This window comes from Cydia strobilella, chromosome 1 (genome assembly GCF_947568885.1).
Source record: "Cydia strobilella chromosome 1, ilCydStro3.1, whole genome shotgun sequence".
NCBI classification, from domain to species: domain Eukaryota; kingdom Metazoa; phylum Arthropoda; class Insecta; order Lepidoptera; family Tortricidae; genus Cydia; species Cydia strobilella.
This window is the reverse complement of record NC_086041.1, coordinates 21,566,308-21,824,596: the sequence shown is the minus strand read 5'-3', so window position 1 is coordinate 21,824,596 and position 258,289 is coordinate 21,566,308. Positions and strand designations below refer to the sequence as shown.

General features: G+C 36.9%; 8 protein-coding genes and 1 non-coding gene across 13 annotated transcripts; 6 read left to right on the top strand and 3 right to left on the bottom strand.

Annotated features, from left to right (window-relative positions):
• Window positions 1-3,482: 3,482 nt before the first annotated feature.
• On the bottom strand, window positions 3,483-8,084 carry LOC134741975 (ubiquitin-conjugating enzyme E2-17 kDa). The gene is made up of 5 exons (XM_063674884.1): window positions 7,810-8,084; window positions 7,234-7,297; window positions 6,834-6,865; window positions 6,561-6,744; window positions 3,483-4,508 (listed from the first exon to the last, which is right to left on the bottom strand). Exons 1-5 carry the CDS (start codon window positions 7,831-7,833, stop codon window positions 4,369-4,371), a joined length of 444 nt encoding a protein of 147 aa, XP_063530954.1. The 5' UTR covers window positions 7,834-8,084; the 3' UTR covers window positions 3,483-4,368.
• Window positions 8,085-17,743: 9,659 nt separating this feature from the next.
• On the top strand, window positions 17,744-36,698 carry LOC134741748 (progestin and adipoQ receptor family member 3). Its single transcript, XM_063674644.1, has 7 exons — window positions 17,744-17,973; window positions 18,241-18,464; window positions 21,579-21,735; window positions 28,227-28,379; window positions 34,196-34,384; window positions 34,626-34,694; window positions 35,355-36,698. Exons 1-7 carry the CDS (start codon window positions 17,902-17,904, stop codon window positions 35,517-35,519), a joined length of 1,029 nt encoding a protein of 342 aa, XP_063530714.1. The 5' UTR covers window positions 17,744-17,901; the 3' UTR covers window positions 35,520-36,698.
• Window positions 36,699-48,939: 12,241 nt separating this feature from the next.
• On the bottom strand, window positions 48,940-52,218 carry LOC134748948 (uncharacterized). The gene has a single exon (XM_063684152.1). The coding sequence runs from the start codon at window positions 52,216-52,218 to the stop codon at window positions 48,940-48,942; it is 3,279 nt and encodes a 1,092-aa protein (XP_063540222.1).
• Window positions 52,219-68,157: 15,939 nt separating this feature from the next.
• On the top strand, window positions 68,158-135,044 carry LOC134741935 (pituitary homeobox homolog Ptx1). The gene is made up of 5 exons (XM_063674812.1): window positions 68,158-68,780; window positions 79,686-79,980; window positions 112,288-112,413; window positions 116,327-116,568; window positions 132,825-135,044. Exons 2-5 carry the CDS (start codon window positions 79,788-79,790, stop codon window positions 133,410-133,412), a joined length of 1,149 nt encoding a protein of 382 aa, XP_063530882.1. The 5' UTR covers window positions 68,158-68,780; window positions 79,686-79,787; the 3' UTR covers window positions 133,413-135,044.
• On the top strand, window positions 88,127-88,198 carry Trnam-cau (transfer RNA methionine (anticodon CAU)). The gene has a single exon. It is a non-coding gene; the product is annotated as a tRNA-Met (tRNA).
• Window positions 135,045-171,817: 36,773 nt separating the features above from the next.
• On the top strand, window positions 171,818-203,664 carry LOC134741844 (prosaposin). 3 transcript variants are annotated; one of them, XM_063674752.1, is made up of 21 exons: window positions 171,818-172,042; window positions 176,030-176,099; window positions 180,392-180,536; window positions 182,051-182,239; window positions 182,921-182,948; window positions 183,908-183,968; window positions 185,354-185,501; window positions 190,058-190,255; window positions 190,342-190,455; window positions 191,124-191,317; window positions 192,764-192,861; window positions 193,318-193,568; window positions 194,113-194,304; window positions 194,656-194,790; window positions 196,196-196,333; window positions 197,860-198,151; window positions 198,541-198,671; window positions 199,064-199,253; window positions 201,772-201,911; window positions 202,370-202,512; window positions 203,151-203,664. In XM_063674752.1, the coding sequence occupies exons 1-20, from the start codon at window positions 171,991-171,993 to the stop codon at window positions 202,508-202,510; spliced, it is 2,907 nt and encodes a 968-aa protein (XP_063530822.1). In that variant the 5' UTR covers window positions 171,818-171,990; the 3' UTR covers window positions 202,511-202,512; window positions 203,151-203,664. The 3 variants fall into 3 exon arrangements, with proteins under 3 accessions (XP_063530822.1, XP_063530816.1, XP_063530810.1); XM_063674746.1 differs by lacking the exons at window positions 201,772-201,911; window positions 202,370-202,512; window positions 203,151-203,664 and adding an exon at window positions 200,507-200,623 and having other exon boundaries at window positions 199,064-199,114; XM_063674740.1 differs by lacking the exons at window positions 201,772-201,911; window positions 202,370-202,512; window positions 203,151-203,664 and having other exon boundaries at window positions 182,924-182,948; window positions 199,064-199,288.
• Window positions 203,665-203,847: 183 nt separating this feature from the next.
• On the bottom strand, window positions 203,848-214,961 carry LOC134747858 (nucleoside diphosphate kinase homolog 5-like). The gene is made up of 4 exons (XM_063682522.1): window positions 214,805-214,961; window positions 207,055-207,227; window positions 204,879-205,024; window positions 203,848-204,092 (listed from the first exon to the last, which is right to left on the bottom strand). Exons 1-4 carry the CDS (start codon window positions 214,943-214,945, stop codon window positions 203,848-203,850), a joined length of 705 nt encoding a protein of 234 aa, XP_063538592.1. The 5' UTR covers window positions 214,946-214,961.
• A 1,856-nt stretch (window positions 214,962-216,817) lies between these two features.
• Window positions 216,818-241,675, top strand: LOC134741866 (uncharacterized). Of its 3 annotated transcripts, none has more exons than XM_063674774.1 (11): window positions 216,818-217,168; window positions 221,041-221,199; window positions 232,509-232,814; window positions 235,572-235,688; window positions 236,801-237,012; window positions 237,683-237,846; window positions 238,075-238,167; window positions 238,258-238,395; window positions 238,579-238,808; window positions 240,231-240,419; window positions 241,002-241,675. In XM_063674774.1, exons 1-11 carry the CDS (start codon window positions 216,974-216,976, stop codon window positions 241,356-241,358), a joined length of 2,160 nt encoding a protein of 719 aa, XP_063530844.1. In that variant the 5' UTR covers window positions 216,818-216,973; the 3' UTR covers window positions 241,359-241,675. The 3 variants fall into 3 exon arrangements, with proteins under 3 accessions (XP_063530844.1, XP_063530838.1, XP_063530833.1); XM_063674768.1 differs by having other exon boundaries at window positions 221,038-221,199; window positions 235,575-235,688; XM_063674763.1 differs by having other exon boundaries at window positions 221,038-221,199.
• Window positions 241,676-255,727: 14,052 nt separating this feature from the next.
• LOC134747308 (uncharacterized) lies at window positions 255,728-257,056 on the top strand. The gene is made up of 2 exons (XM_063681939.1): window positions 255,728-256,279; window positions 256,418-257,056. The coding sequence occupies exons 1-2, from the start codon at window positions 255,736-255,738 to the stop codon at window positions 257,020-257,022; spliced, it is 1,149 nt and encodes a 382-aa protein (XP_063538009.1). The 5' UTR covers window positions 255,728-255,735; the 3' UTR covers window positions 257,023-257,056.
• The last annotated feature ends 1,233 nt before the right edge of the window (window positions 257,057-258,289 follow it).

Genomic DNA, 258,289 nt, shown 5'->3' with positions numbered 1-258,289 from the left:
TAAGTGGGTGAAAATGGGATAGTCTGCTTTTAACAACTTCTAAGCGAACGAAGTGGCGGGCATAGATTGTGGCGGGCGGGTTTTGTATAATGTGGTCCATCGAACAGGATTCATTTAGTGACATTGAAAACACTACTAGATGTATTGCAATGGGGATAAACAATCAAAGCTTACGCACATGGCGCTGCAATCGTTTATCAAAAAACATATATTATCAATAGTTTATTAGATAAGTATGCCAAATCCAAAGAAATCTACACCACAGACTTTTTCTGGAGTTCCTGACAGATTGAACCATATATAATACTAGCTTTTTCGTCTTCGTCTACGTGGAATCAGTAACAGCAGCTAGTTGGCTAGAGTAAGTAAAGCGCCTGGATAAAGTGTAATAGCAATCATTCAATTTGAGCACAAACTTAATTGCTTGACATCAATTATCAGGCAATTCATTAAATCTCTCAATTTCACCCCCCTTTTCACTCTCTTTAGGGATGAATTCCGACAAAACCTATCCTATGTCCTTCCCCGGGACTCAAAACTATCTTTATACCAAATTTCAACAAAATCGGTTCAGCGGTTTAAGCGTGAAGAAGTAACACACAGACAGACTTTTGCATTTATAATATTAGTATGGATATTGGTCTGTAGAATTTTGGTAAATGCATTTCTCCCTTTCCCTTGTTCTTTAATAATGTTCTTTAACGGGACTTAATCGCGTAAACTTAAGTTTAAAAATTACCTCCGACGTTTCGAGGACGGCATTATGTATGGATATGGGTTTTTAACCTATATCACGATAGAAATATGTATAAAAATCCACAACAAAACGATATTTAGAATAAATGAATACTTATCTAAGAACCATGATGTACATGAGCCTGGCCACGTCTGGCTAATGAAAGTACCTGAAAAAACGCGGCAATTTCAAAATTTTTATAATTTTCATATTCTAAAAATCATAAAAATTATGCAATCCTTGTAATCAGAGCCGCCTGCTATATACAGATTTTTTGAAATTGCCGCGTTTTTTCAGGTTCAACTTAAATTAGCCATACATTTACAAAATCCTCCTGAATACCTTAAAAAACGGTTTAGTTTTCTTTTGTCTGTTAGGTGTTCTCAGAATCGCCTTCTTGCTCCCCCTCGGTCATCTAGTAAGTTCTACAACAAATCCTTCACTTTCCAGTCTGTAAGATTGTGGAATGCTTTGCCCATTGATATAAGACGTGCTCAATCCCTACCCATTTTTAAAAAACTTCTAAAAGAACACTATTTAAAATCTCTTTCTTAGTCTTGGTCCTTTCACTTACACATATATATTTTTTTCTTTTTGTTCACGCTACCTGGTCGTTATTCTTCTCTTGCTTGAATTCTCATTATGTATTTATGTATTTTGTGTAGGTTTATGTAGTGTATTATTGTTGCTTAAATAATATATGTAGTTTATTTTTCATTGTTTGTTATTTATACTTAGGTATTTGATTTGTAAACTTTAAACCTTTGTTATTTTGCACTGCCCATTAACTTATTTCTAGCCACTGAATCGCTATCTGAAGGTTGTCTGGAAGAGATCGCTTTTTAGCGATAAGTCCGCCTGTTGTTACCTACTCACTTATGTCCTGTCTTTGTTTGTAACATGTATTTTCCTTTGTAGTGCACAATAAAGTATTTTATTATTATTATTATCCTTTAAATAGAAAATCGCGCACAAGGTTTATCCGTTTAAGAGATACTATTAGACAGACGCACATGTTAAAGTAATAACAATTAGGCTAAGCGTATGCTGAGACGCAGGCGACGCAGTTCACGCAGCGCAGCGCAGATTTTGTAAAGTATAGAACCACATATAGAACGTCCTTTATAGTATATCGTCAGTCATCGCCTCCTGGCTGATACTTTGTCGACGTATCGAATTATCGACCTCAAATATCGACACCTCGTCCTACACCTGTTTCCTACATGCATGGGCGTTTACGTATCCTTATACCGTATTTTTAAGACGTATTTCCATGTGTGATATGTTTGTGTGCATGAAAATGAGAATGTGTTACTTTTTTTTATCAAAATGTGCGTGTGTAAATAACGATCTTATGAATGAATGAATGATTTATTTGCATATGAATATTTTGAGTTTGTTTCACCAAGATTCTACCTATACAGGTGTACATGCACTGTAACATATGTCTTGTAACATATTATATTTGCGTTTGTGAGTAATCTTTATTTCCTCACCCCCCGCAAAAATCGACAGAATTTTGTGTAACCGAACACATTATGGCTAGTCCAGTTATGTATGGTCTAAGCCGTCAGCTAGTCACATGAACATGTAAAAAACCGGCCAAGTGCGAGTCGGATCGCGCACTAAAGGTTCCGTACCATTAGGCAAAAAACGGCAAAAAAATCACATTTGTTGTATGGGCGCCCCACTTAAATATTTATTTTATTCTGTTTTTAGTATTTGTTGTTATAGCGGCAACAGAAATACATCAACTGTGAAAATTTCCAATGTCTAGCTACTAGCTATCACGGTTCATGAGATACAGCCTGGTGACAGACTGACAGACAGCGAAGTCTCAGTAACAGGGTCCCGTTTTTACCCTTTGGGTACGGAACCCTAAAAATACGCGCCTTACCACTTATGTCCGCAAAATGCGTTTATTGAAACGCCTGATGGAAAGCTACAAGCAAAAATGTGCGTTGTAATTTTTAAATGGCCTGGAAAAGGGTTACTGTAACTAAATTAGCTCTGCGTATTCGACGAAACGCTTCGGTGGACGATCATTACAGTATACAACAAAAGTAGGTCTCCGGTGCTTGACCTCGTTACTATTTTATGACACTGATCTTCGATATAACTAACACTTCATGAATCTGCTAACGCTGTAAAGTGTAAGTAAAACAGTACACTATCTGTCTGAACTTGGTCTTGCGCGATTTAAAAAGGATAAATGGCAGTTGTAAATTTAAGCAAATCTAAAATAATGCTAGTGTTACCTCCATTACTATGGCATTATTAATTTATAGTTTCAAGTATCGATTGTAGCTGGACGAAGTGGATTGAGTGAGCAGCAAGTTCTATAAAATCTTAATTAAAGTGGCGTTTTGGAGCGTGGAGCTATTTCCAACGCCAACTGTCTACCTGCCGCGCAAGGACGTCACTATTTACAGCCGGCGAGGGCATGCCGCTACGGGAACCAGTGCCTAAATAAAGCTCGCCGTTATTTACATACACAATAATTTATTGTTTCTTACAATTTAGTGAAGCTAAAATACAACTTGTCGATTGATTACAATTTGAAAAGCTTTAATTTTAATCTCCCTGTCTGTGTTGAACCAGCACATAATGTCCCTTTTGTAGCAGTTGGCAACACACGCTTGCCACGCGGGTGACGGGCCAGCCGCGGCCGCGCCGCTGTCGGTCTGTCCCAGGAACGTGGGATGGTACGTGGATAGGATTATTCGTGGAAATTACAACGCAAGTATCCTTACAACCACAATATATATTAGATAAAATTATAAAGAACGCCATATTGAAAAAATCTAGATTAATCGTAACTTATGATCTTATGAGATACACTGTAATTTATACTGAATGTTGTAGCTATTGGAGCGTTTTCCTTCCTTTGAAAATATTGTGGATGAAAGAAAACTGACCATTTTAACAGATGTCAGTCTGGTCTGTAGCACGCTACATTTACTAACTTAAAAAAAAGATTGTTTCTCTAGTAAAAAAATTAACACCCACTCGACTCCGTCAACGAGCTCATTTCGTAATACCACTTACTTATATTACTCATATGTTCTGAACACTTACGAGCCTTTCATACAATTCATTGACAAATTCCTAAGTGAATCAATCGGACTGTAGTAAGAGTAAGCAATAAACGCTCCGTTTCTTAATCATATGGCTATTGTACAGTTTCACAATGCAATTTAGATCTAGTTAAAGTACAAATTCTTTAAGAATACAATTATTCAAATCATGTAAATTTAACTAATGTTTAACTTCAACTAAATGAGAATAATGCATTAAGACATCTACTGACACATCAATGTTTAACGGAATAGAATTTTGCTCTTATGTAGAAAATGTATCTTATTAGATAAACAGAAACTATATTTGCACATGTTTAACGAGTTTACTTAGGATGCAATTATTTGCATAAAAAATATTATTGGACAAGACATAAATTAGGCAGACCCTAGTGAATGTAAACAATTTATACAAGTTCAGTTAATTTAGGTCATTGATGAAGATTTCAGCGGAACACAGTTTGAAGTAGGAGACTGGGTTGGGAACGGGAGGGATGGGAGCCCGGGCTGTGGCGATGTGTGTGTGTATGTGTTGCTGACGTCACGCTTGACTCATCACATGGCATACTTCCTCGTCCACTCACGGGCTAGTTCATTGTACTTTTCTCTGTCCGTTTTGTAGATCCTAGCAATTTCTGGCACCAATGGGTCGTCTGGGTTTGGATCACATAACAGCGAGCAGATTGAGAGCAACACTGGAAGGAAATAATTGAGTACATTAAAATCAATTCACGAAAATTATAATTAGTGTGAGTCGGCATTAAGTTAGGTTATTTGGTGAATAGTAGTAGTAATTTTTCAAAACACAGAAAAGGCTATCTGTAGCCAAAGATAAATGACGATTGCTGCACACAAAGATAGATATAACTCCGTAATAGATGGATACAGTCTAAGGAAAAAACGTGCCTCGAAAATCAAGAAAATTTGATTCTCGTTCAGAGGGCGCTACTAGTTTTGGCCTACAGTCGTATAGATGGCGTTGACGGTTTCGTTTGTTATTTAACAATTTTAACGCATATCAGTGAAAGAACATGGGTCAAAATCATAAAAATAATTAATGCAAATAAAAAAAATCATTTATCTATATTTAAATACATTCTATCGTATTTTTATAAATCTTCATTTTTAGTTTTAAAGTGTGTCGACAGATGGCAGTGAATTTACTGGGGTTACAAAATTTACTATGACAGTACCGCTCTAGTATCAGTTACTCTATGCTGCACATAACTTTAACCTAATGGCGGTAGCAACACATGTCAGCTAAATATTGGTGGACCTTATCTCATTGCAATAAGATTTAAAAACTATGTCAATGATGGTGCATAGAATTACAGTTAATATACAATATACCCATCAGATATATAACAACATTTAGGTGCCCAAAACATCTCCCCAATACAATTTGGGCAGTCTAAAATATATGAGAATCAGTAATGTAAAAGCCACAAAGGAAAACACTTATCAGATAAAGATAGAAGGCCAAAAGTTCATTGACCCAACAGAGTTGGGTAGCAATGCCTATCTCAACATACCTAAACTACAAAAAAATAGTGGTACCAGTATTAAGTAAGATATTTGAAAAGCTTGGGATAAAACTTCCTAAAGATCTTGAAATTGATTACATTATCAACAACAACAACTGGAAAATAGCTTCTATGGGTTCTGAAACCTTAATACTAAGCATTTGAACAAAATCCTGTTACTAAGCCTCCAATGCCCATTTGCCTGTCAGCAGGCAAACAACTCAATCAACTACAATAGAAAACAGAAATAATAGAGATAGGAAAATTTTTAATATGTACTTCTGTTGCTGCAATAACAATTTTATTTTTAAAATTGTTTATTTATTTATTTAGTAGAAATTTAATAGTGCACTTTTATAACCTAACAAGGTGATGGGAATTTCCTACTAGGAACAGCTGGCTAACAGCTGGAAATTACCTCGTATTTTATTGTATAACATCATGCATCCCACTTTTGCTTTACCTAAATGAATGCAGTATTACCAGACATTGTCATCGTGGTTGCAAAAACAATTAGGCTCACACACGCAACAAATCTTCAATTTAGTTAAAAATGAAGAAAAAACAATGCCTACAGGTTCTCAACCTTTAAGCATGTACTATCTATGTAAAAGGTAAAATCATAAATAAATGACACATAACAGGGATAAATGTTTCACATTAAAAGTATTTCTTCTGTTATTGCTTTTGTCATTTTTTAAGTACTGTCAAATAGTTTTTGCAATGGGGTTGAAAATAATTAGCAGATGGCGCCAGCATAGCTTGCCCTGTGAATCCCTAGAATTGTCAAATTTTTGTTTTTTTAATGCCCTGGATGCCAGCCCTTTAAGCCAAATCTCATAGAAAAAGGGGCAAGCTATGATGGCACCATCTCTGCAAACCTTTGAAAGTTGCCAACCCCATTGCATTGTCTGTTGACCAATTGCCATACAAATCTTAGTCATCATCATTGACACAAATCAACTATATCTTTAACACAGCTATGCTTGAGGTTCAAACCGTATCCAGACTAAGTAGTGAAATAAATTGCAGCACATTTTCATATTAGGAAGAAAATTTTACTGCAAATTATTTAGCTACTTTGGCTTTTACCATTAATTAGATGCTGACTGTACTATGCACACTAAAGGACAATATACATACTAATACACATTGATAATAATGACAATGCTTAATGATAGAGGCACTGATTAGATAGATATTGACGATGGTTAGATATTATACCTTTAGATATGGTGAGCGCTGGGGACCACTGTGAGCGCAGAATGTCAAGGCAGATGGAGCCATTACTGTTTATGTTGGGATGATAGATACGTGTTGTAAATGCAACTTTGGGTGGCTTGAATGGATAATCTGTTGGGAAATGTATAGTCAGGAAGAATACTCCTCCTTGATACGGACTGTCGACCTGCAATTAAAACAAAAGATGGTTACTTATTATATTTTGTTTAAAAATAGGTACTTAGGAATTAAATTTTGTAAAAGAAAGCTACTTACTGGACCCATAATTGTGGCTTGCCAATGGAAGACTGAAAAAAAAAAGCAAGTACATTATTTGAACTAATAAATGCACTAACAGATCCAATTACTTTCCTGAATTAAGTAAATTCATTATTAATTCATAAAATAATTCAGAATGGTTTCATGGAGGGTTTCCTTCTGCTAAGTATACATTGAAATCAGTTTATATTAAATATATACTCATGATATTGAGTACAAGGATTCTCACAATGACAAATGTTTACATCACATGTCAATTGAGAAGCATTGTATAGCTTTCACTGTATCTAGAGTATGCTATGAAACAGTAACCATTGACTAATTTCTCACTATTATTGTAATGCGACAATGAGTCACAAGAACTATAAGCACATAGATCAATAGGGCTAGTACTCACGGTCTTCGCCGTGTGGTCCTGCAGAACATTGTGCCGGGGGATCTCTGCCAAGGTCTTGTAATTCCTGAAAGTGAAACCGCAAGACGTGTACACAGTGTCACAACACGACCAGAAACAATACCAAAATCAGTCGGACATGTCATCATTTGCAAAATAAAGTCGAGGTTCGGTCACAAACTTACAACCAAGTATGCCAGAGATAATCCTTTCATAAAGCAATTTTGTAAGATATAATTTCCATATTTTTAAGTTTCCCACATCATGAAAAGCCAAGAAAACTTTAAAATTGGCACATTATTCCGACATTTTATGTACGCCGTGTGCACAGAATTGTCACCTACGTAGAACATTGATTCACCGTTATTTTATAGAAACCGTATCGTAACTTGCAAATTGTTATAGTCCACACCTTTACAGAAAAATAATCACACACTAGGAATTATCCAGAAGGAATTTTGATAATAGGTATTCACAATGACGAAACGTTCACTTCCAAGTCTGGATACATATTTTACCACACTCTGTTCAAGAACCAATTCATTCATATAAATAGAAATCACGCTTAACAATACGTACCCTATTAATTCGTTTTAACGCCATTTGATTATTTTATGATGGAATAAACTGACTTTCAACTAGACAACGAAACTGTGAGCCAAGGACCTTTGATTAGAGATTGCAAGATGGCTCCCGTCTCAACGCAAAAGTACCACTGAGTCGTTTTATGCAATAATAACCATTTATGCTCAATAACACCAGTTCTTCAAGTTTTAAATAAAATATAAAAATAACTAATATTAAGAAATAATAATAATTAGAATAGAGTGCGATTTATAACAAAATTAACACACTCTCGACGAGTGGAGAACAGCAAACAGGAAAATCGACCATTTCTAGAGGTGGACCAAAGTTGCTAGAAACGAAATATAATATTTATTTGAAAAAGTTAATTTATGTTTATATTTTAAATAATGTAATTTCTTCAGTGGAGTAGTGTATAAAATAGAAAAATGAGTTTTTTACATTCCACATTGTTATTTTAAAGGTGAATGTGCTATGTAGCACAACAAATAGGTTTAAAATATCTGCCTGCATTTGCCACTTTACATTTATATATGGCAACATTTTATTTCCGGATATGACGATTTGGCCTCAAAGAGGATTCACGGCGCTATTTTTGGATTGCGAGCTATTTTCAAACACATTTTTGCAATATGAAACTTTCCCTCTTCCCGCTAGTAATGTCAGGTTTCCGGAGAACAGATGAATAATTTCTAAACCCACAAGATCTTAACTCCATAATAAATCATTAAATGTTTCATGAAAATATGCATATACGTATTAGACCGCGAGCCAGGAACAGATTTCCATAACCAATCGCATCCCAGGCGATAACTCGTATAGTGGTTAACTGCTCGTGGACGTCAGCTGCCGCTCCGTTGGTGGGTTGAGGAATGGCAGCCACCGAAACATGTAAAAAAAGTTGTCATCGCCTCCCGTTTGATACTTTGTCAGATGATAATTAAGATGCCATTGTGAATTAAAACAGATCGTCAGCCGGTTGTATCGCGGTGGAAAGACCGTCGCCGTTTAACGCGCGTTGATAAAGCGTTTGAATGACACAAATGGATACATGTGTATTTATTCACATGATAGCGGTGGCGCTTCTTATGAAGCGTTGTTGAATTTTCGACTAAGCGTTGGCCATTAAATCGAATGAGGGCTAACGCGTATGAATTTGCCGCTAGGGGCGCTAGTGTAGATGGTGGTCTTTTCCATAGTTTGAAATGTCAAATGTCACTTGTCACTTCAATGACTGACAGCTGTTCTTTAGTCTTTTGGACCACCATCAACAGAGGCGCCAACTGGTGAGCAAAAAAACGATAGCCCTCATTTAGCGTGTGGGCGGATTCCATAGACCTAGCATTACATAGACCAGCTATACGCGTGCGCCCGTAAGGGATAGACATAGATGACGTCATAAACGTGGGGATACCATATTGGTAAAAATTACCCCAATATTTGATATCACGCTGGGGCGATTACCCTAGAGGCAAAATTAGCTTGTTTGACGGTATTAAAAAATTGTTAAATAAAATGTCAATGGGCCGTTCTTTTTAGGCGTATATACAATGAAATACCTCCTATAATTCGCGAAGGTGGTACAAAACTAAACATGTTTAGTAAATAAAACGTAAAATAAAATGTATTATGGGTTTTAATTTAAAGAAATCACAAATCTCAATCACACCAATTAATGTACACCACATTTAATCTTCACAACATTTGTTTATTTATTTTTTGGAATTAGAAGTACGAAAAAACTTCGAGGTTAAAATTACCCATAAAATTATGATATTTTCATCTGGTATCCCTAACATGATTGTTATGCAGCTATATTAAGAAGAAGTTTAAAAATGGCTGACCTCAGACTCCTACCTACCTACGTAATTTGGGCGGATAATTTTACAAATAATGTTTTGTTAATTTGCGTAAATAATTGTGATATTTTTATTGAAATCGTTTGATTGTACATTGCTTTGAGTGTAACGTAATTTTACGATGTTATTCTCACATATTGCGTTAAGAGGAAGGTGTAAAATACCGTACTTACGTGTGAAAGGTTATGATCTCATATTTTTGCTCAGACAGGCTATTACAGCCGATTACAGAACAATTCACCAGTATTTTATCAAAGTTCAAGCATTCAAAACGCTAACCATCACTATATTTCATAAGAGAAAGCACAATTTCATACAAAATGCTGTAATTAATTATAGACCTATTTCTCTACTAAGTGTTTTTTCTAAATTATTAGAAAAAATTGTGAATAAACGTCTTGTTAAGTTCCTGGAGAAACATTCGATTATATCGGATAATCAGTTTGGTTTCAGATCAGGCAGGTCCACTGAAGACGCCGCGGTCCTCCTCACTAACATAATCTCACAACATCTAGACAGTGGCCAAAAAAGCATAGGCGTTTTTCTAGACCTTGCTAAAGCGTTCGACACCGTCTCAGTCCCCATACTCTTAAAAAAACTGGAGGCAGTAGGAGTGAGAGGTGTCCCCTTGCTGTGGTTTAGAAGCTACTTAACAAATAGGCGGCAATCGGTAAAAATTGGTGAATTCCTTAGCAGCCAACTTCCTGTTAACTTTGGTGTACCGCAGGGGAGCATTCTTGGCCCAACCCTTTTCACAATATATATTAATGACCTTCTGCAGCTAGATATTCCCGACTCAAACATGATCTGTTATGCAGATGATACTGTGGTAACGTTTTGTGGGAAGACCTGGGAAGAAACGTTCTCAGCGGCCAATGAGGGACTAGCAAAAATAGTTTCTTGGCTTGACGGCAACCTCCTTACCCTAAATGTAGAAAAAACGTACTACATCTCTTTCAGCAAAACAATCTTAACCACTCCACCGGCATCCATACATTTAACCCTTCATAACTGTGATAATACGTACTCGCCTTGCTCCTGCAACCACATCACTAGATGCTCAACGGTCAGGTATTTAGGTCTCCTCATCGACCAACACCTGTCCTTCAAAAATCACATCCAAGTCCTGTCGAAGAGAGTAAGGAAGATAATTTTCATTGTTAAACGTCTTCGCGACTGCACTCCATTAAATATTATGCAAATGGTGTATTATGCCTTATGTCAATCCGTTTTACAATACTGTATTGCAGTTTGGGGTAGCGCCTGTAAGACAACACTGCTAGACCTGGAGCGGGCCCAAAGGGCTGTCATAAAAGTCATGCTCAGGAAACCTTTCCGTTACCCGACTGAAAATCTTTACAGAGAAAGCAAACTTCTGACGGTTAGGCAACTGTACATAATGAAAGCGGTTACTCGCACCCATGGACTAATATTTAAATCAATGCTGCATGAAGAATTATTAAAGAGAAGAATATACCGAGTTCCCCTTCCAAAGAGCAGCTCAGCTTTTGTTAAGCGAGCTCCTCACTGCATGCACCCCTTTATCTACAATGTCATATGCAAACACATAAACATACAACAGTGTGCGCTTCCTAAGTTGAAAGTGGTCCTGGGGAAATGGTTATTGACATTGTCATACTGTAAGACAGAGACCCTATTCTCCTTAAGTAAGTAGGATCATACATACAAATATACATACACAAACACACACACACTCATCCACACACTCATTCAATCATACTACAATAAACCCTACAATATCACAATCTTTACTCTGTAAATATAGTTATACTTACTGCATGCCTTTTTAGTAATTTTCAATAATTTTAAACATGTTAGCGTTTAGTATTACAATAGCTATATCTTTAAGTACTAGGTGACATATATAAGTGTAACATAAAATTAAATGCTTACGAACTCTCTGTGGTTCCCAAGATACAGGCTCGGCCTAGTTTGGGGACCACTGTCAAGTTTTCTGTGATGTAATGTTTTTTGCCTAATTAAACCTTTTTCATTTTTCATTTTCATTTTCATTTTCATTTTCAAAACAACGATAATTAAACAAGCAACGAACAAACATGACATGTCACGTACTTATTTGTTTGCCACAACCTCGGTTGTGGCAGCGGTGGAAAAGTGAAACTATGACAAGGACAAACAATAACAGCGCTTTCTCTGCTACTTCTACTGAAAGATACATAAGACTATCCCGTTCGGTCATTTTCCCCCACTCCTCATGACCGATCCAGTTATACTAGATTCATGGCGGATTCAAACGCTTTTTTAACGCGCTCGTGTGTGTGTGGCCTCTAAGAGCTCGATAAAAAGCGTCACCGCCATCGTGTGAATAAATACACATGTATCCATTTGTGTCGTTCAAACGCTTTATTAACGCGCGTCGAAAAAGCGCTCGTGCGTATGAGACCTAAGTGTTTTTCGATTTTTAGCGTTTGTTGGTTTTTTGCAGTTTCTTGGCCATCAGTAAACCCCATCCCATGTGTACGCAGCATTAAAAATACATGTGCATAGACAGCCTTATATTTAAATCTAATATTATAATTATGGACGGTATAGAAAGGACGACAATCTCTTATGGCAGAACCACGGATTTAGATTTTAATAAACCGGATGGAGTACACGGGCCAAAAAGTGTGTCCACATGAGAAGTCAAAGTGGGCGGTTGCATCTCTTTCTAATTAGGGTGACCATAAGTCATATGTATGTGGGATATTAGGATAAGTTGGAATGTATAGTTTGGCCAAGATCTTTTTTCATTCATGCATAGGAAGTCAGAGAGAATGGATATAGTTTTTTTCTAATCTGTAAAACGCTTCACAAAACCTTACTTAATTTAGTCTTTATAAAAGCTGTTACTGATAACAGACAGACTGACAGACGGACAGCGGAGTCTTAGTGATAGGGTTCCGTTTTTACCCTTTGGGTACGGAACCCTAAAAATGGTCACGTTATTTTCATTTGTAGTCTGCCTCTTTCGCACTCATGGTATATTCATATACGTTATGGCTTCTCTTTTGCACACTTCAGCTATTCTTTAAGCGTCATCGTAGTTAATTGCACCATTTTTTTTTTAATTTGCCGCCTTTGTGTACTGACGGAAATGTGTGTTCAACCAATATAGAATATTATGTATAAATGTGTCTGTAATATTTAAGGATTTTGGATTTAAATTTTGGCAATTATATAGCTCTCATTACGTGCACAAATAAATCATTTATCTATCTATCTATCTATCAACCAAATAATTAAACATGCCGAAATAAAGATATACTTATTTAGGTAAACTTATTTTTACATTAAGTAAGCACGTAGGTAATAAGAACTCTGTAAGGCCGATTCACATCGTGCCGACATCATAGTCACCCTAATGAGTTTGACAATGTTTTCTTGTATTTTTATCGTAAACTTTAATAGTTGAGGCTTACCTGTGAAACGATATACCACAATCAACAAAACTTTCACTTCTGCAACCTTTCACACAACATCTTTTACCCATTTTATACTTTATTTCGCAAATAAATCTTGAGCGCCGCCATTCATGTATTTTGAAAATTTCTTTATCAAGTTGGGGATACCAATTAATATTCAAAGTTACTACAATGTCTACCATATTAAAATTAATGTATTTTTTGTTGTGCACATGCTTGGTTAAATCAGTTAATACACTTACACTTTGACATTATAACTATTTACAAATTACGTAAAATATATCAGAACCGCACTCTGAATATAGCACTTAAATAATATAAGAAGGTATTTAATTTTAGTAGTTATTGATATAAATACTACCAAAATGGTATTTTTTTAACTTTGGCAACATGTGCGAGTGGGACACCGCGACCTACTTTTGCTATCTCATGTGGACCGTTTTCTCTAGTCTGGTACGAACACCTTTCTGCCTCGGTGATAAGGTTCAATTTAGTATGGCAAAAAAAGTGACAGCTCGCTCCTGTTTAGGGTATAACTTCATGGGCAGAACTATTGCAAAAGTGACCAGCTTTCAGCTGTAAATAATAGTTCCTAATCTCTCCGGTGGCGCTAGTGAGGCTCTGGGACATGAGTATAACATGAACCATACCAAACCATACATATGGCAACAAATAACCCGACCAAATTACGTAGGTTGTTTTTGGTAGTATTTCGGTGTATGGTGGCGCCGCCTAATTACTGTTTTTTGATGGACACTTTTCATACATAGAGATTTGGCTCCTTTATATAGTCTCCATGATTATAATATTTTAATTAATTATTGCCAGAGATCTGTCTATTGGCCAAAGCCAACTGACAAAATTGAAGACCGACGACGGCAGGATCATCTCATCCAAACCTGAGCTCTTGGGAGAAGTCGAGAAGTTCTATGGACAGTTATACACAACAACCCGAGCACCCGTCATGGATCTAGCTAGAGACCCTAGAGCTAGACTAACTCGACACTATACCGAAGATATCCCGGACGTCAGCCTGTACGAGATTAGTATGGCTCTCAAACAGCTTAAGAATGGCAAAGCCCCAGGTGATGACGGAATTACGGCCGAACTCCTGAAGGCGGGTGGTAAACCAGTCCTTAAGGCCCTTCAGACGCTGTTTAGTTCCGTCATGCGCGAGGGAAAAACGCCGCAAGCGTGGAACAGAAGTGTGGTGGTGCTCTTCTTGAAAAAAGGTGATAACACCTTGCTGAAGAATTATAGACCCATCTCACTTCTGAGCCATGTTTACAAGCTGTTTTCGAGAGTCATCACGAACCGTCTCGCACGCAGGTTTGACGACTTCCAGCCTCCCGAACAAGCAGGTTTCCGTAAAGGCTATAGTACCGTAGACCACATACATGCGTTGCGGCAGGTTATACAGAAGACTGAGGAGTATAACCTCCCCCTTTGCTTTGCATTTGTGGACTACGAGAAAGCCTTCGATTCGATCGAGACTTGGGCTGTGCTGCAGTCTCTCCAAAGGTGCCAAATTGACTACCGGTATATCGAAGTGCTGAAGTGTTTGTACGAAAACGCCACCATGTCCGTCCGACTACAGGGCCAGAGCTCGAAGCCTATTCCATTGCAGCGGGGAGTCATACAAGGAGATGTAATCTCCCCAAAGCTGTTCACCGCTGCATTGGAGGATGCCTTCAAGGTTCTGGACTGGAAAGGACGAGGCATCAATGTAAATGGCGAGTACATCACTCACCTTCGGTTTGCCGATGATATCGTAGTCATGGCTGAGACCATGGAGGACCTCAGTGCGTTGCTCGCTGATCTCAGCAGAGTATCTGAACGAGTTGGTCTGAAAATGAACATGGACAAGACGAAGATCATGTCTAACGTCCATGTTGTGCCAACTCCCGTATTAATCGGAGGCTCTGCGCTCGAAGTTGTTGACGATTATGTATACCTAGGACAAACAGTCCAGTTAGGTAGGTCCAACTTCGAGAAAGAGGTCACTCGTCGAATCCGACTCGGTTGGGCAGCATTCGGGAAGCTCCACAGTATCTTTTCGTCCAAATTGCCGCAGTGTCTTAAGTCAAAAGTCTTTGACCAGTGTGTGTTGCCAATGATGACATACGGATCTGAGACGTGGGCGCTAACAATGGGCCTCATAAGAAGGCTCAAGGTCACGCAAAGGGCAATGGAGAGAGCTATGCTCGGGGTTTCTCTGCGTGATAGAGTCAGAAATGATGATATCCGCAGTAGAACTAGGGTCACCGACATAGCTCGCAGAATTGCAAACCTTAAGTGGCAGTGGGCGGGGCACATTGCTCGCAGAACTGATGGCCGGTGGGGCCGGAAGGATCTGGAGTGGCGTCCGCGTACCGGAAAACGAACTGCCGGTAGGCCTCCAACGAGATGGAGCGACGACCTGGTGAAGGTCGCGGGAATTCGGTGGTTGCGAGCGGCACAGGATCGGTCGGAGTGGCGAGCCTTGGGGGAGGCCTATGTCCAGCAGTGGACGTCTATCGGCTGACATGATGAATTATTGTAACTATAGTTTGTCAAAGGACTGTCTCATTTCAAACATAGATAGAGAGAATCATAGCACCCAAAAGAAAAAAATGATATATTAGTTTTTTTGTTCTTATTTACTGACAGTTTGGTATGACCAACTATAGCACAGGGCGGACACGCCATACATCAAAACCTCATCAAAACTAGCATGGAGACTGTATAAAGGAGCCAAATCTCTATGTATGAAAAGTGTCCATCAAAAAACAGTAATTAGGCGGCGCCACCATACACCGAAATACTACCAAAAACAACCTACGTAATTTGGTCGGGTTATTTGTTGCCTTATATGGTTCATGTTATACTCATGTCCCAGAGCCTAACTAGCGCCACCGGAGAGATTAGGAACTATTATTTAAAGCTTAACGCGGTCACTTTTACAACAATTCTGCCATAAGAGATTGCGATCCTTTCTATACCATCCATAAAAACTAGCTTGCTTTTACATGTGTGAATGGCACGTTTGTACACGCGTCTTTGTGTGCGTAAGCTGCTTAGGGCTGCCACTTAGATGTTTTTGAGTTCACCGAGCGTTGTCGTAATACTCGTAATGTAAATATGTAACTAAGGAATAGAAATATTTTTATTCCGTAATTAAAGAAACCATTTTTAAGTTCGCAAAATTTACATTACGCGGTTCTATTCTTCCGATTTATGCCCGTCATATTTATGAGAATACAGCGCAGCGTTCATATTTCCAATCTTGGTTTGAGTTCCTCGGATTATTTGCACAAAATGTGAAAGAAAAGTACATGCTGTATTTACAGTACAATGCTCTTAATTGAAAACTAAAAGTGTAACATTTAATAAATATACCTATTTCCAAGAAGTAACAACATGCCTTGAAAGCGGAATTATTATAAATAGGTATTTGCATTATTGTTTTTATTAATTTAAACGACTATATATAGATATTATATTTTTTTGATATGATAAAAGTGTAACAAAAAACACAATATTTACACGTAGGTATAAGTATTATTAAATTCATATAAAATAAAATAAAAACTTCTTTATTTCTCCAATTTGATAGGCACCCATACAATACATCGGCATTTTGAACGTTCCGTCTTCGCGTGACCGCGTCGCCACGCGTCGCTAACCGAACCGAACTGAGCGGCCGGCGAAAAGCCAGCAATCTGGTGTCGCGGGGCGAGGTAATTCGAGTCGGGGCGGGGCTGTGCGTGGCCGTTCTGTATGATAATACTATTACTTATTCTGTGACTATACCTATAGTTTGTCAAGGGACTGTCTCATTTCGGGCGTAGACGGAGAGTCATACTGTCTTTATCTTGCACTGGTGCTGGCGCCAAGAAGAAGGGGATGAGTGTAGTTTTTTTGTTTCCATTTACTGACAAGATTTGCTTGACCAACTATTCATACTAATCCATACTTATCCATACTTAATATTATAAATGCGAAAGTCTGTCTGTCTGTCTGACTGTCTGTGTGTTACCTCTAAAAGCTTAAACCGCTGAACGGATTTAGTTGAAATTTGGTATACAGATAGTTTGAGTCCCGGGGAGGGACATAGGATACTTTTTATCCCAAAACTCACCCCTCAAGGGGGTGAAAAGGGGGGTGGAAATTTGTATGGGGAATCAATAACCGCTGAACCGATTTAGATGAAACTTGGTATGGGGATAGTTTGAGCTATGGGAAATGATATAGAATAATTTTTATCCCCGAAATCATCCCTTAAGGGTGTAAAAAATGGGGTGGAAATGTATAGTGTGGACCAATTTGGGGGTGAAAACGGATGGATTAAAAAGCAGATTTGTTTAAGAATTAAGGTACCCAAATTACTAATTCCACGCAGACGAAGTCGCGGGCAAAAGCTAGTATAATATAAAATTAGCTCCTGTTTACGGTTTGGACACGCCAGTAAAGTAAGGGAGTTCAATGCGGACCTCAATTGACGGCTAGCTGAATGTCAAGAATAAATAAAAAATTGCAAAATCAAAACCATTGGTTTGGATTGGAGGTGGCGGCCAGGCCAGACGTCAGCAGTGCGTGTTTAGTTTGACTTGTTTAAAATTCTTTTGTTTTTTTAAAGACGACTAAACTATTACCGTTATGTTATAAACATAAAAGAAATATATAGTCTAGTGTTTACATATTTATTCATTATTGTGTGTAGTCACAAAATAAAGAAAAAAAATATGTTTATTTTGTAACAAGCAATCTTGTTACAAAATAATTAACGTCACATTTTAAGAATGACGCTAACTATGACAAGAAAAGTTTGCGAGGTTCAAGCAGAAACCGTGCAGTTTATGTCCCTAGAAAAAGTAAGTCACATCAAACGATTTTTTTTCTTATAAACATCTTTCTTATTTGTGCCTTGAGTAGCGAACTTTCTTGTTTTTTTATTATTAGGTTTCGCTAGGACATTTTTGACCTACATTGTTGTGTGTCCCTTTTGTATAAATGTTAAGAAAGTAGGCATGGAACCAAAGGATTTTTTAGGTGCTTGTTCCTAAAACATTTATCTTGGGAAGGGTTACAAGTGAAAAATTCCTAGCCTTTATAGTTTATTTTTAATTAATTTTGTTTAGGCAGAAGATGAACATAGACAAGATGGGGATTACAGTTCAGGCTCCACTCTTCTTCGACGAGGCAAGAAGCTGGAAGACAACAATAATTTAACCAAAGAAGACATAGAATATGTGAAATACCGCCAGTTGCTCAAGTACGAACAGGCTCCAGAGTATCTCCAGCATAATCCTTACATAAGAGATGGATATAGGAAGCTACTACCTACTAAACTATGTTGGGAGAGGTAAGATTTTATTCAGCGTTTTATATAAATTTATCTGGTTTTTTGCACAGACTTAAGACTCAGCAGCACACTTTAAGTTTGAGACACTTTAGTTTGACAAAGTTTTATTTTATTGCAATGATGCCACCAGTGATTAAAACTGCCTGCTTATGTTAGTACTGTATACATTACAATACAATACAATTAGCCTTTAATCACTGACTCATTTAAAGTTTTGTTTAGTTTCTTTATAATTGATTTTTAGTTTTCACTAGTCAGGTTGTCGGGGTTTCTGACAAAAGCCTTGTCTAAAGCTTTACAGTCATCTCTGTTTCGAGCAATTCTTATCCACTTTGATGGTAAATCGTCCTCCCATCTAATTTTCGGGTGTCCCCGGTTAGTACTGTACTGATTGATTCCAAATTCAAATGTATCGTTAACACCTTCGCTGCGGCAGGAAAAATTGAACACCACAAGTGATATTCTAATTCGCAACCAAAAGACACACTTCCAAGAAGTTAGGATTTGAATGTAGCATAATGTGCCCAATTCTTGCTTTAATTACATATTTTCTAATTATAATTGACATTATTCATTATAAGGATGCAGATTAATTTCTCATTCGATGCAGTTATTCCTAAATCACTTCTAAACAAAGTCTAAACACGATTTTTTACATATTTATTCTTGAAGTATGAATGTTTGGTACCATGACCTAATTTTGATTCCTCATTATGTAAGTAGTAGGCAGGTATGTAATGTTACATACCTGCCTGTGTCTACTTATATTTTATAATGTTAACTTGTTAAGTACCGTTAACATATTTTGGCGCGATTTTCACTAACGCCTTACATTCTCGGGAGTCGGGAGAGGTTTCCGTATTCATATGTACAACATAAAATATGCATGTAATTCAAGTCGGGTCTACCAGGTACCGTTGATGTATGGCTGTAACTTTATTTAATACGGCTTGAACAGTCTGCCATGTACATTGACACTTCACGTCAAAGCAAGTGTTGCCCTTTACAACTCACATACGTTTTCTTATGCATTGTAGGGTCTGCCATCTTGTGGGCTACATTGGAAGCTTAAACATGACATTTACATTTCGCGCCAATAAACAGGGGGCTCCTGTGCTGCCCCTACAGTTCATGCACGTTCCCTATAGAACAAGCTGTAAAAACTGAATATACATATATTACATACCTACATACTTAGTAGAATTTTTTCAAAAAGATTTAATAATTAAGTGTTACTTTCACTTATCTATATACCGGCAGCAGTGTTTACCAGACTGGAATAATACGTTTACAATTGCATAAATAATTGTGTTAGTGTAGAGCAATATTTCTTCGTGTAGAAAATTTATTCTGTTTTCCTAATATTATTGGTATCTTAGGTTTGTAAATGATATTTTATAGTTTATATATTACCTATTTCATTACCTATTTACGTGTTTTCGATGAACCTGTCTATAAAGGGGTCTTGCATTAGTTGCATAAAGTTTAGCTTGGACAGGATCTAGACCGTCTAAAGTCTTGGAATGAAACAGGCTGTAAAAAACCGACTAGCTATAGCTATACGGTCTATTACCTACCTGGTTGGGCCGGTTGCTAAAAAATACTTCGTTAGACTGATACATATTCTACCCGAAAATATCCGCACAACTACTTGTCCAATCGCCTTTATTAAGTGGTGGTGGTGGTCGTATAATAGCTCGATCGCTTTTGTCCGTCAGGGTTTATTACAGTAAGTAGGTACGGGACGGAGGAATGCTGTAAGACATACCTACCCAAAACCATAGACATATATATTACTTCGTAAAGACCGGCCTTACGAGCACTACGAATGGGGCCGATACATTGGAGTCAAAATCGCATTAAGAGATACATCCTATCGTTTCTCACGTATAGCGGCGTCCCTCTTGTTAGTCACTAAATTTAGCAAAGTGTAATAAGCCCTTAAGGCCGGTCTATACGAAGTAATATATATGTCTATGCCTAAAACACGTGTGGCTCCAGTGTGACCAGATTCTATGATGAAATAGAACTTTTCTCATTATTATTTATCTCCACGGGACTTAATCGCGTAAAATAGTTTTAAAATGTACCTCCGACGTTTCGAGGACGGCGTTGTCCCCGTGGTCTCGGAGAAGACTGGCTAAAGTTGACATCAACATCTTCTAGGCGCGCGAGTTTTTCGAACTACCCGCACTTGGTCTTGTTTATTAACTTGAACGTTTTGCGCACTAGGGATGCTACCGGGTCGACACACAACACTCACAATATTCGATTTTTCAACTTTCGATATTTGGTTTCGCTTACACTTACTAATGACTGGGTTCCATGTGGATGAGATCTTAAAACCTTCGTCTCGATTGAAATTTCTATGTTTCTTGATTTCAATGGCTTCACGGATTTTTCTACTATAAAACCCACGATCTGTAGAAAGTATTCTAGGGTTGTGAAGCTCAATCCAGTGGTTTGGCCCTGACTCTAAAATACTCTAAAAGAATCTAAATAATAATGAGTAAAAATCGTGAAAGTTTAAATCAGTGTAGAACTTTTCTGTCGATTCAGTTTGTGGATTTTTTTCAAAATGCGGAAATTTTCAATTATAAAGGACTTCAGCATTAGCACAGAATAAGTAATAGTATTATCATACAGCACGGCCACGCACCGCCCCGCCCCGACTCGAATTACCTCGCCCCGCGACAGCAGATTGACGGCCGTTTGCCGGCCGCTCAGTACTATTTTTAAGCAACTTACTCACACAATGACGCATGCCGCGTGCACAGACGTGCCGTTCACATATAGAAACGCAAGTAATTTTGCATGTATAGCGTGTCCGCCCTGTGGCATCAGCATCAATAGGGTGTATGGCGCTTAAGACCATTGTTAGTTCACTGTGCTTATGTCTCAACGAACTAAGTATTTTTCACTTTTACAAAGCTTATCGCGAGGTCTACAGCTGATCCAGTAGGTATATTTAATATGTCTGCATGTGTCTCACGGAAGTTTCTTTAATCAAAATACCTAAACGCGACTAAGGCCTAAAGATTAGCATTAGGATTAGGACGCTTTTCATGTTCTAAAACTAAAAAGCGCACGCTACTGATAGAACGCTTGTTGCAGTATATTCTGGTGGACTAACGAAACGATGAACATTTGGACTCACTTGTTCGGTTTCTTCCTGGTGTTCGGGCTGACGATCAACGATCTGGTCATCATCAACATCCACGCCACCTTCACAGACAAAGTGGTTGCTGCTATACTTCTCTCATGTTTCATGGTATGTAAGTTATTACGTGTTTTTTTTCTGTGTGGGTGTTTTTTAGGGTTCCTTCCCCCAAACGAAAAAGCGGAACCCTTATAGAATCACTTTGTTGTCTCAACTGGACAACCATAAATTAGACTTGACAACAAGCTCTAATTTCTGGTAAGCAGATAGGCCTAACGCCATTTTGATTATACGATACTCCCGGCGTATCGAGTATCACAATCGCGAAGCAACGCGATTTCGGGGTTGGTCCCATAGTAAAAGTTGCTCAGTATAATCCCAAAACCTCACTGGCAACGGGAATGTACTTATTTTTTTGCCACCGTGTATATGACCATACATTATTTCCGACGAAGAAGACATATGTATGTCATGCAACTCGAGAGTTGAAGGCTTAAAGGCCATAAGCAAAGTCATATAAAGGCCAGTTTTACCAACCACAGTTAACAGATTGATCAAAGTCACGCAGCAGAGATGTATGAGACTTCCCGTACATTAAAATTTAGCGAACGCTTTTGTTTATTTCGTTTCGTTTAATAAATAATTAAAATATGCGGATATTATTTCGATGTTACATATATTATAAAAGTGTAATAAAAGTTCAAAGTGATAAAACATCGGATTAGCATTACTTTTAAATAAGATTGGAATTCATAAATCAAATTTATTCGTACTCTACTTTGCAATATGCCACCGACACTGATATATTACCTATTAAAAAAAATATATTCTGTGTATATCATCAGGCGCGTCAGGTTTACAGTATCCTTAGCGTATTTAAATCGAGAAACTTAAGTGCATTTAATGTTTGAACCCTACATACGGACAAATCTTGGTTGTAAACAGTGCATAGTGTGAAGTGTTCTACATTTTATTAATCAATTTAATCATCCATTAGAGATTTATGTTTGGAACTGGTAAGCTCACCATTTTTATCTACAAATAATCTATGTTAAATTAATTAAGGATTATCTTTAACTTACATAAGTCAAGTTAGAATACCGATTTCAATTTCTTTCTTCTTAAGTCTCAAGTTATCTTAATATTGTAGATACCTACAAGAAGTATAAAATAAACCTACAAGGTATCTACAAGACAGTATTAATGTTCTATTTAACACTTAGTTTAGTAGCTCTTAAGACTGGTATGAACTGATACTTAAACTTGTCCTAAAGTTTGTGCCAATTTGTCCCTAATATTGTCTTGAGGACTATCTACAAGATATCTTGAGGGACGAAATGGTCTTAGCCAAGACAACACTCCAGATTCGTGATTTCGACTTCTAGATATCTACAATACTTAGTTTAGTATAGGCATTGCTACTTGGGCAGTTACCTACCTCAATGTATTTTTTGTAATTAATGTAATTTAATGTAATGTAAATTAATGTAATGTAATTTTTGTAGTTTTTGTTTAATGTTATCGTGTTAATGTTTGTGTTTTGTTTAATGTTTGTATTATGTATTATGTACAACTTATGAGTCACAGATACTCGAAATAAATTAATTTTAATTTTAATTTTTAATTTTAACTGTGACAGACGATTTGGTGCAACCGATCCTAAGTACTTGTCATTATCCAAGACATGTTAGCTTTCTAGAATCTATTAACGAATATTTTATAAGGTCTCTTCTTCTTCCTGCCCTTATCCCACGTTCTGTGGGGTCGGCACAACATGTTTTATTCTTCCATTCTCTTCTATCTTTCGTCACCTCAGCACTCACTCCTTTCTTTCTCATAAATCTTGTGAAAGAGGATCACACAATCCATCCATTGTTTTTTGGGTCTACCATCCCCTCTCCGTCCATCAACATTCATCCCTAACATTCTTTTGCCTATATGGCATTCATCCCTCCTCATTACATGCCCATACCACGCTAACCTACTACTTTTTATCTTCTCCGTTACCGGTGGTACTTTCAAACTTCCGCTTCCCCTTATATACTCATTCTTAATCCGATCCTTTCTCGTCACTCCACACATTATTTTCCTCTCAACATTCTCATTTCCGCTGCGTGCACTCTTCTTTCATCCGCCACTTTCGTCGCCCAGCATTCTGATCCATACATTACAACAGGTCTCACGATCGTCCTGTAGACTTTCCCCTTAAGTTTAAGAGGCATTCGTGGATCGCAAGTTTCAGAGACCTGTCGCCATTTCATCCATCCCGCATTACCTATCTAAGACTTGCTAAAACCTATAATGTGGTGTGACGTTTAAATTATGGATATTGTTCATGATCCATGTTGTTGAAGGCCTTCCTCGTTTAACTATTTACCTACATGCGCTTTATTACATGTGTTTATCGTTTCCAGAATCTTTATATATACCGTTATTATGATAGTGAAAGTAAAATTTTGCGCACTTTAAGTATGGGGCTATTATTTAGAAACCGTACAACACTTGCCATACATTCCTAAAAAATAACAATGCAAAAACCGACTTTATGTCTTTATAATAAAGTCTTTAAATTCGTAATAAAATTTTAGTAAGGTATCAGCAGACATTGATGAGACGTTTAACTGTCTGTAACGGTGTAACGAAAAGATTAGATGGTAAAAGCTAGTTATACGGTGCGAACCTATTTACCTAATGAAACTTATTAGGTCACACAGATGTTAAAGAAACGTGCTAAGAAAACTAAGAGCAAGCCGAAATGATTGAAACTTTTAGTGTGTTCTCTCGTAACTATTTCTCGTACTTTGGTAAGGGTAGGTATGATATGACAGCATGATTGCTGAGTGACGTTTTGAACGGCATAGTGTAAATTGTGGTGAAAATATAGCAGGTGTATTTTTATAGTTGATACGTATATTAATTTCCTATGAGTTACAAGCAATCATGTACCTATGCGGCTCTATGAGTAAGTACCTAATTGAGTACGAACGATAAAAAATCCTTGGACATTTGAAGGTCTTCGTTCCGTTAGTTTTGGCTGTGTGCCGATAGATACGGACGGAACTGCTTGCGTCTTTATTTGTTGCATAATATACCGCAGTACCCATGGATTAGGTATTATTAGAACCCAAACATTTGCGATATCGACAAGACAAATTATGTTTAATTACTCACGAGGATTTGAAGTTGGTTTGGAACATATTTAATAAATTGGCTTCGGAGTAAAACTAGGAGAACCTGTAAACTAAACAGTATACGATAGGTACCTATTAACCTACCTCACCTTAAATACACAAAGCAAGAGAATTATAATACATACATTCTAATTCCTCTTATTTCCAATTGTGTTCGTATGTACCACATCGTAAAGTTTCTTGAAATTTTCGTTCCCAGTGCGCAAAGTTATGGGCTCACGTTGCGTAGGCTATAATTTCTTTGGCGCGCAGATATTACGAAATATGAGCTATCCGCGCGTTGGTCCAGCGCTCGAAAGCCGAGATGCGACCTGCTTTTCTCGAGAGAAAGTATTCGACCGGAGACATGACGATTAAAAAAAAAAAACAACGCAGTCAAGACAGGGCGTTTCTAATTTTGTTTTATTTATAAAGCAAATGTCATTTGCATTACAATAAAATACATTTCTTCCTCTCTCCTTCTTAGGTGTTCATAAAACCTTGAATTGTACAATCATTATGTATCAATTAGATTGTCAACCGATATGATGGATATTTGTAGGGAGTTTTTGTTTATTTTTGTTGACGATAAATTATAAGTTACGTTTACATTATTACATTACCTAATTTGACCTCAATTTTATTATTCGGCGACACAGTTAACAATGTAACTTTAGGTACCCTAAACCCAGGTAACTATAGTCCTTAAGTACAACTATGGTCCAGTTTTTAACGTTGATTCTTAACGAGCCTTTATGATTTGTACTCGTTACATTTATTTTGGAGCTTTCTATATTATATACTCAACATAATTTGAAAAATACTTATACATATTCTACTGAACTTGAATTTGGACCATAGTTGTAAGTTGTGGAATAAAGTTACCTGATTCTGCGGTACTTATGAACGAGGGGAGGTACAAATATTCGCGGAATGAAGTAGAAGGTGGTAAACTGGCACAAAACCTCTTTGCTTATCTGGTATAATATATATATACTCTCTGGAAAAAAAAATATGAATGTCAATTTAAAACCGTCATTTGTTTTAAAGATATCGCCCTTCAAACAAATTATTTCGGAATAAACGTGTGACTATGAAGCAAATTGAATATAAAATTTCTGCTTTAAATAAGCCTTATTTTGAAAAACTTTATATAACATTTTTTATTTCTTACATCATTTTCAACAGAAAAGCATTTTTTTAAATAGGGTTTTAAAAAAAAATGCGAATGTCCATTTTTTTGTCATTTCGATCCACTGTGCTACGGCCCGGATCCGGCCCCCAGCGATTATTATTTGTTCCCAAATTTGAAAAAAGAACTACGAGGAGAAAAAAATTATGACGATTAAGAAGTGAAGGAGGCTATTTCGTCTCATTTTGAGGGCAAAGATAAAAAACATTTTTTTCATGGTCTACATAAATGAATTAGTCGATCTGAAAAATGCATTAAACTCGAGGGTGAATATATTGAAAAAGAAAAATACTTCTATTGTTTTATTTAATTTGAAAATACTTCATTCCGCGAATATTTGTACCTCCCCGCGTATGTGTACATACATACATCAAACGATCTCTGGCTTGCCCAACTGCAAATTCCTCCGTAACTGTATGTAAATCGGAAATACCTAAATCACCTAAATGTGCTGTTTTATTTTCCAATTGGATTTGGAGAAAAATCCTATTGTTAATTGGCAAAGCGACTAATATAGATCTGATAATCTGACATAGGTAGAGATTTAATTAGAAATCAATCTTTCTTCTCAACAACCGACAATGTGGCACATTTTGTCCAAAGCTGACTATTTTGCTAATGCTATAGGTACCTAACTTGTTTTGTCCAAATGATACGAGCAAGGTTTTGAGCATGAAAACTTTCGCCTGTGCTTTGTGTCTGGAGGAGACAAGTGTATACTTTCACTACCACTAGATCTCACACACTTCACCTCCGAACGCAAAAGATACATGCGTACCTATGATAAATAGATTTGATCTCGCATATTACCTCGAATAATGCATATTTTCACTTATTACATCCATATCATGTTGGAGTATATCCGTATGCAGTTGCTAAATATCTGGACTATGTACCACCATGTAGGTCCTGCCTGCCTCAGGCCGATACGATGTTCTATAGGAGAGGCCTTAGCACCCTGTGGAAAACCGCACAAACAAATGACGAAATATTCGGCGGGAGCACAATAATTACTAGAGATTATTTTAGAATTAACAAAAAATATTTTATTGATGTATATAGAAAAATACCACCAAGTGGATGCCGCAAACGAAGCGCGGACGTGGCAGGCCCAGACCCAGACGGAGATGGCGGGACGACTTAGACACCTTCATCAGAAACTGGCTGGAAAAACCACAACAGCGGGAGTTGTGGAGATCAAGGGGAGAGGCCTTTGCCCAGCAGTGGGACACTAACGGGCTGTTAATTATTTTTATAGAAAAATATTTCTAAGTAATAATAGGTCAAATCTATTATTTTAATAATATTTGAGTATACCTGATGAAACATTCTGTATAGTGTATAGGTATAATACCTATTGTATCGTATTCATCGACTGAAATATAATGCAGACTCGAATTACTCGAATGCTATGCCCTCTATTCATTTTAGCAATGTTATAGCAACAGGAATCGTTGACACAAAGGTTATAGAGAAATTGAAACTGTGAGTACATTTGGAATCGTAACCTATATCGGTTATGGGTATATGTCGACCGCTCGGCTGCCAGGATCCTGAAGTCAATGACCCTTTAGACCATTTTTAGAAAGAGCTAATAACATAAGTACCTATACTTTTAATTCATTACGCTCAATAAAGAGCCAAACAAATAAATAAATAAAAATCTTGGATGATTTGTATATTTAGAAATGCATATTTTAATCATGATGCAGTAGAAAACAAGCACTTCTATTTTCTAGGTTGGTAGTGCAAGCTACGATCGATAGGATTTAATTATTTTTAACATTATATAGAAGATATTCACAGTCACTTGGTATGTATTTTGGAATAATCCATTCAGTCATTTTAAATTTAGAGCAGTTCAAAGTCACCTGTAGATTGTGAAATTTTTGAACGTTTGCTAATAATTTATTAGACCAAGTAGTGAAAATGTTACAGTATGTTATATATTTGTGATCTACTCACAAAGCTCTTTCATCTGGTACCCCACATGGGATGTTTTAAAAAAAAGTAAAAAACTTTGTACTGCCGACTTTATGACATCACAGCAACTACCCCCACCACTTTAGCGCTTGTCATCTCATATATTTGTATTTAGGACATCATACTGAATGTACTAATACCAAATATACCCATGTCCGGAGACGACATGAGCGAAAACTAAGTTAAAGCCTGTTCGGCCACCCTACTACATGACCCGGTTCAGAATTTACATTAATGAGTGGCATTTTAATTTCCAGGTGTGCATGGCGCTGTCAGCGCTGTACCACACGTTCTCATGTTGCTCGGAGTGCGACTACAACACGTTCCTGATGTACGACCTGTTCGGCATAGCGCTGTCGCTGCTCGCCATATACACCTCCGGCGTGTACTACGCGTTCTGGTGCCACCATGTAAGTGTAATCAGGTTTGCATGGTTCAGTCATGTACACCCAGCCGCAAAACTGCATGGCCACTATGAATGGAATTCATTCAACGCGCTCCTGATGTACGACCTCTTCGATATCGTGCTGTTCCTGCTCGCCATAGGTATATGCAGTAATATACACACCCTGCGTATACGTACTGCCTACTTAATACGCTTCTGGTTCCAATGTATGTATATATTTACCAGACCGATGTTGCCAGGTGTGCATAGACTAGGCTTATACTCAGGCGCGGATCCAGCTCTCAAAAAAGGTTGTGGTCACAGCCACCCGAAAACAGAAAATCGGCCAAGTGCGACTCTAAGTTCGCTCATAAAGCAATTATGAGTCATGAATGACTTTTGAATTTGATTACCTATTTCCTTTTTCCTGCGCATCAGGACTTTGGCTTTGAATTAATTCAGAGCTGATTTCGTCCAATTAAATAGTCAGTTTTGATTAAATTCCAAATCAATTTCAATCAATCTTTTTTTTTGTTTCCTATACTAGCCACAGCTATATAGTAAGCCAATAGGGACACTAAACTGGGCGGTGTCTTGACGGTGTCTTGGAAATTGACCAGCAAGTGACATGCACCAGGCGAGACTTAATTTACAACTACTGAACCGATTTGATGAAATTTCGGCTACTTCAAATGATATCAAATTAAATTAAACGCTAGTATACATTTTACATTAAATAACTTTATTTACAGTTAGATGCTAAACCGAACCGCATTCTACTCTACTTTGAAATGAATCTTAAATGTAGGTATACGAATTTGGTAAGCAATTATGTTTTCTGTAAATTATTTCCCATTTTGAGTAATTTGAAAATAGGATGTTGAATTTTATCTTTAAAAAGTTATTACCATGTTTTGCACCAATCATAGAGGTATGATTGGCGGGTAGTCGGGTAGTCTATTTTTTTTCATAACAAAACTTCTAAGATCTTCATAAATATCCTTTGACATCCATCAAGTTATTATACGTACATGAACTAAAAATAGATAATTAGTTTAATTTTTTTTACTTAAATAGAAATTAAAGATAATGATCATGACTGATGATTAGTAATATAACTACTCCTTTTTAACCAATATAATTCAGACAAGTTGGTTTAAGTAGGAACTTTAAAAAAAAAATATAGGATTTTTTTATGTAAATAGGTATAGTGCTACAACACTATACCTATTTACATTCCTATAAAATTTTATTATTAATTTGTTTTGTTATTGTAACGCGTCTTATAATAAACAGCAATTCTCTCAAATCTTAAATCTAGTAATTATTGCAGAAATAAATACTACGTGCAAAAATTAATCAGTGGTCTGCTTCATACATATTTATTTGCAATGATTCAGTTTTGCACCACTCTCTTTGTTTACAATAATTTTTTGCAAAAAAATATTTGAGCCAATCTGTTATATACTTATGTATACAGGGAGTCATTCGTATCGAGGTTATGAAAAAGTAAGAATTTTACATTTTAGCCTTTTGCGTAAGTAAATAAATGAATAAATATTATAGGACATTCTTACACAGATTGACTAAGTCCCACGGTAAGCCCAAGGAGGCTAAGTAAAAAATCATAAATGATAGACAGCTAATTTGTGGACTACTTAGTTGTCAGAGCTTTTCATAATCTATAAGTTGCATTAAAAGCAATTAAGTCATGCTAGACTATAATCAATATATATCTATATTTATTTTAAGAACATGTTTAATTCAAAGTAAATTTGATGAATGGTCAAAAAAAATAATAATATATATATCTATTTATTACATTTATTACTAAGGTACTACTTTTGACTCAGTTTTACACCTTTACCTACTTTCCAAAGTCAAATTTGAATAGGCTTAAGAACTTAAGATAAGAAATATTTTATGTTTATACCGTATTTTTATTAGTTAATTAGTACATTTCTAAATAAACGAATGTGCTATACTTCCAAAAAAGTGTACGAACATTTTACGTGACAGCTGTTCCATACAAAAATGAACTGTCATAGGCATCATCATTGGACGCGCGAGGTAACGAGGTATAACTGTGGGAGCACCCAAACGTAAGTTTGAATTTGTTTGAAGTATATACTTAAATTACAAATTCAAGCTTACGTTTCTTTTTTGCGAAAACGTTGATTATTTGATCTATATCTAGGTTCGTATCTTTATGTATATTCAGGAGAGCTAGCCCGGATAACCTTTCCTCTGCCATTGAGGCCCGCAACCAAGATTTTACTCTGCGAAGAGTAGAAAAAGATCTCTCTGCGGTAGCAACGCTAACCGGGAGAGTTGCTAATATTTGTAAAAACATTTTGATGTTAGGGTACAAATCTTAGATAAATAAGTAAGCATAGAGTACTCCATATACCAGTTTCCTTACTTAATATATGTATAGTATGGTAAAGTTTGAAAATTACTAATAATACATAAGTAAATTATGAATCATTTTTAAACTCCCTTGAACCTAATACTTAGTAAACGTAGTTACGCTTAGCTGACTTATTTCCCTATAGTATGAGGTATTCCATTACTACTCAATCGACCACTAAATATGTAGGTAAATTATTTTATATTTGACTAGGTACATAAAGAATCTACCCAATTAAATTTTTTAAATCTAAATGTTCAGTCGAGATAGCATGATATGCCCCATAAATATATACCTATTGCACAGCTGCGTGAGTAGTTGTAGGATTTAATTTTCAAGATATTTACTTAGTCGTTGACTAGAAGACGCCAAAAAACCCCCTTAAGAAAACAAATCACACACAACACGAAATATCATAGGTACAAATAATAAATCGATAAACAATGTAGGTAATGAATATTTTATTGGATAATTTGTAACTTTGTTTTATTATAAAAGTAATATACATAGAGTAGCTTACTTACACGTCGAGAAACAATCAGAGCGATAAATTGCTCTGATTATTTAGGTAAACCCTGGCCGAAATGACCAAAAAACAAAGTTAAAATAAAGTTACAAATTATATATAGAGTAGGGCATTGCATTAGAGCGGTAAAATAGCAATAATTTCATTAAAATAACTTACCATTGTGTCGAAACAACAATCACACTATCACAGCTATTTTACCCTGACTGACATTAACAAAAAACTTTTCAAGAATGGCGGCTTGCCTCGGAACTTTTGGCATTTTGGCGGGAATCTACATGTGCATGCATACAACTCAATACACTCTTGCTTTTAAATTAGTAGATCTGTCTATTGTCTATGGTCTGCGCGAGTGCGCGCTTCCAACCAGGTAGTTATCTCTTTTTTTCTAATACATATTCATGCGCCAAAAAGAAACAGATAATATGTTGTAAAAATGTGACAAAAAGTATCACCATTTTTGTCTATGGCTCTTTGCTGCGTTCCGAATCACGCACGATTCATTGTTTTTATTTTTTATTTTATGAAGGCCTATCGATCTCAATATACCGTGAAAGTGTAAAAAAGGTTGTGGGCATGCCCATCTTGCCCACAACGGTGGATCCGCGCCTGCTTATACTAGGCGTTCTCGGACCGCTCGATACTCGGAGTGCAACTGCAATACCTTCTTGATTGATGTACGATCTTCTAGGCATCACGCTATACGTGAATATGCTCCTGCTCTTGACTTTAACAGGCGCGAATGCGCGTGTTCTTTAAAGAATTAATTTATACGGAAGGCGTCATCCGAGAGATAGGTAATTGTTTTAAAAAAGGGAACTAGTCATCATCTTCCTCGCGTTGTCCCGGCATTTTACCTCGGCTCCATGGGAGCCTGGGGCCGCTTGGCAACTAATCCCAAGAATTGGCGTAGGCACTAGTTTTTACGAAAGCGACTGCCATCTGACCGTCCAACCCAGAGGGGAAACTAGGCCTTGTCGGGATTAGTCCGGTTTCCTCACGATGTTTTCCTTCACCGAAAAGCGACCAAAGCGAAAAAAGGGAACTAGTATAGGAATAAAATACGAGATAATAACATGGAAAGTCGAAATAAAGTGTTACCTAGTTCCTAACATTCAAAATATTAAAATTGATCCCACATGTAAGAAACGATTGGCCGTTGCCTCTAACCGTGACCGTGCGTGGGCCGTAAACTGAACTAGAGCCTAATGATTCCTAACCTCGCCATTGGGACGTGGGGTTGCTTCTTTACGTACCAACAAATATTTTTTTAATTATTTAAGGCACCTACGTGCGTTATACAACTGTATAACACCCTCGTTTTTTTTAAATGTGACAGTGGAAGGATGCTCGAAAGATGGGCGTTGTTTACTTATTCGTTCCTAATCACAGAAAGCCTATACCTATACTACTACATACAGTAGCGGAAAATATGGGTACACTGTCGGTATGAAGTTAAGCTAATTATTCAATATCTGATACCTAATTGTTTCAGCCTGTAATGTACCAGTAACCTATAATGTGCTAATGAGTAACGATAGCACATTCCGTAAGTGTAACTTGACTAACAGTTGTAGAACAATGTGTGCGACGAGGGGTGTCGCAACGATGCGCTTGGCGGTTATGCGGAACAGTGGCAAGGGCCTAGTGGACTATTCATTAATTAGCAGCCGAATTATATATCGACCGGGTTTCACGTATTTACCTATAGATCACCAATATTTATTCCACAATTCGACATGCCTATGATTTAATTTTTTCGTCATACTTACTGGACTTGCCGATTCTCTGAGCATTACGCCGATGGCTGTTGTATTTCTTGAACTGTACAGTACAGTTTTAAACCGAGAAGTTTTATAAAAGTGCTTTGTGTTCAAATCTCCATTCATTCATCGGTATTATTTTTGTTTTAAAAGGATAAAATTTCTGTGTTTGATTTGATTGAATGAGCATCAAATACCTACTAATTACACTTGAGGTTGAAGGTTATGTCCAGTATTTTGGACGTTGTCGAATTAAGGGTTAAATACCACAACCAATCCGTAAAATATCTATGACGATAAGTAGGGAGACTAGAGAAAGCGGCCCGAACAACTAACCCGAGTTTGCTGTCTCACTTGCACATTTTGCCACATTGACGAGATGAAACTTCTTCTTAGTTACGTTTCTAGATACGTCTTAGTTAATGACTTCTTTGATAATCCAATTAAATCAAGATGCAATTCTCTAGTCCAGCGGTCGGCAACAGGAGGCCCGCGGACCGCATGCGGCCCGCGAACCTCTCACTTGCGGCCCGCTACGCGAGCCTCCCTGCCTATTTGTCAATATTACAAACGACAACTTCGTTAACTACTCTGTGGCCCTTGGCTGCTAAAAGGTTGCCGACCGCTGCTCTAGTCTACTCTTTAACCATTTGATTTTTTCTCTGTCAGATTTTCATGTTGCTGTAGTTAGTCTAATGTCCAAAGGTCCATACGTTCCACAACAGTTGACCTTTTTTATGTGCAGGAGCCATAGACCACCTCTACTATTAGACGGAGACTGAGCACAATGGAGGTCACCACCCACACATGAGCGCTCCCTTACTAACTTAGTATGGGAGCGCGATCGCTTTTTTTAGTTGCACGCACAATTACGACCAATATTCGTGTAAATTAAAAATATTTGCATAAATTAAGCTTTAGGGGTGTACCTGGGTTGTTATATGTAGTATAAAATGTTGTAGAATACAACTAACTTGTGCTGCTCTAATCGTAGCATTTTACAAGTAAAATTGCACCTAAATTTGGTGACCTTGTGCGCTATGTAAACGCGTTATAATGCGGTGTCTGTGTAGTCTGTGGCTGGAGCTAAATAAATAGTAGCTGCGACATGAACCCTGTTGATTTTATTATTTCATCCGCAGGAGCTAAAGGCGTTCTACATGGTATCCGTAACGCTGATCTTCGTGGTGGCGATGACGCTGCAGATCCCGCGGCTGAACGTGCCGTACCTCGTGAAGATGTGCGTGTTCATCGGCTGGGCGGCGTACGGGGTGCTGCCCACGCTGCATTGGTGCTACGCCATGGGCGGCTTCGAGAACCCCATGGTGCAGGTTCGTTGAACCCTTGACACCTAATTTCGTAAATGCTAGATTTCGGATTCAGCCTACGTTAAAATAAAAGTAGAAGAACAAGTGAATGTTTTAAGATACCTAGACTTTTTATATGTATATATTTTTAACTATTAGTACTAGATACTTGCCATCATCTGTACCGGTATTTGACCCGCTTTTTTGTTTCTTTCATTAACTCATGATTTAACGTGTTATTGATGATTTTTCTTTCTATTTTCAGATGTTCTTTCCTCGAGTGATAATGATGTACGTTATAAGCGGAACTGCATTCATCATTTACGCATTTAAGGTATAGTTTCTGCATCTGTACTATTATTTATGTATTAGATTTTCTCTGAACACACAAAACATGCATATATACTTTTGCCAGAAAGCAAAAGGCCGATTGTTAACCCTGTCTGGCTAATTGACTAAATATTGGACCTAATGACGCTGGCACTCGGCGTAATGGCTTGCTCATATTGAGGGACTATTACATGCGCGAACATTTTGTACCTCTTTGGTACGGAACCCTAATTAACAGAGTGTGCTTGTACAGTCGACGTCAAAGGTATGTTTACTCTTTTGCACCTTACTTCTTTGTAGAACAAAGAAAAATGTAAACATATCTTCGAGTTGACTGTACTACGTGTGAAAGCATCATGTTAGTATTAGCCCGCATCGCGTCTTTTCTTGCGCCTGTCACAAAAATCGCGCAAATTATTTGCGGCGGCGGCATTGGTGTGGCTTTGGCATAACCCGCGCAATCAACGAGCGATATAAGTGACGACATATTCTTGTAACTAAACTTTTACTTTTCAAAATGCAATATTAATATATTTATTTTTTGTGTAAAATACCCTGCACCTAAATATATCTGGTTTAACCCATAGATTGACTGGTAATCATTAGTACAATAAGTTGGCAACGGCTGAATTTTAGTAACGAGTAGTGATATGGTATGGTGCAGATCCCGGAGCGCTGGTTCCCGGGCCGCGTGGACTACATCGGGCACTCGCACCAGTGGTGGCACGTGCTGGTCCTGGCCGCGCTCTACTACTGGCACAACTCCGGCATGATGTACGTGCAGTACCGCATGAACCACGGCTGCGCCAACACCATGCGGATATTCTGAACTGAACACTATACAACTTCTACAAACATTTACTATTACACACATGGTCAACATTATATGCTCTCTTTATCTCTCTCTCTCTCTCTCTGCTAGTTTCACAGTCTCAGGGAACATAATACTAGTTCTGCCCTGCTCATCGTATGTGCAGTACTTGCATGAAAAACATCGGTTAAATAAAGAACGTATTCAAAGAGAACAAGATAAACAATTACATGACATTTCAAGTGCGATTACTGCAGATCTGCTGCTGATGTTGTTAGCCAGGCAGAGTTGTACTTACATTATTCTTATGAATTGATTTTTTTCTTGTGTGGGCTGTGATCGTATTATAGCCCGATCACTTACATGTATTTGTCATTTTTGATATTACTCGGTAGTTAATTTAAACTTGCAATTAATGTAGCTTTTAAACTTCTGCATCTCCTTCTCATGGTCACCAGATATGCAGATACTTGTAAATTCGTACGCAAGTGTGACAGGGAGGCAACACGTCGAACGTGGTTCGCGGTAGGCCCTAAGGAATTTCCAAGTAAATCGCGTTTGGTGAATTTACGATCAATGGTGATAGTGTTTATGTCAGTACATTCGTATTCTCTTAAATTAAATCTATCTGCAACTAGTGGTTGTTAGATGATGATAATCCGACGCGATAAGAACCGCCGACGCAGTCTGATAAAGTCTTTGGTCTTATAGCCAATGGACAAGCTTACTTATAAATATTTAAATTTACTAGGTCCTTAGGTAACGTATTTATGAGGGCAATATTATCGATAAAATAGAAATAAAATAAAATTAAATGCTCAAGTAAAATATTTTAAACATTCCATGGGACATTCCTGAGGAAAATCCTGAGAACTTTGTGATTTTAAGTGTACTTAAAAGTTATAACACGTAAGTGTATACTGGTGCTGTTATAATTGGATTTGATTAGTAGGTATGTATGAATCTTTTACTTGGTTTAGATTTAAATCACGTCATAATTGTTTACGAGATAAAATGGTTTTTACTTTCAGAAGTCCATATGCAAATACCTATGATTAGTTTTTTTTACTGTATGTTTTCGTTATCTGTGATTGTCCTGTTTTGGTATTATTTATTTTCTTAGTAGGCAATTATTGTTATTTTGGAATGGGGTTATCATAAATTAGTTTATAGATACGTAATAAAATATACAAAATGTATCGGTTTTTTATTACCTACACAGAAATGAGGTTTTTCCTTTTTAAATTGGGCATCAAGATAGGATTCTTTCCACTTGTGAAATCAAAAAGTATACATTATTTTATAAGTAATAATAAACGGAGTAGTTGTTTTGCGTTCGGTGAGTCACTACCAAAGAGTAGTTATAATAGTCACTACATGAACACAAAGAGGATATATGTAATAAGATAGAGCGGTACTGTCATAGTAGATTTTGTAACCACAGTAAATTCACTGCCATCTGTCGACACACCTTAAAACTAAAAATGAAGATTTATAAAAATACGATAAAATGTATTTAAATATGGATAAATGATTTTTTTTATTTGCATTAATTATTTTTATGATTTTGACCCATGTTCTTTCACTGATATGCGTTTAAATTGTTAAATAACAAACGAAACCGTCAACGCCATCTATACGACAGTAGGCCAAAGCTAGTAGCGCCCTCTGATCGAGAATCGAATTATCTTGATTTTCGTGGCACGTTTATTCCTTAGACTGTATCCATCTATTACGGAGTTATATCTATCTTTGCATGAACATAAATAATAAATAAACCTTCCAATTTGAGATAAACAACATTGCGTTTAGTGCCCTCTATCATGCAATAGCAGCATTGTTATGAACTGGAGAGCGTAAGTAATTACTTAGAATTAAGTAAGTTATTCTCTACTCGATCACAGATGGCGCTATAATTAGATTACGGTTCTGTAACTGGTATATTCGGCTTAATGAATCAGGGGGCCGATTTTTCAAGCGCTGGATTTAATCTGTGGAAAACGATGAAATGCTATTTTTGAAATACGAGCAATAGAAATTGGGAATCTACCGGTATTGACCACTCGTTTTCAATTTTATTCGTAGAATTTTAATGCTAAGTAATTTAAAAAAAAAGGTATAAACCTTATCAGTACCTAAGCGTAAATAATTGTATTCCTTAATAATAATATATTATTCCAGAAGGAGATACAAATAATATATTACACACATACACATATTCTCATTATTCTCAATGTGTGTAATCCTCATAGTTCGATTTTTTTGCATTAGAAAAAAGGTAAACAATCTTGACGTGGCTTTTTATTGAAAAATATTGAAAAAAGGTTTTAAAAAATTAGTTTTTATTACTTATGAAAGCAATATATGATTTATATGATATTGATCGTATATGATTTATATATAATTGTAACATATTTATCAAGTGATTTTTTAATAAAAAGACACGTTAAGATCGCTTACCTTCTTTTTAATGCTAAAAAACAGGCCAAGTGCGAGTCGGACTCGCGCACGAAGGGTTCCGTACCATTACGCAAAAAAATGGCAAATAAATCACGTTTGTTGTATGGGAGCCCTATTTATTCTGTTTTTAGTATTTGTTGTTATAGCGGCAACAGGAATACATCATTTCATCCCCTTCGCATTCGCAAATCAGGAATTTTGAGGAATTTTGTCAGGAAATTCAAAATTTGTATCTGGTAATTAATGTCATTGCCGGGTTGCGGGGTCGGGGGGGTTGTATCTGGTAACCCTAGTCGTAAATGACTTAAAATTTCGGGTTTTGACACCTTCAGCAAAACGGTAGCGTTTGTAGGCAGCATTGTTTATCTTACATAAATCAGATGACATTAACATGTCGGGCTGCGTCTGAGCATTAAATTGTAAAATTTATGCGGTATGCATGCACAGTTCGGGCATACATTTGATTTGAGACACTTGAGCCTTACGGAGAGGAAACAGCGGAGGCACCAGGCGAATCTCCTCGCGTTCACGGTGGAAAAGCAAGCCAGTCGGATGCCATATGATTACTACGGTATTATTGTATTAGGTACCTTTGACATAGAGAATGCATTTGGAAAGCCGGAAAGCAGAAAGAAAAAAGTGAATATAGATATTGTACCTACGAGAAGAAGGAAATCACCTTAAGGAAGAATAGACCCGTACGAAAATCGAGTAAGTATGCGCTCATGACAGCAAGTGCTGCACCACAGAGAATAGGCACTTGATCAATTTAACGCCTGTACTTTTTGTATTTACATTACTCATTTGGACAGGATTACCTGCCACGAACAATAAACTGAACGGGTACGGTTGTACCAAATGTAAGGGGTTCCGTTCTTATGCTGGCATGCGTTTTGGCACACGTATTGTAATAGTTATAAATTCCGTTTCTACTTATACTTTAACCCGTCGTAACACCCTTATTAGAAAGTAGTAGAAGATCGTATCGAATAACACAGCTACTTACGTTTAAATAATCGTACATAGGTACGAGTAATCTGCAGTTCAAGATGATATTGCTCTATTGCTTGAAACGGATAGTGAGCTCAAATAACATTCAGAACAGCTTGACATTTTTTGAGCTCTTTCTTACCTGTCCAGAGGCAACCTCTTTAGCTATTTGCAGGTAAACTCGGGTTGTGATTTTAAATATACTACATCAGTGGCAAACAAGTATACGGCCTGCCTGATGGTAGGCGGTCGCCCGCGGCGGGCGCGGTGGTTCCTATGGACGCCTGCAACTCCAGAGGTGTTACATGCGCGTCGCCGACCCTAACTCCGCACCCTCATTGAGTTTTGGCAACATTACTCACCGGCAGGAACACAACACTATGAGTAGGGTCTAGTGTTATTTGGCTGCAGTTTTCTGTAAGGTACTTCCCCAGTTGGGCTCTGCTCTAGATCTGGAATGCTCTAGATCTGGAATGACATCCGCTGTGCTGTGCCCTACCACACAAAGCGAAAAGACATTCACAGTGCCCATACCTCTCTTTTGGATGTAAGTAGTTTAAGGATATACTCGGGTCCATTAAGATTCCTAATCCATCATACACCTATGTATCAAAACTGAATAAAACAAGTTTTGTTCATAGCCCTAAAACACTACATAAACATTTTCCAACCCCCTCAAACATCCATTGAGTACCTAGTGACGGAACTCCGAACATATTTTCCACCACGTTGAGTACACACCCGACCCATTCATCGACGCAATGAAAATATTACCCTTTATCTTTTTGTTCCCAAACGGTTTAACTGCCGCTCGCCGAATGTGTGTGCACTGACAGAATTCATTTCTGCAACAACTAAAATGGATTCGCACCCGGTGATATGTGAAATCACTTTTTTTTTTATATTGCCAGTCGCTTTTTTTGGCAATTTTAATGGATTTTCCGAGTAGAATCCTCTTTATAATTCAGTGTTATACGTACCTGGAAAGGTTTGTTTTATCTTTTTTATTTACCTACACGTAGGCATCCAGACCATCCAGTAGGCAACATATTGGTGTTACCTACTTATTTGTCAAAATATTCCTGTTGCTTATTTTTACTCAGAAAATATAGAAAAAAGATACCTATACTGAGCCTTATTTGCGCAAATAACATTCAAGAGACTGTTAGGAAACAAAGTAAATTATTTTTATGAAAATATTTTAATTTGTGTTATTTCAACCAGAAACCTAGGTAAATAAATTATAAACCGAAATTAATGTCACATACAAAGGAAAAAAACACTAAAAAGGCACAAGGTAAAAAGGCACTGAAAGCCTTGGTCACTTTTTCCTTTGTATATTTGTGACATTTATTTCGGTTTATATTATAATTTATAAAAAAAATTAAAATAAAGTAAAATAAAAAATAGAGATGGCCAAAGGGCGCCGTAACGTAACCCCTTAAGGATTTGCATATACTTGAGAAAATTCAACCCATGCCGCTGTGACCCCTGGTGGCCGAGCAGTTTAGGCATCTGCCGCGATTGTAGAGGATGCTGGTTCGATTTCAGCCCTGGGCACTGGAGGTCTTGGTCCCTTTTTCCTTTGTATATGACATTTATTTCAGTTTATCTTTCAAGAGTAATCAAAATGGACACTTTGCGCTTATCCGATTTCATAGCACTTGATAATCTTGATCGTATGACGTTCGAAAGGTCCGAAATAAAATTGTTCACAACTAAGTATTTACTTAAATAAAATTTCTCTTCGTCGGTTAACCCGGGGCGTCAAATTAGCCAGGTCACCGCGCGTCAATCGGCCGCGTCTCCAGGGAGCGACGCCGCTTTGACGCGCCGACGACTGACAGATTGCCGCGCGATTGCTTTAGACGCGCCACGCGTCTGCCGCTTGCCGTTGTGTGATAAACGTTGATGCTGTGCCAAGATTCGCTTTTGTTTGTTAGGGGTTAAAATACATTGGAAAGTGGAAAGGTACGAGTGGTAGCTGAAATGAAACTGTCTTATTATGTAATAAACCGGAAAAGTGCGAATCAGACTCGCCCACCGAGTTACGTCCGTACAAATATCTTTTTTTTTTACAAATTTATTGTTTTCATATTTTTCCCTGTACTTGTAGTGTAAGACGATATTACTTGCCAAATTTCATAGTTACAGGTACGGTAGTACTATTAGTTATTCTGTGTTACAGGTCAACGGGAAGTACCCTATAAATTTTGATTCCTTTTAAGGATGTCGAAATATATTACCTATGTACGTTTTTTGCTGCATAAACGGCCGTACCTTTTTTTTACGTCAACTTAGATGTTTTGATTTTTTCTTTTTTCTAAGTACTTATATGGTTTTAATTTCAACTCGATACCTCCAAGCGTTCCCAAGATAAAGGGTCTTGACAGACAGACGGACGGACGGATGGACAACAAAGTGATCCTATATGGGTTCCGTTTTTTCCTTTTGAGGTACGGAACCCTAAAAACGGGCTGCCGTTAAGGTTTGCGCCTGCGGACATGTGAGGGCGACTTGCATTTATGGTTCTTAAATCTGATTAGCATAACAAGAAGCATAAATCTCATTTAAGAAATTCGATAGATCAGAAAGAAAAATGAACTGCTTACAAAATGAATCTATTCTAGTCAACGTGGGATTCGAACCCACAACTCTGGATTGCTGGCGCAACGATAAGTACTAAGCCGTTACAATGTAGTTGTGAAATAAATACCTACCTACGTCACAAATTCATTCCATGGCATCAAGACTATATTTTATTATAAAACCTTATTATTTTCTTAGCTACACCTATCCTAAAGGCATACCTATTTACCTATTTGGTATATTTACCTACCACCTACTAGGTACCTACTGAAACCGAACCGATATTAAAATGGGGGAAGTTAGCGCTTTTAGCAATATGAACGTAGCAAGTTATTAGCATAAATCCCATATGCGACGTACCCGCCCACTGACAGATGTAGGTATTATGCGCTTTTTAATATGCATTCTGTATGCTAATATTTTTTTGCTTTTCATCGAAGACTTTTGCGAGGACATTGTAAATTATTTTTTATAAATTAATAAAAAATCGTGGGCACGCGACATGTACATAAATCACATTTTTACATTACTGTTTTTTTCTGTAGGTAGACATTCCTCTTCATATTGTTCCCTTCAGTAGAACATATTAAAAATGTTTTTAGTTAATTCATAATTTTTTATAATGTTACTTATTACTTAAATGTATTTACCAAGATAATTCTATGGCTTAAAGTAGGTATTCTCTTTGTTTGACTTAGGTACTCTTCCGTTTTTCACGTAGCAACAGCAACTTTAAGAACACTAAGGCGGCAAAGCCCCTCCACATACTTACGAGTATTTATTAATACCGAGCATAACTAATTTACCTCGGTAAAATATCCCAATCTTAATTTCGGGATCGCTCACCATGAGCGTAGCAACTTGTAGGTAGCTGGTTGATTAATCACCACATGAATATGCATGGTGTTACGCTGGCAGGTGCCCGCACCTTTAAATGATATTAAATGTAGTACGTAGCCACCAACTTAGGTACCTATTTATATAGTACCTATACAATATACATCCTTTGTTAGCAAAATTGGTATTGTCTTTATGCAGTGTTTTGTTTCTAGGGATATATTAGATACTATATTAGATATACCTAACTGAAGAAATGCTTATTATATCGGTGCCCATAAGGAAAGGGAAAAATTTAAACAGCGTATTCTAGATTATATTTAAAGTTACAAATGTCTTAATTTTTGCATTATTTCCATTTTTGTGTAAAATAGTTGTAAGTAAATCACCAGTACAAAACACCTTGTTGACGTATTAACCGTCAGAATATTTGAATAATAATATTTTCTGCCAACTCGCTCTAAGGCACTTTTATACTAGAGAAGCAAACGTTATGTATTTATTATGTATAAAAAAATTAAAAAGCATAATTCGCCCCAGGTATATATAACATTTATTACTCCTTATGACCCAAGGAATACTTGGTCAAATTTTTTCCCTTTCCTCATTTGCTCATGGGCACCGATATACTAGTTTTACGAAAGGGATCTGGAAGGTGAAATTGCAGTCTATCTTACTTTCTAAGTCTTCCAACCCAGAGGGAACACCTAGGCCTTTCGATCTTGAGATTAACAACCTAGTTCCAAAAAAAACATTCTGGTTCACGGTATTTCTACGTCTTTTTCGATAACTATTTTATTCTCAAAAATAAATACACCCTAATGAAACCAATATGAAAATGAGCGCGGCGACCGCAGGCGCTGGGCACACACACAGAATTACCACACGCCCATTATTATTTCTGGTGGCATTACCATCCAAATCGCATCTCCCATAGTGTCTAGGTATTTGCGCACTATTGTACGGCGTTGTGTATAAAATAAACATTTGTTATGGAGGGACACAATATCGCGCTGAATTACCATTAGAATGGAGGCTGATGTATGGCCGGCTCTATACGCTTTTAATGCCTTTGTTATTGTGAAATAAAAATCATTGCGGGTGTAAGATCGTAACGTAAATATTGGAAAATAAGATATCTTTGGGAGTTTTAGCTATCGTTTTAAGTATCTAAGTTATTACAACCATATGAAAAATCACATTTCTATTTACGATGAAGAAAAACATCGTGAGTAAACCTGCATACATCAGCGAAGAAATTCAAAGGTAAATTCAAATATGTGAAATCTCCAACCCGCATTAGGCCAGCGTGGGAACTATAGCCCAAGCCCTCTCGCGCATGAGAGGAGGCCTGTGCCCAGCAGTGGGACGTATATAGGCTGGATTATTATTATATTATTATTTATCCCATAGAATAAATCTTGAGGTCAATTCAAACTAAATTACATTATTTAGTTATCCGAATTGTACGTTCGAATATTTGAATATTTTTTTGGCCGCCTTTTCTTTATACATCTTGGTAAATATTATCGAAAGAGTACCTCTAACCTTTTTCTTGGCTAAAAATAAAAATTGTATTTTTATGAATTTGATCAAATATATTGATAAATATGGAATACCAGGACTAGCAAAAAATGCAAAAAAAATCATATATGGTTATTTTTCAAAATATTATGTGTATCTCAGAAGATACATCGCCAAGAACATGGCACGTGGACAATGTATCCCTGAGTAGGCATTGCCAAGAACGTGCAAGTAAAACAATGATACAAAATAAAAAGTATTTAATAAAGAAAACAGGAAGTGTTTAAAGAAAACATCATCAAATCAGTTTACATATCAGTTTCTTGCAACTCAGTCTCGTCGTCTGATAAAATGTGCAAATTTTCGAAGGAAGATGGCAACGAAGTGGCAGGAGAGCTATCATCGCTATTACTATAGTATATTACGAATTTCTTGCTCAGAATCAGACGATTCATCTATATCCGAGCTGATGATTTTTTTAGCTGTGTAAAAAGTCGGTCGCGTGCCTCCCTAAAAAGAAACGAATCCACACATAACATGTAAAGCAGATAATAATTACAGGCATGAAGACCTATATTAGTCAACATGTACACCGTGTCCAATAAGCCCGAATACAGAACAAATATTGAATAAAATAAATGTACGAATAGTTACTACAATTAAAATTATATGGTTTATGGTTTAAGAATTTATTTCTCCAAAGGAATATTACAATTCACTTATATAGAGAAATACAAACAAACATTATATACATTATTTACAGAGTGCACGAATAGCATAAAATATATTCTAAAACAGAACAAAGCAACTTAGTATTTATTTTTACAAGAAAAAAGTGGGTATGTACAGTATGAATCGGCAACTGGTAAGCTATAATCGTACAGTACAGTAAAATTGTCATCGCGCGAGCGCAGGGGTACGGTACGCGAGTCCGACTCGCACTTGGCCGGTTTTTTATTTTTTGACAAATATTTCAATAGTATGCCATACAAAACAAAACTATATATCTTTAAACTATTACAATAACATGCCTCTTTGAGCAATTAAAATACAATGCAATCGAGTATTTGCTTTACGATGTGAACTGATGAAATCTAAACTGAATTAGTGAGGGCGTTCGTCCGATGACACGGGTTCCAAAGATCCTCACGTTAAATAAATACCAAGGGTTCCGTCCTCGGGGGTCCGTCGCGTGGCAGGCGCGTGTGCTGCGTGTGCCGGAAGGTACCCTGTCCCATCTCTAGTATTTTGGCGGGAAAAGAGGGCGTCCATAATTGTACCGGGGACATTACACGCTAATTTTGTCACATTTGCGGATAGATTGATATTCTGCGGTGCGCGGGATTAGGATTAGCTTAATTTATAGTTTTGTTAGCTTTTTGATTTATTGATATACATATTTAATTTGAATTTAGGTGCGCCGTATCATCAACTAAACTCTAATAGTTAACTCGTAGGTATTATTAATGATGTTAAAGGTTAACCCATATTTCTACTGTTCGCGGAGCTTTTATTTTTTTACTTTTGTATATCCTGTGTAATATATGTATATATAATTTATATACATACTTCTACATCGAATTTCTATGTTTTTTTTAAATATCAGTAGTATATTTTTATGTTGCATTTAAATATATACTCATTGTATTCAGTTATTCAGTATTTTGGATATTTTGGATTTGTAAGTATTTACATACTTACTCTTATTCTAATTGTCTTGACAATCCTTGTTGGAGCTATAATTTTATTTCATTAGTATTATTGTTATTTTCATTTTTATTTTGACGATCATGATATAAATTTTAATATTTTTGACATTAATGCAAACTTATAATGTAATTGCCTTTCATGAAATAAATCATCTAATCTAATCTAATCTATTCACAAAAATAAATAAAAATAAAACTTTAATCGCGACTAAATCCAGTCTATCGAACAGTCTGGTAATGATTTTTAAGTGAGTACGGTCGTCATAAATATGTATAAGTAGACATTTCTTCGCCTTAATCCATTGCAATAAGAGATAAAATATTTTTTAAGAAAAAAACAACCGACTTCAATGGGGGATGCCGCTGAAAGTTTACTTATTGTTGATGGTGCACTCTTAGATTCCAGACAATGAAATGAAAAAAAAACAGCATATTTTGCCTAATTATCCTAATCCATCTTTTGCCTAATTTTGCCTAATTGCCTAATTATTATAATATTGCCTAATAATGTAGAAAAGGAGGTAAAACCACCCACTTTTCTAGTAGCATTTCGTTTTTGTAAGGGTCGCAGTTCTAACCTAACCTACTTTTCTGATAGCATTTCGTTTCTGTAAGGGTCACAGTTCTAACCTAACCTAACCCACTTTTCTAGTAACATTTCCGGGTCCGGGTCTGAGTCCGGATCCGAGTCCGTGTCCGTGTCCGCCTGTCCGGGTCCAAGTTTGGGTCAGAGTTCGGTCCGGGTCCGGATCCGAGTTGGGGTCCATGTCCAGACCCGGGTCCGGGTCTGAGTCCGGGTCCAAGTTTAGGTCTGGGTCCATAAGGAAGAGAACAAATCGCCAAACGTGAACTATGTGTCATTGAAGAGTTCCATTCTGATCATCATCAGCATTTCCACTTCATCAAATGTCACTTTTTTAATTGTAAATGCTGGATTTGTTGATGAAAATACAAAAATCACAATATGTATGCCTTTCACATTTGAGGAGTTCCCTCGATTCCTCGTGGGTCTCATCATCAGAACTCGAGCTTGACAAAAATATGTCTTAAAAATTTAAGTTGCTTAACAAACATAAAGAAGAGGACAAATCGCCAAACGTAAACTGTGCGTCATTAAAGAGTTCCATTCTGATCATCATCAGCAGTTCCACTTCATCAAACGTCACTTTTTAAAATGGAAATGCTGGATTTGTAGATAAAAATACAAAAATCACTATATGTATGCCTTTCACATTTGAGGAGTTCCCTCGATTCCTCATGGATCCCATCATCAAAACTCGAGCTTGACAAAAATGTTTCTTGAAAACCTAACTTGCTTAACAAACATAACGAAGAGGACAAATCGTCAAAAGTGAACTATGCGTCATTGAAGAGTTCCGTTCTGATCATCATCAGCAGTTCCACTTCATCAAATGTCACTTTTTTCAATGTAAGTGCTTGATTTGTTGATGAAAACACTAAAATCACTATATGTATGCCTTTAACATTTGAGGAGTTCCCTCGATTCCTCATGGATCCCATCATCAGAACTGCGTTTTGGCAAAAACGGGACCAATCTGTATGTATATACATACAATAAAAAAAAAAGAATTTTTTTAAAGTCGGTCCAAAAATGACGGAGTTATGGAGTAACAAACATAAAAAAAAACAACCGAATTGATAACCTCCTCCTTTTGAAATCTTGAAGTCGGTTAAAAATAGCGACAACTAACCATCAACTGATTGCCAAAACCAATAGATGGATACAGTCTAAGGAAAAAACGTGCCTCGAAAATCACGAAAATTTGATTTTCGATCAGATGGCGCCACTAGTTTTGGCCTACTCTCGTATAGAGGGCGTCGACGGTTTCGTTTGTTATTTATAAATTTAACGCATATCAGTGAAAGAACATGGGTTAAAATAATTAATGCAAATAAAAATATCATTTATCCATATTTAAATACATTTTAACGTATTTTTATAAATCTTCATTTTTAGTTTTAAAGTATGTCGATAGATGGCAGTGAATTTACAGTGGTTACAAAGTTTACTATGACAGTACCGCTCTATCTTATTATATCCTCTTTGCCAAAACGAAGTAGACATTGCACTGTAAACTGTAACTAATTCCCGACGTAGCAATAATACAAGCCATAAATTGAACGCACTATATGTAGCGGAAGTAACGAACTATGGGGGTTTACGGCGCGTGTGATTGCTCCTTAGTGGATCTTTATTGATTGTTCACTAATTAAATTTGTCATTTGATTAAAGGGCACAAGGAAATGCAAGAGTAGGATTTAAATAAAGACAGTACCCAGTATCGTAATTAATCGGAATTCTACTTCACGCAGTAGAATTCCGAAAAATATAGCGTAGTACTGACTAAAATGTCGCTATTTTAGAGAGATAAAGCGTATTCGATTGGCATTATAAGAACGGCATTCGAACTTTAAAGATCTGGGTGCGTAGCTAACATTCCAATCGTTTACGCTCCGTAGCGAACGAAACGCAACTGACACTGTCACACTAATATGGAAGTATGATAGAGCGTTTCGTTGTCGTAGCGCAAGCGATTGTCACCTTAGCTAGGCACCCAGGTCTTAACTGGATATTACTCCCAATTCGTTCGCACTTAAGTGTATACTCGCGCTAAAAGAACCTAATATCAAATCAAAATAAGATTTTTAAAGTTATAATGCCGTTATCTTCGAGTAACTTCCAGTAGTTGAGAGTAACCTGCCTTTGGCTACGGCGTAGCACACGCATAGTGTTTACTTGTTATTGTGAATAAGATATCTTCAGGAAGCCTAGAGGTGTATTCTCATTGTAATAGCAGGTTATGAATTTTATCTCGATTTGTTATGGATATGATCTCTCAGAGTCGAAAATACTTTTCTGATCACAGATCATATCCATTGCAAATCCACTTAAAACGCATAACCTAGCTGTTATTACAATTAGAATACGCCTCATATTCTAACTTACATTTTGATGTCAAAATGAAGTCATTTTGTTATCATTTACCAAAATGTAAGTTTTTCTGATCTCTAGACCGCACTGGGATTATTTAGGATTGCATATGTGGACATATTTTTTTTTGTTTACTTAGATACTTTGTACCGGTCGATGAGAGATGTGGGAGAATTAAAAATGCAGCGTTCATGCAGATAGGTAGTGCAAGACTCTTTATTGAAGTAAACAACTACAATTGATGATTTTTAGGACCCGTAACGCCATCTGTTCGCGGTAATGAGTATTATCACATAAGATTGATAGGTTTACATGCAAAATTAGGACTTTAAAATTATTGTGAATACATAGTAGATGGCGTAAACATAAAATAGTATTAATTACTTGAACATACTCCCCCGGAAAGGACGGAGTCCTTTACACAAGGCAAAATACATAATTTAGTTGTAGATCTTGGTATAACACCAGACACTGTTCGTGATTCATAAGTCTGAGTTAAGCCATCAGGGCCAGGATGTTTTCCTATGATACGCCCCATCGGCCAGCTTTCAGGCGGGAATCGTTGGTCTTTGACCAATACCAAATCGCCTATGTCCGAAAAAACTACTCCGCTGATCAACAAAAGCTTGGCAGGTTTTATTCTCATAGCAGGTAGATCTCCCATGAGCTTACTGCTGATTTCTCCTCGCTGCCGGATACAAACGATGTAATTGAGTACATATTTCTTTATTTTATTAGTCATGTTGATTAGCCAGTTTTCTGATTGACGATACATCACCATCACCTGCGGACCGCCATGAAGAGTGCTGCTGTGAGCTTCTGCTAGAAGAAGAGGTAACAGAGCATTGTCCTTCGAGATTATAATGGGGTGCTTCTGTTGAGCTTCTAAATCAGCATGGCGTAGTCGGCCGCCTACTCTCAACACACCCTTTGGATCTAAAAAGGGGGCGAGTGACAACAATCGACTTTTTCTTTTCAGCTGTCTCTTACTCTTTAAATCTTCAATTTCTTCTTGAAATTCGATTTCCTGGGATCGTCTTAAGCAAATGGTAAGTGCTTCATTTCTCTCCTCAGTCGTCAGGTAAGTTGGTAAGTGATCTTTATTTTCTCTCTTTCTTTTCAGGTGCAGCATCCATCTACGACAGTATGCGACTATTCTCACCAGTTTCCCGAGCGACGAGTATTTATCCATCAAGGTAAGTATTAAAACCTCTACATTTTCTTTAGTTGCAGTAACTAATGTTATAATAACCCTTGTACATTCCAAGTCTGTTTCAGGTACTTCGGTTACCGTAAGTTCTATGGCTGGCTCTTTGAGAAACGCCGGTCCATCCCACCAGAGTGTATTTGTCAAGAGCTTTTTCGGCAAAACTCCTCGTGAGGCTGGGTCTGCGGGATTGTGTTTAATATTGACATAATACCATCCGTTTATCTCATTCATTTTCTTAATTTCAGTGACTCGATTTTTTACAAAAGGAGTCCATCGACCTGGATCGCCTTTTATCCATGACAATACAACTTGTGAATCTGACCAGGCAAATACTTGATGTTTTTGAACTTTTAATATGCTGACCACATGTTTCAGGAGTCTACATAGCAGAACAGCAGCGCACATGTCCCATCTTGGCATGGATATTTGCTTCAAAGGCGCTGTTTTCGTCTTAGCCGTAAGTAGAGATACTTGTACTTGCCCGTCTGTGTCGACAGCTCGGACGTATATTACTGCTGCGTAAGCACTCATCGAGGCGTCAGCGAATCCATGAACCTCAATCGAACTTTTGTCTGCATTGGTATGTATCCAGCGATTTATCTTTACTTCTGTCAATGCAGGAATCTCGTTTCTAAACTTCAGCCACTCTTCCTTCGCGTCATCTGCGAGTTCTTCGTCCCAACCAACCCCTAATTGCCATAATTTCTGCATGAATGTTTTAGCATTGACTACCGCAGGCGCCAGCCAACCCATCGGATCAAATAATGAAGCTATATCAGCTAAAACATTCCTCTTCGTGATAGGTTGTTTAGGTAAGTCTTTCAAATTATTCGTTATTTGTAATTTGTCTTCTTTAGTGTTCCAAATTATACCCAAAGTCTTAATACTGTCTCTACCATCTACTTCTCTTTGGGCCTTTGGTGATCGTTTTAAAGGTTCAATCTCTTGCATGAAGGTTTCACTATTTGAACTGCACTTTTGAAGTTCAAACCCAACTTTTTTGAGAATTGCTGTGATTTCTTTCTGATTTCTTTTAGCTTGATCTTCTGTTTCATGCCCCGACAGGACGTCGTCGTCGTCGTCTCTTACAACAGCATGATGTGGTAGGTACACACAATTCTCGGTTAGTTCTTTATCTTCTACTTTCTTCATGTGTTGCAGATCTAGGTACTCTTGTAAGACGTCGTTGTAATCTTGTTTTAAGTTTGGATTCTTATCTAATCTTCTTTCTTGCGACATCCATCTCTTCACTGCTATCTCTCGTGAGTCACGTGGTAGCACAGGTGGTTCTTCTCTAAATGGCAACCTGACCACGTAACGACCATCTTCTTTTCTTTGTTGTGTCTTCTCATAAATGTCTTCTGCCTTCTTTTCGTCTGAGGTTAGTGTATTGTTTTCTTCTTCTAAGGTTTCTAACTCCCAGAACTCCTTCAGCATGCTGTGAACATCAACCTTAAGATGCATGCTGACGATGTTTTTTGTGGCAGTGTGCTCTGTCCTCACATTTCCGCAAATAATCCACCCCAGGTGAGTGTCTTGTGCTATAGGTGTTCCTGAGGGGCCATTGATCACTCCAGGTTTAATAACTTCGCTCCAAACTTCGACTCCTAAAAGCAAGTCGATGTGACCTGGAGTGTGACATGTTGGATCTGCAAGGCACAACTTCTCGACATGTTTCCAGTTTTCCATCTTCACTTCATTCTCCGGCATAATGTCGGTGATGTGACGTACAACGTACGTAGTTGCTTTCATCTTCATCTTAAGCTCGATTCTTGATGAGAACTCTATTTCTGTTACATACTTGAGGGTAGTCTTCATTTTCTCAACTCCCGTGACATGCCCACTTACTGAGGTACGTCGTAAACGAAGCCTTTGTGCTGCGGCCTCAGTTACAAAAGATTCTTGTGAGCATGGGTCCAACAGCGCTCTCATCAAGTGTTTTTCTCCGTTCTCAGCGTATACTTGCACTAATGCAGTTGGCATCAGCCGCGCGTGACTCCCCGTAGTGAGGTGAGATATAATATTCTTTTTATTTTTATCTTCTTTTTCTTCCTTGATATCTTCTTTATCCTCTAAAAGCGGCGCTGATGTCTCCCGAGCTGGCGCAGGTGTCTGAGACTGCGGGCTCCACGTGCTGTGTAGCAGAGAGTGGTGTTTTCTCCCACATCGGCGGCAAGAAGATCGATGTTTGCAGAACTTGACTGAATGCCCCGGTACCAGGCAATTAAAACAAAGCCGCCAGCCTTGCACATATTCCACTCTCTTATCTACTTCCAGTTTCGTAAACTCCTTACAAGTGTATAATAGGTGGTCTTGGTTACAAAAAATGCATTTCTGTTCGCTTTTATTTACATGAAAACTTCTTTTATTTACAGGTGCACTCGACGATGGAGCTTGTATCATTTCCAAAACACGAAATCTTTTTTCCAGGAACTTGTTCAACATGTTTAGAGTTGGCAATTCACTAATCTCTAGGGACCCAAGCTCGAGTTCCCATTCTTTGTGTGATTCGGCGTCTAATTTATTTACAATTAAATGAATTACCAGTGTATCCCATGTATCAACTTGTATATCTTGATTTTTCAATTTATTCATACATTCACTTGTGGTGTCTAACAAATCTCGTAACCCTTTCGATGTTCCCGTCGCTAATTTTCGTTGATTTACTAATCGTGCCAAAATGGTGTTTACAATAATTCGTTTGTTGTTGAATCTTTTTAATAAAATATTCCATGCCATGTCGTAATTACTCTCGCTTATAGGTATATGCTTAAGTAATTGTTCCGCCTCACCTGATAAACAACTTTTTAAATAATGCATTTTTTGCACTTTGTTGAGTGTGGTTTTATTGTGTATTAACGATGTGTACATATCGTGAAACGAAGTCCATTCGTGATAACTGCCTGAGTACTGTGGAATATTAATTTTAGGCAGACGGACTTCATCACTAACACTAGTGGCAGTTGGAGGGTTATGTGAACTCGGTGCACTTTCTCCGATACGTGAATTTAACTTCAACAACAAGTCCATCATATCTGACCGTAGCTCGATGTATTGTTCTTCGACTTCCATAAAATAATCTTTTGTGTAATATTCATACTTTCCGCGATCTTGTTTAGGTACCAATTTCAACATTTCCATGTGATTGCTGTGAAACTGAGTCCAATATTCGGTCAATATTTCCATCCGTAACTGTACATAACCACTAGTTAATCTTTGTTTCGGTGATTTCTTGTAATTTGCAATCGTGTTCGACAACAACGCGTACACGTTTTCTTGTTCCTTTATATAGTTCTCCATAATGAAGATATACACACACCAACGTTTGTATACACTTATCAAGTCTATTTATCACTTATTATACAGTTTTTTCACTTAAATTTCTTCTTAAATCCATTTAAATTCGTAAAAACGTAAACAGCAATTGAGGTTAGTTTCGATGTCACTCTAATATAGTTCTTATATCCGGTTCGAAGGACCACTTTTGTACCGGTCGATGAGAGATGTGGGAGAATTAAAAATGCAGCGTTCATGCAGATAGGTAGTGCAAGACTCTTTATTGAAGTAAACAACTACAATTGATGATTTTTAGGACCCGTAACGCCATCTGTTCGCGGTAATGAGTATTATCACATAAGATTGATAGGTTTACATGCAAAATTAGGACTTTAAAATTATTGTGAATACATAGTAGATGGCGTAAACATAAAATAGTATTAATTACTTGAACATACTTACTTAATGCAACGTTACTTAGAAACTATTAAGATGCTTCATGTTAGATGGCAATGCGTTTGCTTAGGCACTAATCTTAATTGAGTTTAATTAGTTAGGCGGTTTAATCCTGACAATCACGTTAGCTAAGTATCTATTAGATTAGCTTGCAATTACTGTTGTGGGAAGTTACTCCGTAGTCTAGGACACACGCACGATCGTACACTACGAGCGGATCAAATAGAATCAACGTCCCTTAAGTAATTGAAAATAAAATGCGCAATAGTTTGATTATATGGTGGGTATTGATAATAAAAAACCGGCCAAAGTCGGACTCGCGTTCCAAGGGTTCCGTACATTACACAATTTTTAACAATGTATTTTCGAAGAGTTAGGAGACAAGAAGGAGTATTTTTTGAAGTAATTTTTGATTCAAGGTAACTCGTACGGCAGATTGTTAATTAATTAGGAACCAATCAAACAAATGTTAAACTTTGTTTAACTCGGCCCTTATTGTAAGATTCATTGACAGACTTGGGTGCGTCCTTATAACTTACCTACCCAAAAATAATTACATTTAATAAGTATTTTTTATTACATTATTAAAGATCCGTTTGAATTCTTACAGTTTATTTAACCTACCATAAGTAACAATAAAACTCGTCGCTAAGAGCGGTATTAGCGCAAAGCCGTTATCTTAGCGCCGAGCCCCGCAAAGATGCCCATTGTGAGAACAATAACTGGAATCTGCATAATTTCGGCTCGTTAAGGCAATGAAATGATTAATAATAGGGATCATATAGCCCAGCCCTGCATTGAACACGTCTTATGAGAAACGGTGAGGATATTTTAATTTTGAAAATATACTTATACCTAACTGACCGACCCTACCGAGTATATAAAATGTAAGAAAATGGCCAAACGTGCAGTTGCTATAGCCAAAGCAGCAGCACAAGACAAATTGTATGACTCCTTAGAGAGTCCTAAAGGCGAAAAGCAGCTGTACCGCCTTGCCAAAGCGAGAGAAAGGAGTTCCCGTGATGTATCCTATATAAAATGTGTGAAAGATGATGCCGGAAAGGTGCTAACGAAAGATGAACTCATAAGAGAACGTTGGAAAGGATACTTTGAAAGGTTAATGAATGAAGAGAATGATTGGAGCAGGGTATTGCATCACAAACTGATTAATATGGGTGCAGTGAAAGAAATATGTATGGATGAAGTAAGAGCGGCTGTGAGAAGTATGAAAAATGGAAAATCCGTAGGACCAGATGATATACCAGGAGAAGTATGGAAGGTACTGCGTGAGGATGGATGTAAGTGGCTGACTTTGTTCTTCAATAAGTTGTTGCATGAAGAAACCATTCCTGACGAATGGTGCGACAGTTTGCTGGTGCCCATTTTTAAGAACAAAGGGGATATACTGGAATGCAACAACTATAGAGGAATAAAGCTCATGTCACATAGCATGAAAGTATGGGAAAAAGTGATAGAAAGACGCCTGAGAGACGAGAGTGACATAACACAAAACCAATTCGGATTTATGCCAGGGAGAGGTACAACAGACGCCATTTTTGCACTTCGCCAACTGTGCGAAAAATACAAACATGCTAAAAAGAACCTGCATATGGTGTTTGTGGACTTTGAAAAGGCATACGATCGAGTACCCCGAGAGGTTTTGTGGTGGGCTCTCAAAGAGAAATGCGTGCCTGGGAAGTATGTGGAGCTAATTCGGTCCATGTACAATCGATGTTGTACACGCGTCCGGTCAGCTGCTGGCATCACCGACAGGTTCAGTGTCACGGTAGGCTTGCACCAGGGATCGGCTCTAAGTCCTTACCTCTTCCTGCTTATTATGGACGCTCTGTCGTCGGACATACAGGAAGAGGCACCCTGGTGTATGCTTTTCGCTGATGATATTGTGCTTGTGGGTGAAGACGGACTCGAGGTACAGAGCAGACTTGAGAAATGGCGGCGAAAACTGAAGAATGTTGGTCTGAAGATCAGCAGATGTAAAACTGAACATATGTTCTGCGATTTCGGCGGTCTCTCCAGTTTAACTGCCATAGAACTCGATGGCGTTACATTGCCTGTCTGCTCCGACTTCAAGTACCTCGGTTCGCTCGTACAGTGCGATGGCGATATTGACCGTGACGTGAAAAACCGGATTAGCACAGGATGGATGAAATGGCGACAGGTCACGGGAACCATTTGCGATGCTCAAATGCCTCTTCGATTGAAGGGTAAGATATATAAAACCATCATAAGACCTGTCGTCATGTATGGGTCAGAGTATTGGGCCCTAAAGGTGACGGCTGAAAAGAGATTGCATGTAGCGGAAATGAGAATGTTAAGATGGATGTGTGGTGTGACAAGAATGGATAGGATAAGGAATGAGTATATAAGAGGAGGCCTGAAAGTTGCACCTATAGTAGAAAAAGTAAGAGCGAATCGCCTAGCGTGGTACGGACATGTAATGCGGAGGGATGAAAGGCATGTGACGAGAAAGGTATTACGAATGAATGTAGAGGGAAGTATCGGGAGAGGAAAACCGAGGAAAAGGTGGATGGACTGTGTGAGAGATGATATGAAACGAATGCGAATGAGTGATGAGATGACGGGCGAGAGAGAGGTATAGAAGAAAAAGACATGCTGCGCCGACCCCAAATGAATGGGATAAGGGCAAGCGAATGATGATGACTTATACCTAACTGACGAAGAAGAGAGGGCAATGTGTTTTGATTGTATTTAAGTTTTCGTGTCTATTGAGCACAATCTGTATGCGACTGGAGGGACTTGATGTAAAATTAACTTAGGGTCGGTTGCATCAAACTGTTTGGTCATCGTTAAAGAGTTCGCAAAATTTTATTGTATGGAAAGTTTTATAGTAAACCGCCGCGTCACGCCGGTTGACGTCGATCACTGTCAAGTGCGGATGGTGCAACTGGCGCTTAATCGTGTAAGTATTTCAATATTCAAACTAATTTATAAGTTTATAACACGTAGCCATCGTACATGGGGCCTAGCCAAGATGACAATCGTTAATAGAAAACGCCAATCTAAACTTAAATAATGAATGGAAATAGTCACGTGACCTTTCGTAGCAAAAGTCATGCCGATATCGATACATTTTTTTTTCGTTTGGCGTTTGTCAATGTACGGTTGTCATCTTGCCCCTAATAGGAGGATATAACCAAACGGAGCCGCCACGTCTATGTACAAAAAAAGTCTGCCAATTTTTGCGGGGAGGGGAATAGCCATGGTTTATCTGACATGGCTATTTTGACGTCATGTCAAAATAGCCATGTCAGATAAACGTCAGTCCATAGTGTCCATACATTGTGTATGTGGTCATTGTGGTATTGTGTGGTAAGTTTGGCCGACTATTTTCGACAGAGGGGAATGCCTGTTAATGGCTACTCCGTTTGGTTATATCCTCCTAGTATTGCCCCCCCTTAGTTGTCCTCTTCTATAGTTTATTTTGACTTGCTTATGATTAAAATCGGTTGTATGCAAAAGCGACATTACTTAATACTGATCCGATAAAAAGTTTTTCACATAATACCTGAATACCACATTAGGTAAAATATTTTGACAAATCTAAATTATTTAGTTTAATGTGTTACTTACATCAGCTTCTCTATGCCCTCGTTATGGTACAATTATGATTAATGGTTATGGTCGTGGTGGTATGGTATGGTATGGTGGTTTTGAGTCTTTGACCGAGTACTATTCCAAATTGAACGCTAGAAACTTTGTTACCCTACTCCAAGACGTTACAATAGGAGCGATTTTATCAAAATATTAGCAGGCGACTTCCTATATTAGAAAATTAAATGAGTATTGAAGGAGCCAAGCGTTGAATATTCAAAAGGAATAAATTAAGTAACGAACGTTAAACAGAATTTTGAAGACAAATTATAGTAGACGCACGTACCCCATTAGATTAAATAAATAATATCGGCCTGGTTGTATCTTAACGTGATTTGTACCAGCAACAGTTTATAATTAAAGGAGGATGCCATCTTCTACTTTACTATTGGCACGCCAGTATCAGCTGAATATAATAAATACCTATATACAAATGAATCTTTAACATAATAAACCCCACTAAAAAAATATTCATGTAGAATGTTGGCAAGACGAGACGATATGGCTCGCACTGCCAAAAAGTTATTTTATCTCATGTAGAGCCAAGCTTCTTACACGACTTAACCTCACAAACTCTTCACCTTAGTCAAAATATGTGGCTTGGTAATAATATTAGAATGATATTTCTTTAAATTTGACTATTAGGATAAGTATAGTTTAATGTTTTGCGCAACCGTATCTTTACAGGGCTATATTCGTTGGATGCTTGATGAGTTATGATATAGTTATTTGTGCAACAAAAGAGGAAAGTTGGTTTTTCTTGTGAGTGTTGATTTTGAGTTCGAGTAAGCGAAAGATTCTATAATTGAATCACGAGCAAAGCAAGTGATTCTAAGTTAGAATCCTGAGCGTAGCGAGGGACTCAAAAACACGAGATGTAAAATAACTTTTCCTCTCACTAGCTCGGAAAGTTGTCTTTTATCCTTCAAAACAAGCGGGGAAAAACGCGTTTTATCCACTAGTGGGGAAAGTAATTTGACCTTGGACGGAGCGTGTTTAAGTAGTTTGACAGATAACAAAACGTAAAACGCTCATGATAATGGTTCGTTCGATATTAAATATCATTAAATAAATGGTTTGAGAATCTAATAAAAAATACCAAATTTAGCTTTATTTAATGATTTTAAGTCATAAACCTTAAAATTCCATAAGAAACGTGTGTTTTTTTATAATGATGTTAAATATAATTCTAAAAGCACAAGTTGAGTCGATGAAATTTCAAAACGCATCGTTGACATTCTATACGTCAGAAATGTCAACATTGTCAACAAGTTTTTTACTTAAAAACTTTTCTCACCGACTCGCGTAAAAATACACAACTTCCAGAGTTTTCTGTTATAATATCGTAAAAAAATGAGTGATTCCAGTGATGAAGATGATCTAACGCCTGTGGATGTTGCACTTTGCTCGCTATAGTGAGGGGAAAAGTTTTGTGTTACACACGGGTGCAAATGTATTTTCCTTCTCGTGTGTTTAAACACTCGCTACGCTCAGGATTCTATTTTAGAACCACTCGCTTCGCTCGTGGTTCAACTATAGAATCCTTTCGCTTGCTCGTGTTTCAATTCCGCACTCGCGGGTAAAATACAACTTTGCACCCTTGTATGACAAATAACTATTGCTTTCGTGTGACACATATAATTTTTCACCTCACTAGTGAGAACATATTAAAGGTTAAAACGTATTTCGAATTTGTAATAGACCCCGAAGTATGAAGTGGCAGTTCGTGGCCTTTACTAAATTAAAAAGCTACTTTGTTCCACTCCCTGGAGTGACGAAAGTAGGCTTGTTCGAGCTGCTGAGGTGAAAAATAAGTTTTTCCCCACACGTTGGTACTCTATTTATTGAATATGTGTCAGTTTAATCATTGGTATTAAATTGGTATCTTTTATGTGCATCGTTCTTGTTTTAGAGCTTAGATATGCCGACAATAGGTATTTACCCACGTTTAGCCTTATTTGCGGAAACAATCCTGTTGCAGACCGCTGATTGTAGGTATACATTAATAGAATGCATTCATAACATTTCAGTTTTATTAAATTTAAAATAAAATACTAGATATCACATCACAATGGCGTGAAAATTAAATTAAATCTACCGGAAAATCGCTAGGCAACGTTACAGTAGAAAGTCATTGTCTCTATCTAACCCATTGATACCATTTCACTCTTACAGTTCCGTTCCAAGCATATATCTTTGTTACATCCTACATTAATCATACGAGTACATGAGTAAACCAAAGTAAGTTCATTCGATAAAGACATCAATGGAAATAAAGTTAAATGAAATTAAATATGATAGCGATCATCACCCACACGGTTAGCGCTAGTGATTGTAAACAATAAGAAAATTGGTATGCAGAAGGAGTCAAAACGCTAAGAAATGTATTATAAATAAGAAAACCTACTTACTGGTATTAGTAAAGGGTTAAGTCCATAACTTCGCCCACATCTTTTATCAAATGTACGGAAGAAAAATTTGGGTTGTGGGAGTCGGATCAGTGTTTTTATCCGAATACAGGAAGGGTTTGAACACTTTTAACAGTTTCTTTATACGTAAGTTTGATACATAGGTACCTAAGTGTTCTCTGTCTCAAAAGTAAATCAATTGTGAGTTCAGTGCTGCTCAGACTGGGTAAAAACTGATTAGTTACATTTGAAGTACACCATAAGAGATCAGCTTAAAATTAATTATCATTGAGTTCGATAATATATCCTGCCTAAGCGTTTAACTCATATATCTGTACCCCTAGTGTACATTTCATTCGATAGCGTGACGTACCGTACGCGTTTTCGTTAAGGGTAATTTTGTATGGGATTTTGAGTTTCCAAAACTCTTGGCGCGCTGTTCAAAATCCCATACAAAAATGGACATAACGCAAACGCGAACGCTCGTCACACTCGGCTATCGAATGAAATGTACACTAGGGGTTCTGCTGGAATTTTATCAACCAACTCATTACCCAAACTCACTTTTAAGGCTTAGTGCACTTACCTAAATTTTCGACAAAATGTACTTACACTATAGACCAAGATAAATCTGCAGAGATTTTGACAGCATACGCAGTGCCAGTGTTATTTATACATCATAATTTCACAGAAGTTTGACTTTTAAAATAACAATTGCACTCCGTGTGTTGTCAAAATATCTTCAGACTTTCCTTGGTTTAACTCTATATGTATACTTATATTAGCGACCCGCCCCGGCTTCGAACGGGTAGTTTAAATAATTTATACAAAACCTTTACAAATTATACATATAAACCTTCCTCTTGAATCACTCTATTAAAAAAAAACATCAAAATCCGTTGCTAAGTTTTAAAGATCTAAGCATACATAGGGACAGACGGACAGACAGCGGAAAACGATTTTGTCTTATACTATGTAGTGATACACATTGTGCATATAAGAGCAGTTGAATGGTCGGTCAAGTTCAGCCGACACCCTGCGGCTTAAGTTCTTAACTGTAATCTCTTTAATCTTTATGGCTGTTACAGCATGCGCTGTTCATACATGTCATATCGTCGTCGACTTACCTACAATGTGTTGTATTGATGTCAGGCGCTCGGTCACTGTTAGGATTTGCTCTAAAGTAATACTGCGTTAAATGAATTTTGCACTTTATTATCAGATAGATCATGACCGGTCATTACGTAGCAAAAGGTTAGGTATAGCTGTGTATAAATAATACTGCATTGTTTTTCCAAATACGTTCACTCGTATTCTAATATTTTTTGTACCTACAATATCCTTTTTAGTTCAGATAGATTATATTTATTTAAATTCGTTATAATTTCCAATTCTGTTGAAGTATTCTGGTGAAATACGTTTATATAGAAAACATGGTTTCTGGTAAGAGCTAGCTATTTTCCGATTAAAAAGCATACTTACTTAAGGTGTAGTAGGTTCAACCAGAAGAGTTTTTGAAAAATCGTAGCGCTTTTTTTCAGTTCATAATACGGTTTTAAAATATGAATAGGAATCTTGGGGCCTCTCTTTAGTATCTAGCTTCATCGATTCGAAACCTGATTTCTTGACTTTGGCTTGAATCCCAGGATACCAATTTTTTTGGAATTACAAATACTGGTAAAAAATAATTTCATTTTCAATTAATATTTACAAAATGTAATTATTAATTGAATTACTAATTACATTTTGTAATTATTATTTTCGATTAATTACTTTATTTAATTACAATTACTTCTGTATGATACAATTTTGATCATCTTTATGTCGCATATCAACTTAAAACCATGAATGAGCTTTGACTAACCTGACAGACCGGACATGTGACAATATTTTGTATGTCTAAATCGCATAACCCCATTAGATCCTTTTTGATTTGGGTGGACACCTGTAGGTATCGTAAAAGACTATTGCATTTTTTATAAGCTATTATTTCACTTGCAATGTTTGTTTGTAATATAATTAGGTATTCGGGACAAATATTGCAAGCTAAATTAGACCCACTTCTCATTATTCGATTGAGCTGTATAGCATAATACATATGTAAGTTGGGTGACAATGCTTTTTTTTTTTTTAATACCACGACGGTGGCAAACAAGCATACGGCCCGCCTGATGGTAAGCAGTCACCGTAGCCTATGGACGCCTGCAACACCAGAGATATTACATGCGCGTTGCCGACCCTTTAAAAACCTGTACACTCCTTTTTTGATGAACCCCATACTGTAGCCATGCTTAAACTACTCTATCTTGATATTAAACTTTATCTTGATATCTACATAATTTAAGCAACTAAGCCAAGTTTAGTATTGTTTTCGTATAAATTGGAAATGGTATTGACACCATTACGAAGTTAAAATATATAAAAAATAAAAATAAACTTAAAATTAGGTACTTGTAATCTTAAGTTAATTTTGTACAAAGTTTTAAATAAATGCTGTACTTACTTATGTCACCTTATTCTAAAATAAAAAAAGAGTCCTCCACCACTATCACTCACTATCATGAAACTCACTCACTACCATGAGTGAGTGAGTGTGGGTGAGTCACTTACTATCATGAAACTAGCCAATTGGATTTTGATTTCGAGATAAAGATCACTTGATGATTGTTTTAATAATACACAATTCTCAGTTTTTATTTCTTTATTAATTTTTATTTAAATAACTGCACATTACAATATTTATAGTGTAAATAAGTGTTTTTACAGTCACATTTAATATTTAATAGAGATTAACAAACTTAAAAAATCTGACTATACATAAAGCATAATGATACATTGAAATTGGTACCTAAGTATATTATGACTAGCACGTTTTATTTTACATGTGTTTTAATTATGATTAATATAATTACCTACTAGTGATTAAGATTGTTTTTCTCTTGGGCAAAGCAGTTATGCACAGTGTGTTGTACGTTAGTTCTTATATCTAGGCACATTAAACTTACATATTATCGCCAAGGAGTCGTATTCGTTAAAAACTCCAACTCGACTAGTTATTATTTGGCTTTACTCACATTGCCTCCCGCTCTTACTTACACATAGAAGCGCCCGAGACTTACGAGTAATACCTACCAGTACCTACCTATATCAAATCAAAATAATATTTTTAGTCTGAATGTGGATCTAAACAATATTTTATTTTAAAAAGGATGCCTAATCATTATACTTAGAATTGTAATATCATTAACCAATTCACTGTCAAAATTTAATATTCAGATGTTATGCAAATCGCTCGCTAAAATGCATAAACACTATACATTACGATATCGTATTACGAGGGGAGCCACCCCAAGCTTCATTGTGCTACCCCTGCGATCACAAAATACGTCGTACCCTATAAATTCGCATTCGATTACTCCTTCGCTTCGTTGCTGTACAATAACTGCCTTGAAAGAGTATCGATGTATTTTGTTAGTGATGTGCCATCGTTGTATGATAGATGCCCTGGTAGTAGGACGGATGGTCTTTTTTGAGAGGCATCTGCTTCGCTCGATTAGTTTGACAAATTATTGTGGGACGTGTCGATTAAAATATCGCGTTAGTTGACGGGTTAATACAGCAATGCCACTGTCGTTTAGCGACCAATCAGACTAGGCTTAAGGTTGTTGGACCGAAGTGTTTATTTTTGCTTGGTTAGGTAGTCAAAAGACAATATAAAGTATAAAGATACACCTTCAATTTTGTAATGTGTTCGTATCTACACGATAATAACATTCACTCGGCTATTAGTGCTACTATTATTGATCTTTTAAGTAGTATATGTCTAGGTGGCCACCGTTGTCGTCAGTTGTCAAATCAAAACAGCTTGTCGTTATATTGGTTATTAGCTAAATCGACTTGTCGTCTGTATATAGGTATCGTTAAAGCCATTTTCAAGAATTGGCTTATAAAATAGTAACTAATGTTATTAAGTAACTGTAGTTTAAATTAGCTTAGGTACTACCTTATTATACTCGTGTTTCATGTATACGACATATGTCCGAGGTACTATATTACCTGGGTATTTACATACACAGCTACAGTTTTATATAAAAACTATAAGTACCATAAAAAAACTAAAGCCTTATGAGCAACATAGTATAAAACAAATTCGCTTTCCGCTGTCTGTCCGTCCGTCTGTCCCTATGTATGCTTAGATCTTTAAACCTACCCAACGGATTTTTTAATAGATAGTGATTCAAGAGGAAGGTCTATATGTATAATTTGTAAAGGTTTTGTGTAAATTAGTTGAACTACCCGTGCGAAGCTGGGGCGGGGCGCTAGTGAGCAAAACTGTAAATTTAACATTGTTAAATACATAGTTAAATTCCCTTCTAGTCTAACCCGTTCGTATTAAAATACCGCAAATCGATGTACAGGTTAGCCGTTTGGCACACACATACTAGAGGCCAAAAAAATTTCGCTGGGGGGAGTGGTAAAACATTATTTTTTTTGTATGGAAAAAAAAAATTGTTTCAAAACCTATCGTATGTGGTATCATACGAAAGGGCTTTTTGAGATGATTCTAAAAATATATCACATCAACAAGTTTGGGAACAAGTCAAATTATTTTATTAAATATTTTGATTTGTGTTTGTGAACGTACATTTCGGGCATTTTTTTTAAATTAAAACAAAAAGAGTTTTCGAAACATACCAAGTTTGGGCTCCTCCAGACACGATATGGCTAATTTTTTTTTTGTACAATATACCACAAATGATACGTGATATCCTCATGTCTAACTCCAAGAAAGCAATTTTGAAAATAATATCATTAACAATTTTTTTTTTCAATTTTACAAAGTGCAGTTCTACTTCAATACCTATTTCACGAGACTTATGGAACTATACTGCAGATACGGTACATATTAACCATAAAATGATACGTAATATCCATATATCGAACGGGAAATACCTCTTTAACCCTTTAACTGCGCCTTTCATCAGTTGGTATAGTTTGTTTAGTTTTTGACACAAAATATCAAGATTGTATCCTTCAGATACGATATACCCTATCGATTTTTCTTTGTACAATATACCACAAATGGTACGTAATATCAATATCCTCATTGATGTAGATACACCTTTCCCCCAGTAAAAATAGGGTGTCCATGTATCCAGTATTATGAGTATTAATAATTTTAACGATATCATTAACTGTAATTACTTAGATAGTGAAGTAAATTGCATGAGATCTCGCGTATTTAATTCTATTTAGGTTGGTAATTAATTCTATTTCGGTTGGTATTTAATATTTTTCAACTCTTTGATCACTCCTGACCTATACTTACTAAATAACAAAATTAAATAATTAATTCTTTGCCAACATATACTGTTTAAAAAATCCCCTTTTTCGAGTTGCCTCAAAGCAGTGCCCTAACAAACTTAACAACTTGATAAACGAAAAATAAACATTTAGAACTAAGCACCATTACTTTTACTATTAAGAGGAAAAGGGACGGCCGCTTCTCCATACAAACGTAGTACCCGTTTTTCTCTCTGGATATTGGCATTATGGATTTTTTTACATAATTTGATGTATATTAATTATTAACCTCAGCCCAGCCCATGCCCAGCCAGCCAGCCAGCCAGCTATGCCCAGTTTGACTTTTTTCGATATTTTGGTTATTGGAAAAGTTTGGAGCAAAAAACAGATTTCATACAAATCTTTAAATGCTCGTAACTTTTATAATTATTAAAAATTTGAAAAAAAAAAACAATATATGGACATAGCTGTGATTGATATACAACGAATTGTGTCAAAATATTTTCAATAATGTTAATATTCACAGAGGAAAATGAGGACTACATTTGTATGAAAAGGCGATTTCGCGCGAGTGCTCAACTTTCGTCTTAATTCGTGTTACAGATACAACAGGGAGCTTTCCACCAGAATGTTGCTTCTGAAGTGCTACTGCAAATATGCCTACTGACACTGACTGATTACTGGTCTGATAAAAAAAATTCAGGGTTCGGCTTAAAAATATAACAGTGCCATACAAAAACACAGCTTTTTGGCATTATCATTAGAAGTTTAGCTAAAGTTCATCATCATCAACATCGTTATTATTCTAAAATGTATTAAGTTTTCAGCCATCTTAGTAATATTAAATACATAGTTATTAGGAGGATTACCTATCGATATATCTTCCAAATATCGGTATTACAAAATGTATTTCGGACATGAATATTATTTATGCCAATCTATAAGTGCCTATTATGTAGTAGGTAGCTTAATAATTAGGTACTTAGTTAAAGAAACTATTTTTGTGAAGGCCTTTGCCACCAGTCACATACCTACGCAAGGCTTTAAAAATTCTAAGAAGCCGATTGACAGCCAGACGACACCCTTTACTTTATTTTTTAAGTAAACCATAAAGTATCATCGGACCAGCTTTGCTTTGTAGCATTATTGGACTAAATAAAATACCTACGCATTAGCATTTTGTTAGCAATACTCGTGGAACACTCGTGAAACTATTAAGTACTAGGTTTGTCAAAGCGATCGATTTAAGGTTACCGCGATAGTTACACATGAAATAAAACTATGAAAACGGATTATATTGCGTATATTGAATTTATATCTTTACTTGAAAATAGTTGTATTGTATAACTAGCCTTATGAACCGATTTTCCATGTACAACCAGCCTTAAAGTTTATAGTCTGTGATGGTTCATTATTTTTAGTATGTGGGTATTTTTGCACTTTGTAGTTTTTCCTCAGTCACCCGTTGACCACACGAACGCTGTAAAGGGTTCGAAACGTCGGGATGTATTATAAATTTAATATACGCGATATAATCCGTTTTCATAGTTTTACTTCAAACTTCTTGTCTTATTAGGATACTTAATACCTCGTGAGTTTCTAAAGGTTATAAACATATTTTTACCAAGCATTATCCGCGTGCTGCAATGAAGAAAGTTAATTATAACTTCTCGTTAAACTTGTTATTAAAGTTAGTTACCTAATAAATGTTAAAATAGGATGTTTAAATGATATATACATAACAAATATTTCAAATACTACCTACTTATGTTCCTTAAAATGAAATGCTGCCAGCATCTTCGGCACTATGCTTCAGGGGCCATATTTAGATTTTTAGTTTTTAATTAGGTTTAGTTTTATAACAAAATAGTACTGTTTGTTCAGAAAGTACTGATTGTAAGACAATAGTCTTATTGTCTTGTTGAAAATAAAATAATTATCAACAGTAATAAGCAGGTATTACCTACTTATTCATTTAAGTATATGTATATACCTACTCAGTAGGTACATTTGAGTAAAATTATTGACTTCAAACTGCAATATATTCGACAGATATTTGTGTTAAAAAAAACAGTAGTAACAAGCTTTTGCATTAATTAAGTTGCAAAGTACCTAGTAACTTATTTTGTGCTACAACCAGTGCAGTTTTTTAATGTAAGTACTTATTTATTTATAATTTATATTTCATTAAATAAAACTATGAAAACGGATTATATCGCGTATATTGAATTTATAATTCATCCCGACGTTTCGAACTCTTTACAGCGTTACTGAGTCACCCGTTGACCACGAACGCTGTAAAGAGTTCGAAACGTCGGGATGAATTATAAATTCAATATACGCGATATAATCCGTTTTCATAGTTTTATTTCATGAGTAACTATCGCGGTAACCGAAGACAATTTTATATTTCATTAATTAAATAATTCCGGTAAAAAATTAAAATTAAAATTACATTTAATTTACAATTACTTTTTTTCTTTATTAAAACCCGTAGGTAGAGTACCTCTCAATACAACTAACACAATTGATCACATTTTGTTGCCGTCGGGTACCGGCCGCCGGCCGCCGGCTCGGCGTAGCGCGCTTGTTGCAGTTCGTAGCTGCGCGTAGCCTACCGTAGACCCGCGTAGCATTCACAATCGATTATTTACCCACTCATTAAAAATTACGTTTGAATTATTGAAACCGAACTTTTAACATGATACACGTGGAACAAACCGATCCGCGCACGCCGAGTAACGGACGCACCGGAGGCACGCCGCGCGTGCCGCCATATTGTTTCGCGCCCCGCCCCCCACACCGCTTCGTAACACCATTGGGCAAAAACAAGACGTAGGCGGGGCGTATTTCACCAAAATGTTGCCAGCTTTTTGAATAAATAATTTCAGTAATTTAAGTAATGAAGGCAATTATGGCGTTGTTTAGCTAAGTTCGCGCGGTAGCGGGAACTTTATATTTATATCGGTCTCTTTATGTACGCCGACGCGGTTAATGCCGCGATCTGTTTGCGTTGTGCCTTATTTATTGCGGACGCTGCACGCCGGCCCGCGATTTAAACTGCAATTATTTTGTACGCTTAAGGAAAACATATTGCACTATTTAAATGAGCGCAGTAAAAATGCATAGCTGTCGTTGGTAGGTATACAATCTTTTGTATGGGTGCATAATATTAAAGTGTAGTTGGTAACTGCAAGTTTCATACTAAGTACTTACTCTAGGTAATAGATTACAGGAAAACCAACTCTTTTAGTTATATTGGTTTTTATTGATATTACCTAAACTAAATATTTTGAAGGAGAAAAAATGCATGGACAAAAAGTCATAAATCGCCAACATGAATCGCAATGACGTTGCGTGCCGGCTCTGGCTCGAGTAAACAGTGACGTCACAGAGCGTCACGACAAAAAGTCGATTTTCGCAAGTTCGGCCAGCTGACTGCGCTCGCGCCCCTCTCCCCTCCGCCACGCACTGAAAATTCAGTGCGACGAGATTTCAGCGCGAGCGAGAGAGACAGCGGGGAAGGGCGATAGAGAGAGTGGGACGGTTACTACGTGTGGGGTTCCGCAAGACGCGCAGTGGGCGGGCGGTCGGATGATGTATAGAGTGGTGGAGTTAGGTTCAAATTGTGCCGGGAAGTGGCCGAGATTAGAGCCCGCGGGCCGCACCGCGAACGTAAGCCCACTTAAGACTGTTTTTAATACTAGTATTTTTTACGCGATCCCGACAGGATTTAGCGGATAAGCGACGTCGCGATCGTGCTTTGATTTATCGGTTTCGAATTCGGTTTCGGTTGGTGTTTACGCTAGTGGTGACGCTAGTAATCCCGCGGCTTGTCCCAGATTATGACGGATACCGGATTGCGTGTACACACACTGTGAAAATCGCGGAATTATCAGACGCGCTAAGCCAGCTTTTCGCTTGTTAATAGTGAGTACCTACCTATCTTAATTCAGTGAGTGTTCTGCTACGCATGTGTAGGCAGCTGCTGAAATGTTTCATAAAATTTCAGTTTCGTACACGAGATTAACTACATGCGTCTGCATACTTTTGACAATGAAGGTGGTAAGATAGCACGAATGTACTAGCTCTACAGTATGTATGCTGAGATGATGTTTACCTATATATACTAATAAACAAACAACACAATGACACAATTTTAAAACCTACACCTAACTGTTAGCTCACCGTACTATCGTCAAACACTTTCCTTTACACCTGCACCTGACACGGTTTTACGGTTTTTTATTTTTTATTTTTGGACTATTTTAAAAGATTGTCCCAATTAAAATATACACTATCTATTATATTTTATGTTGATAACTGTAACGTCATATTATAATGAAGTTACAAGCAAATGCAAGACTTTATTGTGTAGGTACCGTGCATATAAGTACTGCAATTAACAGCAACATTAGAAACCAGTCTGTCTGACAACAAAAGGGAAAAATAGTTTTAAGTATTAAATGTTAATTGTTCTTGAACGGAATTACAATAGTAATATAGGATATTGGACATTATTAATATATAAATTGAATTTAAATGAAGTAACTCGGTACATGTTCTTCTTCATTAAGCTGTCAAAAAATATCTGTATGGAAATGTACAAACAACGTGTCTCGTTTTAATAGACAGTTTAGTTAAATTGACACTTAAGTTAACACGTTAGAATTATTATTTCTGAAAATCTTCTTGCCACACTTAATTTAGCGCCACTTGCACCATCCCGCTAACCCGGGGTTAACCGGTTAAACTTGGAGTTACCGTGGTTAATAGTACAATTTGACACTTTGTAAACGATTTAACCGCTTAACCCCGGGTCAGTGGGATAGTGCAAGTGGCGCTTATAGGTAGGTGGAGTGACATTCAAAGTTCTTTTTCTGTACTTGATATTGCGTTTGTGCATCTCGCTCGCACCAATAGGTATATACTCGTAGGTGCGGGTGATCTATCTCACCAATTTAAGGTGACGTGTAGGTGCAGAATACAGAGTTTTTGCAAAATCGTACCGCTTGTTTAGACCAAGATACGGTTGGCAAAAATTTAATTAGTAATCTTGAGGATTTTTTCTAGTGACTTCATCGATTCGAATCCTGATTTTTGACTTTCGCTCGATAGAAAAAAACACGAACAACAACGTCTAAAACGCACTAATTTTTTTTTACAATTTATGCACAATAGCTAAAAAATATGAAAATTGCTTCTAAAAGTGCGCAATTCTTTAAGTTTGAGGGAACTCATCGATTCCTTTTTTGTGTTAAAACTTAAACCAAAATAAAATTCAAAAACATATTCTATATGTCATATTCTATGTTTCGTTTATCATATCCGCGGTCCGCGCATCCGTCTCGTTCACGCTTACGCTCAGTGAGAGTGACAGAAGAACACGAACCTACGGGGTACGGAGCCTGAAAATATAGACCCTCTGTCTATCATCCTAGCAAGTTGGAAGATCGTTACTTCATTATCTTTGTTATTATTCGAAACACTAAAATTATAGGCCAGAGGTAGGGCACTTCAATTAAAAGTTAGTTTTGATATAACGTAATTATTTTTAATATTATTTAAAAGACGGCATCGTATCTACACAATATGTAAGCAACCTGTAATATTTATTACCTATACTTACCTATTTAGCTGTCGATTAAAAGTCAAAATTTTATGCGGTAAACAGTCTATTATGTAAACTATAAAACCTTGTTTCCGACACAAAATATTCGTGCAAAATAAAATTCGCAGCAAAATTAGAAGCTCGCGAAATCCAAACGGTCAGTCTACGTCGTCGGCCCTCTAAAGGATAACTCACGTTGGACCGGGCCGTGTCCGGGCCGGAGCTTCCGGCGCTTACTTTTCTAGACATAACAGGTGATCACGAGATGCTTTCCATAGAAAACGAAGCGCCGGAAGCTCCGGCACGGATACGGCCCGGTCTAAGGTGAGTCATCTATATATATAAACGTAAAAGTCCTGACTGACTGACTCACTTAAATCAACGCCCAGCCCAAAACGTTGGACCTAGAGAGCTGAATTTTTCACAATAGGTAGTTTATATATATATGCACTAAGAAGGGATTTTTCAAAATTCATCCCCTAAGGGGATGAAATGAGGGTCCAAAGTTTGTATGAGGTTCAAGTTTTATTTTAAGCTATGAATTCGAACCTTGGGTAAAATATATATTATTAAAAACCAAGTGTTGAGAGGGATTATATCGAGAACAATTTTTTTCAGTTAGGGGCTTGTTACAAATGATTAACCGTCCCTACTAATATCTTTTGCTGCATAATGTTCTAAATATGCTCATGTAAAATATACAACCACCAACATACAAATCCACGCGTACGAAGTCGCGGGCAACAGCTAGTCCTTAATACACAGTAAGCTACCGCACAGTATTAGAGATGCACATTCCTCACATCTATTTAAAAGCAAACTCAAACAAGGGCTCCTGCATACGCAATTCTATGATATAAATGAATTAATAAACAATAAATAAATGTATGAAATATATGTACTAAATATAATATCTACATTAATGTTGATGTTAATTATAATTATAAACAGATAATAATGTGTTGACTATAAGTTAATAAATTACCAAACCGACTTGGAACGATGTTACTAATAAATATTTTCTTTTCTTTTCTTTTCTAACCTACACTTTAAATACCGACCATTGGATAAAATACAATTGTGATTACTTGAATATGCAGATAGGTCTGAATTCACATAGCGGTCTTATTCTATAACATGTAATTCTAATGAAAACCACGTTTCCGTTGCTGAGTAGCATATATTTATCCATACAAAAATAATGCTCTCAAGATTGCATCTAAACGGTTCCTTACACATGTAACGCTATCTGATAATTGACAATGCGATACCATATCAGCTGATAGACCGGATCATATCAATATTTGAGTGCTCGGGGACTATTCTTGAATCGGTTTATATTTACGTAAACAGATAAAATAGTAACATAGCATGCGTTACAAATATAAAACTTGCAACCTCTGTCTATGGATGGGATTATGGGATGTATGATAAATGATGAATTAAACTTGATTCATTTGAAGTTAATAATTATTATTAGGTAGAGTCAGACCAAGCTAATTCGATTGTGGTAGCACAGACTGTGCAAGTGTTATTTTAAGCATAATTCCATAGAAGCTTGTCGTTTAAAATAACACTTGCACAGTCTGTGTTATCACAATCGTTGCTGAGTTATCTTGGTCTGACTATTACCTTAGTGTCTTTTAGTAGGTATATTGCGTAGGTAATTAGTACTGTACCTATTCATAGTTATCAAAGAGATATAACTCTGTAATAGATGGATACAGTCTAAGGAAAAAACGTGCCTCGAAAATCGAGAAAATTTGATTCTCAAACAGATGGCGCCACTACCTTTGGCCTACTCTCGAATAGATGGCGTTGACGGTTTCGTTTGTTATTTTACAATTTTAACACATATCAGTGAAAGAACATGAGTCAAATCATATAAAAATAATTAATGTAAATAAAAAGAAATCATTTATCCATATATAAATACATTTTAAGGTATTTTTATACATCTTATTTTTAGTTTTAATCGTGTGTCGATAGATGGCAGTGAATTTACGGTGGCTACAAAATTTACTGGATGGTGTTGGCGACAGCGTTTGATATTTAACAATTTTAGCCCATATCTGTGAAAGAATATGGGTCATTTTTATACATTTTCATTTTTGTTTTAATCATGTGTCGTTAGATGGCAGAAAGTTTACTGTGACTACAAAATTTACTTTGTCAATAACCCTCTATACTATCTATTCTCTTTGGTTATGATGATTAACTACTTATTTTGTTTTCATGTAATACTTATGAAATTTTAGTTTTAGTACACGTGAAGGAATAACCAACCAGTAATTACTTTATTATAATTTATAACAAAGAAAGACGTAGTATTATTATTTATCATTAGCAAAAGACGGCAAAGCAATATAAACTGTTTGCTCATTTTAGTTTTTATTGCTCTGTTGTCTACTATCTTATGATTTAGAGTAGTCTCCTTTCTAGTAGTATTCGTTAATACACACAAGATACACAGATATAGATACAATGAACATGGTTGGAATAAGTCGTTTTTTTTGTGCTGTGAACTCAAAATAATAAGTATGGGATCAATAATTGTTCACTCGAAAAGTGTTGAGCAAATACAACACGTACCTACTTACACGTAGTACTTATAGTACCCATTTGAGTAGACTGTGATATAGTGTGTGGCCAAGATACCTACCTACGGTTTAATATTCATAAAACATTAATAAAAGTATAAATCAGACAAATTTAATAAGGAATTAAGGTAAACTACATCACAATAACATATAGGTAAATTTGTATTTGCAGTGCATAATTTATTATTTGTTATAATATTACTAGGTATTCATTATTCCATAGCGTTAAACGTATTAAACTACATATCTAGGTACGAGTACATTATGGGTATTATGTTGACATGTCGCGACTTTGTTTTTTTATTAATTTAATTCTATTGAATAAAAATACTTTTGAGATTCTTTATCTGCGGCAGCGAGGACGGATTCGAGTAAAATTCGAATGAAATCGCGTTTTAATAGAGCAGCCACTTTCGCCAACTTAAATCTTTTGGCTTAAAAAAGGCTTTGCGTTGGTTTAAAGGGATAAGGGAGGCTCAGCCAGCTCGATTGCTGCCTTTGGCTTTGCTCAATTACTCACCGCCGAGTCAAGATTAGTACTGCCGGCTTCAGACCGTTTTCAATTCAACTCGCTGAAAATACGAGCCGTATTTGCATAGTACGAGTTTGGAGTTCTGTGACACTTCCTTACTTAACGCGTAGGTCTTTGACCTATTATTTATAAGAGTTCGGGTTTTAGAATCTTTGAAAATATAGTTTGCTACGATTGCATAAGTACGAAGTTTGATGTGACATTGATTTGATACCATTAACATGAAATATGTCATTAACAAGTATATATTGATTAGAACACTAAATGCTCTGTCAAGTGTCGATTTACACAACGTCTAACCTAAAATAAGTGTGTTAGAAGTAATAATATCGTTGTTAAATTATTTTGAATAGTTCAAAAATATTAATATTTTTCGTTTGTTATTGGATCCTATTGGAAATGACAATCGTTTTTTAAATAGTCTACTGAGTCGTAGCTATGTTATATTTTTAACCGACTTCCAGATTTCAAAGGAGGTGTTCTCAATTCGGTTGTATGTTTTTTTTTGTTTGTTACTCCATAACTCCGTCATTTCTGGACCGATTTTGAAAATTCTTTTTTTGATTATAAGTATATCCATACAGATTGGTACCGTTTTTGTCAAAAAGCAGTTCTGATGATGGGATCCATGAGGAATCGAGGGAACTCCTCAAATATTAAAGGCATACATATAGTGATTTTAGTATTTTCATCAACACATCAAGCACTTACATTTAAAATGTGACATTTGGTGAAGTGGAACTGCTGATGATGATCAGAATGGAACTCTTTAATGACGCATAGTTTACGTTTGGCGATTTGTCCTCTTCTTTATGTTTGTTAAGCAACATAAATTTTTAAGACATATTTTTGTCAAGCTCGAGTTCTGATGATGAGACCCACGAGGAATCGAGGGAACTCCTCAAATGTGAAAGGCATACATATAGTGATTTTTGTATTTTCATCAACAAATCCAGCATTTACATTTAAAAAAGTGACATTTGATGAAGTGGAGCTGCTGATGATGATCAGAATGGAACTCTTCAATGACACATAGTTCACGTTTGGCGATTTGTTTTCTTCCTTATGGACCCAGACCTAAACTTGGACCCGGACTCGGACCCGGACCGAACTCTGACCCAAACTTGGACCCGGACAGCCGGACACGGACCCGGATTCCGATCCGGACCTAGACCCGGACCCGGAAATGCTACTAGATAAGTGGGTTAGGTGGGTGGGTGGGTTTTGAACTGCGATTCTCACAGAACAGAACTGCTATCAGAAAAGTAGGTTAGGTTAGGTTAGAGCTGTCACCCTTACAGAAACGAAATGCTATCAGAAAAGTAGGTTAGGTTAGGTTAGAACTGCGACCCTTACAAAAACGAAACGCTACTAGAAAAGTGGGTCGTTTTACCTCCTTTATCTACATAATTAGGCAAAAGATGCTGTCTTTTTCATTTCATTGTCTGGAATCTAAGAGTGCACCATCAACAATAAGTGAACTTTCAGCGGCATACCCCATTGAAGTCGGTTTTTATTTCTTATCAGGAAAAATGTATTCATTTATGACTGTACGGAGTGTACGGGTCGAACCAAATCGAGCTTCGAAGGAGGAATGCAACGGTTGGTGGACAAAAGGCTGATTTGATAGAAAGTTAAATAAGGTAACTACTTAATATATTTGAGGTTGTCTGCTGTATTGTTACCATTTATTTAAATTTTCGACGGCTCACGTGCAGTTTTTCCTCATATTTTACAAGTGTTCGATCGAAAACAAAACTTTGGTGTATACCTGTACCCGTAAGTACCATGAGTCACTAACAGTGTCAAAACTGACGTATACTCTAACGTCTACATAATTTACTTTCAATACATCTGCATAGAAAGTAAGATACGTTCACGCTAGCGTTTATGTCAGTGCCGTACTGACATAAACATACATACATACTATACTGGATGTAAGTACAAGAAGGTGTTAGATTTAACTAAAATAAGACATAGATGTCTAAGTAAATAAAAGGGCCTTAGGTACTTTTATGTAAATGAATAATTTAAATATTAAACTTGTCATCAAGTTATTTCTTATTCTTGATTTAAAATAATAATAAATAAATGCCACTTGCCATTCGATAAGTGACGTCACAGGCGTAGTTTCTCATGTACCTCGTCCATTTATCGAATTATGCAGAATAAAATTATTAGATATTTTCAATAAACTCCGTTATACATGATTAAGTACTAATCAGTAATATTAATACAAAATATAATCACTTCAAAGTATATTACAAATCTTATTAGTCTCTTAAACCGTGGTTTCGTATCGTACCCACATAAATCACAAATTCTGTAACTTCACGCGATGTTGTGTGTTTAAAGTGTTTAAATAGTGCAATATATTATCAACGTTGGGCCTCAAAGAGAAACAGGTCAGTTGTTAAACTTACACATAATATTCTAACAAAGGCGTTTCATATACGCCAGCCCTACCCTACGACACTATCAGATAGGTACCTACACAAAGTAGTGATGCGTACGGAGAAGAGCATGTGTGGCCTAGGAATGCCCTTACCTGTGTATTTACTTTTTTCAAAATATTTATCTTCCTTAAAATGCAGCCTATAAAATAAGTCTGTCATTTGCTTTAGTTTTTGATACCTACCCAAAGCTTTTTCTCACCGATTTATGCATATCTGGTCCTTGGGAAAAAAGTGAGGTCTTATATTTCCACAATGTCTCGCACAACATTGAAGTATTTTGTAGTAAACGGAGAATGTTTACAATTTCTTAGTAAAAATGTATGTGATTTGGCAGCTACGTCAAATTAAGCCGAAAATGGGCGATTTGCGGAAATAATTCGTGTAGGGTTGAAAATTGGTATAGTTGTACCTTGTGGTGTCCAGGTGAACATACTAAAAGTCCTCAGCGGTGGGGGGTGAGCTAAGGGTGTAGGGGGGGGGGGGGGGGGTTGAAGGTACCTTTTTTCAGATTTTTGCTCATATCTCGAATATCTGTACGAATAGCATTATAATTACTTCGGACAAAAGATTCTACATAAAATTTTCTACAAATTAGGTCATATTCATTTTTACTCTACGATTAATACTTTACGAGGTACAGGATGTTTAAATTAACAAAGAGATAAAAAATAGACGATTTAAGAAAACGTCGTTTTTTCGTAGCTGTTCATCATAACTCAAATGTTTAGTTTAGAATAAGCAAGCTTAGTCACCTGCTGATCAATTATAAAAATAAACGGCCAAGATCATGTCGGGCCATGCTCAGTGTAGAGTTCCGTAGTTACCCATACGTCAAAATATACTTTTTGCAAAAACTCAAAAACGGATTAACCGATCAGATTCGCTATAGTTTTCCATGAAATTCTTTACTAAGCTCTACTTTTACGATTTTTTCCATATTTTTTGGACTCGTGGTTCAAAAGTTAGAGAGTGACTCACAAACATCATTTTTTCTTTCAAAGCGAATATTTCCGGAAATATCACGTTTATCAAAAAAAAAATTCGTAATGACTCATATTCATTTTAAAAGACCTATCCAATAACACCCCACACTATAGGGTTGAAGCGAAAAAAAATGAATCCGCAGATTTCTTTAATTTTCTTGGGTTAGATTGGCCATTATGGAGTTTATATAAAACACAGACGTGTGATATCATATCACTGATGTCACACTCAAATTACGAGTACTTACCAAGACCGAGTTAGACCAAGAAAAGTCTGCAACGATTTTGACAGCACACGCAGTGCTAGTGTTATTTATCCGTCATAATTTCATAGAAGTTTGAAGTTTAAAATAACACTTGCAGTGCGTGTGCTATCAATATCGTTGCAGACTTATCTTGTTCTAACTCTACTCTTTATCGTTCTTTCAGATTTATTAAATTGAAATATTCGTGAGAATTATTGAAATTTTCTTGTGCTTTATATCGTGAATCCTACATCTAGATAATGTTTAATAACGTACCTTAAATCGGGGGCTCGGAATTATCAGTGAACATAGATTAATTATAAAAAACCACACCCGAATATAGAAATTCAAGTCGGTCAAAAAGTGACTTGTAGGTTAGAAAATGTATACCTATGTATTGAAACGACAAGTGTCCACATTGCTCTATTATAATACTAATAATTTTTATATTTTCTGCATCAAGTAATTCAACTTTGATTTACCCGCTCTTTCCTAAAAAAGCTACATTACATCTCTTATCCTTTTAATTTCAAAACACATACTTGCACCCCAATGTGCTGTAAATCAAGCCGAGTCATTTTAAAACGTTAAAACCTATTTTAAACTCCATTCAATAGGTCATTTACCGCCTACCGTAGCAGAGCCGCTTCTCTTTTTGCTGAATATTGAATTCTCGGTGCAGAAATGTAAAAAGCCCGTTAAAGGCATAAATCAGTTAACGTAGTGAGTTTTATGTGCTTAAAACTCACTGACATGTTTGAAATATGAAAGTTGTACATCTCGCTGTTCATGAGGCTGGATATCTGCCGTGTTAGCAACGTTAAATCAACTTGATAGTTTACTTGACTAGCCTAAATTGTTCTGGACTTTCTCTTGTTGCCGTAAGTCAACACTCGCCATTTTATTCTACTATTCGAGACAGTTAATGTTTGATGTTAATGATAACATTTCTCCAAGAAACATTAGGCCTTACACTCGTCTGTCGTACAAAATATCCATAAAATCGAATATTTAGTATTCAAGAATATTTTTAGACAAGCAAAATTGAAAAATCTTACAATGCACTTTTGTTTATTTTCAAAAACAAAATAATTTTTCCTTTAAGCAAAATAAACTAACTAGGTTTTGAGGTACTTTCCCTCTCCCCCTGAGGTATTTTTTTAGGGTGCCGTACCTCAAAAGGAAAAAAACGGAACCCTTATAGGATTACTCGTGCGGTGCGTCTGTCTGCCTGTCTGTCCGTCTGTCGCAGACATTAAGTTGAAATTCGGTACACATATGTAAGTTTGTGACACAAAGATGGAGATGTAACGTAAACAAATAAATTAAAAAAATGGGGGCCACTTTTGAGGGATAATGAGAAAATTAATAAAATTAAGTTTTTCAAACTATATCGTGTTATATATTAAATGAAAGAGCTTATTGCGAGAATTTCAAAGATTTTTTTTTTGTAATTTAAAAAAAAATAGTTTATAAGTTATTTAAGAAAATAGACAAATTTTGAAAAAATACACAAAATAGTTCTTTACGTACCTATTTACGAAAAACTTATTAAAATGTGCAGTCAAGCGTGAGTCGGACTTAATTTAAGTTTTTTTTTAATTTCATTTTTTGAAAAAATATTTTGCACGCTTCAGGCAAGCTTAAAGACCAGACCAAATGTTCAGGCTTAATTTTTTATGACTATTTAGATATTTAAAAATAAAATATCATAAAAATGAAATATCATGTAAAAATTACAGACTGCCTCAAGAACCTTTTTTGGAATTTTTTGAAAAAATATTTTGCACGCTTCAGGCAAGGTCAGAGACCCAGCCAAATGTTCGGGCTTATTTTTTTTATGACTATTTAGATTCTTAGCTTTAACCTGTAAAAATTACAGCTTGCCTCAGGAACCTTTTTTGGGGCCCAAAAAAAATCTTCAAAAATGTAAGGGTTGATTTAGCCCCGCTACCCTGCAGCCTGACCTGCAGTGCTGCGTTAGGGTATGATAGGAGAAGTATCAGGCAAATTTCCAGCTTGCCTCAAGGACCTACTCCAAAATGCCTACCAGTTCTCGGACAAGTAGCGCATTTCGGAGGTTCAGACAGTTTTTTGCATTCCTTGATGATGTGTCCCGAACCCGATAATCCACAGTGACTGCATGTGGATTCAGCTTCCCTGCGGTACTTGACAGAGTGAGAATAGAGTTGACATTTGTAACACCTGGTCAAGAGAGTGTAATTTCGTGCAGGGCAGGAAGTCCAGTTGATAAATACGCGCTGTTGCTGAATGAGTATTCTTCTTACTTCGGCTGAGCACTCTAATATATAATTACATGGGATAAGGATGTGTTGGGATATATTTAGCCACTCCCTATTTTCTCCCTAATTAGACCTTTTCAAAAAAGTATTTGTATTTTGTTCTAGAACCCAATGCGCTGCGCATAAGCGTGTTGTATTTTTGCCCCCTCGACCCCGTCCGGCCTCACCATTCACCTCCGCGTGTACAAAGAGGCGCTGGCGGCCGGCATGGAGCCGCTGAGCGAGGGCCTGTGCCTGTCGGAGTTGGAGCTGCACGGGGGGCACCTGCACGAGTCGGTGGCGGCGTCCGTGGGCTCGGCCATCTCCAGCCTCATGGCGCCGCTGCACCACGAGCCGCAGCACACGCCGCTGCACGCGCACGCGCCGCCACTACACCACGAGCCGCTTGAAAAGCTTAAACGTAAGTTTATAGTTATTTTTAAATTAACTGCAAATATTGTCTATTTGTAAGGATTTACGTCGATTGAAACTTATGTCGCAAAGGGACACTTCTGTATTGGAGCTTACCTAATGTACTAATCATAATTCTAATGAAATGACATTCTAGTTTTCTTAGCCATATCAAACATTTATACATTTTGCGGAAATTATTACTTAAAGATCCTCTAAGAACTTGTCCTAAACTGAGCAACGTAAGCTGTAATTATGAAGATATTTAGGGGAGCGGATCACTTTCATCATTTCAGATTCAGTTCTCAAAAATGTTACACATCGCTTTTCGTACAACTGGGCGCATAGCCAACGTGCCAATCTTTAACGCCCCGTAGCGTATCGTAGTCATCTCTCTCTATCACTCTGCCCTACTAGTGCGACAGTGACAGTTGTGTTTCGTTCGCTAACGGAGCGTTAACGATTGCACGTTAGCTACGCACCCTGGACGGAATCCCAAAGCAAGTATAGCACATGTGAATATATGTACATAGTATAAAATAAATGTAAATGCAAACTGCCTCATATAATGTGAAATGGAAATCGCCGCTAAGCCACGATAGATGAATTTTAGTGCAATACATCGCAAACGATCTATTCAGGAACGTTCTATATTGGCAAATAAATACCGTTTTAAACTCCACCGGGCTTGTAAATAAAATAAAGGGGACTTTTCGTCCGTGATCCGCAGCAAGCATCCGATGAAGTCGTTCGTTCGTTTGCTTTTTTTTATGAAGATGTGTAGCTCCTCGGAGATGGGATGTGGGATACGGCGAGGGTAAATAAATAGGGTGCTTTCGATTTTACGTTAAAAAACGTAATTGGGGTCTTGGCGTTGATAAAATTAGTTTCAGTCGCGCTGAGAGAGGGCTGGATATGGGTTAGATACTTTTGGCGTGGCTATACAAAGTAATTGAAATAAATCATTTCATTTACAAATATGTATTCAATAACTTTATACAAATTAGTACAAACGAGTTTCAATTTACGCCCGGTATTTTTTTTACAAAAAATTTACAATTTTAAAAAACGTACTTATATGTTTTGCAATACTACTAAAACTTTGTGAGTTATAACGCATATCGCTTATTGGCCACATACTATAAAAAATAGTAACTACAATACGTATTTACCATTATTTATGGTTATACAACAATCAAAGCTATAGTCGAGATGTCGAGAACTTCATCATCATCATTAACTTAAGAGTTATTCTCTTGTCGGTGGAGTATCTTCCAGCTTTCCCTATCCCGCGCCAGCTCTTTGACTTTTTGATACGACACGACCCCTACTTTTTCTTTCACTTGATCTAAAAAGCTGCGTCTGGGTTTTCCTCTACCCCGCTTCCTTCCTATCCGCCCCTCCAGGATAGTTTTAAAGAAGTAGTTGTGTCGTATTAAGTGTCCAAACATTTCGAGAACTTATTCAAACCATAAAAAATATACAAAATCACACCTCCGAAACTTAAACAATCCCTTACCAATTTAGTAAGGACAAGGACCTATCCACTGTGACATGTCGGTAGCAAAAATGAGCTTTGGCAACTGTACAAAAATAATCGGAAGAATGTGCCTAGAACCTGTAACAACTCAAGTTACATTACGAAACGAAGTTTTATACACGTTACACTGAGAATTTTAGTAGATGGGGATAGGTACTAGTAATATAATGATGCGTAATAAGATATAGTACGGACATTGTAATGTTCCGTACCTCAAAAGGAAAAAACGGAACCCTTATAGGATCACTCGTGCGTCTGTCTGTCTGTCTGTCTGTCTGTCCGCCTGTTACAGCCTATTTTCTCCGAAACTACTGGACCAATTAAGTTGAAATTTGGTACACTTATGTAAGTTTGTGGCCCAAAGATGGACATGTAACGTAAACAAATTAATTTTAAACACGGGGGCCACTTTTGGGGGGTAAATGAGAAAATTAAAAAATAAAGTTTGTCAAACTATATCGTGTTACATATCAAATGAAAGAGCTCATTGTGAGAATTTCAAATATATTTTTTTTATAATTTTAAGATAAATAGTTTAGAAGTTATTCAAGAAAATAGGCAAAAATGACCTTCCCCTCCTTTATCTCCGAAACTACTGGGTCAAAAATTTTGAAAAAAATACACAAAATAGATCTTTACCTATAGATCACACAAACCTATTAGAAATGTGCAGTCAAGCGTGAGTCGGACTTTACTTCGTTTTTGATCCGACCCCTACGGGTTTTTTAAAGACATTTCACATATAAAAAATACATTGTTTAAATAGTGTAATGTATTGTACGTAACCCTTGGAACGCGAGTCCGACTCGCACTTGGCCGGTTTTTTATTCTACTGACACTGACACAGGTGGCTGACATCATTAAATGATAGAACAATATATTAGAAAAACATTGTAAAGATCAAGTGCACGTATGCCATAAAACTCATATAATTTCGAATCAATACAGTTTTTACAACAATTTTATAGCAATAATCATCGATTGTTGTCACACGTGTTTTAGTTTTATTCACGACACAATCGTGACGAAATTGCGAGCGTCACACGTCATCAGCTTGACGACCGTGACGGGGACGGTGCACTTGGCGCGTTTGTATACAAAATTAGGGATTATTCTGTTTCGGTGACACGCAATTTTATCTTTTATCCGGGCCCGTGCCAATTTTATTATGACGCTGTCAAATTTACTGTGAGTGTGCATTATACAATGACGCCAATGACATACGCGCTGCCGTCCTAATGTTGATGTTGATTTACCAGTATTTTGTTTAAAAATATCTACATAATAAAAGTGTATTTTTTTATTTAAATTAATATTTATAAATGTATTCTGGCTGGCATTGTAGGTAATTCTAAATAAATAACATGGTTCACGTCTGTAATCCGATTTAGCATACCTACCTAGAAGTTACACCTGTAAATATTCTTTTAATCCGTCTGTGTGTGTTGTCACTTGCATATGGCTGTTGCTCAAATTAATATTCTACGAAACATAACACTTATACAGAATGAATATATGACCACAAATTTAAAAGATTACTACGATACGATATCAACAACAAATAAAGCTACTAATTTTTAAAGTTCAAATTGGCCTCCAGATAGAGCACGAAAGGGCCGACTCCCGCTCGAAATATCTTTACATCTTTAGTTAAATTTAACAACTCTAAACATTATTTCTTAGTTACCGATACCCTCTATAAAAAAAATCTTTTTTTAGTACATTATTTAAAAAAGGGCTTTGTTGACGCCTATGTGTTTCCCTTATTTCAAATTAGATTTGATAAGATAATGAACATGACGTTTTACCTGAGAGAAAAGTACCAAAAGCATTAAAGTACATGCAGACCAGACATAATTTGTATTGTTTGTTTAATTTTGTATTGCCGGCACCTGTACCTACTGCCGGTCGCAAACAGCCAGGCCAGGGCTAATCGGATAGTTTTTACAGACGCATCAATATCGGATTACGCGCCCCCGGGTGTTTAGCTGCACAATTAGTCATGCTGAGGGGCAGTACACCACCGTCTGGTTGCGTGCTCTGGTTGGGCTATTTTATTTATAATTTTAATGCGTTTAAAACGGCATGTAGTTCCTTATAAATATAGATAACACTACACTACAATTAAGTATGACTTTTGACTAAATATTTACACATTACGTAGGTACTATGTTTAATGCTACCTATGCCTATTTTGGTCATGGTTTTAAGACTTTTAAGTCTGATAAATAAACTTCGTACTACGTTTATTTTCCTTTAAACTAGGTACCTATATGCATAGGTAAAACTTAACGCAAATATTTATAAAACAACTTTAATTTAATGTTTTATTTATTTATTTATTTTTAATGTTGTAACTTTTAAATTAAACACGTAGAGTAGTTAAATGACGGCATCACCCGAAGTGAAACTGGCGTAAACGCAATGATTTGCAATCCATCACTGACGAACAAAAAAGGGCAGCGGGAGCAATCATTTAAAGTCAATTCCGATGAATTGAGTACTCTATCCTTCTTGTACTCATATATTCTTTATATCTCCATCCCGCCTGCACGTTAAAAAACAACCCTCCGAAATCGACGAAGCATTATATAGCGATGATTAGCTCGCACTTGCCGCTTTTATCATTGAATTTAAATAGGGGATTAAAATGCACAGTATTTTATTAATGCTATAATGTTTTGTCTGGGGAAAATAAATCCTATTTTCGATTATGAGTAAACAATGCACATGATATTAAAAAGGAAACTTACTTAATATAAAGTAGGTAAGGTAACCTTAATGACAAACGGAACTCTTATGTATGTAATTTCGCCACGGTTACGTATTGTCTGGATCACTGGAATTTCACTCAAAAATTACAAAACCGTAAATTACATCTAGTGTGATTTGCTTATCGTTTTGATGCATGTCATTTTCTACCGTAATCCAAACATAATAAAGTCAATAGAGAATAAAACATTATAATTTTTCACCCTCGAAACTCTAAAATACACGCAACGTAATCATATTGGATCTTTGCTGTGATAGGTATTGGGTTTATCCTCTGAAGATTGTGTCATATCCTACGATTTTTATAAAATAGGCGAAAAACACGTTTCGTGGCTTTAATTTTAAATTGCAGATTTTGCGGAATCTTGCCTTAAGCCTTCCGCTCGTCGATTTTGCCGTTGCTCGTGATTTTTTTCACCTTTGCTCTTAAATCCAGGGCGAATCTCATTATTTTACTCGAAAAATATGGAAAACTAATTACGAGGGATTTGGATTCGATTATGAGGGGTTTTGCTCACTTTAAAAATGTAGGTATGAATGAATGTTTAATAAAAAGGGGGTCGTGTGTATAAAAAAAAATAACGACTACGAGTAGCACGTACCCAAGACAATCTTCGTTAAAGTATAATTCAGAAATCAGAAGTAACCAAATAAAATGTAGTAATAAAACAATATTTTTTTGTGTATAACATATTTCAAAAACTCACTACATATAGCGACATTTCGTTGTAATGCACTAATTAAGCATACATGCTTTACATAGTCTAAAATTATCAGGTGTGTGTGGGTTTATGAGCTCTAAATACCTTACCTAGGTACTTACCTCTATACCGATCGATGTAAAATTCAGTATAATTATCATGCCTACTCCGAAAACCGGACTTTTATAAAATCATTCTCAAACAGTTTAAAACTTACAAACATTTAAAAGCACAATCGCGTGGTTACACGCCAGATGCACCTGAGATATTTTCTGTAGCCAGGGCGGTGGCTGGCTAAATATTTGTAATGCTGCCCGTCACTCGAGATTACCACTATCTTGATGTTAATCTGACTGTACGAACAGTTTTCCTGAACCCCGAAATATGTTAACGCTGTGTAAAATGTTCATTTACGGTATAATTAATGTAATTATTTTATTATAATACCTACTTAAATACTGTGTTTGTGCATATTTTCTTGATTATTTCCTTCTACGGGAAATGTATTTTTGTATTACCTATATTCAAATGTTTAGTATTGTTTACTGTATTTCAATATCTTCACCTGTAAACAATTCTCTACCGACACTTATAAATGAGGATGATGTCTATAAAATGATTTGACAAAAAATCGGTGCCACACTGTCTGTCCCGCCCGCCGTCACTACACAGTTTTTGTATATTTTTTTACAAAAAGAGGCATCCCCTGTCACCCGACACTGACACCGGGTCCCGTTGTCGCCGCGTTAGAACTTTGGTGCAATATATTATTTTTTTGTTGTACTTTTTTTTGGATTGCTAAATTAGCAGTAAGTAAATTCGTCTGTTATTTGTAAAATCAATCAATCAATTCTCGATGGTATGAAGTATTTAGATTATTGTGGATAACTTGTACCTAAATTCTTATAAAAATGTAATAGTATTTTTATTTCTTGTACAATAGAGAACCGAAAACGAACATGCTATCGTAGCACGTTGGTCAGTGGTCAGAGTCACTCCAATTTGATAATTAATAACATACTCAACGTTCAAAACTAACTTCGCCTACTATGACTTGTACGCTATGAACTTGAAGGCATCTTACGACCATGTCCTTTGACAACTTCAAGGCAATTCGCAGCGGTGTCACTTTGTACTTTTTTGCCATTTTTTCTACAATCCCTAGAAGTCAACATCTTCAAAATTCACAAACGTTGGGCGTGACTGTGTTTCGAGCGACAGATGTCTCGCCATCCGCCCCAAAAAACGCGCATTGGAGGCGTGGTAGCAATAAATTTAGTCAAAATATGCTCGACACAAACACTTCCCATACCTCCCTATTAGAATAACAGAACGAATCGTTTTAATTTGTTAACAGGCCTCCGGAATGGGTGTCACATGTCTACCGGGCCTAAATTATTTAGTTTCGACTTCACTAATTGCCGATGACAAAGTTTAATAGCCTGTGCACATGTTAATTGGAGTTTTTTTTAAACGTTTTGAGTGGTTTCGGGATGTTAGAGCGCTATTTTAAGATTTTATTAGACTACTACTACACACATCTAATGTATCAATGCCATCAATGGCATTTATTTCAGCACTTCTAAACTATTGAAGTGATCACTTGCTCGTCCCGCCATTTGAGCTTACCTACCTAGCAAAGATAGATATAACTCCGTAATAGATGGATACAGTCTAAGGAAAAAACGTGCCTCGAAAATCACAAAAATGTTATTCTCGATCAGAGGGCGCCACTAGTTTTGGCCAACACTCGTATAGAGGGCGTTGACGGTTTCGTTTGTTATTTATAATTTTAACGCATATCAGTGAAAGAACATGGGTCAAAATCATAAAAATAATTAATGCAAATAAAAAAAATCATTTATCCATATTTAAATACATTTTATCGTATTTTTATAAAAATTTATTTTTAGTTTTAAAGTGTGTCGACAGATGGCAGTGAATTTACTGGGGTTACAAAATTTACTATGACAGTACCGCTCTAGTATAAGTTACTCTATGCTACCTAGGAATCTGATTTCTTAGGAACCCATGATTTCGTACGTATTCAGTTACAAGTTCATAATATATAAAATTCAAAAATGCACTAGTCCTGTTAGAAACCTTTGGAATTAGGTGAAGATACACTACAATAATATAAGTACTTAGTTATTTTTTTACATACTCTGGTAGACAGTTACTGTACTCGTATTTCGTTACTGTGCCTACAAATATGTAATACCATTTTTGAGACTGATTGTATATATTATTCATGGGACTAGTACAGTTTCAACATTTCTTGCAACGGAATCCGACCCGTAGGTATAGTATAGGTGACTAATTAATCTCATGACAAATGAGCTAGTGTCACATGTTGATATTCTACCTCTAAATAGATGACAACATTGACAACACAAACAAATAATTGAAATTGATTATTTTCCCGTACAACCAGAAGTCAAGTAATGACAGAGCGCAGCGTGAAATCGGGAGTATTGGCAACAAACAAACATTGTTGACTGTGTGTGATTGATAGTGTGACAGATGTAACCCTTGCTCTGTCGCATCTGTCGCTAGTGGTCAACGGTTACCGAAAGGGAAAGGGTTTCACTAATATTTAAAGATTCTAATTTGTACTTCCGTATGTTTTGTTAGGTAACGGCACCAATCATGAGACATTTTAAAGAGAATTTGGATCATTTCTAATATTTTACTAACCAAGACAAATTAAAACAAAAAACATAATCGACAAATTAAAACTACATTGTTCTTTTTGTCCAGTCGTGGACAGTATGGCGCAGTTTCTTTTGAAACAGACAAAAATGAAACATCAAACTAAGTAGCTCTGTGAGTCCTGTTTATGGCAAAATATTGCCAGTGTATAAACTGATGTTAAAAGCTTATACATGATTTGTGGTTTACGTCTCATTACTGGTGCACGTCCATTACATAGGGATGTTTACTTTAGTTAGGGGCATGCTTAACAATGTATATATTAGTATTTTAACTAGTCTTTTACGGAGTTGCGCGATTACTATGAAATGTAGCTAGAATGTCGGTAATTAATTAATATTCAGATGTTTAACACAAACTGAAATAGATATCATACACCAAAGAAAAAGTGACCAAGTCCACCGGTGGCCGAGGCGGGTGGCTGGCCGTCCGGCCGAGTGGTCTAGTGGTCAGAACGTTAGCCGCATCAGCTGGAGACGCGGGTTCGATTCCCGCCTCGGCCACCGGTGGACTTGGTCACTTTTTCTATATAGTAGTGTGACTATTTAAAAAACACAAATCAAAATATTTTTATAAAATCATTTGATTTGTTCCCTAGTTGGATGTTTATTACAATTTACCTGTTAAACTAACTTCAGGGAAGCAAATGATAGAAAGGTTATATTGATTGAGTGGTAATCGCAAACCAGTGGACGTATCGGCAGAAAGGACTTGGACAAAAAAGGACTTGGACAGAAAGGACTTGGATAGTAAGGACTTGGACAGAAAGGACTGGCGAAAAGGTCAATAAATACCGCATGTAACCATTAGAAAAAGAAAGCGGATGATTTCCTTTATATAATTTCCCATACATATTTTGATTTTGTAAACAAAAATAATTACAAATTTTTACTGCAACATCGCGGTTTCCATATTAGAATCGTTTTTATTTTATTGACATAGCTATAAAAACAGATAACGGTTGTAAAAGAGCATTGTGCTCGCACATCCATAAATCTCTCTATTTTATGACAAATTGTGTAGTCACCCCAACGCATTCAAGAACAAATAACAACATAATAGCCGGTGATGGGCAAACAGCAAAATAATGGGACAGTTGCACCGTAAGCACAATAGTGGGCCACTAATATCGGCGAACTTCACAAAATATTGTATTGTATATGTAATTTATTATCTGGGGAGGTGAGACATTGGTCTAACAAAGAATTAACTCGGTGTAGGCTGACTTTCACGTTCATGATATCAACTACGTAGTATATTGTTAACCAAGGGATGAAATGGTGCCTTCCAAACGAGTTAAGCACTCTACTTTTCATTTCGAATACGAGGAATGTAAAATACATGTGCATTTTAAAAAAAACGCCTAAGTATAAACTTCAGTAGTATTTCTTGAGCGTCCTTTCAATTAACAATTTAGGTATTCCCCCATTCCATAAATAACGATACTTTAACCTAAATTGTTAATTGAAAGGACCCTTAAGAAGTAGGTAAGTTTAGTCCTGTTTTACTTTCCTCGTGTTCGCAATGAAAAATTAGAGTAATTGGGGTGACATGCAGCATTTCAGTCTCGGACTAAACTACCTCGACGGAAATGAGTGCATTTCATTCCAAGAAATATCCAATTGGCGTTATTCATAAACGCGATACAAGTCTCAATACCACGCAACGGAGCCACGCTGTTGTCGCCCAAATGTACTTAAATTGTATTTTGTTATTATTTTTGTTTTCTCGTATCTTTGTATTTTTATTTGCTTTGTAGTTCGCAGTGCCTTAGTAGTAATACTGTAATGCTGTGTAACTAAATTGAATAATAAAATAAATAAATAAATAAGCTATTAAGATAAAACATGATGAGGCTTGTAAAGTTTTATAAATAATGGGGTTAGTTTTTTCTCAGGACAATCTTCATACCCCTCTAAATTGGTCCAGCTATTTAAGCGTGAAGATGTCCCAAGCAGTCTGTCAAGTTACTTTCGCAATTAGTAATTTTTTTAATCATTTTAGGGCATTTTTTAACATTTGTAACTGTACCCTGTTTAAACAAATAAATGATTGATTGATTTATGATTTATGACATTATAGCCGTACTTTTACAGTCAGCGAATGTACATTACACTAACATGTTATACATTACATCATATGTATAATTATGCAAATAAAAGTGTGCAAATAAATGAGGAGTGTGTTGAAAACGGGTTTATAAGATAACATAAATAGTTATGCATAACTGTTTTATAACGATGCATATAAAATTCTCATATCATACATTATCGTTAGATATACCGAGTAGGACTTAAAAATTAAATTTACAGTTTTATCTCATATGGAATTAGGTTGCCCCAGATACCCGTATAAAGAGCAGGAGAACAAAATAGGTACGCTAACGTTATATCTACCTAGCTCCTGTGACTATTATTTTAAGCCCCCTTAAATATCATTACTCTCTTCTAATATAACGTCAGCAGTGCACCTTCCAACGCTTTTCGCTACCCTAAACCAGATCGGCTATAATTTTGTAATCACCATAAAATCTGTATCACCACAGTAATATATTTATGACATTATAGCTCCCATGCACTAATATTTATGCAAATTGAAAACGAACAGAATGGCATCGTTTACAGCCCTAATGCGGGGAGAAATATCATATGTTCACTGCGAATGTTACTACTACTAAATGTAATCCGTCGTCAACATTTGATAAAAATACGGAGAATAAGGTATAGTTATATTTAGGTATTAAAACTTTCAAGAAAGCTCCACTCTTCTGTTCTGAAAAATATGTGAAGTAAATAAATACTTATGTCCTAAAATGTCAAAAACCGTTATTTTTATGTAATTAAAAAATAAACGACTTGTAGCTGTTATTTAGTGTTATTTTCGTTTATATTTTTTATTCAATGTAAAAAAGAGTAATGCACTGAGGAAAAGTGTCCAAACTCGATTACTTTTTTCTCTAGAAAGTTTTTAGAAATAAAAGTAATGAAACTTTATAAACAATCCAAATACGTCGAGAGCCGAGTGAGCTGTTCATTAGATACGAGTATACTCGTATCCGTTGTTTCTATAATGAAAAAAAAAAAAAAATTTCAGACATAGTAGTAGTAAATCACTTTATTGTACAAAAAAAAATGTTAACATGAAATTCATATAAATTTAGGTACAAAGGCGAGCTTATCCCTATAAGGGATCTCTTCCAGCTAACCTTAGAGTAAATGAGTGGAAAATTCGAATTCGATAGTATGTCCATAAAAAAGTTAGTTGTAGTACAAACTTAAAAGGCTATATTATTAGTGTTACATGTTAATTATAAATAAAGATAAAAGCAAAAAATAAATAAAAAATAAAAAATAAAATAAAAAGAATGTTCCACTGACGGAGCAAGTAGTAGATCTTTATTCACCACCTGGCCCTGCCAATGACAACCTCCACCCAGTACTTGGTTAGCGGGCAGTCCAGGCGCTCCGCTGACACCCTCAGCATACTGTTGCTGCTGCCGCGCACCCGCCTTAGCATCGAGGCAATTCATTTCCGCCTAGCGAAAAAGTCATCCGCCCGCGCCTCGGCAAACATGGCTGATGCACTGAAGTGCTTCGGCAGCCTCAGCAACATCTTGAGGATGTTGTTGTACTGCACCCTTAAGGTGTTATAGCTGTTAATACACATCACATTTCATTATACAACGAATAAACATTTCAGTTTAGAAATTTACTAATCTTTCAGAATTTACTCACGGTAAACAAAACTTTGATTAATATTGATAAATTCAGGCTACTGTTATGAATCTTATTGACAAAAAAACAATAAGGACGGCAACATTCCATGATAGCATAATTCAAAGGGCCCTTCCATTCGCCACACATTTCATCCACATCATTACAATAAACAAACCGCATCCCCAGCCAGTTGTCATCGAGTCCGCAGAAAGTAATTTGTGCCCATATGTGCGCAGTGATTGCCCTCGATGGTCTTTTGGCCATTTTGTCCCCTCGTCTATTTTCTTAAAAGAATCCATTTTATTATAGTTAAGGGTTACAATATATACTAATTTACTTGTTAAGGCCAAGTCAGCATCAAGAATTACTGGACATTTTGTAAAATGATACTAATGGTGCAACATAGATTACCTAGTTATTAAATTAAATAAAATTAATAAATATTGGACATTCTTACACAAATCGACTACATATTTTGTGTAATGTATAAACAACGTATAGTCTGATTTCCGAAATCTGTAATGAACCAAGTATACTAGAAGTACTAGGTTGTACTGGTTGTACTGTACAAAGGAAGTTCAAATACGATTTTCAATATTTGATAAAACATAGCTGTAAAATAAAAGACGGTTCAGACTCCGTGCTCACCCTCCATAATTCGGCTTGCCATTGTGCTCTAGTAATATTTTTTTACAAGTCTCAGGTGGTCTGTAATTTGCTTGCGGGAAGGGTTGCTGATTTATCTGCTGATTCCTCTCCGGGGACTGCGCCGCCGCTGTCGCGGTCTCTCGCGTGCTTTAAACACTAATCTGTTTATGTATTAGTGGTCGTTTAGTTATGTTTTTATGATTATTGTTTATTACAAGTTAGTAACTTTTTTGTTCATATGTGAAATGATATATTTAATTACATTTCTGGAAAATATGACTTAATGTTCTATCTATACAAAACAAAAAAACGGGCCAAGTGCGAGTCGGACTCGCATTCCAAGGGTTCCGTACATTAATCAATTTAAACAATGTATTTTTTATGTGAAACGTGAGTGAAATGTCTTTAAAAAACCCGTAGGGGTCGGATCAAAAACTAAGTAATTAAGTCCGACTCACGCTTGACTGCACATTTCTAATAGGTTTTCCTGTAATCTATAGGTAAAGATCTATTTCGTGTATTTTTTCAAAATTTTAGACCCAGTAGTTTCGGAGATAAAGGGGGGAATGGTCATTTTTTGCCTATTTTCTTGAATAACTTTTAAAGTGTTTATCCTAAAATTGTAAAAAAAAATATTTAAGATTCTCACAATGAGCTCTTTCATTTGATATGTAACACAATATAGTTTGAAAAACTTATTTTTTTAATTTTATCATTTACCCCCCGAAAGTGACCCCCGTGTTTATAATTCATTTGTTTACGTTACATGTCCGTCTTTGGGTCACGAACTTACATATGTATACCAAATTTCAACTTCATTGGACCAGTAGTTTAGGAGAAAACCGGCTGTGACAGGCGGACAGACAGACGCACGAGTGATCCTATAAGGGTTCCGTTTTTTCCTTTTGAGGTACGGAACTCTAAAAAATCGTCAAAAAAATTGTCTACTCCTTTTTCCTAATCAGAATACGATACCGAATATGCCCTTAAATGGATCCCCATTGTTTTTATTACACCTTGTATATTACCTATATTTAGTAATTTCCATTTTTTTTGTTGACTTGGCAATTTAGTCAAATACTTGTTTCAAATTATTATTTTATTTTACCATTAACTGTACGTTTTTAATAAAATAACATTTATTTTTATTAATAAATAAATAAACTATATAAATTATAAACTGAAATAGATATCATACACTAAAGAAAAAGTGACCAAGTCCACCGGTGGTCGAGGCGGGAATCGAACCCGCGTCTTCAGCTTACGCGCCTAATGTCCTGACCACTACTAGACCACCCGGCCACCGGCCGGCCGGTGGACTTGGTCACTATTTCGTTAGTGTATGATATCTATTTCAGTTTATAATTTCATAGAGTTGAGTTCACAACTCGTAAACGTCCCTCGATTCGCAACCGATACGATGCGACCTTGAGACCGAACGTGGCCAATAAACAGACAGCCGTCCTCGTACGTGTCATGTCGCACCGCTACAATAACGAAACATGAAAAATTTCCAGACGCCCACATCAGACTGATAAATGGCTTCCGAAAATCCAAAAGGAAGTTACAGCTTACTCGGGATTTGGTCTAGAACCTCTCACGTCCCATAACTGCTGCACTTCGCTTTATTACAATTACCATAAGCCTCAAAGTCCCGCACTCCACGCCCGATGGGAGCGACCTCATCATTTTGAACCTACCTACAAGCGCGGTAAGACTGTTATTGCTTGGGTGAAATAGAAACCGCGTCTGGGTCGAAGTCTCCACGTGAGATCGCACGACTTCGGCACTTGCTGCCGATGCTGTAAGACTCAGTTTGGCTCTTACTGAGCGTCCGTGCAAAAGTTATGCGCCGTTCGTGCTTCCGGAGCGGTCCACTCTTTACATTTATGTACATACGTGTACGATGTCGGGGCTATTTGGAATACTAATTGAGGATGTCTATTACGGACTGCAACTGAATGCTATTTACTTTTGTCGATATAAAGTGTCTTGTAAGAGTTCCAATTAGATTGCGGTACAAATATCCTGAAAATAAAATTACTATTTTAGTTATGTTACCGTAAATGTTTAAGTCACGCCACGCTAGATGTTATAAGCATCTGTTAAATTTTAAAAATATATCTATCGGTTAACTCAGGAAGTAATTAACTAAACGAATGCTTTGATTGCCTTTGGTATCTGAGTGAATAAAAGTATCTACAAGTAGTAGAACATCTTTTATAAAGATAGCATTTCCCACCTCTCATTTATCCCAGACTTTCCAAATAGATACTACACCTATCTACAACTTTCACAAAGGTATCTGAAGGCTGGCAGCAAGGGAATATGAATAGGAAGGCAGCAAACCGCGAAACGATGATGAATCGAGCGCGAGAAAAGGGCCCGTCGGAGGGAAACACCGCTACCCGCAGCTACGAGCTAGACAGAGATAGAAGATGGGGAAATTAGCGGATGCTCCCGTGAATTTGTGTAGGTTTTCAATGAACCTTCATGGTAGGTAAAATAGGAATAAAGCGGATCGGGCCTAATCCGCACCCATTTATAACTTACAGGCCATTAATTTGAGTGATAATTCATGGATAGGGTAGCGATTGGCCGAAGATATTGGGTTCCAGAGTGGTGAACCTGTTTGTTTAATTAGATTAAATAATGATTTATTGGTAAACATCCATCACTGTGTTGGCATTTTGAAAACAAATAGAAATTTAAAATATTAATTACAAATACAATATTTAATTCAAAAAAATTATGCTTTCATTTACAAAAGTAATCCATCACTCGTGCAGGTAACTTTGAATAGGTACTAAGATTACCTATTGGATATTTTATATTGGAGCTCAACAACATTTCAAAATTTTGAGCTCGTCCTCAATGGTTTGTGGTTTGCAGTTTTTGTCAGTATCCATACTATCTATACAATACAACGCGTTTTTTAAATTTATACAACTCAAATCATTGCGCTGCATTCTTACCTACTTCATATCAGCATCAAACACATCATCACATTTGCTCAACGATATTTTTTTGGGAATGCATAGTTACCTGCCTCGCTTTTGCATATTTCATTAATTTCTTACCATGATAAGGCAGTGATAACACCGACACTGATATGATTATGCTTCTACATGTGATTCAATATTATCTCGAGGACACACGTTTACTCGTCGTTTAGTGCACACCATTGCACTCGCTGTATCGTTTTGGTGTCAATAAAATAAATAATCTACGTATAATACCTATAATACCTTACCTTAAGCTTATAATACAGTACAATTTAATTTAATAGCATGCGAAACATGAACTGATTGTGCCATTTTACAGTATACTGCATCTTGAGATATACTGAAAAATACAAGACCCCAAACCAAGACCACCTTTCCTTACCACGACAGAAAAGTAGCACCTTAATTGGAACATATTAAATTATTTTAAAGCGGATCACTCATTTATTATGAAGTCGAATAGCTCGACATGTAGATAATACGTGAGTAACCAGCTTTAAAATAATTTAATATGTTTGAGTCTCACGGGAGTTTTATACCTTAATTGGAACATTTGGAACCCTAAATAGCCATGGAACCATGTGGAATTGACAAATACTTAGCAAGCGATTCTTTAAGACTTTGGTCTCGATATTTCAACATAATTTTACGGTAGGCCAAGGTTTCATTTATTTAAATGTACGATGCGAAATAATTACAAGTACCTGAACGTGAAATATTTCCCATACAAAATAGAGGACGTTTTCGAAAATGGCACAATCCTACCCATCATTGCCCACACCATGAGTAGGACCAAGTAGGACTTTGTTGAAATATCTACTAATTAAACAGGGAGCAAAGACAAGTCGTTTACCATGACGTCACATCCGGAGCACCTCGGACACCAAGACCGGACGCGTGCACTCGACGTGACTCGCCCGTCTTCCTCTTATCACTATCAGTGATACCACATTAACCAGACGCACGGTGGTGGGTCCGCTTATTAAAGCTTAGCGCTTTATTTATCATTCTTAGCATTCTAATTGAACGTGAACTTTAATACCACCGCACGCTACACTTACCGGATACTACCCAAGACGTCAAACGTACATCGACAAACGCCAAACGAATAAAATAATGCATCGAGATGACAGATGCTACGAAAAGTCACTTGCTTATTTCCATACATTATATAAGTTTTTTTTGGCTTTTTATATCAACGATGTCATCTTGGCTAGGCCCCCCGGTTTAGCGAAATCTACCGAACCCTAAACAGTACATTAAATAAACATATACCTTTGTGTTGTACCAAAGTTTGAAAATTATGTTAATGAGCCTATTGAGTAAAATTATAATATCACAGAGAAATCGTGTCAATAGGCCTGATAAAACCCTCAGTTGAATATAATCTTTAAAAAAAATTGTACTCTAAATTAAATAACAATAGAGTGGCTTTTAACCTTTTGGTGACTCCACACTTTCTGTGCCTCGGTAAATTAACGAATTATTTCAAGTGACTCCTTAAATAAAGAACATAATAGTAGATATAATTAAATACGCTCAGACAATGCAGAAACACAATATTTCTTCGACAACTAATGGTCGACAATTACTTATGTTTATTCGCCTGTAGAATAATTTTAAATGAGTGTTGAGGCCGTGAGACAAAAGATATGAATTAGTCGATATTTCATGGCGGATTTAGCACAATGCTCTCAGAAGACAACACAAGGATTAAAGAAGCACTACTCAAATCGTCTGAGGGTTTAATTGATTTGTTTGCCCGTCTTATTCCATACTGGAATCCGCCTTTGACTAAGATAAATATAGAAATAAGTACTACTATTTTTATCTTAAAAACAACACACAAAATTATCTTCTGTGTTAAGTTCTTAGTAGACAACTTTTTATAAACCAAATTCAAGGATTAATCAATTATCTCCAAAGACACACACGGTCTAAATTAAAATTTAATAATACTGAACTAATATCGAAAAGGTAAACTAAGAGCGAGAAAGCGAGCGAACGACTCTTTGCAATATTCAAATCATTAACTTAATATACCTTGTAACATTCCAGTATATTCCTTGTAACATTCCAGTATATTCCTTGTAACATTCCAGTGGAATATCCAACACACTCGAAATTTCAAAGAATATAAACAGAACATTGTATTTACAGTAAAGACAGATAGCCGGGGGTAAATACAGATAAGTATTGTAATTTATAACGGCAGACTAGCCGCCGGTAAACTGGACGTTTTTATGTCGCTACGAGATATCAAATGTACTATTATTGACCGAAGCGTAGGGAAGGCCTACGTTTTGACTCGGGCATTTGACTTTCGTATGTCCGGAAGTTCTCCTCTACAGGTCGCAATTCTCAACCGATTCTCGTGTTTTTTTTTAAATTCTACTATTCAATAGATTTTCTTTTGTCGATCTGCTTTTTGGAAATTTTTCTAAATGGTGGAGTCGTGATAGCTCGTGCCTAAACAAATAGTCGTATCGATATCATAGTTAAGTTTTTTTCTCTTTGAGACATTTTACAGAGTAAATGGCAGAAAATGCAGAAAATTTGTAATCGCTGGTATAGGCGGTAATTAAATATATATTTAGTTTTTACTAGAGAATAAGTAGACAAATTTCAGCTTACATTTTTTACACTTAAATTTCGTATTTCTTTATATATATTTTTTTAAAGTGAAAATTTAATTCTATCGCTCCAAATTATTTGGGCTGTCTTTAGCATGTCGCGTTACAGCATTACAGCATTAGTAAAATTCTACTTTAACTATTCCTACTAGATTCTACTGTGAATAGCAAATATTTTCTTAAGCTTTTTTTCATTAATAATTTTAAAGTGTAACCAAATAAAAATGGAGCAAGCATTAAACAAGAGAATGATTCAAATAGGGAAATTAGCATCCCAATTAATATTAAAACACCTGAAGGCTTAAAATTTTAGTAGTGCTCAAGGCAATTTTTATTTTGTTCACGACAACCATGTCCAGAGTACGGACAAATTATCGCAAAAATAAATATGGTATGGAACAGGATAAAAAAAAATGAATAACTTTGAACTGCAGTTTTGAGTATAATCTGGAAATTTTATTCAAAAATACATAATAGGAGTTTAATAAATCTCATACTCATACTCATACTCATTTATTTATAATAATATTTCATATTACACGTCATAATTGGATTTACATAATATATTCAATTCATTCAAATAATCATTAATTAAATTAAAGTAAAATAATACAATATAAAAATAATCAACACATTTCAAATTTCCAATAATTAATAAAAATACAAAATATAAAATTAAATTAAGATTAAATCATTATTATTATATTCTGACATGTCATAAAAGGCTTTTGTGGTCAACCATTTTTTTAACTGAAGAAGAATGTCAGGTCATTTTCAATATTTTTAATGCTATCTTGTCCTATTTTGAGATATAAATGATTTTTGATGGTTTTGCGATGATTTGTCCGATCAGTGACCATGTCCGATGACATTCTGCAGAAAATAGTGCGATTTGATTCCGTTAAAGGCACGTGGGAGGAACTAGAGCGCATCTATCTGGTACCTGCTTATACAAGAGATAAGACCTATGCCTGAAATTCTTCAGCTACAAGATGGACCCGAATCATAACATCATTAATCATATGTTGATTTTAAACAATTTCTGGAGCAAACTGTGTACGGAGCAACAGAGCGTGGCGTGGCAATATTACCTGAAATTCTCCTAATGTGATACCCAAAGAGCATAATATAGTCACTACGTTCTATACCTAATTATTGCACAGAAAATGGATATCGAGTCAGAAGCTGCAAGCGGTGGATTCAACCTACTTGGTACTTACACCTGCTCTTATTAGTTACTATCTTTGTATACCAAATATGATCACGCGCCATGTTGCGGAATTTCATTAGAACTAAGTTTTTCATACTAAACTGAACTGTCACCATATAAATGAGACTAAACAGCGCCCTCTTGACAATGATCATATATTTGTGGTCGGGCTTTACTTTACTATTGTTTTTGTTATGTTCATTCCACTCCTTGAAACCTCACAAAAATTATTAATTTTTTGAAAAATTTCAGTTAAATGCCTCCAATCTAAAAAAAAGTTTTACTTGCATCGTGGTTTCCTAAAATAACACAATAATTTTTTTATTCTTTATTTTGAAAATAAAATAAAATTGTGTACTTATTGTTGATTGATCATGCGCAGCTAAGTGTATTCGTTTCATTTTTACAAGCTTTAATTTACAAGTAAAAACAATATGTTTTTTTTTGTCATTTTAATTATTATTAACGGCGGAGCCATACATTTATTCAGCTTTAAGCTATGCTCGCGAGGTCTACAGCTCACAGAGACACTAGTTACAAGTATGCCTATGCTATAAACAACTGCATTTACATTCAATGAATTACTAGATGTGAATAGGTACTCTATAAAGGTATAACTAAGTATAACATTTTATACTTTCATATTTATCTCACTAGTGATGACAACTACACACACAAACACACACATACATCACACACACACACACACACACACACACACACACACACACACACACACACACACACACACACACACACACACACACACACACACATACACTCACACGCGCGCACATACACAAACACTTATTTCCAATGCTATTTGCTTTGTTTTTTTTTTCTTGTTGCAGCCTTTTTTTTTATTCTTTTTTTTTTCATTTTCTTGTCATCTTTATACAATATTACATATATATATGTATATATATCTAGTACTGCGCAAATACATGTATACTTACTGCTAGATAAGATTAAATGTGATCCGGGAGAGGTGGTGCTTCCTGCCGTCATACAGTTTTTACTAGTACGGAGGAATCGTTTCCTGCTCTTATAAACAACATGATGTAAATTAAAATTGTACTTAAAGGAAATAAATAAATTGAAATTGAAATTTTGAACACATATTAAATCGTAATTTTTAACGGGTCTACCGCAGATTTATTTTTATTACTTACTGGTCTACTGGTGGTCCACCAAAAATCATCGCTTTTACATTAAGAAATATTAAATTAAAACTTTATTGGGGATTTTTGGATCCCCAATGAAGAAATTAAAAACAGGAAGCGTAGGTATTCTGATTGTGTTAACAGATTATGAAATTTCGAAACCTATTCTGTCGAAAGGGTCAACAAACCTAGTAGGGTCAATTATTAGTTGCCAAATTTTTGCGAAGGTGTGGTGTTAGCTTAAATAATAGTAAGGAACTTTATATATGTATATGACGTAGAATTTTTAGGGGTCTGTCTATAATTGTCTCTACAATATTTATTTATAAGTTTATAAATTTTATAATATATAGTGCCACTCTCCGCATTCCGTGTCAATCAACCGATAAAATTAAATTTATACTTATTTAATAAGTGCAACAAAGTTCATGATAATATAGTTTTTGGATCTAGATAATAGCTGAATAAAGATTACTTTAATGCTCACCCAGTAGCATTATTTAATACAATGGCATTTAGGTACTAGTTCAGATTCGTCACACTATCTTAATATTGGTAATGCTACATAAGCTTTGGGATTTGACGATAGCCTCCATAGGTACTCATTCACACGGGTTATTTTTCAGTTGAGACTGAGCTAAACTAAGCAACGGCTGAGTAGTAGAAGGTAATACTTAGCTATTTAATTTTTAGCTTTATTTAGATTAATAACTAGTGGCTCTGTGAGCTGTAGACCTCGCGAGCATAGCTTAAGATAAGATGGATGTGTAGAACTGTCCTGCCGACTAACCACCAAAAGATCAGTAGATTCGTAATGTAAAGTAACCTAGATAGCGGATGGAATGTTTATTGTTAAAAAAGATTAAAAATTAAATTAAAATTCTTGTCTGAGACTTTGACAAGGCACTAAAATATAATTGTCATGTGCTCGTAGCATCCGTAATCTCTTCTTTGAAAAAAAAAACAACAGATAATAGCTGAGATACGAGATACCTACATGGTTCAAACCCCGACGGTGCTAATTTTTTTTAAATAATTTTAACGTCCTTTTTAAGTTAAGCGTATGTTATTCTTATTATCATTTGAGTGTCGCGAATTCTTCTACCGATAACTACAAAAACGCTTCTATTGATAGCTTAGTGCTGTTGGCGTGCGAGTCACATTTTTGAGTAGGTAGCAAAATTTTACACTTACTATGAAGAAAACGTGAAATTTTATTCACATTTTTCTATCTCGCCAATCAGTCCTATTACGTTTAAGAGGGTAGAATGGCTACAGACAATAGGTACTTTTTTCATACAATTTCCATTTCGGCAGAAAACGGTTTCCACTAACTAAATCTTAACAAATCACTTTGATTTTGATGTTGATCGTTTCAGCATAATATATTGTAGGTTTGTAAATTTCGCTTTAAAAATAATTGTCATAAAAAATAGCATGTGAAAAATAAAAGTTTTCATTTTCATACAAACTGTATGGGAAAAGATTTCCTCGATAGGCTGTATCAGGGATACAGCCGCAGTGGTTGATGTGAAACGTGGCGTGGAAGTTATTGCGAAGACTGTATAGATTAATTACCCAAAAGGTTTGTTCCCCAATAGCTTTTGTTCCATTCGCGTTTTTCCCCATTCTGCTTATTAACCAGGCGTTTATTTTTTCAGTAGTTAATTTAATCACACGCGTATGTCCCAGTCGCTTTTTCCCCAAAGAGTAATATTTCCGAGAACAAGCCCTTCTTACCCTGAGCCGACGGAGCCCCGCTACGCGGGGCTCCTATTTCTGGGCGGTTTGCCCTTCGGGCATCTGAAGCTACCTAACGAACCTAACCTACCTATCTATCGACTTAGTGTGACTATCGTGAAAACATTACTCTTTGGGGAAAAAAGCGATTGGGACATACGCGTGTGATTAAATTAACTACTGAAAATATTAACGCCTTGTTAAAAAGCAGAATGGAGAAAAACGCGAATGGAACAAAAGCTATTGGGGAATAAAAATTTTGGGTAGCTAATCTAAACAGTCATTGCGAAGACCGCATAGGGCCGCTTAGGGACCTCATAGCGCAAAGCAGGCGCCCTGTATGTAAGACTTAAATGTTAGGCTTTACCCTAACCTACAGTGAAAAGGTTGTAGGTAAGGGAAAAAGGCGCCGCAGGCGCCCTGTACGTAATTTATACAGTGTAAAAGGCGCGCTTGAATGTCCGGCTTCGTCTGACCCTACAGTGTAAAGCCTGCGTGTAAAAGCGCGCTTCGCGCGCTTCAATGTCGGGCTTCGTCCGGCCCTACAGTGTGAAGCCTGTGTGAAAGAGCGCGCTTCGCACGCTTGAATGTCTTGTTTCGCCCGACCTTACAGTGTAAAGAGCGCCACAGGCGCCCTGTATGTAATCTTTACAATATAAAAGGCGTCCCAGGAGCCATATATAAAAAGCGCGCTTTGCGCGCTTGAATATCAGGCTTTACCCGACCCTATATTGTAAAGCCTGTAGGTAAGAGCGCATTTGAGCTTTTTATGCCTTAATTTTCGCACACGGTAGCCTCAAACAAACGCAGTCGTGATATTCCTGTAAAAATGCCACATTTTAACTCTTTTCCAGCTTTTTATAATACCGCGTATTTTATTTTTATAATATTTCAAAAAGATCTATCAAATGAACTCAATTGTATCGAAATCGGTTAATGGACTGATGAGTAATTATTAAATAAACACTGCAAATAGGGGTCGATTTAGCTCCGAATGCGTCGTTTCTAGCGCAGAATCGGCGCCATATATGTCAGCAGCACATGCAGTTCCGAGTAATGGCTACTTTCGTTGATACACTGATATCAAAACCATTCATAATATACCGCCACCGCGCCATAACACTTTTTTCGTTAATATCGGTTTTCGATCCGAGCCCCTCTACGGGTTTTTAAAGACCTTACGTTTCACGTCAAAAAAAGTTTGTCAAAAATTACCTTTTTCTCGCATCCTGTAGGTATGAACAAAGAGGATATAATAAGATAGAGCGGTACTGTCATAGTAAATTTTGTAACCACTGTAAATTCACTGCCATCTATCGACATACTTTAAAACTAAAAATAAAGATTTACAAAAATACGTTAAAATGTATTTAAATATGGATTAATGATTTTTTTATTTGCATTAATTATTTTTATATGATTTTGACCCATGTTCTTTAACGGATATGCGTTAAAATTATAAATAACAAACGAAACCGTCAACGCCCTCTATACGAGAGTAGGCCAAAGCTAGTGGCGCCATCTGATCGAGAATAAAATTTTCGTGATTTTCGAGGCACGTTTTTACCTTAGACTGTATCCATCTATTACGGAGTTATATCTATCTTTGGTTATTATTAAACAACTTGTTTGACATGTATAGTGTAAAGGTCACTCACACAAACAGGCGTTGAGTAATATTTTCTCAATTTTTTATTGAATTTTTCAATAATATTATTGAATAATTGGCTCCATAAACCCGCTCAGACAAACGAATCTATACTACATAAACCTCAAAGTTTATGGTGCAAGAAATCTACGCATTTTAAAAGAAACTGTAAATAAAATTGTATGAAATTCGGAAAAAGGAGAGAACCGCCGTTCAAAACACTTTAGAAAATAAAAATAACAAAAATAAAACATATTTTTTAGGGCTAGTTAAATAAAAGCTTGTAAAAGTGAAACGAATACGCTAAGCCCGCGCTTGATCAATTAGTTTAAAAAAATAAAAATAAAAAACAAATAGAAAAACAATACGAAATTTAACTTTAAGTGTAAAAAACAAAATACAAAAAGTTATGTAGCAGCATACAATTACTGGGGATCGAACCAGGGACCACCCGGTGCAAACGAAAAAAGCTATTGTTTGCAAAACACACCACGATAGGCTTACCTAAGCTGACGAAATTCAGCTACTCATTCTCGAGTGAAAACTAAATATCTAAATACCGCCAAAACCAGCAATACAAAGTTTCTGCATTTTTCCATATTTCATCTGTAAACATATCTTAAAAAGAAAATACTATTATGATATCGATACGACTATTTGTTTAGGCGCGAGCTATCACGACTCCGCCATTTTGAAAAATTTCCAAAAACCGGATCGACAAAAAAATTCTATTTAGTCATAGAATTTGGTCACAAAATTTCACGAGAATCGGTTGAGAATTGCGAGCTGTAGAGGAGAACATCCGGACATACAAAAGCAAAATGCGCGAGTCAAACCGTAGACCTTCGCTACGCTTCGGTCAATTATAGCTATTTGAATACTACAGTTAATTTTTTAACAAGGAGGCAAAATTTTTGTTTAGCCCTCGTGCGAAAAATACCTAAATTGAATCACAAGCTCAGCGAAACAAGTGTAATCTTGAGCTGATCAAGGGTTTCAAGGCACGAAAGGTGAACATTTTTTTTGCTTGGAAATAGTCATTTAAAAAAACATTTACCTATTAAATGGCTTCCGCAAGCTGCAAAACCCCAATCGATAATAGTTATTTGTTATACAGGGGTGCAAAGTTGTATTTTACCCGCGAGTGTTTCAACACACAAGAAGTAAAATACATTTGCACCCGTGTGTAACACAAAACTTTTCCCCTCACTATAGCGAGGAAAGTGCAACATCCACATGCGTTAGATCATCTTAATCACTGGAATCACTCATTTTTTTACGATAATACGATATTATAACAGAAAACTCTGGAAGTTGTGTATTTTTACGTATCGGAGTCGGTGAGAAATTTTTTATTGACAATGTTGACATTTCTGACGATGCGTTTTGAAATTGCATCGACTCAACTTGTGCGTTCAGAATTACATTCAACATCATTTAAAAAAAAACAAATGTTTCTTATGGAATTTAAGGTTTATGACTTAAAATCATTAAATAAAGCTAAATTTGGTATTTTTTAATAAATTCTCAAACCAATTGATTAATGATAATTTATATCGAAAGCACCATTATTATGAGCGTTTTACGTTTTGTTATCTGTCATAAGCTACTTAAACAAGGTACATCCAAGGTCAAATTACTTTCCCCACTAGTGGATAAAATGCGTTTTTCCCTGCTTATTTTAAAGGATAAAAGACGGCTTTCCGAGCTAGTGAGGGGAAACTCGCCTACGGCTCGTGGCAAGATATCTCGGTACTCGTGAAGTAATGACATTTCCGCACGTGTATCGAACGACGTTTTTTAATACAGTTGCGAAAAAATAAGAAAAGCAACAAGTAAGGAATGGAATTCGGAACTTTTATATTATTAATTCTGTGACATCATTGACATTGACATTATGAAGAGGTGTTTTTCTTCTAGCTTTTATTCGACTAGAATAGATTTTGTTATTATTATTGAACCCACTTGAATGAAAGTTTTTTTTTCAAATGCATGTTTTATAAGACAGAAACAATTGTAAATATTAAAACATTATACTATTATTACCTAAATATCGTTATTTACGATTATTTGTGTATCGTATATTTATAAAAACAATATCTAATGTTGCCTTTGGAAACTTAAAACATTCTTGCAGTAAGAAAATACGCCTCTTCTTTGACAGGCGTTCCGTTCCATTCAGACAACTTATTAAGAACGGTTTTTCAACATTAAAAAATACTTACACTAATAATAATACTTACAATGATGAAGAGGTAAGTAATAAAATATGAAATATGCATATTTTTCGTATTCTTACATTAACAGTGGGTTTTTATGTTGATTACGACGTTTAAAGGAAACTAATATTAACACTCATCAATAAGTAGTTATGAATTGGAACAAGTAAAAATTTAAAAAAATTGGAAAAGTAAAAAGCACTAGTTCGCGAAAACCAACTTTCCGCACCCTAAACAGCCACGAAAAGTAGCACTTTTTGAGCAACTGTATTAAAAAAAAATTAGATGAATATACAAAGTAAATACAAGACAAATAAACATAATTTTATATCTAGGGCAAAATATTCGTAGACAATCAATTTTCCATTGTGTCATAGGTATTTGTTTTCACAATAAAAGGCATAAGCGCGTCATAAACGTTATGACTCGTCGTATAACGGCGGTGATACAGGTGTGACAGCTGTTACGTACAGTCGCGGACACAAGTCACAGCTTTAGATTATATCAAATCATTTAATTATATTTCAGTCATCTAATACAGGGTATAACGAAAATATTGGGGATCCCTTTAAGAGCTTATTCGGTATTGTGTTCTGATTAGGAAAAAGTAGAAATGAAAAAAAAAAGATGCGAAATAATAATAAAAATTCTATGGGGCAGGTCGTTCAAGTCGGCCAACCCTCCATAGAAAGTCCATATTTCTTTTTACTTTTTTTATAATCAGAACATGATACCGAATAAGACCTTAAACGCATCCCCACTATTTTTGTTACAGCCTGTATAATTACAAATATTGAAGCAACATCAGCAGATAGGTATTAAAAATATAAGTATACATATATTTGCAATATTGTTAGTACGTACATATTCATATTAACGAAGAGGTACTGTTGTAAGAATAGTTATATTTGAATAGCCCTAAATGTCAGTAGTCGATACTTATTCGACATATTTTATAAGATTTTTTTATGACGTGGTATCTTTTACTCACTTTTTACAACCTTCTTATTTTTTATAAACACTTTTGTGCTTTAGAAGGTCTATACAACGCCACTTTTCGATATGCCGGTACCACAGTTCATCACTGTAAACCAGCCGAGAGGTTTACAACCGCAATAAAACAATGAACGTACGCTTATCACTGTTATCTGGCCAAACACAATTTATTTGAACGCGCACTCACGTTTGTACCTCCCGACGTTTGTGACGATAATGCCTAATTACACCTTCAATAACAACCCTTATTTGCTTAGTTTTTCTAGATTAATTAAAACTTAGGTAGGTACTCGTCTTCATTATTTAGCTTAATCATATTTATTTATTAGTGTTGCTATCACGAACATACGCTGTTTTAAATACGTGATTAAATAATCTTAAAATCTGTTATAGAAAGTTGCAGCCGTATTTGATATTTAAAAATCTTATCTTGATTAGACGGTCCTCATTTTCGTGCTTTATACAATATGTAATTACGTCATTACTGCGAGTAATGACATATTAAATTCTTTCAGATTTTTCTGAGGCGAGAATGCTTCTCATATGAATGCGTTGACTATCATCTATCCGCCAACGTCATCAACATAACTCAATTTCGATCCTTAATTAGCTCTGGGTGCGTAGCCAACGTGTAATCGTTAACGCTCCGTAGTGAACGAAACGCAACTGTCACTGCCGCACTTGTAGGGAAGAGTGATAGAGAGAGGTGACTACGATACGCTACGGAGCGTTAACGATTTTCACGTTGGCTACGCGCCCAGGAATGCAGAAGTCATATTAGATATCGGATCTAGTCACAGTGCCGAATGTTTTTTTTTTACCAGGATAATTTACATTAGTTACTACTGTAGACTGTAGACTGGCATCGGTCACTTAACTTACATTGATAATTAAAAAGTATTTTTTATTATTATAGGTACGTCAACTAAAGAGTGTTAATTAAGCAGCATTGAACTGATATATGACAGATTTAGCTTACCACTTGTGAAATAAATGTCTATTAATAAAATATAAAAACGTCGGGACACGGAAAACTTTAGGTATACATAAATATTGACTATCTACTGAGATATTTTAATTACGTTGTGGCATTTGGTTTCACCTATTAAAAAGCTCGTTTCAATTGTTAATTTGTCGATTTTTTTCGTGTGTATTTGTTGGAACTCGTCTTCACGCTGATCCCATTGTTTTGATCGGAGTCACGCCCCGCGCGATTGATAGCGCCGTTACGAAACAAATGCAGGAATGTTTCTTTTAATTAAAAGTATTCCGGCAATGTTATTTAATATCTTATAGAGTGGCATACAATGATTTATATTACAATCAAAAATTTAAAACGTTTCTAGGCAAGGTTAGGATTTGAAGGTTAGCATGTTTTTACAGATCTCTATTTGGACATGAAAAAAAGATACAACGCGTATCGTGTTTAACACATTATAAATAATCCCGTAAGATTTTACAATACTGGGGATAATATAAAATGTTATCCATTGCCGCTCAATCTCCACCTAAGTCTAACTTTACTGGGAGCAAGTACGCCGTGCATGCGAGACATCTGAAATAGGCGTTCCTTGGAAAGATTTCGTAGTGAAAGCATTGTTGTTCTTTGTCAAACAAGGGATACACGTGCGTGTCTGAGATATGGAACAAACAGTACTAAATAACTCGAAAGATGGCTACTCAACGTAGTTTATCTCGTTGCGATCCTATAGTGGAACGTGGTACAAATAACTTGTATTCTCCACGAATAGATTCTTCACAGCAAATCAAAATACAGTCATAAATGGTATTCGGTAGATATGTCAGATTTCTAAACAAACTACATATTTAATCACTATTCTGAACTGAAATAGAAAAAATGATGATGATGTAAAGTTGGGAAATGAAATTCGGCCAAATGAAACTTTGGCGAAAAGTTGGTTGCCAAGTGAAATTCTGCAATACAATTTTCGGCGAAAAGGCAGAGAACCCATACACTAAAAAAATTACCAATTCCACCGGTGGCTGAGGCGGGAACCGGGGGCCACCGGTGGACTTGGTATTTTTTTCCATAGAGTATGATATCTGTTTCAGTTTATAATTTGTATAATAGTAGGTAGGTAGGGTAGGTAGGTAGGTAGGTACTACTTGAAAAACAAAAATCAAAAATTTTCATAAAAATAATTTGATTTGTTCCCTAGTTGCATCATTCTGAAGTCAACGGCTGGTAGCCCACGTGGCTACTTGTTGTTGTACAAGAGCTAATAACAGTAAGAACCGTACACTGTGTTGTACTAACCGTTCAATAATCTTCGTATGATTTATATACCTAGCTCTCAATACCTTAACACTGGCTAAATTGTCCCACTGGACACAAGCCATTTAATTTTAAAAACCTGAACTGGCTAATTAGTAAAAACTACAAAGATAGATATAACTCCGTAATAGATGGATACAGTCAAAGATAGATATAACTCCGTAATAGATAGATACAGTCTAAGGAAAAAACGTGCCTCGAAAATCAAGAAAATTTGATTCTCGTTCAGAGGGCGCTACTAGTTTTGGCCTACAGTCGTATAGATGGCGTTGACGGTTTCGTTTGTTATTTAACAATTTTAACGCATATCAGTGAAAGAACATGGGTCAAAATCATAAAAATAATTAATGCAAATAAAAAAAATCATTTATCTATATTTAAATACATTCTATCGTATTTTTATAAATCTTCATTTTTAGTTTTAAAGTGTGTCGACAGATGGCAGTGAATTTACTGGGGTTACAAAATTTACTATGACAGTACCGCTCTAGTATAAGTTACTCTATGATACAGTCTAAGGAAAAAACGTGCCTCGAAAATCACGAAAATTTGATTCTCGATCAGATGGCGCCACTAGTTTTGGCCTACTCTCGTATAGAGGGCGATGACGGTTTCGTTTGTTATTTATAATTTTAACGCATACCAGTAAAAGAACATGGGTCAAAATCATATAAAAATAATTAATGCAAATAAAAAAATCATTTATCCATATTTAAATACATTTTAACGTATTGTTATAAATCTTAATTTTTAGTTTTAAAGTATGTCGATAGATGGCAGTGAATTTACAGTGGTTACAAAATTTACTATGACAGTAACGCTCTATCTTATTATATCCTCATTGGTAACTAACTGTATACGTGTAAACATCTAAAAAAATATTATGTTTTCAACCTGAGATCGTGCTTCGTGTGTTTACTTGTGGAAGGCACTTCTGTTTTAAGCATTCAGTGGCATACATATTGTAGATACAGTTTACTGAGTATATGTTTACAAAAACTATTGTATCCTATAGATGAACTTGTGTTTTTTTAACCCTAAAGTACCTATTTGTTATGTACATATAGGAAATGAATCCTCATGTATCAAAAAGTGACCGTAAGAAACAGTAAATAGGCGGCGCCACCATACACTGAAGTACCTAGACCATACACCTAGTATTTTATACAATGCGACAAAATTAAAAACACGTTTAACATTCCTGACAACATACCAGGAACAACCAACGTAATTTGGTCGGGTTATTTGCTGCCCCTCTCCCATTTCATCTCTACATTATTATACCTGTATGGTTCATGTCATAGAGTCCCCTATATTATTACAATACTCCTTGGTCTCAGAGCCTACCTAGCGCCACCGGCGAGATTAGGAACTAATATTTACAGCTGAAAGCTGGTCACTTTTGCAACAATTCTGCCATGAGAGATTGGCATCCTTTCTATACCATCCATATGACATATATTATACACGTGCGACTCTCATCTGGCGGGCCTATAAATAAGGGCGCACGTACACGGGCGTCTCCGGTGACTAATTTGTTAACAAGTGTTCGGGGACACTTAATTGCCCGTAAGCGACGGGGCGTCATCGTCGCTCGGCGAATACATTATTTTGTCGAGATCTCCTCGTTAAATAATGAGAACGTTTAATTTACGACTCAAAGTATTTTAATGTACTTACCTGCCACCCGTATAACACTTTTATTTTTATCTAATTGCTTTTTTCATTTAATTTATTAGAACATACATGTTTGTAACTACTTACGTAAATTGTAAAGTACGTACGTACAATTTCATGGTACTGTATCTTTTAATAGGTATTTCCCATTAACAAGAAAAAGACAAAGTGAATTAATAATATGGAAATGAAGAAAAAGTAAGTATAACCTTTAGGTTTAGGTTAAACCGCGGCTACAAAAGGTTTTTATTGTAGGTATGTAAGAAACTATATGATATATTTTAATGAATAAATTAGGGGGGCACTCCTTACATGTAAGTGAGTGTTTTCTTAATAAACGTGTTGATAAGTGAATAGCAAATTTTTTTTTTTAAGTTTTGAAAATAATTTCTCCGAAGTCAAAAATATTGTGTCCCCCAACTTAAAAAAAGCTTAATAAATACTTTCTTCGAAGATTATATTGAATGAGATCGGTTGATAAGAAATTATGTTCTTATTAAAACGTCAAACCTAATATGTACAGCAACCCATAGGGCAAAACCCTCCATTAGGCGTGGTGGTGGTTCTTATAGAGCTAGATGAATATTAGACAATGCTGTAAATTGTATATTATTTATGTACCTTAATTCTTTTGATATAAAGTCCTCGTAATATTATTTGCTAAATAAAATGATGAATATTTTTATGTTTGCTACACAAATAAAGACCATAATAACAAATACTATATATTTTGTATGAAAATTAAAACCATACATGATTGAATCAATGATTTCAAATAATCCCAATACAATGATATGATAGCGGCACTTCAGAACACCAAAGCTATCTGTACGAGTAAAACACAAGTCATGTGCTCCAGCGCATACCTCCGCTGTGTAAGTATCTCGAGGAACACGAAAGTACAAGTTTAATACAATGTGCTTACCGGGAATTATCGATTTTTCAAGAGCAGACATGATTATCTGAAAGCGATAACAAATGAGGTTATTGAAGTTGGAAGTGTATTTCCAGAATTTTTATTTTATGTTAAAGAGCATCGGGAGCACCTACACCAAAGGTGGACAAGTGGAAATAGGTATGCAGTTATTTTAGCTTCCCATAACCGCCTCCTTTTTTGAAGTCAGTTAAAAAATGGACATTGCTTCTTAATAAGTACCCACACTAAATTAAAATTTATGGCTGAAACTGAAAATATTCCGGAAACTAATTATTTTCACTCTGACTGGATTATTTGCGAAATAGTTTTCCGTCCCTACCTAATATGAAATAATTAAGAAACATATTCATGAAAATGGCCTAATACATGCCACGAATTCATTTTCAGTTAACAAGTAGCTTTGTTTAAGTTACGCCTGTATTTTTTTACTAGACACCATAAAAGTAACTTATTAGAAGAACCGTTTTGCTAAGTAAGAGACACTATAAAATAATAAAACTAAATCAACAGTATATATTTAAAACCTAGCATAGAAGAATAAATACAATAATCTATTTGTACCCGTGAATGGGTTCTAGCGGGTGTATTACATATTTAACAGCAAACTTCTCCAAGGGGCCTCTACGTGTTGGATCTGTAAATTTTTCGAATATCATGTCAAGGAATCAATGTTCTGCAGTTACATTAAGATTCTGTGTTGGCAGTATGGGCGGAAACAGGCGAGTTTCGGGACAGCGGGCACTCGTCGCTGACGTCGGGCGGCTCGGGCGTTGAACAGTCGCTATACGCGCCGCCACGCCCGCGCCGCGACCGCAAGCACAACGATGACAGTGAGTACACGTCTTCACTTCATACTGACCTTGCTGTAAGTTGTGGCATATCTGATTAGTTTTCTATACGTTGATGAAAACAAAGAAGGAGTCATGTCGAGAGATCAAATTTCTAAAGACACACCCTACTGAAGCGTCCACCCATCAAACAATTGCGTAGTTTTTATTTTATTATTACAATGTCACTTACAGTATACACCAAACATGATACATAGGAATATAATAATTGAATTATACATAAATATAATAAATTATTAACAAAAACAGTGTCAGAACTTAAATAATATTAATAAATATCTAATCAGTACTAATGGTGCTCGGGGCGACTATAGCTTCGAGGTAGTGCCCGGCTGTGGCTAAGAATTTGACTTGGTACTGCTGTTTGGGAGGTTGAGTAAGGGTAGTTTACGAGGACGGAGATTGTGCCTTGGAACAGGTGGAAGTTGGAACATTAAAAGATATCTGCGCTAAGAGGTAACTGTTATTTGTCTGGCCTCGTAGTAAATGAAGAAATAACCGTATCAAGGCTAAATTTGCTTCGAGTGTCTGGTATCCCACCATATGACCATACCCAATACGGATAGTGGTCGGATACGGATAGTAAAAATACATTTTCTTAAACAAGTATCTTGAGAAGGATGTAATGCGAAATAGATAGCATATATAAAGAAGAATATTGTAAATTACGAGGATTTTGCTAACAGGACTTTTACCTTCAACGCCAATGAATTTGTAACCTCACACAATACAACAGCGTGGCAAATTATAACTCTTCATTAAAGTGGCCACACAAAGTGACAAACTTGATACTAAAAGCAAACTGAGTGAGCGCCGGGAAACCTATGGCAAATACCGTCGCGTTTATTCTAATGCCTTCACAAACATGCCGGCGAACGGCTTGCTCTAATTATGCAATTTTTATGCTTTTTATTCTGTGGCATTTTACTGCTGATTGGTTTGACATTCACCTTGAACGTTAACGGAATTCTATAATATCGATTAAAGGCTTCTTTCAAAACAAAAATCATGATTTTCCATGACTACCTATATAGTAAGATTTCCGGGCACCCAAACTGTTCGATAATATACCAGTGTTTATGTTTTGGATCAATCATTCAAATCATTTCAATCTAATAGCTATTTAGTAGGTACTTACATCAAGCGGTGTATGAATTTGCTATTTTGACACTTACTCATCTTGATATCTATCAAGATTAAGTGATGATTGATAAGATAAAAAATTATCATAATACCAGGTCACATATAATAATATAGTTTGTCGTTAAATCCCGGTATCTTGCGTGTTCGATAACTTTTACAACAATAAGTGTCGCCAGAAACAGACACCTATTATATAACTATCTATTACTTGGTAAATTAAAGATGTTATCGAATAGAGTGATCGTTGAAGTGGCCATGTACCGATATCGGTAACACATGTTCGTGCGATATTTACACGTCCATATCGCGTCGGTACAACGCAAAGGTTGCGCGTGGTGATGGATCGGTCGGCGACTCACAAAGCGTATCGGCGATAGCCGCTATCGCAACCTCTATCGACCTTATCGCCAGTTCCACCGGTAGCGCTCCGCCTAAACCTGAGACCGTAATCCCACCTTGTTCATTATACGCCAATGAGATTGCCAAACCATACAGATTGATGGTTTTAATAAAGTTGTCGAAATAAACGCGATACGCGCGCGATAATCCTCCGCAAACGTTTTGATTAGAAGCGTCGGCGTTATTAGAAATTCACGTTAGATATCTATTTGACGTTTGCATAATCGAGTTTATATAATCGCGCGTTTAATACTAAAATAAACTGGGTCCATAACGTAGATGTATCATGTAGCTACGGTTTTAAGTATCAGGTACCTACACGTGATTATTGGATACATTTAATAGGTAGTATTTATAATACGGATATATCCAAATGTGCTGTAATTACTACGATTTAATTTCAGACTGTCAACATCAGATTTAAAATTATAATTTGTAGACACTGAAGGATATCGTTAATCAAAAGCAGCATGAGAACATGCTTACATTTACTAGCGGCGGCCGGCCTCGATTTCAAAATGAACTATTTATTGAGTCTTCAATCAAGATAAGTAGGTACAATAAATTTGTAACCCTTAAGCCGATAAGCACTAATGAATAATAGATAATAATAATATATGAAAATAAATTCTAGATTACAATATAATTGTAGCAATGGGTATTCCAACAGTTGACTTATATTGTAATCTAGAATTAAATACAGCAAATATAAGGGACAACTCAATGTGAAACCTACCCATACAAATAAGTTACCAGCACTTTTTAACAAAACAGCAAAGTATTAACACAGAAAGGTGAGCATTAATATAAATGTTTTTTTTAATAAAACAGAAAACAGTAAAACATAAAACAGTTGAATGTTATATATATGTAAAATTGTATATGTATATATATATCACTCTATAAAACGAAACGATGAAGTTTGAATTTGTGCGTACAACTGGCACGTTCCCACATCCCACAGCGATGGGATGCGAAACGCTACTAACAGCTAAAACAGTAAGAATCGGTATACATAGGTACAGCCGCTTATACCCTCTAGAAAGAGGGGTACCTATCCAATGAAACCCAAGGAGTTATTTCTGCACTTCTATTTTGTCGTTGTATGTTGTATGACCTAGAAAGGACCATGAATTTTAGTACGATTTCATAACCAACTGTACCGGAATGCACATCGCCCCTTTCGTTGGGGAGTGATAGGTTATTACATCAATTCGAGATACGAGGTCGATGGCAATCAGTCCGCGCATATGGGTTTAGGCTGGATCCCAGTGTCAATGCGATAAGCCCGCTGTATATACGTACATGTAATTATAGAGGTTCTGCGATATGTGTTGATAAGTGAGCGTTGCGTCCATGGATGATTGCCATCGGTTTACAAAGTGACAACTGAACTGCTGCACTCGACAAAAACTCTTTGATTACCTAATCATTTTCCTGGTTACTGTAAGATTGGAGAAAAGGGGTAGGTACTTATTTAGGTATATATGTCATTAGAAAAACTTGATATTTATACAAAAAATAAATAAGTACTTACTCTAATTCAGATTCTTTAAGATTAATAATTAGCTAATCGCGGCCCCATGTTTTTGTTAAGAATAAATAATGATTTCAATGAAGCACTTGCATACGCAATCGATTTTATTGCATAAATAAAGCACGTGCTGCATGGAGCTTGAATTTACGGGCGTCGTAAAAGCATTAGATGCAGTAAGCCACTGTACCTAAGCCACGATTTAGAGATTTTCATAATCGTTGATTTAATATATTTTTTTATTCTGATATTTATTTATTAATAATTATTATAGAGGGAAGGACATACTTTTAGGATTGTATCAAATTTACGACCTGAAGCTAGACATTAATTTTTCATTTTTATATTAAATTGTAAGCATTTTAATCGTAAATCCAAAAAATGCAATATGCCCAACCTAATCTCATTAGGGCAAAGCTACAGTTAATTAATAAAATTATCGAAATGGTAAAAATAAGCGGAAAAAAACGTGAACATTTTAAAACTCTTCATGAAAAATCGCTACATGAAAAAGACGAATAAAGAAATTTGCGATGGTGAAATGTTATGTGATTATTATTAAAATGGGATACTGATTATTGTTAATATAAAATAGACACAAGATGTAAATATGTATAATAAAATTGACATGTAACTCTTGTTATGAATAAAGAAACTGAAACTGAACTGAACTGAACTGAAAAACCGCAATGTGAAAATTCGCTACTCAGACAAAATGCGTTTCTGAAAATTATCTAACAAATCCCCGTTAAAATATGAATGATATATGTACGCATATTAGGATAAATAACAATAATGTGCTGCACTTTATGATCGCAGACTCGCGGCCGCTCACAGAAGCGACGATCAAAACGGAGTCGACGACTCCGGGCGTGGGCGGCGACGACGGCCTGGACGACAAGGGCGACAAGAAGAACAAGCGGCAGCGGCGCCAGCGCACGCACTTCACCAGCCAGCAGCTGCAGGAGCTCGAGGCCACGTTCGCGAGGAACCGGTACCCCGACATGTCCACGAGGGAAGAGATCGCCATGTGGACCAACCTCACGGAGGCGAGAGTTAGGGTGAGTCGACTGTTTTGTTCTATATTTAGTGGGATTGGTTAGAGCACATTATGTCTAAAGTGACAAAACTTCCGGCACAGTAACTATACAATCAACTTTAATAAAATTAATGTTACAAAAGCTGTAAAAGTAACAAGGAATGTTTTATTACTTTGAAAGCAGTTAGTTAGTTAGTTATGCTGGGCATTTTCCGCAAATCGACATCCAATGTGCCTATTTCTCGTGAAACGAGGTAGCGCTACTCTAACCACCCCAGCTCCTCCACGAAGCCTAGCAAAGTCTTCAGGTTGCTAGTTGCCTCTTTTAGTGTGCATGGATTACCTAGGTATTTGCTCCTATACACTTCTACCTGTTTACAGTCTAGGAGAATATGTTTTGTTGTTTCTTCTTCTTCCACGCACGCTCTGCACATGGGGCTGTCAGTTTTACCCATATTATGTAGGTGTTTGTTTAGTGTGTTATGTCCTGTTATTAATCCTACTATTTTACGTAGTTGGCTTCTTGGTGTTTTCAGTAATATTTTGGTAAGCTTGTGGTTCAGTTTCGGTAGAATTTCTTTGGTTTGCCTGCATGTCTTCAATTCACTCCAGTACTTGTTGTGCAGTTGTCTGTGATGTTGTTCTAGCTGGTTGTGTATGTAGGATATTGGTAGAGGCATAATTGGCTCGGGTCCATATGCCGGTGTTTCTGAACCTTTCCTGGCCAGTTCATCCGCTGCATCGTTTCCTCTTGATCCACTATGCCCCTTTATCCATTGTACTGTTACTTTGTTGCCTTCTTTGCTCACTTCAGTGAGGCTCCGATGGCATTCAAGTATAAGCTCTGAGGTAAGTTTGTCGCTGCATAGCGCTTGTAGTACCGATTTACTGTCTGACAGTATTAGTATGGTTTCGTGTTTCACTTGTCGTCTTGTAATCGCATTGCAAGCTTCTATTATTCGTACACATTCAGCTTGGAATACCGTATTGTGTTCACCAAGGGGTTTTGTGATGTGTATGTTCAGGTCCTCTGAGAAGACACCACATCCTGTCCCTTCGTTTGTTTTTGAGCCATCTGTGAATATTCTTAGGTTTGTTTGGTTTAGTCCTTCTTTCGGATCTTCTGTTAACGATATGGCGTAATCTTTCCAGAAGATCATAGGTTTTGGTATTTTGTCGATAGGCGCTTCCAGCATGGGCATTTTTGAGATCGTATTTTCATAGATCTTCTTGTGCGATGAGCTGAAAGATGTCCATAGGTTTAGATTCTTCAAAAGAAGAGCTGTGGCAGCCGCTTCTTTCTGTATGTTACATGTGTAGTGGCAGGAGTCCTAGCATTATTTCTAGAGCTGCAGTCGGAGTAGTTCTCATGCAGCCCGTTGCAGCCACACATGCTAGTCTTTGTGTTTTATTTAGTTTGTCTATTACTGTGGTTAGCTGGGTGCGGGGCCACCATACAACCGCGCCGTAGCTGATCATTGGCATTATTACCAATTTGGACAGCCACAGTATAATGTGAGGGGCAAGTCCCCATCTTTTACCTACCATCCTCCGGCATTCCCAAAAGGCTACTGTTGCTTTGTTCAGTTTATTGTCCAGGTGTTTGTTCCAGTTCAGTTTATCGTTTACAGTTTACAGTTTGAAAGCAGTTAATAATCAGGTAGGTATTAGGTAAATATTGTTGTAATGATGGTTAGCATCCGAACGAGAAAAAGTTACTAATGCATGATTCACGTTAAAAAAAACTAAATAATATGCTCATCCTTTTGCCATTGTTGCCACTATGATTGATTATAGTTGGTTTTGTTTGTTCGTTGAGGCTCTACCTACATGATAGTGCCGCCTATGACAAACCAAGTAGTCGGTCAGAAATCAACAACAAAGTCCGAATGATAGTCTACTAGTACACTCTGAGAGGGGTTACAGTTAATGGAGTTGGCAACTGTCAAAGGTTTGCAGTGATGGCGCCATCATAGCATGCCCCTTTTTCTTTGAGATTTGGCTTAAAGGGCTGGCATCCAGGGCATTAAAAAAACAAAAATTTTACTCAATTCTAGGGATTGACAGGGCAAGCTATGCTGGCGCCATCTGCTAAATATTTCGACCAGCCAGCCAAGAATTATAAAAAAAGATCCAATATAATTGATCTAAAGTTATAATTTTCCCCTAATTTTCATTTGCTTATTGGCTGCTGTTATATTGCACACAAATGTATATGCAATTTATAACAGCTATTATAAAATTTGGCAAGTTATTACAGGGGTAAATAACTACAAAGATACTAACACAACCAATTAATATTTATTATAAGTACTGTACTGCAAGGGTAGTGTGGAGTAATTTATAGGTCGGATCACCGTAACTGTCCATATAGCCAAAATTAATGAGTAATCTTAAATATAGAAGTGACTTTTTGTCCCAGTGCGGAGGTGCAGTGCGCGCGAGTGTTTAGACTAATCGGCGCATCCGTTGCTCGGTATTTTTGTGCCTCCGACGGAACATGGAATCCCTTAATCCCTGAGCATTTGAACCGTCTATTTCGGTCCTATCATAATCCCCGGCTTAAGACTGATCGCACCCACACTCACTGTCAATAGTTCCGAAGGCCTGTTTCAGATTCTGCGGTTACGACTGTTCTATTAACAATGTTTTCTGGGATTCACGGAATACTTGACGGTTTCTTCGCTATGTTAAGATTTAGAGCGACTTAATCCTAAAACGCTTGCTAGCTTGAAAACACTATCGACCTGATTAGTTACAATGATAACTTAACGTGTTGGCAGATGAGGATTTTACGGACCAGGGCCATAAAATCATTTTTAAATGAATCTAAACAAAATAGAGGTATCTACATAGTAACATACCACAGAAAACTTTTACCTTTTTTTAAGTTATCTCAACTAAATAATTGCTTTGCAATTTATCGTCGTTTTCCTGTCATACATAACTATATAAAACCCATTACATGTAACATATTTAAGTCCAAGTCCTTCACCAAATGGTGTAAATCGATACTTTCCAGTCCAGACTTACACTTCAAGTAGATATTAATTTCGAATGCAATCGACCGCGTGTGTTCTTCAAAACATTGCGATCGGAATGTATGCAGGGCTGTCAGACTATTTGAAATAATATCATGAATGGAATTTCATACTATATACCATCGTGATGTATCGTGTAGGCAATAAATGAGCGGAAATGTCTTGAATATTACTCATGAAACTCATGAAATAGTGTTGTTTACACGAAGTAAAAATAGTCTCATTTATCTCGACTGTTGAACTTATTGTATTGGTAAATGTTTTCTAGAATTGTACTGCTATTTTTTTTTTCATAATATTAGAAAAAATAATAGTACTACGCAAAGTATTCTCACTTCTTAAGTTCTTAACGTATGTGAAGGGTACACGGAAAGAACACTTTAGTAACATTTTGAGTAATCGTGGTTTTAAAATTTGGAACCATGTCAAAATGTATGGTAATTCCGTGACCAGGTCTTTTTTAAATAAAATAAAAGTTGTGTTACATATATTATACAGTGTTAGCAAAAGATATACTTATAGTTCATTAAGAGCTCTGCATTTTGAAATGAAAATCTCATTTTCCAAAAAAAATGAGAATAGACATGTTCATTTGATGTTTGATGGTGAATCACGTTTTCCCTCTAAGGCGCACGACATGTCAAATTAAATTATTTGAATTCTGATCATTTCAGCCCGCTCATTTTCGTTGATTAGACTATGCCTTCAAAACACGCTTTTCGGATTGCACGCATAATTTAAAGTGAAGTCAAAAACCAAATATTCTTAAAATCTATCGAAATAGTAATTGGCAATAAAATTAATAATAAATGGATAGTTTTTTGACAACCCTAATCCCTGGCGGGCTTAGCGCTGCTCGCCCAATAAATCGTGCGCTCGCGCCGTCAAATCGACCGACATTATTTTTGTTCTCATTAGGGTCATTGCCTGCTTATGACTCAATTAGCCGTAAAATATGAATTAACTAAACGCTTGTTGTAAACCGGTCGGGTGCAAATTGGGTGTGAACATGACTTTATGATCGGTATGAGAATAAACTAACTGGGAGGTCGTGATAACATTACGTGAGTAGTTATATTTTTAAAACTGAAGCGTGTAACTTAACGGTAATAGCAAATTATCAATATTGGCAGCGATTGGGCAGGTTTTTAAATAGGTAACATCAATCAACGCGCTCAGTTTCCGAATGTAGCTCAGTAACCGCTTCAAAAATTGAAAAATTTATTACGGCCTGAAATTGTAAGATTAGGTCACCGAGCGACAACAGGACTTTACGATGCGGCGGTGTATATTTTTATTACCATGTATTATGAAAGAACTAACCATAAACTTCTAAATTGGTCAGATTTTTGTTCTTTTGTAGGTAGGTAATATTTGTAAATATTAAACACATTTGAAATAGTTAAAAACATGTTGGATAATCGAACGAGCGAGCGGAGCGAAGTGAAGTTCTTACATTCAACTTGGATTACTTGATTACGGCTGGCTAGGGGGCACGTCCCGGCTGAACTATCAGAAGATAGTTTGACGGACAATAACTTAAGGGTCCCCGGCAAGCTCGGTTCTCCATAAAACCGTAGTTCCGCTCTCATTTTAAAACGACTAGCTAGATTGCTCTCAAACTTTGTACTTACAATAGGATAAGGTATATCTATGTCAGTAATTAGTTTATGTAGCTTGAGATACCATAGTTAAATAATTTTTAAGAAAAAAACCGACTTCAAGGGGGGATGCCGCTGAAAGTTCACTTATTGTTGATGGTGCACTCTTAGATTCCAGACAATGAAATGAAAAAGACAGCAACTTTTGCCTGATTATGTAGAAAAGGAGGTAAAACCACCCACTTTTCTAGTAGCATTTCGTTTTTGTAAGGGTCGCAGTTCTAACCTAACCTAACCTACTTTTCTGATAGCATTTCGTTTCTGTAAGGGTCACAGCTCTAACCTAACCTAACCCACTTTTCTGATAGCAGTTCTGTTCTGTGAGAATCGCAGTTCAAAACCCACCCACCGACCTAACCCACTTTTCTAGTAGCATTTCCGGGTCCGGGTCTGGGTTCGGATCCGAGTCCGGGTCCGTGTCCGGCTGTCCGGGTCCAAGTTTGGGTCAGAGTTCGGTCCGGGTCCGGGTCCGAGTTGGGGTCCATGTCCAGACCCGGGTCCAGGTCCGAGTCCGGGTCCAAGTTTGGGTCTGGGTCCACAAGGAAGAGAACGAATCGCCAAACGTGAACTATGTGTCATTGAAGAGTTCCATTCTGATCATCATCAGCAGTTCCACTTCATTAAATGTCACTTTTTTAAATGTAAATGCTGGATTTGTTGATGAAAATAAAAAAAACACTATATGTATGCCTTTCACATTTGAGTAGTTCCCTCGATTCCTCATGGATCCCATCATCAGAACTCGAGCTTGACAAAAATGTTTCTTGAAAACCTAACTTGCTTAACAAACATAACGAAGAGGACAAATCGCCAAACGTGAACTATGCGTCATTGAAGAGTTCCGTTCTGATCATCATCAACAGTTCCACTTCATCAAATGTCACTTTTAGAACTGCGACCCTTACAAAAACGAAATGCTACTAGAAAAGTGGGTTGTTGTACCTCCTTTTCTAGATAATTAGGCAAAATATGCTGTCTTTTTCATTTCATTATCTGGAATCTAAGAGTGCACCATCAACAATAAGTGAACTTTCATCGGCATCCCCCATTGAAGTCGCTTTTTTTTTCTTAAAAATTATTTAAATGTAAGTGCTTGATTCATTGATGAAAATACTAAAATCACTATATGTATGCCTTTAACATTTGAGGAGTTCCCTCGATTCCTCATGGATCCCATCATCAGAACTGCTTTTTGACAAAAACGGGATCAATCTGTATGTAAATACTTACAATCAAAAAAATAATTTTCAAAATCGGTCCAGAAATACAGAATACAGAATACAGAACTTTATTGGTAAAAGCAAATTTTACAGGTCACATTTTACATTTACAAAAAAATATATGTACTTATGTTCGTTAATATAATGAATTACATATTTCATAACATGTTTAGACAAAAACATTTTTAGATTTAAATATAGTTAACATTAATATATTTTTTAAACTACCATGCAGAAGTCAACGACCTCATCGAGTATTTATAAATTCGTCAATGCTGTAGAATGCTTTTTCTATAAGCAGCAGTTTAAGTTTAGATTTAAATACTTGGTCACTATTTAAGTTAAGTATATCTGAGGGTAATGAATTATAAATAGTTAGTCCCATGACGCCGAGTGACCGGCGTGATTTGGCGAGTCGGCGCCTCGGGGCAAGAAGCCGGGGACGTCGCTCACTACTAGAACGTTTATAGTTCTGATGACGGACGGGTAGAAATGAGGTTATGGAGTAACAAACATTAAAAAAATAAAAAATAAACATACAATCCTTTGAAATCTTGAAGTCGGTTAAAAATACAGCGAATATAAATTTATCATACAAAACTTGTTTTTGCTTTATTTCGTTTGTTTTATAAACTGGAGCTATATAAACTAATTACAGACCTAGATATACCTCATGTCATTGTATGTGCAAAGTTTCATTACAATCCAACACATTTTTAAAATGAGAGCAGAACTACGTTTGTATGAAAAGGTGCAATTCGGCCGAGCTTGCCGGGGACTCTTAAATTATGAGCAGGTTTGATCAACGGGTTATGGAGCTAGAAGAGCCTAGAAGACCAAACAGCTATTTGTGAGGGGTCTTGCTATTCTGGTCATCTTATTTGCAATAAAGTATAATCGAGTTTGGTATCAAATGAAAGTGCTCGGTTTACACATTTATAATATTGTTTTTTAATTTACGATATTAAAATAATTGGCAATTTTTGTCACAAAATAAAATAAACATAATATAGGTAGGTATTTGACATTTGACAAGAAAGATTACGGCTTACCACAGATACGGTTTATTTTAATCTCTATGGTGGATTAAGAGGCCGGTGTCGATTTTAGTCGCAAAAATGTAAAATTGATAGATTTAGTCGGTGAAATTGTACACCTTTTGTTACCTAATTGAAATAACAAGTACTGGTTTCTATTAGCATGTCTTCTTATCTTACCTTTTATCAGATCAAATTTTTGAAATCAAACTCACTAGATTAGTAATGTTTTTTTTTTCTGATGGACGTTTAGGTAAACGCGCGTAAAGCACTGATTTTGTCGCTCTTATTTGTAAATTTCGTAAAGTTTGGACGGCTCAACATGGTAATTTTGTATTACAAATATCCTGTACTCCACCTTTTACAGACTACATTTTTATTATTATGACTTTGAAGTAGTGTAAGTGAAAGTTAGACGTAATCAATTTTCTCCAGAAATTACTGCAAAACAAGTGACAATTTCTCTGAAAATCGACTTAATTTCAACGTAATTTTGATACTTAAACAATCTACAACATTTGCTGAAACTATTCTTATACATCAATTTGTATAATTTACCACCATAATTTTTTGATGAATTTTTAAAAACTGCCCCTTCGCTTTATATATTACCGGTGAGTCCAGTGACGCATGCTCGCGACCTCATTATTAAAAGGCAAGATGAGAAGACGTGCTAATCGAAACCAATACATGTTATTTAGATATTACGTAACAAAACGTGTATAATTTCGACGACTAAATTTATCAATTTTACATTTTTGCTCCAAAACCGACACCGGCCTCTTAAAGCCGTATCAGACTACCGCACCGCACCGCGACCTTGGTGCGCCGCACCCATAAGTAAAAGAAATATGTCTTTCTCGCTCTCACTTATGGGTGCGGCGAACCAAAATCGCAGTGCAGTGCGGTAGTCTGTTACGGCTTTTAAATCTATCAGTTAATGGAGCAAGTGGAGCCCCACAGACCTTGCAATAAATCGAACGCAGTTTTCGATCCTTTGCCGACTAGGTAGGTGACGCATTAAATTGATCTAACTTTTTGGCGAACCGCGAGTTCTCAGTTCGAGGCGAACAAATAGTATATATAGTCCTCCACATCGATTTTAATGACGGCTACCTCGGCAATCAAGGATTTTTCCTCTCATGAGCTCTTATGTGGCTAACCAGGCCAAACTTGCTCTTAAACACCCTTTCAGATTCACAGCAGTAGAGTTGACTGGCCGTGTTGTACGTATACACGTAGAGGGATTAGGTCTTTCCTTGCGTAATTGGCGTTTTACGTCTAGTGTCGCGAGGCGGTTTTCCTCAAACGACTTGGTGAATTCGAAGATGGTAGGCTGGCAAGATGACAGTTTCGCAACGAGCTCCTCCCAACGTGTAGGATTGATCGGAAAACCGGTACGATCGGTAAAGGTCAGGATGCATTGGAAAGGCCGCAAGCCACTAAGTGGATTCTGACGAACGCCCTTAAGGTTTTCCACACTACTCTGCTACATCAACATTTAGGAAGATTTAAGTCGATGTAGACTTTACATTCACGGGAATCATCCGTTAACTACTCCACAGCTGCCCGTGGATGTAGTCCCCTTTTCTAGGTTTTTCCCACTGACGTTGTTGCCCGGGGTATGGCCGCTGTCACTACAGCTTCTTGGAGCCACAAGGAAAGAGATTGCAGAGGTCAATCAATGAATTTGGAACACTCCGCCATACCCCGCAACACTAAAAAATGTTGATATGATAAGGTGGGATAAGACTAACATAATAGTTTTTTTTGCTCGGGGCAAGACTAACAGTATGAGGATTCTATACAAGTGATAGTCTTACAGATTTGAATGATTCACTAGTTAGTTTCACTAGACTTATACGTCGAAATATCGGGAGCTCGAAAACAATACAAAAGGTAATCAGGTTCATATCCCGGTCGATATAAGTCAAGTGATAGTCTTAGCCCGGTGATAGTCTTACCCCACCTTACCTTAACTTATATTCTAAAATTTTGTAAAAAATAAATTATTTTAACATGGACGCTTAACGTATAAAGCAAACGTAAATATACCTCTCAGATTTGTCATAAAATCCGAAAGCATCTAGCTATTACTAAAAAGCTTAGTCCGTGCTTTTTAGTAATAGATACACACATTTTTTGTCCTCTATCCTTGTTAGTTTTCGAGGAATTCGCAAAGGACATCATCGGCAATCGGCCGTGAAACAGTTCGCGACGTCTCATCTGAGCGACACATTTCATCTGGGCGACACGACTCATTGAACCACGCTATTGACGTCTGGAAAGGGAATTAACCCATCGATCTGCCGTGAGCATTGAACATAGTCTCGATACTGTCTTATTGCAGTTAGGAATACCAACTGAAGAAATGGAACTTTTTATGCATTGTACAAGCTTATCATTTTTTTAGTAAATAATTCTTAAACGGTAGCCCGTAGCAAAAAATGTTCTATTACATAAGTATTCTACATAAAATTTTCTATAAAAAAGGTTCAGTACACTTTTTTGCTAGGATAAATATTTCAAAATATATTAAAGTGGGAAAGTTACTTATAATTTGTTCTGTAATTTAATAACGGGTCACTCCAGTCCAGTCCAGTGACTTTTATTCTATGTTTTAGATTTCTAACAAGTTGTAGCACGACTGATTTAATATACTACCTACTCGTACCAGTTTGCAATCAAAATCCATGTCAATCATCCATTTGGTAGTTGTACCCAAAAAGAATAACTGCTAAACTGTTTGCATACAACGCAGACAGCGTTAAAACAAAAAAAATGCAACGTAAAACCCTGAAACGTTTTCAGGTAAAATAAATAATGCTTCGTGCCACACCGACTGTCAGCGGCATTGCACACGGCTTTTATCTATAAACGAGTTCACAAGTGTGTAATAGTGTAAGGACTCGCGTTTTGTACGAACGTGGGTTAACTGTTTAACTAACGTGGGGCCAACAAGACACCTTCATAACTCTAAATATACTATCACTGACTTGCCAATACTAAGTTACTTTGACGACGCAAAATTGGATTGTTTTATTAAGCTTTTGAGGGACCGAATCAATCTGTCGTCAAATGTAACACAGTGTTTGGTAGGTACTATTTCAGTGCTCTACATAGTGTTTTACATCTTAAATACTGTCAATTAGCTTGTTCTTAAAACCAGATGGTGAGCTAAACATTTAGGAATTACGGGCAATTTTAGGAAACGTGTAGAGTTTTACAAAATGTTAGCACTCGTAATGAAATGAGAATGATACATGGGTAAATATGGGAAACAAGTGGAATTTGGATAATGTGGAATTGATGTTGTAGTGAATTCGACCAAATTATCATTGTGAATAAATACCAGTGAGCACAGAATCGCCGCTACCACTGCAACCCAGTAGTAGTAGTAGTAGTAATAGTAGTATGTAGGTACATAGTATACTACGGGTTCCCATATTCCGTTCCATACCAAGTGACAACATGACAGGGTTGCATGTTCAGTAGTATCGAGAGTTGGTCCGCTGGTGCTGCAAAGTGTGCGCCACGTCGTAAGCCAGTGGCCGTGACAGGGCTGCAACGCCGCGGGGTGCATTTAATATCTGCACCGTAGGGTTGTCGCTAATCCAGTCCGAACATAAATCACACCATTTGGTCACACATCAAAGATTTTGAGAGGAGTTAACTGAAATATCAGTTTTGAGGTAGGTAGAGTGAGGTAATAGTACCAAGTGAAAGATTTCGTTCTTGAAGTGGATAGGTATTGCAGGAACAGTGGTTGTTATGCCAATGCTGTAACAAGTAATTAAAACTTTTTTGTGATTGACAGATGGTTTTTATCAATTTAAGCATCAATTAAACTTGATTTTTAAAACACACCACTCAATCGTATGATGCCTGTTATATTTATTAATATTGAGATAATGAGAACTAATGTGTATATATAAACCATCCCTGAATAGTAGACTATAACTATAACATTATTATAATTAAGTATAACAATTAATCTGAAGGTATTTAAATGTGTCGTATGTAAAAATGCAAACAAATTTTGATAACATTTTTTTTTTACTCAGTAACATTTTGTTCTATAAATACGTGATTCAATATCCCTAATGCTTGTAATATTTACGAACAATCCGGTCTCGGAAGCAAAAACTTGACCGTAAATTTACGACTGACTTCTTTATTACAATGAGACAACCCTATATTCGGCGAGCATCAATTTCAAGTTTATATCCTCTATCCATTTATATGAGCGCGTGTTTATTTGACTTTGGAATAGTGATTTATCCTGTGCTATTATTATAAGATGAAGTTTATATTCTACACCATAAGGTTGATTATTGTTTGATTCAGAACAGAGGGTAAGCGTTCTGTTAGAACGTTATTTGATTGATGACACTAATAAAACTGTGATTCCAGTTTAATTTAAAATTTAAGGCAATTTGGTCGCAATCTGACCGTGTAATGACTATAGAAGCAAATTCATCAGGCCATAGTTAATCTGCGGACGTTGATTTGACAAGATTTTCTATTTAGATGGACAATTCATCATCATTTAGAAAAACGTTGCCGAAAGATTGTTCTTAGCGGAGGGGAGTTTTTGTTGATACCCCAGCATGACTTAGACCACATAATACCTTCTAAGAATGACTTGTTCAAAATATTAACACAAGGCAGTTAAAATGTGTGATTCTGATTTCAAAATGTAGGTAATAGTCACAATAAAATATTTAAAAACTACCCTGGCTGTCCAGTCGGGTTTCGTAAGTATTCAATTTTTACGTAAGTATTCTATTAAAAATGTCACCTAGGCCATAAAACGACTCGCTTGACACTCAGTTAATCAAAATTAGCTTAGTAGTTTTGACGCTATGGTGAAGCATACGTAAATAGTATACAGACATTGACTACTAAAATCGTAGCCCCTCTCATAGCCGGGTAAAAATAGTTTAATAGTTTAAATAATAGTTTAAAAAATATTACAGATGATTGGATGAAATAAGTTTGGCTTTTGCTCTTTTGTTTTTTTTCTAAGTAAAATCATCATAGCATAACTAATCAGCCCATTGAATAAATATGGTAGGTACAAGAAACATTAATATCGATTTCGGAAGCATTAAAAATTGTCCCTCCTTGCGGCTGGGTAGGGTACGGTCACCAACGTGCAATAATATATTTAAAGGATTAGCAGGGACGCAATATTGCGACCCTCTGCCCTGCCTCCGCCTATTCAAATAATGGAAATTATTTCCACATATGTGCACCTAAATAAATATCATTCTGTTGTCATTATTGAGCACCCCAAAGTTCCTGTGGAGTTATTTTCACCCGTTTGTTCGCGGTTTCAATGGGAAACGGCGCGGTTTGTGTGAATTGGTAATTAATGTGCTATTGTAGGTTATCCTTTCACATTTTATATTGATTTGATAATTCCGATAAGGCTCTCGTTTTGTTTTTAGTATATTTATTGGTTTCGTTGGTAGCAAATAAAAAGAAACATTCTTCTTTTGCTGATAGCTAGTTTGAATTGAGTCGAATGGGCCAGAGGTCTAGACTCAGCAATGGGAACCACGAATAATGTGCCGAACGATCGTTTTCCACTTTTTTTGGTCTCCGGCAGGTAGTGTGTTCGTCTTCCTCAGACTTTTTACCAGTGCTGTTGCGGTGGTTATTATTGGTGTATAGACAAGAAAAATATTGCCAATCTCAGATTTCACACACAATCAAAATTATTTTGTGTATACTTACATTTTTTACTAGTCTACTCGTACATAACGAAAACCAGTTCGCAGGCTCCCCTAAGGTTCGGGCCCCAGTTTGACGAACAACGGATTAAGGACTAGGCACTTTGTAATTAAACCGTGCGGAATGCGAATACTAAATGCATAACATTATTATTGTGATAACGGTTTGCGGCAGTTCAATTACCTATTTCATAATAAGCAAACCAAGTTATATACAGGTAGTCATTAATATCGTTTTAAGGAATCTAAGAAATAGTTGTTACAACACTATTTATTGACCCGATTTTATCATACTATTTTCAACAAAATAAAAGTATATGCTGCATTCGGCTATAGTACTTAAGGGTCTACAATTATGCATTTTCCGTTACATCATTACGGTCTCCTTCTGTTATTTAAAGGAAATCACTATATTAAATCATTTTACGGTTTAGACTCACTTGTTTTAGTCACTCGCGCGATTATTGAAATCACTATAATATTAAGCCATCAGTTATTTAGCAAAGCAAAATTTAGTATTTTTATGAACTTGGTAGACTTTTATAATGTAAATAATAGATTAAATATCACATTGGATCTTACGTGGGAAGATCTTTTAAGAATAACAGCACATAAATTCTGAGTTACCTACCACACATGCGTTCATGCGAATTTGTGAAATTTATGTTTTGAAAAACAAACGATTGTATATGGGGTGGAAACGAGCGTTCATGTTCACTTAACCGAGGAGGAGGGTATTATTTACCGTTTCGGCTGGGTGCGCCCGCCACTGAGTGAGACAAATACCTCTGGCGGGACGATATTTATTGCTCGAGCTTGGATTGCGCGATTTATCGGCGAGGAACCGATCGATAGCTGGGCATGAGCGAGTAATCGCCACTTACGGCGACTTATCACCTCGCCCGTCGCTGCACTGTATCGCCGTCCTGACAACCCTGACAGATGTGCAGCCGAAGTTAAGGCCGCGGTGCCCATCCATCTCAATCCTTCGCGAATTGCATTTCCTACATGCTATCAGTGTCGCGCGGTGAACTAGGAGTAGGAAGGCGGTGATATTTCACCGCCCTGTGTTTAACTGCTGCAGATTTATAATACTGCCAGAGCTACAGGAGGTCTGTAAATCGGCTCTGTCCAATTGCTTGATTCTATAAGATACCCATTTTCTTTTATAGATCATTTAAATATATAAGGAGACAGATGACAAAACGAATGTAAAAGCTTGATAGAAATATTGAGGTACAAGTTTCTGTAGAGATATGTAGTAAGATTTCAGCAGTTTTTGTTATTGTGTAGCAATGAATAAATAGCGGGCCGTCGGCGCTGACGGAAGGCCCATAAATCAGCAGCTATCTGCAAAGTGGCCGCGCATCGATCCTGCCCGTCTGACGCGTACTTTAATCTTATATATGTATATATCACCTCAACTAATATTCCGAAATACAAATACTCCATGTAGAGTATATTTAAGTACAAATGTACCTATTTATTTTAACTTGTATACTTTATAATCTAAAAGTTCATTACTGAAGACACCTAACTAGATTAGTTCCCAAGCAAATGGTGCATCTAAATAAAGAGTACTAATGTGCGTATCACCCCTGTGAGTCCTCAATTTTTTTAATTTTCAAATTTTCAATTTAAAAATCCAAAGCTTAGGACATCTTAAACGAAAGTGAAGGTTTAAACGGAAAGGAAGCTACATGCTGGAATCTAGGGATTACCTGAGGGCTGCGCTGCAGCCGGGCTTCCGTTTCGCGGGACGGATTGTATTGAATTAGGCACTCTTCGCGGGCCAAATTGGCAGGTTCGCGGACTAAATCCGGCCGTGGCGTGGTTTGGAGACCGCTGGCCTACACAAAACTGCGGGGTAATAAACAATTAGCTATTTTAAATTACGTTGTGTATCATTTAAGATGAGATCAGCAACCATCAAGTTTGCGACCCACCTATCGTTATATATCGATGACTTATGTATGTAGGTGATTATAGATAAAGGAACTGTAAAGCATTCGAAATTAGTAAAGTACCTATATCATTAACATTAGCAGCACTTTAAATGCTAATCTTACCTACTAAACAATATAAACCTAGCGAGCATAATGTTATGAAATTCATAATAGTTAGACCTAAAACCCCATTCGAACAATAGGTACGAAGTTTTAAATCAGAATCAGGATGCGCACGGCGTTGCGTAGCTATTTACTTTGCTCATTACAAAGTTGACGTCACGTTATTCCGCGATTCCGGCCACGTCCTAACCGCCGCTCTAATTGCGGCCGGAATGAAGACGGACGAGCGGGGCGATCGGACGCGACGCGGGTGCGATAAATGAGCCCTGCGATCGATGTTGTTTAGGTTGTACTTAGCCCGAGGTAAGATTAATTATTGGGCTCTGTTACTGTTTAACCGGATTTTTAGGATTCCGTACCTCAAAAGGAAAAAACCGTTCCGTTAAATAATCACGTTTGTTTTATGGGAGCCCCACTTAAATATTTATTTTATTCTGTTTTTAGTATTTGTTGTTATAGCGGCAACAGAAATACATCATCTGTGAAAATTTCAACTGTCTAGCTATCACGGTTCATGAGATACAGCCTGGTGACAGACGGGCAGACAGACAGACAGACAGATAGCGGAGTGTTAGTAATAGGGTCCCGTTTTTACCCTTTGGGTACGGAACCCTAAAAACGGAACCCTTATAGGATCACTTTGCTCTCCGTCCTTCCATCTGTCTGTCAAGACCCTTTATCTCGGGAATGCGTGGAAGTCTCGAGTTGAAATTGAAACCATATACTCAGGTCTCGCTCGGTCTCGGTCGCTCGGTCATAACTCGCAGAATTGCAAACCTTAAGTGGCAGTGGGCGGGGCACATTGCTCGCAGAACTGATGGCCGGTGGGGCCGGAAGGTTCTGGAGTGGCGTCCGCGTACCGGAAGACGAACTGCCGGTAGGCCTCCAACGAGATGGAGCGACGACCTGGTGAAGGTCGCGGGAATTCGGTGGTTGCGAGCGGCACAGGATCGGTCGGAGTGGCGAGCCTTAGGTCTATGTCCAGCAGTGGACGTCTATCGGCTGACATGATGATGATGACTCAGGTCTACAGTCACTTGAAGCTGTTAAAAAATCAAACTTCTAAGTTAACGTAAAAAAAGATATGGCCGTTTATGCCGCAAAAAACATATATTTCGACACTCTCAAGGGAATTAAAATTAATAGGGTACTTTCCGTGGACCTAGAACTATGAAATTTAGCAAGTAATATCGTCTTACACGAAAAATACAGGGAAAAATCTGAAATCTGTAAAGTTGTAAAAAAATACAAATAAAATTAAAAAATAGTACCCTCGGTAAGCGAGTCCGCACCTGGCCGGTTTTTACTCTTCATAATTATCTGTGGTGTCTGGAGAATCTTTGATAATGAATGACTCGCCAGTGTTATACCGTCTATCCAAACTAAACTACCGATAATTATACTGTAAATACTGACTATAAGTAGATGACAGTAAGTAGATACACATTTAGGTAAATCTAAATCATAGACACACACTTACACGAACTTAAAAATGTTTCATGTTGTCCCCAGGTATGGTTTAAAAACCGAAGGGCGAAATGGCGAAAGCGGGAGCGCAATGCCATGAACGCGGCTGCGGCTGCCGCCGCTGACTTCAAAAACGGTTTCACCACGCAGTTCAACGGACTCATGCAGCCCTTCCCCGACACCGACATTTACTCTTCCTACCCCTACAATAATTGGGCCGCCAAAGTCCCAAGTCCACTAGGAACGAAAAGCTTTCCATGGCCCGTAAATCCTCTGGGTTCCGTCGTTCCGGCCAGCCATCACCAAGGCTCCGTCAACTGCTTCAACACGGCTACGTCGATGGGCGCCGTCGGCGGCGGCAGCATGGCGGTAGCGGGCTCGGCCGGCGTCGGTGCCGGCGTCGCGCCTTGCCCATATACCGCTCCCCCCAACCCGTACACGATGTACCGGACGGAGCCGTGTCCGGCGATGTCGTCGTCGATAGCACAGCTGCGGCTGAAAGCGAAGCAGCACTCTACAGGGTTCGGCGGTGGCTACGGGACAGTGTCGCCTGTGTCGCGGGCTGGCTCGGCGCCGCTGTCGGCGTGTCAGTACGCGACGGGCGGGGTGGGCGTGAGCGACCGCGTGCTCTGAGACGAGGCGCGCGGCCGCGACGACGCGCGTTCGCCGCTGCTGACCGCCGCGCGCGCCTCCTAGTCGCCGCCCGCGCCCGACGCCTCCACACCTCTTGGACTTTATAGGCATCTGTGGGACTGGTTCGATTGATTCTGTGCACGAAATAAGCGTACCGTTTATGCTGCGAGCGTTCATAATTATGTGGAGCAATTACAACATATAAAAGCAACAAGCGTTTCAAAACTGGAAAATAAAGTACTTAAGTACCCAATTTCTTTTTGATTATATTTGTACAAAACATGTATTGATATACAGGGTGTCCCGTAAACATGTTAGCTTCATGAATAAATGATTACATTTCAAACTGTATAAAGCCAATAATTACTTCCCGTTTACATTCGTTAAATGATGTACAGTTGAAAGGAATATTTATCTTTTAACAGTGCAACCATTAGTACCTTTGTCGTAGTTAGATCAAAACTCACCTAACTCCGGCAGATTAGCATGAGCGTTTCGTTCGCTTTGGAAGTTGTATTAAAGCTGCAGGTATTAACAGTCAGCAGATAAACTTAACGTAAGCATTACGGTTGTTTCGAGCATGTCGTTCTTGTTGCAGCTGTGTGAGAGCTGTGAGGGCATATTCGCGAAAAGCTGGTCGGCAGAGTTAAGTGGCTGGGTTGCAGCTAAAACACCTATTTATTTGCAAATATAATTTATGTACAGTGCAATATATGCGTGTTTAGTCAAAAGGCAGCACTCTAACTACCACTTAGCAATGAGGTGCTATTCGGATAACAAAGGTTTTAATAAGTCGCCACATTGTCGGTTTAAGAAAACCGACAATGTGGTACACCTGTGGTGTCTCATTAAATTGTCATAATTATTAACAATGGTTCACATATTTTTCATTATTGATAACAAAAACCACCCTTTCGTGATTATGTCCCAGGAATCATGCTGCATGAGTGTTGAATTTCTCGTGAACAAAGTTCCGTTTGAAACTTCGGGCAATAATACCTAACGATTCTTGTAGGATATTAATACGTACCTTGTAAATATGTAGTTATGTACTTACGTATACCAAAGCGATGTGTGCAATTTTATAAGCTTAAAATGTATGTACCTAGATGTAAACATTTAAGTATGTAGTTTAGAATGTAAATATAATGAATGAGTAAATAATTTGCGTTACATATCGAAGTAACATTGTGATGCGACGTTTTTTTGAAAAGTTTATCACGTCATAAAATTGGGTTACGTCTTAACTTTTCTAAAAATGCCGATGAACGCATTTAAATAAATTTAAACTAAATAAATTCAGAATTTCATGAAAACATAATATAAAACACGGTACATAGACTTACACAGTTAATTGTTATGATTGTCTTATAAGTTTTTTTGTGCTGTGCATTTTTGCAGTGTTGTTAAATGAATTGTCAGTTGTTGTTAATTTATTTAAGTCACAAAAAAGCAATAACAGTTTATATTAAACCACAGTAAGAATATAATATATTTTGTATCAACGTATCCGACTAGGGAAACCATAATGATCGCCAGTATTTCTAGTATTTAATATAACTTTTAAATTGTAAATTAAAATGAATATTTCCTTTTTAAGATATTTATTTTTAAAAGAACGCATTTTTGTACCTGTACCTACACTGAAGTTGTAATAATACGCAAAACTCTACGCAGGGGGCGCCACTACCACAATCTGAGGGTCTATCGCACAACAAGAAAATCTAAATTTCGTTATCTAACATCTCTGTCACCCTTGCATATTCGAGCGATAAAGAGGCAGATAGCGAAATTTCGAATTCGCTATTCGAAACATCAATGTCATATTTGATTATCTCTGAAAACTTGTCAAAAACCTGTTAAAGGTACAGTATGTATAAGTTACTCTATGGTTTACTAAACGGGCTAGTACTGCACTCTGGTTGCAGAACATTGCAGTAATAGCTCCTATTGCAACAAGCTAAAATTGTTGCAATAATCAACATGCCACTTTGTTATCGTAAACTCTGACCTGAGTGCTTAGGATGACGCAGTTTAATCATTATGTTTCTAAATTATTCTGTCCAATTGGCCAAATGTAAAACGATATGTACACGAAAATCATATGCCTGGTACATTCAAGTATGACACGAATTCCATTACTCCATAAAACCATAGTCGAGGGTACATACGTGGTGGCCTACACTCTGGGCTTCTGGAGCAGCATTTGAACTTAAAAATATTTTATTAATTATGTTATTACTCGTAGCGTATCTCGCTTATATCTTACATATTTGTGCGCGAGTAAGTAGGTTATGTCCGAATGAAATCAGATTGACATCAATTTGTAAATTCGAATCGGCCTCCGGGAGGGTGAATTCTGATTTAAGAAACCTCACTGTTGACAGCTGACAGATCATATCGATAACCGTTTAAAAAAAAATCAATCAACATAATCCATTAACTTTTGAGTTATTTCTACACAGAATCACGAGGACTCGCGATTGAAAAGAAAAAAAATACGTCCAAAAAAAATGACAGTTTTATAACGCATTTTCACATACATTATGTATGGATCGTTACAAAACTGACACCCAAAATTTGTATGAAAAACTGAGGACACTTTTTTTCTTTATTGTCTCATTCAATAGTACTCGTGATTCTGAGTCTAAACAACCCAAAAGTTGATGGTTTTTCGAAAAAAGTAAATGGTATCATTTTTTCTGAAACCCCCTTATATGTATAGTTGGAATCGCCCTCCGGGATCATTTAGCACGCAACGATGCTACGCCGCGCCTCGCCGTAGGCTTGTAGCATAATTATGGCTTCAAAGCCGGCGCGGCGTAGCACCTTACGGCCGACTCTAATTAAACAATTTGTTAAAATTTTGATCTTGACGCCAGTTCGAACTTCAATTTGGGTCAAAACCTTAAGAAATAGTTAAAATTATTATTATTTTGTAATAAGACCTTGACAGGACAGGACTCACTTTGCATCTCGAGCGAACCATTAAGAGAAAAGGGGACGGCCGCTTCTCCATACAAACGTAGTCCCCATTTTCCTCTCTGGGTATTGACATTACGACAAATATTTTTTGTTGTATATTAACCATAGCTATTTGAATTATTTTGTAAAGCTAAACGTAGGGGTTTTTTACATTATTGTAAAAATTAGGAGCGAAAAACCGATTTCATACAATTTTTTAAATGCTCCTAACTCTTATAATAATTAAAAAATAGACAAAAATCAAACATAGGGGCTTGTATATCAACCACAGTTAGTGGTTGATATACAACCAATTGTGTCAAAATATTTTCAATGATGTTAATATCCAGAGAGGAAAATGAGGACTACGTTTGTATGAAAAGGCGATTTCGCGCGGAACCTCCACTTTCGTCTTAATACGTGCGCAGCGAGCGAGATACCATATGACACGAATTGCAATGCATTTAGAGCGAGCGATTGTATCATATCAATATCAAAACCATAACAGATTTGAAAAATCTGAATCCCGCTGAATGTTTAAGTGACTTAACTCGAGTGAAACTTAAAATCTATTTTCCATCATTGTAGCGCGCTTGACGTGACGTGAAAATAAATATAAACTTACCTCAATAGTATTTGAACGAACGAAGCTTTACTATTTAAACTTTCCTAAGATATTGGCAACCTGAAATGAGATTAATGTAACCAGGATCTCATTAATTTAAATAAATAACTATTTATTAAACACTGGACAGGAACTGTATATAACTGTAATAAATTAGTATTTTATATTAGTGCTACTCTTAGTTAACTACACGAACTAGATACCTTCCGTGTGCCTATCAGTAAAAGTGATGTAAATAAATTAATTTGATTGTGTAAAGGATTAAATTCGAGGTTTTCATTTTAATACATATCAGACAAATATCAGCGAACTAGCCAGTAATTTGAATTATTTTGTAAAATAACTTAAGAGATCAGATTGTTTTGTAACTTCAAAAACCTCTAGTCATAATAAAAAAATATCACCAATTATTTTAAAGTTTTATTTATATCTTATATTTAACATTAACACATTTCGACCCACAATTTAGATGAATATTGTTTGTCAGCAATTAAGTAGGCCTACGCTTTGTGTGTCAACCTGTCATTGGAACAAGAAGCCTATTAAAGTAAATACGTAGTACCTATAGTTAGACTTTCATGTTATTATTTGATAAACATACTCGTAGTTCTTGCATTAGGTAAATACAAAATCATCATCATATCAAATAATAACATGAAAGTCTAACTAGGACTTTCATGTTATTATTTGACATAGTCTTTGCATTAGGTACACGATTTACTTAGGCCAACTTATTATTTTGTAAATGTTAACATTACATTTTATTATAATATTTAAAACGTAGAACAACGGAATTACGATATAGCGAATCCTCCGTAAGGAATTCGTATAGGAGGTGCAAGCGCGTACTGCTTGCCCTTAGAGTTGGTCAAAGACGCCTAGTCTTAGTAAGATGGCATATAGTCGAGATATTCAGACCGGTTGTTCCGCCGTGGCGGGGTGGCCAAGGGGATCAATGCGATAGCCCGGATTGCTAAAGACGCCGGGTTGAATCCGGCCTTCACCACTGGAGGGCTTCGTCACTTTTTCTTTAATATATGACATCTATTTCAGTTTATAATTTTTATATAATAGTGTGGCGACTTAAAAAACACAAATCAAAATATTTAATTTAAGAACTTGAAATGCAGTTGCTGGCATACGAAAGTTTTGAATTCAGCACTAGATATAATCATCATCAATCATCATACAAGATTAGATACAACAAAATAATATCAGCAAAGCATTCAAACTTCATAGATGTTAATAGGTGTAACACAAAACAATAAGAAATAAAACGCAAAGGGTAGGTCTAATCAATTTTAACAAAATTAATATCGACTCTTAAATTAAGTATGCGTTTATCGAAGCTAATAGGTCTACATTTCCTTAAAATTTGATTCTTAGGATTAAGTTTTATTGCAACATGTATTTTTACAAAGTGCAAACTGCCTTTAAATTCCATATTAAAAATATTACGTTTCATCGAATGTCACAAGCTTAATATTTTTGGTCACAACACTAGTGAACTGCATTTCGAGTGTTTAGCGTGTCAATATTAACAAATACAGTTTATTCTTGTCAGTGATTTTTTTGTCGTAAAACAAAGGTTTTCGGGTGTTATGAGAAAGTATGAACGCCCATAAAGTTTGTTTAATCCCTGCAGAATGCTTTAAGATAAAAAAAAACTATAAAAAGAAACAGTTTATGACAATATAGTCTAGACAAAAAATTCAAAATCGCTCTCTTTCTTGACGCGACTGGCAAATTATGTTACTTTTGGCAACCGGTTTTTTTAACCTAATTTGACCCCGCTGAATCCGAATTTGCCGGTTGCCCGATCGAAATCTTGACCGGAAGTGAGATATTCAAGATGGCGGCCATTATTGCCCTACATAGCGACCCTAATGAGTTCCTTGTATGGAGACCTATATTTATTTTTTGATCATTTTTATTGCAAGGAATAACAGTTAAAATAACACGTATATTCTGAAAATTTTGAGTATCTATTTGGTATGGTTCAAAATATACAGTCCTTTAAGGTGGAAAATATCATCGTCAGCAGCGCACCGCAATACGAATTCCCAGTTGTAGGGCCTCGTTATGTTACAAAACTCACTCGAAGAGCTTTAATTATCCTTTATTTTTTTAATATATTTGTTATTTAAATATTTATTCAATGGTTGAATCTTTTAGCACGAATTTAAAACCTTTAAGTTATGTGCGCGGAGTAAGACTCTTTTGGTGAAAAAAAAAAGCGTCTAGTATGAGATATATGAGAATAGGTACGAATATTAAATGAATTTATCGTTTTAATAAGCAATTAATCGGGATTGTAATGTGTACACTGACACTTCAAAACCTAAAACCTTAAATATTGTCAAAAAAAGTCTCAAATTTTCATGTTTCACGCACGAGGTGATTTTGTTTTACCTATTTTATGTATTTTTAAACAAAGTCATTACTTTTACCTACGCGAATCAAATGCGTATTTCAAAGTATCTAATAGTACATTTCGATGCTAGTGCGGACAGTATGTCATTACTCAAGTGTGGCAAGACTCGGGACGAGTGAAGAATGACGTATCCGCACGTGTATCGAACGACGTTTTTTAATGCAGTTGCGAAAAAATAAGAAAAGCAACAAGTAAGGAATGGAATTCGAAACTTTTATATTACCTATACTAATTCTGTGACACTGACATCATTAACATTGACATTATGAAGAGGTGTTTTTCTAGCTTTTATTCGACTAGAATAGATTTTGTTATTATTATTGAACCCACTTCAATGAATGTTTTTTTTTCAAAAGCATGTTCTATAAGACAGAAACAATTGTAAATATTAAAACATTGTACTATTATTACCTAAATATCGTTATTTACGATTATTTGTGTATCGTATATTTATAAAAACAATATCGAATGTTGCCTTTGGAAACTTAAAACATTCTTGCAGTAAGAAAATACGCCCTTCTTTGACAGGCGTTCCGTTCCATTCAGACAACTTATTAAGAACGGTTTTTCAACATTAAAAAATAAACGTGTTATAATACTTATAATGATGAAGAGGTAAGTAATAAAATATGAAATATGCATATTTTTCGTATTCTTACATTAACAGTAGGTTTTTATGTTGATTACGACGTTTGAAGGAAACTAATATTAACACTCATCAATAAGTAGTCATGAATTGGAACAAGTAAAAATTTAAAAAAATTGGAAAAGTAAAAAGCATTAGTTCGCGAAAACCAACTTTCCGCACGCTAAACAGCCACGAAAAGTAGCACTTTTTGAGCAACTGTATTAAAAAAAATTTTTTGATTGTAATTAACTTAACGCTTTAAACTTTCGCGTTTTGTACACATAATTAATGTCATTAACGGGTCTAACGCGATTAAATTTTACCTTTTTTCCAACGTTTTAGTTAGGTTGCACTAGCTGTGGTCACGAAAGACTGACGACCCATCGAAATGTCAATTGGGATGTTGGTAAACAGCATTAAACTACCCGATATTATATAAATGTTCGGGGTGGACAATACATTTATCTACCGTTTCATGTAAAAAAAAGTCAAAAAATAAAAAAAAGGTAACATAATAAAATTTTATCGCGTTAGACCCGTTAATGACATTAATAATTAAACTTTCTTCCTTTAATATCGTTTTAAATATTGATCCTAGAGAAAGGTGTTTCGAATGTGTTTTGTAGAAAATTGTATATATAGATTATTTATTTATAAGAACTTATTTATCTTTTGGCCACCGTTTACGAGTTTGTTACGAAAAACTACAAAGGAACTTTTAAATTGATTATAATTAACTTTCCCGCTTTAATATCTTTTTTAAATATTGATCCTAGCGAAGAGTGTTTCACATGTTTCTTGTAGGAAATTCTATGTTAATTATTTATGTAACAGATTTTTTTTGCTATGCGTCATACTTTACAAATTATTTACAAAAAACTAAAAAAAGGAACGCTAGAATTGATTATAATTAACTTTTCCTCTTTAATATCTATTTAAATATTGATCCCAGCGAAAAGTGTAATAAATATTTTTTGTAGAAAATATTATGTAGATTATTTAAGTTACACAACATTTTTTGCTATTGGCCGCCGTTTACGAGTTATTAAAGAAAACCTAAAAAAGGAACCTAGGAAGGGACCTTAGAATTGATTATAATTAACTTTCCCGCGTTAATATCTCTCTGAATATTAATCCTAGCGAAAAATTGTACAGAATCTTTCTTGTAGGCAATTTTATGCAGATTACTTGTGACCAGAAGATTCTTTACTATGCGCCACCGTTTATGAGTTATTTACGAAAACCTAAAAAAAGCTTTTGTTTAATATTTAAAGGGCTGTATATTTCGAACCATAGCAGATAACTTTTAGAAAATACGTGTTATTATTACTGCTATTTTTTGCAATAATTATTATAAAAAAAAATATGTTAAAAAATATGGGTATCCATACAAAGAACTCCTTAGGGTCGCGGTCGGTAATAGTGGCCGCCATTTTGAATATCTCACTTCCGGTCAAGATTTCGATCGAGCAACCGGCAAATTCGGATTCAGCGGGGTCAAATTAGGTTAAAAAGTAACATGATTTGCCAGTCGAAATCGATGACTTAAAATGTTTAATGTATTCTTCAACTTCGTATGCAGTTCCTGGCGGGTGGGTGGCAACATCGATGAATGGGCGGCGAATGGGTTAATATAGTTTCATTTAACGGGCGTATGGACGAACGAAAATAAATTAAAAGTCACATTGTAAATACATTTTGCTAATTTAATAAGTACTCGTAATATATTGTATAGGTATACGTAGGTACAAGACATACTGTAACGCGTACACATAAACATTGACAAATTAGTGAATATGAATTCTCACGAATAAAGCACGTCTAACAATACGAAAAAGAAGTACCGTAAGAAGTATGAAATATACACAACAATAAACCAAAAAACAGTAATTATTTCAAAAAAGTAAAGATCTAGAAAGAACACAGAATTACATAGGTATTATAAAATAAATAAAATACGTAGGTATTTTAAAATAAATGACCAAGGCTAAGTCTAAGGATGTGTGTGTGCTTAGAACTTGAATAAATCCCAGTTAGATCAAACTGCTCTCTACGAGATGGTTCAATCGAATAAATTGAAATGATCTATTTTTATTTTTTATGTTACTGAAATAATGCAAGGAAATATGTAACTGAACACATGTCGAAACTTTAAGAAAAAATGCTTCTGCAAAAATATATTCGCAATTTTTACCACCTATTGCAATATTTTTTTGGTCGGTTCCTAATCATTTATGTGAATAAATACTTATAGGGAAGTACCCTATAAGCATTTATTCACATACTTAATCAATTTAACCAGGTAGATATGAATTTCCAGATTATTTTATATTATTTAACAGCTGAAAACAACATCGATGTAATATTAGTTTTCAAAGCTTCAAAACAAAGTTCAAAGGACAACAGTCCGGTCACAAGTCCTATTATGAAAATCTTTTAATCTCAAACTCGATCGGAAAACAATCGGCAAAGTACCAAATGATACCCAAATCGCTAACATTAAGCAAAGTATAAAGTAATCCGGATGATTATCAGTCGGTCGGTGCAAACACACACTTCCCAGGTGCTCGATCCTGGCGCTTTAAGGCTTTAGCGGAGGATTTGCTTTCAATATTAGCCCGGCGGCCGCTCCGTTCCGCCCGTTTTTTATTATTTTGTCGCGTCGTTTTGGCTCCAAATGGAATCATTCCACCATCTACATTTTTATTTTTCAATTGCACCCCGATTAGTGGGATTAGCTGGTATTGCTTTCCGATTCTTTGCTCTCTTTACTGGGCTGCTAACGCCGTGCCGCGCGTAATGCGTTTCTGATAGGGGTTAATTACTTTATGCGTGTTTTCTAAATTATTTGATTGGCTTCCGTCGAGTGCATTCGTTATCTCGAAATTATGATATTTATCTAAGAAACAATGCCAAACTTCGTATGCTACCGTAAAACAACTACGAGTTCAAATTAAGTTTATTCGGGCCAAAGCCCAAATGATGCCCATGTATTCATTTGTAAAACCTGGTAAAACCTGTTCCGTGGATAATTTTTTGTGTAATTGTGAAATTAATTCATACATCGGGGTTTTCGGTGCGGGAATGATTTGAGTAAGAGTAGAGATACACATAAGTTAGTCTGAGAAAACATCACAATATGCCTAATGAATAACGACCTCTCTGTGAATTTTATACATACCATGAAACAATTTTATTTTTACCACACAGTAGACCCTCTTTATCTTTCAGAAACGGAAGAGAAAGTTGCGTTTTATCCACAAGAGAGGCAAAGTAATTTGATTTGGTTGATTTCTGATGTCGTCGGCGAGTAGAATTGACTTTTAAATGATGATTTTGAATGATAGGTATTAAATAATATGGATTTGATTTGTAGATAATGTTTTACAGTTAGTATTTCCCTAGCGTTGGTGTGGTGAAAAAAAAATTGTTTCACTTGGCAGCAAAGTTTGTTCGCATATAAAAAATAGTAATTTTTAATTTAATTAATTAATTTATTTTTTGTTTAATTTATTATTCATTAGGTAGAAACCTGCTAGAGTACATTCTGTTTTTTAAGTCAATACCTACTCTTTGGGTAATGTCAAACACTACTATTTATTCTGAATTCAATACTTCCAATAGTAACACTTGACATCATTCCTATTTTCGTTGCGCTTTTCTTTTTAACAGTCAATCATGTATAGTGCGACATAAAATAGCAGAAATTTAATAAAATGGAACTAAAAAATTACCATACTAAATTGTTGACATGTTTAAGCGTTTTACGTCAAAAATGTGACAGTTACGTAGGAAGTGGCGCCCTCAATAATTTTCTACAAATTCTTGTCTATGGTGTTGTGACTATACATCCTAAATCTGTGGTGAAAACTGAAAAAAATATACATGACCAAGGATACAAGTTTCTTTTTTTATTTCTGCCTTTGTGATTTCGAGCAGTTTTCATTTTTTTTACTGTTATTTTACAGGTGAGAGTTTACAATAAATACAAAAACTAGACTTATATTGACTGGGATATAGACCGTGATTACCTTTTGAATTGTTTATGAGCTCCCGATATTTCGACGCAGTTACATGCATCTTGTTCACGGGTGGTGGGGTGTGGCGGGTGGGGGGCGGGGTTCAAAACTCTTATTATAATAAATACAAAGTTATTAAATCTGATTTAACCGATCTAAAGTAGAGTATTGGACAAACGAGCTAATTGAATAAAATACTTAAGAACTATCTACTCTGTGTTGCTATTCCTAAAGTTTTAAAATAATATAAAATATTAACTAAGCCCAAGTCTATTGAAAATATAGGCTCGTAAACAATAGCGGGATGCAAACTAATCATAATCTAAAATTGGATAAAGCGGGTTAAAAACTGTAAAGCTAGCCTATTATGGGCCACCCCAAAAGTAAGTAGGTATATGGCCTTTACACCAAAGCTTATCAGTCTACTACTTATTATTTAACAAGGCCTGTATTTGCTCGTTACGTCAAGCCTCCGCGGTGGCCGCGGCCGCCGCCGCTGCGTCAGACGCACAAACCTTATCTTTATGGTCGCAAACAGGCCCTAATCAATGCTACGATTTGGGACTGCACAAGGGAACTGAGCTGGTTTGAATTTAGAATAAATATTACCTAAGTCATTTTGTATCATCTAAAGCAAATACGCAATTTAATGAATTATTGCAATGCAGTTTTGTTTCAAGAAATTAGTGAGATCACTTACAGATTAAAAAAGGACATCCGTAAAGGCACGAGGCGTGTCCGCCTGTCACGCGAATATATCATAAAGTTTAAGTCTAGATTGTCTCGATCTCGATATCATGAGAATTCTTATAATACCCGCTTTTTTCTTCATTTATATTATGCTGTGAAAAAATTACACAATGGTCCATTACGTTCTGGAACCCTACTACCAAGGCTTACGTAATGCTTATACTTCTTTTATCAAACCCGTGATAGCACAAGTTTATTTGCCCTACGATTGTAAGGTCAACAATGCACCTTGTAGGAACTGAGCAAGTGATCCAAGTGAATTTACTTAAAAAGATTAAAAGGTAAATTTTAACGTGTGGTCATTTAAAAAAAACGAGCAAGATTGCTCTCAAACTTTGTACTTACAATAGGATAAGGTATATCTATCTATAATTAGTTTATGTAGCTTGAGATATCATAGTAAAAAAAATACAGCGAATTTAAGTTTTTCATACAAAACTTGTTTTTGCTCTATTTCGTTTGTTTTATAAACTGGAGCTAATAAACTAATTACAGACCTAGATAGTTAAACCTCATGTCATTGTATGCGCAGTTTCATTGCAATCCAACACGTAGTTTTAAAATGAGAGCGGAACTACGTTTGTATGAAAAGGTGCAATTCGGCCGAGCTTGCCGGGGAGTTAACATACGCGCTGTAAGATATTGTTGGCTGCTGGATACAACGAAGACACTGACTGACATCGACTTTGATTTATGACAGAAACAAGGCTTGTATTTCATTAATATACAACCAAACATCGTATGTATAACAAAATGTAACAAAAGTCTACATAAATTAAGAGTGACATCACAGTCCCTATCGCATATAAACCCACACGACGCTAAACGCTAACAGACAGACAGGTACGCGCGCAACATGTCAATAGTTAACCGAGGAGCGCCAAAAAGGGCTAGGTTTTGGGTGGAAAGGATCAAATCGGGATTAGAGGAACGACAACCAATCAAGGGTAAACTGGACTGGTATACCTACGCGAGATAAATGCGCCACATAAAACTTATTCGCAGCTAAGGGAATTCATGCCCACGGTAATAATATTAAGGTTTGTTTTGGGTTATCAGTGGAGTTTATTGATGTTTTGTTTTGAGGGTGGGCAGATGGAAGGAGGGCGAGGGAAGCGAGTGCAACCTCCGCAGACAATCTTACGAGTTAATTGTGTTCCGTGCCCCGAGAGCGACTACAAAATAATATCGTACTCGATACATGTAGGTATAGTAGGTACACCTACTGGGTTTGTCTGATGGTATTTGATTGTAGTTATCTTACAACAAAATAGCATGGATAACATGGTTATAATGTAATGTATTATGATCCTAAGTTGATTGAAATAAATGAATAAATGAAATAAAGATAATTACATCACACGTTTAGGGGGGGAGGGGGTCAAGAAAATGTGACATGTTGTGAGGGAGTCACAAACTTTGTGACGTCACTATAAGTTATTTAAATTATTTTATTCGCTGTACAGTTAAATAACAAGTTTTTGGAACGATAATCGTTTTTAATCGTTTAATTTTCTTGACATGCAATGAAATATCGTCCTCATGTGCGTCAAAACAGCCTTCAAAGTATCACGTTTCGGGCGGAGCAACTCGAGAGAACTGTAAAGCGAGGTTTAGACTAGCAAGAACTTGCATGCAATTTACGTTACATTACCGACTACTAAGGTAAACTGCATTCAAAATGTTTATCAGATACCGCAATGTAATGAAAATTGCATGCAAGTTATTGCTAGTCTAAACCTCGCTTAAAGGAATTTCATACGAAATTGAGTATTTTTTTTTTATTTTAATGTAAACATGGCATCTGTGTTCATGCGAACGGGCTAAACAGCTGAAATTTGTTTGTCGGAGCGCAAAAATAATCAAATTTTCTTTCCCGCGTAAGCAACCCTTAATTTATATTTAAAATAAACGCAAAAAAAAAAAACAAAATCTTTATAGGGCTGTATCTGCTAAAGCATGCGTCGTAGCGCAAAAATAATAAAATTTTCGTTCCCTCTAGGTAACCCTTAATTTATATTTTAAAAAAAAAAAACAAAAAAAAATCTTCATAGGGCTGTATCTCCTAAGCCGTGCGTCGTAGCGTAAAATAAATAAAATTTTCGTTCCCCTTTAAAAAACCCATGTGATAAATAAAAAACACAATAATAATAAAAAACAACAAAAAAACGTTATAGGGCTGTATCTGCTAAACCGTGCGTCGTAGCGCAAAAATAATCAAAATTTTCCTCCCCTTTAGGAAAGCTTTAGGAGTTAATATAAAAAATTACCAAAAAGAAAAAAAAACAACTTTATAGGGCTGTATCTCCAAAACCGTGCGTCGTAGCACAAAAACAATCAAATTTTCGTTCCCTTTCAAGGAACCCATAAGTGATATAAAAAACACAATGATAAAATAAAAATAAAAAAACGTTATAGGGCTGTAACTGCTAAACCGTGCGTCGTAGCGCAAAAATTATGAAATTTAAAAACAACGAAAAATAAATATATATATATATATATGGCTCTAGCTTCTAAACCGTGCGTAGTAGCGCAAAAATAATAAAATTCTCGCCCCCTTTTACCCCACACACTGAATAACCTATGAGTACATGAAACAATCACCATCATCATCATATTTGTATTATTATTTGTGTTATTCAAGCATTAATAATAAAATAACAAATTCACACATTATAATAATTACAACACATTACTATTCTGTATTTAAATTGTACATGTATTTATTAAAATTACAATACATTCTTATAAATTCGGTCATATTACATTTACTATATCCCTACTAATACTCAGTGTACATAATTATCATAAATATACAAATATTCATAATCACAATCACATCGTACATCCTAATTTGTACCTTTTACCTTTAATTTACTGCACTACAAAAATAACTTTGTATTAGCATACATTTATACAGGATAACAAACTTAAATTTGCGTGCGAGTAAGTGCCATACGTAACTTTCTAGATCGTCTGGCAGGTAGAAGGCCCCGACCAAATCGTCTGGCTTATTTTTTTTATGACTATTTAGATTCTTAACTTTAACCTGTAAAAATTACAGATTGCCTCAAGAACCTTTTTTGAATTTAAAAAAAAAATATTTTGCACGCGTTTGGCAAGGTTAAAGACCCGGCCAAATCGTCTGGCATAATTTTTTTATGACTATTTAGATATTCAATTTTCACTTGTAGAAATTACAGATTGCCTCAAGAACCTTTTTTGGGCACCAAAAAAAATTCTTTAAAAATTTATAGGTTGGTTTAGACCCGCTACCCTGCAGCCAGACTTGTAGTGCTGAGGTAGGGTAAGATAGGAGAAGCATCAAGTAAATTTTCAGCTTGCCTCAAGGACCTACTCCAAATTTCCACCAGCTCTCGGACCATAAGGAGTTTACCGACCCGCCTATGGCGAGACTAAGGTCTCGTCGCCCGGCATACGCAGCCGCTGCAACACTCACACAAAGTTCCTTCGACGTACAGCAGCACTGGAAACAAGAATGGATGAAGCAAGCTGACGGCACCCCGGCCGCGAATATAGATCCGACTATCATGAGCAAGGGGACTTCCTAGGAAACTATGGTGTCGCTTAAACCGCCTAAGAACGAACCGGGCACGGGCGATGCAACTTCTTCCGGCATAAGTGGGGCTGTAGTGACTCTGCGCTATGCGATTGCGGCATGAGGACCAGACCATGGAGCACATCATCCAGCGGTGCCCACTCCGCGCATACTCGGGTAGCCCGGATGACCTATTAGACCTGACGGCCTGACACTGCTGTGCAGTGGTTGCAAAATTTGGATGTTGCCTTATAAAATAATATACTGTACATATTTTTTGCCTATGTGACTATATCAGTAAATAAATAACTGTGCAATAAAGTTTAAATAAATAAATAATTTCTTCAATATTCAAAAATAGGTACCTATGCCCTTTTGTGCATCATGTAATCATTGAATCACTACAGAATTGAATTGTTATAATACCTACACGTTTTAAGTAATTTCTTCAATATCAAAGGTTTCAGCTACTTTGTACGCGTCCATGACGGTAGCGGTGTACGGGGGTGCAGTACATAAATACAGGAAGACAGCGATTTATTGCAAACACTCAACTCATACAAATACGACTGTTTGAAAAAACAAGACGTTGGAACCGACCAGGACATGTTTTAACAAGGATTCATTTTTCCTTCTTCCGTAACTAAATTCTGCTTGCAAGTCATAAATAAATGGAATAAAACTAGCATTGATTATTTCAGTTTTAATTGTTTCTTTAGCAAAACTTTCTTTAGATGCTACAAGCACCTTCGAAACCTTTTTGCCAACAAGCCAATTACCATTTGTCACCACCCACAATCAATAAGTATCATAACTAACGTTTACCCCAAACAACTTATCAGAACATTAGCAAAATATTATGATCGGTGATATCTGAAGGTTCTCGAAGGAAATCAAGAGACGAGGGAATGAAGATTTACGATCTGCCCCGTAACGACCGCTAGATGAGGCGTAAAGAAGCCCAATTCGGGTTATTATACCTATTCACTATACGCCCGTGGAAACGTACCTATATTTGCGTAATTTCGCCTTTACTGCGTTATAGTGGAGAAAATTTTGAGTTTATTGGAGGTTAGCTGCTCCCGTTTTATTTTATAAGGTGGGGGAAGACTTAAGATGTGTACCTACAATACATATTACATAATTACATTTTATTAGCTTTCGTTGCTTAAAGCTTCAACAAAAAGTAAAGTATTTCAATAAATATACATAGTTAGTTTCATGTTTAAAAATATTGCTTTGCTTATAACGAGAACTGTAATGTAAATTAACCATTTTAGCCGTTAGTCGTACTTTAATAAAATAATATTAGATTAATAATAGCAAATTAATACTACTAAGGTTTAAAATGAATTTTTTTCTATGGCACTAGAGAAAATGGATGCGAAATTGAACTACTTCACACTATGACATTTTGAAATGCCTTTACTGCGTTATAGTGGAGAAAATTACGTGAAATTTTGAGTTTATTGGAGGTTAGCTGCTACCGTTTTATTTTATAAGGTGGGGGAAGACTTAAGATGTGTACCTACAATACATATTACATAATTTCATTTTATTAGCTTTCGTTGATTAAAGCTTCAACAAAAAGTAAAGTATTTCAATAAATATACATAGTTAGTTTCATGTTTAAAAATATTGCATTGCTTATAACGAGAACTGTAATGTAAATTAATAAAATAATATTAGATTAATAACAGCAAATTAATACTACTAAGGTTTAAAATGAATTTTTTTCTATGGCACTAGAGAAAATGGATGCGAAATTGAACTACTTCACACTATGACATTTTGAAATGCCTTTACTGCGTTATAGTGGAGAAAATTACGTGAAATTTTGAGTTTATTGGAGGTTAGCTGCTACCGTTTTATTTTATAAGGTGGGGGAAGACTTAAGATGTGTACCTACAATACATATTACATAATTACATTTTATTAGCTTTCGTTGATTAAAGCTTCAACAAAAAGTAAAGTATTTCAATAAATATACATAGTTAGTTTCATGTTTAAAAATATTGCATTGCTTATAACGAGAACTGTAAGTTAAATTAACCATTTTAGCCGTTAGTCGTACTTTAATATATAATATTAGATAAATAACAGCAAATTAATACTACTAAGGTTTAAAATGATTTTTTTTCTATGGCACTAGTGAAAATGGATGCGAAATTGAACTACTTCACACTATGACATTTTGAAATGTTAGGCAGGCAATTTTTGGGCAGGTACCTAGGTATAGTTATTATATTAATATCAAATTACTAATAAGATATATACAGTGGTACTACGTAAACGAAAAGTATAAATATAAATAAAGTTAAATTACTAATCATAGAATGTTCACCAAATGTATCCGTGTGTTGGTTAATCCATACTCTTATCCAAAAAAAACCTCCTGGTTCCTAATTATATAATACAAATTTTATAATTAATGTTATGCTATAAGACATGTACTTTGTTCTTTGTGCAATAATACTCAATAATACCTACATCATCTTCCACTATCTATTGTAGGCGGGAGGCGGAGAAGATTTATCGTGAACTCCCCATACCGTACATGTAGGTACACAGCGTACACCGACACGATACCTTTGGGGTGCCACTAATTTATGGATTAACCACATTTGCAAATGTAATTTGTATTCATTAAAACAGCTAACGAACGTGTTTTAAATGGGATGGCAGTGTCGAAACGTCAGGGCTGGTTAGGCGCATGATCCACAAAAATACTGCGACGGAATGGCTGAGTTCTTTTAATTATTTCAGGGTTAAAAAATAAAACAAAAAGAAAAATAATAATTAATTTTCTGTGTATTATATCTATTAAAACGGGTCTTGTTTTTTAAGTCTATATTAGATTTAGGTAGAGCTTTATTAGGTTTTTTATTAAATAAGATTTTTGTCTCTTTTAAATTAGATACTTAATGAATAGTCCCAAAATCTCATTATTTTGTTAAACACTGATTTAAACTTTCACGATTTTTGCACATTATTAACTATAACACGGGACTTAATTGCGTACTTAAATACTTAATTAAGGTTTAAAATTTACCTCCGACATTTCGAGGACGGCGTTGTCCCCGTGGTTTCGGTCATCTTTCTTCAGATCAGTAATTCACTAGTCTCGTTTTAAGTAGGCATGTAAAGCCCGTACCAAGATACAATAATTTTATTATTAACATACTTTAAACTAAACTAAAAACATCCCTTAGGCGACACAATGGTTTTTAGTTGCATGAAACGAATTAGTATTTAATAAGTACATACTTATACATATTTGATAATATTTCATATCATGCTCATCATTAATAAATGAATAACATTACGAATTACGATAATAAGAAATGGCGAGTACCAATCCAGAGTTCTGCTAGATAAAAATAATATATATTGCCTAGCATGTTGTGTTACTAGAGAAACCTCCATTTTAATAAGGAGGATCGACGGCACCGCTAGTTTATTGCGCCGTCGTTCAAACGCGACAGTACGTAATAGAATTAAATTGGGAGCCTGTGCTGTTATGTGGAAAATAATAACAGAGAGTGGCTCCTATCACAGGGCTTTCGCGCTCCGCTGGCAGGGGTCTGCACTAATGGAAATCCTACCAATGATAATCTGTTTTCTACACCATTAATCCTTAAGTAAGTCTGAGCATTCTGTGGCGTCTCCGGAGTGTGGATCGAGTTTTATGCCCTCGTTAAGGTTCGCAATTTGTGGAGTCGGGCCCGTTAAGGCACGGCGAGGACCATCCGCCCCGAATCCTAATTCCGAACGTGGACTTTCTTAATCTTGCGATATCTGGCTAAAGGTAATTGTTTCCAAATTGTTGCCCAGATTGTGGAGACACGTAGGTACACACGTGATTTGTGAATAAGTTTTTTTCATTACTGTATTACGTATATCTACACATAATAATAAAAGATATGTATTTATACCAGGCAGCTACGTCAGTATGCAAGTTGCTGAAGACAATAACAACATGACATCTGAAGCAACCTTTTTTTTTACGTACGGATCAGCTGATCGAGAGGAATGAGAAGGGACTGGGCACTCTAGGAGGTTTCCTGTCCGTAGCACCCCTAAAGAACACAACCTAACCCAACCCAATATAGGAAGAATAAAGTGTGAATGATTTATGTAAAACTTATTGCAAAATGTGATGTGGACTTAGCTAAACCGTGCGTCCTTTCTATGCAAGCTAAGTCTGAAATATAGTTAGGTAGGTAGGTAAATTTATAATATAAGTATGTAAATTCAGTTATATAAGTGAAATTAATCTCCCAATACTTCATTATAAAATACAATACAAAAGGTATTAATAATAAATAACAATAATTAAAACTAATAATCTAAAACTAATAAACTAAAGGTCTAATATGCGCCTCCACCCTGCATCGTACCCGGCTCAAAAGTTCCCATGATGCCTGCAGCATTCCCTCGCTGCACTGCAATTGAGATCTGTTGAACCAGGTACGATCCAGAACGGGGGTCGCAGCCCCTCTCCCGTAGACGCCTCCCCAGTTAGGTAAATAGTATAATAATTAATAATTAATTATCTTGTATGTAAATAAATGTTTATAAACTAAAAAAAAAAAGATAAAAAAAAATAGTATAATGTAAGATGTATTTTTTTTAGACATTTAATCACTTTCACTTCACTTTCACTCGTCACTACAACCGGTTATTGAATTACAACTCCTGAAATGCAACAAGATTCAAAATGAACAAATGGAAAAATAATTTGCGATTTCTTGTGTGGTCCCTCTACGGTTACTGAGTGCCGGCGAGTCGAACGCTACAGAACCAGTCTAAAATATGTGATCGAGATGCGTAGCAAAGGCGCGTTATCGGAGAGCGCACCTACACTGGTTTTTGAGCGTAGGACTAGCCCGCGCTCAGGTGCCAATTAGAATTACACGACCCTTGCGATTTTACGGCGTGCGGTCAAATCGAACATACCTAAAGTAGTTAGGTGGAAATCACTTACCTACAATTATAAAAAAAATGTACTGTAAACCATGGAGGTGATATACATAGTGGCTAAAAAATAAGTGCATTCCCGTTGCCAGGGAGGTTTTGGGATTATACTGAGCAACTTTTACTATGGGACCAACCACCAAACCGCGAAAAAATTTTTTTATCCTCCCATAGAAAATGGACCAGCCAAAATGTATTAACAGCCAAATTTATTTTCACGATTTCGGGGTTGGTCCCATAGTAAAAGTTGCTCAGTATAATCCCAAAACCTCCCTGGCAACGGGAATGCACTTATTTTTTTTCACCTCAGCAGCTCGAACAAGCCTACTTTCGTCACTCCCTGGAGTGAGGAAAGTGCGACTTTCCTCACTCCAGGGAGTGAAACAATGTAGCTTTTTAATTTAGTGAAGGCCATGAATTCATACTTTTTTACATTTTTTTTATGGTACGGTACGATACGGTACGGTACGGTCCGGTCCGGTCCGGTCCGGTTCGGCCCGGTCCGGTCCCGTATCGTATCGTATCGTATCTAACTTTTTTGTTCAGTTTCTTCTGTGTAATTCGAAATACATTTTAACCTTTAATATTTCAATTTCAATTTATTTATTTCGCTTGAACATACACAGTTGTTATGGTGACATGTCATTGGGATGTTATAGGTACATAGTGTAGCTATTAAGTGTTACATGCATGTATGGTCTACCACAATATGGCATGCAAAATATTAGACTAACTTAAAATAATAATCTAAATAATCTAATTACAATGTTTTAGGTTAGTTTAATTTTTATACTCTATGTTTAGGTAGTTATTTATTTAATTTTAAATATGTTCTCACTACTGAGGTGAAAAAATATGTGTGCAACACGAGAGCAAAGTTATTTTACATCTCGTGTTTTTGAGTCCCTCGCTAAGCTCAAGGTCCTACCTTAGAATCACTCGCTTCGCTCGTGATTCAATTATAGAATCTTTCGCTTTCTCGGGACTCAAAATAAACACTCGCAAGAAAAACCAACTTACCTCTCTTGTTGCACAAATAACTATTGCCACCCTGTATAGATAATATTATATTTCTATACTATAAATACGTATAGTATAGAAATGAAGGAAATAAATAATCGATTTAGTTGTTATTAACTTTTTTATAAAGTAGGTAGGTACTAATTTAAAGACTTTCGTTTACCAAATACTTATAAGTATTGGACTTAGAGGCATTGACTGCTACTCCTCCTATTTGAATCTGCCATTACTTTCCTAATATAGTTAAAACAGTCACCGTCGGGGCATAATAAAAAGGAAAGTAATCATGCAAATTGGAGGAGGAAAGTTGAATTAAAAAGCGGGTCTGCGGGGGCGGGCAGAGGTGAGGGGGCGGGTAATGTGTCTTAATGACCGCAATGGATGAGCGCCCTAATCCGCCCTCCAAACGCGCCCGAACCGCTGCTACAACCTTATAGGCTAACGTCCAGTGCTAGCTATAAGTAGCTTTTAAACTAATAGTAACATACTTACTCGTACTTTAAGTGAAATAGCTCATTATTTATTTTTTGATTTTTTCACTGTACCAAACAACTGTGCTACTGTATTAGAACACACAGCTTGTCAAATTTCTTCAATCTTTTTGTACATTTATAGAAATATACTTACCTACACATTACTCATGTCCTCGAGAGCCCGAAAACTCTTCGGGTAGGTACACAGCTAGATTTCTTAGCTAGAATTGCTACTCTAGCTAGCTCCTTAAAGTAAAAGTTATTCAAGTTTACTAAACTATTTATCACAGCGTCTTAAGTAGGTGAATAACCGCGAACGTGAAGCGAAGCGGTGCGACGCGGATGAAACAATCCTTTGATACCCAAAGAAATGGCCTACGTAAGAGATCTCGTTGCGAACGCGAAGCAGGGCGAGGCGGCGCGATTTGCACGCGAACGTCGGGCGACGCGGCACGGAATAAACAGACCGCGTTGTTACATATAGGTTTCCTGTAATCTATAGGCAAAAAAACTAAATTGGTGGTTAGCCAATGACGCAGATTGCGGGTTACGCAATGAGTACTGTGGTTTTTCATTGGTGGGTAGCCAATGATCAGACTGTGGTTTTTCATAGTATATAAATTGCGAAATTTCTAACGACATTTGTCCTACCTGACCTTAGTTTAAAATGAGTGTTTAGATTAGCTACCCAAAATATTTGTTTCCCAATATTCTTTGTTCTATTCGCATTTTTCCCCATTCTGCTTTTTAACTAGTCGTTTATTTTTACAGTAGTTAATTTGATTACAGGTGTATGTCCCAGTCGCTTTTTTCCCCAAGTTTCACGATAGTCACACTAACTAAGTCGATAGGTAGGTAGGTTAGGTTCGTTAGGTAGCTTCAGATGCCCCAAGGGCAAACCGCCCAGAAACAGGAGCCCCGCCAGGCCTCCGTCACTCGCTCAAGGCCACGCGCTATATGCCTACCGCTCGGCGTATCGTCGACGATACAACCGACAGAGGGCCGCCGAACGCCCGCCTGAGCGCTCGCACCGCACGTTTCCCGCGCTTACGCTTCGAAATACCAAAACCACGTCATTATTGTTTAGTAGTCAAAAAACAAAGGAAAGTTTGTCGTTTTTTTCATTGCCGAGAGACGAAGAAAGGTGAAAATACTAATTTTAAATCTATCTTTTTGAATTTTGTCACCATTTATTTCTTTGAACATGAGTAGGTAAATCGTAAATTAAGGAGTTTTTCGAGTCAGGTATTATAAGTGTTGTTTTTAAATATTTGATTGACTAATAAAAAATGTGGTTGACATTCGTTTTATTACAATAATCATCATAGGTACAACCCTAGCGCATTCTTCGGATGACGCGTTGGCACGTGACTCGCACGGCGGGCAACGTAGTCTCGACTCTTTGTGCGCGTACTTATGGTACATTTTTTCTCGTCCTGAGAAGCAGGTATTATTATTGAGATTTTGTAGGCTATTATAGTGTAGGTATTTTCGCTTTTGTAGTAACTATTTACTAATCTGTGGCCCCGCGTAGCAGAGCTCCGTCGACTCAGGGTAAGAAGAAAATGTTCTCGGAAATATTGAGTTCCAAAGTACTGTCATTAGGCTTTTTTTATGTCACTATTTTGAGCACTAGACATATTGACTTTCAAAGTATTTTTATAGGCATTTTGTACAAAGGAATATTGATTTACGAAAATGAGATCGTTCGATTAAAAATGTATTATTAGGACATGCATATATCTTTAGGAATTTCGTACATTAGACATTTAGATTTTCGATGTTCTGTCTTCAGGAATTTCATACTTGACTTATTTGATTTTAGAAATTATTTTTTTACCCCTCCTCCTTATTTTTTTTTCCGTTATATTCCACTGTTACCTACTGAAGTTACTGCCACGGAAGTAGGTAAGTATATCAATATAAGTTATTTATCGTCTACTTAGTTACAAATCACGCATCGTCCAGTCATCGTAAAACTACCACGTAAAACTTACACATAGCTTGAAGCGAACTTCATATCTTACAATCGTCACCTCATTAAAGCTCGCAGTGGTTGCCGAGCTCTCTCTATGTGCTTTAGTCTCGGAAAATAATGTAGGTACTCGCTTCTCAAATAGCTATGTTATGTAGAACGACTCAATTGCTTCACATGTAACTAAAGAGCTGAGATAAGAGCGCCTTACGTTTGTGTTCTAGGACCAAGGGATACCTACAAAATACAAAATGACAATAAGTACTTTCGTACAATATGTTCTTAAAAGTTTTAATGTGTTTTAATGGGTAGGGGGGGAGGGGGGGCTTCACATTGTCAAATCCTAGATTTTTTCGCATATAAAACATTGAAACTTATTTATTGTAGCCCGATCCCAGGGCCCAAGGGGGGGTCATTAACTTTACCTTAAACACATTACACGTAGTCGTGAAAAACATTGTCGATAAAAAGACTTATAAATATATTTATTAGATTTAAGGATTTCTCTTAATAGATACATCATAAACTGGATTTTGACGAAAATGGAACCAATCTATCAATCCTTTCAAAGAAAAAAAAAACGGCCAAGTGCGAGTCGGACTCGCGCACCAAGGGTTCATCACGTTTATTGTATGGGAGCCCCACTTAAATCTTTATTTGCGCCATTCTCAACCAAAAGGGTACTTATTGTCGGTTGTCAATAAGGCGCTATTTTCATATAGTTTCAATTTGAAATCAACCTTATCGACAAGCGACAATGTGGTATCTTTTGATTGAAAACGTCTCATTTTATTCTGTGTGCAAATAGGTACTTTTTAGGGTTCCGTACCCAATGGGCAAAAACGGGACCCTATTACTAAGATCCCGCTGTCTGTCTGTCTGTCTGTCTGTCTGTCCGTCTGTCACCAGGCTCTATCTCACGAACCGTGATAGCTAGACAGTTAAAATTTTCACAGATTATGTATTTCTATTGCCGCTATAATAACAACAACAACAAATACTAAAAACAGAATAAAATAAATATTTAAGTGGGGCTCCCATACAACAAACGTGATTTTTTATCCGTTTTTTTGCGTAATGGTACGGAACCCTTCGTGCGCGAGCCCGACTCGCACTTGGCCGGTTTTTTAGTATTTGTTGTTATAACGGCAACAGAAATATAATAACAACAACAACAAATACTAAAAACAGAATAAAATAAATATTTAAGTGGGGCTCCCATACAACAAACGTGATTTTTTATCCGTTTTTTTGCGTAATGGTACGGAACCCTTCGTGCGCGAGCCCGACTCGCACTTGGCCGGTTTTTTAGTATTTGTTGTTATAACGGCAACAGAAATACATCATCTGTGAAAATTTCAACTGTCTAGCTATCACGGTTCATGAGATACAGCCTGGTGACAGACGGACAGACAGACAGACGGACGGACAGCGGAGTCTTAGTAATAGTTCCGTTTTTACCCTTTGGGTACGGAACCCTAAAAAGGTTTTCTAATAATTCCTAAAAAATTGTCCGAGTTCTGTTTTGACGTCTAAAATCCTATAACTTTTCAACCTACCTACTAACATTTTCAATGAACTTACAATGGCAATGTAAGGACACATACGGTAGAGAAATGTAATCATTCCGTATTGCACGTCTATGAGAAATCTTCGTGGACATTCAGATGCGCAATTTCTAGTCATAGAGATTTCACAGGAGCATGATTCGTTTGTCGGTCGTAGGGACGGCAATAAAACGGAGTAATCAAACCAACCAACGCAACACGCGCCTCGACTCCGACACGATACGACGCGACATCATCAAATCAACATTTGCAGATTCGCGAAGCTTTCCCTGGGAGATTTAGAGGTGGAAGGAAAATAAAAAAGTTCGTAGAGGAATCCTCCTTGATCCCTGTTGCCTTTATGGTAATGCTGGGATGCGTGTATTCGCCTATTCAATTTATATTTTCCCTTTCGCCTTATTTCTTTCTCCGAAATTATCTATCCTTCGAATTTCGTTTCGCACTGTATTGTATACGGGATTCGATGTTTGCGAATAAGGTACGAGTTTGGTTGAAAATATCGGGGATAACCACGGTGGATTGGCTTTGTTCCTGACTTCAAAGAAGTTTTTCTACCCGAAAAATGTGTATGAAATCGTTGGGGCATCGAGTGTTTAGGTGACACAGTTCCAACTTGGTTAGGTATTTTATCTATTTTCGTTATGTACAGTCGACTACAAAGAGATGTATCCACTTTTTTACCTTACTGCATTGTAATAATGTGAAAAATGGATACATCTCTTTGTAGTCGACTGTACAACAAATTACTTCAAATATTTTCGTTTACCTTTGTTAAATTTACCGTCAGTAGTAAAAATAGTAACATTTAAATAAATGGAATAAATCACGTCAATGCAATTAATGTTTGCCTATTTAATTTTTTTTTGTATTTACTTTTACTACATATCCAACTGATTTTAAATTATCTTCATGTAAAGTATGTATGACTTTTTACGATGTGTGCTAGTATTTTCATACCACAGTTGAAAGGCAAATGAGCTCATATTATTCTTCCATCTTCAAAACCTTAATTTACAAACTTTAAGCGCAAATTAACCAATGGAATCACTTGCCGTTTAATAACAGCGCAGTAGGCATGTTCAAATTTAACGTAGCTGCTTCATGAATAAATCATAAGAAGTAAGCAGGGTTCCGTGCCTTTATAATTCTACATAATACATTAAAACAACGTACAGATTGCTTTCTACTCGCATTGTGAACTTAATGGGTATTAGCATGTAAGGGAGTGTTACTTTGACGCCTCATTACGTTTATTTGAGCCTTTGTAGTGCACGTCATCTTTCCAATAGACTTCATACGTCTCAAGTCAAATATAAGTGATTGATCCAGAATAAAAGTATTATTCAGTAGGCAAATATGTAAGAACATATAGTTTTTTAAATAAATACCGCTGTAGTACCGCACCGCTCGCAATAATATTCCAAATTTAAAATGCGTTTGTCGATATTTTGCGTAGTTTATACAACAATATTCGAATACAAGTTTAATATAAAAAAACCGGGCAAGTGCGAGTCGGACTCGCCCACCGAGTCCGTACTTTTTAGTATTTGTTGTTATAGCGGCAACAGAAATACATCATCCATGAAAATTTCAACTGTCTAGCTATCACGGTTGATGAGATACAGCCTGGTGACAGACAGACAGTCGGACAGACGGACAGCGGAGTCTTAGTAATAGGATCCCGTTTTTACCCTTTGGGTACGGAACCCTAAAAAGTACCTATTTGCATTGTATTGCTGTGGTAATGGTTAATTCGTCACGGCTGAGGTGCATAATCCTGAATAATGGCCACATCCATCTTGCGGCACGTGCAGTCGCTGATTCTCCGTTGTCGTACACTTCACTAACTACCTTCACCTGGATCCTTATTTAAGTTATTCCGAAGATGCTTAATTGTTCAAGTACCTACTGGGAGAAAAAACAGCATCTGGGGGCACGGCAGTGCCCCCGCCAAGACAAGCAAAGCGAAATGCAAGGGCACTACCTACCTTTTCTCGAAGCGCTTCGTCGTTTTTTTGAACCCTCAAAACTTTGATTTCGGTAAATAAAATTCTCGGGATATGATGCCAATAGTGGACTTATTAAGCATAAAAAATTTCAATTGCATAGCTCTTATACTTTCAATTTTCTTCATATCTAAATAACTCCGATTTCGTCACTGACTCACTCACTCACTGATGATCATCAAACCCTTTAGGGTACTTTCTGATATCATAGGAAGCTGAAAATTGGTATGTAACATAGTCTTAGTACACAAACAACAAAAAATTCAAAAACTTGAAATTTTTAACCTTAAAGGGGGTGGAATTTTGTATGGGGAATCAATAACCGCTGTACCGATTTAGTTGAAATTTAGTATGTCCCTGCACAGTTTTTGTTATGGGGAATGATATAGAATAGCTTTCAACCCCAAAATCACCCTGTAAGGATGAAAAGGGGGTGGAAAAGGGCGTTAGTGGGGAAAAGGGAGTTGAAGTTTTGTAAGGGGAACCAGTAAAAATCAGATAGTAAAAAAGATGCCCAGATACGTATTTCAGGATTTTTAATAGTAAATTACCCCCAACCCTTTCAACTAGGAGATGGAAGATTGTCATAAGCAAATTATAAAAAGAAGTGAAATCCCACCAAAAACACTTCATGTAAAATGTTGCCAAGACGAAACCATAAGGCTCGCACTGTCTAAAAGTTATCAGATCTTTTGTAGAGCCAAGGTTCTAACTCTACAGGCCCTAACTTCACAAACTCTACACCTTAGTTAAAATATGTGACTTGGCCTTATTACCCGACACATAAACAAGTTTATTGCCTTTTCAGAAGTGATTCTGCGGTTACAAACATACACACTTCCCATTCATGTGAGAACTAGTGAGATATTTCATTTATAACAAACTGTATCTATACCAGTTAAACTTACGATTATCAGATTAGTCAGTGTCGAGGTCTTTTTAAATGCTTCTAGTCTTCTCCCTCGTAGAAACATACCTAGTTCAAAACCGGTAACCACTACCAACATTTTGTATGTTGTTGAGCATCATATTGGGACTCAAAACTGCTGGGAGACAAAGGTGTAGGCCATCTTCTTCAGCGTAATAACGTCATCAAAATAGCTCCCGCCTCGTTGGAATTACTGTATATGGCACCCAAAAATAAAATAAAATCTAACTTGGTAATTTTCCGGAAAATCCGCATATGCACTGATCTCTTCGACCGTTTCCCACATGGCATATAATATGACTATTCAGGTTAAAAATTGTGAGAATAAAAAATAAACTGCAACTCTTTCCCATTCCAAAAGAAGTCCGCTCAGTAAACCGATCAAATGTTAGCTAGCGCAAGACAGTGCAGTGCAATCAAAAGACTAATAAACCTCAGACAAGTTAACTGTAGTCTCCAGCTCCATTAATAGATAATGTAGCTAGACTCCGTTCCTATTTAATCTCTTTCTGTCGAGTCGTATAAAGAAACTTAGGTACTTACTTATTTACTTTAGAAATAGAGAGTATTTGTCACTACAGGTAGTAACTATAGTTTACTACATATTAGTACAACGTGACTATAAGTACACAATTTGGCAGTATATGCTAAAACAAAATGTTGAATGGCCATGCTAAAATAAAATTAAATTAAATGCTCATGTAGGGTAGGGTAGGTAAACAGTGGCTTGGAAAATAATAGCCGGGTACAGTGGCTAACTCAACCAAATTCCAACATGATAGAGGCGATATTGGAGCGGCTGTGCCACTGTTCGAGCTGAGCACCTGTTTCCTACCCTACCCTACATGCATTAGGTATCTATTATTTAAGCTGCTAGACAGCGTTTGTGCATGTAAATAGGCTTGGCTCGAATACTGATGACAAATAAATAAGAATTATTTTAAGCCTCACATTTCGAAATCTTAAATCTCGACTCAATAGCAATAAATCGTCAATTCCGTCTGAGACGAGCCTTTTAAATAAGTATATCGAGTGTTTCAGTGCAACGATACAGTGGGTTGTTTACAGTGGGGGCTGTGGGGGGCCCCCGCGGGGAGAAGGGGTCAAGATGGCGGCGTAGCCAAGGCAACGCTGCACTCGCTTCCTTAATCGACCGGGGAGGCTGCGTTGGGCCGAACCGAAAAGCTTATGTATCTACTGGTATTGCACTTGTGAACGACTTTTCTGTTTTATTATGCTCATGTTTAATACATAGAAACTGTTGTTGGTTTTCTCTATGAAACTTTATGTGCACTAACATAGTTGAAGCATTTGGTGGAGTGGTCTTGGCGATAAAGTAAGTTTTACTTTAATTACCTCACTGGAGTACGTTAGATTCATTCAAAACGATGTTCTTAGTGGCAATATGCAGGAGGCAGGATTGTGTTATTGCATAAACATAATATATATATATACACAATCCTGCGACCTGCATATTACTTAAAACGTATAATTATTACCACGGAGTTGAGAGTAAAAGTTTGTACCCAAGTAGGTATATTCTGCTTTACCTTATAGGTACCTGTGTAACAAAGTAGGTAAATACAATTAGTGTTTAGAAGATCCACTGGTATGATATGACGTACGATGTACCTAGGTATTGTTTTATTTGGCAACCAAATCGATGACACAGATCGAGCAAATCTCAGACAATATCGCAACAATAAGCAAAACGAACACAATTATGTGCTTTCGTACTTTTAAAAATTTACTGCTATAATATTATCTCCACTGTCTAACCCAAAACGACATACGCGCCTCCCAATATCATACACACTTGTATCTTTTAGTTCGGTTAGTGTCCGAAGAAAGCTGTCCGCAAAATATACGGCACCATCGGCTGGAGTCGCAAAGTTGGTCGCAGTTAGCGAAGATTTGTCGCGAGAGCGGCCGGCTAATGCCGCACTCCGCTTGTAAGTAAAAATTATGATTATCGCCCACCAAGCACTGAGCCCTTGATCCTTTACTAACGGCAAGACTTTCCTTTTCTTCTCAACTATAACTCTTTTTTATTGCCACGCTGCAGGCCAGTGGATTACTGACCTAACCGATCGAGGAACTAGACACTTAAACGCGGTCGGTTGCTGCGATTTCATGTTAGTTCTCTTTTGTTGGCTTGGGCTATACATATAGGTAATGTAAATTATTTTTCGACTGTTATTACTAAATACAGTTTAACTGATAGCTAAGCCATGATATTATAATTTACATTACCTACATAACATTACTGGTGCCAGTTTTGGTAAACTCTTAAAATCACGCTCGTCGTAATCAAACAATGACCACGGGTGGTTTTTATTTACATATTTATGTTTTAGGTACGATTTGCTATATGTTACGTTAATTTGTATAATTAATCTATTTAATTCCATTTTAATCTTTTACAACACCAGTTATTTTAAGAGCTATCTATTATTTTCAAGCTAAGCGGAGGCCATTTCGACTTCATTCATAATATCTCGATTTCTTTATTATGTCTATCTTTTATTTTTTATCTACCTAACTTAGGTAATTGCTATAATAACTAACTTGTATTGCTGTATTGTATAAATGGCCTCGTTATAAGAATAGCAATTTTCGCAAGGGAATCGAATGAGACACTTGCAATCTCCTACTACCTGTAATTGACTACATCCAGTGGAAGTCGTCCACTCATGCGTGTGTTCCTCACATATTTTCTTCTTACAAAATAGGTATGTCGGCATCATACAAATAGGGGCAATTCGAGACCGGCCGCAGTCGTGGCACGCGTGCAATGAGTTCACAAGAGAGGCCATGCCAGTGCGTTATGAGCGGTGCCGACACGATTCGCACGTATTGCGAATTGCCTAAAAATTCAGAAAGAAAATACTGTGAATGGAGATATGTAATTAATGTTAATGTAGTTACTACTTGCTTCACATTGCCTTAATACTTGCCACCTACTTTCTTTTTAGCAACAAAGTAATAAGACGGAGAGCTAGCTCCGGAAAATAGGTAACGATTGACAGTTAGTTTGCTATACTATCCATAATATTGGATCCAGGTATCTAGCAGCGGTTCATCGGTGAACTGAAGATTAAATAAGATCCGTATTCCATGGCTCCAAGTTCCAGTTAATACTCTGTATACGTATCACTTAGTTGTGGTGTAGTATTGTAGATCCCTAACTATTATTACAAATGCGGTGATATAAAGTTTAAACTTTTGTTTGATAAAAACCTATATATAATAATAAATAATAAGTAATACCTCAGGTGCCTTAACCCATTCAGCGCTAATCACAACGTGACAATTTGAGTTTTAGTTGTGCGATCTGATTCCGATACGATACTGATCTGTCAGTGGTTAATTTCTTTCTTCTTCTTTTCTTCAACCAAAAACGTCACTTTTGACATCAGTATCGTATCGGACCCAGATCGGATAACCTAAACTCGAATTGGCCCGACTGTCGTTTTGCCTTTACATTTTCGCTACATAATTATCGGGAAACCCGTCTTATCGGCTACGATGTAGCGCTACGACCGTAGCTTAGCGGAGAATGCTCAGAAATCATTACGATACTTTCAGGCCAATTCGAACGTACGCTGTCATCAGAATGATATTTATATCTTGTTATTTAGTTATCGTGCGTCTCGCCTGTGCCAGAACCGACAAGTACGAGCGAAACTAAATAAGATGATTCTAAAATCAGTGTACGTTCGAATTTCACGAGCGTAGCCTATTGGAAACATGAATAAAACCGTATGGGAAATGCGACTACGAACAGAGAGCGGCCTAGGGGGTCAATGGCAGTGAAAGCGCATTTTCTAATGTACGTATAGTCGTCATACGATGCTGATAAGCAATAATGTGTTAACCCACACTAAATAATTTCATAATAAGATGTCAACTCGAAATAATTACGTTAAAAGTTTTTTTTAGAACACAAACAGTCGTATTAAGCATATTACATAATATTGTAAACAATGTACAGACACAGATGAAGAGCAAATAGACCTGGAGGTTCATTAATAGGTACATATAAACAACGTTAACAAAGTAAACAACTTTAGTAGCTCCAGAATAATAACATAATAATCACGGATAATGAAAACGGGCCACCTTGTATAGAAAATGCCACACAAAGAGACCCATATTCATTGTCCCTGAGGGTAGGTACATTAAAATATCGAAAACAATTTTACCATAAGTATTAAGTAACTAAAAGAGTTTTTACGTTTAACTAGTATTTTTAGACTAGTTAGACATCGAATTATTAAAGGGGCAAATAATAAATATCAAACAAATGTTTATTATAATTATTATAAAAACATGGGGCTCGTCTGAAAAAGGTATGCCTAGAATACTCATAGTTATTGCGAGCTAAAAAAGCTTACATGGAATAAGGATCTAGGTTGTAAAGGGTGAGGCGGACAACCAAAAGTCACTAATTTTAGGAGCTGGCCCCGTAGACAACATGCTTAACGCTAACGCTACGAAGCGAACGAAATGCAACTGTCACTGTCGCACTAATATGGAAGAGTGATAGAGACACACAAAGCGATTCGATGGCGAAGCGCAAGCGATCGTCACCTTGGCTAGGCCGCCTGAAGAGTTGATGGGGGCTTTTGAGAATTTTAAATAAAAACATAACATCCAAATAATTTCTACGATTATGGAGAGAAGGGATACAAAAATGCTTTGCCGCTAATGTGGAATTATCGAAGTATGTACCTGTTCTGTAAACTAAAGATTTCAAGAAAACGTTTTGTTTTGTATCCTCTCTGTAATGTGGACTTGGTATTGGACTTAAATGTTACGGGCAATACTAGATGGTTAAGTAAACTTAAAGGAGAATGGGCACTTTAGTATGGGAAGTGTCCCATGGATGTATACTGTTGAGACATATATCGTTTTAAAGCTCTTAATCGTAGTATCATTTGTGCCATTCTCAACCAAAAGGGTACTTATTGTCGGTTGTCAATAAGGCGCTATTTCCATATGGTTTCAATTTGAAATCAACCTTATCGACAAGCGACAATGTCCGTGCCTTTTGGTTGAAAACGTCACATTTTATTGTATGGCAAAAACCTTAGACAACTTGCAAGGACCGAGCTATACAAAAAAAAAAGTTGCGCACATATTTTTCATAATAAGCTTGATATGATAAGTTGTAGCGTATTTTAATAGAAAGGATATTAAGAATGATTTATGTTTTTTGTATCAACATCAACGATAAAGTATTTAAAGGGATTCAATTAACAGTTTAAAAAAACCGTCATACTAAATATTACTTGCTGTACAGCGGAATAACAGTGTATACACATGCCATGTACCTATATCATGTGAAAAATATTTGTATAAGCTATTTTTCGTATAATATAGCTGAGGTCATACGCTTGCAGGAATACCTGAGAATACCTAGTATTACCCAAGCCTCTTGGGCAAAGCCGGAATTTAAGTAATCTTAATAAACAAGTTTGAGAACAAATCAAATTATTTTGTTAAATATTTTGATTTGTGTTTTTTTAAAGTAGTCACACTACTATATATAAATTAAAAACTGTAATAGATGTCATATATTAAAGAAAAAGTGACGAAGCCCTCCAGTGGTGAAGGCCGGATTCGAACCGGCGTCTTTAGCTATCGCGGCTAACGCCATGAACCCCTAGGCCACCCCGCCACCCCCCAGTGGCGCCGCCGCAGTGGCGGGGTGGCCTAGGGGTTCATGGCGTTAGCCGCGATAGCTAAAGACGCCGGTTCGAATCCGGCCTTCACCACTGGAGGGCTTCGTCACTTTTTCTTTAATATATGACATCTATTACAGTTTTTAATCTTAATAAGTTTACCTGGGTATACCTAGTATTACCCAAGCCTTTTGGGTAAAGCCCGAAAATTAAATTTAAAACTTGAGTTTAATTAACCTTCTAACATTACCCGTAACATATCTACTTAATATTATAAACGCGAAAGTATAACTCTATCTGTCTGTCTGTTATCTCTGAACCAATTTAAATGAAATTTGATATGGAGATAGTTTGAGGCCCGGGAAGGGACATAGGATTGGTTTTTCAATCCTCATTAACATCACTCCACGCAGACGAAGTTGCGGACAGAAGCTAGTACTTATATAAATAACAGAAGATCTTAACCCGAGAAAACCCGCACCCAATAGCTAGCTCAAATAAAATAGATTTAGAGAGTGGAGGGCAGAGTAGACGGCCGGGTCGCATGAGAAGGTGCACAGAAGAGCGTCGCCCAAGGGAGCACAGCCTCTTTGATAATGCAATTGTATTTAATAAGGGTACCTAAATTGCATTGTAATTAGTCTTAAGTTAATTGATTATATTGTGTTAAGAATATTGACTATGTAAATTTATTTAACATATAAGTTTATATTATACGCCAACACATTTTAATGCATGTAACTATAACGTTTTTAGTTGAAGAAATGTCACTTTTGACACTGACAGATCAGATCCATAACTGATTCAGGTCTAATTATTAAAATCCAATTACAAGTCCTATGTTTGTACTTACATATTTTTTATTTGCAATCTATCCTTAGGAGAAAACTTAGAATTTTTTTGATATTTCACTGATACAATAAAAAAAGCAGACTGCTTCAAATTTTTTGCATTAGGTATACCTACGTAGAGTTAGACCAAGCTAAGTTGGCAGCGATTTTGATAGCCCAGACTGCGCAAGTGTTATTAAACGTCATAATTTCATAGAAGTTTGACGTTTGAAATAAAACTTGCACCAACTTAATTTGGTCTGACTAACAATTTCTTTGAACAAAGAAATGAAAGCCATTTAAGAAATAGTCAGAGAGAATCGTACCTACTGTATTTCAGTATTATAACATTTATAACCCTAAATCGAGGTATGAGTACCTATGTTTTTAGGGTTCCGTACCCTAAGGGTAAAAACGGGACCCTATTACTAAGACTCCGCTATCCGTCTGTACGTCTGTCTGTCACCAGGCTGTATCTCATGACCGTGATTGCTAGACAGTTGAAATTTTCACAGATGATGTATTTCTGTTGCCGCTATAACAAAAGTACGGAACCCTCGGTGTGCGAGTCAGACTCGCACTTGGTCGGTTTTTTTTTATATTCTACTGTTACTGACAAAATTGGTTTGTCATACTATAATTTTATATTTTATCAAAGCAACGACCAAACTTGGCCTGCTCTTACCGCTCATGTTTTCCGGGATTTGTTTTACGGAGCGAAGTCCGAAGACTCCGAAGACATCGACTTACCGCGCTCGACTCTCCTTAATTTTATTACGCCCGAGGTAAACCTAATTGTGTCTTGGTGGTCTTATGAAACGTAGAGATATCAATTTGTTTCGTAACGGTGTTTCGCCTGTTACAATAAGGAAAACTGACTTTTAAAATAATTCGGATAAGTCTTTGGGTAATTTCTTGTTCTGACCTAATAACAATTTTTAATTTGATGAGTACCTAATACCTATTTGGCTTCTTGTAGACCGGTAATAATGTGGGTTGCCTACCTACTAGGAAGTAATTATAATTTGGACTTATTATCATACTAATTATATTATAATAAAGTATTAACTTAAAAGTCATTGAATATTGAAATAAAGAAGTACAGTTTATTATAATATAGAAAGAGCATAATACAATACAATAGGTATTAATAATAAATAACATAATAATTAAAACTAATATAATGAAATAAATGAGTATTTATATTAATACTACACGTAGGAAGGAAACAAGTGTGGCCCGCGATGTTAAACAGGCACTGCAGCCGATACCTATCGATAGGCGCTTGAAACTCTATGATGGAGATACACGCGCGCTGCGCGCTGCCAACCCTAAGGTTACAAGAATTTCTTATTACGACCACACGAATTCATTGATACAATATCATAATGAATACAATAAGAGTAGAACTGGGCGTAGCAAAAAACATCTTTAATTGAGTCGCTTAAATCGCTTAAGAGGAAAGGGGACGGCCTCTTCTCCATACAAACGTCCTAATTTTCCTCTCTGGATATGGACATCATGGAAAATAGTTTTGCTTAATTTGATGTATATTAACCATCGCTACGCCTACGTTAGCCTACGTTTGGCTTTTTTCGATTTTTTGATTATTGTAATAATTAGGAGCGAAATACCGATTACATAATTTTTTTTGTGATTGATATACAAACAATTGTGTCAAAATATTTGTAATAATGCTAATATCCAGAGAGGAAAATGAGGACTGCGATTTCGCGCGGGACCTCCACTTTCGCAAAGATAGAACTTTCGTCTTAACTTCAAACTCGTGTAAATCCAACTGTCAGATTTTGTGATTTTGGTATTAAGAAAAGGTAATAGATCTTTGGTAATAGGGTATTTGCTGAGAAGTAGAGGGTCGAATGGACTTACCCGAGTTTGAAGTTAAGCGACACATGTAATTGTAATTTTTTACTAGTATCCGGATAAGGATATTTTGTTTAGAAACTATATTTACAGTGCTGCCTCGTGGTGAGTAGCAGAACTAAATAAACAGCGCCATCTATTGACACGTCTTGCTACGTTGAACGTGCGTTTAGCGACAACTGTTATACGATGTCTATGTCTATCACAGATGGCGCTTAAACTATTCATCAGATGGAGCTTAAACTATTTTGTATTTTATTAATGTTTGGTTGGTTTTATTCGTTTATGCGTATTTTTTATATAAAAGGTGGCGTCTTGAGCAATATGACAATCTCAATAGATATGACATATCATGAAAAAATAATATAACTACGCTAATCGAAACGTTTTACACATAAAATGTGACCATGTTTAACCTAATTGCATAAATTTAAAGATTTTATTTTGACCATTTGGTTTTGAACTTTTTATGCCAACATACATTGCATGGTACTAGAATTTAAGGAATTGCGATTTCAACACAGCAAACATATAATTCCTAACTTTGCAACCTGCAATAAGTACTAAATCAGTAATGCCTATTGTTATTTTATATTATAAACATATTAGTATTTACAATACAAAACATACGTGACGTTCCACGGGTAAAGGTATCTTATGGCGGTCGGTCGGCGCTTTAATAATTACAACATTATTAATTTTAAGCTGCAGTAAGTTCAGAGAAAGGAGTTTTAAAAAAGTCGCAGCTAAAATTTAATTAAGTCTTGAGGCCTTTCTCTAGGGACTTAGCGATTGGAATCCTGAGTTTTTACTTTCGCTCGATAGAAAAAAGTCACGAACATAGGTCTAAATTAAATACACTTTAATAAATTATAATAATACATTTTGCACAAGAACTAAAAATATGAAAATAATTTGCAAAATTAAGCAATATTATGCTTCAGGGAACTCAGCGATTTTTTTATTATTATCAAAACAAAAAATAAAACCCATAAACATGACATCCGCAGTCCCGAGCACGCACATCCATCTCATTCACACTTGCGTTCAGTGAGTGTAAAAGAATAATACGAACCTACTAGGTCTTAACGACGCTCCAATACTACGCGACGCGACGCGACCTTACTTACTCAACAAGTCAACACGTACAAACAACAACAAACAAACAATTTATAAACATATTTTTGATTTGTTTTTATATATTAAATTTTATTAGTTAATACATATTGTGAATGTTGTAAATTTCTCATTTTACCTTTTCGTTTTTATCAGAGGGCCTACCGCGAACACCGAAGTTTGCAAATTGCGGGCATATATCTCTGTCACTCTAATTACGCCTTAAGGCCCAGTAAGTTCGTGTTCTTCTCTCACTCTCACAGAGTATAAGTGCGAGCGAGATGGAAGTACGTGCCCGGCAGCGCGGTTATCATGTTTTTTATTAAAAAAAATTGTACGTTTAAATAAGCTCAAACATGATATTGCCTATGCTTAGAGCCGAATTTCATATTTTTAGCTTTTGTGCATAATTTGTTACAATTTTTTTTAAAGTGCATTTTAGACCTATGTTCGTGATATTTTTCTATCAAGCGAAAGTCAAAACCTCAGTTTTCAAATCTATACAGTCCCTCGAGAAAGGCCTCAAGATTGCTAATTAAATTTATGACAGCCGTATTGTGATCCAAAAAAAGTGCTACTACGGCTACGACTTTTTGAAAACTCCGTTTTCTGAACATCAGTAGGTGCCTTAATTGGAGTAAAAGAGAAAGATGCAAATTTGTCAACTTCGGTGTCCGCGGTAGGCCCTCAGGCAACTATTTTTTTTTAATTTGCTGCCTTTTTCTACTGACAAGATTTGCTTGACCAACTATATTACGCAATATTTTAATTCTATAAAATTCGTAACAGACTACCGCACCGCACCAAAAATCACAGTGCGGCGCGGCGGTAGCCTGTTACGCCTATAATATCGGATTAAAAAAAAAAATACGCGGTAACACTAGTGGAAGTTCCGTTTCACTCTAATCATAGTGCACTGTAGACCGCACGTCAATTTTCTTGCGTCAAATCAAAACGAAAATGTACAGTTCGTACAGTTGGTGAGCAGTGACTTGCTTCGCTGTGACAGTTGTTTATCAATCAATACCGATACGCAATAACTTCAAAAACTAAGTGAAATTGTCTGGGTGTCTGTTAGTCTTTTTGTCGCAGAGGAAGATTGTGGACAAAGTGAGAAAAATTACGAGAAGCAAAAATGACAAACGCGCTAGCGCTTTGTCTAATCGTTACACTCTTTTGTTGTTCAAGTAAGTTGGATATTAGTTCCTAATGTTTATTTGCCCTTGTAATTTAATTATTTCTAGTTCATAATTGTTTTACAAATGAAGCGTGCAATGCAACGAAATTGAGTTAGCGGTTTTATTGCGAAAGTTGTGGGTAGGCTGCAACAACTAGCCACATCACTTAGAACAAAACATGTGTCCTTTGAACTAACAAAAAAATATTTGTACTATGATTATACAGTTCTTTTACCAAGTATTGAGATAATGTAACATGTGACATATGTTGATAAGGATTATAGGATAGTTTCTTAACTGGAAAATTATAACAAGTATAATATACATACCTACCATTCCTACCAAATGAACAGTTACCTATAATAGATAATTATTAACCTACGTTTTTGTGTTGTGGGTACTAAACTATTAGGTACTTAAAAACATATGAAACATTCATGATTTGTATTAAGGTACTGGGCCTTAACATAATATTTCTTAGTTATTGTTATATACTGAACTGTTTTATAAATCAAATTGTTAATTCCTGAAGTTGCTTTTGCAAATCTTAGATGCAGTGATGGTATTAGCATTTTTTTCTCCAAAAGATCTTCAGCTACTGTGACTGGAGTTCAAACCTCATACTGGTGCGTTTATAGGTTGATTTTAGCACCATGTGGATGGTTCCAGAATTCCCTAGAGAAACATTGACGGATGTTAGTCAAGATCAAGATTAAAGACGAATCTCTAATTTAAAAGTGGATGTTTTTGAAATCCAACCCAACCAACCAAGGGGTTATCTGAACTCATTATAAACAAGAGACAAATGTACTATCTTGTGCCATATAAATTATTAGCACTGTTCAGTTAGTCTTATGAACACAAACTGTAAACTACTCTTGTTACACTTAGCATTATTGTGATGTAAAGGTAACTTAGTGTTGCGTCAAAATAAGATCAAATACATATTTTTTAGAATAGCATCACCTTAAATTGTCCCCACCCATAGGTACCTATGGGATACTGAAACCATATATCAATAAGTGCTAATAACTAAGTATTTTGCAGTGGTGGCATGTCAAAAACAGTAGTAGGCAAACCAGAATATCTATTACATTTTATAAATAACAGCAAGCATAAACACGATATCCAGATTGACCTAACTGTCCTTATAATAACAACAATGAAGTCATAATAGGTATGAAATTTGAACCTTATGTATAGTCGTTTGTTTCGTAGCTGGCCTGGAATGGCTAATCCTTTGTCTATTGCAAAAAAGGGTCGGTCATTGGCGTATAATTCTAATTGGCACCTGAGCGTGGGCTAGTCCAATGATCAAAGAACCATTCTACGCTCTCCAATAACGCGCCTTTGTTACGCATCTCGATGGCACATTTTAGACTGGTTCTGTAGCATTCGACTCAGTAACCGTAGAGGGACCACACTAGAAATCGCAAATTATTTTTTCATTTTGAATCTTATTGCAATTTCCATAGGAGGATTCAATAACCGGTGACTATATTCTGTTTTTTTATTCGGTAGACTAAAATGACATTTTTGATTCTGCCAACCTCTCTAGAAAAGTGTTAGTCTCAGCTTTCTGAGTCCGGTCCGGACACATCCCTACAAACAAATTTCTGTGCATGATGGGTGTTAAATCGTCGCCACTGTGTGCGGACTGTCAGAGGACTGATGACTTGTCTCACGTGTTGTTGGAATGCGTCCGGAATTCGGACTTGAGAAAAAGAATTTTTGGTAGTCTGGGCTCCATGCACAATGGACAGATCAATTGTTGGTTGGCAGAGCCTATATCGGACAAAGCAATCAGTGTTTACCACTTTATTGACCTCTCCCTTGAGTAGGGAACTATGATAGCACCCATGAGGCTGACATGTTCACCTAGAGTGTCCAAAGCCTCCATATAAACCAGATTTAAAAAAAAAAAAAAAAATGTGGTACTAAGAAATGTCATGTCTTACACATGAAATGTTATTTTAGTCTACGGAATAAAAAAACCGGCCAAGTGCGAGTCGGACTCGCGCACGAAGGGTTCCGTACCATTACGCAAAAAACGGCAAAAAAATCACGTTTGTTGTATGGGAGCCCCCCTTAAATATTCATTTTATTCTCTTTTTAGTATTTGTTGTTATAGCGGCAACAGAAATACACCATCTGTGAAAATTTCAACTGTCTAGCTATCACGGTTCATGAGATACAGCCTGGTGACCACCTGGTGACAGACGGAGAGACAGACAGACAGCAGGCTTTTTTTTTTGCAGGTAAGTAGCACAGACAATAAGTTAGCCGTAAGCGCCAGCTTGAAAACTAAAGACTATACCATCCATTTTCATATTATTTCCATCAAAGCAGTAGCAGAAATTAGTGAATCATTCATTACTGATGTATAGTATTGTGTTACTCATATGCTACCTACCTTCATCGTCACATTAAGTCATTATATCTTTTGTAAGGTAAATATATAGTCCAGCTATGTGTGGTCATATGAGTTGTGTTTCATTATTAAGATATATAGGTGTGATTTATTTTTATTTAATACTAGCTGTTGCCCGCGACTTCGTACGCGTGAATTTGTATGTTGGTGGTTATATATTCTACGTGAGCATAATATAGAACATTATGCCGCAAAAGATATCAGTAGGGACGGTTAATCATTTGTTAATAATTATACAACGCATGAAATTTGTCTTTTACAAACTACGAAGTTTCAAGACCCTAACTGAAAAAAATTGTTTCCGATATAATCCCTCTCGACCCTCTTAGAAGATTTACAAGTCCACTATTTTAAAAAAAATTCGATCCCGAAGCTATTAATACAAACTTTTCAAAAACGGTGTAAGTAATCAATCTCCGTCTATTTTAATATAATGCCCTTTTTACCAAGTTTTAAGTTCCTAGCTTAAAAGAAAATTTGTACCACATATAAACTTACATCCCCTTTTTAACCACTTTAGGGGTTGAATTTTTAAGAATGTTGAAATGCCTTTCTAAGAAGTTTCAAAGCATTTGTAATAGATTCACTTTGAACCCCTTTTTAACCCTTTTAGGGGATGAATATTTAAAAACGCTTAAATTACTTTTCAATTCCCGCACTCAAAAAATATTTGATCTCCATACAAACTTTCAACCCCTTTTTAACCACTTTAGGGGATGAATTTTTAAACACGCTGAAATCACTTTTCTTGCATTCTAATAACATGCCTTTATGCATAGATTCAAGTCGTGCACTTAAAAAAATTTTTGACCTCCATACAAACTTTCTACCCCTTTTTCACCACCTTAAGGGATGAATTTTCAAAAACGCTGAAATTACTTTTCTAGTATTTTAATAATATGCCTTTATACAGTTTCAAGTCCCGCACTCAAAAAAATTATGATCTCCATACAAACTTTCAACCCCTTTTTCACCACCTTAGGGGATGAATTTTGAAAAACCCCTTCTTAGTGGATACTAACGTCATAAAAGCTATCTATTGTGAATAATTCAGCTCTCTAGGTCCAACGGTTTGGGCTGGGCGTTGATTTAAGTGAGTTAGTCAGTCAGTCAGTTAGTCAGGACTTTTACGTATATAGATTTTTTTTTCTAAGGCCAGCATATGTGCCATTCTTAACCAAAAGGGTACTTATTGTCGGTTGTCAATAAGGCGCTATTTCCATATAGCTTCAATTTGAAATCAACCTTATCGACTAGCGACAATGTGGTACCTTTTGGTTGAAAACGTCACATATTGTACAGTATGGTACAAAGAACTGCTTCTACAATCTATGTGTGGCGAACTAATAGACTTGGTCATTTAAATCCATACTGTAATTCTAAAGATTCGAGGGAACTGAGGGAAGAAAAGTTTAAATCTTGAAATCTTTTGATACATGAGAAACAGAATTCACTTATTACACATAGCTTATTAAACATGTAAGTAGGTAAATCGTCTGTAAAACCCCCAGTAATGAAAGGTTCTCCTATTATTAGTGGTTTAAAATAAGTTATTTTGTCCACAGATTTGTCGTCAGGACGACAGATACCGAAAGAATGCTCTAAAGGTCCTGAAGTATGGTGTCAAAGCTTGAAGTAAGTAACAGAACTACTTACATATGAAGGAGCTATTCACCAAATTGTTAATCTTTTCATACTTACTTCTGAAAATCTACCGTTCCGTTCCTACTATCCGTTCATTCGGGTTGACGCTGCGACTGGGTTCGAATCCCGGTAAGGGCATTTATTTGTGTGATGAGCACAGATATTTGGGTGTTTTCTATGTGTTTGTATATTATATATATCGTTGTCTGAGTACCCACAACACAAGCCTTCTTGAGCTTACTGTGGGACTTAGTAAATCTGTGTAAGAATGTCCTATAATATTTATTTATTTGGGTAGATACCGGTAAATACCGGGTAGATGGGTATTTACCTGGGTGGGTAAATTGGATAAATACCTGCCACTAGAGTTGTGCCGTTCCCGGTAACATTCCCCATTTTGTATGGGGAAATTTCTCGCCCGGTAACATTCCCCATACAAAATGGGGAATGTTACCGGGAACGGCACAACTCTACCTGCCACCCATCTCTAATCTTAGGCGGGAAAGTGAAAACCATGGAAAAAAATCAAAACGGGTTGTTAAAAATTGTCGTTTTACGCGTTAAATCGTATAAATATAATAATAACAATAACAACATAAGTATACATTAAAAATGTAATAAATATACAGTAAAGTAATAATTACAAATAAAACTTATAAATATAAAAAAATGCTCCCCAGGTCGCCTTAAACATTAATTAGTAGGAATGTTTATAATAAATAATAATAAATAAAGAACACATTTGTTTTGCGATGTTATTGAGTTGAATCAATTTACAAGCTGTGATTCTGCATGAGTCAGAGTCAGAATAAACGTTGCTCATCACACAGTGCACTTCCTGTGAGTCCCCTTGGTTACCAACAATAACATAACACCTTAGTCGATTATTATTATACAAGTGGATTTTTTAAATGTGGCATTAGAACAACTACCAGATCCCATGCACCAAACCACAACACACCGAAATGGTCTCAGACCATATAAAACTTTTTAATTACCGATTATTGACTTTTCCACATTTTGGAAAAAAACTACAGTCGGCGACAAAATAGTAAATTTTTAAAACAGTTTTATTAAATATTTTTTATACATATAAATGGAAAGATTTGCGAGGTTCTGGTAGGCTTCCATAGCTCAATAAGGGAATATTACGCGAAACTCTGCGCAGGGGGCGCCACTACCACAATCTGAGGGTCTATCGCGAAACAAGAAAATCGAAGTTTCGTTATCTAACATCTCTGTCACTTTTGCATACCTATTCGAGCGACAAAGAGACATATTAGCGAAATTTCGGATTCGTGTTTCCCGGTAGGTCCTCTGTAAACAAACCGCCTTGATGCATCAATGGCATATGTTATTATCTCTGAAAGATACAGCCTGCTGACAGACGGACAAACAGACAGACAGACAGACAGCGACGTCTTAGTAATAGGGTCCCGTTTTTACCCTTTGGCCGTTTTTACTAGGGCTCGCGGTCGAATCCGTGTTTCGTTTACACGTTTCGAATACCCGTTTCCGAATAATACGTAAACGGTTTTCTGGCCCGTTCCGCACGTTTAATTAAGAAACGTGTAGTTAAGACCCGTGTACACGGATAAACGGGTATTCGAAGATACGTATCTTATTTATCCGTGGCTCCGGACACGTCCTTGACGATAGTAGCGAAGGAACGAACGCCAGCTACAAAAGAAAAGACAAAAGATTCATGACGAGTTTCTGTCATATTTAACCTTATTCCGTGGGTCATAGAGTCGAAATTCAATAAACGGTTTAGAGCCTTTCTTGAGCAGGTAGTTTTTGCTTGCAATAGGTATTACGAGTATTCACGCTTCTTATCAAAGTAGTATTTTATATAGCACTTTAAATAGCTACTTTTTTTACGTTGCGGGTTAGCAATAAAATAAAATAAAAACCTGCTAGTACCTATTTAAAAAAAAAATAGAACCATCGAGTTCAGTATGTAGGCAGGAAGTCAAACAAATGTTCGACATTGGCATTAGGTATTTATAAAAAAAAATACATTTTTAACTTGCTTCTTTATTTTTAGTTTAATTTGAAAACATGATATGAAATTGTATTTCTTGTCATATAATGTAGTGTAGGTACACCTTATAAAACAAAGTCCCCCGCCGCGTCCGTATGTCTGTCTGTATGTTCGCGATAATCAGACCTCACCTGTGAATGAAGTTTTTCTTTGGGAATGTTTATGTGTATATTTTGTTAAGGTTTTGTTTAAATTGGTAGAAATATGACGATGTTTGCTAATGAAGTTAGAAAAAAATCACGCTGGCCAGGAGCTTAATCGGAAACGCTGCCCAATCTATTTGAGATGTAACGACACAATGTATGGTGGAAAAAAGTCTACAAAAAAGTGCGCGATGGCTGTCTGTCTATATTTTAAGAATAATTAACCCATTATTAACTTCAAAAAAAACCGGACAAGTGCGAGTCGGACTCGCCCACCGAAGGTTTCGTACAAAATTTAATTTTAAATTTTAGTTGTTATAGCGGCAACAGAAATACATGTGTAAAAATTTCAACTGTCTAGCTATCACGGTTCATGAGATACAGCCTACTGAGTGGTGACAGACAGGTGGATGGAAGTCTTAGTATTATTGGGCTTCCGATGTGAATACTTGTTACAGAATGTATTTTATTATGTTTGACTCTCCATGCGAAGCCGGGGCGGGTCGCTAGTTATTAATAAACACTTTAAATCAATTTGATAAAATTGCACCTTCTCAATAAATTCTAATTGTTTTTGCTCTAGGTACCTTTTACCATAGTAAAACGCTTTTTAGTGCGGCGCGGCTACAAAACAATGGAAAACATTTTCTTGTGCAGATGTTTTGACCTTATTACAACGACATAAAGCTTATAATTCGCGGTGACACTTGTGATAATAGTTTGGGAACCTACATGTTTTCGACGATGACAAACAAAAGGATATTGGAAAACAATGGATGGATGGACCATTTAAGTTTATTACCTGAACGCTAGTGAGAAAGTGACCAAAGTGAATTATCAATGATTACCAATTTAAAGATCTATCTTAATGTATATAGCAATATTATCGCAAGTTATCCAAGGTAGTATGGGTTTTTATGGTTCTTGGGTAAAGTTCTGCTTTTCATTTGAGCATGATTACTCGATAATCCCGCTTTTGTGTACCTAACTTTTTTTGCGCCGTTGGCAGGTTTGTTGTTTTCGCAAAGCAGTAATACACCCGAGATAAAAATAACCACGAAATAATATTGTACTCTGTCTGCACACCTATTATTAACGAAAAAATACTATACCATTATGTAATTATAAAAAAAAAACTATGATCGATATCAAATTTATGTAATTATATAGCTTAGAAGCAATCGGTTTTATTAAATGATATAAATAGTTTAAAATAAAAATTATATATACCTACTATTAAACATAGGAAGATGGCTCAGTACCTATGTTTTATCAATACGGTTAAAAACAATTTAAAAAAAGTAATTGTGCGGTTTTATGATACCACGATGCAAGTGAAACTTTTTTCGGATTGTAGGCATTTAACTAAAAAAATTCGGAAATTAATTCGAATTACGGTATTAAAGTTCAAAGTTCAAAGTGTTTTTCAAAGTAAAATCGCGGTTTTAATGTTAACTTAATAAATTGGGCGATAGAATAAAAGTTTTACTTTTAAAAATCGTACGACAAACGAATTCATCTGAAGTCAACATAATAATAGTGGAAAGTGGACCTTGTTACCATTGTACATTGGCTCAAACTGGTTCGGAGTATTCAGACCCGTTCGGAACGGTCTTAAGTACCCGTGTAAACGGAGATACGTGTCTGAGATACGTTTCTTGGGAACGTTCCTTCGAAACGTTTTCGAATCCCGGCGGTTCCGTGTAAACCGGGTTCTTAGTACCGCCGGGCTTAAGAACACGGGTATTTGTTTCGGCGTGTAACACGGATACCGGGAGCCCTAGTTTTTACCCTAAAAATAACAAAAATAAGAAGTTAATCAACTACGCTTTATTATGACATCCGCTTAGTGTGACGTGTTTGTCCCTTCCCTTCGATGATATTATAAGCGGATTCTATTGTATTTATATTTTGGCAAAGATCGTCACTGGAGCATAGACTGATAGAATCATATTGTCTCTTTCTAACGAGACCCCAAACCCCAAAAAAGAGGATGGATTTTCATTACTGTTAACTAATGACAAACTCGGTTTGCCAGACTCGGTAGAAACACCATAAGCCCTATCAAGTTAGTAAGTGAACTGTGTGGTCACCAGGCAGGCGGCGGACTGCGGCGCCGTGGGGCACTGTATCTCCAGCGTGTGGGCGCACGAGCAACAGCCAATCAGGAAAAACGACGTCGCCGTCAGGTTCGTCACGCTCTTCAAAGAACTCAAGGATATCAGTGAACTTATTAATGAGGTACGTTTTACAAACTTTTGAAGAAAACTGATTTCATACACTTGCGGTGATGGTTTAGCCGATATGTACATATTAAATGTATATAGGACAGGGCCAGATAGCCTGGAAAGGCTCATAATTACTGGCCGCATGGCAAGGAAGCATAGGGATGAACGTATGGCCACGCGTTGGGCGGACAGAATAACATCAGTGACAAACGCCACACTGCAGGCTAGCATGCACTGGGCCCAAGACAGAGCGGCCTGGAGAGCATTGGTGAAGAGTGTCCACACTCGTCAGTCGTCACGTCCCTCAGCCATGAGGTTACGACAAGGAAGAAGAAATGTATATAGGAAAAGTAAAAAAAAAAAAACAGAAAAACAATTAAAAGAAACGTATAGCTATCTGACTTATATCTAATATGTACTTTCAACTATGGGTTGTTCTGTTTATAAATTCGCGGACCACTTTAACTGCTCCCACGGATCTGGTCTAATATGTACATTTTCACATAAAATATTTACTAAGGAAAATGAGTTTTATAATTAGATATTCTAATGCTTCTTTTGGTTATATGTACAAAGGTTGAGTACTTTGCGTATACCATAAAGCATTATATTGCGTGCAGCATTTATATATTACAATGATGTAATGAGTAATGAGGTGTAGACTTGACCTATTATTTGTATTAAAATTAGGTACATATGAAGATTTATACTAGTAATTTTCCTTTAAATTTTATTGAGCATTAAGCATAATTATGTCATGTATTCCTTCAGTTAGGATCAAATAAATAATAACAGCCAAAGTGGCCAAATATATCCCACACCACACACCACAATAAGGAATTTATGCTTTTTATTTGGCCTGACTACCTACAGTTCTTACAGCTACATTTTAAACATGGCTTTCCGAAACACGGATAATAGGTAGGTTGGTAGGTAGGTATTATTAGCAAATGATCAGGCAAAATGTTCGTTACTTGTAAAATTCTAGCTAACACGCTCACTGTGGCGCTGGGCCGAAACATCTTATGGGTTAAAACATGCTTCTAATAACTACGAGTTACATTAATTGCCGCTATACTTAAGCGTGTTATTAATCACTATTTCCTTTGTTCTGAGCGATAAACAAATCCAACATCATCCGTTTTGCATTAATCATATTCTCATAATGTCAGATACTTACTACAGTCTGAAATTATGAGATTGATGATGATTATTATACAAAATAATAATAATTCATTTAGTTTACAGTGTACCCCTTGCATTTCATTAAAGTGTCAAAAGAGCGTCTACGTGTTGGCTTCGGCTACGTGCACGCCTCCCAAATGTCCGGAACACCATTGTTCCGTAATAGGAAAAACATAATTAATTTAGTTTCATTTAAGTTTATAGATATTATAAAAGTAGCTAAATAGGCGCCTCCATCTTTTAAATGCCAGTTTAAAGATAAATAAATCTCAGCTACGATCCTGTGGAAGGGTTTGTTTGCTCGGATGTTGTCCCGTTCTTTAAATCAAGGTCCTTCTTTAGGAATACCTAGGTCTTCGCGTGAAGGCGGGCTGCCGCAGCCTGCCGCCGGCCGCGGCCCGGCTCTGCAAGCAGAATACGGCCGGCTTCGACACGTACCTCAGCCATGTGCTCGCCTCCAAGACCTCGCCGGAGACCATCTGCCGCATCGTCGGCATGTGCAACAACGAGAAGCTCGACAAAATCCTTCAAGTGAGTTATCGGAATGATCAAGTATACTTGTACGCTCAGCGTTCACTATAAAAAAATACAATTCTACTTGCCTACTTACTGCTATTAATTACCTACCTAAAGGTAAGCAGACATTTTTAATGTTTACTGCCGTCATCGTAATAGGTAATATCCAGTTTTTGTTGTCATAGTCATAAGTCATAACCAATGCTATTTACCTATCGATGAAAGTAATTTATGTAGGAATGTATTTAGTAAAACTCTATTTGTACAGTTGCGATGTCATTCGACGAGTTAATAATTGATAATATCAGCTAACTATAATCCGCTAATTATATGTACCTACTGACCATTAATCATAATTATTGCTATTAAATTGTAATTTGATAAACGTATACAATGCAGCCACCAGTTATGTTGACTTTTTATAATTAGTAAGTATAATTTGTAAAACAACCGTAGTGTCAAAAATAATTTTGTATCAAGCAGAAACGTACGCGAACGATGCTATTAAGCTAAGAAACAAATTAAAAGTGGAAAAATTCACTGTCTTGGGTGGGACTTGAACCCGCGACCACTGGATCACTAGTACAGTGTTCTGCCATCTACCCACCTCGTACCCGTTTCGTTTCTAAGCATAATTAACAGTAGTGTCGTTTATTAGTAAAATACTCGTAATAACATTATTCATTGTATTCACAGAAGAAGGCCGAGCCGAAACCAAACAAAGGTAAGTGTAAAAGCGAGTTATTGTTTTATCAATTGGCGAAGTCGTTACGAAGCGATTCATGCCATCCGTTTAATAATATTTAAGATTGCTGCGATTGCGCCAAAATGTACCGTGTCGCCTTGTTTTAAGCGTGAAAATAGATTGGTACCTTGTTAGGTAACTGAAACATGATTGTTGTCGATTACGATCAGTAATATCCATGTAATTTCAGACAGTTCCCACTGCAGTTAGTGTACATTTAACAAAACAATAAAATTAAATTGCAATGCACTATTTACAATTGAGCTCTACATAATCTAATATAATTTGTTCCTTTCATCTATATATGTACCAAAAATAATATTTCAAATTATATCAAGTTGTTTATTTCATAGCAGCAAAGAGGATATAATAGGATAGAGCGGTACTGTCATAGTAAATTTTGTAGCCACAGTAAATTCACTACATCTATCGACACACGATTAGAACTAAAAATTAAGATGTATAAAAATACCATAAAATGTATATGGATAAATGATTTTTTTTATTTGCATTAATTATTTTTATATTATTTTGAACCATGTTCTTTTACTGATATGTGTTAAAACTGTTAAGTAACAAACGAAACCGTCAACGCCATCTATACGAGAGTAGGCCAAAGGTAGTGGCGCCATCTGATCGAGAATAAAATTTTCTTGATTTTCGAGGCACGTTTTTTCCTTAGACTGTATCCATCTATTACGGAGTTATATCTATCTTTGATAGCAGGTTGCATAAGTTGGTTGTATTGTATTGTAGGAACCCAAATTCCGAACCCTCTCTACACTTAACAACATAATGCGCAATAACGGTACGCTTATTATATCGACTTTACGTTCTTAACCTCCTCTATTCTATACACGACAAGGTCTATTTTACCCTGCTGATGTGCATTTAACATTTTGCAGTGCAGTTATTATAAAATTCCTTTTGTATCGCAGGGCACCTGTTGGGTAGTTCACAATGCACTTGGGGACCTTCGTATTGGTGCAGCAACTTCAGGTAATATTTTATTTTTAACTTCATTCATTTATTTTTTTATCTAGTTCCATTCATAGCGTTATTACCCACAGGTTAAGCACCCCAACGTAAGATTATTGAGAATGTGTTGCAATATTCTAACCAACCGTGGACTTATGCAGCGGTTATTATGAATGTACATACCTATAGAAGAAACTATTAAAAACTACAGCCGTAAGACCATTGATGTTATGCCGCATTAACTTGAGAACGCACCAGTCGGATTTATTTACAATTATACCTACGTACGAATAAACGCTTGAACTAAATTTATATCTACGTCGCTAAAAATGTTTGCTCGCTGTAAGTATATGACGACATAGCAGATAGATACCATCGTACTGTATAAGGTTTCTCTATGAATGGTTTGGAAATGAATTATTGATTTAATGAGTTTTTCAGCAACATTCGATACGATTTGTTTATAAACATACTAAATAACTGTAAGCCACGGGAGCCGTCGCCAGCGGGCAGTGGGGCGGTGTGTCGCTCGGCTGTTGGGCGGCGTGATCAGAAAATACGAGCGACGCGTTCAAAGTTTATAAGCTTGAATGAACCTGTTTTGGAACACAGCGGAGCGCGCTACTCACGCCGTCCCGCTGCCCGCTGGCGGTGAGTCCGCGGCCTTAGGCCTATGTAAACGATATTGTCTTGTAAGCAATTGGTTTAATATTGCGTTATGTTTCATTATCGTGTGTTTTGCTCGTACAGGATACCAACCAATAACAAAACAATTGTACTTTTTAATTACCAACGTAGTTGACTTTGGGTGTAAAAAGACACTTTCACAATAAAAAAAGCAGAAGTATGTTGATTGAAGTGGAAATGTTCAAAATTTACAGAACTGGCAGGTTCTGTCGTTTTCCACTTTGTCGCACGCAGTATTCAAGTTTTGAACAGTGATCATCAAATACGGCTTTAGAAACACCATAGGTACAAAAGGTGTCAATGATCATCACCATGATTGAATGGATACATCGAGATGATGATGACAATGCTTTATCTTTATATAAGTATAAGTTTGCATAAAAAGTTAAATTGTTGTAAATAGTTCGTTGTTTTTGTTTGAAAGTGTTCATTAGAGTTTTGGATTATAGGGCAGGTTGCGTACCTACTGTGTCCGATTAGGTTGACTTGTTAACGCAACGCAGCTGCCAATCCGTGAAGAATCAAAATTTTCCGTACAATAAAGAATTAGCAATCGATATTACGATTATCGACATTCAAATAACAAGATTGATCTTGTTATGTTGTTTCGAGCAGGTGCTGGGAGTAGGTACGGAAACACCTTAAGTAGTGATAGTATAAGAATAAGAACGTATATTCTCTAACCGCTCCTAAAAGTAATGTGCTGTCAACACCCACAGCACTGGTCGGGAATGCAAAGCCACGCACCACTGCATCGAGCGAGTATGGAGCCAAATGTCCTTCCCCGAGGACACCGACGACATCTGCAAGATCTGCACCGACATGGTCACCCAGGCCAGAGACCAGCTTGAGAGTAACGAGACTCAGGTGAGTACACTTACTGTCTACAGCACTGGTCAAGAATTCAAAGTGACGCACCACTGCATCGAGCGAGTATGGAGCCAAATATCCTTCCCCGAGGACACCGACGACATCTGCAAGATCTCTACCGACATGGTCACCCAGGCCAGAGACCAGCTTGAGAGTAACGAGACTCAGGTGAGTACACTTACTGTCTACCGCACTGGTCAGGAATTCAAAGCGACGCACCACTGTATCGAGCGAGTGTGGAGCACAATGTCCTTCCCCGAGGACACCGACGACATGGGTCACCCAGGCCAGAGACCAGCTTGAGAGCAACGAGACACAGGTGAATAAACTTACTGGCTACAAGTTTCTGTCAACAGCACTGGTCAGGAATTCAAAGCGACGCACCACTGTATTGAGCGAGTGTGGAGCCAAATGTCCTTCCCCGAGGACATCGACGACATCTGCAAGATCTGCACCGACATGGTCACCCAGGCCAGGGACCAGCTTGAGAGCAAGGAGACACAGGTGAATAAACTTACTGGCTACAAGTTACTGTCAACAGTACTGGTCGGGAATGCGAAACGACGCACCATTGCATCGAGCGAGTATGGAGCCAAATGTTCTTCCCCGAGGACACCGCCGACATCTGCAAGATCTGCCCCGACATGGTCATCCAGGCCAGGAACCAGCTTGAGAGCAACGAGACACAGGTAAATAAACTTAATAGCCCTTTAGATTGATTTCAGAAAAATTTAAATTCAAAGTCAGTTCAATTTAAAGTCAAAAATACTTTCGTATGACTGCCCGGATGTTCTCTGCAGGTCGCATTTCTCGACCATTTCTCAACTGTATCTCGTGAAATTTTGTGAGCAGGTTCGATAATTGTATAATATTTATTTTACGATTCAGTTTACTGAAAAAAATCAAAATGGCGCCAATGACCAGACTAGTGGTCATTGGCGCCATTTTGAATTTTTAGATTAGTTGATTTCAATTCGTCTGCCAAATGTTGTAAACGGTATGTGTATGATCCGAAATCATTGTGAACTATTGTGTACCAATAGAGTAGGAAGTACAGTCAAGACGTTAACGTATTATTACTTTTTTTAAGTGAAACCATTGCTATGTTTATTCATAGAAAATATCTACGATACTGATTACCCCAAATCTAAACTTAATTACCTCTACAATGCCTTGGTCACGTCTGCCTTATCGCTTGTTATTTTGGCCCGCATACAACACAATTTAAGATATGTGTTAGGTATGATTCATTGTATTATATAGGTATAATACTTCACGCCCATAGCACATTTTATTATTGTATTCAATTGTGGCTTTTATTGTGCTAGTAGTGCCATATTAACATATTATTATATATTATAAAAATCATCCTTTAAAGGTGTAAAATGGGGTGTGGGGTGGGGGGAATTCAGCTTCTTCTCCGAAGCTGTTTAAGTTTAGGTTTGCAGTTATATCTGGTATCATTTTTAACTTAATCAAAGATGTAGACCATCCCAATTTTCATTTAAATTGGTTCAGCGGTTATTGATTCCCCATACAAACCACCACCCCACTTTTCACACCCTCAAAAGATCATTTTGGTTATAAAAACTATCCTATGTTCTGTCCCGGGACTCAAATTAACTCTATACCAAATTTCAACGAAATCGGTTCAGCGGTTTAAGCGTAAAGAGGAGTTTAAAAAACCGGCCAAGTGCGAGTCGGACTCGCGCACGAAGGGTTCCGTACCATTACGCAAAAAAACAGCAAAAAAATCACTTTATTTTATTCTGTTTTTAGTATTTGTTGTTATAGCGGCAACAAAAATATATCATCTGCGAAAATTTCACTGTCTAGATATCACGGTTAATGAGACACGGTTACAGCCTGGTGACAGACGGACAGACAGACAGCGGAGTCTTAGTAATAGGGTCCCGTTTTTACCCTTTGGGTACGAAACCCTAAAAAAGTTTTTATATTTTCATTTTGTTTTTACTTCGGAATGGTGTCAATGTGTATGTATGTATGTATGTATGTATGTAAACACTTTATTGTACATGAGACAGATTACAAACACAATAAAAGAACATAAATATATACAATGTACAATGTGATACCATAAATGAATTCAGCACCCCCGATTTATACGAAAACGATACCAAACATGGCCTAGCAGCTTCATTGATGTAGAGTAGATATCAAGATGAAATTGAGAGCCCTAAATAAACTTTCAAGAGCGGATATCCCAAAAACTATACAAGATATCGAAAAACTTGACTAAATAAAACATGTAACAAATTTGATCACCTTTCATTTTGTATAAGTGGCGATGTCGCTAAGACGCATAGTTTCCAAGATATAATCGAAAAACTGAAAAATGGTACCTTCAAACCTCCCTCTCTCCCCTCAAGGGCTACGGCCGGGGACTTTTGATATGTTCACCTCCTAACTATTCCAAATAAGTCTAATATTGTGTTCCAAGCATTTCCCTCTATAACTTTTTTTGAGCATTCATAATTGCCTGGCCTATATCAAATTTTAAATAACGTGCGTATAGCGTAAATAACGAGCAAATGAGTCAAAATTTGGCACACAGATTACTACTTAATAATAGAACAAAGGGAGCCTTGTGGAGAAAAGATCTTATTTTATTTCATACAACGTGGACCACCCTACTGGGGTGCCATTGGCCAATGGATAATATCTGGTGATCGCTGACCCTCCGCGAAGTCACCAGCGCGTCGACTTATTGTTATCGCTAGACAAACAGCAAGATGAACCCGCGTGCCTTAGCCCTGGGCCGCTGACCGATAGCGACTAATTATCCCACGGCTACACTTTTATCTAACCCACTTTTGTGAATTCCATTCTTTTATACATTTAATTTAATATGATTTTCCATATTTAAACTTTTAGATAAGATAATATGTTAGTACATTGATATGTACCTATTTTTTAAAATGTCAGAAATATTATTATTAAAGAAAGTACAGAGATAAGGATCATTTTATTAATAATTGATGCCTATTAATCAACTTCGTACTTCGTACGTATTATTGGTAGTGTACATTGTATACCGCGCGATAAACTTTCGTCACCCTTGTTAGCGAAGCTATATAGAATAGGTATGAAACTGAACTGCGGAGTTATTAAATTAAAATTAAATTAAAATTCATTTATTTCGAGTATCTGTGACTCATAAGTACATAATACATATTACAAACATTAACACGATAACATTAAACAAAAACTACAAAAATTACATTAGACTTATATTGACCGGGATATAGACCGTGATTACCTTTTGTATTATTTGTGAGCTCCCGATATTTCGACGCAGTTACATGCATCATGTTCACGGGTGACTGAAGGTAGCGGGTGGGTGTCAAAGTTGTGTAGACAGCGCTCTGTCTACCCTCATTCTTGCGCGTCGGCTGCGTTCACTTTCAACGTTACCAACGGTCGCATTCACACTTGTTGGTCCGGTCGCGTTCACAATCGTTGGTCTGTCCAAACACACTACACTCACGGTGTCACTACGCGTGTTTGATTCGGATATCACTGGTTTTTTACACAAACAAATCACAGGATTCCACACATTTGACAGTTTAAACCCATCTTCACGATTGAAATTTTTGTATTTGTGAATTTCAACGGCTTCTCTTACCAATCTTGGTATATAGTGGCGTTCTGTCGAAATGACCTTGGGACTATGCAACTCGATCCAGTGATTTGTACCCGACTCAAGGAGATGCTGAGCAATAGCTGACTTGCGAACGTCATTGTTCTTGACCGCAGCAATGTGTTCTTTAATTCTGCAGGCAATAGTGCGTTTGGTCTGCCCAATACTCACAAATAATACAAAACTAAAAATTACATTACATTAATTACATATTATTATACACCCCAGGCCAAAAATATGGCAACAAGCTTGTATGCAATGAAAAACTGCGATTTTCATGCGATGGAATTTTATACTACTTATTGACAATAAGAAAACAATTTAGTAAAAATGATAATAGGTATAACATTTTAAAAGTACCTAAATAACGCAAATTATGGTTACGATAGTTGCCAGTTTATAATTTCACAAGGCATTTAAAAAGGGCGCAATCCATAATCTGGCTATGAGATGAGGGGAACGTGTAGGTTATGCTGAACAACGTTCACCATGAGAACAAACTCTGAAAGCTTGTAGTCTGAAAAATTGTAGTTTCATACATTTTGGCTGAACATCTGTCGATATTTTCTATCGGACCGCCATTTGCGCTGTTGGGGGGTTGGTTAATAGTGCAGTATCTAATGAGAGTTAACAGATGGCACTGTCGTCCTTGTGTACAAAATTACCGCACAGAGTATGGCTAAGGGTTAAAAACAACCTGTATTTGTACAACAGCTCCCCACGGAGCTGCGAATTGGGAATGCTCCCTAGTCCTTGGTATCAGAAATTAGAAAGATAAAACCGAATACTGCAGTTACTTAGATAAACACATCCATATCATACTCTGCTAAGCAAACCTGAATTCCCTTAATATAACTAAGTAATGTAGCTATATATGTTATGTTATTTATAGGAGGAGCTGAAGCAAGTGTTCGAAGGCTCGTGCAACCTGATCCCCATCAAAATAGTGCGCAAGGAATGCATCAAGCTGTCGGATGACTTCGTGCCCGAGCTGGTGGAGACGCTAGCCTCGCAGATGAACCCGCAGGCCGTGTGCTCCGTCGCGGGGCTGTGCAACAACGCCAAGATCGACCTCATGCTGGAGGACTATGTGAGTGTCTTACTGCAGGAGTGCGTCAAGCCGGCGACAGCGGCGGCTAAAAAATAAATGTTTCATAATAATGTGTATGCTTTCAGCGCGCCCAGCTGGCGCTAAGAAGCAGTTGCTCGAGCTGCCAGCAAACCGTGACCGTCGTCAGGAACAAGTTCGACGCCACCAGCTACGAGGACTTCCTCGTAGGGCTGCTGCAGGTATGAAATAGTAACTTTACTGCATTTACACTTAAGAACTGTATGTATGCAGTGCAGGGTGTTTTTCAACCCTTACGATAGCGAGGTGAATGTGTCATAAGTTTTACTGAACAACTCTTAATATCGGTTGTCAGAGAGCGTCCCATTCGAGGTAGCTTGCCGCTCGAGGGGATATGAGACATAGAAAGCCAACTTGATACATTTTGGCCTTGAATGAAACCTCGAGGTTTTAAGGATGCGGGCCTTTATTTAACATGTTTTTTAATTTTAATTTATTTTTGGTATTCGTTTTATATTAATTGTATTTTATTATGTAAATAGTTTTAATCATATGAAAATATTTTCTGGAAATTAATTTCATTCAGTAATTCTATGGTAATGCCATTTTTTGCGTCTTCGGGTTGATCCTGTCCTCCCGCAGTAAAAGTCGTTCAGTGTGACCTATTCGCCTTGCGTAGCCTCTAACCAAGGTGTAAAGTACAGAACAGTATTTATATATATGGTAAATCACAGTATGTGGCGCTACAGTCTCCAGCAGAAGTAGCTAAGCAAATGAAATACTCAAAATTCTACACACCTTCTAATTAAAAGAAAATACATAAAACACTTCGTCGACACGATTTTTCTAAATAATTTTACATCTGTGATTATCATTAAATTTTCCACAGCTCTGCGGTAAAGCTGGCTCCTTATCCGACTCGTGCTCGATGCTCGTGTTCAAATACTACGAGAACATCTTGGCCATGCTGAAGAAGGATCTCACACCCGACAGCGTCTGTCACGTCAGCGGGCAGTGCAACTACCGCTTCCACATGCACGATGATTACACCTTCCCCGTCGCCAAGGAGCTCACTGAAGTAGAGTAAGTACTACGAAAACATATCGTCTAGCGTCTAGCTGAAGAAATAATTCACGCCCGACAGCGTCTGCCACGTCAGACGCCTGCACCTTCCCCATCGCCAAACTCACTGTAGTCGAGTCACTACCATGCTTGCCCTTAGTTACTTGACGCTAACTGGAACGCCAACTACTTACCGGGTTTTGCATTAAGTATTCCGATATATTTAGATGCTTTAAATGTTCAGTATAGCAGTTTTCAGCACAAATGATAAACGACAGTTATTAATTGACCATCTCCTTTAAAATTGCTTGTACAATTACTCCAACTCAGCGACGCGGCCATGAAAATGAAACGAAGTTACAAATATGTACGAAAATATGAGAATAAACAAAGCTGTTCGAACGTACAGAAAATAATCGCAAGTTAAATGTGTATTATAGGAACACATCGGCGGCATCTAGGTAGCATTTGACGTTTCTGACAGACTAGTGATGTAACCGTGTTTTTACAAGTAAGTTCGAGCAAAGATAGATACAACTCCGTAATAGATGGATACAGTCTAAGGAAAAAACGTGCCTCGAAAATCACGAAAATTTGATTCTCGATCAGATGTCGCTAATACCTTTGGCCTACTCTCGTATAGAGGGCGTTGACGATTTCGTTTGTTATTTAACAATTTTAACGCATATCAGTGACAGAACATGGGTCAAAATAATAAAAATAATTAATGCAAATAAAAAAATCATTTATCCATATTTAAATACATTTTATCGTATTTTTATAACTCTTCATTATTAGTTTTAAAGTGTTTCAATAGATGGCAGTGAATTTACTGTGGTTACAAAATTTACTATGACAGTACCGCTCTATAATATTATATCCTCTTTGGTTCGAGTAAGGTACAAGTCGAACAAAGGAAACCAATTAGAAAAAATATTTTCAATCATTTAATATATGACATTCGTGATATACAATTAATATTAATATTTAATATTCTCTTCGGTTACCGCGATAGTTACTCATGAAATAAAAGCCGTAAAGTTTATAGTTTATGGTTCATTATTTTTTGTATGTGGGTATTTTTGCACTTTGTAGTTTTTCCTCAGTCACCACGAACGCTGTAAAGGGTTCGAAACGTCGGGATGTATTATAAATTCAATATACGCGATATAATCCGTTTTCATAGTTTTATTTCAATATTAATATTTGTTCTGAATTATTACAAGTTATTCTACGTCTTCTATCTGTGAAAATCCACTTGACGTCAGAAGTAGCGGAGATGTTACATGAAATTTAAGTGTAACTTATTCGGTGACATTACTGTCAGGAACGTTTCTTGTCAATTATGTAATTTTCAAAAGTTGAAATATGTCACAGTTAAGGTAACATGTGAGATGTCTCATCACTAGTGCTACCTGAATGCCACGAGCCGCCGATGTCTAATTATATATTAATTCTTCTTTTTAGGGACGTGCCTTGTGAATTCTGCGAAAAATTGGTGTCCCACCTGCGTGACGTTCTCATCGCCAACACCACCGAAATCGAGTTCCATAAAATTTTAGTCGGTAAGTTAGTAAAGTCTAAGGAAAAAAACGTGCCTCGGAAAATTAAGAAAAAATTATGCTCGAATAGATGGCGACATACCTTTGGCCTATACTCCTGTAGATGGCGTGGCGACACCGTTTTGTACTTTAACAATTAAAAAAGAACATTCATATATGTATGCATTTTATATATATATATTATTTTTTTGATATTTTTATTAATTTTTATTTTTAGTTTTAATCCTGTGGCGAAAGATGGCAGTAAAATACTCACTCGTTTTAACAAATCTAAAAGAATAATATCGGCTAACTTACCATAAAACGCCTTTACTGACTTTGCCTTGCGAGTTGCGAGGGAAGAATTAAATTTACACAATATAACACACGATAAAGCTTTGGTTTTACTTGTCGATGTACAACAGTACATGGTCATGTAATGATTCAGTTTTGGTAGATTGTGATTTGACTTTTTCGCAGGTCTTTGCAAACAGACGGGCGAGTTTAAGAGCGAATGCCTATCCCTGGTCGAGCAGTACTCTGACGAGATGTACGACGCGCTGGTGAGCGGGCTGGACGGCTACCAGCTGTGCTCCATGATCGGCATCTGCGGCAAGAGCGGCGAGGTGCCGGTGGCGCCGCTCGTGCCGAGGGAGCTGGCCGTTAAAGCTATGCCGTTGTCATCCAAACTGATCGGCGCTGATGAAGCTAATAGCTACAGTGCAGAAAAGGTATGTGTATCAATACTTTTAGTTCTTCTGATTATTTGTCAGAGTTTTTGTGAATGGTCCAACGGTAGAACAACATGCTGCGCCGAACCGTATTAATAATCGTGGAACGGTTAATCGTGTACATCTTATTTTATATCGTAATTAAATCTTAAGGGAGAGTTGTGTATCATAGTATATTATGCATTAGTTTCTATGGTTTCTATTGTACTATCAAGAATTGCTACTAGTTAAAAAAATAATCTACTCAACAATGATGTATAATGCTTGTTGGTATTGGATAGGTTTTTCTTTTTTATTTGGATTCCGCTTACCCCAGCTTAAATCCTATTAAAGCGCATATGAAGCAACCAAACTTATTAATATCACGAAGTGCCCTAATAGAAACACCGTAACAGTTCGTAAACTTTAAAACATAAACGCGCAAAGCTTAACGCATAATTACGTCGGTGCAATCGTTAAAAAATATGTCTTTAGTTATCTCAAATCCAAAGAGAAATAAACCATAGACTACCTTTGTTTGCTTCACATTTTTAACCTGTTTTAGCACCGCGTGCAAATCGGCGACAAGCAAATCAACCTGCGCATCCTGGGCTCGGACCCGAACACCCCCGCCGTGCCCGACCTGCCCATCGAGCGCATGTTCGTGCGGGTGCCGCCGCAGGGCAAGGCCGCCTGCTCCTTCTGCCAGTACTTCATGCACTACCTGCAGGTCGAGCTCAGCGACACCACCAACGAGGTAACCCTCTACTATTCAGTCATTGTACATTTTTACAAGATTGTCTGTTGGTGGTTGGGTTGCTTCTGTAAAAAATCATTTTGATGAACGGTTAACGCATATGCAAATCAAATTTCAGTCAAATGCCATGTTCATAAAATATTGCCTATTGAAATCACTTTTTGTTCCGCCTTTTAGTTAAATAGCCAAAGCATATGCACTTGCAGTTGGGCCCGCGATAGGGCGCCGCGATTTCGATTTTAGTATACTATCGATGAGGTAACCGCGCATACGATATACCTACACGCGCCATTTTTTCGCTTGATCTGGACACACTTGTACAAAAGTGACCGTTTATATTGTTGTTACCAGGAACAGATCAAGAAGACGGTAGAGAAGGCGTGCGACAAGCTGCCTCAGTCTCTGAACGGCGAGTGCAAGCAGTTCGTCGAGGAGTACGGCGCCGCCGTCATCGCGCTGCTCGTGCAGGAGATCGACCCCGCTAGCGTAACCACCAGCTTCTACCTCATTCAATACTAGCCTGGCATGTGTGACGCCTATAGATAGTGCCATTCACGATGACGCGCAGAGTTGTTAAAACCAAAGATAGATATAACTCCTTAATAGATGGATACAGTGTAAGGAAAATCAAAAATCTCGAAAATCACGAAAATTTGATTCTCAATCAGATGGCGCCACTAGTTTTGGCCTACTCTCGTATAGAGGGCGTTGACGGTTTCGTTTGTTATTTATAATTTTAACGCATACCAGTAAAAGAACATGGGTCAAAATCATATAAAAATAATTAATGCAAATAAAAAAATCATTTACCCATATTTAAATACATTTTAACGTATTGTTATAAATCTTAATTTTTAGTTTTAAAGTATGTCGATAGATGGCAGTGAATTTACAGTGGTTACAAAATTTACTATGACAACGCTCTATCTTATTATATCCTCATTGTTAAAACTAAACTTTTAAGTACAACAGGTTAGCGCTGATTGGATATTGTTTTGGTAATGTCTTAACATTCGATGCGAATACACACACATACATGCCGGTCCGGTGTGCGAGCGGGACATCGCTATATACATGAATAGAGCTGTTTCGCTCATACACCGAAATATTATTAATATGTATTTTCATTGTTTCTATAAAGGTTTTTTGAATTTTTTGATAACGCGAATATTTTGCGGAAATCCATATTGATTAACGGAACATTATTGCTTTGTTATGCCGTTACATAATCACGTGCTAGGTAAGTGTTCACACGTTACACTTACTTGCGTATTTTTCACGCACGCACACGTTTATCGATATCACACCGCGTCCTGCACATCCCTATCCCATGTGTCAACCTCATAGTCAAATATTTATCCTATCGCATTCACTCTTAAAAAGGCAAGTGGAAAGGACTATTTTCAATAATAAAAATCGTAGTGCAATTTTGGAATAATTGTCTTAACTGTAAAGTTCAGTTTATTATAATGGTCGAGGGCTCATAATCTCTTTCGACATAGAAAATATGGCCAATATGGTAGTGTGCGTGTTGGCGACTGTCAGAGCGCGGCGCGCTCATTGTTTCTTCCGTGGATCTACCCCACCCCCACCAGACCACGAGAACATAATTTCGCACCACGTTATTTCATGCATACCTACAATATGTATTGCCGACCGCTGCTAGCCTCAAACGCACTTTATTGCGGCCAAGAGCAGCCGGAAATAACTATCTACTGCACTGTCACGACGAGATAATGGCATGATAGATCAAACTTCACATGCGCCCAATGCAGTGGTTTTCAAATTGAGGAGGAGTGTTAATAAACAAATGTTTAGTTTAAACAAGCTACCATACTAAATCGGCTTGCCTATGATTGCGATCTGTTATTTTAGTTTCCCTTTATTCCAGGTATGCCCAGGACTAGGTCTGTGCGCACAAACCCAGGAGATCAAACGCGTGACCAAACCCGTGCAGAAGTCTAACTGCGCGCTCTGTCTATTCGCCGTGGAACAGCTCAACCAGATGATCCAGACTAATCGCACCGAGGTAAACTTTATTTGAAACTACTAAATAGAAATTTTTTTGTGCTTGTGAGTTTTTTTACAGGGCACGTGCCTAAACTATAGGGGCTGAAGCACAGTACCTCCATGTTTATTATGGGCATGATGTGTCAACGTCAAGTTATTAATTACGTTTTAGGCCCAAATTCCCTATTACGATTTCTTGTCATCGGTTCCCTCATAAAAGTTCCATAAGGTATTAGAGTCACCGGACAGGTTTAGTCAGTCTCGTCCAAAGTTCGTGTCATCGCCCATCTTTATTGAAATCGTCTCAGTAACGTTTGTTGTGGGTCCCGACTTGTGTTTCAGTTTAGTTAAAAAGTTGTCAATCAAGTTATAATGTAATTAATTTTTCTCAAACATGCTATGTAATATTGATATTACGTTCTTTATATTAGGCTGGGAAGTATCACGACTCCGGCGCGGCTAGACGAGGGGCCTGTAATGAAATTTCATACAAAGTTGCAGGCCTAGGCCGGGAAGTGGCTCTTTTTTAATTTCCATTTCACATATATTTGTGACACAGCATCATGGCATTCAGCCAAAAAAAAAACTATAACCAATATTTGCTTATGGTTCGGAATGACATTCTGCCAATACCCCTTAAAAAAAAACAATAAACGATAATTAATATATTTTGCAGTTTTATTTGTATCGAATTTACAAAAAATATATAAATAAAACATTATTAACAAATTCCAATAATTTTGAATTGCAAATACAAATACAGATTTAAAATATAGTTGGTCAAATCAGTTTGTCAGTAAATAAGAACAAAAAAAACTATACTCATCCTTTTCTTTTGCTAGTACCAGTGTAAGACAAAGATAGTATGATTATCTCTGTCTATGTTTGAAATGAGACAGTCCTTTGACAAACTATATTTCATTTAAATATTAGCGGTAAAAATGTCTACTCAAACACGCGTTGGTGTTTTTTTAATCGTTTTGGAGGTAAAGTTGAACATTTTTCATTGTGTATCTGTAATTCTATTTTATTGGATTTATTGTGCGTTGTCTATTGTGTTATTTAATATGAGTTCCGACGAAAATATTAAATGAATACCTGTTAATTATACTCCATGTTTAAGGCAACGATGTATGTGAAGCATAATATCAACATAAAAAACGATGTAATCTTAGTTATGTGGCTAAAACTACAGTCAGAAGGATGCAAGGCGAAAAATCAAAGATACGTAAATATACCTTTGAACATTTGTGTAATAAATTGATTAACTACATGTGTAAAATATACGACACGTGTGATAAAGACAGGTACAGGTGGTAGTTATATTTTGTGCCTAGTTTACTTTTAGTTTCTTTAGAATTAAAACTTTGATTTCGTGGATTGATTGCATGTTTGAGAAAAGCACTATACATACATCGGCGTGAAAAGGGGTTGTCGGCCTCATAACTATCCGGCCTCACTACGTTCGGCCGTATATATGCATTCGGCCGGCAACCCCTTACTTCCCGGCCTCTGTAGTAATGTACTATTACTTTACTTCTTCAGGCGGCCATACAAGCAGCTCTCGACGGCCTCTGCAATCACCTCTCCGACAAGTCGCGCATCCAGTGCGTGGACTTTGTGGACACCTACAGCAAGACCCTTATCGACATGCTGGTCAAGGACCTCGACGCGCAGCAGATCTGCGTGTACTTGAGGCTCTGCACCAACGACCTGGAGGACCCGCTGAAGATCACCAGCCAGAGCATCGACAAGTGGTTCACGCAGCCCAGGATCAAGCCCAGAAAGGGAATCTCCCTGCTGCCGGACTCCATGAAAGAGAAGCATGCTGATATCGGTCAGTTGATGGGTTTTTTTATATAAGGGTGTATTTTTTTGAGATATTCAACATCAAGTTTGAACTTTCCGATTTAGGCACAATACTGCCTTTTCACCCTTCAACGCGCAAGATACCTATAGCACTATATCCCTGACGTCGAATGATGGAACCAGAAATTGGGTAGAATCGATCTTTAAAGCATATCAGATTGTTGGTCGTTATTTGTCGTATATTGGTAGTTGAGGATAAGAACTAGAATAACTCTGTGGCCAGGGCAACTCGATACATCAGAATATCAGAAAGTAGAGTAAATCGAAGAGGAGTGTTTTGACTTAGGGATATTTGGCAACCCATAATTAAATTGTATGCAACTGGATAACGGTTTACTGAGTAATGTTATTTTGCAGAAACGAACGAAATCCCCGACAACACTGTAAACGGGCGCGTAGTGAAGCAGCCGCAGGCCAAGACGGTGTGCGTCATGTGCGAGTTCGTCATGAAGGAGATCGACGACGAAATCAAGGATAAACACAATCAGGTATGTTACTAATAGGGTACCTACCTTACGTTATTACTTATAGCAATATACTACAATGTTGAGTTCCATACCAATATTAATACCAATAGAAAAGATAACCTAAGGGTGAAAGTATGTAACGGCGAATGTGGACAAATATATCATACTGTACATTGTTATGGACTCCGGACTTAGTGTACGTATGGATTCAAGTATGGACCAACCATGAATCGAAACCATCAACATTATTCATGTTTCCTTTCAATAAGTACTTGCCCTAGTCTAATTTATCTAGCGATTCATTCAAAAATCGTATTATTGGGTTGAACAAATCAAATCAAGACAAGATTTTGAACCAGACTAAATGTTGGTTTTAATGCTATTTCAATTTTTGTGTCTGCTTTACTTTGCAGGACGAGATTAAAGACGTAGTTCACGGTATCTGCAAGCGCATGCCCAAGTCCGTGAAGGCCGACTGCGACCAGTTCGTGGAGAAGTACGCCGAACTGATCATCAGCCTGCTGGTGCAGGAGCTGGAGCCCGACGAGATCTGCCGCAAGCTCAAGCTGTGCAGCGCCAACCGCGCCATCTCCGCCATCAGAGGTAACGGACGTGATAGGTGAAGGCCGACTGCGACCAGTTCGTGAAGAAGTACGCCGAACTGATCATCAGCCTGCTGGTGCAGGAGCTGGAGCCCGACGAGATCTGCCGCAAGCTCAAGCTGTGCAGCGCCAACCGCGCCATCTCCGCCATCAGAGGTAACGGACGTGATAGGTGAAGGCCGACTGCGACCAGTTCGTGAAGAAGTACGCCAAACTGATCATCAGCCTGCTGGTGCAGGAGCTGGAGCCCGACGAGATCTGCCGCAAGCTCAAGCTGTGCAGCGCCAACCGCGCCATCTCCGCCATCAGAGGTAACGGACGTGATAGGTGAAGGCCGACTGCGACCAGTTCGTGAAGAAGTACGCCAAACTGATCATCAGCCTGCTGGTGCAGGAGCTGGAGCCCGACGAGATCTGCCGCAAGCTCAAGCTGTGCAGCGCCAACCGCGCCATCTCCGCCATCAGAGGTAACGGACGTGATAGGTGAAGGCCGACTGCGACCAGTTCGTGAAGAAGTACGCCAAACTGATCATCAGCCTGCTGGTGCAGGAGCTGGAGCCCGACGAGATCTGCCGCAAGCTCAAGCTGTGCAGCGCCAACCGCGCCATCTCCGCCATCAGAGGTAACGGACGTGATAGGTGAAGGCCGACTGCGACCAGTTCGTGAAGAAGTACGCCAAACTGATCATCAGCCTGCTGGTGCAGGAGCTGGAGCCCGACGAGATCTGCCGCAAGCTCAAGCTGTGCAGCGCCAACCGCGCCATCTCCGCCATCAGAGGTAACGGACGTGATAGGTGAAGGCCGACTGCGACCAGTTCGTGAAGAAGTACGCCGAACTGATCATCAGCCTGCTGGTGCAGGAGCTGGAGCCCGACGAGATCTGCCGCAAGCTCAAGCTGTGCAGCGCCAACCGCGCCATCTCCGCCATCAGAGGTAACGGACGTGATAGGTGAAGGCCGACTGCGACCAGTTCGTGAAGAAGTACGCCAAACTGATCATCAGCCTGCTGGTGCAGGAGCTGGAGCCCGACGAGATCTGCCGCAAGCTCAAGCTGTGCAGCGCCAACCGCGCCATCTCCGCCATCAGAGGTAACGGACGTGATAGGTGAAGGCCGACTGCGACCAGTTCGTGAAGAAGTACGCCAAACTGATCATCAGCCTGCTGGTGCAGGAGCTGGAGCCCGACGAGATCTGCCGCAAGCTCAAGCTGTGCAGCGCCAACCGCGCCATCGCCGTCAGAGGTAACGGACGTGATAGGTGAAGGCCGACTGCGACCAGTTCGTGGAAAAGTACGCCGACCTGATGGCGCCCAGATGCAAAGTTAATTCTCCAAGTTACATTTCAAACATGACTAAATAAACCAGAACATCAAATTTTAAAAATACACAGTCAGGAATCCTCGAGAAAAACGAAAACAAGTCTGCCTAAAAAAAATTGCGACACATGTTTACAGACATCACCAAATTGTATTGTCTTGTAGCGAAATGCTGTAAGAAGCGATCGATCAGTTGTGGGGGGCGTAGCTTATCGTAACGTAGTTAAACTACGGCAAAAGAATCACCTACCAGGCCTATGGAACTCTCCGCGCCAGCTCGGATTTATACCTACGAATCGCCTCCCGTTCACGGTAGACAAGCAAGCTAGTTGGTTGCCACACGCGCTCACGAACGCACGTCACCGCGCGCCGCACTGGCAATTTTTACGATAGTTATAAGCTACGTAGGTACTATTTCTTTAATTAAACATGTAGTGTATTTAATACGAACAATTTATAGTTAGATATCTACCTATATTTGAAATAGATAGCAAACTTAAGTTGTTTTGGTAAATGTTTATTATAACGACATTAAGTTCTTAACTTTACACCGGAAAGTACCTACTCATTTATACTCTGGTTATAATTAATTACCTGTATTCATGGGTTCTCTATTTATTTTATTTTATTGTATAACATTAATCTCTATCTGGTTTAAAATTACACAAAGTTTGTAAAACAATTCTTGCTGGATTCATTGCGCGGTTTATAAAACGCCGTAAACACTGCGGTTACTGCAGGGACATATGACCGTTTAAAATGACTATTTCGCAAACACTAACGTATAAACGAAATATTATAATTATTAAAACTTAACTTGCTTATTATGTAGGTATTATAATCACTCAGAGAAGGAAAAAAATCATACATTACATAAAAGAAAAACAGTTTTAAATAAATGATTAAAATACATAATTTAAGATTCAGTTTTTATTTTATTTCACTCTGCTGTAAGTAGGTGTATCATTTCTAAGCGTCGGCAACCCTAGCGTTGTGCCGGTGCGCGCGGTGCGGGGAGCGGCGCGCTGAAGGTCACTTCATTGTATTTTTGTGTAGGTATCAAAACGGTAGGTATTTGCGTTTTCTTTGAGAGATAAGTATCTGTTCGTAAGAACTATTATATAATCTGTGCACCTACCCTCTGCATTTCTCCTCGTTAGAGCGAAATTATTATGCATAATTATAACAATACCATATGTTTATACAGAGGACGTGCTGAACTGCGCTGTGTGCGAAACGGTGGTGGTGGCCGTGAAGAAAGTGCTCAGCAACGACAGGGTCGACCACGACATCGTGCACATCGTCGAGAAGTCGTGCGCTCTGCTGCCCGCCAAGTACTCGCAGAGGGTAAGTGTACCTATAACTAATGTGTCCATAAGGGTATACTGACAGTCTATTTACCTTGAGGGTAAAGTGAACGAAGCAATCTTAATATGTAATTTCAATGTATTTTTTAAATATAAAACCGATTGTCGCTAATAATTATTATGACACCTTTAACCTACTTCAGTCATGTATAGCGAAATGACAAATATTCACCTCCTGCTGCTGATAATACAGGGGAAAATCCAAGGCAAACGAAAACGTGGAAGAAGACGTACCTCGTGGCTTAAAAACCGCAGGTGCTGGTTCAAGATGAGCACCAGATCGCTGTTTCGAGCTGCAGCGTCAAAAGTAAAAATAGCCCTAATGATAGCCAAGCTCCGGTAGGAGACTGCACCATAAGAAGAAGAAGAAATTAACCTAACAAGGTTAAATCTAGTCCATAAACTTGATTAGCCACTAATGAAGTACTTCTGTTGTAGTGCCACACCCTGATGGAGATCTACGGCGACTCCGTGATCCACCTGATCGAGCAGTACGGCACCAAGGCCGTGTGCCAGAAGATCGGCCTCTGCGCCGACTCCAGCGCCGCCTTCGTGCACTTGCACTCGCGCAACCACTGAGTGTTAGTATTCTTTTTGGTTGAATATGCTCTTTCAACTATTATAATGGTGCTCATCATAATATATCTAAACTAAACTAATGTTTCTATCACACACACGATCTAAGAAATAAAATACCGTTCAGGTTAGAGCTATCTGGTGGTCCAATTTTCAACGACAATCAACATTATCAATCCCGGTTCTGTTTCTGACAATGGTAGAATTCAAGTATTGGGAACAGACAAGTTTAAAGAAAAGTTTTTTTACTTTGACTTGTCTATAATATATGTACATATATGAATAGAAAAACCCTTGCATACTTTTGTGAATGAATGTGATTTTTAGGGTTCCGTACCCAAAGGGTAAAAACGGGACCCTATTACTAAGACTTCGCTGTCCGTCCGTCCGTCTGTCTGTCACCAGAAGTATGTCTGTATCTCATGAACCGAGATAGATAGACAGTTGAAATTTTCACAGATGTTGTATTTCTGTTGCCGCTATAACAACAAATACTTAAAACAGAATAAAATAAATATTTAAGTGGGGCTCCCATACAATACAACGTAATGGTACGGAACCCATCGTGCGCGAGTCCGACTCGCACTTGGCCGGTTTTTTTTACAAATGACCCTTCTATCTAAAATGGGTTTTATTTTTTCAGATGCCACAGCGGCGTAGTGGTTATCAGCAATCTCCAGTTAAAATAAGCCATGTTTTTTTACCAAATTTTGTAGCTGTAAGTTGATATCATTTCATTAAACCTACTGTGACTATTATATAGGCAGGAAAGTAGGAGATAATATACGCGTTTCATCCTAATGAAACTAGAGAATATATATATTTTTTTTTTCAAAGAAGTGTACTTATTAGAAACGGACGGATTGAGTAGTGGTCACAGTAGTTTTAAATTTAAATAACTCATATTACACAGTTAATTGCAATAAATTTTAACAATTTCAAACCTTTTCTGCTTTAATTTCTGTGTAACAATTATTTTTAAGAGGGTATTTAGTTTAGTTTATTTGTGCAAGTACGTAAAATAATTGAAACTTAATCAAGTATAATTTGTTTTATTAACAGCCTATGTTTACTATCTTTCACTGTTCAATAGGTTCACTTTAGCCTGTGATAAACTGATTTGTAACATGTTTCTATAAATAAAAGTGAAAAAATGTAATGGTTGTTTTATTTCTGACATGTAAATACGGCATATTTTACCCAATTTTGACTAGCGTAAGCGCAATCATCTTACGTGCACTTATACCCTCATTGACTTGAACATCTGCTGACAGAGTTTACTGACAACGGACGCTTAGTAATAAAAGTAATAACAGTGAGACCCTTTGAGTACTATAAAACTAGTGATTGGACAGCACACTGGGCCTCGGCGTGACGCATCGCTGGTCCTCCCGCTTGTCTTGCGGCTGCGGCGCCACGCTGGGCTCGTTGGGGTTGTTGTCGAGCAGGTACTCGGCCAGCCACGCCACGGGCTCCGCCGGCCGCTCGTGCGCCAGCGCCGTCAGCCCGCCACTCAGGACCGCGGTCAGGTGCTTCTGGATGTAGTCCTTCACTTGCCAGCGGCGGAGGATTGGCCCGACTACCACTGTGGATGAAATGGGTTTGTGTTAAGCTGCGAGTTGATCGATGTTGTGCTTATTTGGGTTACCGGGTGACCAAAGACAGCGTCAGTTGCACCAAACCATCTGTCACGGTTAAAAGTATCTGCTAAATTTTATTGTATGGGAAGTTTTATAGTTCGCTGCTGAGTGACGTTAATCAGTCCGTCAACTGTGATCGGTGCAACTTAATAGGTATGTACTCGTACAGTCACCTGTAGTTATGTCTTGCACGACAAAGCGCGCAATAGTACATTTCGATGCTAGTGCGGAAAGTATGTCATTACTTCACGAGTACCGAGATATCGAGAGACTCGGGACGAGTGAAGAATGACATTTTCGCACGTGTATCGAACGACGTTTTTTAATACAGTTGCGAAAAAATAAGAAAAACAACAAGTAAGGAATTCGAAACTTTTATATTATTAATTCTGTGACATCATTGACATTGTGAAGAGGTGTTTTTTTCGCTTTTATTCGACTAGAATGGATTATGTTATTATTATTGAACCCACTTCAATGAAAGTATTTTTTTCAAATGCATGTTCTATAAGACAGAAACAATTGTAAATGTTTGTCTAATATGTAATGATATTTTTGATGCAATATTTTACTTATTTAAGAATAGATGCCCGCAGTGGGACGTATATAGTTTTAATTATTTATTTACATATTTGTATTTTAAGAATAGGTACCTACAACCTCTTAAGGCCATAAAGTACGTCTCGGCCTTCTCTACAATACAATAATCCTATTAAGTTTTCAAACCGTACTAGTTGGGAAGAAGAAGTGTATCTCCCTAACTGCCTCAGCGTGGTTCTCGCTGCCGTGCAGACCGTTGAAGTACTCGCCGAACGCGCTGCGGCGCCCGTAGCAAGCGCGCAGGCTGTCTGGCCAGTACGCTTGAGCCTCCTCCACCCTGCAACCCACGAAATTTGAACATTTATTTTCACCGTTTACCAGCTGGTGTAAAGGCTCTTGATTCAAAAACTGATAAGAAAGTTGCATTTATTCACATGTGAGGCAAAGTAATCAAATGCATATTTTGAGTAGCTTTCTTATGTGTGCTGGTAGAATTGACTTAAATTTCGATTTTGAATGATAAATATTTAATAACATTCATTTTGAATCGATTTGCTTTGATTTTGTTTGATATTTCACAGTTAGTATTTCTATTTTGTTGGTGTGGTGAAAATTTTTGTGTTCACTCTGTGACAAAATTAGTTCCCTCGTGCCTTGAAACCCTCGCCACGCTAAAGATTTTTTGAACCACTCGCTACGCTCGTTGTTCAATTTTAGAATCTTTCGCTTGCTCGCGTATCAATATCAGAATGAGACGTTAAACAACAACTTTGCCCCTTGTAAAACATAACTATCATTTTTAATACAGTTGCTTAAAAAGTGCTACTTTACGTAGCTGTTTAGCGTGCGGAAAGTTGGTTTTCGCAAACTAATGCTTTTTAATTTTCTAGCTTTTTAAAATTCTATTTTGACCGTAGTAGCGCACGCGCGTTCTAGCGCACAGGGGGAGGGGCCACACCCCAAGACACGCCCCCTTTTGCCCCAAGCCACGCCCCCTTTTGCCACGTCCGTGTTGTCCCAATGTCACGCCCCCTTTACCCGAAACCACGCCTTTTTTTGGACACGCCCCTTTTTGACCACGCCCCTTTTGGCCTGGGAATGGATTTTTGAACAACTTTTATATTTTTCGATTGTATTACAATTTACAAGACATAATTAATAATTCCTTTCTTGTTGTTTTTATTATTTTTTCGCAACTGTATTAAAAACGTCGTTCGATACACGTGCGGAAATGTCATTCTTCACTCGTCCCGAGTCTTGCCACTCGCCTGCGGCTCGTGGATATCTCGGTAGTCGTGATGTAATGACATACTTTCCGCACTATCATCGAAATGTACTATTATTTTCATTATGCGTTAATGTTTTATTTTTCACGTTCGAAAGTTGGTATTCTGCCACACTAACTCTTATGTTTAAACCCCGGCGCTAAAAAAAAAGGGTTATATGTTTTACGTCAATGTCTGTCTGTCTGTGGCGTCGTAGCTCTCCAACGGATGCGATCATGCGTTTTTTTTTACGTGAAAGCGAGTTTTCTTGCAGTAGTTCTTAGTTATGTTTATGGCAATCGAAGCAGTCTGTAAATCAGCTCTTTTCCAAAATTATGTACCTAAGGCATTTTTTTGGCAAAAAATAGTTATTTGTTATACAAGGGTTGTATTTTACCCGCGAGTGTTTCAACACACGAGAAGTAAAATACATTTGCACCCGTGTGTAACACAAAACTTTTCACCTCACTATAGCGAGGAAAGTGCAACATCCACAGGCGTTAGATCATCTTCATCACTGAAATCACTCATTTTTTTACGATATTATAACAAAAAACTCTGGAAATTCTGTATTTTTACGTGAGAAGATTTTAAGTAAAAATTTTGTTGACAATGTTGACATTTCTGACGTATGAAATGTCAATGATGCGTTTTGAAATTGGATCGACTCAACTTGTGCGTTCAGAATTATATTTAACATCATTATTAAACGTTTTACGTTTTGTTATCTGTCAAGCTACTTAAACACGCTCCATCCAAGGTCAAATTACTTTCCCCACTAGTGGATAAAATGCGTTTTTCCCCGCTTGTTTTAAAGGATAAAAGACAACTTTCCGAGCTAGTGAGGGGAAAATGAATTTGTTGGCATAAAGTGTAGGTATGGGTTTTTAATTTAATAGTTATTACTTGTAAGACTTTATGGAGCTACTTAGTAGAAAATAGTATGTAAATACTTTTGCCGCGGAGCCTAGTCCGCTTCTTTTGATGCTACAGTGCCCAAAAATATCTGAACACGCACTCTAACGCCTTGACAATAGAAACGTGATCAGATATTTGTGAGCGCCTTGGTCGCTACGATATATCTGATGGCGACTGCATCTACCTGGCGGGCCCCATAAGCGTCCTCCACTTCTGTATAGCGTTGCGAGCTGCGAGCACGAGCGCGATGACCGGGCCTCGGGATATGTGCGCTACCAAGTGCGGGAAATGGTGGCGCCCGTAATGGCCCTTGTACAACTCCGCCGCTTGCTCTGGAGTCAAGTGGACTTGTCGCTTCTGTTGAATACAATGAATCGTATGTGTATATATATATATATATATATATATATATATATATATATACACATATATATGTATTATATTATAGGACATTCTGTACAACAAGATCTCGAAAAATGTTAACTTAACCCAGCTAACAGTGAATCGATGTAAAGCGGCCGTTACATCTTTTTTTAAACTATACGACTACGATGGCACTGAAAAACTCCTAAAAAACACTGTCTGAACTTAACTAAACACAATTAATACAAAAATGTTAACTAACTTAATAAAACCTGGACTTTTAAAGTATTACCCTCCACTTAAAATGAACCATCAGTCACGCAGAGCTTGATAATCTTGATATCAATTTTTTTCTATATACGTTGTGCTTCCCTCACATATTACATATCCATATATGCTTCCATACATGCTATGCATCTCATGATCTTTAGAATCTCACTAGTGATAACAAACACAAACACACTTACACGCGCGCACATACACAAACACTTATTTCCAATACTATTTGCTTTGTTTTTTTCTTGTTGCAACCTGTTTTTTTTTCATTGTCTTGTCATCTTTATACAATATTACATATATATGTCTAGTACTGCGCAAATACATGTATACCTACTGCCAGATAAGAGTAAATGTGATCCGGTAGAGGTAGTGTTTCCTGCCGTCATACAGTTTTTACTATATAGTACGGAGGAATCGTTTCCTGCTCTTATGAACAACATGATGTAAACTTAAAATTGTACTTAAAGGAAATAAATAAATTCAAAATTGAAATTGAAATTCTTACACAGATTGACTAAGTCCCATATAAGTCCCACGATATATATAATACTTATACAAATGCTTAAATACATATATATAAAACATCCCCATGACTCAGGAACAAATATCTGTGCTCATCACACAAATAAATGCCCTTACCGGGAATCGAACCCAGGACCATCGGCTTCACAGGCAGGATCACTACCCACTAGGCCAGACCGGTCGGTAAGTGTTATTTTAAACTTAAACTTCTATGAATTATGACGTTTAAAATAACACTTGCACAGCATCAAAATCGCTGCATCTGACTATACATTTGCATCAATGTCAAAATTATGTTACTCTTCACATCACCTCAAGATTTAACGTTTAAGTATGATGTATGCAAACAGCGGAGCTTAAATTTAGTATCAATATTGGTTTGTTTTTTACTAACTTAGCGTAATACAAATGAAACATTTCATCATCATCATCATCATGTCAGCCGATAGACGTCCACTGCTGGACATAGGCCTCCCCCAAGGCTCGCCACTCCGACCGATCCTGTGCCGCTCGCAACCACCGAATTCCCGCGACTTTCACCAGGTCGTCGCTCCATCTCGTTGGAGGCCTACCGGCAGTTCGTCTTCCGGTACGCGGACGCCACTCCAGAACCTTCCGGCCCCACCGGCCATCAGTTCTGCGAGCAATGTGCCCCGCCCACTGCCACTTAAGGTTTGCAATTCTGCGAGCTATATCGGTGACCCTAGTTCTACTGCGGATATCATCATTTCTGACTCTATCACGCAGAGAAACCCCGAGCATAGCTCTCTCCATTGCCCTTTGCGTGACCTTGAGCCTTCTTATGAGGCCCATCGTTAGCGCCCACGTCTCAGATCCGTATGTCATCACTGGCAACACACACTGGTCAAAGACTTTTGACTTAAGACACTGCGGCAATTTGGACGAAAAGATACTGTGGAGCTTCCCGAACGCTGCCCAACCGAGTCGGATTCGACGAGTGACCTCTTTCTCGAAGTTGGACCTACCTAACTGGACTGTTTGTCCTAGGTATACATAATCGTCAACAACTTCGAGCGCAGAGCCTCCGATTAATACGGGAGTTGGCACAACATGGACGTTAGACATGATCTTCGTCTTGTCCATGTTCATTTTCAGACCAACTCGTTCAGATACTCTGCTGAGATCAGCGAGCATCGCACTGAGGTCCTCCATGGTCTCAGCCATGACTACGATATCATCGGCAAACCGAAGGTGAGTGATGTACTCGCCATTTACATTGATGCCTCGTCCTTTCCAGTCCAGAACCTTAAAGGCATCCTCCAATGCAGCGGTGAACAGCTTTGGGGAGATTACATCTCCTTGTCTGACTCCCCGCTGCAATGGAATAGGCTTCGAGCTCTGGCCCTGTAGTCGGACGGACATGGTGGCGTTTTCGTACAGACACTTCAGCACTTCGATATACCGGTAGTCGATTTGGCACCTTTGAAACGAAACATTTAACCACCATATATTTACGGAGTTACATCTATCTTTGAGCATAAGTTCTCACAAAAGAACTTAAAGAACGGAACCCTTCATAAATCGCGGGGAGCGAGAGCGTTCAGGAATCGTATGTAATAGGTAATAATAACTAGATCCGTCAGTTGCCTACACTGGCCCTTCAAACGTCAACAAGAATATTTAATTAGTTTCATGGCTTCCATAGATAACATAGCTAGGGTGCTCCAGAGTCAAGTCACTACAGTAGATTATAGGGTTGTCAAATTCAAATGGTCTTTAAAAAAAACCGGCCAAGTGCGAGTCAGACTCGCGCACCGAGGGTTCCGTACTTTTTAGTATTTGTTGTTATAGCGGCAACAGAAATACAGCATCTGTGAAAATTTCAACTGTCTAGCTATCACGGTTCATGAGATACAGCCTGGTGACAGACAGACAGACGGACAGCGGAGTCTTAGTAATAGGGTCCCGTTTTTACCCTTTGGGTACGGAACCCTAACAAAAACTACGCGCCTTAGGGTGGACGAGTATAACAACTGTACAATTTCTTTGTCCAATGTCATTGCGTCTCACTCTCTCATTAAGCAAAATGTGAGACGCAATACACATTGGACAAACAAATTGGATAGGTGGAATCCCTAAATGGTCAACTGGATAAAATAATTCATGTAGATAGTTTTCAAAAATTGAACTAATTGAACAACAATTTCTTGAGATATCTCTCAGGAAACATACTAAAAGTCTCCGGTGATAGAGAGTGTAATTGCGGTGACGGTGAAGTGACGCCGGCCGTGACCGCGGGATATTTTAATTATGAGTCAATCAACCAATCAACAAATATTTTTATGGCAGAAATCAGTTCGTTTTACATGTATTGTGTTATTTTATTCACGCGCATCATTTGCGCATGACACATGTTTTATTGAGTTTAATTAATCTTAAATCATAATATCACTCATATTCATGAAAAACCCTTTTCTTTAAATAAACGACGGCTTAGTACCTACAGTAGAATAACTCATCAGTGGCAGCCCTGCACGAGGGCTGGCTGTGACGCGGAATAATGGCGACACCCCTCGCTGTGATACTTTGCATATCGCCCGCTCTCGCTTGGACGTAACGAGTGGACGCGCGCGTATTAGGGACGACGCATTTTCCAACTTAATAGAAAATAAGCATAGGTATGTAAGAATTGGTTATTCCCACTAGTTGCCACAAAGTTGTTACCAGTGACAACTACTGGGAATTTTTTCCCACCTTTTACCACTGTAACTACTGGGAAAAATAGATCCCAGTAGCTACCACTAACTCGGCTTGGTGGTAACTACTGGGAATTTTTCTTTCCCAATAGTTACCACTGGTAAAAGGTGGGATTTTTTTTTCCAGTGGTTACCACCAAAATTGTGTTAGAGTTCAATATAAATAAAAACAGTATAGTAAAAATATAGTGCTTAAATAAATTATTATAAGTCGATTAGTGTTTCAGTAAACTGCCTTGAATGTGATGAAAAATTCTAAAACATGAACTGCTTAATTAATAAAATCACTTAAGAACGGATAATTAAAATAATCTAAACGGACAATTAAATTTATCTTTATAAATTTTAGATTTTGCACTTGTACTGCTTAAACTGTTTTAATATTTTTGATCACTTATAAGGCAGTTTACTGAAACCCTAACCGAGTTGGTGGTAACTACTGGGAATTTTTTTTTTATTATTTTTTTTTTATATTATTTACCAGTGGTAAAAGGTGGGAAAAATTCCCAGTAGTTACCACGGGTAACAACTTGGTGGTAACTAGTGTGAATAACCCCAAGAATTTAGCTATAGCTCTAGTTGTCCCAAAACTATTTTCACATGTAATTGGGAGGTATTTTTGGGTAACAAACTTTTCGTCATAAAATTCACGATACCTATATTTCCAGTTAGTAACAGAACTGAGCAAAAATTCTACATACTTATTTTTTTCACAATAGGTCTAGCTGTATATTTGAATGGGTGTATGGTGAATTGTGTTAGTGGGTGTATAGGTAGATCAAAGTTTTTTTTGCACTTCGTGGCTTAGAGTCCCTCGCTACGCTCGTGATTCTATTATGGAATATTTTTATTACTCGGGACTCAAAATTAGCCCTCATAATTAAAACTAACTTTGCTATATTGTTTCACAAGTAGGCAGGTTTAGGCCACAAACGACTGTATTTTTTTGAACGAATCACTCAGTTCTTTGCGTGGATACAAAATGGACAACAAGAAAAGGTGTTAGTGCCGACCCTAGCTCTCGGACATTCGGACCCGCCGCCGCGCCGTTATCCCAAGGGATGTAAAAAAGGGGTGCCATTTTAATGCCTGATTCTAATGAAGCAATAGGAATTTGACACTGCCATTATACATAACTAAATTGCTAAGTAGGTATAGAAACAAGACTTTTTGTTTGAGTCACAAAGCGATATCGATTATTGATAGGGTTTTGTAACATCTTGTAGTAATAATACAGTCACATACACAAAAGTAGATATGAACACGGTGGTAATTCGTAACCGCGCGTATATTAAGCCATAAAGCCCAAATGTCGTCGTCTACCGCACGCATAACTTGTGTGTAAGAAACAAACAATACGTATGGATGTGTACTAGCTAAGCGATCTTGGCGCGAACGCGAAGCGAAACGGCGCGGCGCGATGCGACGGCCTTGTCCGAAGTGGGCGCGTCCGCGTCGTAATACACGTGCGCGCGGATTCCCAGGTAGCAAAATGACGTCAAATGACGTCAGCGACGTCGTAATGACGTAATAATGCCGTCATTATGACGTCGCTGACGTCATTTTACGTCATTTGCTACCAGGGTTCAACGCGCGTGATAGTAGGAAAATTAGAAAGGGGTTCTACTTATAGCTTGATGCTAAAAAGATATCGACCTTATTACTATTTAATAAAGTTGATTTTTGTGTTGTCCTAAATTTTAAGAAATAAAAATAAAGTAAAATAAAGAAATAAAAATAAAATAAAATAAAATAAAGTAAAAGTAATAAATGTAGATAAGGTCTATTCAAAACTCAACAGTTTTGTGTTTGCCTTGAGACGAACAAGACAAACAGTTTCCACAGAAGCGGCTTTAATGGCATACTATGGTTACGTTAGCTCAACAATAAGGTATGGTTTAGTCATTTGGGGTAATTGTACACTAATAAATCAAATATTTTTGGCTCAAAAGCGGTGTGTCAGGGCTGTTTTTAATTTAGACCGAAGTGCATCGTGTCGGCCTTTCTTCATACAGCACAATATTCTAACTGTTGCTTGCGTGTATATAGCTGAGGTCTGTATGTTTGTTCATAAATATAAAGATGAATTCATAGAAGCACAACAGATGAGCTCTCGTAATGTCAGACAACAATATAAACATAAATTACACAAACCAGCTACAAAACTAGAATTAGCATCTAAAAATTCATACATCATGTGCATTACAATTTATAATAAGTTACCGGATGAATTTAAAAGGGAAAAGAATACAACATTTAAGAAAATGATGAAAGCTTGGCTGTGTGGGAAATGTTTCTACAGTGTGGGCGAGTTCCTTAATAGTTAAGTTAATATAATATGCATGGACTTAGGCTAGTTTAATCTAATTTGTATGCCAGTTTGTAGGCACAATGTGGAGATCCTATGTAATTACATATTGTAAATAGTTTTAAGACCTCTGTAACCCATATTGACAAATAAATGATCAATCAATCAATCAATCAATAAAATAACTAGTGGCTCTGTGAGCTGAAGACCTCGCGATAAGCTTACATACTGTACATGACAGTACCGTACAGTTGTATTGTGTGCTACAGCAATATTATAATTTGTTTGTTTTACTGTCATTGTTTATTATTCATTTATTCTTTTTTTTTTATGTTGTGTACTTTCCGTGCTTCACTCGTTTATGGCCCCGACGGAAGACCAGCGTTGGCCCATCCAGGCTAACACCATGCTGAGTCGGGACCATTTCGTGGCTAATATTATTTGTGTCATGTAATGTAATGTTAAATATGCGTTGTAATGTTATTTGTGTAAGTTTGCTTTTCGCTCTTCTTGTTACCTGTCGTATAATGTGCCACGAAAAAATTATTTATATTTAAATTGTCCTAAATTTTAAGAAATAAAAATAAAATAACTAGTGGCTAAATAAATGGCCCCCATGTTTAAAATTCATTTGTTTACTTTGCATGTCCGTCTTTGGGTCACAAACTTACATATGTGTACCAAATTTCAACTTAATTGGTCCAGTAGTTTTGGAGAAAATGGGCTGTGCCAGACGAACAGACATACAGACAGACGCACGAGTGATCCTATAAAGGTTCCTTTGTTTCTTTTTGAGGTACGGAACCCTTAAAATACTTACTTCGTCGAGTCATTTTCACAGCGAACACTTAGGTCCTTTATCTAAATTTCCACCATTTTGAACAATAAAAAATAAACGAAACCGTGCAAATCGCGCCGCTTCTCGTTCGCAACGAGATCGCTTACGTAGAACACTTCTATGGGTATCAAAGGATTGTTCACCTACAGACGCTGCGTTATAGGTAGGTATTTCCAATAAATAGCATTTACAAACGAAGATACCAATTCAATGTGGGCATCAGTGATTCTCTCTCACACATAATACACAGAGCTCAAGAGCAAGCGGGTGCGGGGGTGGCATCGAGTTTTCGATATATTTACATTTTTTTTTTAGGTATCTACGCATTGACAACCGAAAATACACCCTACGTTGTCGGTTATTATTGTTCCGCAAGTTTTATGCATCGTATCTAGTTCTTATGCCGTTGTTATTTTCAGTTAGGTACTGCGTCGTCGCATCGCATCATAATAATGTATATGCCTACGAATATTTCTTCCATGCCTCTCTCTTTTCAAACACTTCCTTATTTTTCATATCGCACGCAGCTGTTTATAGGCCTGACTTTTTCTTAAGAGGATATACCAGATTCCTCCTCATTTAGCTTTATATAGCTATGTGGCTCTTATGCTCGTCATTTGAGTCATTTCTCATGCATTTATTAATAGCAGTTTTAGAAAAGTATCACCGTTTTAACCCCTTCAGTAACAACAGTTCAGTATGGCTTCATACAAATGCAAATGTAAAACTATAACCCTCAGCGACGCACGTTATGCGCGAATGCAATGCAAGTCACATGTTACGAAAACGTGAACCGACAACATGGATATCTTAATTTTCACACGAAACGATTTAAAAACAAAGCGTGCATCTTTGGGGCCAACCGGCTTTATAAGTAGTAAAAAAATAAACGGTGAAGTGGACTAACAGCAAGTATGATGAAGCCGTTGTTCCGTATGTGGTTCTCTATAGCCTCAGCATCCTCGAGAGCCTCTGGCTTGATCAGCGCCAGCGTGCGCTCCGAGTACGACTGGAACTCCAAGTCAGAGTCTGATGACGCGACCGACATTGTTTCCGGTCTTTTCGATGGTGAATCGATTTATTATTATGCTTGATAAATACGTTCTTGTAAGTGATTACCTAAACTGCCGTAAGAATGAAAAAAACCTTATTTATTTAGTATGATTTAGTGACTTTCGTGACACTCGAATGTTTTTTTTTTGTTGAAATGGCGTAAGACATTTTGCCAATTGAAAAGTAAAACGAAGAGCAAGTCGTACTGACTTCCGTTGATGCATATATATGCTATAATTCTGTTTTTTTTATTCCGTAGACTAAAATGACCTTTCATGTGGTACTAAGAAATGTCATGTCTTACACATGAAACGTCATTTTAGTCTACGGAGTAAAAACCCTATATATTATACCTCTGATAAAAACTACTAAATATTCGATTTTATGGATATTTTCGGTTCGATTCCCGGGCGAGACATGTGAATTTAGAATATCTTTGAATGCAGTTTTGATTCTTTAAAAAAATAAAAGAATGTTTCCTTTAAGTAAAATAAACTAACTTAAGGTTTTTAAGGTACTTTTCCCTCCAGGGCCCATTATTTTTTACCACACAGCTCCACACTGTATAATACTTACAGGTATGTTGTACGCACGTACCTTAGATAATAAAGTCGTGTTCACATATTTTTGGCCATTTGTCTGGACCGATATTTTTGCCTTCGACTGTACATCTTCTGAACACTATAGTCGGGCAAGAAATTGTAGAAAATTATTGAGGGCGCCGCTTCCTACGTAACTGTCACATTTTGGCGTAAAATGCTTAAACATGGCAACAATTTAGTATGGATTTTTTTTAGTTCCATTTTATTTAATTTCTACTTTTTATGTCGGACTATAGGTACTAAAAGTAATAATTTATTAAATATACTATATACCTTCCTACCTTAAACTTATTTTAATTACTAAAACCTTTTCAGTTTGCTTCTCAGATTGAGATTATTTTTTTGTAATGTATAGTGCGACATAAAATAGTAGAAACAAAATAAAATGGAACTAAAAAATCCCATACTAATTTATTGCATTTTACGTCAAAAATGTGACAGTTACGTAGGAAGTAGGCCCTCAATAATTTTCTACAATTTCTTGTCGGACTATACAAGTGTCGGAAATGTAATTTATGTCAAAAACTAATAAACGTTAAACGTTAGCGCGAAATCTTCTTTCTGTTAAATTACATCCCTCTCTCTCAATTTTAAAGTTTTTTACATACCAACATAGCTATTAAATTAATGCTATTAGTTCAACTTTACTTTGTTAGCGTAGGTAGGTATACCTACTCGGTGGTACTACGTGGGGTGTCGAGTATGTAGGGTGTCACAGGCAGCCCCGTTGAAGTAAGCACTAAGGTCACCTAAGAAGGGTAAGTACACTTGTGTTTAGCTATTTGTAGTAATAGGAATGGTAAACCTATATACAATATAATTAAAAAGATGGTTTGAAAATGTGCAACAGTCACAAGTCACAACCCGTTGGTTGCATATTAAGCTGAATTTTTACAACACTGAGACGTAGCTACCTTCTTAGTAGCATGTTTTGTGAGTGTACGCGTAATTTTTTAGCATTTAAATTTCTAATAATCTCTGTAAGTGATAAATCGGTCATTCAATCAACAAAGAAAACTCAAAATCTTCAATACGCATTTTAATATATCGTTGAGGTTTTTTTTTGTTAGACCAGCTAAATAATTTTATCTGCAAAATCAGATTAATTATCACTGAAGTGCAGTTTTCAATATTAACCCTAAGTGAAGAAAAATGAAGCCTTTACAATAAAATCAATTGATCCGCCATTACAATTGACGATTGCATTCGCAACAGGAAAACTGGCACGCATTTTCCTCGCCACCCCGCGGGGGCTGCGTGCGACGGCGTGGGGGGACGGGGGCCAGGCCCGGGGGGGGGGTCGGGGGGGCCGGGGGCAGACAGGGGAGCCAGCCAGTGCCCCCCCGGAGCACACGGCGGCGTGACGCCTCCCTGCCATGCCGCTCTAATACTCCCGCCACCCGAAACACACCGGCGTATACATGGACAACTCCTGCCTCCTCGACCTGCTTATCAGGTGTTTTGCCATGACGGAGCCCGAGGACCTCAACTTCACGGCGTTCACGGACCTCTGTCGGCTCTGCTCTCTCAAGAGCGGGCCGCGGCTGCACATATTCGACAAGGAGTCTGAGCAGAGGCAGATACTTTTCAAGTTACGGACGTGTCTGCCGACTATGGTGAGTCCTTACTCTTCATTTCATTTGTACGTATTCACTGATTATCCTTAGCGAATCAAAGAACACCTAAGAAATTCATAATCATAACTAAAACGTCTTAAGTCCTTCATAAAGTGTAAACATGAAAGCCTAAAGATGCATCGACATCTCCGCTACGCCGCGCCGTTCGCCGTAGAGCTCGCAGACGCATGCGTGCTACGGCGCGCCTACGACAACAACATTACGGGACACGATACCTGTTGGACCTTGAGATTTATTTTTAAAAATCCTTCATTAAACATAGCTTTGGAATATTTACCTACCTACTTAATACTTCTCCATCCAATTGCGTATTAAAGTTCGAGATTATCACAAAGGATTAGAAATAAGCTCGAGAAGCTGTAATTAAAGATTTTTGTGACGTCACGGTCGCCCCTTCTCCCTCGGGGGATGTTTAACTCTTTGAAGAGGAGATTTACAAGATTTTGCAGCTAGAGGGTTGACTTACGGGTGGAAGGTTTAACAAGTATGGTAAACGACCGGATATAGGAATATAACGTTGTTGTGTTAATGAAGATGTTTTTTTGCAATCGGCATAATACAGCGTATACTGTAAGTACCTAAACGCGTCTGGCAGTACCTACAGTTGTTAAGAATTACTTATTTCGTCTTATTTACCATACGGTATATACATACTTAAGTCATGCGTTTGAAAATTTACATATAAATTTTCGTTATAAAAGTATCATATTTTCATTAAATTTTAAATTGTTACACGGATATTAAAACTGTTACTTGTTCAAATAATATACGAAAACTCAGTATTCAATTTTGGTAGTGAACAATATTTTTAATGTTCTTTACTTTCTTTACAAGCGAATCAAATTTAAGATTTAAGAAATAAAATAAAAACTGAAAAAGCGACCGGATCGAAACATAGTGCGGTTTTATAAAATTGCAATTTGCACCGGGCGGTCATTGACCTGTCGTAAGTAGGTCGCAGTAGTTACTCGCAGTACGATCCCGTGGCGCCCGACACGTGACTGGCTAATCCCCATGTCACTTGTTTACGTGGCCCGCCAGTCCACAGGCGGATAATTGGCCGTTGACAATTGTTACCAAATTTATGTTATTGAGGGGTATCGGCGCGTTATCTGATTCTAATATTTATTATACGGGGTATTATTGAGGCAGTAAACACATTTATCGGATTATATTGATGACATATATGAAGGAATAAAGCTCGTGTCACATAGCATGAAAGTATGGGAAAAAGTGATAGAGAGACGCCTGAGAGACGAGAGTGACATAACACAAAACCAATTCGGATTTATGCCAGGGAGAGGTACAACAGACGCCATTTTTGTACTTCGCCAACTGTGCGAAAAATACAAACATGCTAAAAAGAACCTGCATATGGTGTTTGTGGACCTTGAAAAGGCATACGATCGAGTACCCCGAGAGGCTCTGAAAGAGAAATGCGTGCCTGGGAAGTATGTGGAGCTAATTCGGTCCATGTACAATCAATGTTGTACACGCGTCCGGTCAGCTGCTGGCACCACCGACAGGTTCAGTGTCACGGTAGGCTTGCACCAGGGATCGGCTCTAAGTCCCTACCTCTTCCTGCTTATTATGGACGCTCTGTCGTCGGACATACAGGAAGAGGCACCCTGGTGTATGCTTTTGTGAAGCTTCTTGCATGGTTACTCTAAATTATTACCAACACAACAATGGAGGTACGAGTACTTACAGGTACTCTGACTTAACCAGTCCTTTGCGATGCGTCCTCTTTGACCGCCTCAACCCAAGTGAACGAGTCTGTCCCCGTTACTCCGTGCCCCACCATTTGCTATAACTACCGTGTTGCCAACAGTATAAAGTTACTTTCCCAGCTACCCCTGTATTAATCGGGGTAACGTACTAATGTTGCCACAGTAGAATTATTATTTAACTGCTATCTTAAATGTTAACATAAATAAATCATGACATTTTTCACTGAAAACATTGTGCTTGTGGATGAAGACGGACTCGAGGTACAGAGCAGACTTGAGAAATGGCGGCGAAAACTGGAGAATGTTGGTCTGAAGATCAGCAGATGTAAAACTGAACATATGTTCTGCGATTTCGGCGGTCTCTCCGGTTTAACTGCCATAGAACTCGATGGCGTTACATTGCCTGTCTGCTCCGACTTCAAGTACCTCGGTTCGCTTGTACAGTGCGATGGCGATATTGACTGTGACGTGAAAAACCGGATTAGCACAGGATGGACGAAATGGCGACAGGTCACGGGAACCATTTGCGACGCTCAAATGCCTCTTCGATTGAATATAAAAAAACCATCATAAGACCTGTCGTCATGTATGGGTCAGTGTTGGGCCCTAAAGGTGACGGATGAAAAGAGATTGCATGTAGCGGAAATGAGAATGTTAAGATGGATGTGTGGTGTGACAAGAATGGATAGGATAAGGAATGAGTATATAAGAGGAAGCTTGAAAGTTGCACCTATAGTAGAAAAAATAAGAGCGAATCGCCTAGCGTGGTACGGACATGTAATGCGGAGGGATGAAAGGCATGTGACGAGAAAGGTATTACGAATGAATGTGGAGGGAAGTATCGGGAGAGGAAAAGGTGGATGGACTGTGTGAGAGATGATATGAAATGAATGCGAGTGAGTGATGAAATGACGGGCGAGAGAGAGGTATGGAAGAAAAAGACATGCTGCGCCGACCCCAAATGAATGGGATAAGGGCAAGCGAATGATGATTGATGACATATATGTTTAATAACTTTATTATTAAAAACGGAACGCAGCAAAATACCCCTAATAAGGTCGACTGACGATAATTGACAAAATCGCGGGGAACGATTTCGGTGAGACCGGTCGTCGTGGAAATCTTTAGGGGAGACCTATTTCCATCAGAGAACAACTCTCGGTGTTACGATGATGATGACAATATATAAAACAGAAATCGCTCTGTCCCCCTTATTCCAATGGCGTCGGGTAAAAATATTATTTTTGCCTATTTTGCAATAGCATGAAATAATTGTCTATAAGTACAAACTTTTCATTTTAGTTCCATGAATCAACATCTTGACGTTAAAACTTTCTTAACTGGTTGCACAAATACTACATAGCTCTCGTCAATTTGTTTACTAATTTATGTGGAGAGAGACTACTAGGTACTATTGATTTTTATTTCCACAGTTGTAAGATCATGAAGAAATGCCATGATTCTCGTTATATGAATTAAAATCTGTCGCTAGTAATTTATTTTGTTTTTTTCGCTTAGCATACGTGATCCGGATATTAATAGAGGTGGGTTCAGGGTTCCGCGACCCATTACCGCGGTGTACCTGGGTGGATCAAGTGGTCGGCCAGGCGACAATAATATTTCGCATAGTTTCTTACAAGAAATATTATACTACGTTTTACTAATATGTTAAGTACATGACCGATTATATAAAATGCATGTTGGGTTATTTTAAATACCATAAAACAAGGGTTTTAGTAGTGACCCAGGCGACCGTAATCATGGCAACAAGTGACAAGGAAAAGTTGATTCACCCACCTTATTATAATACCTGCACTTATTTATTCCTATAAATGGTTAGTGCAATAATGGGGAAATGTTTGTAAGCATTAAAAGGCACATGTATTTCTCTATTATTTATTAGATAACCTAGCTCAAAGACATACATTGTTAGAAATGAGTCGCCAGTTTTAGTCCCTAGGTAGCTAGGGTACCTAGATATTCTATAGGTATATTAGGTATGATATAATACTTCCATAAATTGGCAAATCCCACGTCTATATTCTAGATTTTATCTTGTCCTGATGTGATATTATTACAGATGGGGTAACAAATCCTAACACAGGTTTAAACTTCCAGCAGATATCGAAGGACGACTTCCTGCCGAAGAAGATCTGCGAGCGCTGCGTGACACGGCTGGAGCAACTGTACGAGTGGCGCCAGAGCTGCCTCAGCACCGACTCCGTGCTGCGCAACTACGCCGAGTCCATGCGCATCGTCACGTCCACCATCAACTTCCAGGTCAGTCGGTAACAGTCCTCCGCCAGGGTACACATGTGAGCGTAGGCCGTAGGGGTGCTAAGCTTCCACCATCAATTTCCAGGTCAGTCGGTAACAGTCCTCTCCGCCAGGCTACACATGCGAGCGTAGGCCGTAGGGCTGCTAATAAGCTTCCACCATCAATTTCCAGGTCAGTCGGTAACAGTCCTCCGCCAGGGTACACATGCGAGCGTAGGGCGTAGGGGTGCTAATAAGCTTCCACCATCAATTTCCAGGTCAGTCGGTAACAGTCCTCCGCCAGGGTACACATGCGAGCGTAGGCCGTAGGGGTGCTAAGCCTCCACCATCAATTTCCTGGTCAGTCGGTAACAGTCCTCCGCCAGGGTACACATGCGAGCGTAGGCCGTAGGGCTGCTAATAAGCTTCCACCATCAATTTCCAGGTCGGTCGGTATTAGTCCTCCGCCAGGGTACACATGCGAGCGTAGGCCGTAGGGCTGCTAATAAGCTTTCACCATCAATTTCCAGGTCAGTCGGTAACAGTCCTCCGCCAGGGTACACATGCGAGCGTAGGCCGTAGGGGTGCTAAGCTTCCATCATCAACTCCAAGATCATTGCTATATTAAGGACGCTAATCACGGAATTTCGTACCATGTCCCGCCCATGATGGCGACGGTCAGTGTGAGCGTGATAGCAATATAATTATGTCCTTACTTTAATATATATTATTAGGTCAAATACATTTTGGATAAAAACGCATTCGGTTGACTGACTTACAGGCAACGGTACTTAGTAATTATATTCGCCGTACGAAAAACAGCCGGTCGTCGAAAAATCGGGGTGCAGTATTCAAGGTGCTTATAAACCGTGTTAGGGGGAAAACTTTACACATAATCATATACTTACTAGTAAAAAATTTAATTCTTGACGCTCTGAAATACACGAGCTTGGTTGGCCAACATAAAGTTGTTCCTTTCTAGCTAGGATGATTAGGTACATAATACGAGTTTGATGAAGTGCTTGCTACGTTATTGATTTGCTACTCAAAAGAGATCATATGTAAAACTCTAACTAACATATTGCACGTGACATTGGTAATTATTTTATCAAAAAAATCTCAAAGGAACGCATGTTAGGTTTAAATGCAACTGCAGGTCGTTGTTTGTATGGTCTTGAAGTAAGGGTCAGTGCGTCGAGCGATGGCACGCGACGGGCGATACACGGCGCGTCTCGTCGGCGGAGTGGGGCGTCTCCTCTATTGATCCGCGCGAACTCGGGCTCTATCGACCCATCACCCACCTCCCACAACAATTACGCAAATGAAAATCAACTCTTAGTACATCCGAATACAGTTCAAGTTAATAGAGACGGCATGACCAAGTGGGGTGTACTGGAATACGAACTCAATCTGCACGGGTTACGTTCGAAAATTGTAGTCTGATTTGTGTAGCATGTTTTGTAAGGCAATGCATTATCCGCTTTAATACGACAGTTATAAGGCTGTCATCAGCAATCAGTTCGCAGTTAAGCACTTGTAAATTTGGTTGTTGGCTACGCATGTCCGAGACGTTTTGTTTTATGGGTGTAAGTATGGATCGGTGCATCAGTATCTTGTAGCCGGCGTATTGATTTCCTGAACCGGTAATGATGAAGAAATAACTTAATATCATTAAAAAATACACTTTAATTCCATTATAATTGTTATAGATAACATGACATAGACAAATTTCGTCCTGAGACGTGGGTCGTGGACACGGGTGGTTTACACCACCTTCTAACACTTAGCTCTCGCACCCCACAATTCCACAGCTTGTACGAAAAATCTCAACCCCCCTAACGTCGAGTGCAAGGCCCCCCATTACGGGTGCATTAACGCACAGGCCCAAGGTCGATGGTGGAAGGTGGCACGAGCTGGGGCCCGTTAACCCTGACCTAGCGGGTGAAGGATATTCCTACTACGCCCCCCGCCTACGGCTCCAGTCCCCACTCATCACATGGTGCTAAAAATAGATGCGCTCAAATGTTTGGGATTATCTGAATGTGGCTTTCACTTTCAACCAGGTTTTGTTATGTAGTTGCACATCATTTTACTATTACTTTTTTACGTTTTACTATATTAAATAATTTTTTTTAGAAACCTGCTTTTAACTGGGCTAATAATTCTACGTTTTGATACGACGACGAGCTACGTCAGTGACTTATGACTGCTATGAGTTATGAAAGTAATATCTTTCTCTTGAAATTATGGTCAATCTAGTAGAACACCGTCGCGAAACTGTATGTAATTTCTCCAGTACTATTTCCCTATGGCCGAAAGCGAAGATAGTGGAACATTTCGTGGAAGCGGGTTAGAGCTGAAGTTCTGTTTATAATATTTTTGTATCCTTTCATTTCGATCAGGGAAACATTCCAGCATTAGCTAGTTTTCTGGGAGAGATCGATTAAAGAAAATGAAGGCCCGCTGAGTCACAAACACACACAACTTACAGAGGTCACGATAACATTCAAATGTGGCAGTAAAACTGTTTAAAAATATCTTGAAGATATCCTGGGCATCGGCAAACGTTCAAGAAAAGTTAAGCCCGCCGTTTCCGAAAATAAAATAAATAACTGAAAATGCGTTCGGTCAAAAATGTAAAAAACAGCTTTAATTGCATTATGGGATTTATGGGGGACTAATCATATGTCACTTAAAATGGAAATTCATATCATTCATATCAAGGTTTGTACAGCGCCATCTATCGGCAAATTGGCAAACTAATTTGCGCGACCTGTATGTTGTATGTTGGTTTTTCAAGGATACTTAATTCTTTATCATGTAAACCGATTTCAACAATTTTTGTTTTATTAGAAAGAAGGTATTTTTAGTGTAATCTCATAGACATTTCAAGTATAACAAACACCCGCAAATGGGCTTAAATTGCAAATAAAATAAAATAAAGTTTTTTGTTAATTAAAAACTTGTTTTTAAGATAGCGGTGTAATTATATTTTTCCTGTAATATTTATGATAATGTTATTATTATGCAAAATTTTTATTAAATTTTTTGCATAATCGTTTCGTTTCGTTGGCAAACTTCGGAGATAAGGGGGGGGGAATGGTATTTTTTTCACATTTTCCTTCATAAGTATTTTTTTTTCTCTATGAAATCAAATAATAAATTGTTTTGTAATGTTCAATTCGAGCTCTTTCAAATGATATCCCACTCGACCTAGTAACTAGACTTTGCCCCCTCTTTATATTGGGCTTTTTTTCATAATTAATAAAAATAAAATAAAAATTTACACTTCCAATGTATTAAGGTTAGCGCTGTTCATAACTATTCCAAATTTCAAATCGATATCTTCAGTACTTCTTGAGATATTTAGCAATGTGAAAGACAGACAGACAGAGTCGCACCATAAGGGTTCCTTTTGTACCTTTTTGGTACGGAACCCTAAAAATGAATTTACGTTATCTCCCTCGCCCGCTATTAGTTCACCGACTTACATATGTGGCTTTCCATCAGAAAATGGTCCTTATGCTTCATGTGCAATAAGGACCTTTCTATCAGAATAATTTCTGTTGGAATTACATATAATAAGGTCCTAATTGCATTTGAAGCATAAGGACCATTTTCTGATGGAAAGCCACATATGTAAGTCGGTGAACTAACTACCCTTCTGTAATGGAAAGCCAGATATATGTGTACCAAAATTATATAATAATATATTCTGTACCTACTTTTTGTGGCAATAAAGCATTTTTCATTTCATTTCAAAATTCCAACGAATCGGTCCATTAATTTCAGAGCATGTTGCGTGACAGACGAACGGCCAGAGAGACGCACAAGTGTTCCGTTTTTCCTTTTCGAGGTACGGAACCCTAAATGTATCCTTAGCGTAGGTAATCGTAGTCTTAATTTACTTATTCGCGTTTGATAAATTTAGATAAGATAGCTTAACCCTTAAATGCATGTTTTTTTCTTTTTGCCCGAAATGAATATATGTGTTGCGTAGTATAAATTGTTTGCTGATTATGGGAAAAATGGTAAAAAAATTATGACCTCGATTTTCACAGCGAAGTCAGTGTTAGAAATTGCATAGGCTAAAGAGATATACACGGTGTTTCATGATCCACTGAAAATTTAAAAACAGTTTGTTTAGAATCGATAGGAGAATCGATTGCGCTATATTTTAATGGCGGTAATTTATTATTATTATTTTTTATTATTTTTACATGCTCAGTCTACAAGTTAGTAATGCAACAACATCTATAACCAGCATTTGACACGTTATTTGTCAATGAGCAACACCCTTAACTGGCCATTGGTAAACCTTATCTCGTTGCAGTAAGCCCAGTAAGGTATGCAAATGGTCAGTTAACAGTGTTTACGATGGTAACTAGCAATTGTTCGTTGTCACTAAAACGACGAAGTATCTTGAGTAGAATTACCAGTCGAATAGAATTGTTAAGAAAACTAAACAATGAATTTTTTTTTTAATATTTATCGGATTAAAGAATAAATACTCAAGATGAGTTTAAAATAAATAAAAAATCTGTTGGGGTGTCTCAGTTTTTCAGTGGCTTAAGTAACACCGTGTATTTAAAATTTACTGCCACCAGAAAGGTACACTATTTGTGATATACCTATGATAAAGTTGTTAAATATAAAATAATTACAACCCCCAAAACAGGTTTAATATCACATACTAAAAATCACCAAATTCTGGATTTTTCCAAGTTTTCCTACATTTCGTCTTAAAACGAGTGTAATTTTTATAAATTAAAATACTGCGTAAATTTAAGTAAAAAATCGGAAAACGGATTAGTTTTACTAATGTAATAATATAAAAGAACAAATAGATTTTATCTAATTATGTATAAAATTAGTTGTTTTTGTTGTGTAGGTTGCATTTAAGGGTTAAACAATTGAAGTAAAAAACGCATGTATAAAAACAAATCATCAAAGCCAAATACCTACGCTAAGTGCTTACTACGAACGTGGGGCCTAATACCTACGAACGAAGCTATACACGTTTATTTTATTTTCGTACCGTAAAATGGGGTGAGTAGGGTTCGCGGGGAGAGTTGGGTTATGAATGGGGAGAGAAGGATTGAAAGGGGGGTGAGATGGGTTTTTAGGGCTACTGCTACAAAGATAATGTATTCCAATTTAAAATGGAGCTATAGTAATACTCATAATAAAAAAAAATCGATCCAACAATCTTCCAAAATCACCTTTGTATGAAAACCCATCTCACCCCAATTACGAGGGACTACGGGGTGAGGTGTTTTTCCTGTTTATCGTCAAAGTGATGAAATGGAACTACCCAAAATAAAATAAAAACTAAAATACAAACGTCCGGAACACTTATTATATACACCATTCAGTTTGCATATGTAAAAATAAAATGTTATCGAGGTTTGAATGTCAGTTTTGCTCCAACTCACCCCATTTTACGGTACCTCCAACGTCTACGAATTTCGTAGACTGCTACGAAACTACGTCTTTTATGAAAACTTTTAAATAACAAATAACTAAAATAACAGATTTATAAAGGTCAAATGACGTTCCTAAACAAACGAACGATACAATTCCAGTTATTTGAAAATAAATTGTATGAAGTCATTAGAAAAATCGGCTTTAACGACTCACCGAACCAATGGGTTGTTAAAACGATTTGGGATAAATCAAATAAATCAATTAAAACTTTTTTCCACCAAAGAGACATTTGATCAACATCCATAAAATTTAGTTATTTTTGCGTTTAGCCAGAGTGTGACGACGTAACAAAATGTGTAAAGGCGCGATTCGGGAATAATTCATTTCCCGATACGTGCCGTTAGAGAAGTGCATTGATTATCGCGCAGATCCTGGCATTCAATTGACACGAACAAAACTTTTCCGTTTCCGGCATGCTGCGTCTAGTAATTTCCGGAAAGTGCGTGACGAAGGGGAAAGTCGATCGATGCACTGCATAGTGCAGGGCCGAGGGCCGCGTCAAGACGTCTCGAGACCTCTTCGACACTCGCGCCGCCGGGTACTTTCATTCTATATGCGTGACGTAACTACGACAGTCGTGATTCCTATATCCTTATGCTTGTTCATTCCTTTTGCTCGTGGTAACAAATTGAATTACTGGTTATTAACGCTTGCAATTCGATATCGAATTAAATATTACGATGAGGATATTAAGTGATTTTTAAAAGTGTAATAATGCGTAAATTAGGCTAAAATTTAACAGAAAATATTTAGATTTTATACGCCAATATGCAAATCGAATCATATTACAATGATTTTTGGAGTTTCGGGGTGAGTAAAAACCAAATTGGTTATTAGGGACGTTATCGATCTCGATTTATTTGTGCACCACGTTGTCCTCGATCAGCAACAAATCTTTCTCATCAACACTGAAAATGATGAACTGTTTTCCTGAGTCGATTTAGATAAAATTTGGTATGACCATACTGTTAGTCGCGGGAAACATTTGATAGTTTTTATCGCGGAAATCATCCCATAATGGAATGGAATTTATTACGGAAGTAGGATGTGAAAGTATCAATTCAACGAAGATAGTCGCCATCAGGACTCATAAAATAAACGTATACATTTCTTATTTATTCAAAACTCTTTAATATCACAATTTTGTCGCTATACAACAATTTATTTTAGGTAAATTAGAAAAATACAATAACTTTACTCCATCTCAGAGGATAATGACAATACACTCTGGTAACCAGAAATAATGCACACTTTACATGTACCCTATCTCACGTACCCTAGTGTTCGGCCCTTTAGTTTGCTTTTAATCAGTGCGAGATAAGGCCCTCCGCCCTCACCGAGGGAACTTCCCTTATCTTTAGGGGACGCGCTAGTCAAACAATGCCATCGCGGATCCGGAATTTTAGTTTAGTATTGTGGGTTCTGATATTTACCTGTGCAAAAAGCGAAGTTCTGTAAAGATCAGGCGGCGTATAAAAAAAAAACCGGCCAAGTGCGAGTCGGACTCGCCCACCGAGGGAGGCACCAAATAATTGTTTAATTAAACCAAAGATATATGTAACTCCGTATAAGATAAGTAAAGTCTATGAAAAAACGTACCTCGGAAAATCAAGGACTCGAAAAGATGGTGCCATACCTTTGGCCTATACGCGTGTAGATGGCGACGCCGTTTAATATTTAACAATTTTAGCACATAACAGTGAAAAAAAAAAACACATTTTTGAGTATATATAGTTGGCCAAACCAGATTGTCAGTTAATAAGAACAATTAAAAACTATACTTATCCTTTTCTTTTGGGTGCTAGTACTATACTCTGATTTGTAATTAGTTTCCAAAAAACTAACCTCACTTTTTCTCTTTTTCGTATGTTTTAAGAAACTACACAAAGCTAAAAGGATACATCTATATTTATTTTAAATGCTAGAGTATGCAAAAGGGAAATTTGAGTTTACTTCTTTACATTTTTTCCATATTTAAAATTTAAAAAATACTAAATATTCGATTTTATGGATATTTTGTATACACACGACTGTAAGACTTTTAAGGTTTTAATGCACTTCCCTCCAGGGCCCAATATTTTTTTCCATACTATATTTTATTCATATTCATTTTTAGGGTTCCGTACCCAAAGGGTAAAAACGGGACTCCGCTGTCCGTCTGTCCGCTTGTCCGTCTGTCCGTCTGTCTGTCTGTCTGTCTGTCTGTCTGTCCGTCTGTCCGTCTGTCCGTCTGTCTGTTTGTCACCAGGCTGTATCTCATGAACCGTGATAGCTAGACAGTTGAAATTTTCACAGATGATGTATTTCTGTTGCCGCTATAACAACAAATACTAAAAAGTATGGAACCCTCGGTGCGCAAGTCCGACTCGCACTTGGCCGGTTTTAGTTTTAATCCTGTGTCGAAAGATGGCAGTAGATTTACTGTAACTACAAAATTTGCTTTGATAATAACCCTTTGATTAAACAAATAATAGCGGACTAACTGTTGCCCGCGACTTCGTACGCGTGGATTTGTAACATTATGCAGCAAAAGATATCAGTAGGGACGGTTAATCATTTGTTAATAATTATACAACGCATGAAATTTGTCTTTCACAAAGTACGAAGTTTCAAGTCCCTAACTGAAAAAAATTGTTCTCAATATAATCCTTCTCAACACTTAGATTTTCAAGTCCACTATTAAAATAAAATGTTCGCTCACGATGCAAACTTTATTAATACAAACTTTACAAACACGGTGCAATCAGTTCTCGTCTATTATAATATAATGCCCTTTTACCAAGTTTCATGTTCCTAGCTTAAACGAAAACTTGTACTACATATAAACTACATCCTCTTTTTAACCCCCTTAGGGGTTGAATAAGAATAAGTTTATTGTTTACCGTGTCAAACATGATGTTAAAATGATACATAGTACATAGTACCAACGGCTACCCTTTTCGGGTATACAATATGAATTTTTAAGAACGTTGAAATAAAATTGTCTTCGGTTACCGCGATAGTTACTCATGAAATAAAACTATAAAGAGTAACGCTGTAAAGAGTTCGAAACGTCGGGATGTATTATAAATTCAATATACGCGATATAATCCGTTTTCATAGTTTTATTTAACGTTGAAATAACTTTTTTTTGTAATATTATACAATGCCTTTCTAAGAAGTTTCAAAGCATTTATAATGGATTCAAACTTTTAACCCCTTTTTAACCCTTTTAGGGGATGAATATTTAAAAATGCTTAAATTACTTTTCTTGTATTCTAAAAATAAGCCTTTACACAAAGACTGAAGTCCTGTACGCAAAAAAGGTTTGATCACCATAAAAACTTTCAACCTCTTTTTTACCACCTTGGGGGATGAATTTTCAAAAATGCTGAAATAAGTTTACTTCCCTTTTAATTAAATATCTTTCTACATAGTTTCAAGTACCTAGCTTAAAATAAAATTAGGACCCCTAAAAATTTTCAACCCCTTTTTAACCACTTTACGGGATGAATGTATAAAAACGCACTCAAGATTCAAGTCCCGCACTCAAAGAAATGTTTGATCTCCATACAAACTTTCAACCCCCTTTTCACCACCTTGGAGTATGAATTTTCAAAAACGCTAAAATCACTTTTCTACTCTTTTAATGATTTACCTTTTTACGAAGTTTCTAATTTCTAGCTTAAAATAAAATTTGAACCCGAAACAAACTTTCAACCCCTTTAAGGGGTGAATTTTTAAATTGGCTAAAATTACTTTTCTTCTATGCTAATAATATACCTTTATACAAATATTTAAGTCCCGTACTCAATAAAATGTTTGATCTCCATACAAACTTTCAACCCCCTTTTCACCACTTTGGGGGATGAATTTTTAATAACGCTGAAATTAGTTTTCTTGTTTTTTTATATATAATACCTTTGTAAAAAGTTTCAAGTTCCTAGCTTATAATTTAAATTTGAACCCCAAGATAAACTTTCATCCCCTGTTTAACCCCGTAGGGGTTAAAATTCCAAGAACGTCGAAATATTTTTTTTTGTAAGCGGCTATTATGCCTTTCTAAGAAGTTTCTAAGCATTATTGTTTTGTAATGGTTTCCAATTTTAAACCCCTTTTTAACCCTTCTAGGGGATGAACTTTTAAAAACGCTGAAATTACTTTTCCTGTATTCTAATAATATGCCTACATACAAAGTCTTAAGTCCCGCATTTGATAAAATTTTTGATCTCCATACAAAGTTTCAACCCCTTTTTCACCACCTTAGGGGATGAATTTTGAAAAATCCCTTCTTAGTGGTTACTAACGTCATAAAAGCTACCTATTGTGAAATATTCAGCTCTCTAGGTCCAACGGTTTGGGCTGGGCGTTGATTTAAGTGAGTCGGTCAGTCAGTCAGGACCTTTACGTTTATACCTATATATATACATGACTCACCTTAGACCGGGCCGTATCCGTGCCGTAGCTGACTAACTGCCAATTGATGGACCTTCTATCTTTGCAATAAGGTTTAAGAATTATCACTGTACAAACTTGTATTTAAAGATAAACACAAATTTGTGTATACATATGGATTCGAATTAGTTACGTACCGTTGAAACACTTAAATTAAATTAAAATTCATTTATATCGAGTATTAAAATGACTCATACATAATTTGCAACAGTCAACTAATGGCGTTACTCATAAACGGGTTGCTGGCCTGAATTAGCTATGAATCGTTTGTCTTTTATCTGTCATTTTGACTTATGTATTTGTAAGAAAGGGATGAAATATAATTTACCCAAATAAGGTCCGTAAAGTTTTATGAATAAGTGGAGGGGGCACATTTAAACACCATACTAAAACACACATTAGATAAATACACAATAATTCACCAAAACAGCATTAACGTTAAAGCATACCACCACCAACTAACTAACCATAACCATGTCCTTTGTATTTGTATATAATACTAAGCGCTCTACGGCCTTAAAAGTGTATGGTAACATTAACATCCTAAAATGATTGGGTGACTAGGAGCTACGCGGCGGCGGGAATAGGAAGGCGGTCTGGGACAATATTCGACACGTTATTCGAGCACAGTTAAGCGTGTGCCCTAAACTATCATTTATGTAGCCAGACTGTGATCTCAGTTCCACAAAAAAAGACACCTACGCAATCGGAGATCTTACATATTATACTGGTCCGGCTCATACAATCGCTTATCGAATATATTTTTGAACGTAACGGCGATAAGATTATTCGTAACATACAAGCAATTAGACTAGGACAATAAACGGTTAAATTTATTAACATGGGTAAAATTTTAGGCACATTTTAAAGGCACATTTTAATTTGTTAAAAACCGGGCCAGCTGCCGGATTAACACAATATGACAAGACAAGATACCTAATGTGTCAAATCAGTGCTGTCCAAAACAATCCCTAAGGTTATTGAACCCCGTGTGTCGAATTTGGGCAATTAAGAGGGTGTTGCGGAATGAAGTCGCGGGGGTCTCTATCACGGGGTGAATGCACTGGACTGGGGGTGACTCCCCCGCCTGCAATAAGTTGAGTGACTTTATATTGTGATTAGAAAAAGTATCTGTATTTCCTTAGATATTAAAATCTATGATGGGAATTCAATTGCGTAATTTTTGTTATTAAAATTGTTATTAAAACAAGAATTTGTTACCTTCTTATTCATATTGGTTTTTAGCATTTTTGCAACCAAAAAAATGCTAATAATTGTAAATTGAATTCCTTTTTGAGGCATATTCAATTTACAACATTATTCAATTCTTTTATTAATATTTCTTACTTTATCTTTTCGCCATATTAAATAACCTATAGCTTATTGATTTTAAGTAAGTATTTACTTGACAGGATGGGACTGTGAACATGGACAAGATGACAGAAGCACAAAAGACGGCATATTTAGAAGCTCACGTGGCAGTCCAACAACATATGGCCCAGGCTGCAGCTGCTGCAAGGCGCGAACAACAACAACAACAGCAACAACAACAACAACAGCAGCAACAGCAACAGCAGCAGCAACAACAACAACAACAGCAGCAACAACAACAACAACAACAGCAACAACAGCAACAGCAACAGCAGCAACAGCAGCAACAGCAGCAACAACAGCAACAACAGCAACAACAGCAACAGCAGCAACAACAGCAACAACAAGTAAGTGTCTAATAATTATGTTCTGGGTAATTCCACCTTAACTGACGTTACATATAAACCGAAGTTGCGAATTTCAATTTAGGATATAATGTAATTACAAACTTTCATAAATTGAATAATAACTGCAAAAATGCCCTTAATGTTGACACTCAAAACAATAGAGAAATCTTTTGCATGATTTGTAAAATATTGAATTGCATTGTTGTAACTGATGTTACAATGAATAGACATGTAAGTGTAAAGGTTTCAGGACAATGTTATTTTCTCTGAATCGAAGTTTTTTTTAAAGAAATTAATCAATGTTTATTATTATCAAAATAATAAGCAAATAAACAAACACACATTTTAGAAAATCGAAAAAATATACCGTAACTGGCGTTACCCGAAATTCGTAGCTGATGTTACCATGCTTAGTTAGTTAGTCAAAAATGCTTAGTTTCTTTCTTCATTAAACGACTTTAAGCTACTAGGTATTAATATTACAATCTAATAAACATTACTCACCTGTATGTTTGTATGTAAGATAGATTTTAAATTGTAAAAACACTTTTATCATAACAGTACATCAAGTGAAATCAAGTCACTGCAAACCTCCTGGCAAACGAGAGTAATTTTGCCCTAAATTAATTCCAAATGGAATTGAAATATACTTCCAACTACAAAGCAAATTATGAACACAAAAAGTGTTGCTATTTCGCAAATTGACTTTTTTCTCATCGTGTCCCTATTTACGTGGAATTACCCTTCTCTCGTTATAATCATACCGCCACGAAGCATTAAGTCCGCCATTTGTACTTTTTTTTTGATGTGCAATAAAGTTCAACATAAAAGAATAATAAATAAATACCGACCGTCCGGCATCAAAGATGTGTAAGAAGTATTTTTAATGCTGAATGTACAGTCGCCATCAGATATATCAGAGCGGCCGAGTTGCTCAAAAATATTTGAACACGCACTCTAATGCCTTGACTGAATAGTGTTCAGATATTTGTGAGCACCTTGGACGCTCCGATATATCTGATGGCGACTGTACATACGAGTATAGGTGATCGGACTCTTGAGGTGAAATTAACTTTTATCATTTTTGGCGAAATATTTTAAATTATTCATAGAATTTGTAATCTATACGTATTCATAATGACCGGACATTATTTATACTGCCCGGTTAATCAAGTTGCCCGTGACATATTTATGTTAATGCATGTGTCCTGACTTTAAGCTACTAGGTATTAATATTACAATCTAATAAACATTACTCACCTGTATGTTTGTATGTAAGATAGATTTTAAATTGTAAAAACACTTTTATCATAACAGTACATCAAGTGAAATCAAGTCACTGCAAACCTCCTGGCAAACGAGAGTAATTTTGCCCTAAATTAATTCCAAATGGAATTGAAATATACTTCCAACTACAAAGCAAATTATGAACACAAAAAGTGTTGCTATTTCGCAAATTGACTTTTTTCTCATCGTGTCCCTATTTACGTGGAATTACCCTTCTCTCGTTATAATCATACCGCCACGAAGCATTAAGTCCGCCATTTGTACTTTTTTTTTGATGTGCAATAAAGTTCAACATAAAAGAATAATAAATAAATACCGACCGTCCGGCATCAAAGATGTGTAAGAAGTATTTTTAATGCTGAATGTACAGTCGCCATCAGATATATCAGAGCGGCCGAGTTGCTCAAAAATATTTGAACACGCACTCTAATGCCTTGACTGAATAGTGTTCAGATATTTGTGAGCACCTTGGACGCTTCGATATATCTGATGGCGACTGTACATACGAGTATAGGTGATCGGACTCTTGAGGTGAAATTAACTTTTATCATTTTTGGCGAAATATTTTAAATTATTCATAGAATTTGTAATCTATACGTATTCATAATGACCGGACATTATTTATACTGCCCGGTTAATCAAGTTGCCCGTGACATATTTATGTTAATGCATGTGTCCTGACTGACTGACTGACATACCAACGCAGAGCCGAAACTACAAAAGCTAGAAAGTTGAAATTCGTGTGCAGGTTTCATTTATAATGTGTACAAGAGATAAGAAGCGATTTTGAGAAATTTAACCCCTAAAGGGTTTAAAAAGGGGATGAAAGTTTGAATGGAGATCAAACATGTTTTCGAGTGCGGGACGTGAATCTTTGTATAAAGGCATATTAATTAGGCTATATGAACCTGCATGTACACTATCTTATGCAAATATATGAATTATGAATAGAATACAAGTGATTTTGGCGTTTTTAAAAATACATCCCCTAAAATGGATAAATAAACTTGAAATGTCGTAAAGAGACACAATAATAGAAAAGCGTTTTTAGAAGTTTATTCCCTAGGGAGTAAAAATCGCTTTCATTGAAAGATTGTGTTAATCCCCTACATTGGTAAAAAGGAGTTGAAAGTTTGCATCGAGAGTGTTTTTTTAAAATAGTGGACTGGAAAATCTATTGAGAACAACTTCGTAGGCTGTGATAGACAAATTGCATGCGTTGTATAATAATTAACAAATGATTAACCATCACTACTGTTTTTTTTTGCTGCATAATGTTTTATGTTCATGTAAAATATATAACCACCAACATACACATCCACGCGCACGAAGTCGCGGGTAACAGCTAGTAGCTAAATATTTTAAGTTGGTCCGAGCCAATGCATTTCTGAATTTTGTTGGCAATTATCATTTGTCGACGCAGAATCAGTATCTAATAATGAGAGATAGTTTGTTGTTATTAAACAGCAGCAGCAACAACAACAACAACAGCAGCAGCAACAACAACAACAGCAACAACAGCAGCAACATCAGCAACAACAAACTACCAACACTAATAATGCTACCCGCCACCATCAAGAATTACAAGTAAGTTCGAATTAAGCATCTAGGTACTAGGTTCTCCCATTTTAATTCGGTCAGTATCTAATAATGGAATTTTGGTGAAATCGGGAAAATCTTTAAATATTATAAATACAGTGAGAAATATCTGCCGAGGGCCCAGGGAATCCAGGATATGAGGAGAGCACTAAAACACGTACGTTCGCTATTGCATTTAATTGATCCACAGACATGGTGCGAAATCTACCCTCTATTGTAGAAACATGAGCTACCCACATACATTACAAACACCATAAGATGTTTTTGGTCACACTTGCGCAGTAAGCGTGCTACTTCACGCATGTGCAGCGGGAGCTAAAGTATATTTTACTCCCACGGGAGATATAGCTTTTTTTATTATGTCACTAACTCATACGAACCAAGTAGGTTATAAGTAAAATACTTGTTAAAACTGTTAAAAGTCAAGGTATATAAAATGAGTTTTACTTGCAAAATAATAACGTTTTCTTATTTTCCATTTCTCATGCTCTGAAAGAGGGTTATTGTTGTTCTATAAGGTGTGCAGAAAGTGATACGTTTCTGCACTAGAGCATTTTATGTTCGAAGTACGATTTTTTATTTTTTTTTACGATAAGCAATTGAAATTTGAGTTTAAATAAATTTGTTATACAATTTCCATTCTGATATTTGACTCTCCATTCAATAAATAGAGACACTTCTGCCTAAATTATTAACTGAAGACTGAAGACCCTTAAAAAATACTATAAAAAATTATACTTGGTCATGTTTTTAAAAAACACATGCATTTTATTTTGCTCGTATTCGAAATGAAAAGTAGAGTGTTTAACTCTGGTGAAAGGCATCCTTTCAGCCTCGTACTATTGGCGCTCTCACTGCGTTCGAGCGCCAAAATACCTCGGCAGGAATGAATGCCTTTCATCCCTTGGTTAACAATCTACTATTAAACTCATTTACGATATAGGTTTTTTGGTACCTATTATTTAATATTTATAGCGAATAGCGACTCGTTTGAGCTAGTTCTATTATTCTAATATACTACATATTAGAATAACAGAATCATTGATATGCGTTGCTTAGAGGCAGAGCTAGATAACTTGTAAATTATTTTGTTTTAATAGCAAGCGCAGAACAACGCCAGTGCTCACCAAGGCCACCCGTCTCCTCCTACCGTCAGCTCCACACAACACCACTATGCCACCATCAACTCGCCCATCAAAGTCCCGCAAGTGAGCTCCAGCACAGGAGGGCCAGACAGCACATTCACAGTGCCCGATGACGTCGGAATGGGCTTTGAGGGAGGAGTTCGAGTGTTACAGAGTCTAGGGAATTGGTGCGTATTTTACAATCTACGAATTGAAGAGTTTCTTTTGTAGGTAATGGTTTACAATTTGTCTTAAGTATTTACCATGATAAATGTAACAAAATATAGTATTTGGATTTAAATGGTCATATTAAGATACCATAATAAATAAATACATATAGGACAATTTTACATAGTTCGACCACTAGGTCGGTTAGTTTTATACTATGTAGTGAAGTTTACTGTGGTACTAACCACAGTAAACTTCACTACATAGCATAAAACAAAGTCGCTTCCTGCTGTCTGTCTGTTCCTATGTATGCTTAGATCTTTAAAACTACGCAACGGATTTTGATGCGGTTTTTTAAAATAGATAGAGTTATTCAAGAGCAAGTTTTATAGGTATATGTTATAATACATTGCACCCGTGCGAAGCCGGGGCGGGTCGCTAGTAATATTATAAGGCTTGTTTTGTGGGTACTAGACGACTACGACTAATGGCGTTATTCGTAAACGATTGTCAAATCTAACAAACCGTTGATAATCTTTTGTCCATATCCGTCATTCTGGCATTTTTATTTGTATGAAAGAGACAAAAGTTATAAAAGGTTGCTAAGTTTTATGAATAAGGACGTAAGTCGTTAAGCCGAGACACCGCCCTTATTTTATCGGCCCTTTTTTGAATTTTTTGTACCACCAGGTCACCTGAGGTCACGACTAACATACCCAGGCCGAATCTCATTCCGTTCACGGAACCATACGCTGAAGGCGGTTCCATGCATCCAGGCACCAGGCTTAAGGCTCTTCAGGGTACAACCGTGAGGAAGCATCCAGCTATCAAACCAACCAGTTCCACTAATGAAGGTAAGGCTAATGAGAGATCTATTTCAAATTGACCTCAAGTAATTAATTTACTGTAACAATAGACTGAAAATATGTAAACCAATCGTTTAACTACAGTCACAAAGAAGTTCACCACGGAAACATATCTCTTGACAAAATAGTGCAAGATATTTTAAAGTGTTCATACAGTTACTATTAAGTATGCTATTAATAAAAGTACTAAACTCACTAAAATATCATTTCTAACAGTTGTTTCAGGTAGTAAGGCGTTTGAGTGTACCGTCTGTGGAAAAGGATTAGCACGCAAAGACAAGCTCACAATTCATATGAGAATTCACACCGGTAAGCTAAACTTCAGATCCAAATATATTATGTTATGTATGTAAGTTAATTTGAAAGCCACGCTATATATAGCCTTTTGAATTTTCACAGGTGAGAAACCATATGTGTGTGAAGTGTGTAACAAGGCATTTGCTCGACGAGACAAGTTGGTGTTGCATATGAACAAGTTGAAACACATCACGCCGTCGAATATAGCACCGCTTGGGAAAAGAACCATCTCTATACCACGTAAGCATGTCTATTTGTTAAGTTATATATAACCCTTTTGATCAAAAGTGATCACAAATTTTTTTGTCCACATTTCTTCAGTTCAACATAAATTTCCTTGTTCAATTTTTAACGTAAATACGTTCATTGAGGCGGGCATTCAAGGACGACGCTATCTACACTAACATGTTTTATTTGCTCTAGCTTTAAAACTAGACGACGTGAAGCCACAATTGACCAAACAGGAAGATACAAAACCGAGTCAGGCTGAAATAGCGGCCGTGGCTCAACAACAGCAACAACAACAACAGGCTCAGCAGCAGCAACAGGCGCAACAACAACAGCAGCAACAACAGCAGCAACAACAGCAACAACAACAACATACGCACCAACAGTCTATACAAGTGTGCCAAGTACCCGGACACACATTTACGGTAAATCTTCCATGATAATGATATATGAATTCAATATTGGTTGAAGAAGACGGTCACCATGGCCTTAGCTGCATGAAGTGCGCGGGTCGTTTTTCCAGGCATTATGCCATCAATGATGTCATCCGCAGGGCTTTGGTGTCGGCCAATATTCCTTGCGTTTTGGAGCCTCCAGGGTTGTGCCGCACGGATGGCAAGAGGCCTGATGGTCTGACATTGGTTCCATGGCAGAGGGGACGATGCCTCTTGTGGGATGCAACGTGCGTGAGTACATTTGCGCCGTCCCACTTGAGTCTCACCGTCAGGTCTGCTGGTACTGCCGCGGAGTATGCCGCCAAAATGAAGCATGCCAAGTACTCTGCCCTGGAACCAACGTACGACTTTGTGCCGGTTGCAGTCGAGACTGCGGGACCTTGGGCTGTGGAGGCTAGGGACTTTGTGAGGGATTTGGGTCGGCGGCTGAGGGACAGGGGGTGCGACCCTCGGTCCGGATCGTACCTGGTCCAACAGATCTCGTTGGCCATTCAGCGCGGTAACGCTGCCAGCGTAATGGGGACATTTGAACCAGGTGCGATTCGTGACGGTTATTTTATTTAAAAAAAAAAAGTGACGAAGCCTGTTGCGGATATCATCATTGGTATTTTTGGGACGAAGCATGTTGCTGATTTGCATTTGTAGCCACCTGACGAAGCCTGCGTTGCGGATTTTTTACATGTAACTAAATATTATTATTTTTTAAGATTTTCTTTATAAATAAAATTATTAATTTTTTTTTTAAAAATTCAATATTTATATTTGAATTAGTATGTTATTTAACATAAATATTTATAGTTAGCATGTACTTATTGAATTTCTCATGTATTGTAAATATTTCCCGCACCTCTAACTGTATGATCTCTGCTTGGCTCAAGGGTTAATGATGGTAGAGAATGCCTTCTGGTATTAAGTTCGCCTTTTGTACAACCAAAGATAGATATAACTCCGTAATAGATGGATACAGTCTAAGGAAAAAACGTGCCTCGAAAATCACGAAAATTTGATTCTCGATCAGATGGCGCCACTAGTTTTGGCCTACTCCCGTATAGAGGGCGTTGACTGTTTCGTTTGTTATTTATAATTTTAACTTCATCTATTATGCGCTTTTAACATTTTTATCGTGTTTAAATCGATACTTGCTTCATAAAATATCGCTTTTATGCAAGGGACTAATCTTTGTATGTAGCGGTCACCGCACCATACATACTCGTACATATTCTAGCTGTAAAAATGCTAAGTAGGAATAGGGCAAATATGTTTGGTAAGTATTTGATAATGACGGTAGGTATTTGCTACTGAGTTGTATCTAGCAAATCTTCCGCTGCTACATGTATGGTGCGCGTGAGATGAGACGTGGATAAACTTACACTTTTTTATGACCTTGTTCAGAATACAAACCTGGTACACACAAGCGCGACGGCGGCGGTGGCCGCAGCCACAGCGGGCATGGTGGTGTCTTGGTCGTGCGAGCTGTGCGGTCGCCTGTTCGCCACCAGGGACGAGTGGAGCGCCCACGCCAAGTCACATCTTCCAGACAACAAGCTTTTGCAAGACAAGATGCAGCAGGCGACGCATCAGGTAACTTCACATCTCTGTTTTCCTAACTTTTAAGACTACTCGTAATCAAATACAACATTTCTCAGTCCATCAAGCGTAGATACATATAACTCTTAATTCACACTATTTGGCTATGAAACTTAAGGATGCAATTTTCATAAGGGGTGCAGTGGTTTCTGCCTTAGTTCAATAAATATCTTAGTACCTACCTCTTGTATGACCTCACCAGTTTGCCTTTTAATTACTTAAAATGTTATCATGATAATTATACCTATTTATGATGCTATTTAAATCGCTTAGAACTGATGCATTTTCTGATGAACGTGGTACCTAACCACGTTTTTAGGATTCCTTACCCAATAGGTAAAAACGGGACGCTATTACTAAGACTCCTCTGTCCGTCTGTCCGTCTGTCTGTCACCCCATATCTCATAGCTAGACAGTTGAAATTCTCACAGGTGTTCTATTTCTGTTGCCGCTATAACAACAAATACTAAAAAGTACGGAACCCTCGGTAGGCGAGTCCGACTCGCACTTGTCCGGTTTTTTTGGTTTTAGAAAGTTTTCAATAATTTGATAAATCTGTATTTTCATAATTTGCAGCAACAAGACAAAGTCCACCTTTCCAACCAAGAGAAGCTGCAACTGTTGCATCACCACAACCAGAATCAGCAGATATTGAACGGGCACGGCATCGCCACCGCATCCGTCTCAACTGCCACTGTCGTCAACGAAACGGCCAACGCAGGCGCGTACTTCACACATGGACACACGCATTACGCACCTGAGAGACAACACACACACGCGCATCACCTGTGCTTAATGTGTAGACAGGAGTTTGCTGGGAAGGCGGAGTTCATGTTCCACGTTCGAGGACACTTTGAAGGCAAAGTGAGCGACATCGCGGCCGCCGACGTGCTCGCGCGGTCTTTAGTGGACAACTCGGGACTGTGCACCTGAGCCACGCCTGCGCCCAGCGCGTTCCCGACCGACGGCTGTGGCAAGGGCGTGATACAGGACGACACTATTATGCTTAAATTCTGAGACATAAGTGATGACGAGTTCTCGTGCTTCGTGACCAGTGATGTGATGAGGTAGCGTGGCCAGAACCCGTCATAAATACTACTTTATGAACTAATAGGCTAAGGTACAGACTAGATTACAAGGGATATTTTTGTAACATAACTTAAATTCTACTTCCCTAAGTTATCAACTACATGAGTGACGTTATGACGCACTTGTTTATAAAACGACACTTTGAATCTGCTCAATGTTCCAACAAATCTATGGTAAATATCTATAGTTATTTAGTGTGAATTTTGTAAGTAAAATTATTTAGTACTTACACTTGAAAAATCACTTATAATTCAATCAAAATGAAATGTATAAATAAAAGTATTATAATTAAGGGCTTTTTAAAACTATAACTAGATATATGTACGATTAGTAAGTAAGTTATTAGTAATACAGTAACAAAGTTCAAAACTTTATTCATTTGCTCTCTTTAAATAAAATAGTAAACCATGAAATCTATTGTTGGTTTACATTTGTTAAAATATATCTTAATAATATACCTATATTTATTACCGACCTGACATACATACTGTACATGACATACCTTTAGTAGGTATTGATTGTATTGTACAGTAGGTATGACTACATTCACACAAGTGAAGGGAGGTACCTATTTAAGTATTATAAATATGAGTAATAAACTATCTGATTAAATTCGACTCCAGTGAATTCGTGACCATGTTGTAAATATGTATCTACCTTTTTATATTTAAGTGGTTGATAGAATCCGACTGTTTCGCTTTATTTATTCGTTTTAGTAATAACTTTTATATAGTCTAGTCTAGTCTAGTCTAGTCAAGGGTTGTCCAATACAAACCGAAGGATGAGTGCATCTAGTCATTGCCATTCCATAGAGATTATAAGAAAATATAAATATATATTTTTGTATCTAGAAATTGTATAGGTAGTTTGTTGGCCGAGGCCGAGGCCGATGTTCCACAAGCGAAGAGCCAGCGATAGTATGTAGGTACAGCGATAGTAGCGAGGTATAGCGATAGTATACAAATGATGATTATAGGTAATTCAAGAAACTTTCAGCACACAAGAGTAGTTTTTTTAGATTATTTGAATTCCTTAAATTCGTTCGTTCGCAGTTTAAATTCGATTATTTTAATTCGGTTATCAGATTCGAATGCGTTATATAACGTAAGAACAAGTTAGAATCAGCGATATAAGACAAAACATTTCAACATTTTTGTTCTATGTTGCTTCAACCATAAATAATTAAAAGATGCTGGGTCTAATATCTTTCGTTTAATAAGGTCCGTGGATCAACATTATGTTACGGTATAGTATAGCATTTTAATTAAATGAATTTGCATTCTTGTTTAAAAGCATAATAACATGCATATAATATTATAAAAACCCACTTGGTAAATTGAGGCGACTTTTTGAGGGTATGTAAGGAAAGACTATCTGTTATTTCGATGTTATTAAAAATACAGTTATAGTAGGTTTATAATCTATTTATACAAAACAGTCACGTTACATAGACACTGGCAGACAACGCAATGTTTAAACCGTTCAAGATAGGATCTTGAAATTTGAAACACAATTATATGCTTTATATTATGTTAGAGAGCTCTCTACATAAAAGCGAGAGCCGAAAGTTTTTAAAGACGCGGGCGTACTCGCGGCGGGAGGCTTGTTATATATATAGATTTGGTACCTACTTGCCAAATTGGTGAGCACCTTGTCCTCTCCGTTTTGTCTGTTCGTGACTATGTACATGTTATATTAAAAACTTTTTTTAGTAGCGGAGCGTGTATTCTAGAACGGGGAGAAACAGCAATATAAAAAATAGTAAGAAAAAATTATTTACAACCATACGGAAAACCATAAACCTAAGGAATAAACGCGGAGATAAACACGACTTATATAACCTACCGTTATCCGAGTTATCTCAATTGTATCACCTCTCAGACTCAACTGCGTACCTACGGATTAAAGGAAACAAAGATTTAGATAGAAATGTCAAACACATTACGTGTCAAACATATGTGCTTGTGTAGGGGCGAAACTTCTACTATTCCCACGATATAGTTAGCTCATAACATATGCATAACTTACTGAATTAAAACTGTTATTTGTAGCATCGAAAAAACAAATGGATGTTTAGTCGTAGGATGGTCCAATGTCGATCTCACACACTGTTTATGTAAACTCACTCGTATATATCACAAGAAATGCAATAATTTAAATACTTATACATCTAAATATGTAAAATTGTAGCATATTTGTAACACGATAATTTAAAGGTATCAATTAAAACATTTAAAACTAGTAACGAACTCCTAGAAGCGTATTTTTTTTTAGGTATTCTTAAATTTTCCACTGATTATTTTTATATGGTTACAGTCAGATTGTAGAAACCAAAGATGCCTTCTGGTATTAAGTTCGCCTTTTGTACAACCAAAGATAGATATAACTGCGTAACAGATGGATACAGTCTAAGGAAAAAACGTGCCTCGAAAATCACGAAAATTTGATTCTCGATCAGATGGCGCCACTACCTTTGGCCTACTCTCGTATAGAGGGCGTTGACGGTTTCGTTTGTTATTAAACAATTTTAATGCATATCAGTGAAAGAACATGAGTCAAAATCATATAATAAATTATTAATGCAAATAAAAAAAATCATTTATCCATATTTAAATACATTTTATCGTATGTTTATAAATCTTCTTTTTTAGTTTTAAAGTGTGTCGGTAGATTGCAGTGAATTTACTATGGTTACAAAATTTACTATGACAGTACACCGCTCTATCCTATTATATCCTCTTTGGTAGAAACTAAGGTAACCATATTATATTTACTTAATGTACTTATATCATTCGTTACACATTTCTACTCCTATGGTATAATAGTGATGTGTTCCGTTTAGCTACTTGGCTACTTTCGCTGCTATCTATACTATTATTTTATGCTGACCGTGCTGTGACCAGTCACAGGTCACAGCCAGGGTTACGAAAGCTATTTGTTTTTGTAATACCAACTCCCTTTTTTACAAGTTACGAACTCACCCCCTTGTCCACCCGTTGACCACGAACGCTGTAAAGGGTTCGAAACGTCGGGATATATTATAACTTCAGGGGTCCCTTTGTTTGACATAATTATTGAAAGTCATAATGTAATTATTTATTTATCGTATGGCATGTCACTGGATTACAAATTACAAAAGGAAAACAAAAAACTTATATTTAGAATTTCGCTCTACCCAGGCACGCGACTGCTTCTTCTTCTTAATAATGTAATGATTGTCATATTATCATTAGTCATAATTATGTAACCGTTAACTATTCTGGATTTTCCTCAGGTTATCCTATAGATAGGTTAGGTTAGGTTTGTTTTATGGCAATCCTGAAAAGTTACGCGTTTCTGAGAAAAACCAAATTATGACTAACGAAAATGTGGACACACAACACATTATGACTTAAAACTATATGGGAAACAATATAGACCCATAAACCAAATTATGACTAACGAAAATGTGGACACACAACACATTAAGAAAAATAAAGAAATTCTATTCAATTCTATTCTATTCTATGACTTAAAACTATATGGAAAACAATATAGACCCATAAATTCAATATACGCGATATAATCCATTCTATTTCATAAGTTACAAACTGTCTTGAAACAGCCTTTCATTAATGACAAAAAAACAATACGAGTGAATTTACAACGCTGTATGTGTATTACATATGGAAAGCATTTGGTATAGCCAAATCAGAGCACGATGGAAGTTACAAATTTGTATAGGCGTAGGGGGTCGTGAAAGCGAGCCGATGATAGGTGGGACATGTATGCAATACATTCAATAGAGTTAGCACTAGTTACTATTATGTAGGTATAAACGCACAGCCACGTGAAACGAATATGTTCAATTAATGAATTAATTAGCAGTAAAGAAATGTTCTTTACTAGAATACATAGTTCATTTTGTAGAAGAGAACCTAATAATAATTGTTTAGATGACCTAAGCTGATTCAGAATTCAGTGGTGTAATATTTAAAATAATTAACTTGCGAATATATAAATAAAAATGTTGACAAATACCTATATTGGATTCTTAAGAGGCTGCAAACTTTTTATTGTAATTTCAAGACTTTGAATTTTTTTACGTAATTATCTGCAGATAGATCCGCAGTCTATCTATCTGCCTCACTTCTACTTTAAACAATATGATATAATTCTTTTTGTATAACATAATGCATTTACTTGGGTTACACGTATAAGAATATGTGTAATACAACAAATGAATACTTCCGTAACCTACTAACCTTTTTCTGCCAGTAATACATAATACATAATACTGCCAGTTTCTTAGCTGAAGCTGAACCAAGGCGGCTTTAGGCGGAATTAGGATGTGGAAGGTTTTGCAGAATTCAATCTGTTGTTTCTTACGAAATTGCCAATTCTGTAAAACTGTCACATCTCTTTGACTATATATGTTACGGGTTAGAAGGTTTATTTTCACTTTCCTCAAAAGGCTTGAGTAATACTAAATAGTTATACCAGAAACTTGACTTTAATTAACCTTCTAATTCCGCGTCTACGATGGGTCTTATGAGTTCGTTTATACTTAGATTGTAAATAAATATCGGCAGCTTAATACCAAAAATTAGTAAGTAAGTAAGGACTTGTATTTTATATGAAATTTGCTTTCAAAATGATCTCAAATTTTAGTTGTATAATGCGTATATATCGTAAAACAGTAAGTGCATACAACGCTGTGTGAATGTATTTTACATTTTGCTACATTGACGCAAAAGGAGTATTTTTTCGAATGAGTGTTTTACATAAATAATATGTTTGAAATAAGAAACTACGTCGCAATGTACCTATTTATAGAAATAAAGTTATGACAGCGTGTCTGCAACTGAAACCCTCGAGCCAAGCCGATGGTTGCATACAATACAAACGATGTAACACTTCGCGCGGTGTGATTCAATTATATCATCGCAATCAAGTGTTTGGAATTGTATCAACTCCGTTTTCAAAAGCCTGAGAATATCTTATTTTTAAGATCGATTTTCATTTTTTTTAAAGTAATAACAGTAGGATTTCGAAACTCATCATATCACTTTAGGTTTCTACAATAACACAGTTTAGTTTATTCCTAATTTATAATCAACTCCAGCATAGGCAGATATGTAAGTGAAAATGTAATGAATATAAATAATAAATAAATAATAGGTAAAAAAATAAATTACGTTAGATACACTAGATCTACCTGAACAAATCAGTTGTACTTAAGATAATATAGGTCTGGCCATACATTTTATTAATATCTGATCTACTAACGACGGAGTCATTCGTTTTGATCTGTGAATTGATGTAAACTTGCATAGGGGAGTAGAAGTTAACTAATAATTATTAAAATTATTAATAAATAGGCATTGTACAAAGTAATATAATATATTATGTGTAACTGTACATATTTAGCAATGCTAAAAATTGTGGCTCCGAGCGGTAAATTACTACTAAGTAATTAAAATTTAACAAATTATAGAAAGAAATCTATTAAATTATCTGTATGATTTATAAAAGATTGACAATACGTAGACGCTAGCCAGCTCTTAGGCCAGGATTACACTTGTAAGTTTTACTTACGTAAGTAGGGACAAAGCTATTTGCTAGAATGAGATAACGATATTCATATCTCATTCTGTAGTATAGCTGTGTCCCTACTTACGTAAGTAAAACTTACAAGTGTAATCCTGGCCTTAGGTAAGATACCTTTAGGTAGATTAAATGAACGCTACGCTACGGTGTAGATACACCGTAGCGTGCGTCCATTTAATCCATTGACAATATTTGGTTTAACAACTTAACATACATAAGAACATTGCCTGAGCAAATAATTTTGAGAATGAAACCGACGGGCATAGTTGCATCTGCTCCTGGCTGTACCTAGGTACTTACATAAGAGCATCGAAATGATCATCAAGCCCAGCGTCTTGCTTACTAACACTGTTATTCCTAAGTTCGCAATATTATTTAATTCCCTAAATTGTTATTTTTTAAACTAAGTAGTATTTATTTTCATAAATACTCCCTTTTTTGTATTATGAGCCATAAGGCAGGTTCTTAAGGTTAAAAGTCAACTGTGATTGTTTGATTCAAGTCTAGTGCGCCATTTTTATACCATTGACTTATTGCAAAATGTAATTTAAAAAAATGTATAGCTAGAATTTTAAATACGAGTAGGTTCATATATATTGACAAAAGCTAGTCATAAAATAGGAGCAATAACGCATATCGTTTCTGTTAATTTACTATTGAAATTTGTGGAAATGTAACTATTGTGTAGGTAGAGTTTGGAAATAAAAACATAACACATGTTTTGATTTTTCCTTTTTTTCCTTGACAGGCACTGTATTTAATTCTTTCAGATGTATCATGTAGGTATTTCTCTAATGATCTAATCCTATTATTGCGCTCAAAGCAAAGATATATGTTACTCCGTATATAAGATAAATTAAGTCTAAAGGGACCCACTGACTATCAGTCCGCCGGACGATATCGGCCTGTCAGTTAGAACAAAAATTTGACAGTTCGAACAACTGACATGGGCCCCTTAAGGAAAAAACATGCCTCCTCGGAATATCAAGAAAAAGTTATACTCGAATAGATGGCTCCACACCTTTGGCCTATACTCGGCTAGATGGCGTTGATGACACCGTTTGATATTTAACAATTTTAACACATAACAGTGAAAGAACATGGGTCAAAGTGTACATCCACATCCAGTCAATTAATATATCGGGTGTTTTCTGTAACAGGAGCATTAAATTAAACTGTAGGCTGTACTCCTCCAACTGACCAACATCAAGTTTATTCTAAGACGCAATGTATTGCAAAATTTGTTATGTTTAAAGGGTGACAAGCAACGCCAAACACACAGATGGCAGCGTACATTGAAAATAATATTTAATTAGTATGAAAAATATATAATCTAAAAATTTCATCATTTTAAAAAGTTGCTGAACAAATGTTGGTCAGTTGGAAAAAATTGAACCACGCATTCCTGGGATCATAAAGGTGCCCACTGACTATCAGTCCGCCGGACGATATCGGCCTGTCAGTTAAAACAAAAATTTGACAGTTCCGAACAACTGACAGGCCGATATCGTCCGGCGGACTGATAGTCAGTGGGCACCTTTAGGAGTAATAAATATTATACAACCTAGATCAAATTATGCTTTTAAAATTTTAAAATTATTCATACATAATAAATACATTACATTTTATGATATTTTTATACCTACATTTTGATGTTTAGTTTTAGTTTTAATCGTGTGTCGATAGATGGCAGTAAATTCACTGTGACTACCATAGACCTAGCATTACATAGACCAGCTATACGCGTGCGCCCGTAAGGGATAGACATAGATGACGTCATAAACGTGGGGATACCATATTGGTAGAAATTACCCCAATATTTGATATCACGTTGGGGCGATTACCCTGGAGGCAAAGTTAGCTTGTTTGACGATATTAAAAAATTGTTAAATAAAATGTCAATGGACGGTTCTGTTTGGGCGTATGAACAATGGAATACCTCTTATAATTCGCGCAGGTGGTAGAAAACTAAACATGTTTGGTAAATAAAACGTAAAATAAAATGTATTATGGGTTTTAATTTAAAGAAATCACAAATCGCAATCACACCAATTAATGTACACCACATTTAATCTTCACAACATTTGTTTATTTATTTTTTGGAATTAGAAGTACGAAAAAACTTCGAGGTCAAAATTACCCATAAAATTATGATATTTTCATCTGGTATCCCTAACATGATTGTTATGCAGCTAAATTTAAGAAGAAGTTTAAAAATGGCTGAACTCAGATTCCTACCTACCTACGTAATTTGGGCGGATAATTTTACAAATAATGTTTTGTTAATTTGCGTAAATAATTGTGATATTTTTATTGAAATCGTTTGATTCTACATTGCTTTGAGTGTAACGTAATTTTACGATGTTATTCTCTCATATTGCGTTAAGAGGAAGGTGTAAAATACCGTACTTACTTGTGAAAGGTTATGATCTCATATTTTTGCTCAGAGCGGCTATTACAGCCGATTACAGAACAATTCACCAGTATTTTATCAAAGTTCAAGCATTCAAAACGCTAACCATCACTATATTTCATAAGAGAAAGCACAATTTCATACAAAACAACGATAATTAAACAAGCAACGAACAAACATGACATGTCACGTACTTATTTGTTTGCCACAACCTCGGTTGTGGCAGCGGTGAAAAAGTGAAACTATGACAAGGACAAACAATAACAGCGCTTTCTCTGCTACTCCTACTGAAAGATACATAAGACTATCCCTATCGGTCATTTTCCCCCACCCCTCATGACCGATCCAGTTATACTAGATTCATGGTGACTACAAAATTTACTATGACAATACTATCTATTCTCTTTAGCTCAAAGTAAGCCATTAATATCCTTCTCAATTCCGTTTTAGGTACTTACAATTCCTTAATTGTGGCTCAGTGTCCATCATCATTTAAATAGTATTAATTTAAACATATAGCTAAATAGTCAAACCAAAATGTCAGTAAATAAGAACAAAAAAAAACTATACTCATCCATTTCTTTTGGGTGCTACTGGTGCTAGTACAGTTACTAGTGTAAGACAAAGATAATATGATTTTCTCTGTTTATGTTTGAAATGAGACAGTCCTTTGACAAACTTTATTAATAAAAACAAAACATCTCAGAACAAGTAAGGACTCAAGCATAGAAGCCGGGCAAAAACGCTTCGCAAACATGTACCTATACCCGTCCCTAACTTCCTTACGAATTAGATAATGTCTCAAAAAGAGATGTATATAAGTTTGTTATTTCTCATTTGTGTAAGGTGTTACAAGTTTGATAATTTGCTAAAGATGTAACTGTGTCGACTGTTTATATCGATAAATTATGCATAAGTTTATGTGCCGTGTAAAAAAATAATCACGAAATTGGCAAATTGATAATAGTCTGGCTAATGAAGGTTGAACCTGAAAAAACGCGGCAATTACAAAAAATCTGTAGCAGGCGGCTCGTTGAATACAAGGATTGCATAACTTTTATACTTTTTATAATTTTCATATTCTAGAAATCATAAAAAGTATAAAAATTATGCAATCCTTGTAATCAAAGAGCTGCCTGACATGAGGATTTATGCATGTACCTAATATAGCTTTTATCTCATTTGCAACCACTCAGAATCGTCTAACTATACCTCTCATTTTTTTATCATTAGAAAGAAGGCGAGCGATCTTAACGTGTCGTTTTATCGAAAAACACTTTTGAAAATAAGTCACAACAAATATAATATACGATCATTTACATACTTTTGCTTTCATAAGTAAAATATTGCTATATTTATAAAAAAACTTTTTCCAATAAAAAGACACGTGCCTTACCTGCCTTACGTGCCTTACCTGCCTTACGTGCCTTACGTGCCTTACGTGCCTTACGTGGTTTACCTTTTTTTCTAATGCTAAAAAACTAAGTATAGTTTCTACTTATGTACCAAATAGGAAATGAAAGGAAACGTTCGTGTTATTTTTTTAAATTTAATAATAGGGAATATTACGCGAAACTCGGCGTAAGTGGTGCCACTACCTCAATCTGAGGGTCTATTGCGAAACAAGAAAATCGAACTCTCGTTATCTAACATCTCTGTCACTCTTGCTTATTCGAGCGATAAAGAGGCAGATAACGAAATTTCGGATTTGCGTTTCCCGGTAGGTCCTCTGAAAACTTGACAAAAACCTGTTAAAGGTACAGTATGTATAAGTTACTCTACGGTTTACTAAAAAGGCTAGTGCTGCACTCTGGTGGCAGAACATTGCAGTAATATCCCCTATTCCTCTTCCTTTAGAAATCTGAAATAAAAAGTTGAGTTTTGTGAGATAGGTAAACCAACAATATTAATAAAAGGAACAATCATCAATGATCATTAATGTGTTTTTAGTATTATACTATAGTCTGGCAAACACAATCTGTCAGTAAGTAAGAACAAAGAAAACTATACTCATCAATCAAAACGAGACAGTCCTGGACCAAACTATAGGTATAAGAAAGCTGTAAATGTCGATAGGTTATTGATCTGAGGTCGATAAATACACAGTACATCACTATATCAATAAAAACTTTTATAAAAAAAAAGATAAACCGACTTCAAAAAGGATGAAATAAAATATTATCCTTTTTAGGGTTCCGTGTTTAAGTATATGCGTTACCAACTGATATGTTTGAAGTCGGTGCCAAGCCAAATTTTAAACCAGGGATTTTGGTGCAATTCGATAAAGATGCGGCTATATAAGTATGTACGTTGGATTACCTAATGCAGCGTACTACGTAGGCGAACAACACGCGAATGCGAAGCGGCGCGGCACGGTGCCTTAATTAATCCTTTGATACCTATATAGAAGTGTCCTACGTGGGCGATCTCGTTGCGAACGCGAACACATTGGGCCGGCCGCGCCGTGCCGCGTCGCTTCGCTTCGCGTTCGCGAGTGTTCGCCTATGTAAGACGCAGCGTTACACGACGACAATAAACGAACTTCCTGTACACCTCAGAACAGAACACACGGTTGAACCTTCTTGGCGCAGTTCGTACCATGCTTGTCGGCACGTTAGTGTAAATCTAATACGTTTTGTCGTCGTATTTTTTTAAAGAGCATTTCTTACTAATTCTTAAACAGTCATAGCACGCAAGTGTGGGATTGGGACTGAGTTATTTTCTGTCGCTTATCCAGAGGACTACATTTCAAAATATAAAACAATTCAAGGAACCTTCATGCAAAATTTCAGCTAAAGCGGTTCAGTTGTTTAGCCATGAAAAGGTAGCAAAGAGGCAGACATAATTGCTTTCACATTTATAACATTTGTACAGTTGTAATGGGATTTATTGACATAAAGCTGATTATTTTTGACTGGTATTGTTACTACTTGGAGTACTTGGCTTGGCACCGACTTCAAACATATCAGTTGGTAACGCATATACTTAAACACGGAACCCTAAAAAGGATAATATTTTATTTCATCCTTTTTGAAGTCGGTTTATCTTTTTTTTTATAAAAGTTTTTATTTTTCCATTTTTAGTTTTAAGACATTGTTAAGAGCGTGACGCATGAATGAAAAACATAATCATGTTTATCTGTAAATTCGTAAACTTTATTAAATAATCAGAATTTTCCTCGAGTCCGTCTGGGAAATCATTCCTGTCAGTAAATCCATTCTCCGCCCCGCCACTGACCCAATCCCTCAAACCCCCCGATCACTCAACCTCACAGCACATCAACCCCTGATCACTGAACCGCTCGACCCTAAACCACCAACCCTTCAACCGCCATTCCCCGACCCCTAACCCCAGACCCCTTAACTCCTAACCCTAACCCCCAATCCCACTCCCAACCCCTCAGTCTCCGACCCATCAACTCACCTCCCCTCAACCCCTAACCTCAAACCCCCCAAACACTAATACCCTCTACCTTCACCTCTCAGTCTCTTTGGTTGTTTCCAACACTACCTACATCAAAAATCATAATACACATACGAGGGAAGTTATCAGTAGCCTTACCACGAGTTTGACATTGATATATTCGCTATCGTGTGCGTAACTTACTGTTTATGCATCTCGCTCGTACTGGCGTATTAGTACAAAGTAAGTTACGAAGAATATTTAGTGCCAAACTCGTAGTTAGGCTACAGTTGCACTACATCAAATTGGTGGTTTTGGTGAGGAAAGGCTTGAGTTACTTTAGAAAACACCGAAATTACCATACACGTGCCTTTAAAAATTGAGGAGTTCCCTCAATTCCTCACGGATTCCATCATCAGATCAAAACCAAAAATATTACGAAAACACCTTGGAGAGGTAACTTCTTTCAAACAGAAAAATAATAACTCAAATCGGATCATGGGTGCCGGAGTAATCGCTGAAATCATTATCATCAAAACAATCATCATCATCAGCTCCACTTCATCAAATTGGTGGTTTTCGAGAAAAAATGATCAAGTTGCTTAAGAAAACGACCAAATCACCATACATGTGCCTTTAAAAATTGAGGAGTTCCCTCAATTCCTCATGGATCCCATCATCAGAACAGCACCAGATTAATGTGGAACCACCTTGTAGGTAGTTCCTTTCAAACAAAAAAAGAATTGTTCAAGTAGGACAACGGGTCTCGGAGTAATCGCTGAACATCCTACATTAAATAAATCATCATCACTACCTTCAAAACAATCATCATCATCAGGTCCACTTCATCAAATTGGTCGTTTTCAAGAGAAAATGCTCAAGTTGCTTATGAAAACACCCAAATCACCATACATGTGCCTTTAAAAATTGAGGAGTTCCCTCAATTCCTCAGGGATCCCATCATCAGATCAGAACCAGATTAATATGGGACCAACTTGGAAGTAGCTCCTTTCAAACAAAAAAATAATGACTCAAATCGGACCACGGGTCTCGGAATAATCGGTGTACATAAAAAAAAAAAAAAATAGCCACAACCGAATACAGAACCTCCTCCTTCTATGAAATTGAAGTCGGTTAAAAATATAACCTTTCATAGTTAGCAGAAAATTCGAAGATATATGCAAAAATCTATACAGACATGAATGCAAGTAATACATAAACAACATATCGATTTCAATGTTTAGGTCTGCCGGCCTAGCCAAGGTGACAATCGCTCTCGCTTCGACAACGAAACGCTTTGTGTATCTCTATCACTCTTCCGTATTAGCACGGCAGTGACAGTTGCGTTTCGATCGCTACGGAGCGTAAGCGATTGGCATGTTGGCTACGCGGCGCGGCCAGGTCCTATAAATTAATTTCTTCAAATTTGAACAAAACTCACCGATTAAAGGTTATCGGTTCGTGCGTATTTTCTTTTCTTTGAGTACGCGATTTACAGCCCTCGATCACACAAGACATTATCACATACGGAACTTCAAACCATTACAAATAAAAACTCAGCACGTTTTCCAACAATTTTTCAGGAATAGCTACAATATAATTAAAATTAAGCAAGATGACCGCTGAAATGCCGCGAAATATTTCAACTAAAATAATACGACTATGTCAAGTTGTTACAGTTGACACCTACCTGTGACATAAGGAACATTTATTTTATTTGGCTGGATTATATTACATCCAATTACAACCATTTGACGTTTTCCTCGTGACAAAACGAAAAAAACGCTGAAAAAAACGAAAGTCCTTGCGGATTGTGTTATAGCGCTATTTATATATATATAAATAGCGTGTTGTGAATACGATACCTTTTACCACGCTCTTATTTTTGCCCGGCTTCTATGCTTTAGTTATTATTCTGAGCTAAACATCACGAGGGCCACAGCAAACCTGTTTAAACTTATTTAATACTGGTTGTCACAAAAGTAAAAAAGACAACCGTAATCATAAAAAAAATACCTATCAACTACGTCTTGGCTGTCATGGATTGACTAATACAAAATGTTTTACTAGTTTTTGGTTAAAAATTTTTAGTTAATATCTAAATTATGAGTTCAATGCGATAGATCAGCTTTATGCTTTTATGATTCAGCTTTAATAGTAAAAACAGGTAAGAATACAAAAACATATATATGTATGATCAATAAAACGTGACGGATTATCCGGTCTCAATATAACTATTAAGTAGACATTTACGTTTGTGATATACCGTGGATATATCACCTGATCTGGGTGATTCTTAATAGTTGTTTAAAGTTCATTAAAAAAAATAAGTGTTTTTAATGATAATTATATAGGAACGTGCATCAAACCGATGATTTGATACCACATTACACGGGCCGTGATATTTTGTCTTTGCCAATTTTTAAAACACAAAAATAATGTTTGGATATAAAGCTAGAGGTTAGTTTGCTAAGTGAATTACACTAAACATTAGTCTTACAAGTCACAAATAGATCGCTATCATGTACTTACACGTAAATCACTATTTAATCTCAAACTTTCACGGTCAACATGGGAATAAATAAATAGGATTACAACATAGGCGCAGATAATACATAAGCCGTCCTGCCACAGAGCATATCTTTATAGCCACAAATAGGTACTCAATACGAATTGTAATCAAACAGCATATTCTAAAAGAACTCCAGATCAAGTCCTACTTCCAGTGCCTATCGTCAAATCACTCTTATGTTATCCTCACGGTGGGATACATCATTTTTTCTGATATTTATTTTTATTATTCAGTTTATTATCAAAATGGAAACTGCGTGCTTAAAAATTAAATTCACATCACTGATCAAAAAGCTACGTGAGAATGATTCCAAATGTTGTCTCGAAATTGTACCAGAAGTGACCTGTTTACAAAACTTTGCTAAGATGCTAATACAGAAACAAGAAAACAGCTTATATGAATACGCTATTCCTATTACTTATAAACTAATTCTCAAGAAGTGTATAAAATGCGAAACAAAGCATACGGGTTATGAACTTAACCAGATGTATCATTCTTGTGTGGACATTTTACACGCACCTGCTGCCAGTTATATTGATGAAACTGGAGACATCAATCGATTTTTAAGTGAAACTGTATTGCTTAATAAAGTACCAACAAGTTTCCACGGATGGAACATGGCTAAACCACAACATAAAAAACTAAACTCCACTCCAGAAAAAAAATATACAGCAAGTACTCAAACTTACGAGAAGAGAGGCGAATTTACTCTCACTAACAGGGAAAACAGAAATTTGAATAAATATTATACCACAAACAGCACTGATGACACTGACAAAGAGTATTGTGGTAATTAACAACAAGTTACCGTAATTGACTATTTTTAAGATGTAGCTATATATATATTTATATATATAGCTACATATATTTATATATATTTATTTATTTAGCTATATATATTTTTTATAATTTAATTATTTTTTTCAGTTATGCGTAACATTGATATCCAAGTCGATTCTATGCAAAACATTGTCGACGTCGTAAACGATATACCTGAAAAGGGCAACCATAAAATTTGTAATAAAAATATCAATTTCTCAATTAATGAGATCTCTAAGAAGTGTAACATTAATGAGATGCGAAAATTAAGTCTCACGCCCATTTTTTCTATTGACACAAATGACATGTGTATGGCAGAACAAACTGAAAATATTCTCATTCGTAATTCAAATGGTAAGGACAATAATGTGGGATATTTCAAAGAATTTGTTCTTTATAATTGTATATCACCAATAATAAAACCAAATATGGACACAACTCACATGCCTTTAAATGAGTATAAATCAATAGAACCATATAGAAATACACCTGAAGTGCGAATAGCAGAGTTCCTGAAATTAATTGAATACGAGATGTTACCCCTAAAATATATGTTAAATGACATAGTTTCGAAATATACGTCACTAAATGTAGATAACCAACTAAAAAAATATTTATTAGCCACAAAAAAAAAACATCAAATCGAAAAATTTACTTGTCAAAATCGCCTTAGATCTAATCGTGTTTTTTATACAATTGTCTTTGATGGTTAAAATTGATTGTCAAATAAAAGTTACTTAGAACGTATTTCTTTTATTTTAATTTATGGCTACGGATATGGATGGTATAGAAAGGATGTTAATCTCTTCAGAATTGTTTCAAAAGTGACCAGCTTTCAGCTGTAAATAATAGTTCCTAATCTCTCCGGTGGCGCTAGGTAGGCTCTGAGACCAACGAGTATTCTAATATACAGGATGACCTTAGCCATTGAACAAACCCTGAAATCCCACGTAGGGTTACTTCTCAGGAATGCTCTATCGTTAATTTTTTTTTTATTAGAACAAAAGATAAATAAATTTTCAAACAAAAATTAATTCCAATGATCGACAACAAAAAGAAACATTGTTCGAAAATGTGCGGCAATGATAACATTTGTCAAAAGTCAGAATCTTATTAATGTCATAAATAAAAAAGATAATCAATAAGGTCGAAGAAGGTTTCATACTATTTACTATCTCAGGAGCTATTAACACATACAGACTGCTCCAAAGTAAAAAATCATAATTTGTTAATTTCTTCTTAACCGCTACACCGGTTGTTATGATACTTGGTATACTGATTCTAAATACCCTAATGCATATATACATTTCGGCTTTGTCCAATGGCTAAGGACACCCTGTATAGGAGACTCTATGACATGAACCATAGAGGTATAATAATGTAGAGATGAAATGGGGGAGGAGCAGCAAATAACCCGACCAAATTACGTAGGTTGTTTCTGGTATATTGTCAGGAATGTTAAAACGTGTTTTTAATTTTGTCGCATTGCGTATGTTCTGTCCCTGACGGTCGCACGGGTGCACATCTATATAAAATACTAGGTGTATGGTCTAGGTACTTCAGTGTATGGTGGCACCGCCTATTTACTGTTTTTAGATGGACACTTTTCATCAAAGAGTAAAGTAAGTATAATAGGTACTTTTCATATAAAGAGATTGACATCCTTTCTATACCATCCATAGCTACGGGTTCCAATACATATAATGTTCCCCTATTAAAGGTTTACTGTCATTAGGTACAATTGTAATGTTCGAATTGCTTATTTCGCTTCACATAAGTTCGATTTTCCGCCATTTGTAGGCTGACTCCTATAAAAAATGTCGCGGTTGGTTGACATCTTTGGCCCTTTCATCTTTGTCGTGAAAATCGAAACTGCAATTTTAACTATTTGACTGCAAGCATTTCGTCTCCTAATTTTAAACCGGTACGGTAAAGTAAAGCTTGCGGTCCATTTTTGAGAAATAATACATTGTCGAAGAG

Coding starts and splice junctions, on each gene's coding strand:
- LOC134741975 (XM_063674884.1), bottom strand. CDS start 7,833: ATGGCGTTAAAACGAATTAATAGG. Junction 7,298..7,809: donor CGTTAAAACGAATTAATAGG/GTACGTATTGTT, acceptor TTTCACTTTCAG/GAATTACAAGACCTTGGCAG. Junction 4,509..6,560: donor AGCGCTCACCATATCTAAAG/GTATAATATCTA, acceptor ATTTCCTTCCAG/TGTTGCTCTCAATCTGCTCG.
- LOC134741748 (XM_063674644.1), top strand. CDS start 17,902: ATGACGCTAACTATGACAAGAAAAGTTTGCGAGGTTCAAGCAGAAACC. Junction 18,465..21,578: donor ACTAAACTATGTTGGGAGAG/GTAAGATTTTAT, acceptor CGCTTGTTGCAG/TATATTCTGGTGGACTAACG. Junction 34,695..35,354: donor TCATCATTTACGCATTTAAG/GTATAGTTTCTG, acceptor GGTATGGTGCAG/ATCCCGGAGCGCTGGTTCCC.
- LOC134748948 (XM_063684152.1), bottom strand. CDS start 52,218: ATGTTGAACAAGTTCCTGGAAAAAAGATTTCGTGTTTTGGAAATGATA.
- LOC134741935 (XM_063674812.1), top strand. CDS start 79,788: ATGGAGCCGCTGAGCGAGGGCCTGTGCCTGTCGGAGTTGGAGCTGCAC. Junction 79,981..112,287: donor GCCGCTTGAAAAGCTTAAAC/GTAAGTTTATAG, acceptor CTGTGTTGGCAG/TATGGGCGGAAACAGGCGAG. Junction 116,569..132,824: donor TCACGGAGGCGAGAGTTAGG/GTGAGTCGACTG, acceptor TGTTGTCCCCAG/GTATGGTTTAAAAACCGAAG.
- LOC134741844 (XM_063674752.1), top strand. CDS start 171,991: ATGACAAACGCGCTAGCGCTTTGTCTAATCGTTACACTCTTTTGTTGT. Junction 185,502..190,057: donor TTGAGAGTAACGAGACTCAG/GTGAGTACACTT, acceptor TGTTATTTATAG/GAGGAGCTGAAGCAAGTGTT. Junction 194,791..196,195: donor AGGAGATCGACCCCGCTAGC/GTAACCACCAGC, acceptor CCTTTATTCCAG/GTATGCCCAGGACTAGGTCT.
- LOC134747858 (XM_063682522.1), bottom strand. CDS start 214,945: ATGTCGGTCGCGTCATCAGACTCTGACTTGGAGTTCCAGTCGTACTCG. Junction 207,228..214,804: donor ACGGCTTCATCATACTTGCT/GTTAGTCCACTT, acceptor TGTATTCAACAG/AAGCGACAAGTCCACTTGAC. Junction 205,025..207,054: donor ACGCTTATGGGGCCCGCCAG/GTAGATGCAGTC, acceptor CGTGGGTTGCAG/GGTGGAGGAGGCTCAAGCGT.
- LOC134741866 (XM_063674763.1), top strand. CDS start 216,974: ATGGACAACTCCTGCCTCCTCGACCTGCTTATCAGGTGTTTTGCCATG. Junction 232,815..235,571: donor AGCAACAACAGCAACAACAA/GTAAGTGTCTAA, acceptor ATTAAACAGCAG/CAGCAACAACAACAACAACA. Junction 240,420..241,001: donor TGCAGCAGGCGACGCATCAG/GTAACTTCACAT, acceptor CATAATTTGCAG/CAACAAGACAAAGTCCACCT.
- LOC134747308 (XM_063681939.1), top strand. CDS start 255,736: ATGGAAACTGCGTGCTTAAAAATTAAATTCACATCACTGATCAAAAAG. Junction 256,280..256,417: donor CACTGACAAAGAGTATTGTG/GTAATTAACAAC, acceptor TATTTTTTTCAG/TTATGCGTAACATTGATATC.